The sequence below is a fragment of the Ursus maritimus genome, unplaced genomic scaffold (genome assembly GCF_017311325.1).
Source record: "Ursus maritimus isolate PB19 unplaced genomic scaffold, ASM1731132v1 scaffold_24, whole genome shotgun sequence".
Taxonomy (NCBI): Eukaryota; Metazoa; Chordata; class Mammalia; order Carnivora; family Ursidae; genus Ursus; species Ursus maritimus.
Window position 1 is genome coordinate 31,756,493 of NW_024424897.1, and position 270,803 is coordinate 32,027,295.

The window sequence follows — 270,803 nt, forward strand, 5'->3', positions numbered from 1 at the left end:
CGGCGGCGGCGGCGGCGGCGGCGGCGGCGTGCTCTCCGAAGCCCACAGTACACTCATCCATAAAGTAGGAAACACTACACCCTCCAGTGCTGTTAGTAGTGCTTTCTACTTTATGGGTGACTGCACTGTCTGTCTGTCCGTCTGCGAGTGCTCTTCAGGCCGCCCGCTCCTCCTCCTGACTCCTGCTTCGAGAGCCCCCGGCCCTCCTGTGGCTCCCTAAGACCCTACCACCCTGCCCCCCGGCCCCCAGAGGGCCTGCTCTGGGCCTTGTGGGCGGTGACTCAGCATGGCGCCAGTCCTGGCCTCCCCTCCTTCCCTCCCCCCACTTCCTCTTTGGTTCCCTGTTCCCTTCCCCCTGCAGCTCCACCCCATCCCCCCCTTTTGGAAACACCCAGGTAGAAACCATAGCTACTCTGGTTCTGACCCCAGTTCTGACCCTCCCAGGTGACCCCTTCCAGCCATACCCCCTGCCCTCCAGAGTCCAACTGAGGCAGCCACGGCTTCCTCCCACCAAGACCTATGTCCCTAGCGTCCTCACCAGCCCAAGGCCCTGATGGCCTCACCAGCCAGCAGCTCCCCAGGCAGAAGCCCTAGGCTATCACAACAGAGATGGTGGCCATGTTGGGTGGAGGGAGACATTTAGCGCCTCTCGGTGACACGGAGTCCCACTTTTCAGCCTCCACCCACCCCCTGCTATCCCCACCCTACTCTCTGGCCCTTGTCCCTTGAAACTCAGGACCCCTCCTTTCTTCATCTGGGACCAGGAGCCATTTTAACTTCCTTGTCTAGAGGGAAGTCAAGGCCCAGGATTCTGAGTAGCTGTTCCGCGCGGAAAGCCGAAAGCCGATAGATCTGAAGGTTATTGCGCCTCTTTGCCTAGAACCTTGCTAGTAAGCCTTGGCACCCAAGCTCTCAAAGTCCCTCCCCAGAGTATCTCCACCCAGGGCCTGCAAGCCAAACCCTTCATCACCCCTTGAAGCTAAGAGTTGAGGACCCCGGGTTGGGGCTGAAGTGAAGGTTCAGATCCTTACCTGATGCTGCAAGGCCCAGGGGAGCAAGCCCTGTGCGCCAGGCTCCCAAGTGGGGTTCCCTTCAGGGCGGGCAGGGCTTATAACCCCGAGGCCACGTGGGTCAGATCTCAGGGCGCCCAACGGTCTTGGAGCCCGCCCCCACACCACAGCGGAGATTAGCGTGCCCCTCCCCTCCCTGGGGAGGACAGACTGACAGGAAACCAGCGACAAGGCTGGGTATTGGCGGGAGGGGGGCTGAAGAGACCATCTCACACGCCCTGGGCAGGTGGCTTCCGGGACCCCGGGGCCTGCCCTTCCCCCATGGCACCAAGTCCAGGGGATGGTTCAAGAGCCTGGGACTGACTCAGGGTACTCAGGGTGACTCTAGGAGATAAGGTATTCCTGTCAGGGCCTTCGGTGAGTGCCCAGAACACAGGGTTCTGAATGTAGCACAAAAAAAGGACCTTTTCTCCGAGCCCCACCCCCATGACCCTAGCCCAGAAAACTCCCTTCTCTTTGGGACAGCAGTGACATTCAAACCGAGCCATGGCTCCTCTATACACGTTGCCTAAGAGAGGCCAAAAGGTACAGATGCATGAAAGGAGGTCCAGGCCAGCACATCACAACATCCTTCACACAGTCAGAGGCCTCAGCACCCCACAAAGCCATCCCTCCCCCAGGCCCAGCCTGTGGCAGGCCAGACCTGTGCCCTCAGCACAGTATGGAGGTCACACTTGGGCCAGGTACGCCTGTTAGCTCTAGACTGAATGTTTCTGCTTCCTTTGGGGCCTGTAGGGATAGGAGGGCAGGGCAGAGCAGTGGTGAGGACCAGGGTCTAGGGCAGGGCATAGGTGCCATTGGGCTTGGAGGAGTGGAGGGAAAGAGACTCCAAGGGGAGGTTCTGGCAGCCACCGGATGTGGGCACGGGGCCCGCCCACCTGCATGCCACCCCCGCTTTCCCCATGGGGAAGGCAGGAAGCTGCCCATCCCAGGGCCCCTGGCTGGGGGAGGGGAACAGGGTGTGGGGCTGAGTGGGGGCTGGGATGGGCTAGGTCTAAGCCACACATTTTCCCCAAAGTTCGCCAAGCCTCTCAGTGGGCTTGTTTCTGGAATCAAGAGGAATAGTTTGGGGGGATGAGAGGGTGGTATGCATGGACAAGAATCACCCAGTGACTCCTTCCCAGAAGGCCATGGGTCTCTTCTCTGGGTCCCCATTCAGGGTCAGGCCCACACAAACTTCAGGGAACTCTCAGATTTAAGGGCCAAAAGAGGATTGGCATGGAGCAGGGGCCAGTGGGGAGGGAGATTGCCATGCATTCTTTCCTTCGGGAAAGGGGATCCTCAACCTGAGAATTATTATCCAGCTAGGCCCCTAAACGGGATGAAGTAAAGGAGAACAGCGCTCTTCATCCACTGGGGTCTGAAGAGACAGCAGTGAGGAGGGCAAGCTGGCCAGAAATGGGACAGTGCTCCTTTAACAGACCACCGCTGCTCCAGACCCTGGGTGGAGGGGAAGTGGCTGCCCTCCACGATAAGAGGATAAGAATATCAAAGTTGTGCAGTAACCTGAGTTCCTGGACCCCCACCCTTCAGGGGCCCATCCTCCTGGAGCATCTTGCCTCCCACCACCACCCTTGGCTTAAGAGTGCTCTCAGAGCTATCACCTCAGAGGTCTTTTGTCCCAGCAAACAGGAGTCACAGACTGGGAGCCAGGGGCCTGGCTTCAGGGCCCAGCTCTGCTATGGACTCCCTCCGCATGGGACCTGCAGCAAGTCAGACCCCAGGTTCCTCCCCCTGAGCAAGGGGAAGCTGTCCCTGAGGCCTGCTCCCCTGTGACAACAGAGGCTGCTTTTCTTTCATATAGGTCGTCAGTGCCCAAGGCCAAAGACCACCACTGATTTTTGTGTTTGTGGGGTTTTGTTGTTGTTGTTGTTTTTAGGAGAGAGACTGAGGCCCAGTGTCTCCACCCCAGCACTTCTGGAGTCAGGGGGTTTCTGGAGGGGCTGGGGCTTTTGCTGGTTCCCACCCTCAGGCTAGGGTTGAAGAAGATGGAACAGAGGTGGGACTCAGTGTCCTTGTACCCCAAACTTCTCCCCCCGGACCCGGCAAAGGTTCCCTGCTCTGCGGGGCCTCAAACCAGGAGAAACAGGACACGGCCAAAGACAGAATCAAGGGTGAGGAAGGGGCTTGGTCTGAAATAAGGACACAGAGACAATAAGAACCACCCAGGTGAGTGGAATAAGAGCACAGGGCCGGACGCCCCGCTCCAGCTTGCACAACCCGTGTGTGGGTCCCACATAACTGACCAACAGGTTCCTGAGGGAAGAGCAGAGGGTGCCTATGCAGACACACACACACACACACACACACACACACACACACACGGACACACAGGGCCCAAAGGGCCCAAAAGATTCACAGTCTCCTTTCCAGAGAGACACAGCAGACAGGGCCCAGAGCCACACAGACATGCTGTGGGTCATGGCCCAGCTCAGGCCTACAGACACACCTGGAGGAAGACCGGCCGCACGTCCTGGACACCCCTGCCTCCTTCCTGGAAACACCTGGGAAGGTTCACTTGGGAATCGGAGGCCAGCCCTTGGAGAGTGACCGGAGGGAGCTGGGGCTGGCTTCCAAACATGGCACGTCTGTGCGAGAGGGGTGACTCCCGCTCCTGCCCCCAAAGCTGTCTGTTGCCTCAGTCCCCCAGGATGAGAAGTGATGGCCAGTGGCTGAGAAAGGAGGCCTCTCTTCGTGAAGGAGAAAGGAGTTCAAGTGGACTCCTCAAACTCCGCCCCTTGGCAACAGGTCAGGGCTCCACCAGACACTCACTGGGCAGCCTTGTTCGCTTGGACTCTGCTAGGAAGTGTCCTCCATGGTCCTTTCTAGTTCTGACACTCTTAGTCCCAGGATCATAGTCCTGCTCAGAGGTAGCAAAAGGGGAGAAGGAGTAGGGACCAGGATAAGAAGGAGTAGAGGAGGGGCAGCTGGCATCAGAAAAAAAGTGGGAACAGCCCCTCACCTAGTGAGGGCTGAGGCCACTGGGGTCTGGGATCCTAGAAGGCTCAAGGCTGTCAATCCCTCACTTCTGCCCCAACCTCGCTGACCTAGGAGATAGCCATCTTTGTGTGCCAAGCTGAGACTGGGGGTTGGGAAAGGTGGGCCTGAGGAGAAAAGGACACAAGACCTGTCTTCAGGGATTCCCACTCGGACAGGGTATGAGAGCTCTGTGTGTGGGTGTGAGAGCAATTTGTACCAAAGAGGGCACAGAGCTTCAGTCCGACATGGACTCTGGGCTCCTACTTGAGCAAATCTGAGAGGTGAGGTAGGGCGCATGTATACCCCTCCACACGTACCTACATCTTACACAGTTACAGCAACGAGGGCGAACCAGTCCCGGGTGGGGTGGAGGGGCCCACGGGGCTGGACTGACAGATGTTGCAGTAGGAACCTCGGAGTCTCAGGGGCCCGTCAGATAAGGCTTCCTGGAGAAAGTGAGTATGGGTGGAAGAGGGTTTGGAGAGAGAGGGAATAGGGTGGAAGCTGGCTGGGCAGGGGGAGAAACAGGGAGAAAATGGCCCTTCAAAGGCCTAACACTTGCAAAGGAGAGCAGGCCCAGAAGGTGGGAGAAAGGGCAAGAGCGCTGCCTGCACAGGGAGGCAGAAGCTCTCCCTGCAGCTGCGCGGGTCTGGGGCCTTCGCTCGGCAGGCAGGCAGAGATGGCAGCCCAGATAACCTGCCTTGTGAGGAGACAACAAGACAGAAGCCACAGGACCTAACCACTCACAAACAGGAAGTCAGAAGGCAGAGCAGGCCCGCCCTCAGGGGAGCAAGGGCTTCTGACTGAGGGAAGGAGGGAAACTGAGCCCCCAGCATGACAGAACGGGGCTAAAGACAACTGGGGTCAAGAGTCCCAAATGCTGGCATCTCTCACCACCCTCCCTGGAAGGGCCGCTGAAGGAAGTGGGGTCTGAGAAGAGAAGGCACCTCCAGAAACGAAGACGGCGCATGTCCCTTGCAGAGGCCACCTTGGCACCTAAGCAGGTCCCCTGACTCATCTCAGAGCCTGGGGAGCTCCAGTAGTGCCGAGAGGCCTCCTGACAAGGAGAGCGGGCGCGTTCTCCCCTCCGCCCTGTCCGCACTGCCCAGGCAGCCTGCAGGTTCAACTTCATGCTCTCCTGCTCTGCGGGGCCGAGGGGCAGCTGCAGTGCACCCTGGGAGGCCGGCGCTGCTCCAGGACGGGGCTCTGGCTCAGCTCTCCATGCCGTAGTACCGAAGCCCTTTTAAGCAGCAAGCTCGGGGGATTAACCCGGCCTGAATCAGGAAACCCATCTGCAAACCCAGAGGGAGGCAGAAGGCAGCCTGAGGTCACAATGCAAGTTTAGGCCAAGTCCAGGGTTTTGTCCGTAGCATCTGGGAAGAGGCAGGATGGGCTGGGTAGGAAAGGGGGTGTGAGTGTGAGGAAGAAAGTCACCCTGCCAGCTGCTGTGGGAGTGGCCATGAAGCTAGATGGCCACTGGGCTCTCCCAGGGACACAAGCGGGAAAAGCGCCGTCCCGGCTCTGTGCAGCAGAGGCGCTTGGTTTAACCTGCTGCGTCCGCTCCAGTTTTAACTGCTATGACGAACTCTGTGTTTGTTCCATGTGTGTGTCCCAAGAGCTAGGGGCCTGGCACCTGCCTGAAACCCACTATGATCTCTCCTCAGCTTAATTCCCTACCCACCATCAGGACCACCAAGCAGGAGGCAGAACCAGGAGGCAGGAGACTAGGGGCCCAGCCCCCACACTGTGGCCATTTACTGTATGACTTTGGACCATTCACAGAATCTGACCCCCAACCCGCAGCCTTTGTTTCTTCACCTATAAAACAGAGGAGGAGGTTGACCAAGGACCTGGGAAGTTCCCAAGAGCAAGGGGCCCTAGGAACCTTGGAGGAGGAAGCGGCAGGTTGTGTTCCGAGACCTGCCCGCCCCTGGGTAGCTGATGGATTTCCCCAGCCGGCTCGAGAGCAGAGCTCCCGTTACTCAGAGAAGGCAGGTGGCTGGGAAAGGATCTAGAGCAGAATCCTCCCCCCTATTTTAGCTGGGAATAAGGGACGAAGGGCTGGGGGCACTTCTTGGACTCTCTCTCCCCTCCTGCCAGCATTCTGCCCCCCACAGGATCCCTCACATGCCAGGGACAGCTGGGCAGGCAGAAGGTCAGCTCTGCCCTGTGAACTGCTCGGGCTCAGTGGCCTCATTCACCCTCGTGTTGCACACCCCGAGCTGGGGGGGAAGGGCAGCAGCTGAAGCCTCTAGAGAACTTTATAAAACACATTCAGTCTGAATCTCATTTGATCAGCACTCTGAGCCCGTGATGTAAAAGATGGTAACCCCGTCTCAGAGATGAAGAACCGGAAACTACTCCACAAGGTTCAGTGTCACCTTCTTGAAAACCAGCTAACAGTCGGCCTCCAGGTTCTGTCCCCTTAAGGGACTCAATTCAAAGTGCCCCCGAAAAGAACCAGACCTCAGAGAGGTTACCCAACAGACAGGGGAGTCGTGGCCTACATCTGCTCACGGACCCAGCCGGAAGAGGGTTTTGGAAAAGGCAGTGGGAGGAACTCAGGCGGACCCCTCTCCCCAGGCTTGTGGGGGCGGCAGAGGGCTCTATCACCAAGGGGCCTGCAGAATCTCTCCAACACAAATGCCCCCCAGTCCCCGCCCTCGGAGCCTATTAGGCAGTCAGATGAGGGAGAGTTGGCCGCGAAGTCTGGGGGCCCCCAGCAGCCCCAGCAGCAGCTCACAGCCCTGGAGCCGTTAAAAAATGACTCAACCAGAAAGTGCGTTTGAAGCGACGCCTGCCAGGGCCCCAGAGCCAAACCTCAAAAAGACGAAGTGAGAGAGAAGAGCCTGCGGGGCCGGGCAGGGGGCGGAGGCCCAGCCCAGAGCCGGCCTGGCCAAATAAGGGCAAATGCTCCCAGGCTGACCAATGGGGTGCGGGCAGCCACGTCATGGGGCTGCGGCGGAGGGGCGGGGTGAGAGGCCTGGGGCAAGATGGGAGCTGGGGCCTGGGGCAGGCGGCCCAGGCCCTCCAGAAGGGTCCAAGGATGAGTGAGCACCGCGCAGTGTTGAGGCCCTCATCCCCCAAAGACCTTGGTACTGAGGTCAGTAGACCCGTACCCCCGGGTGCAGCTCACGGGGGCTCCAGGGGGCAAAAGGAAGACAAGGAGGGGCCCCTCAGCCCTGCCCCAGTCATGGGCCCTAGATCCCCGTCTGCCACAGCAGAAATCAAGGGAGGCCGTAGGGACAGCTGGGCTGACACACCAGCGTAGTTTTGTCTGGCTGCTCACCTTGGACAAGGGACATAACTGAAACTCAGTTCTCTCATCTGTGAAAGGGGAATAATACCTCACAGGTGGTCCTCAGGATGGGATCCAATAATGAAAGTGGCCGGTTTTGAACCTGGTAATTCCTATACTGATACAGTAAATTATTAGAAGCCCAGAGACAGCTTGTCCACTCATATTCTTGCCTCCCAATTGCTGCGAAAGACCCCTTTGCAAGGACACCACGCGGTTCTCAGTCGTGGCCCCTGGTGTCTACAGATGTGGGGGTCAGAGGGGTCCTTCTAATCTGAGCCCAGTCCCTCCTGCTGCAGAAGCAGAACAGACACGCCGTCCTCAGGCTCAGTCACCAGAGCTGCCATGTGCCCACCTTGGCCACCTGCACCTCACCTTCCCGCCGGCCCCTTTGAGCTCCACACCCCGCCCCCACCTCCCGGCTCCCCTGGGGTGCAGGACTGAAGAAGTGAGTCTATTCAGCTGCCCAGAGAAAGTGTCAGTGTCGCAGCTGCCAGTACAGGGTGGGGGCAGCAGCTGGCTTCTCCGGACCTGCGATCACTCCCTTGCCTCAGGCCTTCCCAGCCCCTGCTGGGACCATAGCCCAGGAGGAAAGCTGAGTGATGGCTGCCAGCCTCTTCCTCTCCGTGGAGTCCTTCTCTGTTCCAAGCACTGATTTGCATTCCCCCCTCTGCCCCCTGCTCCTCAAGCCCTCAGGGACAAGGTGACAGTTAAACCCCTTCCTCCGGCTGGTGGCCCCAGAGCACTCACTTCCTTCCAGGTATTTTCCGGGATGGGGGAGGGGTTGAAAGGGCTGCAATGGCTGGTGGTGGGGAAGGAGGAGGAATCCATTTTGGGGAGACGCTGGGGTCCCGCTACTGTGGTGTCTGAAGCTGTCGTTTACCTTCCCTCAAGTTCTCTCTGTAGCGCAGGAGCTCAGTGTGGAGGAAGGAGAGTGCACAGGCAGGAGCCGCGCGTAGGAGCTCTTGCAACGGGCTTGCCAGGCCCCTGACTTGTTACAGGCCCAGGCCTCCATCTGTGGGATGGACTCCCAAGTCGTCTGTCCATGACCCCATAATGCCTGCCCTCCACTCCGGGGGTGTGCTGAGAATAGGAGTACCAGAGGTCTGGAGGAGAGAGGTTTTCTGTCACATTTCTCAGAGAATCGGACATCTTGGTGCTAACAGCCCTCAGTTTTCTCTGCCCTCAGCGCCTGCTTTCTGGGATCTTCAAGCAAAGAGAAACACGAGCATCTCTAGGCAGAAGGCACCAGGCCAAGTAGTGTAGGACATTTAAAGTAGCAGTGACCCCTTTGGGATCAGGCTGGCCACTGCCTCTGGTGCTCAGTCATCTCACTTATAATGTTGGGGGTGGGGGTTGGCCGAAGTCATGACTCGTCCCGCCTTCACATTCTCTGTACGATCTGTTGTCACTCTACAGCCCCAACACTCCGGCGAAGGCCTCTGCCCCCCAAAAGCCCAGGCAGGCAGCCATGTGCTTTCTTCCTCAGTCTACGCCTTACTCTATAGCAATTTTTACCAAGTGTAGCTGTCTGTTCTCCTAGCTCAAATGAGACTGGAAGGGGGACAGCCACACATGCGCAGCAGAAGTGACAGGCTGACATGAATCCAAGAGGTAGAAAAATAATCAGTCCCAGAACCATTTCACCACATGATACAAAAATGGAGGCTTCTAACATAACTTTGAGCCAAGCAGAAGTTAAATCACATCCAGAATCTTGTATCCAAATAGCAAGGAAGTATATATTAAAAAAAAAAACAAACCATAAAACCAACAACATATGTCATAAAAAACAAGAGAACAGAGAGATTAAAATCAAAATCCATGGTGCTTAAAGGAAAATGTGTCAGTTATGATATATTTATGTATAATAGATGTATTGAAACATCCATTGTCCAACAACACTACAGGGATGACATTCTCGCCACACGTACGGAGAACTTTTATCTAGAGGCGGACAACGAGATAAATGGGATTCCTTAGATACACATGGTAGTGGACAGCTTGCAGATTGCTTTTACATAAATGAATGCATTTCTCACAACGATCTAAGATAGGACTGCTGTGTCTTTAAGTGAACTTTTTGTTTAAAGTTAGCATACAAATAGAAAAGTGAGCAAATCATGAGTATGTAACTCAATAAATCTTCAGAGAGTGAACTAACCTATGTAACTGGCATCCAGATCAAGAAACATACTACAAGGTCAGGCTCCCCCCATCTTCTATTCCACCCCCGCCTGTCCCGAGGAACGACTATCCTGCCACCTAAAGCAGAGTTTTGTCAGCTGCATTTTACAAAGAGCAAACTGTTTAGAGCAGTGAGGACTGGGAGGCAGGGGCCGTGCCCCTAATTGGATACGTGTGTGTATTTTCATCAGGTCTGTGTTCCAGGGGAGTGTGAAGGTGCCATAATTGGGCTGCAGACAGAGGTGGTGAGTAGGAAAAAAAGCAGAAGAGGTTGGGGAATATGGGGCACAGGTCAGCAGATACCGAAGAGCTGCCGGAGTAAAAAAGAAGATGCAGCCAGGTGGGAACTGCAGGAAGGCTGAACCGCTTTCCCAACGTGCTGCGCACGGATCCTTGAGTAAATCCCGAGGATCACCTCCCTGAACCATTTCCCCACACTGCCTCCCTCTCTTTGGGTAATTTTAGACTTGGGGACTAGAGGTGTAAGTGGTAGGCACAGGGTGTTCCGGGGACTCAATGTATAGGGGCATGTAACTCTCACTCATGATACACTGACGCCTCATGCTGGGTCTGTGGAATCATCGTGAAGGGGGCAAGCCCACCGTATCTGGGGATGTTAGGAGGAGTTAGCAGCCCTAGTTTGGGTGTGAGCAACATATTACTTGAGTTCAGGCTCTACTTCTTGATCATGGCAGGTCACTTTGACCTTCGGTCTCTTCATCACTACATAAGGATGTTAACTATAACGTAGGGGTTTTGTGAGGATCAAATAAGATAATGGACATGAAAACCCTTTTGGCAACTGTAAAATGCCATTTAAACGAAAGGTTTCACTGATAAACATGAGGCATACTTCCAAATTAAGATACCTTCTGTGCTTCCACATTACCTGTCTCTTACACACTCACCGGCTCAGGTGTCAGGGAGGGGACACGAGGACTGAATGGCAGGTTTTAGACAGGCTCGGAGTGAGAAGGTAGTGGCCATGCCCAGAGGAAACGAGGCCAAACCTAAAGAGCCCAGCCTGAGCTTACCCCTCCCCAGCTCATCCCCATTACTCTTCTGCAACAGCTTCTCTCCAAGACCAGAATGTTCCGACCCTTGCTCCATCAGCCATCAACTGTGGCCTAGGAGGAGGCTGCATTCAGCAAGGAACTGCCACTGAGTCTGCTTTTTGATCCCACGGGCAGTAGTGGGTAGGAAGAAGAGAATGAAGAATATGCAGACAAGGGGAAGCCAGCCTGGTCACTAGCCTGACTCGCATCTCTCATTGTGGAACTAAGGAGGAGGAGCCTTGCCTTTCTGAAGTAGAGAAGCCAAATGACTGAGCAGGAGACCAAGACCCGGGGTGGATGTGGGACCTCCGTGGTCAGAATGGGGCCGAACTTTTGACAGGCACAAGGAGCAGGGCATAGCCTTCAGGGCCATGCGACGCAGGGCAGCGGCAGCGGAGACCTCCTGGTCCACATTGCACTGCTCCCTCCTGGGGAGCCTTCGAGAACCAGCAGCCCCTTTCGGTTTCTTTGGGCTCCCCGCAGTGGGTGGACCCTAGCACTTCTTGCCTGTCTGGCCGGGCAGCACCATAAGCAGCTCCCAGGACCGGAAAAAGCAAGAACACGAATTGAGAAGCAGCTTCCAGGCAGAGCCCACTTGGCACCGAGTCTGTGAAATCCGGTCCCGACGACTGGGCGCCCCTCCCCCACAGCCATCAGGGCCTGTGTCTTTCGCTTCCTGCGAGGCTAACAGTTAGGGCCTCAGCTCAGTGTGGGGCTGAGGCAGCCTGAGTGTGGTTACTTGTGCACAGCGCCGCTTGCCTCCCCTCCCCACAACTGTTTCCATTCTCACGGAGCAGCCACGTCCGGGTCAGACACGCAGGACAGCAGCCGGGGATTTCCAAGGGACTTTTCGAGAAAAGCCAGTGAAAGTTGGGTGTTGGCTGCTTGGCCTAGGCACTCTTGCTGAAACCCACTTCTTCCCTCCAGAACCAGAACGAAAGGCTGGCCTGGTGCGGCTACTTCCCAAGGAACCTTTCAGATTGAAATTGAGTAGAAACCACCACCCCTGGAGCTCTTTCAGTTTGCTGGGCTGGAGAAATCCTTTAAAAACTCGGCTCCAACTGGGGTTAGTGGACCATTCCCTCAGAGCTTGAAGGCATCAGCAAACATGGTTCTGGTTTGAGGATCTGTGAGTGACAGGAGCACCCTGGGCCACTCCCAGCTTCCTTGCCATGGGCCTATGAGAAAACAAGGATGGGGTGGGCAGGGGTCACTGGAGAATCAGCACCTCTCTCTCCTTCCCACACACTCCAGGCCACAGGTAACAAGAGACGCTGACTCACTAGCAACACCAGGTGGCTAAGAGACACAAAGCCCTCATGTAGGCACCTCTGCTACTGAGTCGAGAGCTCATTCTGTGGTGGTGATTCTGGGCATTTCTCCCACTATTTGGTTAACTGCGCACATACTGCGTATTATTAAAGAATAGCTGATAAAAAGAGTGTAAATGAATTTTACTTTTTATAAAACCTAAGTTCTAGATTTTTCACATTGCTTCGTTTTTGTAATCACAATACTAAGGTAGACAGGCAGAGTGTACCACTGTTTTACAGATGGAGAACAAGAGACCTAGGGAGTCAATATGGGGATAGTAATAGAATTCTTTGTGGATTTAAGTAAACAAGAATTTCTGGTAACTTTCATTCTAAAACAAATAACTCACCTTGACCCATAACTTGGTATCAAAACCTCCTACTAGGCCAGAGGGGAAAGGGGGGGCCCAATTCCTGCAGAGGCAAAAACGAACGGGGCCAAGACCCAGCAGCCACCTGAGGGTCTCCAGTTAAGAGAAATGCAGCAGAATATGTGTAGGTGGGCGAGGGAGGGTCATGGGTACCACTGACTGGCCTAAGATAGAAAAAGAGCAGTAAAAAGAAGAAGAAAAAAAAAGAGTGGGGAACAGTATTAAATATGGTCAACAGGCAAAGAATACTAAGAAGCCTCAGGCTTTCTTTCAAAAGACACTTGCTGTGCCAGGCCTAGAGCAAGTCTGCAACCCCCAGACACCAGGACTCCAGCTTGATGGGGCTGCCTACACTCAGGACAGCAGACCTTCCAACAAGACCCAAGGAAGCACACTAGAAAGGCTGCAACCCCGAAAAGCTGAAAGATGGGTAATGGGGAGGAGGGCCTCTGCTGCTCTGGAAAAGTGCTTACAGGGTTAAGTGAGTTCTTCTTGTGCCCAGGTAAAAAGAAGGAGGCGGCAAGGCATCTGTCATGGGCTTAAGAACTTTTCCTAGGGGTTTGTGTTTATTGGCATTTGACCCAGAGTCCTACCCATGGGCAAGGGCTCAGACTGGGTCTTCTACCCCCCATTCAATTCGGTCTCTGTTAATCCACCAGCCCAAACGACCCCCACCCCCACCAGCAGTCCAAAGGTAAAATGGCCCAGGGACACGCTGTGAGGTACTCTCTCAACAGCCTGCTGAGTCTCAGAGTAGGAGGGTGAGGAGTATCTCAAGTTCTGTCCATTTAGTTCCATAACAAAAAATAAGATGCAGGAGGTGGGGAGCAAAGACGCTGGCAGCCACGCATCTTGCTAGGTCTTTATAGCTGTGTCTCTGGATTTGTAGGCCACTCCTCGACTTTTCAGCTCTCGCACGATTCCTGCAGCAGGAAAAGAAACAGCTCTGTGAGAGAGGAAGATTCTGGAGGATAAGAAAGCTCCTTCTCCTACCACTTTGGTGGGGGATGGGAAAGGGAGGAAGGAAGAAGGTGTTCCGAAGCAATCGGGAGTTCTGACACAGCTCACCAACAGTCCTGCTTCTATTGGCTTATTACCACTGAAGATCCAGGCACGTGTTTGGTAATGACTTGGTAAGAATGAGAAGGAAAAGGGAGACACACTGTAGTCACTGAAACCAAGGGTTCTGGGGTCAAAATGCCTGGCTGCAAATTCTAGCTCCTCACTTTTTAGCAGGATAACCTTGGGCAAGTTATTTAAGCTCTCTGTGCCTCAGTTCCCTCACAGAGTTGTGAGGACTAGCGTGCAGTCACATAAAGGACTTCCAGAGAGCTTGCCGCAGTAGGTGAACACTGGCTGCTGTGACGATGACGATTACCTTGGGGAAGGCGACCAGTGACTGACACTGCATACACACCCGGCTTAAAGTTACCTACGAAAGAAGAAAAAGAGACGGCAGTGAGAGCAAGTTGAGTCTAAAAACCAAACGGAGGTTTAAGCTAAAACTGAAAGGAATTATGCAACTCCAAGAGAAGAGCAAACACTTCTTTTGGCTCCGGTGTTAAACGACAGGGCACAGGACACTTTCCTCATGTTTCCTACAACCCCATCTGCTTCACTCTGCGGCCACTTATCCCCTGATTTGAGACTCCCCCACCAGACCCGAGGAGCGGCAACAACACGGGCCAGGATAAAGAAAAAGGGAGATACGTACTGACTCGCTGCCACTTGGAGACCCAGCTGTCCTCTGGACTCATCATCGCAATGATTCTGGGAAGGGAAAAGAAACAGAGTCAGCCTGAGCCTCCCCTACTACAGGAGAGAGAGATGGAGGAAAATGCCACTTTACTCTGCTGCCAGCCAGCAAAATAGTGCTGGGAGAGGAAACACAGGAAAAAGCCAAGTACCGGGTCTCAACTAGAAAGAAGGGGAAACGGACTACTAATGCTGGGAAGGGGCTGACCCGAAGTTAGTACTAACTTGCCCGCCAAGCACAGGTCAGTCACAGGTCCTTCCCAAAGGACAAGCTCATCAGGCTCAAACACATCTTAGCCCAGGTTCTCTGGGAAAAGGGACGGCCTTTTAAAAGTAGATGGCCAGGGGCGCCTGGGTGGCTGTCGTTAAGCGTCTGCCTTCGGCGCAGGGCGTGATCCCGGCGTTCTGGGATCGAGCCCCACATCAGGCTCCTCCGCTGGGAGCCTGCTTCTTCCTCTCCCACTCCCCCTGCTTGTGTTCCCTCTCTCGCTGGCTGTCTCTCTGTCAAATAAATAAATAAAATCTTTAAAAGTAGATGGCCAGTGCTACTAATTCCAAGCAAGCGACATGACCACTAGGGGGCTGGGCCCTAGTACAAAAGGGGAGGGTGAAGGAAAACCATAGATCCTCCTACCAGAAAGAAGTTAGACTTGGCCAAAGTCCGCCTCTGATGAGCTGTAGAGCCTAACACACGTATGGAGACCTCTCTCAGAATTTTGTGGGATGAGACTCGAATAGTGAGCTAATACATGACAAACACCTGGCACAGAGTAGGTGCTAAATAAGCATTAGCTCTCCTAATTATCCTAATAGTTCTTCCCAGGAGAGCTCTGATCCTAGAGCACAGGCAACAGAAAGGCCACGTTAAGGGCCAGAAGGCTGCCACTTGAGCTTGACAGGTAAACATCAGGTACTTTCAGAAGCTACAGAGGTCATTTCTGTCATTCATTCATTCAATCAAATGCTTGCTGACTGCCTGTGACAGATCTGTTCTAGATACTGAATTTGTCAACTGCCTTCCCAATAAGCATTCCCTCTTCTCTTGGCAACAATCCTGGATTCTTATTTGGGGAGCCTCCCTCCCCATCCAAATCCTACATTCTCAGCCATCTGCTGGGAGTGGAAGTGACCCCACCCTCTGAGGTGGTTAAGTAGGGTAACGCCTGGACCGACACACTGAGCAGGGACAGGCACATACGCAGGCTGTTGTCTGGATGTTCTCTTCTGTTCTTCACAAGCAATCTTCCTAGCCTTACAGTGCCTGTCACCCAACCTTATGGTTTAACCTCAACAGAATCCCCACCATTCCCCAAACATTCCCTGGTTTTCCCACCCCATGATTCTCAAGTCATTCCCTTGTTTAGAATGCTTTCATTAAAATGCTCTCTCACCTTGACCTCCTCAAAAATCCAGTACTTCTTTCTTTCAGGGCCTGATTCACATGCTCTCTCCTCTGCTTCTGGCTGAGTTCATCTGGCCCTCCTCTGATCTCCTTTAGCCCTTGATATATCCATTCTCCAAAATCTAATATGCACCAGAATACACAAATAGCTCTTACAACAATAAACAATCAAATAACCTGCTTCGAAAGTGGGCAACGGATCTGAAGAGACATTTTTCTGAAGAAGACAAATGGCCAATAAGCACATAAAAAGATGCATCACTAATCATTAGGGAAAGGCAATCAAACCCAAAACGATACCACCTCACGTCCAATAGGGCAACTACTATCAAAACCAAAACAAAACATAAAACAAAAAATAGCAAGCACTGGCAGGGGTGTGGAGAAACTGGAACGCCTGCACACTGGGGGTGGGAACAGAAAACGGTGCTGCCGCTGTGAAAAACAGTATGGCAGTTCCCCTAAATATTAAACAGAACGACTCAGCAATTCCACTTCTGGATACATACCCTAAAGAAGTGAACGCAGGGACTTGACCAGATAGTTCATAAACCCATGTTCATAGCAGCATTATTCCTAACAGCCAAAAGACAGAACCAACCAAAGAGCCTATCCACAGATGAATGGATACAGTGTAGCGTATATAAGGGGATTATTCAGCTTTAAAGGAAAATTGGACGCATACTACAATACAGATAAACCTTGAAGATATGATGGTAAACGAAATGAGCCAAACACAAAAGGACAAATATTGTATGATTCCACTTATATGAAGCACCTATAGTACACTTCAAATTCATACAGCAAGAGGGGCGTCTGGGTGGCTCAAGTCGATTAAGTATCTGCCTTGAGCTCAGGTCATAATCCCAGGGTCCTGGGATCCAGCCCCAAGCTGGGCTCCCTGCTCAGCTTCTCCCTCTCCCTCTGCCACTCCCCCACTTTGCTCTCTTGCTCTCTGTCAAATAAATAAATAAATAAATCTTAACCAAAAAACAAAACAAAACAAGAAATTCATACAGAAAGAAAGTAGAATGGTAACTGCCAAGGGCTGTGGGGAGGGGAAAATACGATGAGAAAAGTTCTGGAGATGGATGGTAGTGATGACTGCACAATGTGAATATACTTAATACCACTGAATTCTACACGTAAAAAGGGTAAATTTTCAGGGGCACCTGGGTGGCTCAGTAGGTTAAGCGTCTGCCTTCAGCTCAGGTCATGGTCTCAGGGTCCTGGGATCAAGCCCCTTGTTAGTCTCCCTGCTCAAAGGGGGGTCTGCCTCTCCCTCCCCTGCTACCCTGCTTGTGCTCTCTCTCTCTCAAATAAATAAAAAAATTTAAAAAGTAAATTTTCTGTCACACAAATTTTGCCACAATTTTTAAACAAACTCTAATATGCAAAACTTTACACTGCGTCTCTCTTACTAGTAAGTGCATCACTGTGTACTCTTTTTAAAAAAAAATTTTTTTTTAAGATTTTATTTATTCATTTGACAGAGAGAGAGATCACCAGTGAGAGAGGGAACACAAGCAGGAGTGGGAGAGAAAGAAGCCGGCTCCCAGCCGAAGAGCCTGACATGGGGCTCGATCCCAGAACTCCAGGATCACGCCCTGAGCCGAAGGCAGAAGCTTAACGACTGAGCCACCCAGGCGCCCCATCACTGTGTAACTCTTGACATCCCTCACAGCAGCCAACATAAGTACTTTACCATAGATGGGAGTCCCTTTACTCATTTGTTAGCCATTTTGTTACAGTGCTAACAAATCAACAAAGGAACCAGAGCACTGACTGTGCACATGCATGTGTAGGAAGTAAGGTTCCACGGCAACATCTTTTTTGACCAATCCTTCATAAAGGAAGTCAAATAAGGAATGGATGGAGTTGGCCTTACCTTGAAGGAAGTTTACTAAGTACTGGATTTGAGCCCAGATTGTGTGTAAATTCTTTTTTTTTTTTTTTTTTTTTTTTAAGATTCATTTATTTGAGAGAAAGAGCGCACAAGGGGAGGGGCACACGGAGAGAGAATCTCAAGCAGACTTCCTGCTGAGTGCGGAGCCCAAAGCGGGGCTCAATCTCACTACCCTGAGATCATGACCTGAACTGAAATCAACAATTGGACACTTAACTGACTGAGCCACCCAGGCACCCCTGTGTGTAAATCCTTAACTGGCCTAAGACCAAAAGACACAGGATCTCCTTAACCCACAAAGAATACTGCCCTCTGGCTCCTACTTTGGGGGAAAAAAAACTAAGACCTGGCCACTTACGTTACTCTCATTTTTCCTTCTCCCCATTGGAGAATCTCACCAAGGGAAAACTTTTCTTATGGGGTCTCTTACACGACGTATCTAACAGCATCAGCTTTCAGGTAATAATTTACCATTACTGCACCTTACCTTACCTTCATTTTTAGAAAGGACCTTCATGCATTCAACAAACATTTCTCAGCCCTCTGCAACCTTCCAGGCCGTGTGCCAGATCAGTGTGCACAAGATAAACACAGTCCCTACCACCAATGAGCTGACAGTCTAATGAAGAACTGTCCAGCAGAAATAAGTAAAAACCACACAAGTCATTTAAAATTTTCTAGTAGCCATGTTTATGAGTAAAGACAAAAGGGTGAAATTAATTTCAATAACATATTCATTTAACCCAGTACACCCAAAGAATTACCATTTGGGTATATAATTAATATTTTAAAAAATTAAAATATTTTACATTCTTTTTCCTTGTTCTGAATCTTGTCAATCTAGTGTATATTTTACACTTAAAGCATAACTCAGTTTGGACTAGCCACATTTCAAGTGCTCAATGCCACACATGGCTAGTGGCTACTGTACTGGACAGCACAGAACTAGTGTGTTTCAAAATAACTGAGAACATCGAGGATCATGGTCTCAAAATTCGCCTCACATTTACTGCGTGGGGTGGGATGGGAGTAACCAAAAAGTAAATGAAGGAATCTAAAGGGGCTTACCCGTCAAAGGAAGAGCTGGTGCAGTCATATACCATCTCCCGGTTACCCTTCATCTGAAGGTATGCATCACAATTGTCACAACCATCATATTCAAACTGGTCTATGGTCTGGGAGGGAGAAAGAAGAGGGTAGGGGTGAGCATAAACAAGGCCAAAAGAATAAGTAGCGCTCTACATACTTCTACCTGGTCAAGCAGAAGGCTCCCTGTGTTGGTTCTGCCTCATCTGGTTCCCCACCCACCACTCCCACAGCCCCATTCCTAAAGTTCCACCCACCCTCACAGTCCTCCCTCTCTTGTTCCTAACTGCGTTTCACCTATTCCTTTCCCTAGTCTCCTCAGGGCCAGGCATCTTCTCGACTACTCCTTCAGCTGCAGATCCCCACCCTCATCTGACTCCCAGTGGCCTTCGGCTTCAACAGAAATTCGCTGAACGTCTGTTAAGGATCAGACCTGTACTAGCTGAGGAGTCAAAAGTATGAAAAGACTGCCTGCGTTCCTATACTTAAACAATGGCCTCCAGCAGCTTCCCAAACCCCCCGCCAAACCCGGGGTCCTAGACCTTAATTTACTCTTCGCTATCCCCCAGCCCCGTTCCACGTTTTCCCCCACCTTGATTCCCCCATCGCCCCTACAACCAGCTCCCCGAAGGACACCTTGACCAGCGAACACAGCAAACAAGCCCGCAGATGCCGCAGGTCCTTTGGCACCGTCTCCAGGGCCATCCTCTCCGACAAAAAAAACAGCGAAGGACTGGGCCACGGATTCCTCAGCCGCAGGAAGTAAACAGCGAATTACCCAGAATGCCTTCCACTTCTGGTGCCTCGGACTTCCTTTTCCGGTGTGAGAAGCCGCTGGGCCCTGCTCTCCCCCCGCCTAAGGAGATGGTTTCTCCCGCCTGGAGGCGGGGCCGGCCGGGAGTCACCTGGGCCGGCGCGCGCACCCGCCACCTGGGCCGGCGCGAGGGCGAGGCCGCGGCGGCCGTTGGGCCTGTGGGCAGGGCCCATGGGGGAGGGGCGGCACAGCTGGCGCCTGCGCGGGAACGCGCCGCGGCCGGAGCCGGAATCCCGGCGGGGCGGGCCCTTTGATCTAGGCAGCTGGCAGCCGGCGGCCGGTCCCCTTAGGAGGATCCCAGATGCCAGCCGAGATTCTTTTCCGTCTTGCCGTTTTAAAAGCTCAGGGCCAGAGAGTCCACTGTCTCCCTCTGGGTTATCTCTGCCTAGAGGGAAAGAAATCAGGGACAGCCCCTTTCTTCCCGAGAGCAGTATAGGGTTTCCGTTTGCCGTCCGCCGGAGTGCTGGCTTGTGAGCCGATGGCGCTTAACAGGAGTATTTTTTTTTTAAAACTCTTCGCGTACTTTCCTTGTTCCAGCTGATAATTTAGGCTCTGTGCAGCTTTTAGCATTTAGAAAGTTCCTTTACTTGAGAACATCTGTAGGGGATAGGAGATTGTGTCTTTTTTTTTTTTTTTTTCATTTCACTTTATAGGAAGCTAGATTCTTCTTTGCTCTGTGGTTCAAAACTGGGCAACGGACAGTGACTACCCCTGTGAAAGCTTTCCTGGAGAAACAGAGGGGAAATGTGCTTTGTGAGGATGGGAGCAAAGGCTGCCCCAGGCTCTGTGGAATTCCTACCGACTTAGCACCGGCTCTTGAGCCTCACAGTAGTCCCCTGAGTAGAGAGCACAGTCATTTGTGTTTATCAGAATTGGAGCTCTGGGATATAAATAGTTTCAGGCCCTGCTGTTCTATCCTCCCAACCAGGCCTCCCAGCTGAAACAGAGCTTCTTCAAGCGGGGGGCCTGCTTCTTGTGCCCATGCCATGCTGTGTTCAGATGGGCTCTGACTGGGGAGAGAATGTTCTTCAGCACTGGATACTTTTCCACCTCCAAACATGCTTTCACTCTTATCTCTGGGGAGCCCTGCAACAACTCAGGGAAGTAGGCCTATTTTATGGGTGGAAAAAGGCACAGAGTATTTGCCCAAGGTCACAAAGTCACGGAAGCATCACAAATAAGAGTGTGAAGTAAAAGAATAATAATACAGATAACAACTGGACCACAGAATCCAGTCATGCTTTCCCCCTTCCCTGATCTCATAAACCATGCTTTTAGGGGCTTACAAACCAATTCTTGTTGCCTAGCCCACCACTCTGTCCTATCCTTTCATACATCATAGCCTAACCTCTGCCAGAAATAATTTATTTCTGTCAATGTAGAAGATGAAGCTGTTACCCCGAGTGACAGTCATGACAGAACAAAACCACGAGACCAGACCGCATTTATGGATAAATATATTAGCAAATAAATACATTTCTCAACATAGTGCCTGATTCAAGCGTCTTTCTGTCTGGTTCAGAATATAAATACCCATGTGGGTGCCTAGGTGCTAGTTCCCCACTGACTCTGAGGGAAGAAGATTCCCAGGTAGGGTCCTGTGCCCACTTAGCTCCCACATTCACATTCCAAATGGGATAATGCCTGAGGAGCCGGCAATGGTCCAGCTGCCCTGAGGTGAATGTCACCCTCAGGATGCCCCTCAGCCTTTGCCCACTCGGTACCAGCTACCCGGGCCAGATGTCCTGCACGCACAGCCTCTTGCATGCATACCTTCCTGGGTGTCCCTGGCCTGTGCGGCTTATCACGGGACGCTGGGCCTCAGAACCATCTAAACCCAAATGTCCCATTTTGCTTTTCCTTTGTTTTCCCCTGTTCCTCATCCCTGCTCCGAGAGAAAACTCCCAGAGAAGAATTTGTTGTTGTCCTTGTTCAGCTGTAATTCTGTCTTTTCTACCTTCATTCCATCCTCCCTCTTCTAGATGAAGTCCAGCAGAAATCCTTTCTTTCCACCTCCTTTGGGACTTTGAGATAGGCAATCTCCAGGAAAGAATTATTCCCTCCCCACTACCCCCACCCCCAACCCCAAGAGGAACTGGGGCTGCTGGAGTGACAAGGGACTTTGAAAGTCAGAGGCTTCATCCCAGGTTCTTCAGGGTGCTGTACCACTTTAGGGACAGAACTGCACACCCTGGCTTCCCAGAGCCTCCCCTCTGACTTCATATAGTGGATCTGACCATTAAGCACAAGAAGGGAAAAACATTCTCCCTTATGCACCAGGGCAGGTACTGCCTGGAGAAGCTGCAGGGCCTCCCTTTCTAGGGCTCGGCGCTCACCTATGTTCCTGATCCTTTCGCAAAGAAGGAAAATGATAAAAGCCAGGGTTGCTGCTGATGCAGCAGCTTTACCGAAGAGTCAAAGCTGGTGTGTAGGACTCACCCAAGAAAGGAGGTAAGAAGGACCCCATTGGCAGGTATGTCATGAGACTTGGGATGAGGAAGACCTGCTGGGCCTGGGGAAAGGAGCAGCACCTTTATAACACCTAGCTACCCATATCTAGCTTCCTGTTCTCAAAAAACAGCCTTTAGGGGAGCCAGCCCACACAGGTAGTAGCTGGTTGCCTGGCCGGACACCGACTTGCTGCACTGCAGGTGCGTTCTGCACACAAGGTCCAGAGCTGGGAGCAGGGGACACCTGCCACCCACCATCACCACTCCTCTTCCGGAGCTCCCAGGCAGTATGGCAAAAAACAGGGCTGTTTTCTGAGGTCCTTTCTTCTCTCAGGAGCAGGACTCTGTGCCAGGTAGGGCCCGAGTCATCCGGCGCACACTCTTGGTTGGAGCTAGGTCTGAGCATCTCACACGGCCTGTTCGCACAGCTCCTCAATCTCCTCCTCTGAGCCTGCGTGTAGAGAGAGGGGAGGAAAGAGGTCACCGAGGGTCAGGCCAGCCTCTTTCCTGTTCCACCTGCAAGTACGGCTGGGAGAGGACCACAGAGAGGGAGGAGCAGGGAATGTGTCCAGAAGGGGCAATTAGACTGAAAGCTGGGAGGGGCCCCAGTTGGGATACAGGGGAGAGAAAAACAAAAAAGCTAAAGAAAGAGAAACATACAGCAATCAGTGTGTTACAAATACTATTCGCTCATTAACCCAATAAACACTTATGAAGCACTTGTGAATCTGGCCTGTTACCATGTGCCACATAGAAGAATAAGCAGGGACCTCACAATCTTACAGCAGAGAAGGTGTGCATGCAAAGGGAAATTATGCAGTGGGACAGGACTGGATCATAAGACCTTTCCTGGAAAAGGGAAAGATCACGTTCAAGTGGAGCAATCAGGAAGGGCTTCCTGAAAGCGAAGATAAATGAGCTGGTCCTGCAGAAATAGATAAGAATTGGATTTATAGGAATAGGAAGGCAGCAGAATATTCTGGATTATAGGAACCACAAGAAGTGTTTACTAGGTTTGGCTAAAGCATGGGGCAGGAGAAGGGAAGGGGAAGAGTGAAAAGAAAAGTGGGGAAGGAAGATGGGGGCTCGCTGGTGCTAGAGCCTTGAAGGCCAAACCAGGCTCAGTTTTTCTTTACTGTGGACAAAACAGAGGACGTGGAAATTTCTGGACAGTTTATTTGAGGGAGGTGAGTCTGGCAGCAGCAGGTGAACAGGGTCACTGTGCTGCACGACTCCGCAGAACAGCCTGTATGTGCAGGGCCCAGCCTTCGTGGCCCTCCCTGTAAGAGGGGAGGGGAGAGCTGGGAGGCTCTTTAGGGTTAGGGCCATCATTCTGAAGGAGAAGGTAAAAAAGCTCTCAGGGACGGAGTTAAGAGAACCTGCCGCTGACTGGATTTGAGGAGCAGGGAAGAGGGAGGCATTGGAACTAGTTCTAAGTACGGCAGACAGGGGAGGTGGTGGTCTGGCTCCAGCAGCCCCGAAAGCACTTATGTGACAGGGTCCTAATGGATCATCAAACACACGACCAAAGCTTGCTTTACATGGCTCCGTGGAAGCCATGATTTTCTCTACTGTAATTGTGTACATGCCTGTGACCCCACAGACCTGGATCTCCTGGTTGACAAACCATGTCCTCAGAGCCTAGCCTGGAACCTAGCCCATAGCAAGCATCCAATGCAGGAAGGAAAAAGGAGGGAAGTGAATGAATGAATGAATGAATGATAACAGCTCTAGGTCTCGACTGTAGGGCTCCTAGACTGTGAGGTCTTATATTTCCGGACCTTTGGGTTCCCTTTTGGGGTGCCTAGTGATAGCTGTAGGCAAAGAGCTGTGTCATCCACACCATGGGGGAAAGTGGGGGAGGGGTGCTCTGGAGGAGGAAGAGGAGGATTTGAGCAAATAAACACCACGTTAAAATTGAGGATTTACGTTATCACCATTGGTTGTAATACAATTATCAGGGAAGCACTGAGGCCCGAGGAAAATGGGGTTGGTCTTATTAACAAGGGTGCTTAGAAAGGAAGCCTTAGTTGTTCTTTTACCCCAGGGGGAGAGGAGAAAACCTAAGGACCCACAGGGCTGCTGGGAACCACCCATGATCTTTTTTTTTTTCTTTGCTTTGCTTGCTTTCTTTCTTCCTTTTTTTTTTTTTTTTAATCATTTACATAGGTCTTCTCGTATGGCCTAGTGTTATGGATATCTGCAATTATTTCTCCTACAAGACCTCATATTGCCTAGGATTACAGCTATCAGTAATTACTTCTCCATGCTCTCCTCAAGAGCAAGGAACACTTCTTGGCCTTCTTTGTATTTAAAGCTGATAATTGGGGGCGGCTGGGTGGTTCAGTCAGTTAAGCACCTGACTCTTGGCTTCTGCTCAGGTCATGATCTTGGGGTTGCGGGATCATGATCCTGGGGTCATGGGATCGAGCCCCACATCAGACTCTGCACTCAGCAGGGAGTCTGCTTGAATATTCTCTCCCTCTGCCCCTCCCCACTCACCCCCCTCAAATAAATAAATAAATACATCTTTAGAGCTGATAACTGAACTGGGTGCACACCTTTACTCATTATTATAATACTGAAACACTTACATTTGAGCTGCTGCCTCAAACCACTGCAAGTGCTTTCTGATGTTTCACCCACATGGCCGCTTCCCCTGAGCCTCCCTCTGGTCTGGCAACTAAAGGAGTAACACCTGGCGGAGTCAGAGTCCTTCAGCCAGCATCCTATGCTATGCCTGTTGTTCAATATTTTGTATGTTACCCCACTGCACCTTCTCAGCTTCTGTCAACCCCTTGTTGGCTGACTTCACCCATTCTGCAATAACCTCTGCTACCTTCTCCAAACCACACTCTCTTCCCCTGCAAACTCACCAGGCTGGGCTGGCGGCACCTGGCAGTGTGGGTAAGGGCACGGCCTGCCCTCTGGGGTGCCAGAACTCCATTCGGAGAGGCCCCTCTCCAGGTGGGTGTGGTCCTAGGGACTGGCGTGGAGTCAGACACAACCACACTGGCTGTGAACTTGAGTAACAAGAACCTGGGCTTTCTGGTAGCAGCCTCCTGTCCACGCCTGGAGGTCCAAAGATCAACGGGTGGGCCTCCGGGGACCAAGGGTATGCCAAGCTGGTACTGTAATGGGGAAAAATCTGGCAAGCTGGGTGTGCAGTCAAGTCCTGGGGCCGAGAAGCTGGGGTGGGCTCTGAGAGGCCCCCCCGCCTTTTCCTCTGTGGGTGTCGAACAGGGAGGCTGGATTTCTGCAGATGGAAGAGGCTGCTAGGACTGGGGTTGGCAGCATCAGCTGGGCCTGGGGCTGCCTCCATGAGGGCCCTGGACCATTGTGGGTTGGGGAGCTGCCCTGAAGGGGCCGTTGGGTTGGATCTGGCACCTTGCTGATCAGAGGAAGGTGGCTCTGGCTGGGGCTGTGTCTGAGGAAAGGCAAGCCTGGCCTGGGGGGCCCCAGTTTCTGGGCCAGGCTTCCGGCCATGCCACTGGAAGCGTTTTTTGTAGTGGTGCCGGTGGCGGTGGTAGTGGACGTGGCTGGAAACCTGGGTTTCCCCTGTGGGCACCACTGAGTCCAAGGAACGGGGCCGAGAGGTCACACTAGGCTGAGTCTCCTCCCCCCGGGGCTCCCCTTCCGGGCTGCAGTACACCAAGGGATCAAAGTCACTGCTCAGGGAGCTGCGGAAGGTAGAGCTGCTGCCGTGGATGCCCTGCAGACTGATGTCCGTGCAGTTGACCACCGAGTCACTCGAGGAGCCGTGACAGGGCCCCGAACTGGAGTCACTGGCGGGCCCATCGGCCATGTAGCCGCTGCGTTCTGTGCGGTAGCTTTCTCCAGAACCACTGCTGTCATAAGGCCTGGCCCGGCGTGGGGGTGCTGGGCAAGCAGAAAGGTGCTGCGAGGTGCACCGGAGGTGGCTCAGTCCCCAGCCCTGCGCATAGGGGTGCTGGGCCCCTGCCAGGCGCTGCTGCTCGCCTGGAGCCCTGGGATGTGCAGCTCTGGGGAGGCGGTGGTGCCGGGGGGCCATGCCTGGCTCCTGGGATGTTAGGAAGGGGCCAGGTCGTGGGGGCTGAGCCACTGCGCTCCGGGAAGGGCCCAACAGGTAGGCAGCGGGTAGGTGGTAGTGGGCATGGCCAGGATGCTGGCGAATGAGGTGGAGTCTCCGGCCTGGTTCCTGGTAAGACCGAGAGGGTCCCAGGGACTGAGAAAACGAATCTCCCTCTGGAAGAAAGAACCAAGAGCACAGGTGTTTGACTCCACCGACCTCCTCCGGAGGGTGGCTAGAGCAGCCGTTCAAGCCTACGGAGCCTGCGCGTCCAGTCCGAGTTGGGGGCCAAGGACACTCCTACTCTGCCTGCGCCCTGGCACACCGCGGCTCCTTGCAGCCAGTCTCTCCCTGGGAGCTCCACTAAGCACGTCCACACTGCTCCCCCCAGCAGCCCTCACGGGAGGGCTCTCTCACTCAGGGCCTCCACAGGCCAGTAGTGCACCTTGGGGTAAATTAGAAAAAGGCTCTTCTTCCTCAAGGCACTTCACTTGCACCTTTTAGGAAATTTTCATATTATCCTGGTCTTGTTATATTAAGATACTTTATTGCCACAAAATCAGAATTATAAATACACAGACCACCGAGATTTAACTTCAACAAAGTTGTCATAGAAATACAAACCATTTTAAAGTAATAAAGAAGCCTACGATGTGAATGGTGCCCCCCTTCATACGAGTCACTCTAAAGAACTATTAAGGCAGAGCTGCTTTCTCCTCAGCTTCCAGGCAACACCCTTCGGCAGAAGGCAGCCTTGTCCTAGACCCCTCTGGCTGCACACAGGGGAGGGCTTGGCCCACCTCCTACCTACGATGTTGAACATGCAGAGAGGGCAAGTCCGATGCTGATGCAGCCAGGGGTCCACACACACACGATGGAACTCATGGAGGCAGGAAATGACCCGCAGCTCCTGCAGAACACAAGGGGTCCAAACCCAAGTTATCTGTAGCCACAGCAGTAAAACCAGGATTCCCCCAACTCCCTCCCGCCTCTCCTTCCTGCTCTGACCTTCTTGTAAAATACCACATAGTAGAATAGAAACAGTAAGGGCTTTGGTGTCAGGTAAACCTGGATTTTGCGACTCAGCTGCATGACCTTGGGCAAGTTCCTTAACAGATAGTTTTCTGCTCCAAAGCGAGGATGAAAGCCGAACCTGCCCCCACCGAGCGCCGTCAGGAGGCTAAAGTGAGCTCATGCACCTAAAGCACTCCCTGCAGGGCCTGGCACGCGGTACACACTCAGCAAGGACCAGCTCTCTTCCCCTGGAAGACCAGGAAAACAGCCAGACCTCGGGGCTGCTCCTCCCTCTGCCTCACGAGAGATACACAGCACAGACGAGAGATACACAGCACAGACGCAGCCAGAGCACCCGCAGCGGCCTGCAGTGTCTCGCACCGCCTCCCGCTCTCCCCCTTCCCTCCGCAGCCTGGTCACCGAGGGCGAGCAAGCCCGGCCTTACCTGGCCCTCAGAGAACTCCTCCAGGCAGATGGCACACACGGGCGCGGAGCCACAGCTGCTACTGGAGTCCGGCCACTCAGCCCGCGCCCTCCTGCAGCTGGCCCGGTACCTCCTGGTGGCCAGCTGGCTGATGGCCCAGGCTGTTCGCTGTTGAAGGGGATCCTGGGAAGAGGGGTGGGCCTCAGACTAGGGCAAGGGCTCCTCTTCCCCCACCCCGGGACCTCGGTTTGTACTTGGTTCCCAGTCACCCAGTGAGATAGATCATAGGGCCGACTGACTGCCCCTAGGAGTCTGGCCCCTTCGAGCTCACACAGGGCTCTGCCAAGCTGGCCACAGCCTCGCACCCACCCCCCTTCATACCTTCTCGCTTTCCTTCCCTTGATGGCCCAGGAGAGAAGTTTTTCATCCAAACACCTGCTTGACATCTTAACTTGGCTATCTAATAGCCCATCAAACTGAATTCCTAATCCCATTAACCACCCATGACGCACCCATCCTCGCCCCTTGAAACTTAAGTCAGATCGTGGTACTACTTCTGCTCCAAATCCTCTAGCCACTCCCACTTCGCCCAGGGTGAAAAACACAGGCCCTGCCAATGGCCTCAGCAGTCCGGCACACTCCTGTCCCAACCTCCCGCTCTGCCCTTTCACTAGCTCTATTCCGGCCACATGGCCGCCTGGCTATCCCTCAGACACACTGGGCACACTTCTGCCTCAAGGCCTTTGCCTCTACTGTGCTCTCTGTCCGACCACACTCTCCCCAGATATCTGCACATACGACCCCCTCACCCCCTGAGGGTCTTTCCTGTAAATGCTGTCCTCCCAGTAAAGCCTTCTCTGGCTTTGCTTTTAAAAATTAACCCTTTCCCTTTACATTCCCTCTTTCCTCTTCTATTTTATTTTTCTCTCTGGAACACACCACCATCCAAAATACTACATAGTTGATTCATTTATTTTGTTTAGTGTCTGTCTCTTCCCGTTAGAATGAAAGCTCCCCCAGGGACGGGATCTTCCTTTTGTTCACTGTGCTACTGCCAACACCTGGACCCGGGCCTGGCCCATACGAGGAGCTCTCTCTCTGCTGAATAAATAAATGAATGGGCAATCCTACGTGGAGGGGCTGCTGGAGACCAACAAGTCAGTGCCAGGGTATTTAGATGGAAACGGCTTCAAGAGCATAAGGGCACCTTCTTTCCTCCCTTTTCCCTTCCTGCTCTTTCCCCTCCCCCACACACGAACATGCCCACTTCTGCCAGGGAGCCCGCTCCGCTCACCGGCCTGCTGTGGCGGGGGCGGCACCGGACGCGCAGCACTGAAGCCAGGATGACCACGAAGATGGTGCCCACCACTGTCAGGAGGATCCACACGTCGTAATCTGGCTGCGGGAGTGAGCGGAGGTGGAAAGAGTCATAGCTCTGGAAGGAGCTGGGCCAGTCTGGGAGAAAGTCAGGTGCCCAGGAGACAGATAGCTAGAGGTCCCCTTGAGTCTTCCAGCAGAGGGGACGAGGTGGGGAGGAACGTGCAGGTGGGGTTAGGTGGTGGCTCTCTGCCCACGGGCACTCATAGGAGAGGCTCCTCCAGATGTGCGCTGGGAGAGGTCCTATCTGAAGATCTGTGTGCTTGGGGAAAGGAGGAAAGGGACCCCCTGCAGAGCGGGAGCCTCCCAGTGGCCAGCTGCGGGGCATCGGGGGCTGGGGGCCAGGGTTTTATTCAGGCTCTGCTACTCTGCGCCCTGAAACCACAGAGCAGAAAACAACTTCAGAACTCAGCGGGCCTCATCTATTCATTCTGCAGACGAAGCCCAGGGGGAGAAGAAACTTGTCCAGAAGCACACAGCTGGTGGGTGAAGTTGAGCTATAGGGTTTCTAAATTCTCTTTAGCTCCAGGAGTCCCAGGGCTTTCGATGGGAGTTGCCTCAGGACAAAGTGGTGGTGAGAACGGGTGCTAGGGCAGGGTCTGGAGATCTGGCGCACTTACCCAGGTTGGGGGCTCCTTCAGCTCAATCCTAACGTGGGCCTTTCGGTTCTTGTACACAAACTCCATCAGCTTCTCAGCGTCCTTACCCCAGATCAACACCACCGGCCAAGTCAGCCCCAGGGGCTGCTGCAGCTGCATGAGGGGAAAGTGCCCACAAGGGCTGCTGTGTCCTGACTTGTCTTTCCGCAGGTGACTTTACTCCCTCCTCAAACACCCCAGTGTCCCTGGGTACCTGCTCAGCAGCTGCTCGATCCTCCGTGATGTCAAAAAGGACGGCGCTAGCGCCTCGCTCCCCTGCCATCCGGGCCTGCAGAGACACAGCAGAGGTCCCGCTGGGGTCAGAGGAGGACATAGCCCGTCCATGCCCTGGCCTCACCCTCACGCATCTATGCGTTCCGGGGACATTGCACACCCGTAGGTCTGCACGCTCGTATATGACACATGCGAGGGGGCAGTGGGACTAGGTCCCTGTCCTGCCCTGAGCTCACCCAGCTCCCACTGCCTTCAAGGACAACATTCAAGCCTTCCTTGTGTAATCAAGTCAACCCTTAACAAGGATTTAGCAGGTGCCAGGTAGTGGAATAGACTCTAGACCTAAGGACAAATGAGACCTCTCCCGGCTCAAAGCTCCACAAGTCTGCCTTCACTAAGAGCTGGGAGAACAGAAAGCAGGGAATGACCAGCACCCCGAGGGAGTGGGGAAGGGTGACCAGTCCCCAGTACAGAGAGGGAGAAGGGGTGCAAGACAGGTGGAGAGCTCCTTGAGAATAGAGCTGGGCTTTCCAAGGGTCAACCATGCCTGACAAGAGGAGCCTGCAGGGCATCCCCCAAAGGCCCGGGACCCTGCTGCCACCCAAGGTCTCCATGGCAGAGCCCTAGGCTCAGCCTATTTCTTGGTGTCTCTCTCCCTGCCACAGTCTAATTTGCCAACACATTTCCTGGCTCCAATTCAAGGACTTAATGGGGCCCCTTTCCAGCGTTTTGTCCCTGCACCCCCTCCCTGAGGTGGCACTGGAGATTCGGTGGGGAGGGACCTGAGGGGCTGTTCCCACAAGGGCACAACTGTGCGTGCATGCTTGCCAAGGCTCCAAGAGCAGGCATGGGACAGCAGAACCTAGCCAGCCGGGCAGAGCAGAGCCAAAAAGAGAAAAAAAAGCAGGAATCTAGCAGCTCTGGGTGTGGGGTAAGAGAAGGGAGATAAGAGCAAGGGGTGGGTGGAGGCGCAAGGGCAAAGGAGCGAGACAGATACTGTCCTGCCTTGGCATCGGGCCGCCCTGCCCGGCACCACCACTCACCAGCCTTTCTCCCCAAAGCAGAGGCTCATCTCGTAAGGGTATCAGGCTGGGGCCTCTTGCCCCTGGGGGCCTGCTGAGTCTTTGGGGCTGGGCTGCAGGCACCGAAGGAGTTAATCCCTCTGCCAGCAGTGGTGGCAGGCAGAGGAGCCAGTGCTGGGGCTTACTCACACGCTCAGGCCTTTGATCTCTGCTTTCCTTCCCTGGGGAGAGCCTGTCCGGGCAGGTCTCCTGCCTGGCAGGCCAGGGGAGCGGCTCCTTGCTCCCGTTCCTCACTCCCCAGGAGGCAGCAGGGACCAGGGGCCCCTCAGAACTGGCAGCCTGCAGGCAGGGGAGCCCTGGAAGGTGGTGAAGACTCTCTAGCGAGGCCCCATTTTGGGTCGGGAGGGTAACTGTCCCCCTTCTTCCTTCCCTCCCTCCCTCCCTCCCTCCCTGAGTTGCTGAGGAGCTGGGCTGGACTGTCTAACAGCACCTAGGCCCAGCCCAGGCTCAGGCTCAGGCTCGCCAGCCTAAATGACTGGAAATTCACAAGACTCCAGAGTGGAATTGTTGAAGAAATTGAGAGGTCACAGCCTTCAGTGTCCTCCTGCCCATTTACTCCCAGGAAGTCCAGCCCAACTAGGTGACCCCAGGCAAAGAGAAGCTCTCCCGTTTTCAGAAACCCTCCAACCAGGGTATGGGAGCAGCTCCAGAGAACAAGGAGAGGGGCTCCCACTGCTAATGTCACCGTCTAGGACTTGGCTAAGGCATGAGGAGGTCACCCCAGTAGTGAAAGAATTGAAACTCCTGGACCCTGCCTGCTACCCAGGCCTCATGTTTCTCATGCCCAGATTGAGACCCTACACCCAGCCCAGCCTGGAAGAGCATGAGGGAAGGGCACAGGCTTCCTTCTCCAGAGATTTTCTTAGTCCTCCCCCTCCAACCCCGTCTTTGAAGGATTGGGGTAGGAACAGTGGAAAGTAATTACCCTGATGTTCAAACACCCCAGCCCATTACAGCCCATAATTACAAAGTTGTAAAAGAGATCAAAGAGAGAGTACTGGCCAACAGGACTTTCAAGCAGTGGGTACCTGTGTCCAGAGTTCTAGGAATCAAAAAGCAAGACTTGGGGCCAGATGGCAGCCCACCCTGGGGCTGGAGTTTCCCTCCAGCCACCTGCACCCAAGAAGGTAGGAGAGAGGGAGAGAAAGAAGCACTTCTTGGGAGACTGGAAGCTGGAAGGCAGAGAGGGTGGGTAGGCCTTCTGCATGGGAAGACTGGGCTCTAGAAAAACAATGCAGAGATCTCTTTTGGAGCTGCAAAGAGACAGCCAGCCCCCTTGCTGGCTGCCCAAGGCTTCTAGCCACTGGAAGCAGTGCACTGCGGGAATTGAAGACAACTCCCTGCACCTGTCTGGGCTGTAGGTTTCCTCTCCAGACACAGCGGCAGTCTCTGTCACCGCATCCTCATCAAAGACTGACCGAGGACCTACTGTGCCCAGGGCACCTAGCAAGGGAAGGCCAGGCCCTCTAGAACAACTCATCATCTAGTTGTAGAGACAAGGCATATACATAATAGAATGCTGATAACATTCTAGAGTACAAATGAATGAAACAGACCAGTAGTTCCCACATCTTGTTTCACTGCAGAAAGTCCTTCCCTCCACTCCCCCCCGACACAATCTGACACAAATTTTCAATACACAATAAAAGCGAGCTGAGTTTGAGGATGGGGGTGGAGTTAAGGGCCTTGGTTTCCCCCTCCCCTGAAACGTGGTGTGTAAAGCACAGACAGAGACCCTGGCAACCTGCCAAAATAGAGGTATTTCTACCCCTAATGGGCTAGCTGAGCTGGGCCAGTCAGGCAAGATTCAGTAGAAGAGATGGAATTCATCTGGGCTTGAAAGCAAGGGTAAGAGAAAGTAGAAGGGATATAACCTTTATTGAGGCCCACTCTGCCCAGACTGCTCAGGTTTGAGTCCTGAATTTGCTACCAACTATTAGCTGTGAGGCTTTGAGCATGTCACTTAACTGCTGTATGCCTCAGTTTTCCTTTCTGTAAGCTGGGAATAATAATAGGATCTACTTCGTAGGGTTGTTTTGCAGACTATATAAGTTAATCCACGTAAAGCCTTATAATACTACCTGGTACATGGTCAGTGTCCCGTAAGCATTAGTTATTGTCATATCAGCTATTACTACGTGCTTTGGGTACATGATTTCATTTACTCCTCACAACTCTATAAATAGACAGTCATCCAGTTTTGAGTTGAGGAAACCGAGACTCAGAGAGACCAAACAACGTGCCCAGGATCACATAGCTGATAAGCAATGGAGGCAGGATTCCCGCTCAGGACTTCCGTCTTCCAAGTGCCTGGTTATCAGGTAGTGGTCTTTATGGTAAGAGAGGCAGGGGCTTGTCTCCAGAGCCAGCTGCTTCCACCAGGTAGAAGGCCACTGCTCTAGTCCAGGCATGAGGTGATTAGGGCCTGGGTAATCACAAGGATGGCTGTGGAGTTGCTAATAGAGAAACAGAAACCAATTTGGATGACTAGATGGGGGAGGGGGGTGGGGGCGGTGACAGGAACAGAAGAGTCCAGAAAAATTATGGTGAGAGTTTCAGGGAAGACCAAGAGAGGTACCAATGAAAGAAAAAAACCCAATTTTGTTAACTATAAAAGCATGGGATGATGATGCCAATGAGGACAATAGTGATAACTGTGATCATTTGTTGAGTGATTCCTATATGCCTGGCATGGGGCTGAGAGCTGCCATCTGTACTGTCCCATTAAATCCTCGTAACTACTTTATGATGTAAGTCCCATTATCATTCCCCTTTTACGGATGAGGAAACAAGAGGCCCAGAGAGGTGAGCTAAAATGTCCAGGTCACACTGAGGGGCATAGGAGATGTCAGGCTTCAGGGCCAGGGCTGTCTAGCTCCAGAGCCCCAGCTCTGTTGACCCTGATGACACCATTAACACTAACTGATTGAAGTCAGCAATTTTCACACTTTTATCACTAAAACCCACCTTTCCCCTATGTCTCCCACGAGCCATATAGTTTTTACTTTTTAAATTTTCTTTAAAGATTTTATTTGAGATAGAGAGTGCGTGTGCTCGAGAGAGAGAGAGAGAGAGAGAGAGAGAGAGCAGGAGCAGGGGAAGGGCAGACGCAGAGGGAGAAGCAGACTCCCTGCTGAGCAGGGAGCCCAGCGTGGGGCTCGATCCCAGGACCAGAACTGAAGGCAGACACTTAACCCACTGGGCCACCGGGGCGCCCCGAGCCATATTTTCTTAACATTTACCAAACTAACTGCCTTTATTATGTACAGTTCATTTTCCTGGGAGATAATCTGTAACCAAAAGCAACAAATAAACAGTTCAGTTAAGCCTGTGGGGCATATGAAATCTTAGAAGCAGCTCCGAGACCTCCATTACTACCTTCGCGGACCTCCTCCGGGCCAGGGGATCCCAGGGAGGAGCTGCTTGGCGAGGTCGAAGGACGAGGCCCGAGGGAAGCCTTGGACCCCAAGGCCGGGAGCACGCGGGGCAGAGCAGGCTCACAGCGAGGAGCCAGCGCCTGCCCAGCCCGGTGTGAGGAAGCTGAGGCACGGGCGGCGGAGCGAGCGTGACCGCAAAGGCTGTGGGAGAGAGCAGGTCCCAGGGCAGCAGCCAAGGCACTTCTTCTAAACCCCCGATGGATTTTGTTCCGGTGTTTGTTTTAGCTCAGGCACTGTTTGGGACTTGACACACATCATTTTTAGCCTCACAATGATCTCCGGGGGAGACAATCAAAGTCCCATCTTACGCTGGAGGAAACAAAGGCGCCAACAGGCCGAAGTGCCTCAGGGAGCACCGACCACGTGTTCCTCTGGCCACGGGTCCTGTTTCTCCCCCCGGAGCGCGATCCTCCCGCGTGGACGGCATCCTGGGGGCCCGGGGTCCGCAGGTACCCGCAATCATACAGTGCGTTCTGAGCCCCTCTTCCCCCACCTCTCCTGCCCCGCCGCGGCCTTGCACGCACGCACTTACGTACGCACGCACGTACGCACGCACGCACGCGCTCTCTGCCCTCACACTCATGCTACCAAACACTGGGCGCGCGTCTACCCAGTGAATACATGAATGACGTCTGCCCATATTCTGTAAAGCAAGGGAAATAGAAGAGCCAAAAGCAAGGTAGCTTCAACCTAACAAAATTCTGCCGCCATTAAGGACCCACATAGTCTTTTTTTTTTTTTTTTTTTTTTGAGGTGGGGTGGGCAGAGGGAGAGAGAATCCTGAAGCAGAGTCCCCACTAAGCGCGGAGCCCAAGGTAGGGGTCTCCACGTGGGGCTTGATCTCATCAACCCAAGATCATGATCTGAGCCGAAACCAAGAATCGGCTACTAAACCAACTGAGTCATCCAGGTGCCCCAAGACCCACACAGTCTTGCATAGAAACCACGCTCTCCCCTCTTCCAGGTGTGTCCTGGCCCCCATTTCCCACATCCTCCCGTGGCCCCTCTCTGCATCAGCATGGCCAGGCTGGCAGAATATCTTCACCCATCTGTGGGGCCACATTCGAATCCTGCTCAGATCCCTGCCCCCTCCGTGGCTCGCGTAAGAACCCAGGCTGTTTCCTTGAGACTCCAGGCTCAGGAAGCGGACCTCAGGAGAATCAGGAAACCCCCAGGGGGATCTGGGCCCGAGTACAATGAGCAGGCGCACAGGCTGCGACGGGCCGCTTCCTCTTTTACCGCACGGAGGAGCTGGACCCCTTCCCTCAAGTCGACCTGAGTATGCCGCACAGAATCTAACTACACTCTGGCTTAGGTCACCATGAGAATCTTTTCATATACATTAAGTGTCCCCAGCCAGAATGGGAGGCAACAGAGCAGGGAGATTAAAAGCCCAGGTTTGGGAACTAGACAAGACTCAGTTCAAATCACAGCTCTACCCCTTCCTAGCTATGTAACCCTAGCAAGTTACTTAGTTGTTTTTTTCTCTCTCTCTTTTTTTTTAAAAAGATTTTATTTATTTAACAGAGAGAGACAGCCAGTGAGAGAGGGAACACAAGCAGGGGGAGTGGGAGAGGAAGAAGCAGGCTCCCAGCGGAGCAGCCTGATGCGGGGCTCGATCCCATAACGCCGGGATCACGCCCTGAGCCGAAGGCAGACACCCAACCGCTGTGCCACCCAGGCGCCCCTCTTTTTTTTTTTTTTTTTAAGTTTCTTTATTTTTTTAGTAATCTCTACACCCAAGGTGGGGCTCGAACTCACAACCCTGAGATCAAGAGTGGCATGCTCCACTGACTGAGCCAGCCAGGCGCCCCAGTTACTTCAGTTTCCTGACCCTCACTTGCCTCATATGTCAAATAGAAAATAAAAACGTCTAGCTTTCCTGACTGTTGCGCAAAGTAAACGAGATAATATATAAAGAATGTGTCCCACCTGGCCCACAGTCAGCGCCCAGAAAACAGTAACTAACGTTAGAACAGGGATCACAAATGCACGTGGTCATTTGAGGACCTTTGAGGCAGCAGGCCAGGCAGGTACACGGCAAACTGGAGAGCCCAGGACAGTGGCGAGGTGGCAGCTGCTGCCAGCCCCAGCCAGCGGTGCCCCATGGAAATACGGAGCCACTGATCTGCAATCTTGGAGGAAGAACGTGAACGGTTTACGGATAGGGCAATGGCTTATGTTTCTGCTATTCTTGCATATGTTCAGTTAATATTTCTGACAGGTGGAAAAGCCCTTCAACTGACCCCTCCTTGCTCTGCTGCTGGGCAGGGGAAGGGGTTTAGGAACTTCCAGATGGTGGGGGAGGTTATGGGGCAGGTAGCATGTCCTAGATGACAGTCAGAAGAGTCTGCTGGGAGATGATGGTTGGTGGGGAAAGGACAGAGGCCTGAAGTTCCACCCGTCTCAGACCCATCGTGAGTTGGGAAAACCTGAGTGAATTGGGCACATGATTCCTAGGCGACAAGGGGACAGAGAACAAAGGTGCCCCTCATGGCCTGGAGCTGGGTGAAGTTCAGAGTGTGTGTGGAGTCAGGTGTGAACCCACCTTGCTGGCCAGGGACAGGCAGGGGCGGGGCGCCCGTTGGGGACTCTCCAGCTTGACAATGCTGATGAATCCAGGCTCCAGATTGTCGTCATCACTGGCATTGCACAGGTACAGGGGGTGGGACTGCAGAGAGAGGCAGAGAGAGAGGTTAGGGAGGCCCTAGGGGTTAGCAGTAAGCTATGGGAGCCAAGCAATTGCCCACTGTTCCAGGGAGGGACCAGGCAGGTCTCCTAGTGCTATGAAAGAGTGGGCCTTCTTATCTGATGGCCTCAGAGGAAGCTAGTAACCATCAGTTGTCATTTCAGGGGTACCAGGGCCAAGAATACATGGAGGTGGGAGGCAGGTAGGCAGGAGGGTGTCCAAAAGGGGGACCTCCATGAAGAGTCTGCTGCAAAGCCACTCCGACAACCCTCACACTGCCCCAGCCTCTCTCCCCTCCTACTTTGCCCACCTGCTCCAAAACCCCAGGCTAAGAGCCCACATCAGTACCTTCAGAAGCTTGCTTTCCCTCCTTACCCTCCCAGGGCAGTGCTGGGTGCTACCAGTGCCTCCTGCCTCCTCGGGGTGCCCCCTGAGATCCCCATCTCTCATGTGGCTTGGGTCTTCGCACTCGGTGCTGCCTCAGTCCTCTCAGTATCTCCCTTTGTCCCTTCCCTGTGCCCATCCTGAGATGAAGCAGGGCACGGGCAGGGAGAAGACACTACTTGGGAGTGAGGCGTGACTAACAGCCTTGAACCTCACACTTCTTAGGAGCTTGTCCTGTCCTCAGGAATGATGCAGTGGAGAGGAGTCAGCCCAGCGCCTCTGCTCTGAGGGTGTGGCAGGGCCAGTCCAAGACCCTGTGCCCCTAGCCCAGTCGGTGCGGAGCAATGAGTCAGGGGCAAGTGGGCCCAATGTGTGCAGACAGGAGTCAGGAGTGCCCTTCTGTATACTTGCTTGTCATTCAAGGTGACTCAAATGCCCACTTGAATCTAATTTTCCCAGAGTGCTGAGAACACAGTATGATTTATTTGGCCCTAGATAATCCTATGGGCCAGAGGTTCTTATGTGCTGGAAGCCCAGTATATGCTGCAGAAAGGGGATTTTGTATGAGGGAGGTGCGGCTACTTCCTTCTCTGCTGCTGCTGAAGTCTAAAGGACTTCCAGAAAGAACCATCAGAGGAACCAGAAAGCATTTTGAATTTATGAAGATGACAATGCTGATGATGGATTTAGGAGCCCAGTCATTTTTTGAGGGCACCTTCATGCTATTTCTTCTCACTGTGTCACTGCAGTCCCTTGAACATATTGGGTTCTCAAACACATATACCACCTTGCTTTGAATTCTAGCCTTTTGAATATACATCTTTGGGCAGGGGGTGTTGAGATAGGAGTGCCATTCTTGGTCCCAGAATTTAAGGAGTACTAGTCTGGTGGTGATCAAAGTTTAGTGTGGGAGAAATGTTATGAACATCCCCCCACCCACCCCCCAAAAAGGCGAGGGCCCAGGTTGTTCTCACTTCAGTGCGCCTGTAGCCCCTGTCTCAACAAGTTCCATTTGTCTTGTCTGTCTGCCCATTTGCCCAACCACACATCCCTTCATTTCTTCATTCTACCAACACTGAAAGCCTCCTTGGTGCCAGGCACTGTACGATCCATTGGGGAGTCAACAATAAATAAGATAAGCTCTTCGCCTTAAAGAAGCTCAGAAGACAAGTGTACACACACATTGTATTGTGATGTTATGATGCAGGTTCATTCAAGGGCCTGTGGGAGGCCACAAGAAGGGGGGACTAACAATCCTATGTCGGGGGGCAGCGGGGACTGAACAGGTATGTGCTCACCCACTGGATCCCCAGGAAGGGGAAGGTACGTTCCTGGCAGAGGAAGCAGCCTGTGCCCAGCATCGGCAGGGGGCTGGGAGGGACTGCAGGCAGGTAGGTCTGGTGGGGAGGGGAAGGTAGGAGACGAGGCTGGAAAGGTCAGTATGCACCAGACCAAGGAGCAGAGACTGCAGATCTGCATTTGAGAAGGATCACCCTGGTGCTGACAGAAAACTGTCTGGTGTGGTAAGGAGGCAGAAGTCAGCTGTTCCCACAGAACAAAAAGGTGCTAGATCCTTCTTCAGGAAAGGCAAATTGTAGCCATGGGAGTCTACCGCTTTGCTTGCTCCCCTACCACGACCCACGGTCAGCTTTCTTCAGAGAACTCCAACATGCCTCTCACTGACCAGGGGGTCAACTGAGGGGGAAAGTCACCTCAGAGAAGAGTTGTTTGTAGAGAAAGCTATGCAAATATTTAACCACCCCTCTCCCCCCAGACCTCCGCAGAGGGAATCAGCGTATACTAAGCAGTGCTCTATTGTAGGGTGCCTCTGATGAGATGCAGGAGAAGAAGCGTAGTGTCAGAGTCACCAGACTTGTCTGGTCCTGAACAAAAAGCTATGGAAGAGGGAAGGGGAGGAAATTAGCTATTAGTAAACGCCTCTTGCATACCAGGGCCTCTAGATGTTATCTCACTATGAGGTAGCTGTGATCATCTCCATCTAAAGAAGAAAATGAAGCTTGAGGCACAGGGAAGTGAAGGTCACACCAGATTAGAACCCAGCTCTATCTCACTCCAGCCTCTGGAGTCACGTAACTTCAAATGAACGCAGAGTCAGCCCTCCATTGTCCATGCTAATGATGATGACGAGAATGCTAGAAACTACTGTCTCCATTTTAAACATGAGGAAACTGAGGCAATAAGTGGTTAAGTAACCAGCAAGGAAGAAGTCAAACTTTCATTACTGCAGATGACATGATACTATATGTAGGAAACCCAAAAGACTCCACCAAAAAACTGCCAGAACGGATACGTGGATTCAGTAAAGTCACAGGATACAAAATCAACAGAAATCTGTTGCATTTCTATACACCAATAATGAAGCAGCAGAAAGAAAAAGTAAGAAATCAATCCCATTTGGGGTGCCCGCGTGGCTCAGTTTGGTTGGGCGTCTGCCTTCGGCTCAGGTTATGATCCTGAGGGGTCCTGCGATTAAGCCCCATGTTGGGCTCCCTGCTCAGCGGGGAGCCTGTTTCTCCCTCTGCCCCTGCTTGTGCGCTCTCTCTCTCAAATAAGTAAATAACATTTTTAAAAATAAAAAAAAGAAATCAATCCCATTTACAATTGCACCAAAAACAACAAGATACCTAAGAATAAACTTAACCAAATAACTGAAAGACCTGTACTCTGAAAACTATAAAATGCTAATGAAAGAAACTGAAGATGACACAAAGAAATGGAAAGACATTCGCTCATGGATTGAAAGAACGAATGTTGTTAAAATGTCTATACTACCTAAAGCAATCTACAGATTCATTTATTCTTTTTTAAAGATTTTATTTATTTATATGACAGAGAGAGAGAGAGCATGAACGGGCAGAGGGAGAGGGAGAAGCAGGGTCCCCGCTGAGCAGGAAGCTTGATGCAGGGCTGGACCCTAAGATCATGACCTGAGCTGAAGCCAGATGCTTAACCGACTAAGCCACCCAGGCACCCCAGCAATCTACAGGTTTAATGCAATCCATATCAAAATACCACCAGCATTTTTCACAGAGCTAGAACAAATAATCCTAAAATTTGTGTGGAACCTCAGAAGATCCCAAATAGCCAAAGGAATCTTGAAAAAGAAAAACACAGCTGGAGGCGTCACAATTCTGGACTTCAAGTTATATTATAAAGCTGTAGTCATCAAAACAGTATGGTACTGGCACAAAAATCTTTGACACACAGGTCAATGGATCAGAATAGAAAACCCAGAAATGAACCCACAAGTATATGGTCAATTAATCTTTGACAAAGCAGAGAAGCATAACCAATGGGAAAAAGAATGTCTTTTCAACAAATTGTGTTGGGAAAATTGGACAGCTACATGCAAAAGAATGAAACTGGACCACTTTCTTGTACCATACACAAAAATAAACTCAAAATGGATTACAGACCTAAATGTGAGACCTGAAATTATAAAAATCCTAGAAGAGAGCACAAATAGTATCTTCTTTGACATTGGCCATAGCAACTTCTTTCTAGATATGTCTCCTGAGGCAAGGGAAACAAATAAAAAGTAAACTGTTCAGACCACATCAAAATAAAAAGCTCCTGCACAGTGAAGGAAACAGTCAACAAAACTAAAAGGCAACCTGTGGATGGGAGAAGATATTTGCAAATGACAGATCTGATAAAGGGTTAGTATCCAAAACGTATAAAGAAATTATATGAGAGAGAGAGAGAGAGAAACAAATCATAAGAGACTTATAAAGATAGAGAATAAACTGAGGGTTGATGGAGGGAGGTGAGCGGGGGATGGGCTAGATGGGTGATGGGTATTAAGGAGGGCACTTGTGACGAGCGCTGGGTGCTGTATGTAAGTGATGAATCACTGAATTCTACTTCTGAAACCAGTATTGCACTATGTGTCGATTAACTAGAATTTAAATAAAATTTTGAAGGAAAAATAAGAATTTATACAACTCCACATCCAGAAAATGAATAATCTAATTAAAAAATAGAAGACATGAATAGACATTTTTCCAAAGAAGGTCTACAGATGGTCAACAGACACATAGGAAAATGCTCATCATCACTCATCATCGGGGAAATGCCAATCAAAACCACAATGAGATATCACCTCACACCGGTCAGAATGGCTAAAATCAACAACACAAGAAACAATAGGTGTTGGTGAGGATGTGAGGAAAGGGGAAACCTCTTACACTCTTGGTGGGAATGCAAACTGGTGCAGCCACTGCAGAAAACAGTATGGAGGGTCCTCAAGAAGTTAAAAATAGAAATACTCTACAAGCAGCAATCAACACTACTGGGTATTTACCCAAAGAATACAAAAATACTAATTCAAAGGGATACATGCACCCTGATGTTTACGGCAGCGTGATCTACAATAGCTAACTTACAGCAACAGCCCAACCGTCCACGGATTGAAGAATGGGTAAAGAAGATGTGGTGTATGAAGACAATGGACTATCATTCATAAAAAAGGATGAAATCTTGCCACTTTCAACAAGATGGATAGATCTAGAGGGTATAATGCTAAGTCAAAGAGAAAGACAAATACCGTATGATTTCACTCATATGTGGAATTTAAGAAACAAAACAAATGAGCAAAGGGAGAAAAAGAAGAGAGAGGCAAACCAAGGAACAGACTCTTAACTGTAGAGAAGTGATGGTCCCCAGGGGGGAGTAAACGAGTCCCTGAAATACTGGTGGTGACTTCCAGGATTCTGTCCTAGGCCCTCCACTCTTTTTACTATCCATGCACCCCCTGGGTGACTTCAGCCAGTGCATGGCTTTGGTTTCCACACAGAGATCACTGATTACATATGTGCAGCCCGGACGCCTCTTGAGTTCCAGACCAAATGTCCAACACGTAGGGCCTGGACGTTTCTGCCTGAAGAAACTTAAGTGAGACATCTCGAACTCTGCATGTTTGAAATTGAACTAATCATTTTACCCCTCAAAACTGCTCCTCCTGTGTTCCCTATTTTAGGGATTGGAACCACTAGCCACCTACTACCCAAGCCAGATGGTGTCCTCCTAGCCTCCTCTCTCTCCTTCACCCCTACCCCCACTACCAACAGCCACCGATCACCAGATTCTAACAATTCTATCTCCCAAACATGTCTCCTATTTGTCCTTTTTCCTCCGTTCACACTCTGGCTACTCTAATCAGGCCGCCATCACTGCCGTTCCAATTTACTGAAATAACCTCTTAACTGGGGTCATCTCACCCTTCTCAGTTCTATACACTGAAGCCAGAGTGATCTAAAATGCTAACCTGAGTGTGTCACTCTTCCACTTTAAGCTCTTAAAAGGCTTCTCATAGCTCTTGGAATAAAGTCTGTATTTATAAACACAGCTTAGAAGGCTCTGCCTGGTCTGGGCTTACCATGCCCTTCCCATACTTCTTCCCCCATTGCAACCCATGGTCCAGAAATAACGTGTTTCATGTCTCCAAACACTTTTGGCATTTGCTGCTCTGTCAGGATAGGTCAGAGGCCTCTCCTCTGGGCCCTCTTAGCACCCTGGATTCCCCTCATCACAGACTCGTGCAGTGGTATTTCGGTTGTCTGCTTACTTCCCTGTCCCCCCAGGCTATAACTGACCGCACGCCCTTCAGTGCTTGCCACACAGTAAGTACTCGATCAACATTTTTTCTCTTAAATATTAAAGGTCTACAAGCAGATATCTAACAGTGAACTATAAAGGCAACACAACGCACACCAAAACTCTGATAATGCCAGCTTTGGGAGAGGATTTAGAGAGAGACAGTGAAGAGAGACTTTGGTGTTTTGCTTTCAACATTTCCATCATAGGATGATATACCAAGATATTAATTTGAGTTTTGCTTTTTTGCTATCGTGGAAGGACAGAAAAGAAAGAGAGCTATTTATATTTTGTTCTCTGTCTTTCCTCTCCTGCCATTCCAAGAAGAGAGCCTCTCCGTCTGTTTCCCTACCTCAGGGGCACTTGCACAAAGCTAGTGTTGCTAAAGTCCTACCTTCCTGGCTTTTGTGAAAGACTGAGCTCCTTGAGGAAAACTGAGTGTCCTGAAGGCAGAAAGAAGTGTGTATGGAGGGGGGCATTGGAGTCCCTGGAATCCTAGGGAATTGGGGGCGGAGCCTGGGGATATGCCAAGTTGTGGGAATCGGCAGACTGGGCCCCAGGAGCAGTAGACCCCAGAAGGCTGGGCCCAGGCAAAGATGATGCACTTCCATGGATTTCAAAGGACCACTTGTGCCTGGACAATGGGCACATTTGTGGTGACCAGTGTGGACAAGTAGCAGAGGGGTCTCTCAGATATTTCTGTTCAGCTGCTTGGTGAGGGGAAGCTCTCAAGAAAACATATTTCTTGTATAGTCATATTTGTGGCATGAAAACCATACTCACTACACTTTTTTTTTTTAAAGATTTTATTTATTTATTGGACAGAGAGAGAGGCAGCCAGCGAGAGAGGGAACACAAGCAGGGGGAGTGGGAGAGGAAGAAGCAGGCTCCCAGCGGAGGAGCCTGATGTGGGGCTCCATCCTAGAATGCCGGGATCACGCCCTGAGCCGAAGGCAGACACTTAATGACTGAGCCACCCAGGCGCCCCCTCACTACACTTTTGTATGGTTTGACTCTTTTACAGTAAGACTTTTTCGAGTATTCTCAGATTAAAAACAAAACCAAAAAAAAAAGAAAGAAAAGAAAGAAAGAAAGAAAGAAAGAAAGAAAGAAAGAAAGAAAGAAAGAAAGAAAAGAAAAAAAGAAAGAAAAAGAAAAGAGAAAAAAAAAAGGGGGTCATTCAACCAGGACACTGTTCATTACCTAGCAAAGCAGTTTTAATCTTCCTTGGGTGTGACACGGACTGTCTTTGCTCCCTCCTCCAGGGGATTTTCAGCTGGGAAGAGGGCCCCTGAGAAGAAAATAGATCCAAAAGGTCTCCTAATAAGGAGGTGTCACCTGTCCTCTCAGTGACACCAGGAGAGAGCCAAGAAAAGAGGCTTGTAGCATTCAGGGAGGGTGTGGCTGGGGAGGGCCCCTGAAAACTCGATGGGCTTGAGGATTGGCTATCTGTATCTTCCCAAAATGTCAGGAGTTGGGACACCCTGTCCCAGATGCTGCCATGAGGGGCAAATGAAGAGGATCCTGAGCTTGCTCCTATGGTCCAAGCCACTCTGGCTGAGTACTCAGCTTTGCACACGTATTTTACACACCTATGTAAAGACATGAATACTGTCCTTTAGTGGTATATGTTGTACTTCCTTATTCTTAGATCTGTTCTCTATGTCTCTGTCTTCCTCCTTCAACTTGTTGGTTCTGATTTTCCCCCCCTCCCTTCCAAAATAGACCTAAGTCTCCAATTCTGGCTCCATCATTTGCCTGTGTGGCCCTGGGCAGTTTACTTAACCTTTCTGAGCCTCACATTCTTCACCTACAGAATGGGATATTTTCATGAAGACAGGGGATAATGGATAATGGATAATGCCTAGCACCGAGCCCAACACTCAGTAAATGCTCATTAAATGGTAGTTGTTTTATTATTGCATTTGCAACAGTAAAATCCCTCCTCATTGCTGGAAGGGACCAAGACCTTTCTGAGAGCTACTCCCTTGGTGATTGTCAACAGTGCCTCTGAATGCCAGTGTTCTACAAGGCGCAGTCTGGGACAGCTCATTATCCACGGTCACTTCCCTCCTGTACTCAGCCCTCCAAACCCCACTGAACAAGCTCTTCCAGTTCTCAGCCCGCCTCCTTCCCATGAAGGAGGCCATGTGATCTCATTACCTCCTCACAAAGGGCATTCCAGGGCTCAACCGAGCCCCAAACTTAATGCTGGTCTTTCTTTATCCGCGGCATCTCCTCATCTTAGGGTGTGTGCTTTTGCAAGCAATTCTTTACTGTCTCTTGTTTCCAGCCACCCTCCTCCCCCCACCTCTGCTGCAATAATCTCTTAGTTCTCTGATTCCACATGCGGACCTTCACCCAGGCCTTGGACAGGTAACTTTACTGCCTGCTACAATTTTGCCTTTGTAATCAGGAACATTGGCCAGGCATCAAAGGCACCTTTCTCCCCATTTCCTCTTTTCAGATTTTATAATCAATCTCTCCTGTGCAACCTCCATTACCTGCACTTAGAACTACCTCACTCTTATCTCCAGCAGTAGGACACGCCAGTATCATAAAGCCAAGCTCCTGCAGCTCCGGAGTTGGGAAACACGGATCGGCCTGAAGTGGCTGCATCCTGCCCGCAGCACCAGAATAGCCTCGGAGGCCCAGTTTGGTCACCTTGTCCTTTACTGAAAGAGGTCAATATTCACAACCACAGTGTGGTTGTGTGGTTGGATCCTAATGGTGATTGATTAGGCTTGGATTTGGAAACCTCCAGACCTCATTCTCTTCCTTACCTTAGCCTGTCACTACTATCTTTGGGATGGCCAAGTTTCCTACTGAATTAAGCTGGGAGGCTGAGAAATTGTCAAAAGGAGTTTCCCTTTACTCTGTTAATTTTTTTTTGACAAGGAAAATGTATCCCTGCTTAATTGTGTAATTTTTTAAGGTACAAAAGAAAATAATATTGGTGGGGCTAGAGAAGCACCCCCTTGGGCTCCCAGCTGAGAGTGGACTGGCAGAGAGACGATGGGTGACAGAAGACTCCTGACAGAGTCTTGTTAAAAGAAGTCATTGCAGAAGAGCTGAGGTCTCAGCACAGGTGGCAGATCTCATTTTCTGGATCTCATTTGATCCAGAAAACCTCCCAGAAGACAGGTAAGTGTTGGTGAGCAAGAGTTCGGACAAAAGAACGGAAATAATGTGCCGGCTTCCAACAGGAAGCAAGGGGACAAAGTCTGAGAGGCGAAAAGAGCTCATCAAAAGTCCAGCCTGAGGTCCTTAGTATTTGCTGAAAGAACTAATCAAATTTCATTTGAATCCAGGGGCCATACAGTTTGTGAAGAGATGTGAATTGCTAATAGATGGGCCTGGTTCATGCCTCCAAGGGTCCTTCAAAACTTCCTTTTTACAGCTGAGGAATATGAGACTCAAGTCACAGACTGCCCATGGTCACACAGCTAGTTAGAGGAGGGGGAGGTCTCCAGAATCCAATCCCAGCACCAGGTGTATGCACTGGGAGGTATTCTGTGCGGTACAGCAAACGTTAGCCGAGTATGGCAATGCGTGGATGGAAGGCTTCAGGACCTCTAACTGTAGAATGTTCAAACTTGAATCCTTCTTAGCAACAACACAGAAGCAAGATCTGTTTGCTCATCTTCCCTCTGGGCCTCGGCTCTTTCTGCCCAGCAGCCCCAGCCTCCTTTCTCTCCCCTAGGGCTTATCTCATCTCTTCTCCTAGCCACAACAAAGGCAGCCAGACCCAGACACTGCTCAGAGATGCTTTCCCAGGGAATAGTCCATGTTTGTTTAGGATGAGAAAGGTGAGTCCTGAAATTAGAGGTCACAGAAGCTCGGATCCAAATAATGGTCATTCAGCCAGACTACAATCTCTCTCACTGTCTTGCTCCACACTAAAGTCTTCATTCTTCAGCTTTAAAATTCACCTATCCTCGTCCCGGATCCTGGCCAAGCTCCATGATGTAAATGGACCTCATAACACTAAAATGGCCTCCACGGCGGGCTTTTCCTGACCCCACACCCTGCTTGGCATCTATGGATGGGTGGTTCACAGGGTCATGAGCAGAGTCATGAGCAGGAAGAAGGGAGGAGAAAAAAGAAAGAGCTAACTGTCTAAGTTGCTTTCGAAATAAATTGATATCAGAGTAGAAGCTTATGTGCAATAATCAGAGAAAAGGAGGAAAATCTCAGCCTCCCAAGAGGCAGAGCTACTGTCCGTTCCATTCTCACACAGAAACAGGGTTTGTTCTGACTCAGCCCAGAATGACCCCTGGTTACAGGGGCACCAGGAAGCTATTCACGAAGTCGGGAGCAAAGGAGAGGGAGCTCACCAAATATCATTTCAGTTACATCCATGCTCTTTAGAAGGAAAGCTATGAAATAGGTTGCCAAGGTTCTGAGGCCCATGAAGGTCAAGCTCTTAGAAGACACCCTAGTCATGCAGTTTGAACTCCTTTCCTCCACCAGATGAGGAGCTCAGGGATCAAAACTCTAAGAATCCTACACTAAGAGGTCCTGAGACGTCAGCTGAGTTCTGCCACTCAGTTAGTGACCACTGTCCCTGGAAGACCCTACCACCTTCACTGACCTCCATCCTTCAGGAAGCACCCCTTGAGGCCCCTCATTTACCTAAGTCTTGTTAAAAGAAGTCATCACAGAAGAGCTGAGGTCTCGGCACGGGCGGCAGTGTTGCTAGGGTAATACCCGCCCTCTCGTTTCCAGGATAAGGGTCTAAGGAGGCTTCGGCCAGGGCCCCTCCTGGGGACGGCCTTCACTCTCACCGCAGTGAGGTAGTTAACAGCACTCCCACAGGTGCTCCAGCTTGGCCCAGTGTGCCACAGGGTGAGGACAGCCTCGACACAGTCTGCTTTACGATTCTGCTGTTCTTGCTGTGGCCAAACTCATGCCAGACTGGAGGAATTTAGAAACCTGCTGGAACCAGGTAGTGGCCTTGTTGTTATTGTTTTTTAAGTAATTATCTATGTTAAGATTTTACTGCTGAAAAGGCCAAAGACTAAAACCAGACAGCCTTTGGGAAAAAAGACCAAAGAAACGAAACTTGAGGAAATCAGATTACTCACTTCAATACGCCAGAGGCAGATCAGGACTACCAGCAGAGCTACTCAAGCACTGCTGAGGCTGGTGACTTTAACGCAAGAGCGTGAAATAGCTCAATTAATCTGGTTATTTCACACATTCTATGTCTTTCAGGCCTAGTCTGCTGCTCAGAGGTTGTAGGGATTTCAAGTTGCCCCACAAACTCTGTGCCAGCCGTCCACAGCCTGCTTGCCACAGGGCTCATATGTCCTTTGAGGGCAGATACTCTATCCAGATGGGCCAGCCCAACTAAATCTATGCTCAGGTTTTAACTGTCACCTTGTGAGTGCGGATGGGAAGTTATGGCATTTGCTTGGCTGATCCCAGGCTCCAGCTCCTGGGCAGTAACACACAAGACTGCATTTACGCTGGAAAGTGAGCGGGGAGAAAATGGAGCCTGCGCCCGTGCTTTGTAAAGAAGCAATAGAGAGGGTATAAGGTAGTTGCACTAGGAAATTATATTAGGAGGAGAAGGACGAAATTATTCAAGGCAGCAGCCAACTCAGATGCCCAGAGTCTCTCCTCAGAAGCCACTGGGGGTTGAGATTGGGCCAAGGAGGCTTCTGTTCCGAAGAGGCAACAGTCAGAAGAGGCTTGTGTTGGAGACAACCCAAAGGCTCCAGCCTGACTGCTGACAGCCCTCTGACCACAGCTCTGAATCCCTGTCCGTGGGGTGGCCCTGGGGAAGCGGCCTGCTCTGGGGGGACTGTTTAATGATTTGCCAGTAAAGAACAAGGCCAACAGACTGCTGGCAGGGGCCTGGATGCCACAGGAGAGTAGATTTTTACTCCCACCCACGGTGGTGACTTCCAGGCAGGAGATACAAGAAAAAGTGAAAGATGGTGTTGCGAGAGGCTGGAAAGGATCGCATCTGGGAATCAGCACTCACTGGGTCTCCGTGGATAGTGCCTGGGTATCTTGGCACTGGTGCCAGTTGGTATTTCCATCCTCTGAATATTTTAGTAATTCCTCACAGCACATCTCTTGGGCTCCGAGGAACTCAAGAGTAAGATCTATAAGAGGCCTCTTCTGGCAGGGTTCTAGCATTAAAGAGAATGAAACCAGAAAAACATGTCTTGGCTCTTAAGTAGTCTTTTACCAAAAAAAAATGTATGAGCTGGGAAAGTAGTTTGGTTTCTCCTTGGCTTTACAGAGAAAAAAAGTGGCACCTCTCCTTACCCTGTGAGCCAGTCTCCAAGGTCTAAGTCCTGCAGCTGGCCACCTCTGTTCACCCTCAACCTCTCAGTCCAGTCCTTCTGTAATCTCCTGAGCAGACTTCAGTCCTCAGAATCAAACACTTTCCCCATCAGTCCCCTGAAGTGAAAGATGCAAAATTCTTACACAACCTCTTACAGTTGAATCAATACAGCGCCTGGGTCTTAGATTTCAGTAAAACATTAGTCCTTTTCTTCTCCCTCTAAAGTAGATTCTGAGCTATTTCAAGCCAGGAACTAGGACTTATTCATCACTGAGCATAATGCCAGGCACATAGCCCATGTGAAGAAAAACACACATGCATGTAGAATTACCTGTTTTAATAAATGGATGTGAGATCAAATAAATTTGGTGGTTTCTTTGTCAGTTGATCAGGATATGCTTATTTTCATATTTCTGCTTTCTCTTCGAAACCTTCTGTATACTCCGTGTAAGTTTAGGTTTTAAAGTCAGCTTTACAGTATTTTGACCTCTTAGCAAGGGAGAGTTTGCTTCCTTCCTTTTATATTACTCCAAAATCTCCTCCATAACCCTCAACAAAAGTCACTTCTTTAAGGAAAATCTTCCTGCTTAATTTGGACATCCCAGTTCCTCTTTTATTGTCTTTCCTCAGTAGCAATGTGCTGGGTTGAACATAATCCCTAATGGGAGAGAAAGCACCCCCTGTAAAAAAATGGAGTGGGCTCCTGCTCTCAAGAGACTAAAGCCTAACTATAAATCTATGGCCATGCACACGCACACGCACACGCACGGGGGGCTCAAGGCCATTTGTCCAACCACACAGGGAATGCAAATTCACAGATCACAGCACACCCGCACGGAGACAATGCACAGTGAGTGGGCAGACTAACTTACTCTTTCGATATTATTTTGGAAGTGCCCTCTTGTCCTTTTGGGTCCTTTGTCTAATCTCCCAGATCTGATGGGAAGCTCCTTCAGGATAGGAACCAATTAAGAGACTATTAAAAACAATTTTATTGATCTTTTTATCCCTACAGTATTGACTCAAAGAAACTCTTGGCCCCCACTGGCCTCAGGCCATGGTATTGGCTGAGTGTCTCTGGTGAGCTTCAGTTCCTACCAAGATCTTATGAGAACTCAGGCCAGTGATCTGCACAGAAAAGGTCTGGAAAAACTCTGAGCTGATTTACTCCTGACAGTACTCCATATTTTTTCTGAGTGGGTCAGATTAACATTAAATGAAATAACATATTTAAATAACATTTTTCTTACCTTAAGTGGAATGAGAGATGAATTCTATTTCTTTTCTCCATCCTTCTACTCTGAAAAGCTGATGTGTCTGCAGCCCAAATTTTAAAGGCTTCAGCTGAAGAGCCACTTGGTATCCTCGCCTTTCCTGTTTCAGCTTCCCCGCAGCCTGCTCAGTCCTCCAGCCCACTCGGGGCCTGAGGATGTAGGCAGGCCACCTCACGCCAGAGGTGCTCGTATGTTCAAATATTCCAAGCATCCCTTGATTCGCTCTTTGTGAACTATGCATTCTTTGTTACTTCCTAATTGCTCAGACCTCTTTATTTTTCTTGTTAAGCGCAGATAGTAAAAGATATGAAAAGATAATCAAGGTGCTGATACATGGAAGAGGAATCTTCTCAGTTATCAGGTTGGCTCTGCTGAACAGAAGTTCCTGTTTGCGTTTGTCAGGACATTCGGAGAGGTGCCATCACCAGACTTAGTGGGTAAGGGAAGTACTTGGTTAGTTAGGAAGGAGCGGAGCCAAATTTCTGGGTTGAGAGTTCACGGGCAATCCGGATCAATAGCAGCACTTCTGATTTGTACACTGTTATCAAGGTACAAAGCAACACTACCCTTTGTCCTTTTTATTTTTACTCTGCTAATGGAACCCTTCGCCCTGAATTAAGACTATTATTCGGCTTTGATGTTGCGTCTTATATTAGCAAAGTACTTTACAATCCTTCATTAGCTATTTTATTCTCCCTTTATTAGTACCACCCATTTTACAAATTAGGTTGAAGAGACAACACAATGCATATTGGGCTCGCAACCAGGAATCCCGAATTCTGGGCATGGATTGCATGTATTAAATATAATGAAAGGAGATGTGGCAGACCATAGGAAGAGCCACAGAGTAAAGGAAATAAAAGCACCAAAATTCTAAGAGCCTTCTTGGGAACTAAACCTCCAATGATTTAGAGCAAGACCTGAAGTGTGCACTCCATTTTGCCAGCAGCAAAACTGAGAGCTCTCACTAGCTTAAATTTAAAATGTGATCACCAAACACATCTTTCATAGGAAAACAGTTCTCCTGGTTGACCAATTGCCTCCATAACAGAGTTGAAAGCAGGGGGGACAAAGGATGGTGCCAGTTGTTTTAAAAGAAATCGGAATGATGCTAAAGCAAGACAAATGCCCTGACTTCCTTCTGACTTGTTGGACACCCCTTCTTGACTCTCCCTGCTTGCTGTTCGTGCCGTAATGCTGCTCTGGCTCTTCCGCTCCTCTGTCCCTCATCTGTTGCCAATGCCTTCCTCTTCTCTTCTTCTTCCTTTCATTTAAATATAAGGAGAAGCAGGGGCACCTGGGTGGCTCAGTCGGTTAATCAGTTAAACGTCTGCCTTCTGCTCAGGTCATGATCTCCGCGTCCTGGGACAGAGCCCCCACCCCCTCCCCACTGGACTTCCCGCTCAGCAGGGGGTCTGCTTCTCCCTCTCCCTCTGCTGCTTCCCCTGCTCGGTGCTAGTTCTCTCTCTCTCTCTCTCTCTCTCTCTCAAATAAATAAATAAAATCTTAAAAATAAATAAATAAATATAAGGAGATGTTCTCTGATTTCCATTACCTTTCTTCTGGGGTTCTTATTCACTCCAGCATCTTCACAAATTCCAAAATTTGTCTCCCAAGTCAAATTATCCTTCACTACAAAATGCCTGTTACACATTATTTCTTTGAAGTCTTTCTGGTACCTCAAACTCAAATATACCAAACGTACATATCATCTTCTTCCTGCACTCCACCCTAAACCAGTAACTTCTCTTAACTCATCTGTTCTTGTTAATGGCATTGTCATTAGAGACCCAGGCTGAGCACCTCAGAGTCATTAGGATCCCCCCTTCCTGCAGCCAATCACTCAAACTCCTCTTTGGGAACCGACCTTCTCTATGTCCCTGGAATCTGAAGCATTACAATAGACTTTAACTAGTCTGCAGTCTCTCGCCATTCTAAAGCTCTTTCTATATCTCTGCAAGAGCAATCTTCCTAAATAGAGCCCCAATCATATCGTTGTCCTGTTCAAACACCATCAGGGACTCTCCACTGCCTTCTGAATTAAATTCAAACTCCTTAGCCTACCAAATCAAGGCTTCAGTGCTCTCTGCACTGGCTTCGCAATCAGACGGCCTGGTTTCACATTTCAGCTCTGTCACTTGAAAGATGTGTGTGACTTCGAGTGGGTACCTTAACCTCTTGAGTCTTGGTTTCTTTATGGGTAAAAAAATGCAGGTACCACTACCCACCCAAGAATATCATTGTAGAGATTAAATAACATATTTAAAGTACCAGCATTTCCTGTACGTAGTAGGCACTCAAAAACTATTAATTCCCTCCTCTTCCCCTCTGCTTTTTCAGCTTTATCCCCACTTCTCTCCTAAATGTACTGCTTGTCCAAACCAAACTGTCTTACTCTTCTCTCACGTCCTCTTGGAATGCCTTTGCTCCTAACCTGTCACTTTTTAAAATGCTACTTATCACTCAAGGGCACATTTTTCTTTGCTACCTCTCCACGAAGAATCTCTTCTTCGTCTGAAATGTCCCAATCAACTTGTTTGTATTTATTGTGTGGCACTTTTCACCTTCTGCTTTAGGTTCTTACCTACTAAATTGAGGGCAGGGTTTTCTTTATATCCCACAGAGCACAATGCCCTAATGTAACGGGCAACTAACAAATACAGGCTGAATTAATATTGAAAGCTTGTGCTTTTGGTCTCCCGAGAGTCCATTTGCTTGTGATTCATACTTCATGCTGAGAACTCTTTAGAAATAATCTCTGGCGGGATATCAGAATTTCAAACAACTTTAACAGAGAAGCTGAGTCAGTCTAGAATTAAGTTCAGTCCTAGTTCAGCCAACAGGAATTGTCTGGACCCTGTTCCTCATTGAGATATCATAATTTGGCAATTTGTGAACCATGGAGCTCATTTGAATAAATTCAGATAAGAACATATCTGTTTAGGAATAGGCAAGCAAAAATGCATGATACCTATAAAAAATCAACTACTGTGAGGTTGACAATGACAATAGCTTCACTGGCATAGGGAGAAGTCCCCCAAAGCCATCTGGTTTCATAGGTTCTGACTGTGGCTCAGCTACAAGGTAATGATACCTTACTCTGGCTTTCATCCAATCCATTTCCTCTCGGCCCAGTTAGTAAATGGGTAATTATATGACATCAGCCACCATGGGGCGGCTGGAACATAAGGTGGCTTCATGGTGCCGTATAATGTGGCACCAAGTTTCTGAATCACCAGCCACAGGTGCGTCGACTCTTCCCCCCACCCCACCCCACCCCCATAAAAATCACCTTATCTGATATTGCTGTTGACACAGTGACTACGTTTAGGTTCCGGGCACTTTCCTTTGCTTCTTCATAGTGTTTGTTCGGGTGGGTACCGCCGTGTAGCCTATGAATGAGAACTCACAGTGCGGGAGTGATCGCCCGGTCATCAAGCCATGCTTTTGCCTTTCGGTAGGCTTACTTCAGAAAGGAGCAACATATCTAATTGCTCAGTTCACACCTACCTGAAATACTTCGAAGGCTGAACTCCCTTCCCAGACAAATACCTAACTGGTACAGTTGCTCTCTGTCACTAAGTTTGATTCTTAGCCTGGACGCTATCAGGTCTATTTCTGGGGTCATCTTTCTCCCTAAAATAGCAGCTGCTACAATTTCTTCCCAAACCCTATGTTGCAGAGAAGACCAACAGCTCCCAAATGCTCCTTGTCAAGATACAGAGAGTCACACAACGCTGCTATTGAGTAGGATACTGGCTGGGCACACGTGAAGGTTTGCCCCATGGGCACATCAGCATGGGCCTGAAATATGGCCTCTTAGTTCGCAAGTGTTTGATGAACATCTGTCTTCTTCCCAAAATTATGTTAGATCCAGCCCAGGGCTTATAGTCTTCCTAGGGAGGCAACACGTGAGCACAACTAAATGGTGGCGTAAAATGGGATACGATCAAGTGTCACCTTGCGCGGCACAGCCAGTAGGTCCCGCGGGCTTTGTGGCGGTGATGAATCTTAAGGTAGCCTCTAAGGAAGACTGAATTGAATACGATTTGAATAAGAGAAGAATAACCACATACGTAAAATGAGGGCATACAGATCCATAGGCTCTGTCAAATAGATTTGGGGAACTTCAAGCTACAGCCTTGAGAAAAAACATGGGGCCAAGTAAGGGGAAAAGTAGTGCTCTTTTTTTTTTTAAAGATTTTATTTATTTATTTATTTGACAGAGATAGAGACAGCCAGCGAGAGAGGAAACACAAGCAGGGGGAGTGGGAGAGGAAGAAGCAGGCTCCTAGCGGAGGAGCCCGACGTGGGGCTTGATCCCAGAACCCCGGGATCACGCCCTGAGCCGAAGGCAGACGCTTAACGACTGAGCCACCCAGGCGCCCCAAAAGTAGGGTTCTCTACCAGTTTCTCTCAAGTCTCCAAAGTACAAGAAGACTTATGTGACTGAAAAGTAGACCCGCTGAGATAGTTTAGATAGCTGAGGTAGGGTCATATTGTGAAAGCCGCTGAATGCTGAGATAAGAGCTAGACCTTGCTGGCAAATGAGAAAAACGAATCACTCTAAATTCTTAAGCAAGGGGATCTCATGATAACAGTATTTTAAACACAACTGAGTCTCAGAGTAAAAACTATAGTGGAATGAAAAGAAACTGAGGGTAGGAAAGCCAGTTAGAGAGCTGTTCCAGGACCTAGCATGGCACCCTGAGAGCTTGAGCTCTGGTGGCAACAGTTAAAAGGTGAAAGGAGGAATCACAGAAATTATGAAGGAAGTGTTGAAAGTACTTGCTGACAGACTGAACTATAAGAATAAAGGAGCTAGGGGCGCCTGGGTGGCACAGCGGTTAAGCGTCTGCCTTCGGCTCAGGGCGTGATCCCGGCGATCTGGGGTCGAGCCCCACATCAGGCTCCTCTGCTATGAGCCTGCTTCTTCCTCTCCCACTCCCCCTGCTTGTGTTCCCTCTCTCGCTGGCTGTCTCTATCTCTGTCAAATAAATAAAATCTTAAAAAAAAAAAAAAAAAGAATAAAGGAGCTAAAGGTTCTACACCTGGAGAATTAGTGGGGGGTGGCGGGAGAGGGGGGAGGTGCTTCAACCCAAAGAAGAATATTGGAAAAATAAGTTAACATTGCACAGGGAAAATTAATTTGTTCTTGGAAATGCTGAATTAGAGATGAACATTTAAATCCTATAGGCAATTTGAAATAAGAATCAGAGTTTGAGGGACGCCTGGGTGGCTCAGTCGTTAAGCGTCTGCCTTCGGCTCAGGGCGTGATCCTGGAGTTCTGGGATCGAGCCCCACGTCAGGCTCTTCTGCTGGGAGCCTGCTTCTTCCTCTCCCACTCCCCCTGCTTGTGTTCCCTCTCTCGCTGGATGTCTCTCTCTCTGTTAAATAAATAAAATAAAATAAAATCTTAAAAAAAAAAAGAATCAGAGTTTGAGTGAAAGGACAGGACTGGAGACACAAATCTGCCAAATACTGTTTATGTCTTCAGATTTGGTACTATTGCTATAACATTTTAAATATTACATTAGAAAAAGTTAAAATGGCTACATCAGTGAATCCAATTAAAAGAAGAGCTTGTGGTAGTTGGTTCGCTTGAACTAGTCCCACTGCAACAAATCCAGAAGGGATGGGGCTGTGCAGCCTGCCTCACAAGAGTGAAATCCCCCTCACTTAGCTTCTAAAATCATCTCATGTACAACCTAAAAGGTTCTGTGGCTCAGGGAAGTGGAGAGAAGAAAAATGAAAACTCCCAAAGGCAAGGCAACCTTGAAATCTTCTCTTTGAGAAAAACACAGAAGCTAATCAAAAGCATTGGTTGCATTCTCCTTATGTCCTCTTGCTGGTTCTGTAGGCCAGCTAGTAGTTCTTCTAAAGGGAAGCTCCCACAAGCTACCTGCTGCTTGAAAGAGTCAGTAAGCCATTTGCCAGGGACCCATAGGTAAATGATCTAGCCTTCAGGCCACTTAGTCCCTGCAAGTAGGACAAATTCTCTCATCACTAAGTGTTCACTTTCAGGTAGGAAAGCCAGGATGCAAGCAGGATGCTGTGGATATCGGTTAAAGTCCTCATGGTTCTAAAGGAGGCGGTAGCCTAGAGCAGTGGGTCTCAAAATCTGGTCCCCAAGACCCAGCAGCAGGAGGACCACTTGGGAATTTGTTAGACATGCAAAATTTCAGGCCTTACCTCAGGCATAGGGAATCAGAAACTCTGGGGATAGGGCCCAGCGATCTGTGTTTTAACAAGCCTTCAAAAACTGACCCTGATATACCTTAAAACCTGTGAAGCACTGGTGTAGAGGGACCAAAATGACTCCAGGCAGTTGCCTTACTACATGCATAAGGAAGAGGACGAGGATGAGAAGCCAAAATTCAAGAATGATTATTTCCCAAAAAACAGACTATATTCGGGTAGAAGAGCAAGGACTTCCCCCACTGTTTCCTCCTGTTCAACCTTACTGTAAGCGACCTCCGGATTGGCCAGGGCATTGAATTGGGTGGATCAGATAGCAAGCCGCAAAGCTTCCTTGTGTACGTACCTTATACATTTTGTGTTTCTACAACTCTACTGTATAAATGTGATTTAACACGTCCTTTCAAATAGCCACTCTCCTGTTTACCATGAACAAATAACAAGGCTGAGCAAATGGTAAAGAAACTTGGATTTGTTTTCTCTAGTGCTTGTTTTCTTCTAAAGGACTTGATTTCTTTTTTTAAGACTGAGCTGGGTTTTTTCCCTATGAATTAGGGGAAAGTATTAGTCGTCCTGGATAACAGAAAGGGCTCACCCTCAGCCAGTTGGTAAGTCGGGGGCAGAACACAGGAGGGAGTACAAGTTACGCATCCTCAAGCCACGCCTTCTCTTTTATATCCGTGCTCCCCTAACGCTACATTCAGAATCAGCAAAGGAAACCCGGATAGTAAGTCAGAAACAAACCCCAAAATATGTAAAGGGAATGAAAAGGTGATCCAGAAAGTTGAGCAAAATGGAAAATGAAACAAAGAAAACAAAGAGGCCCGAGATCAGAGCTTTCTAACTAACCCGGTCAAGCTCCCCCACCACCCCGGCTTTTTTTCTGGAAGAATGTCTTATGGCTGTATCCTTTTCCTCCAGTTGAAGTAAATGAGGCAAGTGTCAAGATACTGTTTAGTAGAGAAAAAGAATCTAGCTGCTTGACACTTGGGATTCTGGTGTAAGGGGCAAATTCTGGGGCTTTGGCGCTCACCTTGAATACGATGAGTGTAGGATTTTATTTCTCTCGTTCACTTAAAACCTATGGCCGGATCTAACTGTTGCTCCTGTGGTACCATAAGCTGCTTCAGCAACGATAGTTAAAACTAATCTGAACATCTTTAGAAATACTCATCAGGAATGGGTCTTCCTCAGTGAAGATGCTTAGAGTAAGCTGTGCTCGGTATCAGGATGCCCCGTGGGAAGGCAGGTCTCCTAACTCCACCTCTACAAAATCCTATTCATCAGAAAAATTCTAAAAGAGGCTTAACATTCCATTTACTATATGCCTACAACACTCAATACCTGGCTAGCAAAATTAGTAATTTAATGAAAAAGGCAAAAGAAAATTAATGAGAAATACGAAAGAAAAGAAACTGGTAAAAAGAAAAGGACTGAGAAAAATTCTCTCACGGAACTGGCAAGGAGTTTCCCTGATCACTTTTGTCCACACTGCTGTTCTTTGTCCTTTCTGTGAACTCCCACAGAAACTCACTGTATGCCTTAGCTGGCACTCCTTACAAACTCTCATGGTGGTAGTTATCTCTAGTATATATCTAGTATTATCTTAAGGTCTCAATTAGTAAGCACCTTGAGGGCAGGATGTCTGTTATCTTATGCTCCTTTGGGCCCTCTCCAGGGCCCAGCATTGTACCTTGTGCTTGGGGTCCAGTACTACTGAATAACTGTGGAGCTAATGGGAGACATGGGGTATACTGGAGACCAAAGCTGGATTCAATGTGGAGCAAAGGAGCAAAATAAAAACATCAATGATGGGCTTGTAAAGGTTTCAGAACATGAATGTGGGTAGGAAAATTGAGCTGAAAATGAAATTTCTAATCTCTGATGATAATTCCTTCCCCACTATGTATTCCTGGTCAAGGTCTTTCTTTCTTTCTTTCTTTCTTTCTTTCTTTCTTTCTTTCTTTCTTTCTTTCTTTTCTTTCTTTCTTTTCTTTCTTTCTTTCTTTCTTTTTTTCTTTTCTTCCTTCCTTCCTTCCTTCCTTCCTTCCTTTTTCTTTCTTTCTCTTTCTTTCTCCTTCTTTCTTTCTTTCCCTTTCTTTCTTTCTTTCTTTCTTTCTTCCTTTCTTTCTTTCTTTCTTTTTTCCTTCCAGCATCAGCCAGGTGCAGAACAAAAGGAAATGAATGATTTGGTTATTGCTCCAATGCTGAAAGTTTGGAAGTCAGTCAGTCGGAGCGGGTTCCATTGTACGGCCCTGCACGTCTCGGGCCTTGGTGGCCATGCACAGAGCACTGTGCTTCCCATCGCCACAGTGGGGGCCAACGCTGGACGCCCGGCCTCTAAGCAAGAGAGATGAAAGGCTTCTTCTAATGTAATAACTGACGGCCTCTCAGTGCCGTTTGAACTGTTTACAGACTGAGTTAACGATTACAGGCTATGTGTATCTTGGCCAGGTGCCCGAAATTCTTACCCACCCGTCAGATATTATCAAAGAGCCCTTCCATGCCTGGCTGGAGTCCTTCCAAAGCACCTCACAGAGATGCCGACACAAAAGGAGGAGTGTTCAGAATGTGCTCTCTCTCCTGAGGCCGGGGCAAGAAAGTAGAGTATCAGGCATGAATTAGGTGCTGAGGGGGCAGTTTCCAGGCCTGCTCAGGACTGGAGAAAGGGTCAAGGTCAGCACTGAGGCCAGAAGAACCGGATTCCTCTCTAAGCAGTTTAGGAGGTGGAGGTAAGTAAGAGTCTTCGCTGTAGGCAGCTGGAGGTTGAGGAGAGTAGGGAAACAAGACCCTTGAAATGAAGCAGAAATCTGCACTACCACATGAAACAGAAGCCCCTAAGATGTCACATCCGCAAGCCTGGATTTCTTATGGCGCAGCATACAGAGGGCGGAGGGAAGTACGTTGTTCTTTCCGAGAGCAATACACACATTGAAAAAGAACATCATCTCAAGACCAACAAAGAATAAGAGACTTCAAAAATGACAGTAAATAAAGTTAAGGGAAGCTAAGAAGACGCCTCTTTATTGAGGTGAGTCTCAAGAGACCAAATGACATCTGCTCGAGCATTGTCAAAATGTTTTTCACACAAATACAGACAGTTAATCATGAGATATAATGGAAAACTGGCTAGCTTACGACTGAAAAAGAGACTTAACACCTAGAATGCCCGACAAGCTTTCTGGGGGCAGCAAATGTCTTTTACTCAAGCCAGGGAACACCAAGTCTAGTTATTATTTAACTATATGCTAACTTGTGGACTCCAAAGGAAGATAGCAGGGACTTTCTGCTCTTTCTTTATTAAGTACCTATTGGCCCCTGAATACATTTGGAAGTGGAGTGAATGACACCCCCCACAACTAAGTCTTGTAAATCTAAAGTCAATATATAAGACACTTGCACATTCACTCCAGAACTTTTATCCTTACCACAACTCTCTCAAAGAGGAATACCTGTCTTCAAAGGCTAAGGAAGGGTTATATGGCTATTTGATTTCCACACACGGCCTCAGGAGAGAATAGACATTACATAACTTATCACAAAACGCTCTCACAAGAAAATTTGGGGATAACACATGCAATTCATATTCTTCTATCCATATATGAATATAATCATCATTATTACATTGCGTTTCCTTGAATTTTCTTTGCAGCCTCGACTGGATATGGTTGTTCTGTTCTCCTGTCCCAACTTGCTGAGCAACATTGCTATTTTGGAGCGGCTGGTGGCCTACCCTGTGCCGCGGGGGATAGGACATCGTGTTAGAAGATAATTCTTCACGCTGTCTACCTTGAGGTGGGGGTGAACTGGACATTACTATTTTGATTGCAGTATAGATCAGGAAGCTGACCTGGTTTTTGAGACTCATGGTAATGCTTACATTTTCTACAACAGACCACAACCCGTGTGCATTTACCTGCACAAGGCTCGACTAGAGACACAACTAAATATCGATGACTTGCTTCAAAAAAGCACTTCCAACAGTCTCTAGACTACTGTCTATGTGGGGATACTCTTCTCTCCTGGGGTAAGATTAGATAGAGGTCAGTTAGATTTTTAGAATTAAAAAAAAAAAAAAGAATACAAATCAAAATCTTGTTTGCACTGAAATTGTAGAAAGAATATGACTCAGTGGTAAACTTGAGAGGTAAAATTATAAAAGTAAATCCCATCAGTTGATGTTGGATTTTATGAAGAAATTCCAGATAATCCCATAGAATTTGGCCCCATAATCTCATAGAAAATAGCTTCAAAGAAGGAAGAGAAGATGCCAATAGCCTCTCTAAATAGATGGTTGATACCAGGTAGAATGAAAAGAAGTAATGCACCGGATATTGTACAAATGAAAATAATTTAGAAAATCATTAGGAAACAGAAGAAGTGAAGTGTACAAGAGTCTAAGAACACAGGATGATGCTATTGCAGTTTTTTGGGTTTTTTTAAAGATTTTATTTTTATTTATTTGGAGAGAGAGAGAGAGCAGCTCAAGTGGGGAGAGGGGCAGAGGGGGAGAGACAGAGAGAGAGACAGAATCCTCAAGCAGACTCCCCACCCAGCAGTAAGCCCAACGCAGGGCTCAATCGCATGACCCTGCGATCAGGACCTGAGCTGAAATCAAGAGTCAGACACTCAACCGAATGAGCCACCCAGGTGCCCTTGCAGGTTTTTTATGCAGAAACAAGATAGTTCAACAATCCTCCTCAACCTGGGTGGTTGAGAGCACACCGGCAGTACTTACTATCCACTGCTTACAGCCCTTTCTTAGTAAAAGAGATTAATACACAAGAAGTTCAAAGCAGGCCAACAAAAGGATAGAAAGACTTGAGATGATTCCCAGGGAAGGGCAAGGGCCAGGAAATGAGTACTTTAGAGGACACCAGGAAGGCTGGAGTGTTACCTCTCTAGCCGTTGGACTGCTCCAGGTGCATGGGTTCCACTGGAACACCAGCTGTGTCTTTGCACTTTAGGAGTCTTGGGGGTAGGGAGATGGCCCTCTTTCATCCTCCCAACTCCTCTCACCTTCAGGGTTGTGCAAATCTATGGAGGCGCAATGGTTTGGCTATTTTACAGAGATTCCACCTTACCTAGAGAGCCGACACTCTACCACAGGGTTCTCCAACGTGGGGCATGGTGCTGGGCAGGCAAGTATATCAAGAAGAAAACAAAGTTCCTTATCAGTTTTCCATATAATAGGTTTACTTGGACAGATTGACAATAAATGGAAAATAGATAAGAAACACCAATTTCCTTCTTCACAAGATTACTACTACAACCTCTGCGCCTTCACTACTTAGTAAAACTAGCAAATATTAAACAGGATCTGAAATTCCTTTGAGGGAAAATATAAGGTAATGGCTTTAAGGCCGCCAAATGGTCTGTCACAGCACGACCTGCCTAGCCAAAGACCGTGGAAAGGGCAGCGTCAATGGGAGGCAATGTAATGTGCTGCTAAGTTCCCTAGCTTTAAACATACATATGACTCAGTGATTTCTGATTAGAGCTCTGGAGCCGCGGTAGGATGCGTCCAAACCTACTATCATAGCAACAGCATGAAGGTATTCCTTCTTTATGAAAGACAGTTTATTATTGTGCACACTTGAACTCCTAGAGACATTCACACTTCCCTGACAAGTAAACCTAGGATGGCAATGAAATCAAAAAGCTATGAAACACAAAAATCCGAGAAACATTCTTTTGGAAGGAAGATCATGTAACTTAGTCCCTCACCATAAAGATCAAGTATTAAACAAATTCAAAAATAATAATAATAATAATAAGACCGGTTCTGCCGCTTGAGAAAGAAAAGAAATGTGGTTTCCCCAGCTACAAGTGTTCTAGATGATGCAGGAACTGCTGCTTAGAAACTACTCTCTAAACAAACTGCACAGGGATGACTAGAAACTTCATCAGCATGTCACCATACAATTCTCTAGGAAGCCGCTCTCCCATTAAGGATGGAGAAAACCACAGATGCTGGGATCTCAGTTCTTCTCTTTCACTTGCTGTATTTTGTAATTTTCTCTAAAATCTAAGATTTCATTGGACAGGGAGGAAAAAGGATCTTTTTTTCTGATGGGAAGACACAGCTGTCAGCATGTAACCCGACGTGCAGTTGCCTGTTAGCGCGGCCTGCAGAACAGTCTCCAGATGAAAATGGCAGCAACACACCAACTTATTCAACACAATTGTGAGTGAACATATACAGCGAATCTGGTGCACTACATGACATACCAAGGAACAGGCTAGGTCATCAAAATCCCAATCTACAATAAGACCAGCATAATGTGGAGGATACAAAAGTGGTAGCAAAATTTCACAGTGAGAAGAGACTTTTGACAGTGGGCACAGATTTTTTTTTTTAAAGATTTTATTTATTTATTCGACAGAGATAGAGACAGCCAGCGAGAGAGGGAACACAAGCAGGGGGAGTGGGAGAGGAAGAAGCAGGCTCATAGCAGAAGAGCCTGATGTGGGGCTCGATCCCACAATGCCGGATCACGCCCTGAGCCTAAGGCAGACGCCCAACCGCTGTGCCACCCAGGCGCCCTACAGATCTTTTTTTAATGACCCCAAAATGAAAATGAGGAAAACGTCATAGAAGGACCATTATGTAGGTAAAAATTCTTTTTTTAAGGGGGGAGGGGCAGAGGAAGAGAGAGAGAGAGAGAATCTGAAGCAACCACAACCCCAGATCACGACCTGAGCCGAAATCAAGAGTCAGATGCTTAACTGACTGAGCCACCATGGTAAAAATTCCTAAGGAGAGAGACACTCCACACAACTAGGGAGAGATGAGCGAGCAGAAATTAACAAGAAAGAGAAGAAAGCCAGCTCCAACACGCTGAATCTGAGACAAGGCTGAGACAGTGTAAAAGACATCAGTTTGAGGTTAGAATTGATCATTTTCTGCTAAGTAAATTTAACTGCAATTATGGGTGGAAGAGCGCGGGTGTCAGGGAAAAGAACACAGGGGGGAATGTCCTAAGGTTATCCATTTTGCCTGTGACCATCCTTTCTCTCAATAGGCAAAATTTCAAAAGCCAGGTAAGTAATTTGGCTTTAGGGTCTTGAAAGGCAATTATTTTCAGAGACTGGTCCAAGGTTTGCATAGAGGAAGTAGCTTCCCCTAAAGGATGGAAAATAAGTAGAATACGTGCATATATTCTATATCCCATATATATGTTCTATGTATAATATGTATATTCTATATATAGCATATACAATGCTATTTATAAGTACATATCTAATATATATTATTCATTCTAATCTAAACACTCATTTTCAATCCTTCATGTGTATATAGACACAAACACATATTATTACCATTATTAGTAGTTTCAGGATGGTTGCTTTTGCTAAACATGATGTTAATTTCAAATAATTTTCTATAGTGGTTGGCATAATGTATTCCATCCTCCTATCCAATTTTCTGTAGAATCTGTTGAGTTTCCTCTGGTTCGGATGAATATTTTCAATCTTCTTCTACTTTACCTTTCTTTGGTGAAAGCTAAGCTTAGAAGTACAAAAATCTGTGTGTGTAGAGATGCAGAAATTGAGGTTGGGATTGAAAAAAAAACTCAGCTGAAAAGCTAGAAAGGAAAAAAATATATGTGTGTATACAAGCAAACTTTATTGTAGAATAACCATTTAAAATCTAAAACGAATAAACAACTCATCAACTAGGGTTGCCTTTTCTTTTCTTTTTAATGAAACACATAGCAACCTCACGAACTAAAAGGGAAGACCAATGGCATTAAAAAAAGAAACTGAGCATTAATTTTACTCAATTCTTAAATATAGCTGCCAATCAGGGAAGAGAATATTCTGATTAGCACAAGTCCTTGAAAACAGAAGGCACAAAATAAAAGTTTGTGATTTACTTATTTTGCCAAGGACCAGAAGGAAGTCTTTTAAATTTTTTTTTTAAACTTTATTTTATTTATTTATTTGACAGAGATAGAGACAGCCAGCAAGAGAGGGAACACAAGCAGGGGGAGTGGGAGAGGAAGAAGCAGGCTCATAGCGGAGGAGCCTGATGTGGGGCTGGATCCCAGAACGCCGGGATCACGCCCTGAGCCTAAGGCAGACGCTTTAACGACTGAGCCACCCAGGCGCCCCTAAAATTTAATCTGTACCATAGAAACCCTTTCTAAAACATATTGGTACATTTTCCTGTCTAAATACATTATAACTGAACATAGTTAGTCTTTATTTTTTATCTTTGATATAAGGATATCATCATGATCATTTTTAGCATGAAATAATTTATATTCTGAAGTATAGGAGATTGGCTGAACTTACTATGGCGCCCCTAGGAAGTTCGTATATTATTTGTTTTTTAGATCCTTTATATCTGCTTCTTCCTTTTAATTTATCTCCAACTCATAAACACAATACGGATGGATATCCCAGTTTATTTGGTATTTATTCTAGTTGGTGAAAATTTTCCTATAAAACTCAGGAAGGAATAGAATTGGAAATAAAAATTCAAATGATCAGATATTAAATTTGCCATCAGGGGCGCCTGGGTGGCTCAGTCGTTAAGCGTCTGCCTTCGGCTCAGGGCGTGATCCCGGCGTTCTGGGATCGAGCCCCATATCAGGCTCCTCCGCTGGGAGTCTGCTTCTTCCTCTCCCACTCCCCCTGCTTGTGTTTCCTCTCTCGCTGGCTGTCTCTCTCTCTGTCAAATGAATAAATAAAATCTTTTTTAAAAAAAAATAAAAATAAAAAAATAAATTTGCCATCAAGATTACCAAACTTGAACAATAAAGGTATCCAAAGGCAGAAACCTGACTATTTATTTTTTTTCAAAGGTTTTTATTTATTTGAGAGAGAGCGAGCGCTGGCGCACACACACAGAGGCACGAATGGGGGGAGGGGCAGAAGGAGAAGCAGACTCCTCACTGAGCAGGAAGCCTGATGTGGGGCTCGATCCCAGGACTTGAGCTGAAGGCAGATGCTTAACCGACTGGGCCACCCAGGTGCCCCCAACTATATACTTTAAACACATTTTCAGACATTCTACCCATAGAAATGGAGGCTAGCAGACATTCATTCTTAACACCCTATTACTTAGCATTTCAAGACTTTGTCCAACAGCGTCAATAAATGTATAAAGATATCAAGAGGTAAAGGTCAAAAAAGAAATCATGAACATCAAAAAAGCCCGCTGGAAGTGACCCAAAGCATCACATGCTGGGCTTTCCTTTTGAATGATAATAACAATGATACTGAGTGTTTATCCACGCCTTCATTTCAAAGAGCTTCAAATGCTTCGCAGACATCTCTCACTAATCTTTATTCGGCCTGGGGAAGAAAACAGATTTCCCCAAGAAGTACCTTCAGAGAAGGACTCTTCCCAAAACCAATACAAGGGAAAACATTCGCCCCCTCATCTTCCCCACACACACTTGTCTCCTGCCTCCCACTATGTCTCACTGTGATAGAAATGGATTATAATACCATGCAAGTGTTGAAAGGGTAATAATGGTAATTCAGTTTGATTCTAAAAGAGTTATAAGCTACGTGTGTTTAATCACAACAAGGAACAGGTAAGTAGAAAAGATGAGAAAACCCATAATTACCCGTTATCCCATTATTTACTTGTGTTGGGGAGAGACTTCAAGCTGGTAAAGTTACAGTGTGGAATACAGATTTTTCCACACTGCAGAATATTAGTCTCTGAGATGCCTCAGAGGTTATCTTTACCCAAAAATGATTTCCAGGCCACAAATACCGGATAGGTGCTATGACTGAAGCTGCTTATTCTCATTTTGATCTAACAGTTCTCAGATGGGGACAGGGAGTCTCAGGGACTTGTGGGGTAATTTCCAAGCAGGCTAGAGAAACTTATCTGCTGAGCTTCAAAGAACAACATGTTGGGACCAGCACAGCACAAGTATAATGAACTGGGTGAATTAGTTCCCTTCACAGTCCGGACGCCTCTCCTCCTACCCCTCGGAACACAGCTGCGAAGCTACACAGGAAGCTGAGCGCTTCTGCGTTCTGAGCAGTTGTTTCAGGGTAGCAGCAATTGTAAGGATACTCCACAGTTTCAGAAAGGGAAAATGTAAGAGTGCTAGGTAACGTGGTTCTAGGAGCCCTCTGACTCTGAGTAGTAAAAACTTAGGAAATTAGCTATTTTGCGTCGTGTCAGGGATCACCTCACTGACCCTGGAAGGAAGCTAATGGGCTCACCAATATGGACCAGCTACTGTACCAAGGTCCAGGGAGGGCAGGTGATTCACTGTGGCACAAGCCAGGCAGTGAGAGAACCTAAGTTCCCACCCTAGAACTCACGCGCCATTAGTCGTTGTCTGATCCATTAAGGCTACCTGTTACTGCCTTATGGTAACGTTTCATCTGCCTTTGGCCCGCAGAATTTTGAATCTAAAACACTGTCTTTTTAGCTACATTAAAAAACAGAAATAGTCTTATTCCTAGTTATTTTAGGATAATACCAAATTGAATTCAAATAGGTTAACTGAGCTTAAATCAATAACCCTCAAACTTAATGATTTTTTTAAAATTTTTTTAAAGATTTTATTTATTTATTTATTTATTTGACAGAGAGAGACAGCGAGAGAGGGAACACAAGCAAAGGGAGTACGAGAGGGAGAAGCAGGCTTCCTGCTGAGCAGGGAGCCCGACTCAGGGCTCGATCCCAGGACCCTGGGATCATGACCTGAGCCGAAGGCAGACGCTTAATGGCTGAGCCACCCAGGCACCCCAATATTTCTTATAGTAATTAGGTGAATGAGAAAGAGCTCAAGTCTAATTACTGTTAATAATAACAATACCTTATATTTACAATTTTCAAAGACAATTCTCATTTCATTTCAGGTTGGTAGACTATTACTATTATCCCCATTTCATTTTATTTTTAAAAAAGATTTATTTATTTATTTATTTATTTGAGAGAGAACAAGCACGAGTAGGGGGAGGGGCAGAGGAAGAGGGAAAAAGAGAGGGAGAGAAGCAGACTCCACGCTGCGTGTGGAACCCAATGCGGGGCTCAATCTCATGACCCTGAGATCATGACCTGAGCCGAAATCAAGAGTTGGACATTTAACCAACTGAGCCACCCAGACCTATTATCCTCATTTTACTCATGAGGACGCAGGCTCAAAGAAGTTAAGCATTTTTCCTCTAGGATCAGAGCTGAGATTAAAACACTACTGGGGTGCCTGAGTAGCTCAGTTGGTTAAGCATCAGACACTTGGTTTTGGCTCAGGTGATCTCAGGGTTGTGATCTCAGGGTCATGAGATCGAGCCCCACATCAGGCCCACATTGGGCCCCATGTTGGGCTCCATGCTCAGTGTGGAGTCTGCTAAGCTTCTCTCTCCCTCTCTCTCTACACCCCTGTCTCTGCGCATGCGCTCTCTCTCGCTCTCTAAAATAAATAAATCTTTACAAAATCCAAACCAATACACAAGACTACTGAGAGCTCTGTTCACTGTAGGATGTTGTCACTCACTTTAGAACACCCTTAATGCCTTATTATTATATCATTATATGTGAATATTGTGCAAAGAGCACTATTTGGTAGGGAATATTATTTTCAATTATCTGATTGGTGACAGAAATTATGTTCTTAGGCCAGAAGGCCTTCGGTTGTACATAAAGTTAGAACATAATGAAGCAACTCTGCCTTAAAGGAGCCCAAGATATACTCTGATAATTCAAAAGGACAACGTCCTCATCATGGAAGTTAGATGGCCTCCAAAACAATTGCCTAATCAAAGAGTGTTCAAATGGTGACCCACAGGGTAGCTTACATTTCTGGGAAATGGAAAAAGAAGCAGGGACGAATGTAGATTCTTCTCCTGAAAAACACTGCATGGTGTTCTGACTTTGGAACTAATGTTCCTGATGTCTTTTAAGGAGATCATATTCTCCTTCATGCTTACCAGAGGCATAATTGCGCAAGACAATGTCTAAATAATAAATTACCAAACGATCCATCATCACTGGTAGATCCTGACAAAAATCTTGAAAACCAGTGAACCAGAAAGCTACATCTCCTCCGTTTGATAAGCAGTAAAATAATCATTGGATATAATGCAAAAGACTACTAGTAGTACCAGTCCTCCTTAAATTGGGACATCCATGTTTTTGGGTATATGCGCCCACTGTTTGGGTGCCAATTACTATAGTTTCTGGGTAGAGTTTGGCTACAGGAGAAAATCAGATCTTCTGGCAGCACTTACAAGGCAGGTGCAGTCATAAAGAACTTGACTTTTGATTCCATTGTCTCTGCCAGGACAGGTGGTTTGGTAGAAGTATGGAATCCTGCCAGACAGGCTCCAACTCAAACTTCCCTTTAGAAAACAAAACAATAAAAATGGAAACAAAATGCCAAAACCTGTTCCATGTCTTTAAGATTGATATTGCTGGAAAAACTAGGGCATTTCATATAATGTTATTAATTTGGTTCAAGTATCCATCAACTCAGGAGAAATAAGATTATGATAATGGAAGGTTGCAGGTTAGGCTCTTCCCTTACAGTTCAATTCCCTACTCCCCTTTATAAACTTTTAAAAGGGACATTCTTAAATTTCAGTGAATTTTACCCATATATTCTTAGTGTAAACCGCCCCCCCCCCAACTGTAATCGATTACCAGTAACACAGGCAAGTTAGTTTAACACTGCAGAGAGGAATAAAGGCCTCTGGCAAATCCTGCCTCCCACGCACATCCTGACTTATCTTCCTAGAACAGACTAGTGCTCTTAAAATTTTGTGCGAATGTCAGCTGATGATTCCTCCAAAGAAACTGTCTTTTCTCTAAAAACCTAGAGCATATTAGTTTAGAACAGAGTAAAAATATGAAGGATTGTTTTTGGTGGCGAAGATAGGCAACTGACATTTTTACCAGGTTTGTCTTCAGGGCAAGACTTTGTGATTGACGATGTAGGCCCCTAACCACAAGGACACCACAAGAAGGCTGTGAGGAAGAGTGCTCAAAGAATCCTTGTGGGGGCACTGGAGCTGCCACTATTGGAAACTGTGAGCATTTTTGGTGTTCCTGGAATTCTATTTCCAACCACTACTTTGTGGTTGCAATGAAGGGACAGAAGAGATTGGAAGTCTCCTAGACCAAATACTCTCTTCTGCTCATAACCACAGAGCCAAGATTAAAATAACAAGAATGTACTTTGTCCAGGGCATAACTCTGCCTCAATCTGTCCTATCCATCACTTTATTTTTTCTAATTCTTGTTTTTGTTGTTGTTAATCTACTCTAGGAAGGAAAGTCAGATAATCTATCAATGGATTCCAGAAAAGCTTGGAAAAATTCATGGATTCAGAGGATATTTAAGAAGGAGCCATAATCTCTTAGAACAATGGCCTATAAATGTCCCGACTGCAAGAATCAAAATATTAAATTAATCATCGTTCTGATCCAGAAAATAATTTCTTAAAGTTACAGTGCTAATTCTCCCTAACTAATAAATGGTGTATTCAGGCCCCAGAGATGAGGCTGTGAAGCTAGTATTTAACATGGTTGTGCCTCTTTATGCCTGAGTCAATCAAACAGTTTAAATCCAGAAGTAAGTTCCTCCTTCATTTACCTGCCAAGACCTGAGTTCAGGCCCTCAGGGTGCTGAGGTTTTCCTTTGTGAGAGAAAATGACATCATCAACACCTCAGAGACAGCAGAGAATGCAGGGAATGTGGCTCCCGACATTGGTGATATCATCAATGGCCCTGGGAGAAACCCCAAATTCCCAAAAAGTTGAAGTACTGAGGGTTAAAAAGATTTTTTTGTTGTTTCAAGTTAACTAGTAGATCCTCACGTTTCCTGATATCGGGTTTTAAAAGGCAGGTAGAGTAAGAGCCCTTCTTCCAATAAGAACCTGAAGAACCGGGCTACAGGAATTAAGTCCAGATAGAACTGTTCATCTCATCCGTATCTTACTGGGTTACATCCAACCAAGGAGGAACACACTAAAGTTATATTAGGCTCTTTCCCGACTCTGAGATGAGTATATTCTTTGGGGAGACTTGCTAATGTTTGAGTTTGCATTCAAAATAAATTCTAGGCACTCACATAATCCCCCAGTCTCCTCCAAACTTTCTTTGATGTCCGACAACTAAGGACAAGGATCTTTGATTATAAAACAATTTCTTTGGTTGGAAGAAAATTCTTTGCAGGGCGTGAACAGCAGGAGAAAGAAAAGATTTTTCTGAAGTGCAAACTAGTTGGAAACCCCCTGGGGAAAGAATCGGATTCCCAGTCTTTGAGAGGACCGGGCCTGCCTGTACAGGCTGCGTCCGCCGCAGGCCTGTGAGAAGGCGCTTTTGTGTCTACTGTATGGCCCTCAGCAACAGCTCGGCAGCCCTTCTCTTTTTTTTGCCAGCGGAAGTTTTCCAGCTCTGGGGGATATACAATACAGAAAGTCACGGTTTAATAACAAGGCATAGTTACTAATCAGATGGCCCCATTTCCACTCCTTCCCAGATGACTCCACATGCTTACAGACTAGAGCTCTATCCCCTAGCCCCACACGGGAACACCTACCAGCTGCTCTGAGATCCTTATTTCTAGCGTAATTATTCAGCTTGTCTCTGATAATTCAACTTCACAAAGTGCTTCAGAATCAGACACATCATCCTTTTACCGCTATGGCCCAGACTGGCTCTAGGCTATCTATGGCTTTTCCAAACCTTTCCCGAGGTTCGACTGCTATGGCCCAGACTGGCTCTAGGCTATCTATGGCTTTTCCAAACCTTTCCCGAGGTTCCGATTCACTCAGATGTAGGCTCGTGATTGAAGTCAGTGTGGTTTGGTCGCGGAGACACCTTGATGAAGAATTTAGAATAGAGGTCCTCAATCCACTACAGATATTTTAAAATATAAATCTCCAGAGAAAAGCTCATTTTTGTGTCTTTTAACTGAATGTAAAGACAGTATAGGACCAGAGGGCTGGGAGCGCACCTGAGTCTGATGCTCCGTTTTGCTACCAATTTGTTGTGTGACTTTGAGGAACTTGGTCAGATTTTTTGCACTACCTACCAAATAATTTTTTTTTTAATTTTATTTATTCGACAGAGATAGAGACAGCCAGAGAGAGAGGGAACACAAGCAGGGGGAGTGGGAGAGAAAGAAGCAGGCTCATAGCAGAAGAGCCTGATGTGGGGCTCGATCCCATAACGCCGGGATCACGCCCTGAGCCGAAGGCAGACGCCCAACTGCTGTGCCACCCAGGCGCCCCCCTACCAAATAAATTTTATCTCAGGGAAAAGAAATGAATAAGCAAGTTACATGTCCCTTTAATACAATGTCTATTTCTAGGGCAAACATAAACTCTGTTTAGAGCTAGAAAGGATCTTAAAGATTATTTTTTTAAAGATCTTATTTATTTATTTGAGAGAGAGAGAGACAAAGAAAGCGCACATGAGCAAAGGGAGGGGCAGAGGGAGAGGGGGCCCACTGAGCAGGGAGCCTGATGTGGGGGCCTGATCCCAGGGCCCATGCAGGGCTCGATCCCAGGACCCCAAGATCAGGACCTGAGCCAAAGGCAGGCACTCAACCAACTGAACCACCCAGGTGCCCCAGGATCTTAAAAATTATTTAGTTACCCTACCAACTGTACCCCAACAGATGATAGGTTATATGACTTACTCTCACTTTTTAAATGGTCATAAGGCATCTATGGACTTTTCATATACCCAAAGGGGACAACTAAATTCCACATAATCTCTAATGGTGATAAAAATATCTGATGTATAACCATAGAGTTTACTAACTTCGGAACAGGTAATAGCCTACTGTCGTTGTCATAGCAGACACGTACATTCTTCTAGAGTTAGCGTCTATATCCCTCATAATATACTAAGTCACAACACATTTTAGAAAATGGAAATAATAGATACTAATGACTATAGTCAATAGTTTTTTAAAACCTCAGCATTAGAAATAAATTTTGCTGAATAGGGATTGACAGGGCTTTCTTGTACATTTTAGAAAGTTTGCAATTTGAGAAGAAAACCATGGTGTTTATTTGAAATTCGAATGCAAATGCAACAGATGAGCAGATGCATACAGGACTATTTATCCAGGCAATGCTATAACCTATACTTAACTGATAACAGGGGAAATTAGAAGGTATGACTATCTGGCTTGCAGCTGTCCTCTAGCTTTAAGCTACTTGAAGTTGCCTGGGTTAAAATCCTATGTTCTTTTTGTTTGTTGTTTCTGCAGTCCTAGGGGACTATGAAACAGAACTACCACAGTCATTTGAAAGACTCCCGAGAGAATCAAAATCGGCATTCTAACGCATCCATGCTTGCACCTCTTGCTGGCATTTATCTCGCACTGTCTTCTGCTGTTTTCCTCAGTAGGACTAGGCTAGCGTGCTGGTCTTTGTATTCCTCAGGACCTGCCACAGTGTTTGGCACACAGTAGGAAACCCATATTATAAGACATTGAGAGAATCCAGTGCAGCCCCCAGTCCCGGTAAGGTTCTTGGCCTAGATTTCATAAAAAGTCTCTACTGCTTTGAGGAGACAATCCAGGTCAACAGGCTATCTGGTATACAGTGATTTTACAGTAGAATAAATGACATAGGCACCATGCAAAGTAACGCTAAGTTGCGGCAAGGTATTTCTTGTTTTTTCACTTATTTTAAAGTATGCCTTCTGGTTGACTAGGGATCAAAGAGGAAAGAGACCCTCTGGCAATCTATAATATCTTCTTAATGGAACGCTCAGGGGGAAATCTCTGCCAACATCTGCTTTTTAATCTCCCTGCAATGACCCAAAAAAAGTTTAAAATAAGTAAACAAGGTTTGCTAAAAATGCTGGCCAGCAAGATATGGCAGTAGATTGGCAGCTCTTTGGCAAACTACTAATCTCTTTATTTCTTCATCTGTAAAATGAAATGATTGGATTAGGTGTTTTTTCTAGCTTGAAATGTGATGATTATATTTTACAAATGGAATAGCCTGCCCTGTATTTTACCCTAGGTATGGAAAACTGAATAGGATTTAGGATTTAATTCTAGTATAAGGCCAATAAAGTCCTTCACAAAGTTTTAAAAAAAACTTGGCCACAGTAAATTCAGATTCCAACATGATTCTAAGCAGAAGATACAAAAATGAAAGAACCTGAAACTTGAATCACATAAAAGATTTCTTTCTTGTTCTTCTTTTTCTTTTCTTTTTCCTTTTTCCTTTTTTTTTTTTTTTTTTTTGAGTGGATAATTCACAAGCCTGTACAAAATGGTTTACGGAAAAAAGAATGGGAATCCATAATCAGTTTTTAGGAAATAGCAAGATCAATAGGCATAAAACATAAAGCCTGCAGTCTTATCCACATTATTCTACAGAAATAACAACAGGGGGGCGCCTGGGTGGTGTAGGGGCGCCTGGGTGGCTCCGTTGTTAAGCGTCTGCCTTCGGCTCAGGGCGTGATCCCAGCGTTATGGGATCGAGCCCCACATCAGTCCCCTCCGATAGGAGCCTGCTTCTTCCTCTCCCACTCCCCCTGCTTGTGTTCCCTCTCTCGCTGGCTGTCTCTCTCTCTCTGTTAAATAAAATCTTGAAAAAAAAAAAAAGAAATAACAACAGGAACAGTATTTCCCAATTATCATAGCTGATAATTATCAAGCTGATCCTTGTCATATGCCAATTTTTACATCTGAGGTCATCTTAGGTCAGGCCAACCTTCTTATAACTGCATCATAATATTGTTGTCTATCTGACAGTAATGTATACAAACACTTGTTTTTTGAAGATTTGATTTGTTTATTTTAGAGAGAGAGAGTATGCGTGAATGGGGGGAGGGGCAGGGAGAGGGACAAGCAGACTCTACGCCAAGCACAGAGCCCGACAGGGGCTCAATCTCAGGACCCAAAATCAAATCAAGAGTCAGCTGCCCAACCAAATGAGCCACTCAGGCGCCCCTATACAAATGCTTTTTAAGTTAAGTAAGCTGAGGGTAAACTTGTTTTGAGAATTTGGTAATGTTTCTTGAAATAACTGGGATTATTCTAGGATAGCAGCCCGTAATCTGGAGCCCTTAGATCCCTATAGCTCAAAGACTCTTTCAACTCCCTGAGATTTTATGCAAAATTGTATGTCAAGTACATGTGGTCAGCAACTTTTCTCAAATCCTCAAAGGAGTCTGTGACACCAAAAAAAAAAAAAGATTAAAAACCAGAATTGGGAATCACAAGCTTAAGGACTAAGAAGGTGAGTTTCTTTATATATATGCCAATATCTTATAATCACAGATTTAAAGTAGTACCCCAATAAATTTTTCTTGGAAAATCAGAATTTCCTAAAAAGCAGAGGTTGAGCTATCTATTAAACCAAATAAACGCTGTGTAAAAATGCTGTGTAAAGGAGCACCTCAAACATATTGATTATAGCCATGTTCACAATCTGGAAGCAGCAATCAAGGAGATACTATGCTGTCCGTAAGTCAGAGGAGTAAAGAGCATGTTATATCAAACCCGAAGCACTCAAAATAATTGACCTCATAGTATACTTGGAAATGTGATGACATGAACAAATCTGTTTCATCCTAAAGTTATCTCCCAGCTATCAGAGTTACTCAGCACCACCATCATGTTCCGTACATTTATTCAATAAATACTTACTGAGTACCCTATTAGGTCTAAGGCACTAAGTATATATTAAGGCACTACTCCCAAGAGAACTAAAGAGACAAAAATCCCTATTTTCACAGAGTTTATATTCCACTGAGGGGACAAAGACAAGTACAGAAGTAATATATTACTGTATGTCACGTGGCAATGTTTATAAAGAAAAACAAAGCAGGGAAGGAGAATATGAGCCCAGGAGGAAATAGGAAGAGCCCTTCAGAATAGGACAGTCTAGGAAGGCCTCACTGAGAAGGTATATTTGATACTTGGGGGTGACATCTTAAAGACTACGAGAAGAAAAATACCTGGGGTATAAGTGGGACTAACGTGTGGAAAGGCCCTGAGGTGGGAGTATGCCTGGCTTACCTGAAGGACGACAAGGAGGTCAGAGTGACTAAGGCAAAGGGAGGGGAGAGGAAGTAAAAGGTCGGGGTGCCAGGCAGATCCTGATGGGCTTTACAGGTCGTTGTAAAGACTTTGGCTTTTGCCCCAATAACAGTGCGGAAAAGAACAATGAATGCAGGTCAGAGCACGGGCTCACAGGGCTTTTTGAGACATAAAGTTGGCAAACCGCTTCACCAATAGTTTTTTTGACTGAATCATTACACTGAGCAACATAGGCCCAAAGAGAGTAGATACCTCAGCCTTTGACAATATTTTAGCTTTTTAGAATTCCCAATCCATATAACTGATCCCAGAGAAATGCACGTCCTTGGAAACCTTAAAAATTGGATTACTCGTCTATCTCCTACAAAGCAGATTGGGTCCATCTCTGTGCAACTTTGTTCCTGGATCATTTATTTGCTTTCCATCCACCATTATGTTTCCTTTTCTGTAAAATAGAGTAAATATCACTTGTTCTTATTTGGCTTGTGGGTATTTGTGAATCATTTTAAGCTTCTTGGAAGAAAACTACTATGTAAATTCAATGGAACATCATTATCACATTCTTCTCTAACAATACCCTGCTCTACCAATTCTGGTTCCTAACAGGACATTTACAGTGGTACAGTGCTCATTTATAACATCTTTTCCCTCTACTGTACTTAGCAATTTGAAGGGAATAAGAGAAAAAAAAAGCGCAAAAAAAATTCCAACACTTCCCAGTGAATAAAATGTAAAAGCCCTTCTATTAAGAACAAAAACAAACAGGGCGCCTGCGTGGCTCGGTCAGTTAAGCATCTGACTCTTGATGTCGGCTCATGTCTTGATCCCAAGGTCATGAGTTCAAGCCCTCCATCGGGCTCTACACACGGCATAGAGCTACTTAAAAAACAACAACAACAAAACCCAGGAGCCCCAGAAATGTCTTTAATATTGTATAAAAAGTAAACTATAGCTGGGGAGCCTGTGTGACACGGTTGGTTAAACATCCGATTCTTGGTTTCAGCTCAGCTAATGATCTCAGGATCATGAGATCGAGCCCCGTGTGAAGCCCCACATCAAGCCCTGCGTTGGGCTCCATGCTCATCACAGAGTCTGCTTAGGATTCTCTCTCCCTCTCCCCCTCCCCCTCCCCTGCTCACATTCTCTCTCTCTCAAATAGATAATCTTAAAAAAAAAAAGTAAACTGTGGCTAATTTTTACATAAAGAAAATTACAACACACACAAACCCTTTACTGTAAAAACCAAAGAAAAGTCTACCCCCAGAATCAGCTAAATAGCCCAATAGGTGTAATAGCCAGAGGTACAGTTCATTTATTGCCTCCTATTAACCACAGCGATTTATGAATTTGAATTTACAAAATATTTGCTGGATTTCCACAAGAAATAAAGAACTATTACGTGCACAAAGCTGTTTGATGGGTGCTTACAAAAGAGGTATCTTCTTAACTTGAAAAATTATCGTTAACCATATTCTGTAGCTTCCTTCTCTCCTCTGGGTGCCAGGCTTCTAACAACAAAGCCAAGTCAAGAGAGCCTCTGAGCTGGGACTGAAGAAGGCAAGCCCCTAAGACTGTTAGTGCACACAGCGAAACTATGTCTGATAGTGTACTTCTGACTCCGTTCCAAAGTCAATTATAAATTAATTGGATTTTCTGCACCTCCATTAATATAAATAACTGAGGGTTGACTGTGCCTTGAATATTTATACTTCTTTTAAAGGCAGCCTCAAAACAAAATCCCAAAACTTTGAAATCTCTGCTTCCAAGGAGCTCCAACTTGTGCAAAGCAATGCATATGCTATTTCAAAATTTATGATGTCAGTTTCCTGTATTAGATAACTTACCACGGTCTGTTATAAAATCAATAGAAAGATAATGAAAGTTATTACATAAAAAGGTAGATACTGATTAAATCAACATTCTGATTTACAAATATCTTTGCAAATGAAACACAAATGAAAGAAACAGAAGGAAGACAGAGATCATTAGAAATCAGCAGGATATTGGGTATTCTGGGTCAACCTCAGAAAACAGTACTCATCATTTTCATTCCTTTCTAGTCTGGAAATAAATGAATCATGTATACAAAACCCACACTGGTGTTCTGTTCATCTGTGGCATTCTTTGATATACAGAATTTTAGAGCTGGAAAAGCTTGGGCTCTAGGGTTCAAGTTCCAACTGTGCCACCTACTAGCCACATGACCTTGGCAGATAATAACACTTTGAGTCTCAGTGTCCTTATCTGTAAAATGTGAAGAATAAAAGTATTGTACTTTTCTCGCAAAGTTCTTTTGAGGATGCAATGAGCTTAATATATGTAAAGTGAACAGCACAAGTTTGCAATGCACTATTATATTTGAATCTCTCATTTTTATAGACGGGGAATCTAAAGCCTAGAAAGGTAAAAACTATTTTGTCCCAAATCACCCAACTACACAGTTACAGAGTCAGAGCTAAAAGTCGAGCCCCTTGAGTCACAGTGTAGTCACTTTGTCAACTACAGTTTGCTAAAGCATTATCTCTCTGGCTTTGGCCAAAACTTTAATTATAAATATTTCTCTCCCTCCAAAAATAATTCATTTCAGGCCCTGACTACAAATAAAGCAAAAATGCGAAGATAAGGACAGCTCCGCGTTGACTAGTAGGTAAATCAAGGGGCAAGCAGAGACATTGCGCAAGGGGGAATTTGTCCAGGAGGTGTGCACTGCTAGTGGCCAGATGCTAAACCACCACAGTTGCCACTGTAGGTCTGAAGCCTCAGGACAGTACATTCTAATCTCGATCATAACTTTATCCTAGAGTCTAAGAAAATCCAGGACAACCCGCTGAGCAGGAAGAGTGTGACAGTCAAAGAACTGTTGACCTCTCTTGTGCTACGCTACAATCCTCTCGCTCTTTTGCGTCGACAAAAAAGATTGATTTTGAGTTGTCCTTCTGAGTGACATTTATAAATAAGGAACAAGACTTGAAAAAGAAAATAGGACTGTAATCATTTATAGAAGTGGTAGCAACAATATTAACAGAAATAATAGAAACAAACCTTGACGAGAGGTAAATAGGCCAGAAAACTGGACAGTTAGACAATGCATAAGCTCTACCACATTTTCCACCTACAGTGGCATAAACCAGGAGAAAAAAATACATTCAAATGAAAAACAGAAACAGTAAGAAGTTATAATCACTATCATTTGTCCTTTTTATCAGACACAGACAAGGAATTAGGAGATCCGGAAAGTTTCCGTGACATGGATTAATTGAACAAAATGTAAAGAGATGTCAGATTTTCTGAAACTCTATGGGAATTTCAGAAACCACAACAAGGTTACTATTTTTTTTAAAATCACTGTTCTTGTACCTTTACATTTCCCAATGCAGAGCATCCCCAATTTTACAAAGGCCTGACATCTTTGGAGACAATCAAACTTAACAGGCAGCTAGAATAATTCTTGGACGGAAGGATACAGAGAATTATCTAAAATTCCTCAAAGCCAATAGAGAAGACTGCCTTTGGATCTGTGACCCCAGGGTACAGCTATCTATCAAGCAAGCTGAAGTGCAGCAAAGCACGACTCTGGGAGATAGAAACTTCAGTTACATGGAAGGCTTGGTTAACCACAGTTGAGTAAACCTGAGCTGCAGTGTAATCTGATAAGGAACAAACAGCATGGATTCTAGAAGTGTAAACCATGTGTTCCTAACACACTAGAGCTCTTTGAAAGAATTAATCAAATAGCAGATAAAGAAGAACTGGTGCATATCATCCAAAAGGCTGTTTTTGTATTTTTAAAATAAAGTCTCTCCTAAAACTTTGGTAACTATTGTGGATTAAAATTTGATTAATAGACAATAAACCAGGACCAATACTGGAGGTATCCAGGGATTAAGACTAGGTTAGTGTACAAATTTATTGATGACCTAAAAGAAGCTTATGTGAACAGAAAAAAGTGAAGAAAGACTAAAAATTGCCAATGATGCAAACCACCATATAATAAGACATGAAAGCCCTTGGTAAATAATAGATACAATGAAATTCCCTCTTCACAAAGTAAAGAAACAACATTTTAAAAAAGTTAATGGCTAAAAAGAAAAAAAAAAAAGAATTGGCAGCATTTACCAGAGTAAGAAAAAGGGTAGAATAAGCAAAGATATGATAAAGATTGGTAAAATAATGAATGCAAACAGAATGCCAGCTAGTCTCTGTTATATGCCTTTTTCTTTCTGAATACACAGAGCTTTATGATAACAGAAGACAACACATTTAAAATACAAGGGACACTATTTTATGAAGCATATAATTAACCCACTGAACGTGCTGCCACAGGACATTAATAAGACACAAAGCTTAGTACGGCTCCCAAAGGCCTCAGAGATATCAAAATACGGTTTTATAGTAAAATTACTTATGGAGAAAAATGAAAATGGAGCAAAAACCTCATGCTTCATGGCATCAGCTAGGCAAGGTCAGGAAGAAAGTTTCCTTTCCAGTTACAATCAAAACGATTTGTGATTTCAACTTTTAAATATTCCTAATTCCATCCTAGAGTTCAGATTAAATGAGTAGACTTTAATCCAAAAATTCTTTTGCCATTTTTTCCAGATACATTCTTTTTGCCTGTTTATTTTTCTGAATAGCCAAGTCCTCCATTTCATCAAATTCTTCTCCCACTTCATTTATCCCAGTTTCAAAATATTGCCTAAAATGTGACCATGAAGAACCACAAAATCATACACATAAAAATGCATGTTTGGAAGAGTTCTATAATTTGTTAAACTTTCTCACCTTTTTTAAGTGGACAAAAATTTGAATTCATACAATACTTTGGTTCTGTCCACATCACGCGATTAAAATCTGAGGCTAGGTATGAAGTAATCATATTTAATAAGATTTTAACCTATGCCCAAGAGCTACAACAAGAAGTGACCTTTTACAATATGAATTTTAATCAATAAGGAACATAATTCTATGGAATAAGAAACTAGAATGCCACAGTAAAAAAGTACAGCCCTTTGGGCTCTATCTTCACCATGGGGAATGAGCAACTCATCTGTGAAAAGCTATGGCCCCAGTCAGTTCATAAATTCCATACATAAAGAATAGGCTATGAATGAATTATCGACAAAATTCACAGCCTGAAAGCCCAAGAAACTGTGTCTGAAAAGCTTCGTGGGTCAATAAAAAAAAAAACAGATGTTAAATTAAAATTCCTTCAAAAATAAAATTATGTGTAGACAAGACCAAAGGAGGCAAGTTTACACCTTGTGTCCATTTTGTAATGCAGTCCTCTCCATTTTGGGCTTAGCAATAGGGTGCTACACGTGGTATAAAGCCAGCCGTAGCATTCAAGCTTGACTGAATTTTAAAAGTGACACAGTGATCAAATACGCTCCAAGGACATTCTAGAATTTCAGGGTGCTGCTGACCATTGTAACTTCCTCATGATTGTATGGTAACAGATGGTAACTAGACTTATTGTGGTCATCACTTTGTAATGCATACACTATCAAATTATTATGTTGTACACCTGAAACTAAATAATGTTATACACCAGTCTTACTTCAATAAAAAAAATAATCAACCGCTTCAGTGTTCACTTCAAATTTAAACAGAATATAAAGTACGATCCTCATGTCAATTAAATACAAGTCCATATATTTCATCTACCAAAAAATAGTGTCCAGAATACATCACTTGCAAAGGATGGCCTTATTACGTGGATCTAAAATGGCAATGTAATGTCAGAGTTAAAAATAACCAGATGATCTTCTAAAATGTGGAATTTTCTATGCTTCTTCTTTAGCATAAAATAAGGATTTGTTTTAGAACGCCAATAAGGCAGTATCCTTAAAAGACTAAACAAACAGAAAACTAAACAGCAGAAGCTCTTGTATGGTATTTGGTTTGAGAGACAAAAGAAGAAAGGCATAGTTCGAACAGATGGGAAGTGAAATATAATAAATTATCCTTACCTGCATTAATTTTCCTTCTGCTGGAGTTATTTCAGCAACACCAGCAAAAACACCTTCCAAAGTGAGATTCAGTTTTCCTGTGGGGTCCATTTTCAAGGGGATCACTTTGATAATAGCTTTCTGCTCCGCGGATCTTTCCGACTCCACCGCTGCTGCCGGGACCAGTCCTGTGCGTGCGAAGCCTGCCTGCAGGGTGGCCATCAGCAGCCAGGGCCAGAGGGCAGCCGGCTGCAGCTGGTGGCCACCACTCATGCTACCAGCCGCAGCAACACGCTCCAGCCACGCATACTGCTTCCACCAGCCAGCTCCAGATGCAGCTTCTCAGAGCCAGACAAATGGAGGGAAAGAACTGATGCTTCAGTTTCTGAAAGCCAAGTCGTAGTGTTGGCCCTTCCTTTCTTTAAATGAGTATATTTCCAAGAACAGGTGGCACTCCTGCTCTGGCAGGGCAGATGGTGTTTTCAGCCCACTTCTGCTGCAGGTCTGTCATTTTCTCCCATCTTCACTGTGATTAGGAAAGATCTCACCACTTCTCTTTGGAATTTCCAACTTTGCTTGAGGTGGAATGTCACATCCTGAATCTTTATTATGTCAGTTCACTTGGTGCTGGTCTTCCATATGCATCAAGTTGCTGAACCACTAAACCCGATGTTAATGAACAAAACAAGGCAAAGTAAGTAACGAAGGCCATGCGTCGAAGGTGAGAGTGAAAAACGCCAGCTCGGAAAATGAGGAGTTGGTCCGTTTTAAGCCGCAAAGTTTGTCAATGGTAAAAGACTAAAGATCACAGGGGGGAAAAGTGTGTGTTTTTTTTTAATGGAGAAGGAAAGGGTACGATACTTCAGGCCACACCTTGAGAGATGTCCAGAGATGCTATAACATGTATTCATAAAAGTTTCCACATTAAACTGTATTTCAGTGTAACCAAAGTTCTAGGCCCATTGCATTTATAATATACTTTTCATGAAGTTAAATATGCTATCATTTTTAATGTTCTATCTAAGTTTGCCCATAAATTAGATGCTAATTTATGTCTTCACAGATTACAGGATAATCCTGAGTATCACTGCCTTTTCCAATTTTCAGAATTAGAAGAGTATTTGAAAAGGTTAGCTTTCCAATTATTTTTCCCAGTTAAATGATATTTCTATCTTTATTTTCCGTTCTGTCTTAGGGATTCCAGCTTTTATGCTCCTGCTTGAGAATGCCAAGCGCTTGGATTTCCCATGAGATGTTTTTGGAAACTACTTTATTATCCAGATCTTATAATCTGTAATTTTCTACGTTCTTAAGTAAAACAAAGGACTATTCCTAACACGTTTTCAAATTCCTTGAGGGGGTGGGGAATATAAGATAGGGGGAGTAGGGAGGTGATTAGTCTACAGGCTCTAAGTAGAACATCCTAAAAAAGTAAAAATAAGCCTGAGTAGAGTAGATCTCTGCTATTTCTAGGCACAGCTGAGAATTTGGGTCTTTGTACAAACAAAATCTTAGTTCCAAGATATTAAAAATGTGCACCCTTAAGTAAATATAAATGCACTTCAACCACAAAGCCCGCCGTGTTCAGAGGTCAAATTAAAAAAAATCTTATAAAGTCTTCGGAATAAGTGCTGAAAAGCCAAGCAACTGAACATGAACCTGTTATATAGATACTTCTCTTTTGCTGAGGCAGAGGGAGAAAAATAAGAATTTCAAAAGAAATCTGCAAACCTGTTGCGCTGTCGGGCCCACCGGAATCCACGGGGGTGAAACAAATTCAATTATGCTTTTATAGGTCCTGCTCAAAAAAAGGTTTCAACTGCTTAACCAAGTACAGCTCATTCTTCCACCTTCTTACTCTGCAACCAGACCAGGGGCCCCACACTGCAGGTAGGTGCCGAGAAATTCCGCAGCCTGAAAAAATAATCCATGCAGGTCAAAGGCAAACATTGACTCCAGGCTTAGAGCTACTGTTCCCAAGAACTCTAAAAAGCACTTATAGAGGATCCAAAATCATTTCTGAAATCTCCTTTCTAACAAAAGTTCTTTTTCTCCCCGAACAGCGTATAAAATGATCAAATCTTGAGAGAGAAAAGGAGCAAAGGAGCAAATACATCAGCAACAATTCACTACCAGGAACACAGAAAATCCCAGAGGGAGAAAGCAGTATCTCTGAATCATGGATGGGCTTGGAAAGTTCGGAAAGATTCGAGTGCTTCCCTTCCAGAAAGACAATTCTGGATCAACTCCCTAGAGGAGGAAGCCTGTGGTTTGTAATTGGTGTTCTAGCTCTGACTCCCTCCCCTGGGACTGCAATCACGCTCTCTACCTGCTGACACAAAGTGAGGGTGGAGCAGCTAAAGGCCCCCACCCCCACCCTCCCACCCCCGACCCGCCCCTCCTCCTGGCGAGCTGCTAGGGCTAGGGCTGGAGTGCGCGCACACTTACTGAGCCAGGCACGTTCTTCTGCTCTCTCTGCTCTCTCAGCTCCTCTACTCCCTCTATTGAGCCACAGCCAAACTGCACCCAATTCAAGGCTCAGTCACTTTCTCTAGGTAAGCAAGCTACGAGTAAATCAAGTCCACTCAAACAGATATCTAAGCAGCTTCTGCACCCAAGAGAACATACATGGTGGTATGAGGAAAGAAAGAGAATAAAATGATGAAAACCCAGAACATGAAAGAGCAGACACAAGATTTTTTGCAAATATGAGTTCAGAAGGGTTTCTGCTCTTTTTGGGTTTTAGTGTCTATAAACAGCACGATGCTAGAATAGTGATCCAGTGCTGTGGTCCTTATTGCTGTCTCAAGTCTGCTACCCCGGCAAGAACCCTGTCCGTTTCACACATAGTTTTTCTTCAGCTTTTGCTTATTTAAATTCAGTAGCTCTTTTCTAAACTGTGCCTGTATGGAGCTTTTAGATCAGGGCGACACCAGAGGTCTGGAACCTGCTGTTTTCTTCTCACATCTTTGGAGAGTGAAATACTATGGATCACACCTGTGCCCTCAATGTAAGATTGCAAGTAAGTCTATGTCGTAAATATAAGCAAAGGGGTAAAATATATATGCTTCATGAGAAGCATGGAGGCAAAAGGAAAACCAATGTTTGGCTAACTACCACAATCATGAACTATAACCCTTTTAGTTACCTTGTCATTAGAATGCAAAAATTTCTAATATTTAATGTTTCTAAAATTTGAATTTTCAGATTTACCAGATTATATTTGACTGTGTCCAGACATTTTATTTTTGACCTATCGCCAATAGTATCTCCAAACTGTACAAATGTACAGTGTGAACGTGGTTAACACTATCGAAGTGTACACTTAAATTGTTTTTACACTTAAATTTTAATTGTGGTCAGAAGCATAGAAGATTAAAAAGTGTTTTAATTGTACAAATGAGAGTATACAAATTGATCATCTGTAAAATGTGGATAACAATAATTGCATTGTAGGTTGGTTATAAAACTTAACTGACATAATGCCTCTGAAAGCAAAAAAGTATGAGTGCTTTCTCCACCTTGAGCATCTTTCCCCTAAAGAAGGTTTATGGGAATAGTTTTAGCATTTTAGGCCTAATAACTGACATAGAGCAGAGAAATAAGCTCTAAAATAAATTCTTAATTTAGCACGTTTTCTTTATTGGTTGGACCGTAAGAACATAATGCAAGTATAGACCTTTACAGCTCTTGTCAAAAGAATTTTTCTAAATCTTCTATGGTTTTATATTTTTTTATTTTGTTTTATGTATATTGTGTAATAGTATACATAAATAATGCAAAATATACATCACCGTATATTTGATAGATGCAAAAACATCTGTAAACAAAAAGTGACCTACCTATGGACTTGCCTCAGCTGTTCCTGCTTGAAACTTGCAAAGGAGTTAAGAGAACTAAACAAACCTAAGAGTTAATATACACACTTAGTTGAAAGAAGGAAAAAAGTATAGATGTGGTTGCTCTCTCTTGAGAAACTCCAAGATCTAGGAATGATGATAATATGTATCATGAACCTGGGCATCCCATGAGATACTCAGGATCAAACCAAACAGCGCTATGTAGTTTATCTCACTGATATACTGTGCTTACTAGGTCACCAGAATTGACAAGCAAGAGAAATTATTCTCTGGCTTATCCCTCAGGGGTTGATATACCACAGCTTCCACAGAGACGTCATAAAGATGTCATTACTGTGGTAATGAAAGGCCCATCCATCTCACTGACACCTGCTACCTAATCTTACCCATGAGAATGACCATCTTTCAGGATCTATTTCCACATCTGGACTGACTAAAGTTACTGAAGACTATTCATCCTTTTACTTAAAAAACAGGTTTCTATAAACATGTCCAAGAACTGTCCTTATCCCTAATGGCATTTTAAAGATTCAATCTCTGTTCAATTGCAAATGAAAACAAAACAAAACAAAACAAAACAAAAACACGCTGACACTTCTTTTAAAGTTAGATTCTCTGAAAAAACAGAATGCATTCTCTTTTAAATTTTGCTATTATTAATAATAGTCATGACGACTGAGATTTCTATTGATCACCAATAAAATAGTAAAAACAAGTAAGACAAGTCCAGTTGAAACACTCACTTTATTGTTGACTGATTGAAATTTATCGTGCTTAAGGTGCTGAAATACTGAGGTGCTAGTCAGAAACCTTGTTAGTATGTGTCCGACCCTACTGGCTAATCCACACAAAGATTTTATTTTATCTTTTGCCATTTTTCCCAAGTCAGTGATGATAGCTTTAGTTGATAGGTAGCAGGCATGTGAGTATAGCAGGAGATCCAGCTCCTTAGTCTGTTGTATTCATATATAAAAAAGTTTGGAAAGCTGATAAAGGTATTTCATTAATTAAGCCTTAAAACCACTGAAACCAAATCCATGCCAAGGTTTCTGCTTGACACATGTTCCTCAAAAGATATTATTTCTCTCAACATATACGAAGCTAAAAAGGCGTATTAAGGGAAGGAATGTCACCTACACAGTTTATCAGCTTCTCAACATGACAGAGAAAAGGCAAAGTTCCTTCATTTGGAAATTGGGTCTCCTCTTCACACACTCTGCCAAAATACATAGTCTGGCCAAAAGATGGAGGAGGCTTGATAATTTGTTCATCTTTTAAACCTTGCTAATAAAGATGAATAAATGCCCACCACATGGACATCAACTAGTCTAATCAGATGGACCAAACACGTCACTTTTCAGAACCTACTTTCATATCTAAACTGAGTCACTGCACACCAATACAGAACTCATCCTTTTCCAAAAAACTACTATCTCTGTAACATTTCTATGGTTTGACATCATTGGGAAGGCACAATGCAATTTAAGAAATGAATTGTTACACCCACAAAGAGTAGCATAGTATTTATGTCGTATCACTAAGTGCCTTTTCTTTTTAATTAGTTTCATATTCCTAGGCTTTCCTTTTGTTCCTGCAATTCTTATTAGGACAACTGAAACAGAATTCAATAAGAAAGTTCTAGCCGGTTTAAAAGACTTTAAAATCAGAACGTTCCTTGCTGTCATTGGATGAGCAAGTGAGGGATCAACCACAGAAAGAGGACACCCAAGATACCTCTCCTAAAAACCGGTCCCACAATCCTATTTGAATTTGGAATCCTACACAGGGGATAAAATAAAAATGTTATGGTCTATCCCACAATCCAAAATTCTTTCAGAAGCTTAAACCGGACATAAATTATTAAAAATGTCAGAGGTACAGCTTCTGTTAAATGACTACTAATCAGTTCTTCCCAAAATTGGCACACAATGTCTCATACGGATGAGAATTTATACATACTGAATATAAAAAGCTAAAGCAAGAAAAACGTCAAATCTCTTAATGTTTTTGTTCACACATTTTCCCCTTCAAAATAAATATCTTACACACGCATCCTTTATCCTTCTATCCTGCAATATTAATAAAAATATAAGGCTTTAAAACTTTTAAATCTACCAGCATTTATAAATATAATAAACCAGTTAAATACTTTTCTTTAGAAGATATTTAAATAAGTGGATATATAACAAAACCTTCTTACCATTTATGATAATGTATCATTAAAATTAAAGAAAGACATGAAAATAGAAGAATGCTCCCGTTAATATAAAAGAATCAGGGGCTGTTAAGTGTGATGGATGGTCCAAGTCCGGATGCCTTGCTTTTGAAACAGAATGCTGGGTTAGGAAGTAAGAGCATTTCCTGGTTAATCACTTAGAAAATTAGCTCTTTCTCAGAGTTTCTTCCCTGTAATTCCTGACCCATTTAGACCTGTGATCTTGGTGACCTCACATGCCTTTGTTTCTCACACAATCTTCTCTAAAAGGATCACACTGTGACTTGAAACAGATAGACTGAACTCCCCACTGGAGTTGTGCTGACTACGGGTTGAGAGTGGCAAGACAGCAAATCAGCGCACACACGCAGATTATTCTCCAGTACATGGATGCAGCAGTTTTTAGATGCTTCTCGACTGTAACAGAAGGCCAGGACTTTTCATTTGAAAGGGATCTGGGCAGCAAAAAAGAAAAAAAAAAAAAAAAGGCTGCTTGATGTTTAGTAGTTTGTCAAGGTAAATAATCTGAACAGCTGTAGTAAATACCAAAGTCCCAATTCTCAATTAACAAAATTCTCAATTAACAAAACAAAAATACTTTTTTTTTTCCTTAACAGAACTGAAAAAATCCCAACAGTGTGTCATGTGCAAGGCTAGTCTGCCTCCAGCTACAGCTAGTGCACAATGTCACATTTGTCATCCATTCCTCACTCTTTTAATTCTTCCTCCTTTGGAAAGTGCTCCTGCTTGCAGGCCACGTCCACCAGCAGATGAAGATCTAGAAAGAAAGAAAGGTTTGTTTACTCACTATTAGTTTCTCGGACTGTAGAGTTCGATAGATAAGTCTTCAGACAAGAAGAACAAGTTGCTCGTGTTTAAATGTAGAATTGGATCTAAAATTTTATTATCTCATCAGATTCTCAGTTTTTGGTCATTCCTGTACCTCTAAAGAACACAGGTGCAGCCCAGTTGCTAACCCAATGAGACCAACAAAGCGTACAGTTTGTATCTTTTCAGTGATGTGGCTGAGCCTCTTTTCATTTCAACTGCCTTTTATTATCAGTGAAAATCTAAGGAAAAGTGTCAAAGGGATCAAAGTGAAATATACACACACAAATGAAAATTCCTTTCTTTGATTCTATAACAATGAGTGGGTGGGTGGCTCATGGGAATATAAAAAAGTCATGCCTTCAGAAATACAATGTTAAAATAAGTAGTCACTACTTTTCCAAAGTTGATTGACTCCATAAAATTTCCACTTACTGACAACACAGCTGCTCTCTTGTAGAAACACCTATCTGAACTGTCTGTAAAAAAGACACATACCCTTCATGGAAGTCAAGGGACAAAGAGGGTTGGTTCACCAAGAATGGAAAGAACTAGGGGCGCCTAGGTGGCGCAGTCGGTTAAGCATCTGACTCTTGGTTTCAGCTCAGGTTGTGATCTCTGGATCATGACCTCAGGGCTCCGCCTCCAGCTCTGAGCTCAGCGCAGAGCCTGCTTGGGTTTCTCTCTCCCTCTCCGGTACTAGATTTTGTGATACAAAAAACTAAGACCGTGTATAGAAGTAGAGCTAAAGAGCCTGAGTAACACGGGCAGAAGTAAAAAGATCCTAACGTGGCTGCTAGACTCAAGCTAATTAGTTTACAACTTCTAGAGCAATATACGTACATCTGGTTTATAACTTCTAGACCAGGGAGCACTTTCAGGTTTGTTTTGAAGCTTACGATTTTGCTGTAGTAGCGCCTGGGAATTAAACTAAACTATATAGCATGAGTCCTTTATTTAATTCTAGACACAGATTTTTATCATTACATTTCTAGAACATAGCTTCTGTGGGATTGACCGACAGAGCGGGCAAGAGAGCTGATTCAATAAAATAATCCTACCACCATATTTGAGAAAATCTAGAAAGCATATGGAATAGTAACTAATTTTTGCCATACTTTGTAAAAGGGAGACCAGACACTAGGTGCAGGTGAACTCATCTGGTGAACTACACTACAACCTATCCATAAAGAACAAGTGATTTGGGGCGCCTGGGTGGCTCTGCCTTTGGCTCAGGTTATGATCCCAGGGTCCCCGGATCGAGCCCGCATCCCTGCTCAGAGGGGAGTCTGCTTGTCCCTCTCCCCCACTGCCCCCTGCTGGTGCTTTCTCTCTCTCTCTCTCTCTCTCTCTCTCACTCTTGAATAAATAAATAAAATAAATCTCAAATAAAATCTTAAAAAAAAAGAGCAAGCAATTTATCCAGATGAGCATCTTATTTATCACTTAAAACTCCCTTCTTGTACATCCATGATCACAGCAGCATTATTCACAATGGCCAAACGATGGAAGCAGTCCAAGCGCCCGAGGACGGATGAATGGATAAACAAAACGTGGTACATACATACAGTGGAATGTTAGTTAGCTTTAAAAAATTAGGAATTCTGACACATGCTACAACATGGTTGAGCCTTGAAGACATTATGCTAATTGAAATAAGTCAGTCACAAAAAGACAAATACTGTATAATTCCACTTACACGAGTACCCAGAGCAGTCAAAGTTATGGAGAGAGAAAGCGGCATGGTAGCTGCCACGGGCTGCAGGCGATTATGGGAGTTACTGAAAATGGACACAGTTTCAGTTTAGGAAGATGAAAAAAGTTCTGGAGATGGATGGTGGTGACGGTAGTGCAACAATGTGAATGTACTTTAATCCACTGAACTGCACAAAATGGTTAACGTGCGAAATTTTGTGTTATGTATAATTTGCCACAAAACAGTGCTTCTTTACAGTCTATATAATAACAAAAAACCGTACTGTCTTTTATTTATGTAACATCTTTTTTTTCAAGTAGTTAAAATGCATTATCTTAAGGTCATTTAATTAATCCTGAGGAGTAAATTGGTGCCAGGAGCAGGAACCTCTGCTCTAAGCTATATGGTTAACAAGTAAAGCCAGTGGTTTCTCAACCTTGTGCCACACTGGAATCACCTGCGGATCTTTTAAAAAATACTGAGGCCTAGGGCTCCTACCGCCAACATTCTGATTTAATCGGTGTGGGGTGCTACCTAGGCATCGGGATATCTAACAGCTGACCAAAAGATGTAGGAATAACACCTAATTATGAACATTCTCTAAACACCTCAGCTCCGTATCAGAAGAACAGGCCATATGGTAATAGGACATAGTAAAGGTAAAGGCTAGTAAAGCCACTAGAGATTCCACATGGGCAGGCAGACTGAAGAATAGCACCGATAAGCCCTCTGTTTTTTTTTTTCCCCAGTGAACAAATATCACTGATATCACGCTTATTAAGACTTTATCATATTGGGGGCGCCTGGGTGGCTCAGCCGTTAAGCGTCTGCCTTCGGCTCAGGTCATGATCCCGGGGTCCTGGGATCGAGCCCCGCATCAGGCTCCCTGCTCGGCGGGAAGCCTGCTTCTCCCTCTCACACTCCCCTTGCTTGTGTTCCCTCTCTCTCCGTCTCTCTCTGTCAAATAAATAAATAAAATCTTAAAAAAGGAAAAGACTTTATCACATTGATAGGTTCAAATGATGGAAAAGAATACACCAAAGACAGGCATGTTTAAAAAAGCAATGGTCTGTATGGCTCTATAGCAGCCTCAGAATGAGTTATGTAAAGGAGTGTGCACAACAAACCCTCTTAACCTTAACGAGTGGGCTTTAAATTAGCATTTGGCACGCAGCTTCTAATAACTAGCACCTAAACATAGTAATTTTGTTAAAGTGAGCTTCCTTCATTAACAAAGCTGCCAGTCAAGGAGTCAAGAGTATAGAGACCAATAAAAATACAAAAAGACATAGACTAGCCTGGTGCTACTAGAGGTTTATATGACTTCATTTAGAAGAGAAGCTTGTGTACTCATCAGAGAAGGTAAGTATTTGGGGATTACAGGAGCTCAGCTGGTTGGAGAGCTGAAAGGCCTTGAGGGACAAGAGGCTGCATCTACTTGTTTGGGAATGTTAATTCCCACCAAGAGCACCCTCTAGGGTTTAGGGATTATTATCTTAATGAAGTCTCCTCCATAACCCAATAGCTACAAAATGGGAAGTCCTTTCTTTAGGAATGAATTGAACTTTGCTTGTAAACATTCACTTTCCCTTAACCAGAAAGTAAATATCCCATCAAAACAGGAGTATAGATTTTACCATAAGATTAATATTTGGCTATATCCAGTTTAGGGTGATATCATTACAGAAATTGGTGAAACATGACTGAATCTAATTTTCTTTACCCCTGGTATTTTTGATCCCAAACGTATTTCCTGAAGTTAACATGTGCTCAAAAAGCCTACACACAGCACGGCAATGACTGTGATTGACAATCTCCTTCTAACAACACACACATCTATTAAAGTCAATACAATCTGGATACTTAATCAACTTGAAGTCTCTTACTTGAAAAAAAAAAATTCAAAGAAAGCTTGAAATGTGAGAAGATGCTCCTACTTAAGCAGGGCAGACACATTTTCAAAATAATTCAGTTCCAGAAGGGCACTGAGAAATCCTGGAATACAGGATGCCCCTCTTCAATGGGATATTGAGCAACACAAAGACATTCCAACAGTCAATGTGAGAATCATAGTATTTCAGAATTTGGAGGCAAAGCAGTCTTTAGAGGTGAGTTCATGAAATTTCTTTATTTTTATCATAAATAATGTATTGTGGAAGTTGAAACTTTGTTGAGGGGAGATACTTCTAACGATAGTGACAGTTGAAATTTAAGTGATACTTTAGGAATTTTACATCTGGTTCCTATCATTACTACTTTAATCTTGGAGTTTAATATCAAAATAAAAAACATTTGGTCATCTATGAGAACTAAACTGAACACTAGCCGACTTTGAGGCCTCCTTAGTACCTCCTTACTCTCTTAAGTAAGAGAGCTTCTCTGCTCATCAAGACTCAGAAGCTAAGGACAAAACTTTCTAATACAGGTGCAATAGACTAAATGTTTATCTCCCTGAAATTCATAGGCTGAAACCTAACCCCAGTGTGATGGTGTTAGAAAGCGGGAACTTGGGGAGGTCAATAGGTCATGAAGTGGAACTTTATGAATGATATCAGTGCCCCTGTAAGAGATCCCAGAGCGCTCCCTCATCCCTTCAGCCCTGGGAGAGACAGCAGGAAGATGGCCGTCTATGAACCAGACAGCAGGCTCCCACCAGACACTGAATTTACTGTGCCTTGATCTTGGGCTTCCCAGCCTCCAGAACTGTGAGGAATACATTTCTGTTGTTCATAAGCTAGCTACTCTGTAGTGTTTCTATTATAGCAACCTAAACAGAATAAGCCACAGAGGAGGCAAACTTGTTCTGTAAAGAGCCAGACAGTAAACATCTTTGGCTTTGTGGGCCCTATGGCCTCAATTACAACTGCTCAGCTCTGCTGTTGTAGTGTGAAAGCAGTCACAGACAATACATAAATGAATGGGTGTGGCTGTGTGTTCCAATTAAACTTTATTTATTACAGACACTGAAATCGGAATTTCATATCATTTTTACGTGACATGAAATATTTTTCTTTTGGTTTTCCTCCAGCCATTTAAAATGTAAAAGCCATCTTAGCTTGCAGGCCATATAAAAAAACAGGCAGTGTGCTAGATTTGGTTCACAGGCTACAGTTTACTAACTTGTAGCACTCACTAGGGCTATAATCAAGAGAGATTGAAACAGAACAGAAGATTTCATCAAATAGAATATTGTTGTAATAGTTGTAAAAAAATTATCTTTTCCACAAGAAGATATACAAATGGCCAAGAAGCATATGAAGAGATGTTCAACATCACTAATCATTAGGGAAATGCAATCAAAACCACAATGAGAAAACACTTCACACCTACTAGGATGGATGTAACAATAATAAAAATAATGGCTGTAACAATAATAAAAAGTGGAAAATAACAAGTGTTAATGAGGATATGGAAAAATAGGAACCCTTGTACATCGCTGTAGGCAATATAAAATGGTGCAGCTGTTATGGAAAATAGTTTGGCCAATAGTTAAACACAGAATTACCCTATGACCCAGCAATTCCACCCCTAGGTATATACCCAAAAGACTTGTAAACAGATACTCAAATACCTGTACACGTATGTTCACAGCAGCACTATTCACAATAGCCAAAAGGCAGAAACAGCTCAAACGTCCATCAGCAGATGAATAGATAAATGAATTGTGGCATATACATATGATACAATATTATTTCACCATAAAAAGAAAGTTCTGATACAAATGCTACAATTTGGATGAACCTTGAAAACATTATGCTAAGTAAAATAAGCCAGACACAAAAGGTCACATATTGCATTATTTCATTTATATGAAATATCCCAGAAGAGATAAATCCATAGAGACAGAACACAGATTGGTGGCTGCCAAGGGCGTAGGGTAAGAGGCAATGAAAATAACTGCTTAAGGAATATGGGGTTTTCCTTTGGAGTGATGAAAATGTTTGGGAGCTAGATAGAGGTAAAGGTTGCACAGTATTGTTACTATACTAAATGCCACTGAACTCTGCACTTTAAAATGGGTAATCTTATGTTTCGTGAATTTTATCCAAAAATGTATATTTTCCTATTAATTTGAAATGACCAGACAAAAAGACAGGGGAAGCAGAAAATGGCTACAAGAAGTGAAATTCATAACCAAACATTCCTCGGTTTTAAATGTCAGAGCATAATAACAAGATATGAAATGGCATCTTAGTAAGATAGACACGATTCTTGGTACCAGAAGAATAGAACTGTAGAGGACGCTACAGTGTCCCTGTCGTACCGAGCGTGGTCCAAGCCGAAGGCATTGTTCAGTAAGTACTTGTTAAAAGAAACCTGAGGGGTGGTTTGACTCCTCATATGTTTAAGACTTATCTTTTGGTGGCTAATTAAAAGATTGCTCAGAGAGACAGAAAGTAGAATAGTGGTTTCCAGTGGCTGGGGGTGAGGAGGACTAGGGAGTTATTGTTTAACGAGTACAGAGTTTCAGTTTTGCAAAATGAAAAGAGCTCTAGAGACAGATGGTAGTGATGGCAGCAGCACAATGTGAATGTGCTTAATGCCACTGAAGTATACACTTAAAAATGGTTAGGATGGTAAACTGTAGGGTATGTATATTTGACCACAATTTTTTTAAAAGACTGCTTTTTTCCAAGGATTTTTTAAATCTTACATCAGTAAGAGTGGGGAAAAAAGCAATTCATTCGCTAACAAACACTGAGTGCCACAGCTAACCCCTAGGTGCTGAGGATACAGCAAGTAACAAAATGAGTCCTTGCCCTCATGGAACTAACCATCAAGGGGGAGAAAAAGAATAAACAGAAGATGTCAAATAGTGATAAGTCCTATAAAAGAAAACCAAAAAGGGATAAAAAGTAGAGACTGAGGGAGGGCAGGACATGGGGAATAGGGTGCTATTTCAGATAGCACGGCCAGGAAGATTTCTATGATGAGCTGGCATTTGAGGAGAGAACTGAATGAAATAAAGGAGCCAGCCCTGTAAATGTCTGGGTGAAGCACATTTCAGGCACAGAGAACAGCAAGTGTGAAGGCAAGAACGTGCCAGGTGTGTTCAAAGACTAGTGAAGAGACTGCTGTGGCTGGAAGAGATGAGGGGACGCGAGGTGGGAGAAGATGAAGTCAGAGCAGTTGCCATGAGCCAAATCACTCAGCATCTTGCAGACCATAGTAAGTAAGGATTTTTAGAGTTTATTCTAAATGTGATGGAAAACCACTGGAAAAATTTAAACAGGGAAAGAATTAATGTTTTAAAAGGATGATTCTGCTGTGTGAAGAAAAGGCTTTAGGGGCCAGCAATGGAGCAGGAAGACCGGTTAAGAAGCTACCGCAATCATCTAGGCAAGAGATGGTAGTGCTCGGACCATGGTGATAGCTTGCAAGGGTGAGGAGAAATGGTCAGATTCCGGATCTACACTGATGTCAAGCTGACAGAAGTTGCTGATGGGATGGATGTGAGAGAAGAGAGTCAAGATTTTTGGCTGACTAGAGGTGACTAGAGGTACTACTTCCTAAAATTAGTAAAATTGGGGAAAGGATGGAATATTCTAAGCTTGGAACACCTGTGAGACATCCAAACAAAGATGCAGCATAGGCAATAACGTATGCAACTCTGGAGTTCAGAGGATTGAGACTTCAGATATAAATTTAGGAGCCATCACTATAAAGATGATAATAAAAGCAATGAGATTGGTTGGGATTACCTAGGAACTGACGAAGAAGAGAAGAGGCCCAAGAATTGAGCTCTGGGACTCATCAATAATTAGAAGTCAGGAAAGACAAAGAAAAGTCAGTAAAAGAAACTACGGAGTGGCCAGGAAGGTGAAGGAAAACCAGGAACGGGTGATACTGCAGAAGCCAAGCGAAGAAAGTACTTCAGGAAGGGTGAAGTGGTCTGTTCCAATGCCACTGAGGCCTAGTAAAATGGGGACTGAGAACCTGATAACATGGCAGTCAATGGAAACCTTGACAAGAGCAGTTTCATCTGAGTAACAGGAATGAAAGCCCAAATGAGGAAAAGATATGCTTTCAAGGAGCTTTTCTCTAAGGGAAACACAAAAATGGAGTAATAGCTGGATGGAGGTATGAATGAAGGAAAGGTGAAAGAATTTCTTTTATCATAGAACCTACGATGGCATGTTTGTATGCTGATGGGAATTATCTTACATAAAAGGTGAAAAGTGATTATTAAAAAGGAAAGGGGGATAACTGTAAGTGCTAAGTCCGTAAGTACATGGGATTCTGTACACGAATGGAAGGATGGGCCTTTTCCCATTGTACTAAGAGGAAAGGCAGACTGTAGGGTTACAACTGGAGGTAGACTGATAGGGTTGCTGGTGGGAAAATATGAAAGTCCTCTTTTAGCTGCTTCTATTTTCTCAGTAAGAAACAAGGTTACAGCTAAGAATGTAAAGAGGATGTTGGAAGTAGAAGCAGAAAAGATATGGTAGAGTGGCTTTGGAAAATGGGGAGTATACTAAGGAAATATTATAGGATGCCGGCAACACTGGGAGCCCACGTGAATTTAAAGTGACATCACTCATTTGAAAAATATTTAACAGTAATAAACATAATAATATATATTACGAAAATGATAATTATTGCTAAAATTCCATTGCTACCATGTACTGACTACTCAGCACTATACCAGGCTGGTTATATGTTTTATATCATCATCATTATCTTCATTTTATAGATGAAGAAACTGAGGTTCAGTAAAACAATATACCTAAGATTACCATGGTAAATGCTTCCAGATTTTAATTTAGAATTTTTATTTAGGAGTGCCTGGGTGGCTCAGTAGGTTAAGCGTCTGCCTTTGGCTTAGGTCATGATCCCAGGGTCCTGGGATTGAGTCCGCATTGGGTTCCCTGCTCAGTGGGGAGTCTGGTTCTCCCTTTCCCTCTGCCCCTCCCCCTCACTTGTGCGATCTCTCTCTCTCTCTCAAAATAAATAATAAAATTAAAAAATCTTTTAAAAAAAGAATTTTTATTTAATTTAGGTTTTAATTTTCATGTAGGTTTTTCTAAAACCCAAAGCTTTCTTCCTACCAACTACGCATACTGCCTCCAGTAGACAGTACATAAATCTAACACGGACTTTGGTTAAGGTCCTCTGATCCCACAAAACCCTATTATACAGCCATGTTTTCATAGACCATTAGGTTAAGTTCTATCAAGGTAGAATAATTTTATACTTCATTAATTGTATTTCTGCTTACATTCTCATTACAAAAGCTAACTTTTTAGCAGAGGTTCTAGCTTAAGCATAAGTTGTTTACTCCTTGCCCCTAATAAATGGAAATGTGATTAGATGTCCTAATAATGCCAATATGTCACAACTCTTCTTTTTCACAGCCAAGGTCAATTAAGACTCGGCTATCAACATCACCGACCAAAGGATAAGATTTTACTTAGGGGAAAAAAAACCAACATAAAGAGTTAATAAAGATAATTAATGTGTTAATTATTTTATCAGTTACACTTATAACAATAATAGTGAAAGAGATGAAATTATTATTTTAACAGCAGGTACCAGAATTCCTCATGGAGAAGTAACCGTCTTTGTAGAGACTGTATCTTGACAGGTTGTTTTGGGTGGGGAAGATAAGGCCTCAAAGACACTAGGAAATAAATGAAATACCTAACTTCTCTCCTTAAGTAAGAAAAAAAAAAAAAGACCAGAGAAGAGAAGGTATAGGGCCAGTACAAGGAAAGACAGCAACGTGGTGAAGGCCATAGTGATTAGTGACAAGAAAGGTGAGAAAGTGGTAATGTGACTGAAGGCCTTTTAAAAAGAAAGGTGGAGGGGCGCCTGGGTGACTGGGTTGGTTAAGCGTCTGACTCTTAATTTCAGCTCAGATCATGATCTCAGGGTCATGAGACTCCTTGGACTCCAAGCTCAGGGTGGAGTTTGCTTGTTCATCTCCCTCTGCTCCTTACCCAACTTGCTCGCTCTCTCTACCCCAAATAAATAAAATCTTTTTAAAAAGTGAAAACATAAAAAGAAAGATGGATAACATTCCATTTAAAATTATTGGCAGTATTCTAAATGCAAACCCTTTCTACCTCTCCTTCAGAAAACTGTTGAACACATACAAATGCCTAATGTAAATGCTTGGGGGAGGGTGGAAATCAAAGGACGAGCGCTAAGTTCTACATCTGGTTACAGCATGGAGCAGACAGGAGAGAAGAGTTGTTAGAGGTGAGAAATGGATGAACTGGAATTACACAAACAGAAACTTTAAACGACACTGTAAGCCCTAGAAATTCTACAAAATCTTGGAAAAACATTTTTTTTTTAAAGATTTTATTTATTTATTTAACACAGATAGAGACAGCCAGCAAGAGAGGGAACACAAGCAGGGGGAGTGGGAAAGGAAGAAGCAGGCTCATAGCGGAGGAGCCTGATGCGGGGCTCGATCCCATAATGCTGGGATCACGCCCTGAGCCGAAGGCAGACGCTTAACCGCTGTGCCACCCAGGCGCCCCTGGAAAAACATTTTAGGTGTGGGATGAGTTTAGCTTGAGTCAATCATATCTAAACCTCAAAAGTCAGGTTAATAACTGGGATATAGGGGCGACTGGTGGTGCAGTCGGTTTAGCGTCTGACTCTTGGTTTTGGCTCAGGGTCATGAAATCAAGCCCTACATCAGGCTCCACGCTCAGCATAGAGTCTGCTTATGTTTCTCTCTCCCTCTGCCCCTCCCCACTGCATGCGCTCTCTCTCTCAAATAAATAAATCTTTAAAAAAAATAGCAACTGGGATATAAATATTTTTTCAAAATATTCTTTAAATTGCCCATTCTTATTATCTTAATGCTTTTATACTTATACCATAGGAACACTTTAAAATATTTAAACACTCTTTAATATTTTTTCTTTTTTCTTCAATTTAAAAAATCTAGAAAACACAAAAAGGGAGTGAAAATTTCCCATAATTCCACCACTGTGTATATTCATACACAAATTGAAAGGTAAAAAAGTACCTCTCTACACCTCCAATTCTACTTTCCCAGAGGTAACCGTTGTTACATGAATCAGTTTTATCATATACTTCCCTATTTTTTTCTATAATTATATAATATATGCCTTTTTTTTTCTAGAAAGGAGGTTGTCCCAGACATACTGTGCTGCAACGTGCTTCATCCACTTAACATATTATGAACACTTACTATCTTTCCGAATAACAACATTATCAAGCTACTTTATATTCTTAAATGGTTGCACAGTATTTCATTACGTTAATTTTTCATATCTAGGTCCCTCTTGTCAGGCATTTATGCTTTTTCCAATTTTTTTGCTATCATAAATGACACAATAGTAAACTCTATAGGAGAGATACCTAAGAGTGGAATTCCTAAGTCAAAGCACACAGGAGTTTTAATTATTTACAGATAATGACTAATTGCCCTCCAAAAGGCTATACAAATTTATATTCCAGTTACATTATAGAAAAGTTTCCTTTTTTCCTAAACTTTTTTTTAAAATTTTTTTGTTGTTTGTTTTTGTTTTGTTTTTTTTAAGGATTTTATTTATTTATTCGACAGAGAGAGACAGCCAGCGAGAGAGGGAACACAAGCAGGGGGAGTGGGAGAGGAAGAAGCAGGCTCATAGCGGAGGAGCCTGATGTGGGGCTCGATCCCATAACGCCGGGATCACGCCCTGAGCAGAAGGCAGACGCCCAACCGTTGTGCCACCCAGGCGCCCCCCTTTTTTCCTAAACTTTTATCAAAACTTGTAGCTACAGCTTAAGTTCTGCCAATCAAACTGGCAAAAAAATATATTTTTGGTTGATTTAATTTGCATTTCTCTGCTGATTTCTCTGAGGGGCTCAACATCATTCTATGTGCATATTGCTCATTGTATTTCTTCTGACCTGCACATCATTAGTATTTTTTTTTAAAGATTTTATTTATTTATTTAACAGAGATAGAGACAGCCAGCGAGAGAGGGAACACAAGCAGGGGGAGTGGGAGAGGAAGAAGCAGGCTCATAGCGGAGGAGCCTGATGTGGGGCTCGATCCCATAACGCCAGGATCACGCCCTGAGCTGAAGGCAGACGCTTAACCGCTGTGCCACCCAGGCGCCCCACATCATTAGTATTTTATTTACTTTTATTGGGTTGCCTTTTTCTTATTGGTTTGTAGAAGCTTTTATGTATTATGAATACGATACTTTATATTTTGTTGTAAATATTTTCTTGGTCCATACAACAGAGACTTCTAGTTGTCTCCTAATATTTATTCTCCTTTTAAATCATGGTGGTGATTAAATGGGCAAGTGGTCCCCAGCTAAAGACGACATTTCCAAGCTCCCCTGCAGCCAGTTTGCCCGTGTGACTAACTTCTAGTCAAACTGGTGTGAGCATAAGCGATGATTATGCTCATAAAAGGAAAGGGTATTTATAGCAGGCTGCTGGCTGACATACTGACAGAGTGGTGAGCTGTTTTTAACCACGCAGTACCTGAAGGGCTACCAGAGCGAGTGCCACGTCGGCTCTCGACAGCTTATTCTCAGACTGAGAAGAACAAGCTTCTAAACTGCTTAAGCTACTGGTTTTTTGTTTTGTTTGTTACAGTAGCCTAAGTTATATGTGGACTAATACAGAATTTGGAATCTAGAAGTGAAGTGCTGCTACTATTCAAATTAAAATACGTGGTATTGGTTCAGTAGTCAGACAGCAAGTAATTAAGATACAGCAGGCTAGAACACTGATGATCTTTGTAATCCATATCAAAACATTTGATAAAATTGTTGCTGTGATACTCTGGAAGGCAGACCACATGCCAAGTAACCACAGGGGGAAAGGCTGACAAAAATTCACAGTCCTAAAACAAGAGATGAACTTGTAGAGGTAGCCAGAGTACAAGCAGAGATGGAAGGGAGTGTTTCTCTGCCTGTGGTTGGTAACCTATTGTCTAGAGTTCAGTAATTTGGATTATGCACCCAATTGCTTCATTATTCCAACTTGAAATAGCGGTAAGAGGTCCTCAAGCTTTTCTCAAGTACTACCGATAGGCAATGAGAGAGAGCTCTGTGGCAAAGATCAGATTAAGGATGCTATCTTTCCAATGAAACCCATTCTTCTAGATGACCTCAATATAGGTTCCATTAGGTTGAATGAAGGGGATGGGCAAAGTATAGACAGTAAGTAAAATACCAGACTTGTCAGGTTTAAAAACTACCTAAATGAGATCCCTGTTATAATTCACATCTGGAAAATGACCAAAGGCAAACAAAGCAGTAGTCTTTTCTCTTTTTTTTAAAGAATTGAAATTCCAGTTAAGTAACAAGCCTGGCCTGCTAAGATGTGTGACTGTTCAGACTCTGAAGTAATCCTCAGGCCTTTTAGATACACTCTAGCAAAAGTAGGCAACAAAAACTGGATTGCTCCAAAGAAATGTATACTTCAGAAGTCCCTGTCTGGCTCAGTCTATAGGGCATCTGCCCCCTGATCTCAGGGTTGTGAGTTTGAGACCCACATTGGGTATAGAGATTACTTTAAAAAATAAAATCTTAAAAAAGAGAGTGAAGAAAAGAAATGTATATTCCCCAAGGACCACATCAACATAATGATTTGTATATAACAATAACGTGTACCTTTTTATTGCTGAGAAGTATTCTGTTGTTGTATGGATATACTGTAATTTGTATGTAATTCGTAATTTGTGAGGCGTGTATCTTTAACTTAATTCTTAAGAAAATGCCAAATGGTTTCCAAAAATGGTTACACTATTTTTTAATTGCCACTAGCAATGTATGAAGAGTTCTAGCTGCCTCATCAACACTTAGCATAGTCATGTTTTTTTCTTTAACCATTCTAATGGGTGTGTAGTGATATCTCATTATAGTTTAAATCTGACTTCCCTAATGATTAAACATGTTACATTTCTTCACATGCTTATTGGCCACTTGTATATCTTTTGTGAAATATCTGTTCATATATCCTTCCCATTTTTGAATTGCATTGTAAGAGTTCTTTCTACATTCTAAATATGTCCTTTGTTTGATATATGCGTTGTCAATATTTTCTTTTCATTTTCTTAATGTTGTCTTAATGGTGTCTTTCAAAGAGCAAAAGTTTTATATTTTGATGAAATCTAATTTATCAATATTTTTCTTTTTTTTTAAAAGATTTTATTTATTCATTTGACAGAGATAGAGACAGCCAGCAAGAGAGGAAACACAAGCAGGGGGAGTGGGAGAGGAAGAAGCAGGCTTCCAGTGGAGGAGCCTGATGTGGGGCTTGATCCCAGAACGCCAAGATCACGTCCTGAGCCGAAGGCAGACGCTTAACGACTGAGCCACCCAGGCGCCCCATCAATCTTTTTCTTTATTAATCATTGTTTTTTTGTGTTCTAAGATATCTTGGTCCACTCCAAAGCTTTTCCTCTTATTTTTCTTCAAGAAGTTTTATATGTTTGGGTTTTATATTTATGTCTGTAATTCATTTTAAGTTAATTTTTATTTATGGTGTGAGATATGGGTCAATGCTAATTTTTGTTGAAAAGACTTTCCTTTCTCCACTATATTGCCTTGGCACCATAGTTGAAAATCAATTGACCACATATGTATGGATCTATTTCTGGATTATTTTGTACCATTCATCTATATGTCTATCTTTTCTTTTCACCAATATCAAATTATTTTAATTATTGTAGCTTTATGGTAAGTCTTGAAATCAGATAAAATCTCCTCTAGCGTTTTGTTCTTAAAGATTACTTTGGTAATTCTCTGGCTTGTGCATTTCTTTTTAAATCTTAGAATCAGCTTGTAACTAAAAAAAAAAAAGTCCACTGGAATTTTGATTGGGATTGCACTGAGTTTATGGATCGATTTGGAAAGAACTGTCACTTTAAGGAAATTGGATCTTCTTATCCATGAATATGGCATATCTTTCCATTTATGTCTTCTTTAATCTCTTTCAGCAAAATTTATAGTTTTCAATTTTGTTCAATTTATTTCTAGGTATCTTACGATTTTGGTCTTACTGTTATTTTTTAAATTTCATTTTCCAATTGTGCGCTGCTAGTTTAGAAAAATACAATTGATTTTTGTTTATCAATCTTATGTCCTACAACCTTGCTAAATTCATGTATTGGTTCTAGCAGTTGCTTTGCAGATTCCCTAGATTTTTTTTTACGTAAGTAATCATATCATCTGCAAATACTTTTACTTCTTCCTTTTCAATCTTTATGCCTTTTATTCCTTTTTCTTGCCTATTGCAACGGTAGGCCCACCAGTACAATACTGAATGAGTGGTGAAAGTGGGTATGCTTGCCGTATTCCCAGTCTCCAACGTACATAGTTTAGTCATTCACCATTAACCAAAATCTTTGTTATACTACCTTAGAGATGTTATTTATCATTTGAGAAATTTTCTACTATTCCTACTTCATTGAGAGTTTTACTATGAGTAAGTGCTGAATTTTGTCAAGTGCCTTCTCTGCACCTATTGAAATCATCATAGAGTTTTTCTCCTTTATTCTGTTACTATAACAAGTAACATTGTTTAACATTTGAAAATCGATCAAGCCTTACATTCCTGAGACAAACTCTATTTGGTTGTGGAGTATTATCCTTTTAAAATATTGTTGGACTCAATCTGCTAATATTTTGTTAATGATTTTTGCATCTATATTCATGAGGATTCTACTTTAAGAAAAGTCTTTGATAACCAATTCAACTTCTTTAATAGATGGAGGGCTATTCATCTGGCTCTTGTGCGAATTTTGTTAAGTTGTATTTTTCAAAATACTTGTGTCTATTCCATTTAAGTTGTGTTCACTGATGTAAGACTGTCCCCAGTATTCTCTTGTTATCCTTTTAATATCCATAAATTCTAAGGTTTGTAATCTCTTTTTCATTCTTGATAGTTATGATTTGGGTTCTCTTTTTTCTTGATCAGTCTAGCTAGAGGTTTGTCAATTTTGCTGATCTTTTCAAAGAGCCAGTTTTATATGTTAATTTTCTCAACTGTTTTCTATTTCCCTGATTTCTACTCTTATTTTTATCATTTCCTTCCTCATGTTTACTTTGGGTTTACTTTCCTCTTTTTTTTTTTTTCTAGTTTCTTATAGTGAAACTTCAGATCACTGATTTTAGATCTTACTTCTTTTCTTTTCTTTTTAAGATTTTATTTATTTGACAGAGATAGAGACAGCCAGCGAGAGAGGGAACACAAGCAGGGGGAGTGGGAGAGGAAGAAGCAGGCTCATAGCGGAAGAGCCTGATGTGGGGCTCGATCCCGGGAACACCGGGATCACGCCCTGAGCTGAAGGCAGACGCTTAACCGCTGTGCCACCCAGGCGCCCCAGATCTTACTTCTTTTCTAATACTACCATTTAAAGCTACACATTTTGGGTCACCTGGGTGGCTCAGTTGGTTAAGTGTCTGGCTCTTGGTTTTGGCTCAGGTCACGATCCCATGGATTATGATCTCATGGGTTGTGAGATCGAGCCCCACATCTGGCCCCACTGGCACATGCGCACTCTCTCTCTCTCTAAAATAAATAAATCTTCCAAAAAAGAAATAAAGCTACACATTTCATGCTAACATTGTTTAAATGCATCTTGCAAACTGATATATTTTCATTATCACTCAGTTACAAATATTTTCCAATTTTTCCTAAGAGATTTTATCTTTGAGTTATGAATTACTTAGAAGTATGTCATTGTATTTCAGATATTGGAGGTTTTCCTGGGTATTTTATTGTCACTTATTTCTTTGTTTTTTAAGTTGTATTTATTCACCTTAGAGAGAGAGAAAAAGAGCATGAGCAGGAGAGGGGAAAGAGAGTTTCAAGCAGACTCCACACTGAGTGCAGAGCCTGTCATCGCAGGGCTTGATCTCATGACCCCCGAGATCACAACCTGAGCTAAAACCAAGAGTCAGACACTTAACTGACTGTGCCACCCAGGTACCCAATTGTCACTGATTTCTAATTTAATTCTGTTGTATTCAGAGAATACACTTTGTATGATTTTAATTCTTGTAAATTTATTGAGACTTGTTTTATGGCCCTGTATATGACCTATCTTGGTGAATGTACTATGTGCCCTTGAAAATAATGCATATGCTATAGTTTTTGGCTGCAGTGTTCTATAAATGCCAATTAGATCAAGGTGGCTGATTATGTTTTTCAGATCTCCTATGTCGTTACCAATATTTTGTCTTGTTATTTCATCAATCACTTACATAGTATGTTAAAATATCCTACTATAGGGATGCCTGGGTGGCTCAGTGGGTTGAGCATCCAGCTCTTGGTTTTGGCTCAGGTCATCATCTCATGGGTCATCAGATAGGGCTCCATGCTCAGTGAGGAGTCTGCTTGAGGATTCTCTCCCTCTGCCCGCCCCCCACGCACGTGCATGTGATCTCTCTAAAATAAATAAATAAATCTTTTAAAAAATCCTACTATATTGAGGAATTATCTAGTTCTCCTTTTGTCAATATTTGCTTCATATATTTTGAGGCTCTTATTACACAAAAACACTTATAATTGATATGCTTCTGTGATGAACTGTTCACCATATGATGCAGACCCCTTATAATGCTCTGTCTTAAAGTCTGTTTTATCTGATATTTAAAAATAACCATTCCAGCCTTCTCATAGTTCCTGTTTGCATGTTGTATCTTTTCCCATCCACTTACTTTCAACCTACACGTCTCCTATAGGCAGCCTATTTTAGGAATTTGCTCTTTTATCCATTCTAGCAATTTCTGCCTTTGAATTAAAGTTTTTAAGACCCTTTACATATAATCATTGTACTGGCTGAATTTGGGTCCACCATTTTTTTGTTTTCTGTGTGTTCTTTATTTTCCTTCCTTTTTTCCCCCTTTCCTGCCTTCTTTTGGATTATTTCTATGTGTTGGTGATTACCCTAAAAAATACATTATGTTCTCTTGATTCATCAAAGCCTATATTAGTCAATACATTTGCCACAGTTTCCTTCTGCCTGAAGAACACCCTGTAGAATTTCCTTTAGTGCTGATCTGCTGTGGCACATGCTCTCAATTTTGTGTTTATCTAAATGTGTTTTCATCATCTTGCCTTCATTCTTGAAAGATCTTTTTGCTGGTAGAGACTTCTAGGATTGCAGTTTTCTTTCAGCAAAATGTGATTCCACCCTTTTCTGGTTTCCATTGTTGCTGTTCAGAAAGAAGCTGTTAGTTTAATTCAGGTGTTGGCAAATTATGACCTCTGGGTTAAATTGGGCCCAGCACCTGTATTTGTAAATACTGCTTTACTGGAACACCACCATAACCATTCACCTGTGTATTCTCTATGGCTGGTTTTGTGTTACAAGGGCAGAACTGAGAGGTTAAACAGATCATACGGTACTAGCATAAAGACAGACAAACAGACCAATGGTCTAGAATAGAGAAGCCAGAAACAAATGCTCAGTTATATGGGCAGATGATCTTCCACTAAGATGCTAATAAGACCACTCAATGGGGAAAGGACAATCTCTTCAACAAATGGTGCTAGGAAAACTGTATATCCACATGCAAAAAATGAAGTTGGACTCTTATCTTACATCATATACAAAAATTAACTCAAAGTGGACTAAAGGCCCAAGTGTAAGACCTAAACTATAAGACTCCTGGAAGAAAACATAGAGGAAAAACTTCATGACATTGGACTCGGCAATGATTTCTTGGATATGACACCAGAAGAACAGGCAACAAAAGAAAAAAAAAAAACACAAAACACAAAAAACAAAACACCCAAAAAACCAAAAGAACCCAAAAACAAAAAACCAAATGGGACTACATGAAACTTAAAAACTTTCATGTATTCAAGGATACAATCAACAGTGATTGTGAGTAGAATATTAGCTACATTAATTAATGTGTGACCTAATATTTGCTTCTCTTTGTGAACAAGTTACTTATCCTCTCCAAGCCTAAGTTTCCCAATCTTTAAAGTGATGACAATACCACTTTCGATGTTTGTTTATGGCAATAAAAATGGGTATGCAGTAAATATTAGCTCCTGTCCTTTTCTAAATTGCCTTCAAAGTTTATGCCATTGTCTTAAACATTTTCAGTGGTGAGAAATCTTAATCTTTCATCATGGATTGGGCCATATATTCAACGAAAAGTGACTGTACAAGCTAAGTTGAATAAATAAGATGAGTGATCTAGATAGTTCTTCATCTAAAAGATGTTTTGCAGAAAGAACCCTATGAGTCTGAGCAAGATCTTGATCATATCACTATTAGTTTACTTTTTGGAGAATTTCTCAGAGAAGTTCTCAATATTTTTCAATTTTTATAGGCCAAAACGATTGTCTGACCTGATTAATGCTACCTGGATTACATGCTTCTGTCATGCATACAATTTGAGAATATTAAAGTTGGCCACTGGAGACTTTGATGACTTGTTTTTGGATCACATAAACAAACACGTTTTATTAGATGTTACTATTTTCTTTAAAAATGGTTTTGTCCAAGTGCCTTACAACCAGCAGAACGGGGGCGCTTGGGTGGCTCAGTCTGTTGAGTGTCTGATACTTGATTTTGGTTCAGGTTATGATCTCAGGATCATGAGATTGAGCCCCGTGCCAGGCTCCATGCTGAGCGTAGAGCATGCTTAAGATTCTCTCCCTCTGGTGTCTGGTGGCGCAGTCGGTTAAGTGTCTGACTCTTGGTTTCGGCTCAGGTGATGATCTTGGGGTGGTGAGATGGAGCCCCGTGTCGGGCTCTGTGCTCACCATGGAGTGTGCTTGAGACTCTCCCTCTGTCCCTCCTGCTCATGCAATCTCTCTCTCTAAAATAAAATTTTTTTAAATTATCTTCTTCTCCCTCTGTTCATCCTGCCCCCAATCTTGTGCACTCCCTCTCGCCCTCTCTAAAAAAAAATTAAAATAAATAAATGAAACAGTAGAACCAACTCTATGTGCCTAAAACAATCATTAATTCTGGGTTCTTACAAACCATAAGAAAAACAATCCCACTGATACAAAGTCATACTTTATACTACCTTTATAATGTGCTCAGGTTAATGTCATTGCTGACCATCTAATTCTTTTCTGCCACAATTTAAGCACATTTGCTCTTGTCCTACAGTTTGTTAATAAGAGAACAAGTAGATCAGATCAATAATTACAAAGTCTTTGGCACCCAAAGCAGCTATTAAATCACCCTTCATCCTTGCCTTCTCCAAGTTAAATTACCCAAATTCCTTTGCTTTTACTTAAAATGCTTTATCTCTTTGAAAGCTCAAATTTGCAATAGTAGGAAAATACATGCAATACTAGGAAAACAACTTTTACAGACTTTACAAGGATAATTAAGAAAACATATAGAGTTAGAATTACAGACATGTAAAAAAAAAACAATGTGGTAAGTATAATATAATTACGAATAAAAAATGAAGACTCAGAAAAAACCTGTCATTCATATATTAATTCTACAGAATGGTTCTAATTCTAGTACTCTAGAGCACAACAATCCTTACCAGGGGACTTTCCTTGCTGTGAGTTGCTTCTTCGCTCTCTGTATCTGGCTGGAGTGGATAAACCTGTGTCTTTACTAGGCTTGCTAGCAGGCCCCATTTCTGAAATAAGGAATCCCATCTGTTCTGAAGGCAAGATATTCTCAGGTGGATTGGTCTGGCATTTTATACTGGCATCCACCTAAAATATTAAACCCACTCATTATTCTGAATCTACCCCAAATATATACTAAAAGTTAAGATATTTCATCAGAGGAGTTCTATTATTGAAACATGACCCAACAAACATACCTGTAAAAGGCTTTCCATTCTTATGAGGGATACCACCTTTGATTTTGTTGAACTAATCTGAATATTCAGTAGTAGGGTATATAGTCCCCATGTATAAACCATTGAAATGTATATGGAGCTAAAACATTTACTTGTGATCAGAGGAAGATTAACCATGAAGCTTGTTGCTTTTTTTTTTTTTTTTTTTGGTAAAATTCACACACACACACAAATTTACAATTGGTTAAGACCACTATCTTTTTCCACTCTAGTATCCCTTCCATCAGATTTCCACCCCTATTGGTAATATTGAAATGGTTACTGGCATAATCCTGTTGAACGATGTCAGTGGAACTGAGGACACTTTATTCTACTAATTTTGCATTCTTTGTCTTAAAGAGTTAAAGAGGTCCTCAAAATTGTATAAGCTTCAGCCCCTATAAAATCTCGATCTGTTCTACTTATGAGATTTGAGTTTGGAGTTTCTAAGTTTTCTTTGGAATGCAAATCCCTTCATCAAGGTGACCAACTTCTGAAATACTCTTATTTCTCTGAATTTATTTTAAATAAAACTATGTAATGAAATAAAGCTAAAAGCTAAAAACATAGCTTTTAAAAGCTCTGATGTTCAAATATATTTTTTAAAGATCTTGAAAGTAATTATCTGAATGCAATTTTAAGGTATGAAATCTAATATTTTGGATGTGATTATGAAGGAACAAAAACAAATTTTATGTTCTTTCCAGTCATATTTGAAACACAATGGGCCTATCTTTGCTCTACTGAATTTATAATATTATTTTAACACATGATATAATGGGTCTCAACGGTTGGGCTCAAAAAGGACAATGAGTTGATAGATACCCTAAGACATTTGGATCTAAAATTAGAGCTAAAAAAAGAATGCATTAAAAAAACACAACTGTCAAAAAGTTATCTTAGGAATCTAATAGTGATGATATTTTCCATCCCATTAAAGAAAATAAAATAAAATATACATATATATAATATAAAATATACATATTTTAATAAAATAAAACATACATATTTAATTTAATTTTGGATTTATATATACATATACATGATTTATATATACATTTACATGTATATATATATATAAAATAAAGTAGGGAAATATAAGTTAATTCACAAAGAGTGATTTTAATTTAGGTGTACTTTTATTTAGAACCAAACTTTATTCATTTTCTGGCCATAAACCAGCAGCAGTAAAGAAATTAGCTTCTACCCTCAGAATATGTCTCTCAACTAGAGTCAGAATTCTGCTTTAAGAATGTAGATAACCACAAAAAGAATGTAGATATTAGTAATGAAATTCAAACACAGTATGCTCATAAGTCAAATGAGAACTCAATAATGCTGTAAGAAAGTATGAAAAGACCCCTAACCATCTCCTTACCCCCATGCTACAAATGGCTAGGAAAATCCTGATATTATCTGCCAGATAAACCATTCTTTCTGAGTAGTGGATTTTAATCAGCCAGGCACACCTAGTCCATCCAAATTAAGATAGGAAGCAAAACTCAAGGGGTGCTTTTAACATGAAAATAAGTTTTATACCATAATGTTCCTACTGACTCTAGAGGTTGACTTCAGATCATTACAGAGTAAGAAGATGTCTGGGGTTTAAGGTTACTTCTTTCTGAATTTTTGTGCATTATCACTGGGACATGATCCTTCTGGAAAGCATAATGGGACCACCTGGGTGGCTCAGTCGGTTAACTGTCTGACTTTGGCTCAGGTCATGATCTCAGGGTCCTGGGATCGAGCCCCATGTCAGGTTCTGCACTCAGCCTGGAGTCTGCTTGTCTTTCTTCCTCCCCGCCCCCCACACCCCCAGTTTAGGCTCTGGCACACAAGTGCTCTCTCTCTAATAAACAAATAAAATCTTAAAAAAAAAAAAAGAAAGCATAATGAACTGGTAATAAACCCAAATAAAATGTGAACAAACTTTCACTAGAATGGTCTTTAGCAAGAAGCACTAGCACTCTGAGCTTTTTTAGGATTTTTTCTTTGCCTTACCTGGTGTGTGCTGAATGGTAGCCCTTCCTGCACAAATACTACTGAAGATGGAGATGGATTATGACTTAGCTGCTCCTTCAGTTTGACGTGAGCTTGTTGGATGGCTGCAGGTTCCTGCATTGCAGTATTTTCAACAGGCTGAGCTGTGTGGATGGTGTAGATGTACTCAGGTGACTGTGGCAGAGAGCAGGTAATTGCTTGTTCTGATCCAACTACAAAAGATGTAATATCTGAGCCTACAGGAGTAAGTGGCTCCAGCTGGCTAGCCTGACTTGTGGAAGATGGATTGCTGTTGTTTGAATTAGCTAGGACATGTTGGCCTCTGTTAGACTGAGATGTCGGGCACTGATTCTCAACAGGCTCCACCTTCACCATCTCCAATTTAGGGGAGGAATGCAACTCATCTACTATCTGAAAAACAGCCTCTAGGTTTACTTCTGTCTTTTTATTTTCATCAGTAGCACTGCAAGGCCAATTAGAAGGCAGAAATTCAACTGGATAGGAGGATTGCATTGGAGGATTCTGGGAAAAGAGAAAATAGGACTGTTTGGATAGAAAATTGAATATGAGATTAAGAAGGAAAGCAGCAATGTTTAGGCTGATAAATGTTAAAACAAATAGATTACATTTTAACTAAGGCTCACTAGGAAAACTTGAACACCAATCAGCTTTTCAGCAATGGTAGCTTCAATTCTATTGTTAACATTTACTTAGTGACTAATAAATGTCAACCGCTATGCTAAGTTTAATACTGGAAAGGACCAATAATTCTCAGGGTTAAAGTATACAAAATCAAAAAACTATAGTACCCAAATACCTATTTGCTGATAAAATGTCTATACACCCAATTCTTCCATAAAATTGACAGACAAAAACACCACTTATATCTATCATATACTATTTCAGGAATGTAGTAGGAAATTTCAAACACAGGATGCTCACAAGTCCACCAATGCTTCTACAGATTCAGGGGGAGGTACTGACATTCTGTTCCAAATGATCTGGGAAAAAATGGATGGAATATCGAATGTCCTTTGGTTCCTGAGATCATTTATTTTTAATAATAAAATAATAGATTTAAAAAAGCTGCCACTTTTAGATGTATTCTTTATATCTTTAAGATGTATTCTCTTATACATAGTACTTTGCACACAGTAGGCATTCAACTACATGTTTGGTGATAAATAATCTCAAGTTATGAATATAAAATACTGAAGAAGAATAATTAAATAAAACATGTAATGGGTTGATGTTGCCAAATACACAGCAAAGACTGGGTCAATTATTCAAAGGACATTAATACCAAACAATATAAATTTCAATGGTTTAAGCATCAAGCTGCTTTACTCTAGCCAATAGCGTCATTTATTGAGTTCTTACTATGTGCCAAGCACATGCAAAGTACTTTATATACATTATTCCATTTAATCCTCTCAAGAGGTCTATAAAAGGTGATCATTTCCATTTCCAAATGATGAAACTGAAGGTCAGAGAAACTGTAATTTACCCAAAGTCACAATGAAATAACTGACAGATCCAGGTTTCAAGCATAGGTTGCCTGACCCAAGAGCTCTTACTCTTAACCATTACAGTATAATGATCATTCATGCACACTCTCATCAATATCTATGATCCAACGAAACCAATTTCATTTATTTCCAGAATCACACCTAAAATATGTTCTTTTTTTTTTTCATTTTAAAAATGTTATGTCCTGGGTGCCTGGGTGGCTCAGTCAGTTAAGCATCTGCCTTCAGCTCAGGTCATGATCCCAGAGTCCCGGGATCAGCCCTACATCAGGCTCCCTGCTCAGCAGGGAGTCTGCTTCTCCCTCTGCCACTCCCTCTGATCATGCTCTCTCTCTCTCAAATAAATAAAATCTTTAAAAAAATGTTATGTCTACCTATCTTTATTTTCTTGTAACAAACATGTATTGTCTTTCTAGTAAGAATATTTCGAAGGATATACTAAATAATTTAAAACATAAACATAATCAAGACATAAACACCATCAGAGTATTTCCAGTATCATCCAAGGGAGAGAGTGTCTAGATCCACAAACAAGAGCACGAGATATGTCCCCTTAGTGAAGATGAACAGACTGGACTATCATGCTTGGTGGTACCTGCCATTAACAATGTCCAACTAAGTCCCTTTGCTCTGATTCTACACTCTTCAAACAACAATCTGATTATCATTTGACTTCCTATGTAATTTTCTCAAAAAAAAAAAAAAAAGGGAACGTTCGCTTCAGTACTGGAATGCCATTGGTAAGATATTCTCTTAAAAATAGAGGCTTTCTCAACTACATGATATCAAAGGCAAACACATAAGTCCAATCTTCAAACAATTATAGCGTAAAACTACAAAGCAAGGAATTTAATCTTATCCCAGAATAGCAGTCTAAAACATTTAAACCAACGCAATTGCTTTCCAATAAATAATGAGAAAATAACCGAATTATAGTGTTAACAATATGGGGGCAAAAGGGATCACCACTTAAGTTTCTCATTTTTTATTTCATTTTTCCTTTCTCACTAAAAAAAGTAATTATCTGTATCATCTTGGAAGAAACTGTCATTTGGTGACTTACATACTTTTAAGGTTTATCTGGTATTCATTTTGCCATAGAAGAGCCTGGAACAGCAATGCTCAAACTACCTTTCAGGAATGAGGAAAACGTTCTCAGTGTTGTACAGTTTGGTAGCCACTAGCCATATGAGGCTTTGAGCACTAGAAAGGAATTTAGGATTTTATTTCATTTTAATTAAATAGCTACATATAACTAGTGCCTACTGTTTGGGACAGCACAGGCCTGGAAGAATCCTCAGATATCATTTATATCAACTCCCTTTTTTTTAGAACTGAGAACACTGAAGTCATAATCCACAGTGACCTCTGGCTACTCATTAAGATAAAATTACACTTTAAAACTGTGCAAGGTCAATAATACGCCACGTGAAGTACAGAGTGCGTCCATTGCTCCAAGAATCTTACCTGGAAGTAGTTGCAGTGTGCATAGGAAGAGGCAGTGGGGGTGACACAACTACTTAGAGCATCCATGTGGGTAGAAGGAGAGCAGCACTGCAGCACAGCTGGGACAGATTCAAACAGAGAAGAGTCAGCAACCACAATTCACCGCTGGCGGCATTTTAGGCACTACCTTCTTTCAACTTGGAAAGAAAAATTCCAAAAGTTTTCCTTTGTGGATGCAATAAAATTATATTTATTTCAATTAGGTGCTAGTATTTGTTGAAAACAACGTGGTAATAAACTAATTTTAAAAAATCACTTTAAAGGGTTATGTCTACTTTTCTAAATGATTTCTTTAGCACCTAAACATTTTGTTACCTTTCTAACCAAACATTTATGCTTATTGAAAGTAATTTCATTTTACTGAAAATATCAGAACATATTTGGAATTCCAAAATAATTGCTTCAATCATTTTAATAGTAACAAACATTTGGAGGAGGGTGTGTTTTAAGGATAAAATAAGTGAAATACTCTTCAAACATTCCTACCATTATACAATGTATCTAGTAAAATCCAGACAAAAATGTTTTAGCCATGTAAACAAATGGTTAAGAATTTGAATCCAAGAGCCAGACTGGCTTTGGAGCCCAGTTTTAAAATTTTACTAGCTGTATAAACTTGAGCAAGGTTAATCTCTTAGGGCCTCAGTTTCTGCATCTTAATAAAATAGGGATAATAATAGTACATACCCTACTATGTTTGTTGTGAGGAATGAATGAGCTAATATGCATAAAGCACTTAGAACAGTACTGGCATACAGTAGGCAATCAAAAAATGAATAGCTAATGCTGCTATTATTTTAACTAAAGAAGTATATTTTCCAAGCTTTCTCTTTATAGTTAGGATACCATGAAAAGATTAACTCTTTGTACTGGGATAGTTATACTTACAGATGCAGTCTTAATAATAGGTTGAGTCTCCTCTTTTCCAGAGAGAGACTCTCCAGAACGAATGAGAATCAGTTATAACACATCACACCTTTGGATTAAACAGAGGATGACATTTATTGAGCACCTACCATGTTCCAGGCACAGTACTAGGTGCTTTACATATATTGCTTCATTTAATCCAAACAACAATTGAATGAGGTATTAACATTACTTTACAAAATTAAGGAAACTAAAGCTCAGAGATGTTAAATAATTTGTTGAAAGTCACAAAGCTAATAGTGACAGAGCCGGCAATCAAACCAATACAAGTACAATACTTCCCTAATCTTTCCTTCTTCCTAAAATGTTATAATTTAATTTTACTAGAACTCCACTTGATGAATATATTTTTAAGTTGTCTTTATTATAAGGCAGCAACTCTCTATGTCCACATTTTTAGTATTTTGTGTATGCTAATAAAATTACTAAACAATCTTATTCTATGATCTTTGAAAGTAAATTAGCCTAAGGATTATAAAATTTCATTGCAATGTTTCCCTATCTCTCTATTATTTTTTTTTTAAGATTTTATTTATTTATTTGACAGAGATAGAGACAGCCAGTGAGAGAGGGAACACAAGCAGGGGGAGTGGGAGAGGAAGAAACAGGCTCATAGCAGAGGAGCCTGATGTGGGGCTCGATCCCATAACGCCGGGATCATGCCCTGAGCCGAAGGCAGACGCTCTAACCGCTGTGCCACCCAGGCGCCCCAATCCCTATCTCTCTATTATTGACAACTGATTTTTAAAATGTCAGAAGTTCACGAAGGTATACTAGAAATAAATATTTTCTTTTGGGGGGGAAATAAATATTTTCTAATATCATATGCAATTTAAGCCATTAAATTCTGCACATGAAGGAAAAATTTGAAATAATGGACAAAATTCTAGTTTAGATACACATGTAAGGGTTGATGTTTTCTGAATTATATCATTTTAACAATTCCAGTGATTAAAAAAGTCAGACATCACTAAGATGGCCACATGAAATTCATGCTCTTATCACTAAGCAGGCTCTTAACACTTTAACGTTTGGAGATTATTCAAATATACAATTTCAATGTTTTGGATTTGAATTTGATTTCCCAGAATATTTGAAAGCATAAGTATCCTGGGAAAGAACTTAAATCCAAAAAGGAAAACACCAAGGAGGGGTCTGCTGGGTTTGCCAAAACTCTGAAAAGCACTGGGGCATTTTTCTAGAGTTTTAACAGCTAAGGAAACCCTAGCCCCCTAGTGGCAAGAAAAGACAGTCAGCAGCTGCAGGTTTGCACTCATCAGGGTACCATGAAATAGTATTTCATTACAAATAAATCAACGGAAGGTATTAGGTTTATTTTTCTGATACTGTTCTGATTCCACCGCTTACACATTTTAAGTTGTTGTTAAAGTGTACTTTAAAATAAATTTCTTGAGGGGCGCCTGGGTAGCGCAGTCGTTAAAGTGTCTGCCTTCGGCTCAGGGCGTGATCCCGGCGTTCTGGGATCGAGTCCCACATCGGGCTCCTCCTCTGGGAGCCTGCTTCTTCCTCTCACTCGCCTGCTGTGTTCCCTCTCTCGCTGGCTGTCTCTCTGTTACATAAATAAATAAAATCTTTAAAAAAAAATAAAAATAATAAAAAAAATAAAAATAAAATAAATTTCTTGAATAAATAAAGTAAAATATACGACAGAGAGTATATTAATATACAGCCGATAGCTGATTTGGTATCTAAGGAAACAGCAAAACGGTGAGTCTTTTTAAGTGTCCAGTAACAAATGGAAAGGGGGACATGCAAAGGGGGACATGAATAGATAATCTGAAAAGATTCCTCAGTGGCTATTTCCTTACCAATGCAGTCATACTTTGTACAGTCAACAAAATAGAACAAAGTAAGATACTAGGAAGTTTACCGAATATGAAAAACCTAACTATAGAAATGCAACTGTGTGCTTAATACATGACAAATTAACCCAGTGTATATTATGAAAGCATTGTGAAAGCACTGACATTTATAAAACTGAGTTTATCACTATATCTTAAGGCACATTCATCTGCATAACGATCTTCCACTGTCTTCCTGAAGGCAGTGTTCACTTAAGGCATTACATTGTACGGAGAACGAAGAACTGGGAATAATGGACAGAATTCTATTTCAGATATAAATATAATAGTTAATGACATTTTTAAAAACAATTCTGGTAATTTAAAAAATCCAGGAGTAGGAGTGCCTGGGTGGCTCAGTCGGTTAAGTGTCTGCCTTTGGGATCGGTCCTGGGATCCAGCTCCATGTCAAGCTCCCTGCTCAGCAGGAGGCCTGCTTCTTCCTTTCCCTTTGCCTCTCCCCCTGCTTGCGCTTTTCTCTCCCTGCCCCCCCCACCCCGGTCAAATAAATAAAAATAAAAATCTTAAAAAAAAAAAATCCAGGAGTACTAAAAATTACCTAACAGTAAAAATTTTCACTCCCACTGTGGGTTAGGAAAACAACTTCATACTCCTTTATCCTATGGAGGTAATACAAATATATAATTAAAATGTTTTAGACTTGAATCTACTCCAGAATCGTACAGTGTCAACAGAGAGAAAATGCCCAATATAAATGCTCAACAGGAAAAACAGCCTAATAGTAAATTTAGTTTCAAGAAAAGTTACTACACATCTAGAACCCCAATACTTCCTCACTTATAGTAGGGTAGAGATCTATACCCAAAAAAAGTGAAGACAGGCACTCAAATATATATTTGTGCAACCATGTTCACAGCAGCATTATTCACAATAGTCAAAAGATGGAAGCAACCCCGTGTCTATCAACAGATGAATGGATGAACAAAATGTGGTACATATATACAATGGAAAATTATTCAGCCTTAAAAAATAAGGAAATTTTGACCCATGCTATAGTATCAATGAACATTGAAAACAGTATGCTTAATAAGCCAATCACAAAAGGGCGAATATCGTATGATTCCTCTTATATGAGTTTCAGACAGTTGTCAAATTCATAGGGACAGAAAGTAGAATGGTGGTTGCCAGGAGCTGGGGGGAGAGGGGAGTGTGAAGTTAGTGCTTAATGGGTATGGAGTCTCAGTTGGGGAAGAGAAAAAAGTTCTGGAAATGGAAGGTAGAAATGCTAGTACAACAATGTGAACGTATTTAACGCCACAGAATTGTAGACTTAAAAATGGTTAATATGGTAAACTCTATGCTATTTATATTTTACCTTAATAAAAAGAAAGGCAAATATAATTGTGCTTTTGCTTAGTTTCTTCTGGCAGCTAAAGAGAACTTCCTGTCCCTCTTGCCATAAGAACAAAATCGGGCCTTTTCAAAGAAACTGACAATAGAGGCTACCTGAGCACAAAAACGACAGCATTCAAAGCTCTTCTAACTCCAGGTGCTGTATCTGTTTATGTACACTATATAGAATTAAAAGCCTAAAAGAAAAATCTTTAGAATTTAAATGTACTTTAAAACAATAATAGGGCTGCCTGGATGGCTCAGTCAGTTAAGCATCCAACTCTTGATCTCAGGGTTTGAGTTCAAGCTCCTCACTGGGCTCCATGATGGGCATGGAACCTACTTAAAAAACAACAGAAACCCACAATAATAAGCAATTCTTTTTGCCCAAGATTCAAGTCAAAAAAATTTTTTTTAAATAATGATACAATATGTATTTTTTCAATAAAAAATAAAAACATCATATGTACCTTGCAGAAGTTGTATATTCTTAAAAATTACTGTATTTAGACTTTAGGATGTTAATATGTAGGTTCATTTGAAAGACAGCTTTTAAAATACTTTATGCTTTCTATGTAAATAGTGTTTTAAATTTTATAAAGTCTATTTACATACATTAAATTCATTTAATCCCTGACCTGAACTACTATTGCCACTTTATAGGAAGGGAAATTGAGGAGGAGTGTCATGAAATTATTCACTGAAGATCAGGTTAAATGATTAACTACAAAGCTGAGACTAGACTTATTTCATTCCACTCAATACACTATTTACTAGGAAATCATTATAGCCAAGCACTATGCTAGGCAGAAGGCTATACAGAAATGAATTAGAGGCAGCCCCACTCTTCAGAGGCCCCAAACCGGACCTCCCACTCTAGCAGTTGGGACTATGTTCTCACAGCTTGGGTAGGATGAGTCAATAATGCGGGGTAGTCCCACTGCCACAGAAGCATAGAAGGGTAGGTCCCTCCATCATTTTCTGTTGTCTATCCTATCTGGGAGTAACTAACTCTGGGGAGGAGACATACTAGGAAAGAGTCTCTCAAAAGAAAAAACAACAAGTCCCTCTCTATATGAGAGGCAGGCATGTAGCAGAGCACCATGACCGAAGAATGGACTCCTGAGTCAGTCTGACTCGGTTTGTTCGCCAGCCTTGCCTCTGACTAGTTGCGTTTCAGTTTCCTAACCTATAAAATGGGGATAATTAAATTTCTAACCTTTAAGGTTGCTGTGAGGATTAAATGAATTGATATTTGGAAAATACTCAGAACAATGCTTGGTCATAGTGACTGCTATATAAATAACATCAGAGGGGAAAAAAATGAACCCGAGATAAAGAGAGACTAAAAAGAGTCAATCAATACTGGATCTACAACATTTTGTCTTTGAAGGAGTGATAAGAGTGGAAAAAATGTAGTGAGTTAGGCAAAGAGAACAGGCGCTTCAAGAGGGGAATGACGAACGTAAGCACAGATCCGGATGAGTCATTTTATGAGTCAGTCTGCCGGCAGTTTTCCAGTCTCAATCTTTGGCTTTACTAGAGAAATTGATTTGTAAAATATCACGACATTCAAAATTTACTGGTTATACTATTTGAAGACCAGATCCAAATTTATTATTAATACAATTTTTAAATGAAGTCAGGTGTTGCTGCTACTAAAATTTGATCCAAACCTCAAATCCTTGAAAAGGATTCAAGTTGGACCATTATTCCAAAATTAGTTCCTTCGTTATTACTTGAAGAGCTGGATTTGGGAGTGATTATTATCCTGCCTCTGAGAATAATATTCTATTTAACTTCAGAAAAGTCATTTGTAACGTTCTACATAAACAGGTACTCACTAAATATTGGCTCGGCTGCTCACTACGTTTTGCTTCCTTCACCTAAAATTTGGAGGAATCAAATACTTCCACAGTATTTTTATGGCATTTTCTTTTCCATAGCAAATCTTTTATATTTAATACAGCCTTTTATTTATATAGTACTTCAGAATGTTCCAAGCAGTTTTGCTTATTACACTATATCATAGACCTACTCTATGTATTAGATGTCATCATGAATAAATGACATTTCTTATTCTTCGAACCTCAGAAACATTATAGACATTTCAATTATCCTATTAAAGAAGACAAAACAAAAATTCAGGTAACGTAAGATTCTATTTCACATGCCCTGTAAGCTATCGAAACAACAGCAGCACCTATTCTTTTAATGTCTCTTTTCTAGTTCTTACCTTGAACTCTTGGAGACAATTTTTAATTTATAATTTTACATCCAAGCTAACATAAAATGTTTTTAAAATAATACATCTTAAATCATAATTTAACAAGTAGTATTTCTATAATGAATGAACATCATTAACTATTTGTAGTGTTTTCTGGTACATAATACATAAGTGGTTCTCATAAAATTTGGAGCCAGGTTATTTCCGAGAGGATTGTCTGGAACTTGAAATACATTTTCCCATAGAAACAACATCACATAGGCTAATTTGGCTCCTAATCCAGATTATAACCACCTGTACCATAGTGTATGACTAATAGTAATATAGAATAACCACCCTATCTAACATGGCCATAGGAAAATGCCTCCAAAATTACAAATTGGAAGGTTAAGCACATTTCTACATCTCTCTTGCTGCAGTTCTTCCAAATTGAAACTCCCCAGAAGCTTCCGAGTCTTTAGTAGTTTGAGGAGGGGGGTTTGGAAGGAGTTTAGGCAAGGATTGAGAAACACTGGTAAAAGGAAGAAGCTAGGGGTATTAGCCAGCTGATGGGCTACAGGACGGAAAGCAAGCGAAAGGAAGACACAGACTGTCTCTATGTATGTATATACATTCTATGCGCACCGGGAATGCGGCTGAAATTATAATTTAGATAGTAACGTCTAATCTGTTTATTAAAATGTTGAATTAAACTATTCACTAATAAAAATCTGACCCTATTTGTTGCTATACATAAGATCTAAAACTTCGAACATGAATTTAGTCATCTTCTATTTTTCAAGATCACACAGACAGTTTTGTTTTTCAAAGAAGTAGCTGAAAATCTGGAAAAATAGTAGACTTCAACCTTTTTCTATATAGGAAGGCCAAAAAAAAAATATTTAGATTTCTAATAGGCAAAATGAATAAAAGTGCCAAGTCACCCTTAACCCACATACTTCCTTTGCCTTTTCCTTCTCAACTCCATCCACCCAAACAGTATATATCTAAAAATATAGAAAACCCAATCTAATTTAAACTCCTATTATTTTAATATTAAAATAGGAAATATTTTGGGAAAATAAAACAATCCCTTTTACTGCTATATTTTGGTAGAATGCAATAAGCTGATAATAAAAGAATACGGTTGGATGTTACAGCTAGAAAATAGTGAGTCCTGTTACAAACAGAAGTTACCAGCTTTATAACTCGTAAAAGTCAACAATTATTTTATTTCCTTATCAAATTTACATTCCTTCCACTTATTTTAGCTTTTGATTTCCTCCTGCCTGGGAGAAGCGGTCTAACAAAATACCTCTAGAGATTGCTTCCAGATCCACATATTTGAGAAAATTAATACTCCTAGAGTCTTAACAAAGGAATGCCCTCTTTCTACTCTCTCTGGTCTTTTCTGAAAGCCTTGACCCTTGTCTTATTTCCATTGCCCCGTTCTGTCACTCAGTATGAAAGCACTCTTCACTATGAAACACACCATGACTACATGGTACATTTGAATGGAAAGGAAAGGCTATTATCTTGCAAAACTGTACCCCTCCCAAAAGACACTCCCCTCCCCCCAAGAAGCTAAACATGTGGTCACTATCATAAGGATTCCTGATTAGTGGCTTGAGATCTACAGTATGTCTTCAATGACCTTGGCTGAGCTTTAGGTCAATTGTCATTATCAGGTTCTCTTCTCTGCTACTCCCCACTTCTTAGTTGTCTGGGATTAACACTGCAGGGACTGCACTGTCAAATCACACCATCGTGTTTTAAGAAATTGAGAGTATGTTCTTTTATTAAACTTCCTTACTGATACACTAAAATTATTTCATTATGAGGTAATCTCACCTATAACATTCAAAAATACAGTATATACAGCCGACCCTTGAACGTAAGCTTGAACTACATGGGTCCACTTATACGTGAATTTTTTTGATAGAACACAGTATTGTAAATGTATTTTTTCTTATGATTTTCTTAATAACATTTTCTTGTCTCTAGCTTATTGTAAGAATACAGTACATAACACATAAAACATACAAACTATGAGCTAATCAACTCTTAATGTTATCTTAGGTAAGGCTTCCAGTCAACAATAGGTAATTAGAAGTTAAGTTTTGGGGCAAAAGTTATACAGTTTTTCAACTGTATGGGGGTCAGTACCCCAATCCTGCATTGTTTAAGGGTCAACTATAATATGTATGTGATTTTTTTTAAGAAAAGAAACAAAATACTGCACCAGCAGCGAAGTTAAGACAAGGTCCCAACGTACTATATCCTAATTTCATTATATAGGACACATTTCAAAGATACAAAAGTTTCACCAAAAACATATACTTTTATGTACCCATCAGAATTTTCACAATCCTTAAGAACACAACGAAATTTTATATATTGCTTTAAAAATATGCCCTCATGAGGAAACTTTGACATTTCTTAGGTGCATATTCCTATTTTTAAGCATGCAGAAATGCATTAAAAATATAAATGTTCATTATAAAGTACTTTAAGAGAAGCCACCGAACTTGAATTTCTCCTACCTGTTGGATAGTAGGCTTGGGAGTACTGCGCTGAGGGTGTGTAGTTACTGTATTTTTGGGAGGAGCTGACCATTGTTTGAGGACCTTGCTGAACGTGTACGGATGTGGCGCTGGGCTGCAGGGTGTAGGTAACCTCAGTTGGAAACCTCTGCAGTACAGGAAATGGAACCCCTTTATCTGAAAAAGTGGGAGACGTTTCCACTTGTCCCGGGTGCATTCCAAGGGAGTTCTGCCATGTTCTAGGAGGAATCGGGGTCCGATCTAAACCTTTCAGAGGGAAAGTACTGTGGTTGTGGGATGAAGTCGATACGTAGGAGTAAGGAGACAAACTATCTCGCCGGAATGACCGGTGGAATTGTCCTACAGCCACTGGTCCTGCATAAGAAAGGAAGAACACATTTACTAATTTTACATTATACCACTGGATGTAGTAACCCAAAAGTCACAAAATATGAATATGTTGAATTCTCAGCCATTTTTAACACAACAGAAATTTAGTTCTGATAAAAACAAGCTCAGAATCCAGAATACACATAATAATCCTAAGAAAATAATCAAATAAGCTTTTGCTTGGTTCTCAATATTACTGTCATAAGAGACAAAGTAGCTATACTCTAATATTAAGTCAATTGTTAAAATAAATTCAACGTTCAAGCCTTTTATAGACGATTCAGTCATCTTACATTTTTTACCTCAACTGATTGACCCAGATTTTTCCAATCTGTAAGCTACTTCCTAGAAGTTTTAGAAATTCCATTTAGTCTTTCAAAGCATTTAGAAACCTTAATAATAGGCACGAAAGTAAACACTCAACTGTATATATAAAAGACATGTGTACATCAAAAAAGAACGATAACACAAACCAAAAGACAGTTAATGTTCTTTACTCCCCTGCAGTTGTTTTGTTTGTTTGTTTGTTTTTATGATAATCTCTGCCGAAAAGTCAGGCTTGAAAACTTTGACTCAGTTGTCTTCTTCCTTTCTTAAATTAATCAAAAATTTTCCATGGCCTTTTGTTCTTAAAGGATCTCCAGTAGAGTCCCTTCCTAGATATCAGCAGCTCTCAAACATTGATTTACATCTGAAATCACCTGAGAGTTTGTTAAAAATCCACATGCTCAGGCCCAAAGATTCTGATATTTGCTTTCTCTTATCTAATAAGGTAGAAAGGAATTAAAAAGTGGAGACGATGAAGAGAAACGGCAATACTATGTAAAGAGGAAAAAGAAAACACGCATGTTGCAAGCTGAACTTATTTTTCAGACTGTAATTCTTGAACATAAAGCTAGGCTAATTTATTCCCAGGAAGGTGTCATGTATTAAATTATGTGGTTCACAAATTCCTTTCAATTTGTTTTATTAAACGAATCTATAAAACAGAGGGAAACTCTAATTTATGTGCTACTCATCTGTTAAACTACGTGGTAAAAGATGGCACTCAAAAACCTACTTTTCCAAATATTTAAACTGCAAACCCATTTAACATGTGTAAACATCTTTCATTCTATTTCTTTGATGTTTAATTTCCTCTAAAAATAAAGCATTAGGGGGCGCTGGGTGGCTCAGTCGGTTAAGCATCCAACTCTTGATTTTGGCTCCGGTTGTGAGTCCTGGGATGGAGCCCCGCAGGGGGCTCTGTGCCAGGTGTGGAGCTTGCTTATAAACTTGATCTCTCTCTCTCTCTCTCTCTCTCTCTCTCTCTCTCTGCGCCTGGGTGGCTCAGATGGTTAAGCGTTTGCCTTTGGCTCAGGGCATGATCTCTGGGTCCTGGGATCGAGCCCCTCATCAGGCTCCAGGATCAGCGAGAAGTCTGCTTCTCCCCCTCCCTCTGCCTCTCTCCCCTGCTCATGCGCGTGTGCTCGCTCGCTCTCTCCCTCTCTGTGTGTGTTGGTCTCTGTCTCAAATGAATAAATAAAAAAAAAAAAATCTTAAAAAAAAATTCTTTCTCTCCCTCTGCACACCCAATCCACTTGCTGTCTCTCTCAAAAAAATAAAATAAAATAAAAATAAAGCATTAGGAGCACTCCTAACCACTTCTGGTTTGGCACTGCCTGATTCAAATCAATTTTCTTAAAATAAACTCTTAAAAATGATAAAAATTTTAAAAGGAATAAAGCATTTACCAAAAACACATACATACTTATATACACAAAAATTCTAGAGCCCTGGAAATCAAGAGGTCTAAACCTCATGGGGAAAAAACTCTTAGTTCAGAAGATTGAATGTATTCAAATGATATATACCTCTTAAAAACTGCTTTTCCTCTTTTCCTCTAAAGTACAAAAAATAGTTTTAACGGTATTTGACTAGCAATTCTATATGTATACATACTTTGACCTACCAGTACAATCCTTTAAGACCTAAAGTAACATTTTTTGCTCTTTAGAACAGCTGTTTCTGAGGTCTAAAACTACCCACCACTTGAGTCCTCCTTGGATTCTTCGCATACTACAACTACATATCGCTGCAGTGTGCAAGAGTTAACACTTCTACTTTTCTTTACAGTTAAGCTGTTAATGAATCTGCAGATTGTCAATAACTTAAGCAGCTAATTCCTTAATTACTTTGATTTCTCAAATTAAAATATAAATTCTACTTCTATCACAATAAACTCTTAGTGATCGCCAAAACACAGATTTTTAGACGCTGCTAACATAAGAATGCTGATAGGATTAGAAAGGCATTCCTTTGCATTTGTTTTTTTAAAATAAAGAACTAAAACACGTTCAGCTCTTATTTACTGTTAAGGGTTATCTCATAGGTTTCTATTCTGACCAACTTCACAGAATATCATCTACATGTTTTCAGAACACCTTCAAGATATATTTGGCAACGTTTAAATCCAGAATTCTGGAAATGCAAGGCAAGATGGATTTCTGTTCTTAAAAATCCTATTCCTTCTATATAAATGAATCTGAGCTAATCAATTCCCAGGAAAAACTTGCCTCCTGCGAGCTTGGTATTCCCAGGCCAAAACAGATTATCTACTATTTCTCACACTTGTTACTTAATTTAGAAAGTTTTAACAAATATTGTTAACAAACACTGTAAAATAAATTGCCGCTCAAGAGCAAAATAACAAAAGTGGACCAAAAAAAAAAAAAAAGGGAAAAACATGTGATCTTCATATTTCTTATCAAGTACATTCCTGAAAGGTGCACAAGACAGCTAGTTCAAAGGATCTAGATAAGACAAGTAGTTACTAAAACAAAGGAGTCTATTGTAAAGAAAAAAAAAAAAGAAGTATTCAAACCATAAGCTGAAGTAGAACACAGTAAACAAAGTAGAAACTGAAAAGCAACAGTATAGTCAGGCATATAACTAATGAAAGAGTCAAGAAGAATAAAAATTACATAAAGACAAATAGAAGAGCCAAGGGCTTAGAACATAGAATTAAAACAAACAAAGTTGGCTCAGTATTTTCTTTTTTTTTTAAGATTTTATTTATTTATTTGACAGATAGTGAGACAGCGAGAGAGGGAACACAAGCAGGGGGAGTGGGAGAGGGAGAAGCAGGCTTCCCTCTGAGCGGGGAGCCCGATGCGGGGCTCGATCCCACTATCCTGGAATCGTGACCTGAGCTGAAGGCAGACGCTTAACGACTGAGCCACCCAGGCTCCCCTGGCCCACTATTCTTGAACTTACATCCCGCCCACACGAGTCACTCAATTCCCTAGTGAATCAAGCCTATGGTATAGACAATCCACAAATGACAAACCTTCTGCACATACCAACAGGCAGACCAGTAAAAAACAGTAAATGCATGAAAACTACAATGATCTAGTTATATGTCGATTGATGTATTATTGATACTGTAAAAGTATGAATTAAATTTGTTATTCAACAAATAATCTTTAAAGTGCCACCCAACTAAACTATAAGTGAAGAAAATCAGACCATAGGCAGCCCCTGTATTTCTTTAATTAAAATGGACTCTATCCGGGGCTCCTGGGTGGCTCAGCTGGTTAAGCATCTGCCTTCAATTCAGGTCATGATCACGGGGTCCTGGGATGGAGAGCCTAGTGTTGGGCTCCCTCCTCAGCGGGGAGTCTGCTTCTCCCTCTTCCTTTGCCCTTCCCCCAACTCGTGCTGTCTCTTGTGCCCTTCCCACCACTTGTGCTCTCTCGCAAATAAATAAATAAATTAATATCTTTTTAAATAAATAAATAAATAAAAATCAAAGAAAATAAAATAGACTCTATCCTTAGAATACAACTGGGTTTAACACTGGTGAGGGAAAAAGTCAGAGAAGTGAAAAAAGTGAGCAAGACCTTCTTTTTATGTATGCACATATATGTTTCTCTGTTTGAAGTGGTTATCCTATTTCTCCCAAGAACACACTTCCCAGTCTTTTCTCCATATGCCCACCAGATACACAACCTGAAAAACAAATATCCACGTCAGAGATTCTGCCAAATGTATGCCATGGTATTATCTCCATTGCCTTTCCCCATTCAATTCCCCACCAAAATCAATGGCCATCACATGGAAGCAGCTTAATACTCCTTTAGAATTCCTTTAGAACATTCCTACGCCACTGCTATTTTTCCATCTTGTTACTAGAACTCTAACCTAATCCCTTATCTTCTAAACTCCACAGACACACAAGTTTATAATCCCTTATCTTCTAAATTTCAAATAAACAAAATGCTGTCTCATTCATATCCCTGGGCCTAGGTTAAACTGAACAAAGAGCTAATTTCATTTGTATATTTTTTAAGTTTCCCATAACTGAAAAATAATCCTTACACATTATGTTAAATCCAAATTAACATGGTGAAAATGTTTCTACTGAAGGCAAAGAATGAATTCTCATTATTATATCCAGTTGCTGTCTTGGAATACTGCCTCATATCGTGGATTCTTTAAACAGAGAAGGAATATTGCCACCCTCACCTTCCCAGAAGAGGGGGAAGAGCACCAGAAATCAAGTTGATAGTTTTCTATCAGAGAATTTTTGAGCTCTTAGTAAATACACAGTTATATAAAGTTTTTTCAATACCAAAAGGTGTAGAGTGAAAGAGTCAAAGATTGTAAATGTGAACTTTCTAAAATTCTTTTTAACTACAACTTGACAGTAAAGAAAACCATTTTTGCCTCATGTTTACCTAACCATAACACCTAAGTAAACATCAGCTCTAATTAGTTACAATGAACAAAATGTTTAGCCAATTCATTGTATGCAGGAACAACATCTTAAGACAATTAAAAATATTACTATGTTTTTGCTCTTAAGATATATAAACAACGTCGACTTTTCTATACTACGATTACTATCAGGACACCTCTTCTAAGATTTCTTACGTGTGTCAAAGGGGTGGAAGATGGCCGGTCCCTTCAAGGACACACTTCCACTCAAGGTACCTTGTTCACTTTCCCTCGGTCGGTATAAACGTTCTAAGTTTCCTTGGCTGTGGCTCTGTTTCTTCCTCCCTTGACCATCATATTCTCACCCTCTAGAGCAAGGGAGACCCTTCGGTGTTTCCTCCCGACCTGGAGCTTCGACAAAGGGCTACTTATTCTAGACGTTCAAGGTAAGGTAAGGGTCTCAAGAAGGTAAATGGCCATGGAGGCTTGGAGTTCAAGAGGGGCCGGGGAGAGCAGAAAGCCTACAGCAGAGGTCCCTTCGGCCGCCAGTGGGCAACTAGCCAGAAGGGACTCGACGCTTACGGCCTCTTTGGGGGGACCTGCTGGCGGAAAGGGGTGCTGGAAACGGTGGAGGTGACGTGGCTTATTTCTCCGGAAGCACAGCAGCAAGTGGATCACCTCACGGGGCAGGATGTGCGGAATGCCCTCGCAAGTGGCGGTTGCTCCCTGGCGCCCCATGTGCCCTGCCGCGGGCGAGGACTCACCGTGCGGCTCTGGCCGGGGCCCCGCGGGCGGCGGCGGCTCCTGGGGCTGCAGCGGGGAGGTGGAGGCGGAGGCCGAGGCCGAGGCCGAGGCCGACGTGATGAGGAGCCTCTGGAAGCGGTTGGGCGGCCGGCACGGCACCTCCAGGCCGGCCGCCAGCTTGGCCTTGTTGGCGCTGGTGAGCCTCTTGAGGTGCACGAGCAGCTGCGGCTGGTCGCGGCGGAAGTGCGGGCTGTGGAAGTGGTGGAGCGGCCCGTCGCCCGCCGGCCCGCCGCCCCCTGGCCCCGGCCCGGGCCCCGCCGCGCCCGGCCCGCCCAGCACCACCTTGCGGAAGCCGTAGAGGTTGAGCTGGCGGATGAAGCTGGTGAAGTTGGTGGTTTTGAAGAGCTCGGGCTCGGCCGGCGCCCCCCCGCCCCGCCCGCTGCCCCCCGCCGCCGCCGCCCCCGGCCCCGGCCCCTGCCCCGGGCGGGCTGAGCAGCTCGGCCTCGAAGAGCGGCTGGTCGATGAGCAGCCCCTCGCCACGGCCGTCCCAGCGGATCGAGCGGTACCGGGGACTGTTCACCAACCGCCACAGCTTGGCGGGGAAGTTGTTGGGGTTGATGGGGGTGGAGAGCAGCGCCTCCTCCATCGCCCCCGCCCGGGCACTGGGATTCACCCCGCCGAGCCTGGCTCTCCCACCCCGTTCTCGATCCCCCCTCCCACTCGTCCAGCCTTCGCTGCGCCCTGCCCCCCCTCCTGCCTGCGCCGGGGCCGCCGCGGACCCTGGGACCGTTGGAGCACGAGCCCCCGCCGCGCCTTCCAGCGCGGCCAATGGGGCCTCGAGTTCCCGCCGCGCGGGCCGGTCGCCGCACGAGCCGACCCGCCTCCTGGGCGGCGCGCGCCGGCCCGCCGCCCGGCACGCCGCCGCGTTGAGCCCAGCCGCGTGCAGCAGCGTGGGGCGCGGGCGCGCCAAGTCGCGTTCCCTCGTTCCCTCGGCGGCGTCCCCGAACCGCCGGACTGGGGCGGAGTTGCTGCCCACCAGGTAGGGTTAAATCCTGCAAAGAAATAAGCCCGATTATCCGGCGTGGACTACGAAGATTCGTGTTTATCACCACAACCAGCGTGTGGGGATTTCGAATTCTGAGAGTGTGCACTTGGCAGTTCAAAGGCAGCCATTCTGGAGAACAAAGGGCCTAACTCTACAATCTGAGGAACTATAAGTACACGCTAACAGTTGAATTGCTTGTCTAAGATAAAAGTGGCGGTGGGGGCATGGCATCCCGAGTGAACGAGTCACCTTTTGGATAGTACCATTTTATGTGTTTTTTAATGGATCTTTTTACGGCAATATTTTGCTGAGGACAGGTTTACTGAGAACGGAGGTGCCTATGAGGAGGGAATCGGAAGAATATAAATATAATCCTGTGTGCCTGGTCATCCAGCTGGTGCAGTTTTAGACATTCAACAGAAATAAACCTCACATGAGATGGGATACAATTCTACAGTATCCGTAAGGACAAATCCCTATCCAATGCATAAATAAGAATATAGCAGGTGCTATGCTGATTAAAGAAAGGTCCATTTAGAAATGGAAATGGCTAGGAGGAAGGAGTATGTTTTAGTCCTTTCTTGTGGTCAAAGCAAAAATGAGTATTAAGTTTTCTTAGAAATTAAAATGAATAAAAAGACCCAACAAAGCAGCACTAATATAGAGATTTTATTTAAATTGTATTGAGTTTTTACAGCACATTGCATGTTTGTCACAACGCAACTGCACAGTTTGGATTTTTGGCCACATCATGTCACTTACACCCACAAGAGCTCTGAAAGGAGTATTTGATGAATACATCTGAGCTGAGAGCCCAGAGTCTCTCTCCAAGGCCATGCAGTATGTTCACTGATGGGACAGTCCCTTAAAACAGCCACACAAAAGTAGACAGATACAGTCTCCTCCAATGTTACCAATCTTACTCCCCCTGAAAATGGGCAGAGTGAAGTGCAATGAAAGTCAGGTTAATTAAAAAGCCACTCGCAACTGGCAGTAAATTTTAATGATTGAGAAAATGCTTAGGAGAATTTTACATATCAGAGATGAGGAATAGTTTGTTACTTTTTCAATGATCTCAGGAATTTCCCAGACACAAATCTCCATTATTCAACTCCATTTAAACGAGAAAAAAGTTCTGCTAGGCTGACCTAAATACGCCAAAACTTTTTAGGTTACATCCATGACAAGTATAAAAGCACAGACGCTTCTCTGTAGGACTAAAGAAAAGGTCAGGACAAATAACAATTCTTGTTCTAAATGCAGATCCTAGTTATTTTCAAATGAAAATTTTATTTCTAGGAAGCAACATGAAAGTAGCAGCTAGACAGACAGCTACCATAGTTTTAAAACAGGATAAGCCTAAGTGTAATTCACCTTTTATACACCAATGGATTAAGGAAAATGTATAAAGGAAATACTAGTGGTTTCATTATAGGTCAAGGAGACTATATCTGTCCCAACCACAGTACATGGCTATGTCACTGTATCTTTTGGTTAAGTGCCACTGGTACATATTAAGATGAAACAAAACAAAAACAAAAACAAAAAAATAACCAATGTTTGGTCCAAATGGACACATTTTCTCTCCCAATTTTGGTATCAAGGCTTTATTTTCTTCTGTTTGGGTTCCATTGTTAAGTGCACAGAAATAGACAGCAGCATTTGTACTGAAACCCTCACATACCAAACAGCATATTCTAGGAGGTAAAAACCAAATGCTAAATTCTACCCTCAAGGTGTCAAGTGTTCAGGATAAGAAGCAGTGTGACCCAGAGGAGGCAGCAGCCAAGGGAAAGACAACATGAGGGAAGTGGGCAATGGAACAACAACAAAAAAAAAACCATTGTTTTATTTTCATGCCAGGAGAGGATCAAGGTGTAACTCCTGTGTTAGCACCAGGACAACTAGGAAAAGTCAGGCGCAAAGGGCAGGGCACAATCAGCAAATATTTGACAAGGATCATTTCTGCTTTTCCCTTCTCATTCTTCACAGTGCATACCTCAAGAGCTGCCACTGAGTAACAGAGACTACTGCCTTCACAGCTCAAAATAGCTGATTTTTGCCAGAACCGAACATCAGCAGAGTTTTCCTCTGCTCCCAAAAATGTCTCACTCCTTAGAACTGTCCCTCCAAGCTGAATATTCACTGATGCTGGCTGATGAGCCAAGTGAAAAATACAGCAAAACCTCCACTTGCTGAACCAGTCTTTAAACCAAACTCCACAGAAAGAACTACTGCAACTAGAGGGAGCGCCTCTAACGACTGAGCCTTCATGCACAGACACAGAGCACAGAGGAACAGGATATAGTTCATTTCAAATAGGATAGGAATTCCTATCTTATATACTAGAATCTGCTTTTTTCAAGGTGGAGGAGAGATGGATCTGTTTATCACTTGGAGTTTGGTTATACATATGCCTTTCTATTGCTGTTTGGGGCACATCATCAGGCAGTATCTATGAAATCATCATCTTGTGACCCCAGGAGAAAAGCGGGAGGCACCAACTCAACATTAAGCTTCCAGACTCTGGGTCTGGATCCAGGACCATTACCCCAAGGTGAGGCTCTCACCAGTAGAAGACCTCCTGCCAAATTGGAATTCCTCTGCTCCAGTCTCATGGTACCAAGGAGGATTTCTCAAGACGGTATCTTTGAGCTCTGTGATTTCATGAGCCATACCAAGGAACCTTCAAAACTACACCTGAAGCAGATCCTCCCTTCAAACCTGCTAAAATTGGACAGGTCATCTCCTCTGGCATTCAGCTGGAAGCTGTAGCAATGGGTTTCTTCAGATGTTGGCTCATGAGTTCCCTGGCACGAGATACTTGGATGTGTTCGTAACACGAGTTACAGACGAGAACTGGGTCATAGAGTTGTTGATCAGGAATGGGCAACTTCAGGTGGCAGCAGGTAGCACAAAACACATTCCCACAATTTCTGCCAAAGCACAAAGAGGGTAGAGTTCATCAGAAATGCCCATATACCGAGAACGAATGATACTCGAAAAGGCCTTACATGAGTAAATAAAGAGAAAAGTTGGCCGAAAACAAAAAATCGTCCCTATAAAGATATCTCCGTTTTCAGATTAACTCAATTTAGCTCACATATATGTATGTCACTGCTTTATGAGCCATACAGAATCCTACAGAACATCTTACCTGCAATGGTGTCTTCGTTTGGCTAACCAGAATTCACAGTCACAGTTATAGCAATGTGATGCCATATGGTCTGGAACCCAGCGAGTCACCTAACAGAAGGCACAAGGAAAAATTCCAGGTCCTTGTCAACCAACTGGAAGAGCAAGACTGCAACAAGGAAAGCATCTCAGGAGAAAACAACCAGGTCTGTCTTTATGGTTGGCCACTACTTGCCTAAAAAGACAATCATCTAGGAGAAAGCTCCGTCTATAGCACGTCACTCTTCTCTGAGACATATGAGAACTCAGTGCCTCTCGTAAGTATGCGTTTGCCTGCACATACCTCAGTCTCTTTCTTATCAACAGGTTCCCAGCTTGCTTCTGAAAGGCAGTCCTCACTGTGATCAGAGCCAAAATCTTCTATATCACTGCCATCTGACTCCTTCAAACATGTCTGAAGAAAAGGCAAAGATATCAATGTCCACGATCACTGGCCTTTACTGTTTACTATGCATCAGGTACTACTCTAAGTACATTACACGCATGAACTTCCTTAATCCCTCCCAAGAAGCTTATGATGTATATTATTATTATTATAAATAAGGAAACTAAGCATTAAGAAAGTCAAGAGACAGTAAGTAGTAAACTGGAATTTAAACCTAGTACAGTTGACCCTTGAACAACACAGGTTTGAATTGCATGGGTCCACTTGTATGCAGATATTTTTCAAGAAATACAGTACAGTACTATGTATTTTTTCCTTCTTATGATCTTAGTAACATTTTCTTTTCTTTTCTCCAGCTTGCTTTACTGTAAGAACACAGCATACAATATATCTAACATACAAAATGTATGTTAATTGACTTTATATTATCAGTAATGCTTCTGGTCAACAGGAGGCTATTAGTAGTTAAGTTTTGAGGACTCAAAAGTTACATGTGGATTTTTGACTACATGAGAGGTTGGCACCCAAACCCCTGCATTGTTCAAGGGTCAACTGTACTTTGGCTTCAGACCCATGTTTTTAACCAACATGCTTTATCACAGCATGGAAATATTTCTCATTATATTCTACACCAGGGGCTCACAAACTATGGCCCATAGGCCAAATCTAGCCCACTGCCTGTTTTTGTAAATCAAGTTTTATTGGAAGACTCATTTATTTACGTATTGTCTACGGCTGTTTTTGTGCTGTAACAGCAGAGTCGAACAGGTGGGACACAGACTGTATGTCCCACGAAGTCTAAAGTATATAACATATGGCCCTTTATCAAGAAAGTTTGCTGACTCCTGTTTTAAATCATCACCCTGAATAGTAAGAAGTTATTAGCCCTGAACATCCCATCCCAGCAAGCAGGCAACAGGCCAGTGGGAATGTCTTAACAGAAGGGAAGTGCCTGTGTTCGTGACAGGATACTGTAGCCAAGGAGCTGACTCCTAAAAGCTCCCCAAGAACTGTGCCCAAACCGGAGGGCTCCCAACAGCAAAGCCTAGACAGTTCTCATCATCTCTCACTTGGATTACTCCAAAACATCTTAACCAGACTCCCAACCTGGGTTTCAACTGCCTCATCCACTTGACACACCATCGCTAGAGTAGTATTCTTAAAATACGGATCCGATCATGATAGTGGCCAAAAATTGTGCTGCCTTGAGGGTAGAACCCAAACAAGAAGGGATCTCGAGCTGACCTTTCCAATCCCTGTCTACTTCTCCAATATCAGCTCCCACCTCACTACCCAACTCCCTCCCTCATGGCCCCAGCACACCCGTACATGCATATACACATGCACACACACATATACAAACACACACACACACACACACCCTGCCCCTCTGTTCAAGCCATCCCATTGGAGTATTTATTGCCTTCATGCTTTTGAGAATGGTATTTCCTTTTCCCTGTCTACCTAGCCAGATATGACAAATTCTTCAGCACTCAGCTCAAACATTATCTTCTCAGGAAAGCCTTCGCTCTACCCCAGCCCCCAACACCTGATGCGTCCTTCCACGGTAACACTTAAGACCATCATTCTAGTCGTCTTATCTCTCCCAATACACTGTGAGCCCCTTTAGAGTGGAGACTATGTCCTTCATCCTACAGCCCAACCACCTAACACAGTGGCGCACAGCAAGTACCCAGTGAATAAATGTTGAATGGATGGAAGGCTAGATGGACAGAATAAACGAACAGATGGATAGCAGTGGTGAATACTCACGAAATCATCCTCATAGTCCATGGGGGGCTCTGCTGGAGGGGCACAGCAGTGACGGATATCCAGCCTCATCTGAAGCTCACGCACTTGTCGACGTAGCTGCTCCACCTCTTGCTTGTACCCTGCTTCGATTTGCCGTAATCTATGCTGGATCACATCCGTGGGAAAGGGGAGTCCATCATCATCCAGGTAGAGAGGAGGCACTGGAGAAGGGCAGCTCAGTGGAACAGGCTTTGTGCTGGAGACCTGCTTTGGATGACCGGACAGCCACATCCGGTTATTTTTTCCTCCTGGACCAGTACAGTGTCCGTTGGAATGACTAGAACAGACAGGTGACTTCATCCCTTCTCTCTGAGCCCACTGGCCCCCAAAGCAGGGCCCTGTTGCCCGCACCTGCTTGTTGCTTGACCTCTTGCTACAACAGCCATAGGAAAGCAGCCGCCGAGGGGTGGTCTCCCCACTTGGGAATGAAGTCACCGTCCCTTGGAAGCTGTCCCAGTTGGATCCTAAAAAAGAGAATTCACTGATCTGGCTCTGAGAAATTGGCTTTCGGGCCAATTCCAATGGCACTTTCCCAAAGCGAGGATTTTCCAATAACTGCCCATTCCTATGATTCCCTCTTTTGCCAGTGTATTCCTCCTTTTGAATCAGATCTGGCACAGAACTGGGCTGCTCCTGGTGGGAGATACTTGCCCCAGACCCCGGGGGATCTTGGCTGAGGAAGTCAGTGCTTGGCTCTGGAGGAATTTGGCAGGTAGCACTCGGTGGGTTGCAGAGGGTGCCCAGACTGTGATCTGGAGCACGTCTGGAGGGCACATCTAGCATGGAATCTAGCAGGGCCCGTTGGGGGACACCTGTAAGGGGGTCCTGGGAAAACTCAGGAAAATCACAAACTCCATTCCACTTGTTAGAAACAACTTCAGAGAGTGCACTGCCAGCTTCTTTTTCAGGACAAGGTTCAGGTGGCTCCTCCGTGCCATCTAAAGTCCTACTCAGCTCACTGTGGGCAGGAGGGTCTGGAGCTGGTGCCTTAGTCTCTTCCAGGACTTTGATCTCAGGATCAGAGATGTTGCTTTTCATCTCCTGGGGCACTGCAGCACTAAGCAGTTTGTAACTTGGAGAACAACTTCCGTGACTCTTGAAAGGTTTATTGCTCAAGTAGTCTTTCTGGCTGCTGGGCAGAGGGGAAGGAAGACCCATTTCTCCTATAGTCTGCTGAGGACCTCCTACCCCAGATTCCACGAAGGTCTCTGATTCCTCAGGATTGCTATGCCAGGGCTCCAGGCCTACTCTGGCCTCCTGACAGTGGTTATTGAGGTTCGGGTCACTGGATGTGCGAGTCAGGGGGCTGCTTGTGTCACAGGCAGAAAGCAGATCATCCATAGATCTGGTTTTAGGTAATCTGGAATAACAAACACAACGTCTCCAGGTCAGTAAATGGGAGCCACCTCCAATATATAGAATCAGACCATCAAAGCCAGAGTTCATAAGAAATAACATTTAAGATTACAAATAACCAATGTTCACTGCAACAAGTCTACTGTGCAAAACGTGAAGGACATGAACTCTGTCTTCCAGAACCCAAGATCTGTCCCCAGCTTTTATCAATCTTCACTCTCCACAATCTCCCTGGGCAATCTCAGCCACTCCCATGATTTCAATGCCTTCTATGTTGATGTCTTCTAAACCCACTCTGCCAGCCAGGACTATACCTGAGTCTCAAACCTAATGTCCAACTGCGTCCATCATATACGGTAAGACAGAAGACAATTTTGGAGCTAGATGATATTGATTCTGACACTGATTATGACCACATAATCACATATGACCACAATTAAGTTATTTAACCTTTCAGACATGTGCTTTCTTCCTCTATAAAATGACCATCATAAATTATACCTTATAGAGATGCTATGAGGATACAAAGTATAGGCAGCCAACAACAAACTTACGGACTACACTCACGACTTGTCATTTTTACTACTTTCCTTATTATAAATGCTCCCTTCATCACAGTAGAAACTTAGACAGCCTTTTACAACCACTTAGCAGCAGTGCGTGCCTTGGAGTCCTAAGTCACCATGGAGACTTCCCCAAGTATAAAGCACTCAAGAGTTCTAGAGGCATTCGTGCACACCAAATGGGTAACAGACATTTTCAAGAACATCTGATTTTTAACACATTTCAAAAGTCCTTACAGCAACGAAAGCTTCAGGGAAACTTGCCAGGAAACAGTGGAGACTTAACCAGACTCCTATTTTCAGATGCCTCAGTCAGTCCAGCCCATGCAGAAAAATTCCTCAAAGATTGACTTAAAATACGGCTGATTCTTTTTTAAGTGTTTGGTTTTTGAAACGTACTATGTTTTTTAAAGATTTTTATGTGTGATTTTACTTTTCTGATCAATCTTGATTTTGTTTTGTTTTGTGGTATAAAATTCCAGGAAGCCAATAGCAATGCTTATGATTACAGTCTTTGGGGTCCCATAGCCTGGGCTCAAATCCCAGCTTGGCGATTTTTTAACTATGCGAACTTAACTTCTCTAAGCCTCAGTTCCCTCATCTATCCGAGAAAGGTAATAGTACCTACCGCTTAAAGCCATGGTAAAGATTAAACAAAATAATCCATTTCAAAGCTCACTGCTTAGTACTTCCCATATTGTTCCACTTACTGTTTACTTGTTTATCTCCTGCTTTGAAAGTGCCTTGAGGGCAGCACTGTGTCTTATTTGAATCCCCAGCACCAGCCAATCAAACAATTTGAAAAATGAATCAATGAGCTTAAAACCTAACATCAAGTGTCCACTGCTAGGTACCAACTGAATGCAACAGACCATTGGGGTTCAATATTTGGTGTACATTAGGAGCTCCTACAGATCTTCCAGATACCCAGACAACCAGGCCCACCTAAGACCTATGAATGAGAATGGCCAAGAGTGAGAACCAGACACCTGTATTTTTAAAAAGTACCACAGCTAACTTTGTCTTTTTTTTTTTCCTTTTTTTGTTTTACTTTTTTATTATGGAAACTTCCAAACATACAAAAGTAGAAGAGTGTGAAGACCTCCCATGTACTCTTGACCCAAATTCAACAATATCAACAGTCTCCTATCTTCCACCGCTTATTCCTACCTGCACAAAAGATTTAATCAATAATGCTGGTTAAGGGGCACCTGGGTGAGTGAGTCAGTTAAGCTTCCAACTCTTGGTTTCGGCTCAGGTCATGACCTCAGGGTCCTGGGATCGAGCGAGCCCTGTGTTGGGATTCTCTCCCTATCCCTTTGCCCCTCCCCTTGCTCACACATGCATACTCTCTCTCTCTCTCTCAAATAAATAAATATAATATTTTATAATAATAGTAATAATAATGCTGGTAGAGACAATAGTGCCTGAGGAGATTAGAACAAAGACAACTCATCCTGCTAGGGTGGTCAAGGAAGGCTACACAGAGAGGGTAGGATTTGAGCTGGGAATAGCAGAATGTGTTGGACTTCAATGGCAAAAGAGAAAAGAGCGTAGGGCATTTTTGATCTAGGGAAAGGTAGAACCGAAGGTAAGTCAGGTCGGGTGTTAAAGCACTTTTTACTCGCGCACTACTTGGTCCTCCAAATCCCACTCTCCATCTCGAACGGCCTATAGCGTACCTTCTCTTTGCTAATTTTTCAATCCCAACCTGCCTGTCTCTCCTCCTCCTGCCCAAACTGACTCTTCTCAACTTCCCAGTGTCTTTGGGTTGGTACCAATATCCACCTATTTTCTAAGCTCAGAGACTCCTCTACTCTTCACTTCTACCCTCCCATTCAGTCACTCCATAGTCTGCTAATGACTTCCCTACAGTGTCTCTGACTTTAATCCTTTCTCTTTTCCAAACTCTTCTCTTCATATCTGAATTACCATAGTGTTGGCTGATCTCTGTGCTTCCAACTACCCACCTCACTGACTCATTCCCCAAAAATCACAATGACTTCCTACAATAACTTACTATTGACAACCGAATCTAAATAAATTCCTCAGGATACTGTTTAAAGCCCTGCATGAACTATCCTTTCTTTCTTTCTTTCTATTCCTCAAAATGGCCCCTTCCTAATGCCTGCCAGCTCTAGAGAGGTTCTACTTTGAACTATCTTTCATGTATCCAATTCCTTTGGACCCGTCTCCACTACCTTGTTACCAAGCTCACAACTCTCTTTATTCCATTCATTTGTTTGTTCATTTAAGCATTTACTAAAGCACCTATTATGTGCCAGGCCACGCTAAATGCTAGAGACACAAAAAAGCCAAGGCTCCTGCCTGGTCTTCCATGAAAACTTCTCTAAGTAAACAGTCATCAAATGACCCCTTTCTAACTTCTCATTTCTCCCAATAGCTTTGAACTACACACATTCTTATTTGCTTAGATGTTAACTTAGAACTGATCTCTAGTTGTCCTATGTCTGTCTTATAGCTTTTAAAAAGTATCTTAAATAGGATTAATATCGTCTATTTCTTTGGTACAGCCCACAAACCTGTACAGTACTAGGCAGCTAGTAGTTATTAAAGAAACATTGACTGAATTGAAAAATTAGATATTGGGGCACCTGGGTGGCTCAGTCAGTTAAGCATCCGACTTTGGCTCGGGTCATGATCTTGGGGTCCTGGGATCGAGCCCCACATGGGACTCCCTGCTCAGCAGGGAGTCTGCCTATCCCTCTGCCCCTCCCCCTGCTTGCGCTTGCTCTCTCCCTCTCAAATAAATAAATAAAATCTTTATTTTTTTAAGATTTTATTTATTTATTTGACAGCACAAGCAGGGGGAGAGGCAGAGGGAAAGGGAAAAGCAGGCTCCCCACTGAGCAGGGAGTCCCACACGGGTCTCGATCCCAGGATTCCGGGATCATGACCTGAGCCAAAGGCAGAAGCTTAACCAACTGAACCACCCAAGCACCCCAATAAATAAAATCTTTAGAAGATAGAAAGAAGAGATATTAGTTTAAGGCAGTGACTATTAAATGGGTGATAGAACTTATTCAGAATTTGATAATAAGTTCTGGGCCCTCTCCCTGGAAAAGTAGACCTATGAACCTATACCCAAATTCTGCGTAGTTTGGGGAAGGAAGAAAATCACAGAATTCCTGAAACCTGTCCATGGGCCCCTGACCATGGACTCAAAACCCTAAAACCAATAATTTAGGGGTTTTTTGTTTTCCTTTATAATATTCAACAAATAATTTAAGTTATATTTTAACTTTAAGAATCCTCCACCAATAAACAAAGATCAAAATTTGAAATGTACATATCCTTCGAACCCAACATTTTCATTTCTAGGAATTCATCTGGCAAAAATATTAGCACAAATGTAAAGATAACACATACAAGGTAATATTACTGAACTGTACACTTAAAAATAGTTCAGATGGTAAATATTACCCACAATTGTTTTAAAAAAACATACACATAGTTAAGAATGTTAATTAAAGCACTCCCAATAACAATTAAAAAAAACAAACAAACCAGAAATCACCTAAATGACCAATAGGAAAATGGTTATGTAAGTTACGCTACAATCTAATGTTGGACTGTTACATGCGTCGCTAAAGCACTAAAAGAGCTTTATATGTGCTTTAGAGGGGTGACAGCCTAATGCGACGTGGGAAGAACAACTTGCAGAACAGTAGGCAAAATATGATTCTGTTTTTGCATCTTAAAAATGTTTCTTTTTTTAAGTTATTTATTTATTTGAGAGAGAGAGCATGTATGCACATGGGAGGGAGGGGCAGAGGAAGAGGGAGACAGAGAATCTCAAGCAGACTCCCTGCTGAACACAGAGCCAAGTGCAGGGGTCGATCCCATGACTGATGCTGAAATCATGAACCTGAGCGGAAATCAAGAGTCGGAAGCTTAACCGTCTGAGCCACCCAAGTGCCCCAAGAAAGTTTCTACATGCAAGTCTGACAGTATGGCTACATCTATGTAGAAATAAACATCTGGAAGGACAGGCACCAAAGTGTTAGCAGTGGACGCCTTGGGGACACGGGTCTGAGAGGGAGGACTTTCATTTTCTACTTTTACATTGTTTGGCTTTTTTTTAAATAGGAACATGCATTATAATGTAACCAACATCCATTCTACTTTCCCCAAGTACTTACCCAGAAGATAACTTAATTTTTATGTCCGCCTTTAAATTTTGGCCTGTTTCTGAGGGAGAATGTGAAGGCCATCCCTCTTTTGGGAACCCACTGTCCTGAGAATCAGATGCTTCTGGAAGCTACTGCTGCATATAGCAAAGGTCATTGCTAAGATAGCAAGTGCCTCCATGTCTTCTATCAGTGAACATAAATCAAGACCATTCCCACAAACCTTCCTGAAATAGTCCTTTCTGTTCTGTTTTCCTCTCTCCTGCTTGACTATGTCACATAGGGTGAAAGCAGCTCCAGGAAAGAAGGGAACCAGTCTTATCTTAAGAGAGGACCTTGAAAACACACAGAGTGTACTTCAGGCTAGCTACAAGTTCTGGGCCAAGTTTCTTCTTCAACTGAGTCAAGAAGTTGCTTTTAGGGGCGCCTGGGTGGCTCAGTTATTAAGCATCTGACTCTTGACTTCTGCTCAGGTCATGGTCTCACGGTTGTGGGATCGAGCCCCACGTTGGGCTCCCTGCTTAGTGGGGAGTCTGCTTGAGAATCTCTCTCTCCCTCTGCCCCTCCCCCAATAAATAAATAAATCTTTACCCAAAAAAAAGTTGCTTTTAAATATCTTATAAAATAAGGAGAACATGAGGGGTGAGACAAAGCAATTGTTGCCTTCCTGGCAGAGAGAGGAGAGAGCAAGAAGGACTCTCCTTACCTGTCCAGAGAGCGGCCGGAAAACTCCTGGCTCTGAGCCACCGGGGAAAGGTAAAGATCCATGGTCTCCTCCCCAAGTGTACATGGAGACGATGCTGGCAAATAAACAGCCGTCCAGAGGTGCAGGGCCCGTACGTGACACACAGGATGCAGGACCTAGGGAAGCAGCCCCATACGAGTGTTTTGTGAGCTGTTCCAGGACCCTCTTCCTTCTCTCAACCCACATTCTCCCCACTTCTCAGCCTGTTCTCCCTGTAGGTCTCCAACAGCACCGACGGGACAAGGGTTGGGACTTACCATGTCGGACCCAGGTGTGTAGAGGAAGTTATGAAAGTTCTTATTGCCGGCTCGCAGGAGAGCCCACACAGAGCAGGTCCGCTTGTAGATGTTGCGCTTCTCTCGCTCACAGGGGTTGTTGGCCAGGAACGTGCCATAGAGGCAGGAGTACGTGTGCTGCACCAGTTTGACCTAGAAGGCCGAGAAAGTTTGCACCTGGGAGCCTCAGCCACCTTCCCCCCCCACCCCCCAACCCTGGTCACAGGCTTTAGGACTTACCAGGAATGCTTCATTAAACTCAAACAGGCAGGGGAACTGCTTGAGCAGCTGATGAACAGAATCGAGCCACTGGAGGAACACCGGGCATTGCTCATTTTGGTCCTCTGCATTCTCCTGGTGGCCGCAGCGATCTCCAAACTTGTGCCCAAAATCTAGCCAGTCAGACTCTACTAAAACTTGGAAGCCCTGCAGAAAAGAAAGTCCAAGCATAGGGCCCTTCTGGAAGGGCTAGTGTGCTACTCCCCAGGGGATGCCCGAAGCAGGGAGCTGGCAGCTTCAGAGAAGAGAACTGATCGTAGAAGGGGGCTCAAAGCCACCAACGTCCTCTACTGAAAGATCCCCCAGACAGATCCAGAGGGTCCAACACCTTCCCCACCCCCCTTTCCCCCAGTCTTTCCCACCCAACCCCACTCAGTACCTCCAGGGTCCTGTAATATGGGTCCAGTAGTATCTTGGCCAGGGCTACGATCTGCGGCGTCCGGTCCCAGCCGTCTGAGCAGTGCACCAACACGGGCCGGCCTTCCCGGTCCACGGTATTAGCCACAAGCACAGCGGCCTTGAGCATCACCGACAAGTGCTGCAGCCATTTGGTGCTCTCCAGGGCTGACAACCAGCTACACAAGAGCAGAAATCAAGTCTGTCACCAAGGGCGCCCACGGCCAGCCACACCGAATGAAGTCCCCAGTGAGGGCTGGAGCCAAGAGGTCCAGTCTGTGGCCTTTCTGCCAGGAGCTCTCTGGCAGGAAGGTAAAGAAGACAAGATCCGAGGCACACAAGAGACTCAGGACCAAGGGAGGAATGGGAAGCATCGCGTGCACATTTAGCCACCGTTCCCCAGCTCTCTGTGTGCTTTAAGTAGGACATCGGATCCAAACCAAAGGAACCCGGTGTACTGTGGCCGTTCCAAAGTGCTGGCTGAGGAGCAGAAGATGTGCTCCTGGAACTGGCCCACTGCACCAGGCCCTCGGGTCTCCTGCACCTCCACACTTCCCATCTCCCTAGCTCATCTTGTAAGAACTAGAAGAACTGAGTGAAGGTCAAGACGAGGGAGGACGGAACGGGGGCAGGCAGGGACCACCTACTTGCTGGGATCAGGCATCTGGCTACACACAGCCCGGAGGTACTGGAAGCTGTTCCGGATGGCATGGATGTTGGCCATTCCCATGAACACGACCTCACAGTTGGGGTAGTATTCTGTAGACATACAGACGAGGGTGGAGCATAAGAGCGTGTCCTAGAAACAGGCATCCAGAACAAGAGTAGTCTCCACGGACCAGGCTTCCCAGGCTGGGCGGACCACTCAGCTCTGGATACTCAGCTGCCATTTACTCACAGTAGAAATGAGGATATTAATGACAAATGACAGTCATGGTACTATAGTAATGACAGCATACAGTAAACTCTCAGTATACGGTAGCTGCTCTATGGCAGTAATTTTTATTATCATCCCCATTTTACAGATAAGACAATAAAATTTAGACGAAGCAAATGAGTCACAGCTAGTTAACTGGCAGAGACCTGATTCCAAGCCAAGTTTGTTTGGCTCTTTCCACTACACAAGCTGCCCCCAAGCCCCTCTCACCGAAGCCACCCAGAGCACAGACCGGCTACGGACGGCGGGGGAACAGCAGTACCTTCGCACTCACAGCCTCCACCCTTGGCTCGGTTGGCCACTGCTGCCGTGTAGGATCGAGCGTCCAGGATCAGCAGCTTCTGAGGGGCTGCTGTGCTCTCCACTCCAGAGCATGCAGTCAAGGAGGAATCTAAACACGCAGCAGGGAGAAGGCCCTGGGTCAGCCAGCCCAGCCTCACCCTACCCCGGGACACACTCTTCCAGCAGAGAACATACAACTGGAGACCCCTGCCCTCCCGCAGCCTCCCAAAGGGTGCTGTCAGCCTTCTTCCCATCCTCTCACAGGGGGCTCCCTGAAAGCCAATGAGGCCAAGGTGGGGGCTCTCCAGGGGATCAGCACCACCCGCAACACCTTACCGAAGTCCGTGTCACATGCCTCGCTGGCATCACTATTCCCAGTGCTGAGGGAGCCCCCAGTGGCCCTTGTCCCCGGGTCCAGGGCACAGGCTTTAGCGATGGACGTGACCAGGTACTCATCATCAGCATTGCGCCAGCCCCACCAGCTGATCTCCGGCTGGCTGCAGCGGGCAATTGCAGCCCCATTGCGTAGGTGTCTGACAAAATGGAAGAAACCATCATGCCCTTGCCGTTTGCAGCCCCCACCGACCCCCCAGGCCTACTACCAAGGCCCCAGGGAGCCAGACCAAGATCTCCAGAGCCAACAGGGGCCACCAGTTCACTCAGGCGACGCTATAAAAACAACCAAAAGCCCTTGACATATCTAGAGGGCTTTACAGTTTACAAAGCGCTGTCACACACATTTCTCAAATGCTGTGTTCCCAAGGTGACCTTGACTTCTTGAATCTGTACAGCACCTGCTCCAGGTACAGACACCCCCCCGGAGAACGAGCCTAAGCCCAGAGCGGAACAACTCCAAACCTCATAGCTACTATCTGTCTCACTCCATTTTAGCTACAATGTTCTAGTGCAGGGGAATCGGCAAGCTTTTTCAGTAAAGAAACAATAAATGTTCAGCTTCACATGTCACAGCCTGTCTCTGTCACACATTCTTCTTTCTTCTTGGTTTGTTCAAAAGAAAACAAATAAGCAATGCTTTAAAAATGCAAAAATGATTCAGAGCGCTGGGCCCTACATAAAACAGGCTGCAGGCTGGATTTGGTTCACTGGGCAATAGTTTACCAACCCCTGTTCTAATGCAACGATTTACACACACAACACTGTACACAGGTTAATGCAACATTTTATACACACACACACACATCCTCCAAAAACATAAAGTGAATGTATTCTCCAAAAGTCTGGTCTTTAAAAGAAAAAAGCTGAGGCAGTTTTTGACTGGAAATTATTTCATTAACTGCAGGGTGTCAATCCCCAGTCAACCAGGCAAAATCTCCACTTTTGACTCTTTCCTTACTGCATAAAAAGTGTCCTCCCTACTTCCTGTCCCCTACTGCCTCACCTATACACAACCACAGGGATCCGCTTCCAGGAGCGGAAGGAAGCCACATTCTCCAACTCTTTGTCTGTGATCCACACAGGAACCAGCAGCTTCTGGGGGTAACTGGGGCACAATCTGCAAAGAGACCAGATGGGGTCACCAAGGGAGATCTAAGACCTGTGATAACAAGATCCCCAGGGATGGCTTTGTGGGAAGAGAGACCAGGAGTCCTCCTCTCTCACAGAACTAGGGGCTTGGCCCAGCGACGTCTCAGTCTGGATTGGTATTTTGGTTCTCCACCCCCTGCCCTCTCACTTGTAGTTGCTGTTGATGTGGGAGACTCTCCAGACATTCTGCAGATCAAAGCCCATCCTCGTGAGCTCAGCCTCCTGCCGACATCGTATGTGCTCTCCTGCAACACAGCCCCCATGCCTGCCTGTCAGCATTCAAGTGCACCATGTCCGTGGGTGGAGGAGGGTTAAGAACCAAGAGATATGAAGTCTCCCAAATAAAACAGCCTGGTCTTACCTGGCTGACACAGGTGGGTGTGCTGGTCCTCCTCAGTCAGCCCCAGGCACCAGGCATGGTAGGCGAAGGCAAAGAGGTCTTCAGGCTTGGCAGGTCTCGCCGTGGCCCGGCTTAGCCGTGACAGCCACTCTTGGCACTGCTTGAAAGTGGAGAAGTGGCACCTGCCAGGCAAGAAGCCACAGAGTGAGACAAGACGCAGGTGTGCCTTGGGGCCATAAGGATCAAACATAAGGCCACAGGAAGGCTGTGGAGAGGGGAGGCTTTAAAGCGGGAGGTAAGGCATGGGGACCCTGGGGAGGACCAGGGATACTGGCCAACACCCAAGAGAACTTATCTTTGTGACAACTGTCTTCCCAGGAACTCTGGTCCTTGGGACACACTTATCCCTTTGAATGGGGCCCTACCATTTCTTGTATCTAAACTCCACCACATGTCCCTCAATGTCTGGTACTCCGTGTTCTCTCGTGACTCCTGCTGCAGGCAGGAAGTCCTGTTCACACCATTCCTGTCTCCTTGTTTGTTCACTTCCGCTTGATAATGCCTCCTCTCGGCCAAGCCACATTCTCCTGACACTTTGAAGACAGTTCCAATCCCCCCTCTTCTTTGAAGCCTTCCCAGCCCACTCCATTTTACAGACCCCTTCCTCTCTTAGTCTTAATACGCTTAGAGTATTAAACAGTAAGTTTTCCCATAGCATATTGCCACCGTTAAGTCTTCCTTCAGCAACTAGACCTCAACTCCCTGAAGGGAAGGCCACTGTGGATTCTCCTTCTGAATCCCTACAGACCTGAGCACCTGACAGGCTCTAAACCAGACGCTCTTTTAATGATCCTTGGAGTTGTTCCAGACTCCTCTTTCTCTCATATCCAATCTGTCAGCAAATCCTGCATCTTTCCCTCCAAAAATCTGAACGCTTCCCGCCATTTTGGCTACTGCCACCCTAGCCAGGCCACCATGCTCTCTCACTTGGCTAACTACAATAGCTTCTTAACTAGTCCCTCTGCTTGTGCCCTGGCCTTTGCACCTGACCCCCCCTTCCATCTATTCTCAATAGAGCAGCCAGAGCAATTCTATAAAACATTAATCAGATCATATCCCTCCTTTGCTCAAAACCCTGCAGTGGTTTCTCATTTCCCTCAAAGTAAAAGCTAGTCAGTGTGATACTTTGATAGCCCCCCCTTACCTCTCAGATCTTATATCCCATTACCCTCACCCACATGCACTCCACTCCAGCTACACTAGCCTCCTTGCTATTCTTCCAATATGCCAAGGTACAATACCCATCTCAGGGCCTTTGCACTCACTGTTCTGTCTGGCACCCTCTTCACTCAAATATCCACATGGTCACTTTCTTCAGGTCTTGACTCAAACGTCACCTTTTCAATGCAACCTTCTCTGATCCTATTGTTTGGAGCTACGACCTTTACCCCCATAGCACTCCATATCCCCTTTCCCTGCTTTAGTTTTCACCTTTACATTTACTATCATTTAACATATTTTACTCATTATTTACTGCTGGTAACTACCCATTGGAATATAAGCTGCATGAGGGCAGGAAGTTCTTTCTACTAGTTCCCTGCTATATCCCCAATGCCTATACCAGTCTGCCATAGAGGGCTCAATAAATGTATAAGTGAATTAATAAATGAACCCATAATCATGCAAGTGCTGTATGCCAATCCTAGGCACCTTCACATTCGCTACCCTCCTTAATCCCTATGACAATTCTATAAGCCATGCACTAACCCCATTTTTTCAGATCAAGATACTGTGGGTCAGGAAACTGACCTCCTAACCGAGACAGGGTTTCTACCTTTTCCTCCACATGGGCAAAGTGAGGCAGTATTTTTCCTTCTTGCTTCAGAGAAACCCTGCATCACAGAGGACTGGGCAAGACTAGGGCCAAAGGACCTGAGTGGAGCCCCACTGTTCTCACCTCACCACTTTGGAGTCCTTGCAGGCAATGTGCAACTGGAACATATCACGGCTCTCCACACTGTCAATCATCCGGAGGGGGACCTTTAGAGGAAGGGCAAACTGAAGCTCAGATCCCCACTCTCATCACTCCTCATGCCCACCCCGGCCTAGAGGCTGATATCCATACAAGGAAGGAAGCTGACATTTACTGAGGGCCAGTTAAGTGCCTGGGAACTGTGTGGGGTCCTCTACATATGTGACCTTAAAGAATAATCACGAGAACCCTGTAAGGCAGATATTTTCACACCAGATTATTCGGGAGGAAATTGAGCCTCAATTCGGTGGCTTAACTAAGGCCACACAGTTGGTAAGCGGCACTTGTCCCCAAAATGCGACTGTGCCCCTGAGAAGGGTCAGCAACAGAGTAAGGGAAAGAGAAAAGAGAGGAAGGAAGAATAAGACAGAGGCAGAAAGACAGACCCACAGCCAGAAGAATAAAGCAGGAAAACAAAAAATTAGCAAAAGAAGGGAACCCCAACTTTTTGGAGACATGATCAAGTCCAGCACTGGAGCAATTCCACCTTGAACCAGGCAGGGATTCTGCCTTGGGTGTGGGAGAACAAGACAGGAACTCACGTTGATGACAGAATCTTTGAACTTGATATGTAGCCGGTAGTTGGAGATGGCAATGAGGGCATCGGCTGCCCGGCCCAGGAACTCCACTCCCTCACCCTGCAGCACTGTAAAGGGCACCTGTCGGGGGGGCAGAGGAACCTTCAGTCCAGAAGTGAGTCACCCCTTCATACTCCTCCCCAAACCTGACCTGTGGGATCGCCTCTGGAAAAGCTGGGCCAAGGCAAAACAGAAGAGTCCTCTCCACGGTAACATCACCAGGCAACAGCTGTACAGGAAAGCTGCCTTTCCTTCCCTGGGGCCAAAGGCTCCTTAACGCAAAGACAGATTCCCCTCCCTCTAGAGACCCGGAAACAGGAAGCCAAAGCCCCAGTACTAGATCTCCTTGGAGATGTTTTTGGGGGGAGGGAAGGAAAGGTGTTTTTAATTGGGCAGAACGCTCCACCCACCCTGGGCCCCCAACTCCTCCTTACCTGCAGATTCTCCTCCTCTTTCACTAGTTCCTTGGGGGGGAACAGATCCTTGGCTTGGATGTACTCCAGGCTGGGGGGCCCCTCCTCACCCTGTGGGGAAGGCCTCAGCCCTAAGTCACCAGGCTCCACTCGGCCCATCAGACCTCATTCTGCTCCCCTCCCCTCAATAAACCTGCACACACCCCATACACACTTATAAAGGTTTGGTCACCTGAGGACGGAAAAGAGGCCTGGCTTGGTGGGAGGGGTGAGGTGGAGAGGGTACTCAAGCCTATTCAGCCTAAGGGAAGAGTAAGGTCCAAAGAGGAACTGGGAATCTGCGCTCCTCGAAGAGCAGCAGACCGAATAGAACCAAAATTTCCCAAATGGAAGAAGAGAGAAAACTAAGAAAGACAGAAAACAATGTGAAGGTAAGACAGAAGTGGGAATGGGAAGTGCTGCCCTAAGAAAAAGGAACCAGGTGTGGCAGCTGGTTACAGAGACAGGAGGGAAAGCAGGCACCTAAGGCCACAGACACTTCAATCTGGTAGGTGAAGGAGACAAAGAGGAGTGGGTTGGGGGATTCAGTCCCATGCCTCTAGAGGGCCTTCATGGATGCTTTCAAAAGCAGGATGTGTTTTGGAGCTGAGCTTATCTTCCAATTAGGCCCACACTGCTAAAGAGCCCCCATCACCTACCAAGCAACCTGCCCTGCCCGCTGATCAGAGGGGAATTCCTAAGGAATACCCACAGCAAGCAGAAGTAACTCCTCTTCCCACCACCAGGGAGGGGTGAAGAGGGGATCCACGGGTCTGGGAGAAACCAGAAGACCCAAGGAAGGCCAGGGGAGAGGGGGGGTAAGGAGGGGAGGGGTGGGAACATCTGAGAGGACAGATGGGGAAAGCTGGGAAGGAGAATTAAGCCAGAGGGGGGAGGAGGGGAGGATTGGGAATGATGCAGAGGTACGGAGCCCTGCAGAGGCAGGGAAGATGGAGAAGAGAGGCTGTCTGGGGGACAGTCAAGGAGAAAAGACTGGCGTGTCAGGTGAGGTATGGAGTGGTGGAAGGGGGAGGGGACTGGAGCCAGGGAAACAGCTCAGACATCCTGTGCTCCCCAAATGGCCCCTAACATCCCAGACCAGCCACATTCCACATCCCCAGGCAAGGATGCTGCGGGTGGGACCAAGATGGAGAGGCGGAGGTAAAGGGATGTACCCCTGCAGGGTGGGGCCTGGAGATCTGCAGTCAAGGGCAGTGGCTGCGGGGCCAAGATGGGTCACAGAATTTCCACCCCCCGGCTTTCCATAATCTCCGGCACCAGAAGATGAAAGCAAGTCCAAGAAAGAAAAGGGAACCCCCCCCTCCCCTGCCAGGGGCCTCAGGAAGGGGGATGGGCTAAAATTCGGAATCGCAAGGGCTGGTCCTGGGCGGGGCTGCGGGTGCAGCAAGCACTGGGACCCCCAGGCCCCCGCAGACCAGGCCAACACTTACGAAGCAGCTGAGCATGGAGCAGGAGACACGGGCGGTCAGGCTCATGGTCGCGGGCGGTCTGGGCCAGCGCACATGTCCCCGGAGCTGCTGCGCTGCCCGCCAGTGCCAGGCGCCCGCCGCATCCCGGCTGCGGGGCCCGCCAGGTGCAGCCGCGGCGACCAGGAGGTTAGCGCTCTGGCGGCGGGGCCTCGGCGCGGCTCCCGCGCGCCTCTCCCCTCCTCTCCACAATGGAGCGAGCCCGGCTCCGCCCTCCGGCACGAGCGCGGAAGGGAGGGGAGCCAGACGACGGGAGCGCCCCGGGCCGGGAGAGGAGGGGGGTGTGGATCCTCACGGCCCCGCCCACCGCTCCAGGCTCCTCCCTCCTCGCGGCCCCTAGGCCTTGCGCGAGGGCGTCCTCAGGGGACATCTGGGGGCTTTCGCAGTCTGGGCTGCGGGACTGCCCCCAGACCGCGTGAGAGCGTAAAGCAAGCCCTCCTACATCTTTTCATTTCCCATATTCGCAGGTGAGCCAGCCCACACCCCTCTCTTCACACACTGTCCCCATGCCCTCCCCATTCTGAGTTCCCCCAGTGCCCGTCCTGAATTCCCAAGATAAAGCTCACCTACAGTTTCAAGACTACCACCCACCATACTCCTGACCACCAATGTCCTCCAATCCTGTGACGTCACTAAATCCCACTCCCTTTTTTGCCCCTTAGAACAGACCCTGGTCTATGCCAGGTTGGTCACTCCACACTCCTGAAAGGGAAGTTCTGTAAGTGTTTTATTTCATGACCCCTGCCCAACCCTACTCCTCCAGCTCCATCTCTCCCTTGTTTCACATCCTCTGACATCTGGATAAGAAAGTCCTTCTTGGAGAAAAATTTTTTAGGCTGGGAAAGAGAAGACTGGAACTACGAACCACAAAAGCTATGCAAAAACAAAACTTGATACCCAAGAGTAGGGTATGGAGGGAGTTGGTTAGAAGGCCAAGGAATAAAGAGCAGTCAGGCTCAAAGTGTCACCAAGAGTCACAGAAGGAGCTGGTCAGAACCCCACACTTACTGTGCCTGGTAACTTTCAGAAACCAGAGCTTTGGTTTTGCTGGGGGGGGGAGGGCGGGGGGGAGGGGAATAAGAGAAAACCTGACATTGTATTAAGCATCTATGATGAGCCAGACAGGTTTCAAACATTATCTCACTAAAAACTTTCAACTCACCAAGAATTAACCTGTTTTGCTGGTGAGAGGTCAGGCTTAGAAAGAAAATATGCGAGTTACCTAAGCTATTTAAGTGGTGGTGCTAGGCTAACTCTGAAGTCCATGGTCTTTTGGGAGAGTCACAGAAGAAAAAAAGGAAGGGGGCTATCAGTTGGTGGGGACCAAGACCAGCAGGCTTTCTAGGAAGACACCAGAATCACATACCCACATGCCTATGGAGGGAAGGAGAGAGTCCTCTCACCAACTGAATTCCTTAACCTGCACAGGGAACGCCTGAAGAAACTGAAAAGATACAGCCAGAGCAAGGACCCAGTATGGGCCAGGGTCTGCAACTCTCCACTCTCTTTTCATCTCACTGCTTCCGCCTCCTAGTTCTTGGGGGTTAGGTAAGGGGTTCCCTGAACGTGAGGTGAGAGAAGGGCATTTACAGTTAATGGAAGGTATACAGGATCATTATCACTCCCACCCCTGTGCAACCCAGTGATATTCTGGGCCCCTTGAGGCTGCTATCCTACTATATATCCAGTCAGCTATTGAGTGCAGTAGATTAAAAGACAGCAGCATCTTAGAGCTGGAGAAGCCCCACCGTTTTGGTGGAGTCACTCCTAATTCAGCACCCACAATATTCAAGCGGCCCACTAGGAAGTGCAAGGATCTTGAAATAAAGGAGGCCTGGTTTTTCAGACCAGAACAGAGAGCTTCAACCAGGGCCCCAAGAAAAGCAAGAGAAGGGCCATTATGAAAGGCTAAGAGAGCCAGTGGTAGCATAGGGAAGGTATGGCATACATAGCATGTGCGGGAAAAGACTTCTAGAGGCTTCCTGTCCCAGTGCTGTATATTGGCAGATGTTTTGCAATCTAAAGAAACCCTAATTTATTTCCAGGAGAGATGAACCTTTTAGAGGCTGAACAGAGTAGCATGGAGCTCAAGGTCCAGGAGGGGCAGAGCAGCTTCACAGAGAAAGACAGGAGGATTACAGGAAACACAATGGTCTGAGGAAAGAGAGAATACTCACCATTCTACTGTGGTGAGGGTCCTGGCTGCCTGCTTCTTACTGTAAAAAGACAGAAATGTAAGATTAAAGAGCACCATTAACATTACCTTAGAATCAGCCAATGCCACACATCCAATCCTAACATCTACAGCGAATTTCACAGAGAATCCAGCCTCTCCACAAAGTCCCCGTGCTAGACAGAGGCGATGTGAGCTACGTGGGGAGAAAGCAACAAGTGATTCTGCAGGGCATGGAGTCGGCCACAACGTTCTGGAGCAGGAGTGAGTGTCATCCAAGATTATTCGGCAGAACTCAAAGAGTCCTGATTCCCAGACCAGAAAGAGAAGAACGCTCCAAACACGTTCTTTTGGGGAAAGCAAAAGAACTGCCAACTCTGAAAAGAGAGACTGCCCAACCAGGACTTACTTCTGGCCCTGGAGGGACATGAATCCACAGGAACTCTCTGCAGCCTCTAAATCTGGGAATAGCACACAACTGACCTGTTTACTGGGGGCAGAGTCCAGAGCAGAGGACAAGAGGGAGGGGACCACAACCTGTGAGCAGAATGCCTTCTGGCAGCAAGACTGAATAGGTCCTGCTGAAANTATCTGACGCCAAGTGGGGTGCAGGTTTGTGGGAGGAGGCCACACAACAGGGACAAAATCAGGCCAGCCCGGGCCTCAGAGTCAGTACCTGTCAAATGGGCCCAAGAAACAGAAATTCAGGATGGGCTTCCTTGGCCCACTTAGGGAGCCAGGCCCAGGTTTTACTGACACTTTCCTTCATGCCTGCTATCCGAGCTCAGGAGCAGTCCAGCAGTACCCTGCGGAAGGCTGCAGGAATAAAAGCCTTCATCTGTGGTCCTACCCGCCTCCCTGATCACAGCCCACCCTTCCTCACGGGGGAGCCAGCAAGAAGCAAGCCAGAGGTGCTGCCTCACCGCCCACTGGCACGCAGCCTCAGGGAAATGGAGGGAGGGAGAGGAAAAGGACCAGGCCTGGGATGCCCAGGGCTCCCGGACCAAGGGGATCTGGCCCCCGGGGGAGGGGGGGCGGGCCAGGCTGGCAGAAGAGCCCAGGTGTCCAGGTTCTAGAGGCGGAGCCTAAAGATTCGGAGGCGGGGCCCCGAATGACAGAGGGCGGGGCCCATGAAAGCCGGAGGGATTGGGGCGGGGCGGGGCAAGACGCGGTCGTTGCGGTTCCCAGACTGGCAGTGCACGGGGCACGGTGACTCACCCAGGCGGCGTCCGCCCGACCCTCCGAGGCCGCGCTCTCACCACTTCCGTCTCCCCCAGCTGCCGAGGCCGCGCAGCTTCGACCCCACCACGGTGCCTCTTTCCCCAACCAATCGTATCTCCGGTCTGTGCCCGCCCTGACCAATAGCCACACCAAGCCCCGCCCTGCCCCCCACCACGCAGCCGCCGCCCTCACTCTTCACTCCGCTCATTGGTCAAGTAGGGCAGACGCCCTCCCAGCCTTTAGCCTATCGAGTGCCGGAAGACAAGACAGTACCTGGAGGGAGGAGGCACGGCCCCGGAGAGGAGGCTCGGCCAATGGGAAATCACAGCGCGTCCCAGCACCAGCCAATGAGAGAGCAGTAAAAGGGGGGTGGCTAGATGAAGCTCCAGGGGCCGGAAGTGGGGGTGGCTGTCGCCTACTGGTAGCGCAACCGGAGGCGGAGCCTTGTGGGGGCACAGGCCTTACAGCCACTTCCGGCGACGACCACGCCTTGGGTGTAGTTCTCAAATAGATCCCGTTGGCGCCTCAGTTTATCGATTTCCAGTTTTGGTTTCGCTGCGTTCATGTCGTCCCAAACCCGGAAAGGGAGGAAAGACCCCGCAAGCTAAGAGAGGAGGAAGGCCTGGGCGCGAGGTTCTGTCTTCGGTCTTCTCCGACTGGAGGCGGGAGGGTTTCCTCTCTTCTGCGTGGTGAAGGGTTCCTCCGACCCTTACTTCGCATCAGCGAACCGACCCTGCCGTCCTTCAGCACCTGCATGGTGCCGTCAGTCCCGAGTAAAGATCTCTCACTTGAGAGAGATGAAATCTGGATCTCAGATTGCCACTAGCTAGCGGCGACCTCCTGGTCTGTAAAGAGAGTGGGAACAGGACTCACCCAGCTCTTTGCTCCTCCCTTTCTCTCTCCCCTCTGGGGAGCAGGAGCAGGCAGCATGGCGGAGGGTGGCCGCTGGAGGTCGCCGTGGCCATGCGGTACCACCAACCCGGCAGAAATAGAGAACCACTGATTCAGACTCTCAACCGGTAGCTTCTCTTTAATGGTTGGCCTGAATGCTTTAAATACCAGGCCCCGAGGCCAAAATGTCTTCACTTGTCTCTGTTTACAGAACATTGGAACTTTTACTACAGCTGGTAAATTCCAGCAAAACCGGAATCTTGCCCGTGTTCACTGCTTTAACTCCAGGGTCTAGAACAGCGTCTGCAACTTAACAGATGCTTAATATTTGTTACACGAATATTGAACTCTTCCAGGACGATTGTACTTTACTCATTCCCAGCACTTACTATAGTGTCTGATGATCACAAGGGTTTCAGTATTTGTTCAGGCTTCCTAGAGTGCTGAGCTTAATTCTGTATATCCCTTTCCCCAAATCAGGGGAAATAGAAAGTCAGGAGGCTGCATGCTGATACCATGTTTTCCCAAGAGCAGATATCAGATCCAAAGCTTCTATAGAACTGAAAATACCGTATGTGGAAAAGATGGAGAGAGGATCAGGCCCCAGTTAGAGAGGCGGGATAGATGTGGTCAGAACAACAGGCCCCAGATAATAGAGGCGGGATAGATGTGGTCAGTACGATGGAGAGGCCAGGTTGGGTTCTAGGCAGAGACTGAACCCTGTCATAAGAGAGGAAAGTTTCCCCAACTCCCCCTTTCCTACTAAAAGCCGGAAACCAGCACCCTCCTTCAGCACCCTTTCGAAGGTGGATCCTAGGATCTTCTTGGTCTCCAGAAGGTAGTAAACATACAGACAGCGACACCAGAAGGCAGCTATAGATTTGTTAAACTTTATTTCCTCTGAGTCTCTGGGGAGGCAGCAGGGATGTAAGGCGAAGTGGCAGTAGCTGCAGGGGCCTGAGCAGAGCTTGTGCTGGGAGGGGCTGGCTGGGCAGGACAAAGAGGAGATTTAAATATCCAGGATTGAAAGCCAGCTAATGGGTCTCCTTCATCTGTCTTTGGATTTTGTGCAGCATCTCCTGCATCCGCCGTAGCTGGAATGGGCACAGACAGCAAAATGGGGCCTTTTAGAGTCCCACAGTGTTAGGGAAGTGCCCCCACACTCTGATCCCTTAGCCAGGGTCATGGTAGTAGCCCAGAGGTGTGATGGAGACCCTGGGTAGAACAATCAATCCACCAATCCAGGACCCAGATAGGTACCGGGGCCAGGAACCTTCTTACTCCCAAACCAAGAAATACTGAGATTTATAATTAAGCAGGAACCCTCCATGCTGTCAGTCCCTACCACCCCATACTGCTCTCACCTCCTCATCTTTCTCTCGGATCAGCCTCTCCGTTTCTGGATCTGTCCCTGGTGGGACAGCAGGGATGGGGAAGTCGGTACCACTCTCTCGAGTCAGTTTGCTGAGGGGAAGGGGGAAAGGGGCTTGGTAAGGCTAGGGGGACCCCTGCTTGGACTGAGCCCAAGGCCTGTAGAACAAAGGAAGAGCTTGCTCTCACCCAAGGCTGCACTTGGGATTCCCCCCCACACCCCGCCCCCGCCAGCTCTGTCCTGGCTTCTGGCCATACTTGCGATTCCTTTCTTTCACCACCAGGCGGGTCATGCTCTGGATGCACTGCGCCCGGTAGTTCTCATAATGTGTCTCCCGCGTCACATCCTTCAGGTCCTGCATATGAGTACGCACCAGCATTGTCCTCAGCTTCACAAAGTCGCAGTGTCCTGGGTTTTCCACTGCATAGCAAGGCTAGGGGTCAGCCAGGAGCATAGGGAGAGCCGCTGAGGGCAAGGAGATACCCTGGTCACAAGCTCAGTGCTTTACCTTCCACGATGCCCCAGGGGTAGAGCCGGCCCCGAACTCGCCGCCCTCTGGCCTCTACCACAGTGTTGCTGCCAATTACAGCAAATGGGATGCTTTCCTGGAAGAAGTTGAGGGGGCCTGTCAATACCCCCCGCTCTCACCTGTTCCTTTCCACCTTTATTTGTATTTTCTCTGCTTCGTTCTAGGAACCAGGGTCCTCTCCCACCCCTTAAAAAGAATTCTACTTCCCTCTTCTGCCCCAAAGAAGCAAGATGGAAAAGGGGTGCCTTGGGGTGGCCCCACCTTTAGGGCTTGGTCCTGTAATTTGAAGTCCTCATCCTCATCAGAGTCACAGTCTGGGAACTGATAGACCTTGATTCCAAAGCGCTCAATCTCCTCTCGGATCTGGCAAACACATGAGGGGCCCACAGTTCTGGAGACCCCGTCCTTTCCGGAAGCCCACCTGCTCCCCCGCCCCCACCAGCTTCCCTCACTTTGCGTTTCTTGCGCTCCACTTCAGGAGGTGTCAGCGTGTCCGCCTTAGCCAAGATAGGCACGATGTTGACCCGCTGATGCAGGGCCTTCATGAATTCCACATCCAGGGGCCGGAGCCTGGGGAACAGGGATGTGTGACCACGGGCGAGCGGCAGCCCTGCCCTGGCGCTCTCAGACTGTTCCCTCGGCAGCACCTGGTGGTGTCAGGAGCCTCAGGCTCGGACCGTACCCGTGGCCGAAGGGGGAGATGAAGTACAGGCAGCAGTGCACCCTGTTGTCTTGGATGTTCTTGCGGTTCAGACCACTCTCGTCTCGGAAATACTGCTCAAACTGCTGGTCGATGTATTCGGCCACAGGCTTCCAGCTGCGGCAGGGACAGACAAGCAGAGAAACTGTGGGAGTGGGGGCTGCCTCGGGAGCTCTGGGACTACAGAGTAGCCCATGCCCTGGGCAGGGTCCTCAGGGCTCTGTTAGTCCCTGGCTTGCCTTCCCACATCTTCAGGGAGGTACCTGGGCGCGGCGGGGGTGTATCTCACCTGTCCCACTAGAAAACCCGACTAAACACACAGGCCAAGTTCAATAAATACTAGTTTGATGAGAGGAAAAGACCAAGGTGAAAACAAATCCAATAAGAATAAGGCGCCTGCAGGTGAACGCCAACTGGAAGCCAGGGCGGCCCTCAGTCGGGTTCACAGTCCAGCCCCAGAACCTTTGTTCATGTGCTTCTACCGTCGCCTCCACCTCTCTAAACCACCCCATCCTTCAAGGCCACGGCTAAGAGCTATCTCTTCCAGTGTACATCAGCGCTCTCCCCTTCTCTCCACCACACGGTGAAATCATACATGTTATAGTCAAGAGCTCCAATTGTCAAGTCTTTTGCTCTTCTGTTACTTAGCTTCATCCTCACTGACAGGTGCCTGATAGGTGGACACATAAGCATCGTCACTTTCATTTCGTGCATGAAGGAACTAAATCTACAGCAGCTAAGAGACAATCCAGATCATTCTGGCTAGCAAATTCTCTACCCAGCCACGCCCTTGACCTTCTGACTCCTCAGTGTGCTTGCTGCTACGCTACCTGACCTCTTTCCTAACTTGACTTGATTGCCACACATGTGAGAGAACTGCTGCCCCCACCCCCCCCACTACCACTAGACCATAAGCCTCTCAGCGACCAGGATGACACATACTTGTTCTGTATCCCTTAAGATGCCCAGCACTGGCTGGACACCTAGTGTATGCTCAATAAACTCCTGCTGGTTGACTAAACAAGCATATGTGCAGGCGCACTGTATACCGTGAGGCCGAGCAAATGAATTATTATCGTTAGGGAAGGGACGAGGAGGTAAGTAGATTGATTGAAGGTGGGGATGCTACTTGGTAGAGTAGGAACCAGGTGCTGGTTGGGGTAGAGTTTCATGGCAAGCCCCAGGTGCTGAGACATATACCTAGCGATGATGACACAGAGGCCCCCTCGATCCATCAGGAATATTTCCATCAGAAGACCACGTACAGTGCCAGCACAAGACTAAAGAAGAAATGCCCCCTCACCCCCCCCAAGGCTAAGACTCTGCAGTTGAAGACGAATCCGTGTGCTAAGCCAAAATCACATACAGTAATGATAAAGCATGTCATGGGGATCCAGAGCACAGAAAGGTCTATAAGGGTCTGATGAGTCTGTGGGGCAATTACCCAGGGTCAGCTTTCTGGGCGTGCCACCGGTGCAGTCAACACAGGGCCCTGATCTCAGAAGGACCCACCCTTGGTTTGCTTCTCTGCTGTGGCCATCTTGAAATTCATCATCATTTTCAACAGGCAGCCCCGCCCTTATATTTCGCACTGGTGCTGCAATTATAATCTTAAAATCCATGAGTGTAATGTAAACAGCTCTTTACTTTTGTTTTTAATGCACATTCACATGCATCATTCAGGGTGATTTTCAGATCAACTGGGCAAGGTGGTAAGGGCCAGTATCTTTCAGCTGAAGAAAGAGGAATGCAGTCATTTGCTTGAGCCCTCACAGTTACTAAATGCTGAATCAAGGTCTGAACTCGGTCTAGTGGTCTTAGCACCCCTTGCCTGACTTCATCAAGGGCACCACCTCCTCTCCTGTCTTCATCATTCATTCTCCTCATCTACTCACTTGGGTCTGACCATTATCTAAGCATCCTTCCAGTTCCTGAAAAAAGAAAGCCAAGGATGATGGCATATGTGTCAAAGTCACCTGTTCTTCTAGCCTAGAGGGTTCCTGTAGTTTAAACAAAGTTCAACCCAATTGTCTCCCCTTCACCTCTTCTTTCTCCTCCTCACCCCTTCCTCAAGGCACTCTCATTCCTTTAATAAAAGTGGTTTGTGGCACCTAGAATGTGGCTGGTGAAAGAAAAGGAAGGAGGGAGGGGGGTGTTTATTGAGCAACTACTAGGTGTCAGGCCCTGTGCTACTTGTTTTCACATGGGTTTGCTTTTTTGAGGCTTTCTTATCTTGTGTCTTCATCCCCATTATGGAATTATAGGTCAGAGTCAGAAAGGACATTAAAGAGCATCTATTCCAACCCTTTCCCTCTTATTTTACAGGAGGAGACAGCCGCTCAGTAAGGGCAGTGGCATGCTCAAGGCCACAAACTTTCCTCCTGAGAATTCTGGTTATATCTGTGCCTGTGGGTGCACCCGTGTGTGTGTGCGTGTGTGCGTGTGTGCGTGTGTGTGTGTGTGTAATACGAAGAGGGAAGCTGGGGCTGTGCTTGGTCAGACATACCACTCTGTGTTGTTGACTGCATCCCCAAAACCCGGTGTGTCCACAATGGTGAGCCGCAGCCTCACACCCTTCTCTTCTATGTCCACTGCATGTTTTGTGATCTCCACAGTTTGCACGATCCGTTCTGGAGAAGGGGGAAACTGAGGCCAGGGCGAGGGCAAGGACCTGCCCAGTCAGGACAAACCACCCACCCCAACCAGCTTTGCTGCCCAGACTGCCTCATCCACACTGCCCCCCTTCCCACCCCAGGCTGCCTGGGGGCCTGTTCTCTGGGAACCAGCAAGGAGCACATTTCCCAACACAGGAAATGCCGGTGGCTGTTGGCTCTGGCCCCAGCCTCTTCTCTGCTCCCGGCTCTTTTCTTGGATTCCTGGAATCCTTTGGGGGTCAGAGACTCACTCAGAGAGAAGGATTCTGGTCCCTGCCCTGCTTCGGCACCCAACTCTTTAGGGAGCTGGCTGGTGGGCTGCCAGGCTAGATAGGCCTATGGAGAGATGCCGTCAATCCCTCTAGGAAGCCATGGTTTCCTGCCTGCTGGAGAAGGCCCCAGCCCCCAGGGTCTGGCATGGATTTGATTTCCCAGGTCAAGTCTACATGCCTGTCTTCATGCCCCTCTCCTTTCCTTACCTTCGGCACTGAGTAGTTTCCGGTCCCGGTACAGATCAGTGAGGAAGAGGCTATTGACAAGAGTGGACTTCCCCAGGCCAGACTCTCCTGACGGGGCAGAGAGGACAGAAGATAAGAGCTATGGCCAAGAGGCAACCCCACTAGAACAAGGTATGGAGGGAGCTGCTTTCTTATCTAATTGGGAAGAGACAAGCAACCATAGCATTTTAGAGCTGGAAGGAAGCAGAGAGAACAGCTTGTCCAGCCTTCTTATTTGAATGAGGCCCAGCGAGGGTAAGAGATTGCCCAAGGTTACACCGAAAAAGGCATATATTAGAAAGCTGTTGATCAAGTGTTCTTTGTACCACTCAACACCCTCTCACCCCCCACATGTATACTTTTGGCCACCCACAGCTCCTGGGTATTTTGCAAAAAGGCATAGCCACTGGCTGCTTTCTCCTTCCTTACCCATACCCCCACCCCACATATATACCATCCCCACCTGCAACACCCCCTACCCAGCCCAGCCCTTCCCCTGCTCTACCTGCCACCATGAGGGTAAAGTCAAAGCCCTTCTTCACAGACTTCCGGTGAACTTGATTGGGGAGGGTCGCAAAGCCCACATACTCCTTGTCGTCCTAATGGACAGGAAGGCAGAGTGCATCAGAGCGAGAGGCAGGAAGGGCCCCAGGACCCAACACCAGCCTTCTCCCTCCCTCCTAGGTCTCTGCCCCCACCCTAGAGCAGCATGGTCAGACTCCTTTGAGACCCATCTGGGGCCACCAGCTAGGCTCCTGCCCCTACTAATATCAGTTTCCAATGCACATGAGAGTCAACGCCACAGAGCTGGGGCTGACACAAGACAGAGGGGCCCCAGCTCAACATGCACGCGTGCGTGTGCGCACACCTACACACACACACACACACACGCACACGTGCACGCACACACACACAGACACTCGGGATCTCTCTGCTCCCTCCCTGGGTCTTCCTGCACCAGCCCACTGAAAGGCCAAGGCAGGGCTGGCAGCTCTACCTCAGAGGAGTCATAGGGATCAAGCTTGCCCCAGGGGCTGCGGGGCCGGGCTGAGGGGCTGAGAGGGGCCGAGGCAGAGAAGTACTGCTGGCTGTCAGAGGCCTGGGGCCATGAAGGGGGTCTGAACTCCAGGTCATCCTGGCAGAGGTCCGGGGCCTGGGGCCTTGGCTCCAGGACTTGGGGCCTGGACCCCCAGATCTTGCCCTCTGGCTGGTGGCAGCTCTCGCTTCCTGGGAAATCCTTCACGAACTTGTTCAGTTCTGCATCATCCGTGTCCTCCAGGAAGCGCTTGATCTGGGGGTTGGAGGGTGGGGCGGGGTGGGGTGGTGGGTAGGTGGCACAAAGGGGAGAATGAAGGAGGAAGACCGGAGAAGGCGAGAGGGAGAGAGAGGAAAGCGCTTGCTGTTAGAAGGGAAAGAAACTGCACTAGCAGCTAAGCCAGAGGAAGTGTTCCCCATCCCTCCTTCACCTGCTCCTGTGCCTCCCCAGCTGCGACGCCAGGAGAGACCCCAGGATCCAGGAGCAGCCCTGGGCAGCCCCCAAAGTCCTTGCAACTGCTGTTGGGATCTGAGTACTCCCGTCCTGACGCTCCCTCTTAACAGGGTGCTCACCGCCCTGCCCTTCCCGGGGGTCTGGCCAAGCCAGGGGCCAGGGACTGCCCTAAAGGCCAGGAAGCCAGACTGAATAAGGGGGAGCAATAGAGGCGTTAGAGCTGAGCGGAGGTAATGGTTCAGGATTCAAGGAGAGTGCAGACGGTCAGGCAGAATGGGGCAGGGGCAGGGGCGGGAGGGAAGTAGGGCGGGGTGAAGGGAGCTGCCGGGGCCCCAGGTAAATCAAGGGCCAGCAGGGGGCTCTGTGCCAGCCGGCACTGCGGGTCAGTGAGCTCTAACACCGAGGCTCAGACTCTACAGGAGGCGCGTACTTCCCAGGGCTCACCGTAAAGAGCTCAGTAGAGCCCATCGGACCCCCCTTATCCAGATACCGTGCCACACCTGCGCCGAGGCCCCAGGACAGAAGGGTAAGCCTGCCAGTGGATGCTGAGCTCGGGGAGCAAGGGAGCTGGGACGGACCCAGTGAAGGAAGATAGGAGGACACTAGGCTGCTGACAGCCCCTGACTGGGGGGGACACACAGGAGGAAGCGCCCATTGTCTCTTGCCCTCTCTGCCTGGGGTAAGCTTCAGCCAGCAGTGCAGGAGGGGATCTGGCCTGAGCCATGACGGGTAGGCAAAGAATGGCCAGCTCCTCTGTAGAGACCTGTTCCCCCCATCTCCAACTTGGACAAGAGGCCGCTTCCCCCCCCCTTCCATCAACTCTAGACCCGAAAACTTCCTCTCTCCTTTGGGAGTCAGCCCCCTTTGTGGAGTGCCTGGCAGTGCTGGGCTCAGCTCTGCCTCACAATACCCACATGCCACCTCCAGACAATGGACAAGGGCCGGCTTCAGCAGCTGACTCACTCTCTGGGGATTGGCCAAGCCAGTGGGGGCTATCCCAGACCACTGTGGAGTCCCGGCCAGGGTGAGGGGAGATAAGATGGCCAACCTCCTGCAGATCCCCAGTTTACAGAAGGAAGAATTGAGGGAGGCAGACATGCACATTGCCAGGTTTATGTCAGAGGAAAGGGACTGAGATAGAAAGGCTGCAGGGAAAAGTCCCCTAAGAACTACCTCCAGGCTGTCATCTCTCACGTCCCCACACCTGCTTGTAGCCAGTCTCCAGGGCCCGCCTGGACAGAGGGAAGGAAAGAGGCCCTTTAGCTGGCAACTGGAACCAGCATGTGGGGCTGGGAACTGAACCAGCAAAAGAGGCTGTCCTGAAGCAAGCCTAACAGGCTTTTCTCACCCATAATATTTGTGGGGTCCCAGGGGAGTAACTGTCCATCCTAGTTTGTTTGTTGTCCTAGCATAGTGATGAATTGTGCCCCTTTTCACTCTCAAAGTGTCCCAGCTTGGAGAATTCATTATATGGCAACAGAGAGGAGATGGGGCTGGAGCTGAGGGGGATGGGGTGCAGCAGGTCTTGTTTTCTGGCAGTTCGAGTCTGGGGAATTCCAGGAAATCCTGCCTCTCTGCATAACCCCACAGTGACCCAGCACTTGGTCCCAGCGAAAGAGAGAAGACTGTCCTCCACCTGGTTTCCCCAAGGGCACTGAGCAGAGGGGCAGCAGTTAAGGGAGAAAAGAAGACACTGATGGGGACTCCTACCATCCCCCATCTTCCATAGTCACCAGGAACCAGCATTCCTGGGTTCCCTGCCAGTCTTGGCTGCTCATCAGGAGGGATCCACAGGGGCTCTAGACAAGGAGTCAGGACACTAGGGTCTTCACCTCCTATCTGTCCTCCCTCACCCCCAGCTTTCACAGTGACCAAATCATTTTTTGACTTTGAGCCCCAATCCCCATCAAGGCAGGGGAAAGACAGGTCAGGTCCCCCCCATCTCCCAGAGTAGCACCTTACCCCAGCTTCAGTCCTGTCCTCGGGGACAGAACTGCCTTGCCATCCCAGTGAGCGGTCCATGTCCCACGCTTCGGACACCCTGTCGGCAAGCTCTAGGTCTAATTTTATCTCCCAGGCAAAGTTCCTCACACACAGAAACAGCTTAGTCTCGATGCTCTTGTTGTAATCCAGCTTCCTGGCTTGCTCCTTTCCCTTTCTCTTTGACCCCCCCTGTCTCTGTCAGGGGCCAAAAAAGCCTGTGGAATGTCGTTCCCCACCCCCTCCTCCTCCCTTTCCCTTGGCTCCCACCCTCCAAGGACAGCTCAGCTGCAGCAGGATCACTGTTTCTCTGCAGTCCCCTCCTCCTCTGATTGGCTGTCCCATGACGCCTGCCCGCCGCCTACCCTGGTGGGCACAGCACCAGCCTCCCCAGTCTGTCTGCAGCACAGGCTCTTGATCAACCTGGCCTCTCCTATTAACCCCCAAGGACCTCAAGGCCTGCCAGAGGGTTGTGAGCTGTCCCCAAGGTGACCTGGCCTATCAGTACCTGGGGACAGCCACCCAGGAGACTCCACTCCCAAAGGACTCCAATCTCTTTCACCGTAACTTTAAGCAGCGCTGAAGTAGGGTGAGAGGCCTTATAATCCCCTGGAAATATGTTCTCATGGGGACAGCCCTGCTTTTCTTTCCAAGTGTCCCTTTGTGTTTTCCCAGCAGAGAACCCCACTGTCTCCAGGAATCTGCCCCTAGATTTCCCTGCAGAGTCCCAGCCACAGGGGCACTCCGCCCACCCTAGGATACCTGATCTCTGACTCATGAGGACCTTCCAGAGAATCAGTGGAGGAGCTGCTAGCACTTAGTCTCTGACGGGCATGAGTTCGGGCCCAAGGGAGGCTGGCATCCCAGAGGCTTCAGAGTTGCCAGTTAGGTGGGAGACAAACTGAGGGGCCTGGCTGGGAGTGTGCACATGGAGTCAGAAGACCAGTGTTTCCGGTTTGGCCAGAAACAGCCTCTGTGATTTTGAATATTATCTTAATTTCAGGGCTTAATGTCCAGTTGTGGATGGCCCTGTCTTGACTCCCAGGAAGGCTGGGGAGAGATACCTCAAGCTGTTTTTGAACTGAGGAGAGATGGTACATTTCAAGTCACAGGGTAATTATTAATGTGGCCTGTCATTCTTTTCCCATGCAAACTAAAACCCCATTGGGCTCCTGGGCTGGGGAGCTCTCCCCACCTTACCCACTGACCTCCAAAGTAGCTGGGACACTGATCTCCTTTCAGAGAGAGACCCCTTATAGACCAGTCTGGCTTGACATGAACCCATCAGCCTAAGACATGAGTCTAAAGGGCCTACAGCCGAGGACTCTGGTGGTTGTGGGGTATCTTTTAATTAGAGAGCAACAGGGTGGCTTCAGCCAAGCTGAAAGCACCAAGACCTCAGCTGAACTGAACTTAGTGTGTGGCAGAAAAAGCCCCTCTTGGTCCCTGCTGGGCTTGGCACTGGGGACAGTCAGTGCTCCTCCAGGCTTCCAGCACTGGAACAATCGCTGAGTCCATACCCATGTGGGGAGAAGGGGGGCAGGGATAAAGACAAGCACCACTTGGCCTCTCCCAGGAACCCCCCTCTGGGGAAGGTCACAAGGTCACCCAGACTTCCTAGCCAAGGCTTGGGCCTCAGCCTGGACACAGCTTGAAAGACAAAAGCCCAAAATGTTGGCCTTTTCAGACCTGGAAGCTTCTGATTCCAGTGGGCCCAGGGAGTTCCCTTCTGGAGGCTGCCCACAGCCAACATCCTGTCCCATAGGCTGGTCACGGATCTCCTGCTTCTGTAAACAGCCTGTGCGTCCCAGTGCGGAGGGCAAAGGCTGGGGGGCTTCCAAACTGGGAGGGGTGGCTGGCATGGGTCCTGGAGGCCCTGACCCCCGGCATGTGTCTGTGGCAGGCTCTGGCAAGGATGGCAGGAGAAGAGCTGGCACCCTTACAGCCAGACATCAAAGCTTCCCACCTGAGGGCCCCAGGAGGCTGGCTGGGGTGACTATTTCTCCTCCAGACATGTGGCAGGAATGAGCTCCCCCACCCCCCACTACTGCAGAGGGACCCGGTTTGGGAGTGGGGGAGTGTAGGATGCAGCAGGAGGAAGATTCCCCATGGTTCCTATCTCAGAGGCAGAGGGATAGAGCTGATCCCACGGGTAGGATGGTGGGCTGGGCTTCCCTCTCTCAGGGGTCCCCGGGCAGAGGGCGCAGTGGGAAGAGCCTGGGAGCGGCTCTGTGCCAGGCTGCAGGAAGGAAGGCCCAAGCGTCTCACCACCCCTCCTGGGGAGGCAGTCAGTGTTTGTAGGCCTCTTCTGTGTGTTTTCCAAAGGAAGTTGGTACTGGCCCCTGAACCCAGGCTAGGTGGGTGAGGAGGGGTCACCCAGGTAACAGCTGACCCAAGCAAGGGCGGGGGACCCTCAGCTCCGCCTGTCGCAGACGCGCCCTCCCCAGCCCAACCTGCGCGTCTCTGCTGGCGGCCCCCCCACCCCGCCACCTCCGCCCAGCACCGACCCAGCCCTCGGTCCAAGAACACCGGCAGCACCCCGGGGTTCGGGGCCCGCTCCGTCGCTGCTCGGATCTGAGGGCGAAACTTGGAAGCGGCGACGTAGCGCCGTCCACCAGCAGTGTCCGCCTGTGCCCGCAGCCGGAGACAGCACCTCCCGCCCCGCACAGCCAGGGCTGCAGAGCCGCGGGTCCCCGCGGAGCCGCCGGGAGCAGCGGGCCCTGAGCGCCCCGGCCCTGCCCTGCGCCCGTGCGCCTTACCATGGCTGCAGCCCGGGTCGGGCCAGCTCCGCCTGGACAGCGCCCGAGCGACCCGCGGCCGGAGCTGCGAGCCGACCTCGCCGGACCGCCGGCCCCCGCCCGCCGCCCAGAGTGCGGACCGGCCGGGGGCGGGGCCTGGCGGCGGGGGCGGGGCGAGCCGGCCCGGGGGCGGGGCCTGCCCTCAGAGATCTCGGGCGCCCGCCCGGGTGCCGGCGGCCCGCGGTGGGTGGTCGGTGGTGGGTGGGTGGGCCTTGCAGCCCGAGACCCCGGGAAGCGCAGGGTGCGCAGGGGCGCTCAGGACAGCGCTGCACGGGTCACCTGGCTCTTCCTTACTCAGCGCCTAAGAGTGACCTCTTCAGGCAGCACATCACAGTGGGTGCTTGAGCAAATCCCCAAAGAAAAAGGAAGGGCCCACCTGGCATCCCCAGGAGGAAATGTTTTTGGAAGGAGAGGGAGTTTGCCCCATGAGTTGGGAGGGAAACCATTCGTTACCAAAGGTTTGCGGAAAATGCCCCAGCTGATGTCCAAGTTAAAGGATTGACCCTACCCACTCCGCACCTCCTGCCGTAGAATGTCGGACGCCTACCTTTACCCAAGCTATGGAGAAGACAAGAGGTTCCCTTCCTGCAGGACCCTAGATTAAAGATTAAAGAGGGTTTGCTGCATAAATTATCCAGGGACCATCTGCTGGAAGGGTGGAAGGGAAGAGGCCTAGTGGCCTTTAAGGGGCAGTAGAGCCTTGTCTGGGGCTGAGAAAAGTAGGAGGGCCTCGGGAGAGGCCAGCCCAGGCCTGAGCCAGTTCTGTGCTGGGCAAGCAGGTGAGATGCTTTGGGGACAGATGCCCTAGCAGCTTTAGAGGCATTAGAGGCTCAGAAGGGTCATAGCAGCAAGGGAGAAGTAGATGCTTAGAGGGTGGGGAGTTGGTAGGGATTTCCTGAGCTAATACAGGTCTGAGCTGGTCAGGCTTCTGTGGAAGTTTCCAGAAGCATGCCTCTCTCTGACTCCCAAGAGACTTCCTTCAGGGCAGGCTGACTGGCCTGACTACACATTAGACAAAACTGAGGCCCACGCACAACATGGCTCTCTCTCTTGGTAGAAGGGCCAGAGCCTCCCTACCCTATTTCAGTCCATTCTGTGACCAGTGGTCATGGTTGGGATCAAGTTAGAACTTAGCAGAGGGAGGGAAAGGGGCCTAGGTATGCAGATGAGACCAGGCTCAGAAAACATGGCGTGGCTATTGGAGATGTTATTGGATATTTGGCACTGGTGGACTGAAGAATGGAAGGGGGAGTGCCATTGCTTAAAGAAATTGGGGGCATTCATAAGCTAGCAAGTTGAGGAGAAACCTGCCCAGCTGGGTGACCTTGGGCAACTCACTTTACCTCTCTGGACCTCGTTTCCCACACCAGAAAATGAGGGGATTAAACTAGGATAGGGGTCAGCAGCTTGGCTCGGATAAGAGGGAACCTCTGAAGGTATAGAGTAGTTCCTGGAAAAGGCCTGAGCTAGATCAAGAGATCTGAAGCTGTACTCAGGAAAACAAAGACATGAAAGAGTTTCTTTAGAAAAAAGCCAATGGCTATTGGAAGGCTGCAGAAGTAGCAGCAGCTGCTGCCTTCAGAACCAAACATCCACTCGGGCTACACAAAGCCCCACTGTTGGCAACTAGCTGTAGGCCACTAGTACTCATGCGTGCACTCATAAGACTACCTCTTGGGTGCCTCCACTGGCATTCTGCATGGGGGTGCTGGGCCAAGGGGAGAAAACCTATATTAAGGAAGACAGGCCCCATCCCAAAGCCTTGTTTTCCACAATTAGAAGTTCCCTCCTCCCCGCCAGCCCTGGCTGTGGTCCAAGAGTGGACACGGACACATCTCAGAAAGCAGCTCAGCCAGCTCATCCTCAGCTGCGGCTGGAATCCCGGCTCTGCTCTGGCACCTGCTGCTCAGGCCCCAGCAAGCCGTGTGTCCCCTGAGGCACGTTGGTGCCAGCTTGGTTGAGGGAAGTGAGCCCCTAGGCGAGGCCTGGGACTGTGGAACTCACCCCTAAGCCAAGACTCTTAGGGTCTTGGTGCTTTAGTACCTTCGTAATTACTGTATCAGAGCCCGACAGGAAGCATGCTGGGCTAAACAAGAGCTAGAGGCAGACTTTGAGCCCTTCCACCTGCACAAACCTCGAAGGCTAACCCTGCCGCGCTCTAGGTTTCTGAGAGAACTTGGCCTACGCTTAGGAGCCCATGCCAGCTTTGGTGATTATCTCACTGCCTGAATGTCCCTCCCCTCCCTAGGCCTCTGTTTCTCCCATTGAAAGGTAGGCTTGGACTCCCCACAACTCCAGCTCTTGTGCTCTGGGTCGGTGCAGGTAGAGTCTGACACATGGGGCGGAAGTGGGGCCGAGATGGAGCAGCCGTTGTATAAGTCACTGACCACCGAGTGTCCTCCCCACCTCCAGTTAGCATGTGGCCGGCCAACCTTGCCTCAGTGCCCCTCAGCTCCTGGAGCTCTCACTCTTCCTTAAAATTCAACATCCCACCAGGAATTGATATCCTGGACTAGAGTACAATTTCCCAGGCACTGCAGGAGTGGGGGTACTCAGGTCAAGGCTCTGGTGAGTGGACACTTTGGTTGGCACAAAGCCTGACTCTCCTGAGAAACTCAGATCAGTGCACACCTCCAGCCCGCTGGCCAGGGCTCCCTCTGCTTCGGTCAGGCCAATGCGGTCTGTGTGAAAAAACTCCTGCCCTCCCCCCATTGGATCTTTCCTGCCTACCCACAGGTGAAGATTGTGTGGCACTGAACTAAACAAGGATGCTGCACGTGGGCCAAGCCAAGGCCCAGTTTCAGAAGCCAAGAATAAATAGTGATTACCACAGGAAATCAGGATTTCAGATCTGTATGACTAGCAAAGGTCTGGGTAACAGAGTTTCTCTTAAGTGGTTCAAGAACTATTTGTACCTCCCTTCCTTCAGAGGTGATGAATCACTGAGGATATAGTCCAAGGGCCCTAGTGGGGCCAAAGGGCTAGCACTGGGTTGTGTCTTTCAAGGAAACCTTAGCTAGTCTGTCCAGAAAGGTCTGTGGCAAGAAAACAAAACACCCTAAGCCCCTCCCCTGCTGCTATGTTTCCCCAGTGTCCCAGGATCCTGGGGCCTGACATGTGGGTGGCCAGGCCAGGGAGCCTGTGTTTCCTGGCACCTGCTGGATGGCTGTGGTGAGGGGCAGTTCTGGAGCCAGCAGAGGGCTAGAGGCCAGCCAGAGGGCCTTTCCAACACCTTCTCTGCAGTAGGGCAGGGCACAGGAGCTGAGAGATGGAAGGGACTTACAGAGGCACCGGAGTGTGACCCCCTTCAAGAGCCCCCACCTCACCTCCCAGCTTCTTCTTGAATACCTCCCATGGCTGAAGACTCACTGACTCTACTGCCCTTCAGTCTTTGGGCAGTAATTTATCAAAGGTCTTCATCATACAGAGTCAAAATTTGTGTCTACGTGGACTTCACCCTCCCAGCGCCTTTATACTAGAAGCTTTGCTATCTCATTTCACTAGACTTTGTTTTGTTCTTCGATGTCCACCCCCTTTCAAGTAACCCATCTGTATACTTTTCTCTCCCAAACTAACCAAAAGGCCCTCAAGGACAGGGAGTATGTCTTCTATTTTAACCTCTACTCATTTCAATTCAGTGAACATGTGATGTAATGTCTTCCCGGATGACCAGGCCTCTGCCCCCAGGAGGTGTCTGATCAATATGAATTGACTGAAAGGATTCATTGATCAGTTTTCCACTCTGATTTTTGGAACACAGACAAGCCTTGAGGCTCTGGGCTTCACTGACCCATAATTTGCCCTTCATTCTGGCTGCTTACCAGCTCATACTCACCTCCCAGCCTCATAGTTCACATGCAAAGACACAAATGTTACCCTCACTAAAGCCTTTCCCTTCATAATCTGTGATATCTGACAGTACTGCTGAAATACTGAGAAGTTACTTCCCAGGAAGATGTGGCTGTGGAAGAAGGGTTTCTACATCGTGTGTGAATCCCTAGGGCAGGATGCTCCCTAAAGGGCTCCCAGTTTTGAGGAGCCAGCTCTGAGCCTCAGTTTCTTCATCCATGAAATAAGGAGAAAAAGTCCACCGCATGAGGCTGCCGTAGAGTCACTACGGTAACACGCTTAGAATGGTGTAGCCACTAAAATGATAGCTATTATCTCAGCTAATGAGAAAATTATCAACACCAAATCAGCAACTGTCAGCTGTCAGAATGTCAAATGCTTTCCCTCCGAAACATGAGGAATGTGCGTGTGTAATGGGTGTAGAGGCACGGCAGAAGAACCTGAGACTAAAGTGACATTGGAATGCCCATGCTGCCACCAACTGTAGAGTCAGCCTCTCCAGCTAAATGGCACTCCAGTCTCTAGAAAGCAGTTCTTGGTTTCAGACTTACTGAGCCAAATTCCCAAGAACAGCCATTGTGGAGACTCCAGGAGCTAAATGACTTTGCCTGTGGTGGGCGTGCCGAGGAAGTGGCTCTGGCCAGCCCTGTCCTCCCACCTCAGTGCCAGAGCCCGGGCTTCTCTCAGGAACTGCCTCACATTCTGTCCCCCTCCTCCGGGCGTTCCTTCAGCCCCCAAGGTGCAGCTGTCTCTCGCCTCTCCCCTCATGGCAGCTGGGCCAAAGGCAGCTGAGCAGAGGAGGGCAAAGGGACATGGTCATTTCTGTCACTCAGGATAACGTTCCTGTGGCTGAGCAGCTGTCCAGGTGGCTTCTGTGTTACAGATTTTCCTCCTCACCCAAGGATGCTGCCGGCCCTCTGAAGCTCCCTCATCTGCCCAGTTCTGCTGTTTCTCCTCTTACTGGAAAAACCCACCAACTCAAACACCACCAAGCTAGCCTGGCAGCAAGATACAACGTCGGAGATGGGTTCCAGGCAGGCAACCAAGGAGCTTCTGGAAACACACCAGAGAGTCCAAAATAAATGTGGCAGATTCTTCCCTATGTGGGATCATTCTGAGAAGAACAGAAAACCAAGGGATTCTGGCCTAAGTTCTGCCGTCAAGCCCAAGAGAGAGGCTTAGGACTTTCCTGCCCCCATTTCACAGCAGAGGAACAATTTGCTCAGGTCTCACGGTGCAGGCAGGATGTCATCCCCCTGCCCTGTGCTTCCAGTGGCTCCTGCTGACGTACACTGCACCCGAGCCTGTCCTGGGGCCACCATTCGTCCTAGTTTGCCCAGGACCAGTAGGCATCCCAGGACACAGGCTGCTAAACCAGGCACATCCCAGGCAAACCCCGATGAGTTGGTCAACCTAGCCTGTCTCCAAAATAGCAAGTGTGGGTCAGAGGTTACCAGCCTCCCATTCAGCTCTGGACTTCGCTGCCCATGGTAGCTGGAAATGAACAAGGCACCGTCTGACAGGAAAAGAAGCTGGGGCAGGGGTCAGGCTGCTATGAAAAGTCCCCCAAGGTGCCCTGCCCCATTTTCAGCAGCTCTGCTCCATTCTTTCAATTCCCCCTCTTTTCAACTATAAGCCTGTGTACAAAGCAAGAGAAAATGAGGGCAGTGGGAAAGATGGTTCTAGGGTTCCTTTCAGATAGCCCACCTGCCGGGATTCTGTTAACACCCCCCATGAATGACCCTGCATTCCTCCTAGACTCTGGATTTTTCTCTGTCGAGGAAGTCTACCTGAGCAGAACTTCCCCAAGGCTCAAGAGCCAACAGGAGGCTAGCCATACAATCCCCAGAGGCCAAACGACATGTCACTTTAAAGACACCGAAGTCGGCCTTAGGTATCACTGAGATGGCCTCACCTGGTTCCTGGCCTGTTTTCCAGAGTTGGTTTCTTGCATAATTGATAGAGATAGAAGGGAGTAAACCACCTTGTCTGCTGACAGCCTGAGAAGTCATTTTCAAGGGCAAGTAGGTTAGGCGCCTTGAGGACCAGGGGTCTTGGGGCCAAGGCAGCCCCATCCATCAGAGGCGTTGCAGCCCTTCCCATCAAGAGCTGCTTTATCCCAAGGAATTCCCCAGAGCTGTGTGAGAAGACAGCCCCAGCTGACCCCGTAGGGGACCTTCCTGTTGAGCTCCTGCTAGTTCTGATACCAAAAACAAAACCATTAGGAATGTTTCCCTCAGTCCAGCATAACCTTCTCTGGGGAGATTCCAGCCCCTAGTGTACCAATCCAAGGATGAGAAGCATCTATAAGCCCTGCTCCTTAGACAAAAGGGCCTTGAGGAGTCACTTGGGAGGGACTGACACTTGAGAAATGGTTGAATCAGCCTCTGTCCCCAGCTGTGGACCCAGAGGGCTTGTGAAGCTCAACAACAGACATGCAGCCGTCCACAAGCCAGGAGCTGTGGCTGGCCACCAGAGAACTCCTGCCAGGAATGGACTCTGGAACACACTCTACAGTCAACCCTTCCCAGATCAGAAGAACCAGAGGCCTCGGGCACCAGCACCACAGATTCTCTATTGTGGCATGGCCTGTGGGCCCTGCTGCCTGGAGGACAGGCTGGGGAAGGCCTAGAACTCTCACACTTGGTGAGGAGTCCTCGCCCTCCTCCATGCCACCTCACTTCCAAAGAGCCAGAGAACACCAGCAGGCCAAGCTAGTCTCTCCCCAGCTTCTGGGGAGCAGCCCTGCTGCTGAACAGGGCTGGAGAGCTGCAATTATCGAGACAGGATAAGAGCTATTTTGGGAAGGAGCCGTCCTGCTGCCAAGGCTTTTGACTTCCTAAACTAAAACAAGATGCACCAAGAAAGGGGATGAAGGTGGGGGAGAACAGGGAGGAACTTGCTCAGTGAAAACCATCATATCCCGAATGAGGGAAAACACTAACCCCTTCCCAAAGGTACGTAAGTGCATCAAAGGAGTGAGCAAGGGGCTATTAAGATACCCCTGGCTTTGAGAAGGGGGGTGTAACTTGACTCCCCACCACACACACACATCCCCTGATGACTCCCTCTCTCCCAAGATCCGGTAAGAGCACTTATTCAGGCTGCTGCGTTTATTTGGACTTTTGAGCACAAACTATTTCATATTGTTGTTTAAATGTTTCCTGTCCATGTCTTATCTCCCCAACCAGATGGTAAGTTTCTCATGGCCAAAGAATGTGTGCGCTCTGAGGTTCAATGCTTTGCCCGCCAGGAGTGCCTAGCAGAGTGCTAGGCATCTGAATAAAGTTGTTTATGGAAGGAAGGGATAGAGGGAGGAAGGAAGGAAGGAAGAGAAGGGAAGAGGGAGAAAAGGATTTACAGTCTTGCATGGAGGTAATCTCTACAAGTAGCTGTTCCCACCCACAGCAGAGCTCAGGGCACGGGGCTGAATAGGAAGCCATGGCAGAGGGGGTGGCAGCCACATTTCTGGCACCTCCCCTTCAGCTGTTTCGTTATCTGAGCTCAGGCTGTCCTGCCCCACCTCCCTTGTTTGTCTTCTATGTGTAATTAACTGTCCATCCTGGGCTAGGCCATGGATGGGACCCACTAGAAGCCATGCTAGGCTTTGGGTAAGGGAGAGATAGGGTGAGAGAAAGAATGGAGGCAGGAAAAGCTCAGACTATCTTATCAAACATGGGCCAAGAAGAACTAAAGTACTTAGAGGAACAACGCACTGTGAAATCAGGACACTCTTTGTCATATTCAGGACACGGGGCTGCCCAGAGCAGCGTTCACCTTGTGCCTTTCCAAGTTGAGGACTCAAACAGTGTGTAACCCAGAAAAGTGTTCCCTTTCCGGAGTGCCCTAGGCTGGAGAGATGAGAGCCAAGTGGAGACTGATCCAATGTATGGCTTCCCAGACAGCCTTCCCACAGAGCACTTGGCAGGATTTATCATCTCTCCAGGGCTGCAACTAGCTCGTATAGCGCCTTTGTGCAAATCTGCCTCTGGGGAGATGCAGCCCCACAAGTGCACAGTATGGCAACTGGAGCTCAGGCTAGATTTCAGCCCCACTCGCCCTCTCAGTTAGGTGCCCTTGTGCGTGAACAACTTGCCCAACCATAGGGAGCAGTTCTGTCTGTCTCCCTCCGTTCCTACTTCCATGAGAGGTTAAGAGAGGGACTTGGATAAGGGGGAGCACAGGAAGGTACTGGGAGTAACTTTCCAGGAGTGTTCTTACCTCCTCATCTGTCATAATGGAGAAGTAGAAGTCGGGCATTCCCAGGGGGCAGCAAATGGAATTCAGAGAGTACCAACAGGAGGGGAAAAAGAGAATTTTACTAAAGATGTTCAGTGGACTTGGGCATAACCTGGCCCAGCATCCTTCCTAGTGCAAGTGGCCCAAAGAGCAATAGCTACCATTTACTGAGGGCTCACTGTTGCCAGGCACCATGCTGAGTGCTGGTCAGTCCTTATAAGGACCTAAGAGGTTGCCATTGTTCTCATTAACAGGGAAGCTAATTATCGGAGAGAGAAAATAACTTACCCAAGGTCATTGTGAGAAAATAGACACAGGGCTCAAACCCAATACTTATAACTCGAGTCCATGCTCTACTAAACCTCAACTTTATAGAGCTTTGCTCCCTCTGAGGGGCAGGGATGCCCTTCTCTGCTGTTTGCTGCCCATCACTTAGAGGGCTTATGCTGGTTGGGACTGGATTGCATTCCCAGGGCTCTCTCCTCCCCAGGAACTTCCTCATCCAGAGCCCTGGCCTCCCTCGTGCTCACAGACTAAAGCATATTTTGGGCTACAACATTCAAAGCAGACAGTCCTTGCTACTAAGATTCACTAAATGAGGCTTGGTCCCCACCTTCCCTCCCACTAGAGAGGTCAAGGGAACAAAGTGGGAGGGGGGGTGTCTGGGGACACTTCTCTTAAGGATCCTAGAGTTGGGGGTGGCTGGCTGGCTAAGCTGGTAGAGCATGCAACTCTTGGTCTCAGGGTTGTGAGTTCGAGCCCCATGTTGGGTGTAGAGATTACTTAAAAATAAAATCTTAAAAAAAAAAAAAAGAAAAGAAAAAGGATTCTAGAGTTGGCTATAGGACCCACTGATGGCCTCAAGGCAAATGCCTGACATTCCTGGAGACACTACTGGGTAGCAGCCAATGCCTCCCAGGTCCAGCTATGGGGGCTTGAAGAGAGTTCTGAAGAACCAGAAAGAGGCAAGAGGAGACCCATCAACCTGAGTTAGTGCGGAGTCAGCCCTGAGGAAGACTGTGAAACAGGTAGTTTGTCTTGGTGACTTGTTTTTTGGTTTTTAAAAAAAAATCACATGAGAGGTAAGTCCAGCTGAACTGAAAGGCATGGGCTTAAACTGTTTTCCATTCCAGAAGTGACTACTTCCCATTGAAAGGAGGCTCTTGAAAATGAAAAAAGTTCTAAGTCCCAAAAGAATGACTCTAATGGTGGAATTATAGACAAGAAGTTCCTCTGCTTCTTCAAGTCTAACCCCCAGTATGTACGGTCCTGATAGACCTAGCTCTATAAATATGTAGAGGTCACCCTCCCACCTGTCCTACTGCCTCCCAGACCCCTACAATGGATCCATAGGGGGGAAAAGCACAGACCTTTTAGCCACCAGATGACACGATTGTACATTTCCTCAGAGACATCTGAAAGTAATAGAGATTGTTGCTTTTTTTCACTCTGTGGGATGTGCATCCCTCCCCCCACTACTTAACATCTCCCTTTCTACCTCCACATTTCTCCCCTCATAGGTGCCCTCAGCCCTTGATTGTCTCCAAGAAGCCCCTGCAGACTAGGACTAAACTCCCCTCTCCCTTTTCTCCACCCTCTTTGTACCACTATTAATGCCTTTCCCCTCTCGGAAGTCTGGGTTCTTGCATGTCTATGCCCCCACCTTCTCCACCTTGTGGTCAAAATATTTACCTGTGAATCTTATTTTCTTTACTAGTCCTTACCAGCCCTCACCCCAGCTCAGTTCTTCATTTCCATTCTTGGGAAGCACTTCCCACCCTGAAAACCACTCTCTACTATCTTCCATTGAAAGGTTGAGCAGCGTTGCCTGGAAAAGTCAATGCCTGATGCCGGCCCAAGCATCGTCACCGATGTCATTAGCTTGGAGCTCAGAGAAGCTGGCAGGGAAGGAACGGACCAATGGGCTCAAGGATGGGACTAGCTTTAGCACTGGCAGGAGGGCAGCTCTGAGGTCCGGAATGAAGAAGGGGCCTTTCCTGCCCACCCTAAAATCCCACCTCACTAAATTGGGACTGCACCTGGGCAGTCTGCTTCTTCACATACCCAAGAAGAAAGCACTAAACCTTTGAATGGGTTGTTTGGAGGTGCACTTGAGGGCCTGTGGCACTTCCCTCAATGGTGCCTGGTTTGGAGACTCCCTTGGTAATGATAGTGGTGGTGGTGTTGCTGGTGCTGGTGGTGGTGATGGACTTGCCCTCTCTCTCTGGAACATCATTTCCTCACAGAAAGGACTTGAGTCCATTTCAAAAAAGGACAATAAAGGATCTGGGGGAGGAGAGGACTTATACTCAAAATCAGGTGTTGTTGGCCGGCTTTGGGGTGTTTCAGCTTCAGGATTGAGTAAGGTCCACCATGAGGAATCAGGCCCATACCTGGGTAAGGACCGAGGGGGTAAGGGCCGAGGGGTCAGTTCCAGTTCTACATGGGCAGAGGGCTTTCGGGAGGGTCCAGGGGACATGCAGACACTTTCTGAAGGCCTTTCGGTGTGCTGCTTATAGCTGTGCTCTGGAGTGACAAACGTAGGTTTGGAGGGGCTCTCAGACACTGCTCGAGCTGTCACACGGGGTGCTGAGTATAGTAACTGTCCCGCTGGGGAGATGGTGACCCTGCGGCCAACCTCGCTGTTTCCTCGGGTTGAGGACCTGATGTTGGACTCTACTTCTGATGATATTAAGACCTTTGGGGAGGGCTTGATGTCAGCATAGACAGAATGCTTGCGGATAGACTCAGGATCTGGACGTATAGAAACTCGGTGTCCACCATCCAAATCCTTAAGGATAGAGAGTCTGAGGGATGATTCCATGTTCATATTCCTATGCAAAGACTTGGGTTCTGTATAGATTGAGTTGAGACGACTCATTTCATACTCTTGGCCAGGGATCCTTCTCTGGGCTGTCCGAGAGTCTGCACTGACACGGCCACTGCTATGTTCTGGGCTACAGGGTCTCATTGAAGATCTGATCTCAGTAGCAGTCAAACCCTTTCGGATGGGCTCAGTTTGGACTGCTTCATCCTTTGGGCAAACCAAAGTCCTACGGCGAGTTCTGACCCCTTGTGGGTACCGGACCTTGGAGGGTGGGTCGTCTTCTTGTAAGGTTTGTAAGTTATCCTTCTGGTCTACAAAACTCAACCGGCGAGAGGATTTGGCATCTGGGATTAATGAGTAGCGATTACTGATGTCACGCCCTGGCTTGCTCTCACCCCCTCTTCGTGTTGATTCATCTCTAGATGGACTAACGTTCCGATGCATCTGGACAGCATGGGAAGCTGTCTGAATTTGCTGGCTCTTTCGATGAAGAGAGGGATGGCGGTATGTTTCTGATTTTGATCGAGTCTCGTTTCCTCGAGGCGTGGGTGTTCCAGCAAGGCCAGGCCCTGCCTGGGGGGAGCTAGATCGAGGATAATCTGATGTTGAATAGAGAGTGGTGAGATGCCCAGGTTCTGATCTTCGGTGTGGCGGAGGGCTTACGGGGGCTGTAGCACTTCGTGAGCTCGAGGCAAGAATGTACCCTTGTCCCCGCTGAGGAGATGTGTTAGTATCCTCAGACCCTTTTGGTGCTGAAACTGCTACCTTGGAGCCAGTTTTATTAGTCTTGACCATCCGATACACTGAGCTCCTCTGGGTAGATCCCATATTTTACCGGCTGGCTTGTATTGAGGGTCTTAATGAAGTCTGGAAATTTACCCTCAGTTTTAAATGCTTCTGTTCTTGCACTCCCACAAAAGTGGCTGTTATTCTAAGAGTGTCTCAAATAGTCCCCTTAGCTACCTGCCTGGTGATGTCATAAAGGAAGGAGCTTCCTACTAAACATCCTGGCACACAGCCACAATTTTTTTTAAGTAGACTCCATGCCCAATGTGGGGTTAGAAATCACGACCTTGAGATCAAGAGTTGCAATGGTCTACCGACTGAGCCAACCAGATGCCCCTTCAAGCAACAATTCTTCAGAGAATCTCAAGCAGTAATTGCAAGGAAACTGAGGATTTGTCTTTGCAGTTGACACCACCAAATCTTTGGCCAAGTTCTTAGCAAAACCAGATTTTCCTAGTACACAGAGAAGGCTCCAGACTCTCTTTTACTCTCCCCAGATTCTAGGAATTCCCAGACGCATCCAGAGAAGGACTCGGGCTTCTTGTCCTACTAAGACAAGGCTACTCAACTCAATCACTCAGTGTTAGTCCCAGTTTTAGTAAGATGCAAGTACAAAGTTGTCCCAATTTAGTTTGGAACTGCACTGTATAAAAGTTAAAAAAAAAAAATAGAGCTCCAGGCTTTTCTAGGTTTCAGAGGTGGTTTGGTTGACCCTGGGGTAAAAATCCAGATTGCTCAAATCATTAATTCTCACATTCTTGGCCCAGGAGTGAATGTAGGATTTTAGGAAGGATTTGGAGTTAGTTATTGGTTTCAATCATAAATGACTAGTTGTGCACCTTAGACAAGTTACTGACTTTCCTGAGCTTTGGTTTCTTCATCTGGAAACCAATGTCTGGTAGGTGTCAAATAACAAACGTTAGTGTCCTTTCTCACAATCCTCTCCCCTCAGCCATCCTAATTAGATGGATTCTGGTTCTTTCTTGATTTGCATCTTGGATGACCATTCTGGGTGAGAGACAGGATCATCTTGATTTCCCCTTCACAGGCTCCTCTCTACCATATCCACATCCCACTATTGACTCTGAAGGATCATCGTGGTTATCTGAGGGTCAGATTCATTGTTTGTGGATCTTTCAATTCACCTTGATTAAAGACAAAGTTGAAACGAAAACCAACATATTTTTAGGTAACAGGAATCTCGATAGACTGAGAAACCTTGAGCTACTGACACAAGTCTTTAGAATATAAAACACTTGGCTAACCATTATATCTTATTTTACAGGAAAGGATAAAAGTAGAAGAATATTTACAAGTCAGATATCTTGAAAATACTAAGGGTAAGCCAGGTTGAAGTGAAGACGGTTCCTATTAATAATTATTTGATATCTATAGTTATAAAATTGAGACTGGCTGACTTGACCAAAGCTTTCCTGTGAGATTCTACTTTCTTCTCCTTTTCTTTTTTTTTTTTCAAAGAGAGAGAGGGAGGGGTGGGGAGGGACAGAGGGAGAGAGAGAATTTTAGCAGTTTCCACTTCCAGTGTGGCCCGATGGGGGCCTCGATCTCACAATCCTGACATCCTGACCTGATCCGAAATCAAGAGTCAAGATGCTTAACCCACTGAACCACCCAGACACCCCTGAGATTCTACTTTCAATGCAATGACTTATTGATATATAACCTTTTTTTAAAAAAGATTATTTATTTATTTATTTGACAGAGATAGCCAGTGAGAGAGGGAACACAAGCAGGGGGAGTGGGAGAGGAAGAAGCAGGCTCCCAGCGGAGGAGCCCGATGTGGGACTTGATCCTGGAACCCCGGGATCACGCCCCGAGCCGAAGGCAGACGCCTAACAACTGCGCTACCCAGGCGCCCCATATTGATATATAACCTTTAACCATGAGACTATAATGCTTATTTGTTTGCCTGGGAAGATTATATTTCTCTTTATAAATTTATTGAGAAAGTGAATTTGAATTTCCCTATCAACATGTAATATTAAGACTTATCACTTTTTTGATCTTATTAAAATCAGCTCAGTTGTTTAACTGTTTGTTTTCTCTTAATATTGGGGAAAATATATACATTTTCCTTTCAGTGTTCAATTTCAGTATAAGTAAACACAAAAGGGTGATTTTTGCAGAAATGTTGCAAAACACACAGAATCCTGATATTTTCCTCATCATAAATAGTCTAACTTGAATCAATCCGTGCGTGAGTCACAGGTGGGTTCTTTGAGGGTGATCCTCCCTCACTTCTCTTGCTTTTCCTACTGGCAGGGGTATGATGAAGATAAAATGTGATGACAGGTGTAAAAGCGATATTAAACTATTTTATTTTTAATGGAAGGCGTATAGCAAGTGACAGGATTGCCAGGGATGGCCACTTGGTTGATGGGCTCTGTGGTAGCCTGTCTCCAGATGGCCCCCAGTGGTTCTCACCTTTTGTGTAGTCCCCTCATTCTGAATCAGGGCTTGCCTTCTGTGACCAATAGAATATAGCAGAAATGATGGTATGTGACTTCTTTTTTCAAAAAGGTTTATTTATTTAGGAGTGCCTGAGTGGCTCCGTCAGTTGAGCAACCAACCCTTGGTTTCGGCTCAGGTCATGATCAGTGGGGAGTCTGCTTGAGGATTCTTTCTCTCCCTCTCCCCTCTCCACCCTGCACCCCCTGGCTCACACTCTTCTCTCTCTCTCTCACTAATAAATAAATCTTTATTTGAGAGAGCAAGAGCACAAGCAGGAGGGGCAGAGGGAGAAGAGAGAGAATCCCAAGCGGCCTCTGCACTGAGTCCAGAGCCCAATGCAGGGCTTGATCTCAAGACCCCAAGATCACGACCTGAGCCAAAACCAAGAGTCAGAAACTCAACCCACTGTGCCACCCAGGTGCCCCAATGGTATGTGATTTCTGAAGCTAGATCATAATGGCATTGCACCTTTTGCCTTGGTCTCTTGGATTGCTCACTCTGGGGAAAACCAGCTGCCATGTGGTGAGGACACTCAATGGGAGACCCAGGTAGAAAGGAACTGAGGTCCCTAGTTAACAGCCAAGATCAATTTGCCAGTCATGTGAGCGAGCCAAATTGGAGATGCATCAAACTGTAACCTCAGGAGAGACCCTGAGCCACAACTGCCCAGCTGAGCCACTTCGGAATTCCTGACATATAAATACTGTTAGAGACAATACATGGTTATTTCTGGGGCACCTGGGTGGTTCAGTCAGTTAAGCATCTGCCTTCAGCTCCAGCCGTGATCCTGGGGTCCTGGGATGGAACCGAGTCAGGCTCCCTGCTCAGGGAGAGTCTGCTTCCCTCTCTGCCCATCCCCGTGATCATGCTTGGGCTCTCCCTTCCTTTCCCCGCCCCTCTCTCTCAAATAAATAAATCAAATTAAATTAAATGGTTATTGCTATTTTAAGTCACTAAGATTTGGAGGTGACTTCTTATGTAGCAGTAGATTATGTAGAATCGATTTCTCTAGCGTTGACTCTCATTAACCAAGCACAGAGCCCAATATATAAACCAGAATAGCAATTTACTAATATACTTTGAGACACACAAGTATGGAGCGGATTGAAAAGCCCCGTCATTCTCTCCCTATAGACAGACCAACTTCAAGAGGAGGAAAAGTTGCTCGATGAACATGGAATTGGATCAGGAAGTTAGTATGATGATCCACAAGAGGGCAACACCTGTCACAGAGCACTAGACATACATAGTGCACCCCCCATACACACACCCACAATGCTTTGGCTGAGCACCCACTCCCTGTGTCTGGCTCCTAAAACATCATTTTTCTACGCTTTACACTAACTTTTCCTTTTTTGTTAAGCAGTTTTTCTTCAAGTGAATCCTAATAAATTTGACTACATTTATGGTTACTTAATTATAATGACACTGTAGTTCTGCCTCCAACTGATTTAAGTATTCCTAAACCCCTTCTATTCTCCAAACTGAAAATAGCTTAAAGAGAATTATAAAAAGTTGAAATCACCTGAAATGACCATTTTACTACTTTAATAAGCATCTTTCTAGATATCTATGCATTTGTCCCATGTAGACATTTATTCACACATTTTCATGGGGTCATAATGTACCTACTAGCATACTACTACTAGCATTAGTGAGTAATTTGTCATGGACACCTTTCTGTGTCAGTAAATCTATATGACACAATTTCTAATTAGCCCACTTATGGTTGTTTCATAATTTAAAAACATTATTGTGGTAAAACACACATAACATTTACCATCTTAACTATTCTGAAGTGTATAGTTCAGTGGTATTAAATACATTCACACTATTATGCAAACATCATCACCATCCATCCCCCAACTCTTTTCATCTTGTAAATTTACCATTTTAGCCATTTTTAAGTGTACAATGCATTGTCATTAAGTACATTAACAATGTTATGCAACCATCACCACTCACTATCCATTTCCAGAACTTTTCATCATCCGCAAAACTCTATACCTGTTAAACGGTAACACCCCAGCCCTGACAACCAGCATTATACTTTCTGTCTTTAACATTTGGACTACTGTAAGTAACTCGTATAAGTGGAATCATATGGTATTTTCTTTTTGTGATTGTCTTATTTCACTCAGCATAATGTCCTCAAGGTTCACCTATGTTGTAGCTTTATCGCAGAATTTCTTTCCTTTTTAAAGCTGAATAATAGTCCATCGTATTTACATTTTGCTTATCCCTTCATCCATTTATGGACACTGTTGGTTCCACATTTTAGCTATAAGGCTGCTATGAACATTGCTATAGAAATATCTGTTGGGAGACACTGCTTTCAATTCTTTTGGGTACATACTCAGAAGTGGAATATATTGCTGGGTTATATGGTCATTCTACTTTTAATTTTTTGAGGAACCGCCATACTGCTTTCCACAATCACTATACCACCTTACATTCCCACCAATAGTGCACAGGAGGTCTAATTTGAAAACATTTTTGCCAACACTCGTTTTCTGTTTTTTTTCCATAATAACCATCTTAAAGAACATGAGGTGGTATCTCATTGTAATTTTGATTTTCATTTCCCTAATAATTGATGTTGAGCATCTTTTCAGGTGCTTACTGACAATTCATGTATCTTCTTTGGAGAAATGTGTATTCAAGTCCTTGCCCAATTTTGAATTGGATTGGTTTTTGTTGTTGAATTTTAGGAGTTCTCTATATATTCTGGATATAAATCTTTATCAGATATATGATTTGCAAATTATTTCTCCCATTCTATGGGTTGCCTTTTTACTCTGTGGATAGTGAAATTTTAAATTTTCATTAAGTCCAACATGTCTACTTTTTACTTTGTTGCCTGTACCTTTGATGTCATATCCAAGAAATCATTACCAAATCCAATGCTGTAAAATTTTTGTCCTACATTTTCTTCTAAGAGTTTTATTGTTTTCAGCCTTAGATTTAGGTGATCCGTTTTGAATTAATTTTTGCATATGGTGTTAGATAAATATTAGATAAGAATCTCATTCTTTTGGGGCGCCTGGGTGGCTCAGCGGTTAAGCATCTGCCTTCAGCTCAGGGCATGATCCTGGCGTTCTGGGATCGAGCCCCATATCAGGCTCCTCCGCTGGGAGCCTGCTTCTTCCTCTCCCACTCCCCCTGTGTTCCCTCTCTCGCTGGCTGTCTCTCTCTCTCTGTCAAATAAATAAATAAAATCTTAAAAAAAAAAAAAGAATCTCATTCTTTTGCATGTGCGTATCCAGTTTTCCCAGCATCATTTGTTGAAGAGATTGTTCTTTCCCCAAGGTCTCGGCATCCTTGTCAAAAATCATTTGACTGTATGTGCAAAGTTTTTTTTTCTCGGCCCTCTCTTCTATTCCATTGATCTACATGTCTGTCTTTACACTAGTACCACATTGTTTTGATTACTGTAGCTTTGCAAGTTTTGAAGTCAGGAAGTGTGGGTCCTCCAATTTTGTTGTTCTTTTGCAAGATTGCTTTGGCTATTTGGGGTCCATTGAGATTTCATATGAATTTTAGGAAGGATTTTTCTATTTCTGAAAAAAAAAAAGTCACTGAGGGGGCAACCCTCTTGGGTTCCCTCCCTCCTCAGGAGCTTTGTACTATCACTTTGCTAATGCTCAATAAACCTTGCTTTGCTGCCGACCACTCTGTCTGATCTACCTCTCCATTCTTCAAAGCAGCATGACCAAGAACCACAGGCACCAATGGAGAAAAAAATTCTGCAACAATCCCCAGGTCCTGGAATTGAGTTCTGCCTTGGACTCCTTGCTCAGAGGGGAGCCTGCTTCTCCCTCTGCCTGCGGCTCCCTCTGCTTGTGCTCTCTCACTTTTTCTTTCTTTCTTTTTTTTTTTTTTAAGATTTTATTTATTCGACAGAGATAGAGACAGCCAGCGAGAGAGGGAACACAAGCAGGGGGAGTGGGAGAGGAAGAAGCAGGCTCATAGCGGAGGAGCCTGATATGGGGCTCGATCCCAGAACGCCAGGATCACGCCCTGAGCCGAAGGCAGAGGCTTAACCGCTGTGCCACCCAGGCGCCCCTCTCTCACTTTTTCTGACAAATAAAATCTTCATTTTTAAAAAAGTCATTGTGTTGGGGCGCCTGGGTGGCACAGCGGTTAAGCGTCTGCCTTCGGCTCAGGGCGTGATCCTGGCGTTCTGGGATCGAGCCCCACATCAGGCTCCTCCGCTATGAGCCTGCTTCTTCCTCTCCCACTCCCCCTGCTTGTGTTCCCTCTCTCGCTGGCTGTCTCTATCCTGTCAAATAAATAAATAAAATCTTTAAAAAAAATAAAAAAAATAAAAAAGTCATTGTGGTTTTGATAAGAGATTGCATTGGCTCTATAGATTGCTTTAGGTAGTATTGACATGTTAACAATATAAAGTCTTCCATTACATGAACATGGGATATATTTCCATTTATTTGTCTTCTTCAATTTCTTTCAGCAATGTTTTGTAGTTTTCATAGTACAAGTGTTTCACGTCCTTGGTTAATTCCTAAGTATTTTATTGTTTGTGATGCTACTGTAAATGGAATTGTTTTTGTAATTTCCCTTTCAGATTTTTCCTTGTTCACATATGGAAATGCAATGGAATCTTGTGTATTGCCTTTGTATTCTGCCACTTCGCTGAAGTCATTTATTGGTTCTAACAGTTTTTTGGTGAAATCTTTAGAGTTTTCTACATAATAAGTTCATATCATCTACAAACAGATACAGTATTTACTTTTTCCTTTCTAATTAGGATAACTTTTCTTTTCCTTGCCTAAGTGTTCTGGCTAGAACTCCAATACTATGTTAAATAGACGTGGTGAAAGCAGGCATCCTCTCTAGTTCCTGATTTTGGAGGAAAAGATCTCAGCCTTTCAATACCATTGGGTATGATATTTGCCATGGGTTTTTCATATGTGGCTTTTATCATATTGAGATAGTTTCCTTCTACTCCTAGTTTGTTGAGTGTTTTTGTCACAAAAGGGTATTAACTTTGTTAAATGCTTTTTCTGCATCAAATTAAAATGATGATACTTTCTTTCCTCTTCATTCTATTGACGTGGCATATCATAACACACATGGGATTTTCATACTTTCAGCCATCCTTGTGTTCCAGGAATAAATCCCACTTGGTTAGGGTGTATAATCTTTTCAATATGCTGCTAAATTTTTGCTAGTATTTTGTTGAGGATTTTTGCATCCATGTTCCTATGAGATACTGATTTGTAGTTTTGGGTCTTTATCTGGCTTTGGTACCAGGGTAATGCTGGCCTCAGAACGAGTTAGACAGTGTTTCTTCTTCAATTTTTTGGAAAAATTTCAGAAGGATTGGTAGTAGGATTGAGATATTTGGTAGAATTCACCCGTGAAGCCATCAGGTCCAGGGCTTTTCTTTCTTGGGAGGTTTTGGATTACTGATTCAATCTCCTTCCTAGTTACAGGTCTATTTGGATTTTCTCTTTATTATTAAGTCTTGCAGGTTTTGTGTTTCTAGGAATTGTTCATTTCATCCAAGTTATTCAATTTGTTGGCATACAATTGTTTATAGTACTCCCTTATAATCCTTTTTATAACTGTAGAATCAGTAGTATTAACTCCACTTTAATTTTTTTTTTTTAAGATTTATTTGAGAGAGAGAGCACGTGCACTCTTGCAGTGGAGAGGGCCAGAGGAAGAGGAAGAATCTCAAGCAGAATCTGTGCTAAGTGGAGTCCGATGTGGGGCTCAATCTCACTACCCTGAGATCACGACCTGAGCTGAAACCAAGAGTTGGACACTTAACCGACGGCGCCACCCAGGCATCCCCCCACTTTATTTTCTGATTTTAGTAATTTAAGTCTTCCTTCTTTTTTTCTTAGTCCATCTAGCTACAGGTTTGTCAATTTTGTGATCTTTTTGAAGAATCAACTTTTGGTTTCATTGATTTTCTCAATTGTTTTTATATACTCTATTTATCTCTGCTCTGATCTTATTTCTTTCCTTCTGCTAGCCTTGGGTTTAGTTTGTTCTTTTTCTAGTTCCCTAAGGTATAAAGTTAGGTTGTTGATTTGAGATCTTTCTTAATTTTTAATATGTTTATTTTTTTAATCTCTGTGTGATTTTTTTTCTTAACATATAATGTATTATTTGTTTCAGGGGTACAGGTCTGTGATTCATCAGTCTTACACAACACCCAGTACTCACCACAACACATTAACCTCCCCAGTGTCCATCACCCGGCCACCCTATCCCTCCACCCCCCTCCCCTCCAGCAACACTCAGTCTGTTTCCTAAGATTAAGAGTCTCTTATAGTTGGTCTCCCTCTCTGGTTTCGTCTTGTTTCATTTTTTCCTTTCTTCCCCTATGATCCTCTGCCTTATTTCTTAAATTATACCTACAAATTTCCCTCTTGGCACAGCTTTTGCTGCATCCCTAAGTTTTAGTATGTTGTGTTTTTGTCTTCATTCATCTCTAAGTATTTTCTAATTTCCTTGTGATATTTTTTATCCCTTGGTTGTTTTAAAAATGTGTTATTTAGGGACACCTGGGTGGCTCAGTTGCTTAAGCATCTGACTCTTGGTTTTGGCTCAGGTCATGATCTCAAGGGTCATGGGACTGAGCTGTGCATCCAGCTCCACATTCAGCAGGGAGTCCGTTTGAAGATTCTTTCCCTCTGCCCCTCCCCCCACTCACATTCTCTCTAAAATAAATAATCTTAAAAAAAAATACAGCTCCCTGGAGCATAACGATATCTTGGGGCAGGGGGAAGCATAGGGGCGCCTGGGTGGCTCAGTTGGTTAAGTGTCTGACTCTTGATTTCCACTCAGGTCATGATCTCCGGGTCAAGCCCTGTTTCAAGCTCTGTGCTCAGCATGGAGTCTGCTTGTCCCTCTTCCTCTGCTCCTCCCCCTCTGCACTCATCACTCTAATAGGTAAAAATCTTTTTTTAAAAAGTGTGTTATTTAATTCCCACGATTTTATGAATTTTCCAGTTTTCCTTTTGTTACTAGCTTCTAGCTTCATCCTGTTGTGGTCAGAGAAGATACTCTGTATGATATCTTTTAAAATCTATTGAGACTTAAGTGAACTAACATATGGTCTATCCTAAAAAATGTCTGTGTGTACTTGAGAAGAATATATATCCTGTTGTTGTTGAATAGAGTGTTCTGTGTATGTCTGTCAGATCTAATTGGTTTGTTGTGACCTCCTCTATTTCCTTACCTCTCTCCTGTCGGGTTGGTCTATCCATTATTGTGAGTGGGTTTTTGAAGTCTCCAATTGTTATTACAGAATTGTCTATTTCTCCTTTGAATTTTGTCCATTTTTATTTCCTATATTTTGGTGGTCTGTCATTAGGTACATAAATTGTTATACGTTCCCTACTGAACCTTTTATTAATATATAACGTCCTTGTTTCTTATAACCTTTTTCGATTTAAAGTCTCTCTTGTCTAATATTAGTATAGCCACCCTGCTCTTTTGGTTACTAGTTGTATGGAGTATCTTCTTCCATCCTTTCACTTTCAATCTGTTTGTGTCTTTGGATCTCAACTGAGACTCTTACAGACAGCATTTAGTTAGATCATGTATTTTTATCCATTCTGCCAACCTGTGTCTTTTGGAGAGTTTGATTCATTTACGCTTATTACTGATACTACTAATACTGATATTACTAATTACTGATAAGGAGGCCTTATTTTTGTCATTATGTTATTTGTTTTTTGTTTTGCTTTGTTTTGTTTTGTTTTTTTTAAGATTTTATTTATTTATTCAATAGAGACAGCCAGCGAGAGAGGGAACACAAGCAGGGGGAGTGGGAGAGGAAGAAGCAGGCTCACAGCGGAGGAGCCTGATGTGGGGCTCGATCCCACAACGCCGGGATCACGCCCTGAGCCAAAGGCAGTCGCTCAACCGCTGTGCCACCCAGGCGCCCCTATGTTATTTGTTTTTTTATATGCCTTTATAGTTTTGTCCCACATTTTCTGCATTATTGTCTCCTTTTGTATTTAGTTGATTTTCCGTAGTGAAATGTTTAAATTCCCTTTTCATTTCCTTTTCTGTATATTCCATAACTATTTTCTTTGTGGTAACCATGGGGATTACATTTTGCACCCTAAGTTTATAACATCCTAATTTGAATTTATACCACCTTAACTTCAATAACAATAAAAAACTCAGGGCACCTGGTTGGCTCGGTTGAGCATTAGTCTTTGGCTCAGGTCATGACCTCAGGGTCCTGGGATCGAGTCCCGTGTCTGACTCCCTCCTCAGCAGGGAGCCTGCTCCTCCCTCTCCCTGTGCCCCTCCATCACCCCTTCACTCGTGCGCCAGATTTTGGTACATGGGCAATTTTGACTACAACAGTTACAATGGTTTGTAACTGAACTTTTTGTTTTCTACATGATTTAAGAGATGAATACATTTAAAGAAAGAAAACAGTTATTAGTATAAAAGCTAGGGTTACTATAACTTTGGTTTGTAACTCCAAATCTTGGTTTATTTTTTACATGATTTAGGAGACTAATGTATTTTTAAAAATTATTAGCTCATGTTTTTGGCCACACTTTATATACAGATGCAATTGCATAACATCAACAACTGAAAGGGGAGGAGATGGAGCTATAAAGAAACAGGTTTCCATTCTGATGTCAATACCATATTCTGTTAATTACTGCAGCTTTATACTATGCTTTCATATCTGGTAGAATACATCCCTCCTCTTTACTCTACTTTTTCAGTATTATTTCCAAATGTCTGTTAAGTCACATGTTTATAGAAGATCCTTTAATTTTAGTCCACTATATAATTAAGCATATTCAGTAGGAAAGTGGATTTTACTTATATTACTCCCAGAGGACCAACTTATTTCTAAGTCTTGAGAGGCACCTCACTAAAACCCCTTTCTTCTCCTTCTTCTTTTAAGGTTTATTTATTTAAGTAATCTCAGTACCCAACATGAGGCTCAAACTCAGGACCCTGAGATCAGGAGTTGCATGCTCTTCTGACTGAGCCAGGCTGGTGCCCTTAAAACCCACTTCTAATAGCAATATATACAACATTACCATTAGCATTCAGGAAAGGGCAAAAAGTAATGCACTTGGGGGGAAAAAATAACGACTGAAATCTAATCTGGAAATTTCTAATAATCCAAATTCCCAAGGGGAAAATACCATTCAATAGTGAGCCGACATTGGGGCACCTAGGTGGCTCAGTCCATTAAGTGTCTGCCTTCGGCTCAGGTCATGATTCCAGGGTCCTGGGATCAAGCCCCACATCAGGCTCCTTGTTCAGCAGGGAGTCAGCTTCTTCCTCTGCCTCTTCCCTGCTTGTGCTCTCTCTTTTGCTCACTCTCTCTCTCTTTCTCAAATAAATAAATAAATAAAATCTTTAAAAAAATAGTGAGCCAACATTTAACCATCTCCTATGTGTCTGGAACTGTTTCCATATTCTCTGCTTCCTCATATTGAGGAAAAATGAAGGATTCAGTATACTCCAAAAACTCAGCACCAAACCCACAGAACAGATGTGAGGATGGGGGACTAAGTTCATAAAGGATATATCACCATCAGTTTTAACCTAAAGTTAGCTCTTGGTTCACTTCCACAATCCTTATACTTTGCTTAGGGCACTCTTGAACCACAGTCTCAGGGAAAGCTACTATGTTTTACTGTAAGTTTGCAATTATGTTTGCTCCAGTATGATCTTGGGCAGGTCATGGAACCCTGCACCTAACAGTTGCTCCATAACCAATAAACATCATCTACCAACATTATTATTGTTAATGTTGGCCAATATTACATAGTCACTGGCCAGCTAGAAGAGTCTACTCTACTGACATTGTAGACAAAAGATTACAAATCGTATCTGTGGGAGTTTACGTAGGACTTGTAGCCTTTATGAATACTAACAGATAATGCTGTGATATCACAACTCACTATTTCTCATGCTATATCTGCTATCAGTCCTTATATTTTTACATATGTTGGTTCTGTCTCACCAATTAAAGGTTTATGAGAGGAAGGACTATATATTACAAGTCTCTGTTTCCTCCAAGTTTCTTATACATAGTATTATTTGTAAAGTAATTTGCTTTGGTTTTCTTCTGGTTACAACGACAAACAACTCTCTCTTGCTTCAAAATGGTCAAACAGATTTGTACTTTCCTATTTTATTTGTGCAGGGTAAAATTCTGTGGTGCTAATAACTGTATGAATAGGACCATCCTCAAGAGGAACAATTCAGTTTTCAGAAACAAAAGACCTATTATTTGTTTGCTAAGAATAAAATGTTAGCTGGCTAGTCCTGCACAACAGCACACAGCTTCTAAGAAAAGGTTTGCTTTCACATGTGAAGGCTCCAAACTTGAGATAGATGAAGGTATATCGCTCCTCTAAAAACCAGGCTAGACACGTGTATGCATCTGCCCAGTAGTCACTAGAGGCTGAATTAGAAAAAAGGTTGTGATCTTCATCTTACCACAATTTCATTCCTCTAAGGCACTAATGATGTGAGGCAGGTATACAATCTGAAATATACAGAAATGATGTTCGTTCACCGTAAAGAGTTCAAAATATCTTGGGCTTTTATTCCTACCTGTACGTTCATGATGTAAGTCAATTGTAGCTGGAATGGGAATATGGCAATCCTAGCCAAGAGGAAGGCAGTATTTCTGTTCTAAAAATACAGACGACTGGTGCCGGTTTATATGAGAGATGGTAGCAGTAGCTGCTTATATGTCAAACGTTGTAACAGAAATTGAAGCCTCTTGGGTGGCAGTTCCTCTCTCAATAACTAAAACACAGAAATATCTCTTATACAGCTAAAACCTAAATGGTATTAAAAGTAAACATTTTATTATATAACAGGAGTTAAAGTTTTCAAAAATCTTAAACAACAAAACCAAAAGCCAGTCTGCAAACAATGAAGAAATCTTACAATAAAAGCTACCTTTCACTTCTCAGAAATCTGAACTAAAAACAAACTGTTAAATGTGCTGCAAACAGACGGGGCCAGTGGTTCTGTCTACCGTGGCGGCCGAACAAAGTGTGAGCTATGGAATCCCTGCCCTGCTGGTGACCGAAGCAGATGAGGAGAGGCGGGAGCTCACAAGCAGGACACTCACACTCAGGCCAGGAGTCCACCTATGATCCAATTCCCATCAGTCTGACAAGTCACTCTGATCCAGCACGATTATCCTGTGGGTGTATTTTTTAAAGAACAACAACAACAAAAGAGGAGTTTCAAGTTGGTGTACATGTTTTTTAAAGACACAAACAGCAGTTTCTTTCTATTCAACTGAATTCAAGGGAAAGGGATTTTGATCTTTTTATTCAAAGGAGATAATCATGGGAATGCGCAATGACTGCAAACCAACTGAGAGCAGCATTCTGTCCTCCCTCTGTCTAAACTGCTCTTGCACTGACTCTACTGACTACTTCACCAAAGTTGGCATGAATTTCACCTTATATTTTAATGAACTATTAACATTAACAGATAAAAAACTGAGCAACTCTGAATTCATTATCATTTAAAGAAATTTATCAGTAACTTTATCATTAATATTTATTTAGATGCTGGTGAATGTTTAAAGCCTGCTTCTGTTGTCTACAGACAGTGAACTTTGACCTAGAAGTATAAGCCAACTCATTACCTGGATGGTTCAGACCAACCCAGTCGCTTCCAAAAACAGGGTTTTAGTTCCTCTTGATGAAATATAGAAAGAAGAAAACACAACCAGATTACTGTCTGGGTCAAAGGGGGCCAGTATTCAGAAGTCACATTAGTGTTCTCTCTCTAGTTTAGGGTGGACTGTTTTACCAACCACAGTTGTTTTCTTCTAAGAGAGAGAATCTTCCTAAAAACACAGTTAATGGGCTTCCCCTCCTAACATTCTGCAGCTCCCTGTCACAGCATCGGACACTAATGATGCTGATTCACAAAGTCCCTGCATTATGTTCTCGGTGAATTCAACACTAGCTAAATGCTCACACACTCTGGGCCCTGTGCCAGTCCGGGTCACAGAGGAAATCAAATGCACCCCCCAAGCCCTTCAACGAAGTGACTATTTACACAGGTACAGTCAGAGTTAAGGGAGCAGACAACGGATGGCAAGACATCCAGTGACTAGCAGCCATGGGAGGCCATTATCACTCCAAAGTCTAAAGGGACTGGGGGGGGGGGCGGCGGAACAGTTACTGGAACCCAGTGACAGCTGGAACTGAGAAGGACAAGCTGCCTTACAGAGGCTGTGTTTCTGGAGGGACACCACTTCTGTGCAGAGATGAGGTGTTGGACGAAGGCAGGCAGGGGAAGTAATACCCCACCTACTCTTCTGCCCTCTTCCCACTGACCAGTGGGAAGCCTGCTGGCCAGGAAGCCCAGGAGATACAGTCCACAAAGCACAAAACAGGGCAGAGAAAGGAGGAGAATGAGAATGAACCAGGGAAGGGATGCAAGGGATACCAGATATTCTGAAAGAGTTAATATTTCTAACTTCCTAAAAGTAGGAGGAACTTAGATATAGGAGGGTGTCATATGTGAATGACGCCTAAGGCTCTGTTGAAATAGTTTTGGAATAAGATTAATTTATACCTTTCACATTACTTGTAGACTCCATATAAATTCCACAGTTTATGATTTCTTATCAGATTCTGCAGCCTCTGTGTGAGCTAAATTTAGAACTCTTTTGAAGACACTAGACAATTAGAAGCAAAACATCTTTCCAGACAGTGTGCTAGATAGGATGATGAGACTGGCCAAAGGCTTGCTTTAGAAATAGAATTGGATGTTGTTACTGTTTTGTGATGAAGCTATGATTGGCAATGAACAGAAAACGTGGGCTGAACTACAGGAGAAGAGCATAGAAGGATTATGTATAGCATCTGCGAAACATTTCTAAATAACTCGGATGCTCATCACAGCCCAAGGACTCCAGGCTACATTATAAAAAGTCATTCATTCATACCTTCTTCAGAAGTTCCTAAAAAGCTGTCTGATTTCCTCCTCTCTGATTTGATCCTTTCTTCCCCTTTTCTCTTCTTTTCACCAGCTTCTTCATCCTTGATATTTGCCTCCCTTCAATGACAATGATTTTGAGCATCAAACCATATGCATGATGGCCAGGAGAACAAGACTGCTCCAAAGGAATCATAATAGGTAGCACTAGTGGCCAGCATTGGCTGGTGCACTATCATGCACATTAACTCATTTAATCCTTATTACAACTATATGAGGTAGTTACCATTACCATTACCATCCCCATTAAGTGATGAGGAAACTGAGGCACAGAGAAGTTAAGTTACAGGCCCCGTAAGTCCGACCTAAGCCGCCTGTCTCAGACGCTGCTCTCAGCCTCTAGCCTATATTATTCACCTCCACCCAACCCCCACAAAGCATTCCACTTATGTTCTAATTGGTGTCCTTTTTATAACCACCATTTATTTTATTACCTTACTTCATGTCCTGAAACTCTCTCTGAAGTATCTCTGACTGAAGTATCTAATGACTTAAGACCATGTCTGCCAAACTAGTAAGCAGAAAGCATCTCTCCCACTCAACTGTAAGCTCCTGAAGGGCAGAGACACCCTACCCTCTGCTTCTCCAGCACAGCACTTGGCTCACTGTCAGTGCTCAACAGATGCTGGCTCAACCAATTTGACACTGTTTAGGGATTTTTCTTCTGTTTTCATTTGCTAAATATTCAAAACAAAATATGTGAAACAAGAGAGAAAATAAAGCCAGGTAGAGCAAAAACGACGTTTTCCCTCCTAACCTCTCATCGCTAATAGAATCATAGGCTCTAGCATTGGAGGAAGCCTTCGGGGTCTCTTCCACCTCCGTCCAAATGCCCGGACCCAGGGTTGTCTAGCCTGTGCTTGAGTGGGAGGAGCTGTTGGTCAAGGGAGTGTAAAGGCAGTTGTCTTCTCTATCGGATAGCAATGGCTCTTAGAAAGCGTGTGCTTTGCAGAATAAAAATACCTTACTCTGCAGTTTCTAGTCACTAGCTCTGTCCTTTGGGCAGAAGAGAGTAAGCAGACTCTCTTCACTTTACAGTATCTCGGGTATTTGAGGGCAGCTATCAAATTCTCCACCCCATCTGTGTTTCTCAGGCTAAGCCTCCCCAGCTTCTTCAGCTGTTCTCATAGGACATGGTTGCCATGCATCTGACTGTTCTAGGGCCACCTTCTTCTGTTTGTCAACATCCCTTTTAAAATATGGCACCCAGAAAGACATCCCACCCTGTGTCCTAGGAGTCCTCTCTCTAGCATGAGGCATCACCTTGCCCCAGACTATACGTCTGTTCAGAATCAATGTTGCATTGACCTTTTTAGCAACTACATCAAACTGAGACTTCATGGAGTCATTATTTATGCCCTCTTCAAGAAAAATTTCTTGAATTCTTACCATGTCTCAAAATGCATGCTAAATGCCAAGCATATAAAAATAAGACACACTTCCTCCCTTCAATGGAACTCCAGTGAGGAGGATCTTCCAATAAAAAATTCTCCATTAGGTCAGATCCCTCACACTGTACACATCTCAATGCTCACTTTCATCTTTTAGAGGAATCTAACATTTCCACCTGCCAAGACCATTTTGAATCCACAGTCTATCACCTACCACATTAGCATTCATTCTGAGATTTGTGTTATCTAAAAACTTGATAAGCATGCCTTTTTTGATTTAATTCAAATGGCTGGTGAAAATGTTGAAGGTGACAAGGGCCAAGGTACAGCAATCGCAGAGGCTTCTCTGTATACTGATATCAATCTGCTAATCAATATCTTGAGTGCTGTGGGTGGTTGGAGGAAGAGGGGCAGACAGGAGCCAACGCTGGCTTAACAACAGCAATGTAATGACATCGCCAGACACTCATTCTTCAAGGAGCTGAGGTATTTTTTTTAAAAAACCTAAAATCTAGGGGCGCCTGGGGGGCACAGCGGTTAAGCATCTGCCTTCGGCTCAGGGCGTGATCCCGGCCTTCTGGGATCGAGCCCCATATCAGGTTTCTCCACTATGAGCCTGCTTCTTCCTCTCCCACTTCCCCTGCTTATGTTCCGTCTCTCGCTGGCTGTCTCTATCTCTGTCAAATAAACAAATAAAATCTTAAAAAAAAAAAAAAAAACCTAAAATCTAGACCTCCTTTCTGAAAAGTAAGAAAATGATCCCCTGATGGGAGAACAATAACCTTGTAGAGCCTTCGGGGAGATCTTGTAGCTCCGTGCTGTCCTCAGGGGGCTGTAGCCATCTTTCTAGGTCTTCATCGAGAGTAGAGTGAGCTCTGTCCAAGGGCAAGCAAAGACAATTGAGACAATCCTTGTCCCATGTCAAAGAGACACAGTGTTTTAGAGTGGGAAAGGCCCTTCAAACCTGCGCTTTCACTGTACACATGAGAGCTCGGTGAGATTGTAACTAGAGTAGCAGAGTTCACTTAGATCCGATTTAAATGCAGACCCAGACTCTTCTTTAGCCCCTTGATCAAAAGCCTCAGCACCCATAAGAATAGTTACCTCCCAAAGTCCCATGCTAGACAGTCTCAGTTCCAGGTCATTAAGTCAATTTCCACCTGAGGCTAGAACTGTATGCTCATTCCTACAACTTTTTTGGATGAAGAACTGCCTCTGAGGCTAGAGGATGCAGAGAGTGCTTTCGGAAGGCCTGAAAAGTCCCACCGTGGGCATCTATCTGTGTCCAGCACAGCCAGCCCTTTTGGGAAACAGTAATACTAGCTAACTTTTGATCACAAGCAAAGCACTTTATAAAGTGCCAACCAAATTTAACTTGGCCTTTTTGAGCTAATCTTCTTTTGCTTAAATAACGGTATACATTTTTACTAAAGGTGTTTTGGGGAGATGGAAGGGCTGGAGTTACATCATACATTATAGAAAAAAGATTTATTTTTTTAAATTATTTTTTATTTAAAGATTTTATTTATTTATTTGTCAGAGAGAGAGCATGCACAAGCATGGGGAGCAGCAGGCTCCCCGCTGAGTAAGGAGCCCATTGTGGGACTTGATCCCAGGACCCTGGGATCATGACCTGAGCCTAAGGCAGATGCTTAACCGACTGAGCCACGCAGGCATCCCTAGAAAAAAGATTTCTAAAAATTTTAAAAAGTATTTATCTTCCTCCTCCTTTGCCTCTTTGTCTTTTCTATCTCCCCAGGACCTTCCTTGCAGGTCCCAGGGCTCCAGTCTCCTCCTCCACTTCCCAGACCTTCCCTTCCAGGTCTCTTTCTTTTCCTTCCTCATACAGAATAATTTAGCCCTTGAAGAGTGTGACAGAAACTGGATTCACTACCTAAAAGGTATTCATAGCACTCTTCTCCCTTCCCTTCCTCTTCTATAGCAGATAAAAAGCTAAAAACTCAATTTCTAGTCTCCCTTGCAACTGAGGGTGGTCATGCATCACATTTGGCCAGTGAGATATAAGTGGGCACTACTGGGGAGGACTTCTGGGAAAGTTCCTGCTTTCCAGGTAAAAAGGAGCAGAATCAGAATATTCCTCTGCCCCACCCTTTAATCTCTGCTTGGTGTGTGGACTGCAGCCATCTTGCAACCAGGAGGTAACAAGCCTGAAAATAAAGGTCAACACGTTAAGGTGGCAAAGCAGGAATATCCAAAGAGCCTAAGTCCCTGGTCGCATCACTGAGCTGCAATACCAGGTATGCTCTGCCAACCGGGGGGACTGCCTCTTGTTGTGTGAGACAAACTCATCTAAGCACAATGGTGGGGTTTTCTATCATTTGCAGCTGAAAGAATTCTGCAGGCTACCCTAAGGATCCACAGGACCAGGATTAGGATAAGGTGAATGGTACAAGGGTAGATTCGGATCCTCTTTTTCTTCAAAATTTAGACATTTTGCTCAACGTGGATTTTTTTGGCATCAATTTTCATTTAAAAAATATTGCATTAAAATAATTTATCTTGACTCCTGCGTTTTTTGGTGTCTCCTTCAATTTTGTGCCCAAGGAGTGTGTCTCATTCACCTCATGCCAGTCCTGGCCCCAAATGACGGTTAGGACAAGGCAAGAGAAGTTGAAGGCACAAGAGGTGAGCTGAAGTGGTTTACCTTACAGCATGGGTCAAAGGAGAGCTCTGAATCAGGAATGGAATGGGGTTTCTTGAGGCAACCTTGTGTTTTTAGACTCAGCTGTCTGGATGATTGCCCCCTTTTTCTCTTATTTGGCTACAAAGATCTAAACATTCTCTTCCGACGCCTTTAATTGAAACATTTTTGAAAAAAGGTGAAACCTATGTTTGCCTCACAAAATGAAGTAAAAACAAACAAAAACAAAAAACGACTAGAAAAAAAATCCTATTAAAAAATGGGCAAAGGACTTGAACAGTTATTTCTCCAGAGAAAATATACAAATGGCCATGGACCATATGAAAAGGTGCTCAACATCACTCATCACTGGGGAAATGCAAATCAAAACCACAATGAGCTATCACCTCCCACTCATTCCATTAGAGTGACTACTATAAAAAAAAAAAAAAAACCAAAAAACAAAAACAGAAAATAACAAGTATTGGCAAGGATGCGAAGAAATTGGAGCTCTTGTGCACTGTTGGTAGGAATGTAAAATGGTGCAGCTGCTGTGGAAAACAGTATGGTATTTCCTCAAAAAATTAAAAATAGATTTACCATGTGATCCAGCAATACCACTTCAGGGTATGTGTCCAAAATAATTGAAAGCAGGATGTTCAGAAGAGATATTTGTACACTCGTGTTCATAGCAGCATTATTCACAGTAGGCAAAGGTGGAAGTAACCCAGTGTCTACCAATAAATGAAAGGATAAACAAAATGTAACACACACACAGAAGAATTCAGCCTTAGAAAAGAAGGAAATTCTGGGGCGCCTGGGTGGCTCAATTAGTTAAGCATCTGCCTTCAGCTCAGATCACAATCCTGGGTCCCAGGATCGAGCCCCACATCAGCTCCTTGCTCAGTGGGGAGCTTGCTTCTCCCTCTCCCTCTGCCACTCCTCCTTGCTTTTGTGCTCTGTCAAATGAATAAAATCTTTACAAAAAAATGGAGGAAATTCTGACCATGTTGCATGGATGAACCTTGAGGATATTACACTAAGTGAAATAAACCAGTTACAAAAAGACAAATACTGTATGACTTCACTTATATGAGGTATCAAGAGGAGTCAGACTCATAGAAAGTAGAATGGCGGTTGCTAGGAACTGAGGAAAGGGGGAATGGGCAGTTGGTTTTTAATGAGTACGGAGTTTCAGTTTTGTAAGATGAATGAGTTCAAGAGATCGGATGCACAACAATGTGAATATACTTAACACTACTGCACAGTACACTGGAAAATTCATGTTATGTTTATCTTATGACGATTACAATTAAAAGCAAAAAACTTTTAGGAATAGGGGCTATTAGAATAGTATGAAGATAGACCTTTCCTTCCCGTCTTATTGGTCAATACCAGAAGAAAAACTAATACAAACTAATACAGTATATTAAATCCTTTCAGAAGTCCAGCTTTTTCTGTTACCTCTCTGTATCCTCTTCTAGATCCTGAGTTTCTTTGGTCCAAAGCATACTGCTATCTTCTTTTTCACAGTGAGTTTCTTGTTCTTCTAAGTGCCTTTGATCTAAAAACAGTTGAAAGACTTAATTAGAACAACATCAAAAAACAATTGAGAAAGCTGCCTTAAAATGGAGTGTAAAAAATTAAGGCTAATCAGTGGTCCCTGAAGTATGCATTGCACGACTTCTTCACAGGAAAACCAGGGACCAGGTGGCAGTCTGCAGGGCACCTGCACTCACAGCAGCTGCTTCTGGGATCTTGGGAGCTCTCTGGTGCCAGGTGAACCAATAGGAAACCTTACCTGTGCCAAGACTCAAGGGAGACAGAGGAAGCAGAGGAAAGAAAGGGCACATAGAAGAGGAGGCAGGAGACCCTGAAAACAAATTGCCCAGATTTACTTTGGGGGACTACCCTGTTCTCACTTGTTAGCTGTTTCTAGGTTGAAGCCCTAAGGAAGGAATTTGGGTGGGGAAGGGTAGTACCCTTTAACGTATGCCAAGCATTTCTAATGCTATCTCATTTCATCCTGCCAGCAGTCCTCTGAAGGGAAAGTTTGCTCAGTATCTTACAATGCAGCAGGCACTGTGCATAGCGCAATTGCGTACATCAGGAGGTAGGAATTATCATCCCCATTTTACAGATGAGGATGACTGAGGCTCGGAGACATTAAACAGTTTGCAGTACGAAAGTGGCAACCGAGGTGGAATTGTGCCTGACTTCAAGGTCCACAGTCCCCCAGATGTACCAATGTGCTGTTAAGGACAGTGTTACAGCAAGGACCTGATGAAAAAGATCTGGGTAGTTGGCTTACCATTTGCAGTGATGCCCAGATGACTTGCTGTGTTCTCCCCCAACACTGTGGATGAGGCCTGCTGCTGCTTCAAGTGCTCTGTCACAATAATACAAAAGCAGAACACAATTTATTTCTTCCTTTACATATCACACCATCTCTAGGGCAGTGGTTCTCCAAGGGGGGCCCTAGGATCAGCAGCCTCAGTATACTTAGTTATACTCAGTATACTCTGACTTAGATATGCAAATTCTCAGGCCTCATCCCAGATCTACTGAACCAGAAACTCTGGGGGTGGGGCCAAGCAATCATATTTTACAAGCCCTCCAGGTGACTCTGAGAGCTGATAAAGTTTGAGAACCACTGGTCTAGGGCATTCAATCCCCTCCAACACTAAAAATAAAAACAAAAATGGTAACGATAGGTCACATTTGCAGAGCCCTATGTGGCAAGTACTTTAACTTACACACATTCATTCAAGATTAATGTCTCCAATCTTCACAACAACCCTACAAGATTGATCATGCGATTGCCATTCCTATTTAGCAGATGAGGAAATGAAGGTAAAGAAAGGCTGGGGGGGCGCCTGGGTGGCACAGCGGTTAAGCGTCTGCCTTCGGCTCAGGGCGTGATCCCGGCGTTCTGGGATCGAGCCCCACATCAGGCTCCTCCGCTGGGAGCCTGCTTCTTCCTCTCCCACTCCCCCTGCTTGTGTTACCTCTCTCTCTGGCTGTCTCTATCTCTGTCGAATAAATACATAAAATATTGAAAGAAAGAAAGAAAGAAAGAAAGAAAGAAAGAAAGAGAGGAAGGAAGAAAGAAAGGCTGGGGACCTTGCCTGGAATCACACAGAGAGTAAAATGCAGAGCTGGGATTTGAACCTAAGTGGTCCAGCTCTAAGATCTACGCACCTAATCTTTATTTTATCCTCTCTCAAAAAGTGTGGAACAACATCAGAGCAACTTCCAATTTTGCCCATCTTTAGGGCCTATATTTCATATTTTTAACCTAGTTTATGAAAAGACAGAAGGCAAAGAATATCTATAATTTCCAGTTCCTAAAGAACTGACCACAAGACCAAGACAAGCATCTGCTAAGCCCCACGTACTGCTTTGCATTTGTTAGTTGCACAGTATGTTTCAAGTGCTCCCCACAGCAGAGCAGGGAGATTGCTGGAAGGCAGCACGCACAGGGACGCCGGGTTCACTGATGCAGCCCTGTTGTGCACAGGCACAGGGCGCTCTCTTTCTGCCGGTCAGGAAGCATGCCCTTCCTGGCAGCTCCTAAGCATCCAGGGGCCCCATTTGATCATTTCAAATAATTTGAAATAAAAAATCCATTTTTTTATCCGTAGTAAAAGTAGTCCCTTGTTGATCTTAAAGGATCATCTATATCCTATGGTTCTAGAGGATCCTTCCCTTTAGGCTGTCGTCGGAAGCCTAGAGTTTTGGATGTGGGGTCCTCCAAAAGAACAGGTGTCAGCACCAGGTCACTCCCCAAAGCGTTCTTGAGGTGGGACAACAGAATGATGATACAAAATAATTGTGTGAGAGTGCCCATTATTAGTGCCCTCTCGCTTTTGTCTTTCTGGGAAATTACTGACCCATGTCAAAGTATAGATGTCACCTAGAAACCTGGTCCAGATAATTCACATAAGTAAAATGAGGGAGGGTTTCTGCAGAGTGTACTGGGGTACAGCTGTGCCATGAGTCTGGAGCCCAGGAGGAAGCCTGTTAACAGCTGCTGAAATGGGGGAGTCCATATGGTGACTGAGAAAGAAGACAGCAGGATCCAGAGGGAAAGTATTGCTAAGGGCAAACTGCAAAGGTACCTACAAATACTTCCTTAAGTCATGACCAAGGAACAAATGACACTGAGAATTTACCTGAGCTGGACATGTGTAGGTGACCTCTATTCTTTTTTTTTTTTAAAGATTTTATTTATTTATTTGACAGGATAGAGACAGCCAGCGAGAGAGGGAACACAAGCAGGGGGAGTGGCAGAGGAAGAAGCAGGCTCATAGCGGAGGAGCCTGATGTGGGGCTCGATCCCATAACGCCAGGATCACGCCCTGAGCCGAAGGCAGACGCTTAACCGCTGTGCCACCCAGGCGCCCCGGTGACCTCTATTCTTATAAGCAGCGGTTCTATTGCTATACTAAGAAGGGCAACTAGAGAGGAAGAATTTGCAAAGACTCCCTGGGGATTTCTAGAGAAGGAAAGGGTGTGTGGGGGGGAGCCCTAAGAGCTTAACCTAACCACCCCGTGACCCTGTGGCACTGGGGGAGAGCTGTGATGAGGTGAGAAGGACCTATGAGCACAGAAAAAGAAACTAAGGAAGGTTCTGGCAGTTCTGAGTGGCTCCACCCTAGTTCTTCAGACCCACAGTCAGGGGCTTAGGGTTGTGACAGCCATCCACTGAGTCAGACCACATAGGTCTTCATTTACCTCCCTCTTCCTGATGAGACACAAACCTCAGAGACCCTGAAAACCAGCTGGTTCATCTCAGGAAACTCTCCAGAGGCCCCATACCAAGAATTGGGCCATCAGAGGTCTGACAAGATGTGTCCTCTCAGGGGAAGGGGCTGGTCAGCCAGGCTGTCAAGAAGAGAACAGTCGGGTCTTTCCTGGATGAGGAAAGTACCTGCCCCAATGCTTCCATTTACTTTCAGCATTGGCTCAGCTGGGCAGCGCCAGCCAACGCAGCCGATCCAGCTGATCAACTAAAATTGAGCTGGTACAGCTGGGTCTCTGTCTGAAATGGAAAATTCTGGTCTCTTTAGGTCTTGTGCCACTGACTTCCCTGCCCCTGGAAAAGTGGTTCATCCATGATGCCAATACCTTTCATACCCTCTGCTAATGGCAAAACTGAAAGTACGGGATGTCTTGGCCTCAGTAGCCAGACAACAGGCCTCCAAGGTATGGCTGGTTTGGTTCAAAAAGGAAGTGAAAAATTCCTTTAATAAAAGAATTTCATCATAACAAACCACTCAAATGTTATTTCTCTTAGAATCATTACCATAGGCCCTTTAAGTAACAAAGTGACAACAGACACTGGCTAATTACCCTGGCTAGGTTTCAGTAGTAGTGCAAGGCCCATTTTATCGGAAAACTGCTCCTTCCTGAATTGTGCACCTTCAGTCAGACCTTCTGAGGGTCTTCTGTACTAGTGTTTACACCTGAGACCGTAACGAGCAGGGCCACGGAGCGCATTCGGTGCTGAACGTCCCTTACCGATTTCGTCAAGCAGCTCCTGAGACGGCGGCGGGAGCTCATCAGTGCTGCGCTGTGAAATGGCTTCTACTAGCGCTTAAAAAAGATAAAGGGGGACATGACTTAACACTTTCCTGGCCCTGAACTGGATTGTTGCGGCTTCCACACAGACTTGACTTAAGACCTCTCAACAGTAAAACAAACTAAGGCAGGGAGACAGCCTTTCACATTAGCAGTGCTGGTTGAGATCTCCTCACATGAGAAATGGTGAACTCCCTTCTTTACTACAAACGCTTTCCTACTTTGCCCCTGATGCCGGTACTGCTTCATCTGTGGCCTTTCCTCCCCAAGGATATTGGGGTAGGTGATGTACAAATTCTCACGGAGCGGCTGGGGGCCCAATATGGAACAGGGCTCCTGGAGGGATACAGAGGCTCTGGACCACTCAAAATGAACAAACCATAAAGTGGGGGGGTCTTTCCCTATAGATTGTCAGGCCAGGAGATACAGAAGCAACCATTCTTTGGGCCTTTCCCTAACTGCTCAGTTATAACACTAACGAAAGCCCTCAGCATAATTCACAAAATCCAAGAACTGTACCAAAACATAAGACATTAAAATTAATATTGCAGGGGCGCCTGGGTGGCACAGCGGTTAAGCATCTGCCTTCAGCTCAGGGCGTGATCCCGGCGTTCTGGGATCGAGCCCCACACCAGGCTCCTCTGCTGGGAGCCTGCTTCTTCCTCTCCCACTCCCCCTGCTTGTGATCCTTCTCTCGCTGGCTGTCTCTATCTCTGTCGAATAAATAAATAAAATCTTTTAAAAAAATTAATATTGCAAAAGCAATACACCTCAAGAGCTGTTAACATTCTCGTACCTTTTGATTTGAAAACCATCTCCTAAGAATCTATCCTAAGAAAGGGATCAGAGGTACAAAGATTTCTGTACAAACGGCAACAATTAGAAAACAATATAAATCTTCAACATAAGGGCATGGTTAAGCAACATACGTAGAATGGGCTATTATGAAGCCATTACATATATTTACAAATAACTTCAACTGACTAAGGGGAAAGACTCAAAATATAGCATCGAGGAAAAAAAAAAAGACCAGAGCTGACAACACAATTTTGATCTCGACTATGCTAAAAATATATACATTTTTGTATATTTCTAGAAATATGAAATTAGAGGGGTGCCTGAAAGGCCCAGTCAGTGAAACATGCAACCCTTCATCTCACGGTCATGAGTTTGAGCCCCACACGTTGGGCAAAGAGTTTATTTAAAAAAAATAAAATAAAAAAGATACATATCAAAATAGTACAAGAAGTTAAAAAATGGTGGTAGAATTAATGGTAGTTTTTTTAAAGCTCTTTTTAATTCTCTAAGTTTAATGAGTATGTTTTACTTTTATAATCAGAGGGAAAATAGCACTTCTATTTCAATCTAATGTAGCATCAATGATGAGACTAAGGCTCCTTTGAATCGGCTTTTTTTTTTTTTTTTTTTTTGCATTTTGGTTCTATTTTGATATTAAACACAGGGTACCTTTTGGCAGGCTCCTCCTCTGGGTGGCATGGGACAATGCATCAGGTGACTTAGCAATGCTGGAGGAACTGGCCCCAGTAAATGCAGACAATCTTTTCTATAAGTAAGACACAAATATGGTAATTGACACGTGTATTGAACTCAAAAGACCCATGCAGTTCAGTCATTTCCAAGATAAAGCCTGTGTTTCACTGATGGAAGAAGCCACTTGTTTTGTTGTGTGAGTCAAACTCATTCCAATGGGGGTGACTGGGTGGCTCAGTCCTTAAGTGTCTGCCTTCTGCTTGGATCATGATCCCAGCATTCTAGGATCGAGCCCCCTGCTTCTCCCTCTCACACTCCCCCCCCCCCCGACCTTGTGTTCCCTCTCTCTCTGTCTCTCTGTCAAATAAATAAATAAAATCTTAAAACAAACAAACAAAACTCATTCCAATGGCCCCTCCTCTGCAATCCCTTCTCACTCTTTGCCTCTGCAGTACCCAGCACCTACCCCTGTGTTGGATCACGCCAGCGTTTCTCACTAGATGGGGAGCTCCTCCGGGACAGGGACTAGGTCTATCTTATTTATATTTGGATGCCTTTATAGAAGAGGGCCTGGCGGGCTACCTGGCACTTAGAACCTGCCCAATTAACAGATGGTTGAATGAAGCATAAAGTTCTTTACCTCCCTACTTCAGAGTGGACCTTTTGTGAGTCAAATGTCCAGAGAAGATGACAGTTGGTTTTTAATTGAGGGCCAAAGCAAGTCATCAATCTGCCTATAGAATGGTCAACAGATTTTTAATGAGCAGTGTCAAGTAAGGAATTTGTAGTTTTCTTGAAGAGACTATACATATGAAATATGAGGGAGAGAGAAGAGGAAAAATACAACAGCAGGGAGAGAAGGAGGAGGAGAGGAGAAAGTAGTACACAAATATGTGTTTTTACTGCAGATTATTAGTTCAGGAGTTCAGAGAAGGTGGAGATCAATCAAAATGCTCAGGGACCAAGCAGAGGAGGCATCAAAGAAGCAGAATTCAAGCCTCCTCAAGTGAGTAGGATACGTGTAGACAGAAAGTACACTGCAGGTGAAGGTATATCATAAGCTATAGCAGTTTGGCTCTTTAAAGAAATTGCCAGACATTATCTCTTGTGGGTGGGGGGGAGGAACAAAAACCCAAGATCTAGCTTATAATATAGACTCAGAGACAAACCCCAAGGAGGCCTAGAGAAGATCCAGCTTATTTCTTGCTTTCTTTGTAAAATGGACTTGGAGAAATCTTCATACTTTGGATACCTAAGGCCTTTGGGCTGACTCCATGAGTATGACCAGCAGAGTCGGTATACTTACAAGATCAGTCAGTCTTGAAGGGACGGTTTCAGAGGAAGTAAGAAAGGAATCTAGGCTCTTTCCTTTCTCTCGAACAGTTGAAAATCTATCAGATGTAGTTTGGATAGATTCTTGACTGTTCCAGCACGAGGTAGAGCCTGTTTTAGTCTGAAATGTGATACTTTCAAGGCAGTCTTTATACCGACTGGCAGCTGAAGAACTTGACCCTGTAAAAAAAAAAAAAGAGGGCAATTAGTGTCCAAATCCTTTACATTATTTAAAAACAAAAATACAAAACTCTATATCTATACCAGGGATTCTCCAAATTGTTAATAACTAAAATAACTGCTGATATGAGACATAGCTCTTCAAAGTATATTTAAAAAAAATGACAGTCTTTGAACTTGGCCACCAAAATAAAGGGAGATTATTTGAACTACAAATATACTGGAACTAAGGACACCAGAGAGAGGCTATTTGATGTTGGCTGTTGAGGCTGCAGGACTCAAAACCACGTATGTTTAAGCATGATGGGTTTTGAATTACAAACTCCAGAGAATCCAATGTATTTGCACTAAATTCACAGTACAAAATACAGTTTGCATTTGCGTGTCTCTGCCACCAAAGTAAAAAAATTCCCTATAGCTGCTTAATAACCACCACCACCAACCCCTGCCTGGCCCCCCAGTGGATTATCCCCTTCAGCTCTGGCGCTAAAGGGACGCCTGGGTGGCACAGCGGTTAAGCGTCTGCCTTCAGCTCAGGGCGTGATCCCGGTGTTATGGGATCGAGCCCCACATCAGGCTCCTCCACTATGAGCCTGCTTCTTCCTCTCCCACTCCCCCTGCTTGTGTTCCCTCTCTCTCTGGCTGTCTCTATCTCTGTCGAATAAATAAAATCTTTAAAAATAAAATAAAATAAAGAGACACCTCTGCACTGTGAGGAAACACCTGCCCATCTGTTTTCATGGGCTGGCTTCCCAAAACTAGTGGGGCAGGAACCGTTCTTCTCCACACACACTTCTCCCTGCAAGGATTACCTGGGCTGAGCGGAGTGCTGACACTTGTAGGTGCGTGGTTTATTTTGGGTGTTTTGCATGAGGCTTCCTTAAAAGAACCATCTTGTCCATAGGAGATACTAGACAGGTCTTGAATGTCTGTCAGTGATCTAAGAAATTAAGAGCACAAAGTAATTAGGAGATGTTAAGAAAAATAAAACAATATATTCCCAAGGGGTACTTTTTAAGGATGCTCTTGATAAGAATTTTTAGTTGGCATTAGGCCAGAATTAGACTATCTAGAATATCTTCTGTATCTGAAAGAGAATATAAGAGAATATCCTAAAAAGAGATACTAACTTTAAACATATCTCAGCAGCTAAAAATAAACTATTTCCACAGATGAAAGTATATTTATGTGGAAAACAGATTTCATCTACTTCAAGTGTAAACTTATTAATATCATCATCATCATTACTATCACTGTATTTCCTTGATTATAAGATGCTATTAATCTAGGGGTGCCTGAGTGGCTCAGTTGGCTGGGCGTCTGCCTTCGGCTCAGGTCATGATCCCGCGCTGGTGGGACTGAGCCCCACATCAGGCTCCTTGCTCAGTGGGGAGTCTGCGTCTCCCTCTGCCCCTCCCCCACATGTGTGCGCATAAGTGCATGCGCACTCTAAGAAATAAAATCTTTAAAAAAAAGATGCTATTAATTTAGATCATACCATAGCAGCTTTTTGCGAAAGCAGAAACACGCTCACATTAAATGTATACGTAAAACTGGGAAGAAAGTATTCTCTTACAAATAAGGAAATACTATTCCCCTAAAACCAAGACTACACAGCATCCTTAGGCAACGCTTTGGTGGCCCTACATGTCTTTGTCTTTCAGCTCCTTTGGTGATTCCTTTAACGTCTCCTCCTGTTCACCTTCAGTACTGTAAGAGAGAAAGTGAGAAAATTATATGAATCCCCTGTCAGCAGAGTGCACTGACCTGGTACAAGGGACCAGTTTATCAGCCGTGTGAGAAGCAGCAGCAAGGGCACTAAGCTCAGAAGTGGAAAGTAGGTTCTGGTCCTGGGCCTGCCACTGACTAGCCATATGTTCTCAGGCATGTTTGGGCCTTGCTCTGGGCCTCAGTTTCCTCTCCAGAGACTGAATAAATACCCTCTAAGCGTCAGCCCATCTGAAATCAGCCAATGATGCTATAGACAGTGAGAAGTTCCTGAGGAAATCAAGAGAGCACAGGAAATCTGCTGGGGATGGAGGCTGGAGCAAAGGGCATAGCCGTCGGGTCTTTCCAACTGTGAGACAGCTTCCTGCATGGATCATCAGGCGAGGCCAAGAGAGACTTATGCCAAAAAATGACCGGAAAAGAACACTGAAGACAAACTTAACCTGTTTCTACTTTAACCACTATCTAGGATTCAATTTCAATATCTGTTGAATACAAACTATAAGCCAGATCCCATGCTAAATTCTTCCATGTTTTCATATTTTTAATCTTTGCAATATTCCTAGGAAACCAATGGTACAAAGGAAAGAGCACAGATTTTGGATTGAGTTGTGACTTTATTAATTCTGTTCACTGGAGTATTTGTTTCTCTTCCAAGCATACAGTAGGACGGCACTTTTCGGCCCTCCTAATTTATATAAATGGCTGCATGGCTTGTTTTAACCAGTGAAAGTGATTCACTTTCAGGCAGAAACCTTAAGGACAGCGCACAATTCATATTCCCTTTTTCCTGCCTCAGCAATCAAGGAAACACAAGGTTGGGGTCTTCCTCAGTCTGGCTCTTGGATAGAAGGTAATATAGCACAGAACTCTTCTAGCCAATCCACAATGGACATGGAGCATGAGCAAAAAATAAATTTTTGCTGTTTTAAGCCACTAAAATCTGGGAGTTGTTTGTTATATAGCATGATCTAGCGTATCCTGACTGATATATCCACTTACTAACTGCAGCCTTAGAAAAAATAAACTTCGCTTTCCTTATTTACAAAATGGAGATAACAGCATATACTTCAGAGGGCTGTTACATAAGTTAAATTTGAGAAAACTGAGTACCTGGTATATAGTAGCTGCTTAGGAAATACTAAGCTATAATTATTATAGAAAAAAAAGTTGAGACCTAGAGATAGGGAAAATAAATAGAATGTTATGGTATCAGGCACTTTACACCTATTATTAGTTTTTTTAATTAAACTTTTTAATTTGAGGTTACTGCATATTCACATGAAGTTTAAAGAAACATACTTTACCCATGTAAATAAAGTAAATGCATTTTTTTCCTGAATTTTTGCCAACTCAGATTATTATTTTCATTCCCTAGAATTTCCCTTGGTCTGGTCCAGAATAAGAAATAATCTGAATAAACAAAGTGCTTCCTTATTGGGTTTGGATTGAGTGCTGAATGGTAACATCTTGCAAATCTATAGAACAATGTCGCAACCAAGATACCCACATTGATACAGTCAAGATACAGAACATTTCCACCACCACAGGGATCCCTCATGCTGCTCTTTTATTTTTTTAAAATATTTTATTTATTTATTAGAGAGAAAGAGAGAAAGGACAAGCAAGGGGAGCAGCAGGCAGAGGGAGAAGCAGACTTCCCACTGAGCAAGGAGCACTATGCGGGGCTTGATCGCAGGGTCCTGGCATCATGACCCGAGCTCAAGGCAGATGCTTAACTGACTGAGCCACCCAGGGTCCCCTCATGCTGCCCTTTTGTAGGCATGTCTACTTCCCTCCTACTGCCTGCCTCTACCTTATCCCCTGGAAACTACTCAAATAATTTTATAATTTCAAGAATGTTATATAAGTGGAATCATACAGTAAATAACTTTGGGGGATTGTTCTTTTCACCCAGCACAATTCTCTGGAGATATATCTAGGTTGTTGCATGTATCAATAATTCATTCTCTTTTATTGCTGAGGAGTATTCCATAGTATGGATGTACTAATCTGTTAAATCATTTACTTGTTAGACAACATTTGGGTTTCTGGTTTTTGGTTATTACAAATAAAGTTGCAAAAATAGGAAAATAAATAAATAAAGTTGCTATAAACATTCATGTATGTGTTTCTTTTTTTAAGATTTAATTATTTATTTGAGACAGTGAGAGAGAACACAAGTACGAGCAGGAGGGGCAAAGAAAGAGGGAGAGAGAGAATCCCAAGCAGACTCCATGCTCACGACCTGAGATCACGACCCAAGGGGAAACCAAGAGTTGGATACTCAACCAACGGTACCATCCAGGCGCCCCTACGTATATATTTTTATATGAACGTTAAGTCTTCGTTTCTCTGTAATTAATGCCAGGAGTTATATTATTACTTTCAATCTCTATGTCAACATTCTTTGTAAGGATTCTTATTCCTACTCTACAAATGGGGAAACAGAAGAGAAGGGTTGAGAAACTTGACCAAAGTCACAGGGATAGAAAGGCAGAGTCAGGATTTGAATACAGATAATGACTTCTCTTCACAATCCCTCAGAATCCTGCTGAACAAGTCCTAAGAAAGCTAAGACGTTTAAAGCTCATTTTTATGACATGCTGGCTAAAACATTTGAGCACAAGCAATATATAAATATGGGATATTATCATTATTTAACATTACTTCTGTGAGTCTGAAACTGTGAATAAAATATTAGCACATACCTTCGTATAGGTTGGAATGGAGACCTGGTCAAAATTTCAGCATTCCTTCCAAGGCTTTTTCTCATCTGGAACTTTTCTTCATCTGAAAGAATAAAGTAAATACATTTTTTTCCTGAATTTTTGCCAACTCAGATTATTATTTTCATTCCCTAGAATTTCCCTTGGCCTGGTCCAGAATAAGAAATAATCTGAATAAACAAAGTGCTTCCTAATTGGGTTTGGATTGAGTGCTGTAGGAGAGGTTTTGCTCTGAAAGTTTATTTTCCTTGCTCAGAGGGGGTAACTACATTCTGACACTCAGAATACAATCAAGCCATTTACTGGCCTTTCAATTATAACCACTCAGTTATTTCTGGAGACAAATGTTGTTTTGTTTTTTCAGGAAGGCAAACTGACCTGGTTCCTGTCAACAGACACCAGGGGGCGTTGAAACCAAGAACTGTTTGTTCACTGAGGATTCCAAATAAAAAAGACCATTAGCTGAGCATTCCCAGAGGGCTAACGGGGCCTCTTGGCCATCAGACTCCACTTAAAGCATGGGGGGGGGGGGGACACGGACATGACACGACTAATTCAACTATTTTCTATTCTCCTTGACCTCAAGTGTCCGAAGTTACTCCCCACCAGTTCTCAGTAAGACACTTTGCAGACCTCAGGGCAGACAGTACTAACTACCCATTTTCCTTCCCACCACTATACTGCTCTGATTTATGGAGAAGCGGACAGACAGAGCAGCCTGCCCCCTTGGCAAATGCTCATGATCCCCTTGCCATTCCTTAGGAACACTGGTCTGGTGGGCAATGGGGAGGCCCACCAAAGCAGTGTCACCTTTAGCAGGTACCAAGGAGGTCTGAAGCCCCACCAGTAGAGAAGCACTGGGGTTCTTCTTCCCATGACCCTCTTTGAAATACCTAGAAAGCATAAACACCTAGAAAGCATAAAGGAATTCCTAATAAGCACAATTAGAGCTGGAGGAACACTTAGAGATTTTAGAGTCTCTCTTCTTTACTTTATACAAAGGGAGGGTGGGGCTCTGGGGTAAAATGACTTGCCCAAGGTCATGCAGGGGGGGAAAATCAGTGGCAGAACTGGGCTTGGAACCCAGCATGTGTCCAGTTGTTACCCGTGGCATCACCTGGTATGGAAGGGGTTTATGTCAGAGCCCTATTGGAAACGGGGAGAGAGAAAGGCCAAAAGCAGGAAATGAGTGGAAATCAGAGGCTTCTTCATGTACTTCAGATGTCTGTACCAAACTCGTCCTGGATTTCTGACCTACCTGCCCCACAACTTCTCTATCCCACTCAACCCTCTTCCAAACAGAAGTGAAATGGCTACATGCAGGCAAGGCTCACAAAGAACGTGATCATGGGCGGAGGCTCCAGAGAGAGAAGTGGACACCCCAAGACGCAGGTCTGGGGACTTTTAATACATGTTGTCCTGAGGATTTAACTGCTCATCTAAAAGCTTACTGCTTCTTAAAATGGTCTTGGCTGCGACAGGGGCATGAATCAGGTTAGAGACAGAAGACAGCGTGTGAGGCAGGAGGAAGGGAGTAAGTTCAGAACCCAAGCACACCATGCCTGGGTTCAGAATGTCGAGACATGACCACAGACAGCTACCTGGCTCAGTAGGTGCGAAACTCTGGCTTTAAAATAGATGGCTGTATACCATAAAAGAGTAAAAGTGTACAATTTTTTAAATGTCTGTATCAGAACCAGTGGTTCACTTATATCTTATCTTGTGCCACACCCAGGCTGCTGATCCAAGGTTAACTTCCCACGTAACGGAAAGCAGTTGCTGAGTTATATAGAACCCAAGGCCTCCCAAGGGAAGGATGTTATGTTGACTGTGCACTATTGGCTGTTATTAACTCTTTGCCAAGATGCTAAGCCAACAAAGGAAAATGTCTTTTGGGGTGGAGAAGAACATGAAGATCAAGTTCTAGTTTTTGTTGTGTGAATAACCAGTTGTATGGCCTGGGCAAATCCCTCAAGTCAGCTCAGTGAAGATAACCAAACACCTGTTATGTGCCACAAAGGGGTCAGAAATTTAATGAAAGACTAGAGAAGGAAAGAAGAAGGAGAAGAAGGAGGAGGAGGAAAAGGGAGGAGGAGGGAGAAGGAGAAGAAAAAGAAGAGGAAGAAGAAGGGGAGGGGGGGAGGACAGGGAGAACGGAGAGCAGCAGCAGCAAGCACTAAACATATGCTCTAAGAATGCAAGGGGAAGTACAGATAACACAATATGTGGCTGTCAGGAGGCTGGTGAGGGGCAGGAGACTCATTCTAATGAATGGAAATCCCTGAGCCTAGGTTCCCTCATCTGTAAAATCAAAGGCCTGGAGGAGATTATCTCTAAGGACTGTTCCAGCTCTAAAGATCTGTCATCCAACAGAAACTGAAGGCAAGTGAAAAGGAATTTGCTTTAAGAGCTTATTACCAGAGCCTGGAGGTTGGGCAAACGCATCTTGTATTCCTTCAAAGTCCTCTTCTATGGGACTTGAAGTCTACAAAAGAATAAAAGAGCAAAGGAAGAAGGGTCACTGGAGGCCGACATATAATCAAAAGGTAGAAGGAGAATTTCTTGATGTTCTTAAACCTTGAAAATCTTTATAAGGTTCCTGCATCTTTAATAGAAAAAGAACAAACCTGTTTCGAAGACATTAAGGATCATTTGTACTTTATGTTCCTCCTCAGCAAGCCCTCCCCTGCCTCCCACTGTGAGGAGGAATTGTGTGACTTTTCCCTTCTTTATGTCATTATCCCCTCCTCTTCCCAACCTTCCAACAAAGATGTTTTGATTCTTAGGACCTTCATCAGGAAAGCCTAAGAAAGTTGGGGGGGCGCCTGGGTGGCTCGGTCAGTTAAGCGTCTGCCTTTGGCTTAAGTCATGATCTCAGGGTCCAGGGATGGAGCCCGACATCGAGCCCTGCAATTGGGCTCCCTGCTTAGCTGAGAGTCTTCTCCCTCTCCCTCTGCCACCCTCCGCTGGCTCGTGCTCTCTCTCCCTCCCTCTCTCTCAAATAAATGAATAAAATCTTTAAATAAATAAATAAATAAATAAATAAATAAAATAAGGAAAAAAGAAAAGCCAAAGAAGGTTGCAAAATGGCCCAGACTGCAAAGTTACTTTCTGGGGTGAGAAGTCAAAATACTGGTTCCTTTGAGAGGGTGCAGTGACTGGGAGGAGACCCCCGGGGTGGGGGGGGTGTCTTCTGGAGGACTGCTTTGTATCTTTTTATTAAAGATTTTCTTTTTTTTTTTTTTTAATTTTATTTATTTATTTAACACAGATAGAGACAGCCAGCGAGAGAGGGAACACAAGCAGGGGGAGTGGGAGAGGAAGAAGCAGGCTCACAGCGGAGGAGCCCGATGTGGGGCTCGATCCCATAACGCCGGGATCACGCCCTGAGCCGAAGGCAGACGCTCAACCGCTGTGCCACCCAGGCGCCCCTATTAAAGATTTTCTTAACATCCCAGTCTGCTCAAGTAAAATCAAGAATAGCTGAAGGATTAATAATGAAAAACTTCTCTGAGTTATTAGAAGTGCACAATAGTGTAAATGATGCTTTTGTTGCATCACTGAATTCTTGTCAGTCAAATGTTGTGTTTAAGACATACAATCAATCCTCCCTTTCCTCCACCCCACCTTCCATATTGGTAAAAGGTCCAAAAAAGGTGGCAGGTTAGTAGGAAGGTGAGGCAGTAATTATATAAATAAATAAGAAAATCCAACCAGCTTCATTTTACAAATGAAAATACTCTATGCAAAGACGTGCTTGCCAAAGCTGGGCTGGTTCCCGAGAAAGCCCCACTCACTGCCCAGCACCATATTCATGCTGAGCCTGGCTTCTGATCCTGGCTCCCTGGACACGGAAGCTTGGCAGGCCAGGGCTAATTCCCTACATGTGCCGATCACCACTTCTTCACACAGAGGAAGAACGGCAGGCCTTCTTCTCTTCTCCACAGGAAGAATAGGTGAATTAGGTAACATGAAGAAAGGTGTTTTGAAAAAAAGTACAAAGTGCTGTACAAACGCAGGAACCACCGTTTTGGGAGAAACTGCACATGACCTTCCATTCTCAAATATCTTATTTTTCAGATGTCTTTTCAAAACATGAAAACACTGCTAAGTTAACATTATACACTTTCATGTGTAAGCTATTTTTCCTCAATAAAAATAACTTAAAAGGAATAAGGCAATAGAGAAAGCTGAAAAGTACTGTGGTTTTTACCTCTAGAGCTAAGTTTTCTTGAGCAGTCGAGGAATAAAAATATTCATGGTCTGGAGTTAAAAATTCATCTGTTATGTCCTCAGAAGATTCTGGTGAACAAGTTGATCGCACGGACTGATCCTATTAATAATGTAGGAGATCACTTTTAGGTTGGTGTCCATTATAAACAAATCCCTTCATAGTTGGATGCTGTGTTAATAATGGGGTTAGCTAAAATTACCCAGCAGTCAGGGTTGACACTCCCTGAGCCAGCCCTCCCTGCCTGCTTGCACACCTGCCTCTGCCCTCCTTCCCCACAGTGAGCTGTGAACCCCGTGCAGCAAGTGAGGCAAATGACAGTCCTGAGACTCATCACCCTCATCGTTACAATGGAGGGGGAGGGAGCTGGGCAACCTTTCTGCTCTGAAATTCTAAGAAGAAAGGCCCTAGACAACTCAAGCTGGGACTGAGCTTGAACAGCCACAGATGGTTCGTCCTCCAGACGAGGAAGCTGAGGCCGCTCAGAACTGAGGAGTCCCATGGGTGTTACAGTTTAAAAGCAAGCGAAGGAACATGATGTTAAAAATAGCAATGCAGGGGTGCCTGGGTGGCTTAGTCAGATAAGCATCTGACTCTTGATTTTGGCTCAGGTCATGATCTCAGGGTCCTGGGATCCAGCCCCACTTCTTTGGGCTCCAAGCTCAGGGGGGAGTCTGCTCCAGGATTCTCTCTCCCCCTCTGCCCCTCCCCCGCTCATGCCAGCTTGTGCACATGTGCACTCTCTCAAATAAATAAATCTTCTGAAAAAAATAGCAATGCAATCTCAATAAGAAAAATACACTTGAAAATTCAAAAGTACCAGTTAATTCTTCAGCATCTCTGTTCCACCCTTTCCTTTTCTGCTCGTTTCTCCATGTTCAGGCCCTGATCCCCACATGGGCAGGCTACTAGCTCCTCTCCACACCTTCAGTCATCTCTTTGCAGAGGTTTTTTCATTTACTTCCTTGGATGCTGCTTTTGCCACACACTTGATCTTCCCATGCGCTTGGCAGATGCTCCCCTTTACCTCTCATATCAAATTGAAACTTCTCAGATAAGACTGGCCTCACATACCCTCACCACTTCCCTGACAGACTTGCTTCTCCAGCCAAGCCAGTATGCCTAACATGGCCTATCCTTCCAGCCCCCATGTGAGAAAACGAATAAATTGTCTTAAATTATCCTTGTGAGTGGTTTGTGTGCTACGATTAAATTCAACAGTATGTTCGTTGAAAGACCTTAAATGTTATCACAATTGTATTTTTATATTACTTCATTTTTAGTTGCTGTGTATATTCTTTAAGTGGTTGTGTCCTCGTATCATAATGATAAAAGATTCTGGCTCCTTAGCCTGGCTGGACTGTGGCCCAGCTTGCATGCCTCAAGGGTGTATTAAACCCTGAAGCAGGGCTGGAGCCTCAATGCATTGATCCTGCTGGGGTGCGGTTGTCAGGCATGAACACATGCCTTCCACTGAGAGCTGAATTTGGGTCTTAGAGGACATTCTAGGTGAAGGCACTCTCATCACAACACTAGCCTTGCTCTTCCTACTCCAATCAGACCTCAGTCACCTGCTGGCCATGAGCTTTGATACCTGACCTCACACTGCACTTCCAGAGTTGGTCTTATCTATCCAACTAGACAGGAAGTTCCAGGGCTTCCTGAAGCTGACATTTGCCTGTGTTCTGCACAAGCTCCAAGATACAGTGTGCTTTGAGTTGAACTGACTCAAAAAGTATTTAGGCAGGGAAGAAAGACTTCTTCATTCATGTCAGAGGCATGAGAGCACATACTTCAACAAAAAAGAACTACTACAGATATTATTTCACTGGCATAGTACGTAACAACTCAGTTCTACTTTATTAGGTCCTTGGGTTCAACCTGGCTCTGCAAGCCATATTACTTACGCTGTAAGATTTCTCAATAACCACAGAGGCATCAGAACTTGCTTGAAAGACTTCATTATGCTCTGGATGCTCATTTTTTCTGGGAGACAGGTGCCCGATACCTAATGATTTTAACACAACCAGGGCCATAGTCATTCAGTGATATTTAGATGGCATGGAAGGGGAGAAGAGCGGCGTGAGTGAAGAGATGTGTGACTGTTCTGCCAAGGGTAGCCATGTCCCATTTGTCAGGTTCAGTCCAGAAAGCAGAGACTGTTAGTTTGGCCTGGCCCCAACACACGGTCCTGTATCATCAATCCTTTTGCCCATGCATTCAAGAACATGCTTGAAAAGGAACAGATTCTAAAAACTGAAAGTACCCAAGCCAGTAGATTTTCTACCTAAGATAAGTGATAATTTTAGATGCATCTTTCTTTGACTTGTAAACAATTGTGAAATAATATTCCATGCCCTGCTTGCAAGCAAACTACCAAGTGGAACTACATGGCCTTCAGTCTTAACCTATAAATCTATAAAGTAATGACAGTCAATGCCATTTGCCTCTAGGTTCTTCTGGCACAGAATCTCTGGGAGCCAGTGGAGTTTTTCTGGCTTAAAATGCAATGCAAGGAAATGGGCAGTAGGGAATGGGCATCTACCACTGCACTCAGGTAAGAAAGGTTCATCTCCCTGCCAGCTTAGAGCCAGAACGGGGTCACTGTATAGAGATTATTTTACTTCCTTTGAGCAAATGGGTCTGCTCCAGTAACAGAAAAACTCACGAATCTTTGGACTTCTTTACCTTCAGGAAGGCCAGTGGAATCAAAAGAGAATGCTGCTTTCCCCTGCAATTCAGGGTTCCCAGAGAGATGAGAAAAGAGAGAAGACCAAGCAAAGGACATATGCTAGGAGGCTTACTTATTTTTGAGAGCTAATAACTTGATAGAGCTCACCTATCCCAGTTCCTCCAACTGAACTTACTGGTGAAGCTTTGAGGCCCAGGCTGTCTGCCACGCTGGTCACTGTCACGGTCACTGTTGTCCATTCTGCCACACTTGCCATATCCTCCTGGCTCATCATTTTTCCTGGGATACTCTACAATGCACTGCCAGCCCACCTTCTCAGGGTCCCTTAGCAGGGGCTGCAGCAGGGGATCAGGCTCACTTTTAGCCTCACCCTCTAAAGTCACACTACTCTGAGGATGCCAAGGTGGTACCGCCAGCTGCCCAGTAGCTGCTCTCTCTGCCATTTCTTTCACTTCCACTGGAGAGAAGGGAAAACAGCATTTAAAATGAACATTGGAAACTAAAGCTTTTGCTTCTTAAAGAGCTATATAATACTTTCATAGTTGCCTTTTTAGAAATGCATCATACATACTTGCTCTGTTTGGCTTGAAGGGGAAAAGAAAAGAGAATTGGTAACACAGGGAAGGGCAGAATTTCAGTTCATTTCTGAATTTTGGAATGGAAGGTAGAAGAAAACTTGTAGATAGACCTTCTTGTTGTGAAGATTTTATAAGAAAATAACATCTGCAGCCCCCAGTCTGTAGAGACTAATGGAAAGATTCTATTTGAGTTTGTCTAGCATCTTTAGACTATGCAGAGCTCATATTATGGGAGTGTGTGTGTGTGTATATATATATATGTTTATATGTGTATCTGCATAAGCATGTCTTCATTACAAATGTTCTATACTTTTGCTTATGTCATTTAACATTAGTATTGAAAAAACATAGACACCATATCCTTTTAAGCTTCTAAAACTGATATAAAAGGAAATGCCCACAGGATATGCAAAAGTGACACTTCACGCTCTCTACTTTCATAATGAATGTTGCACATTAAATTTCCACTGTGGAGGCGCCTGGGAGGCTCAGTCATTAAGCGTCTGCCTTCAGCCCGGGGTCATGATCTCAGGGTCCTGGGATGGAGCCCCACATCGCGCTCCCTGCTCTGCTGGGAGCCTGCTTCTTCCTCTCCCACTCCCCCAGCTTGTGTTCCCTCTCTCACTAGCTGTCTCTCTGTCAAATAAATAAAATCAAATCTTAAAAAAAAAAAAAAATTCCACTGTGTATTGTTTTGCTACACTTGTTACATAATATGTGTGTGTGTGTGTGTATATATATGTATATATATATAAATGTATATGTATAATATGTGTAATATCCATTTTGTATAATATACATCCACATATGTATAATATGTGTGTGTGTGTATATATATATATATATAAAATGGAAATATTTCCTATAAAGCCTAGAAATGAAAAAAGTTTTTCCCAGAAAAACAAATCACTGAACAGAACAGTATACACAGTGGCAGGCTTGACAGTCTCTTTTCTTTGGACTACTAACACAAAACATGTTCATTTAAACAATGTTAAAAGACCCATCTTAATAAAAGCTTATCTTTCCTACGTGGTAAACCAAAAAACGAAGAAGGAGAAGAAGGAGAAGAAGGAGGAGGAGAAGAAGGAGGAGGAGGAGAAGGGGGAGTGGGAGGGGAGGAGGAGGAGAAGGAGAAGAAGAAAGAAAAAAGCATTTCCTTTCTGCAATTTGTAATCAGAAAGGCCTTGCTTTTAAACTAGAATGATCCAACAGAAGAAAAGAACGTGGGAGGCTGTGCAATATGGGCTGTGTACTTAGAGGTAACAAGCAGGTTAGAAATATACTTTAAATTTCATTTGGCCCAACAGAACCTATGACTCTTTACTCACTTTTCCATTTTAAATGTACCTCTCCATCATCTTCATTATTTCTTGACTTTGCGTTACAGATTTCAGAAGATACAGACTCCATACTGATCCTAAATTATATAGGTTTGGGGGAAGGGGAGCAGGGTGGACACAAATACACCAGTTTGCTCAAGTTCCTGACACAAGCCTAAGCCCACCAGCCCACCCAGAGACCAGCCCCTACTCTCAGAGCCATTCCTGGGGCTGCACTGACTCCTGCCTACCACCAGAGAGCCCCAGACTCCCCAACGTCCAGACCACACGACTCCTTACCTAGTAGAGCCCTGGCCAGGGCTGGATGATGCGGGAGGTCCCTTGGGGTGGCTTGGCACAGTGACAAGTGCACTATTAAGCTGAGTCAGCATGGTTCGGGCACTGGACTCTTTAGGCCTTCCCTGGCTAAGAAATGAAAGGACTGTGTTAGAAGACCTCTAAGGGTTTTTTCAGCTTCCAAGTTCAGATTTCATGATTCTAAAAGTACTGAAAAATTTTCACAGGAAGAAGGAACCCACAATTGAAACCCAGTTTCACCAGACAGACTTCTGAGCCCTAGAAGAGCCCCCCCACCCCAACTATGCCACAGAACACAGGTGATGGTTCAGTAACTGTTCCTGCCCTACGATCAGAATTCTCCAGTAAGAGGCACACCTGCATATCAGTGAGAGCACAATAACTAACATTTGCAAACATGGCCTTAAGGCACCAGGGAGCCTGAAGGACATTCAGAGCTCTTCAGCCTAGTCTCACTGAGCTCTAGACCCTACCTGCCACTAACCAGCTGCCTGCCTCTGGCATACTTCAATCTCTGTGGACCAACGTTTCCTCATCTGAAAAACAAGGGAGTCTTTCTTCCTCTACATATCCATGATCATACAGACATCTCATCGTCTATTAAAGTAACTCCTCAAAAACATGTGACCTGTGGCATAGGTATGAATTCCTCGTTATCTTGAACGTCCCACTTGCCCACTGGACCAGAACACAGAGAGGCTGCCGAACTGGAAAGGTCAGATCTGGCTGGCTTCTTTAAAGAGCAATTTGGCAGCAGCTACCAAGTATCTTTAAAATGTTTAAATCCTTTGGCCTAGTAACTCTGCTTGCGGTAACCTGTCAAGGACATAATCCAGAGTGCAGAAAGTTTCACTAACAAGTCACTGCGGCCCTATTCAAAATGGGTAAAAGCAGGAAACGACCTAAAATTCAACAATGAGGGAAATCCAACAAGTCCAAATTCAGAAGATGTTTTCTTTTTTTAATCTTTATTTAAGTAATCTTTACACCCAACATGGGGCTCAAACTCACAACCTTGAGATCAAGTGTGGCACACTCTTCCAACTGAGCCATCAGGTGCCCCCATCCCGCGATGTTATTTAATAATGTGGGATAATGCTCTTGTTCTAATGTAGGATGAAAAATCAGGATATAAAAGCAGCTATGTGGGGGCACCTAGGTGACTCAGTTGGTTAAGCGTCTGACTCTTGATCTCAGCTCAGGTCTTGATCTCAGGGTTGTGAGCTCAAGCCCTATGCTGGGCTTCACACTGGGTGTGGTGTCTACTTATAAATAAATACATAAATAAATGTAGCAATATGCATATAATTATAATTTTATCTTTTAAAAGCATACAAAAAGACTAGGTGGATTGGCAGCAAAATGTCAAACTTTTCTTTGATCTGTGTTTTGTTCTTTTGAGGGAACAGGGTGAATGGGTGTAGCAGAGGCCACAACTATGGCTTTGCTTTGTCATCTAATGGCCTTACTGTCACCCCATCTGCTTCTCTCAATGATGTGAGCTCTAACCCCTTCGATGCCAGTTAGTTGGTTCTCTAATAATTCTCTCTGTAAAGGTAAACTACATTGAACTAAAATGTCTGGGCATTTTCCTTGGTTCTCCCTAGTGGACACATTTACGAACTGAGTCTCAGTCACCACTGGGAGAGAGACAAAAAATTACGTTTTTCCCAGAAGAACTGACTTCAAAACCATGGTTTAAAGCTACCATTTAACCACAGAAAAGGAAAGCTGAAATTGATAGATTAGTCTATCTTGAAACACAATTATTGGCCCTATAATAATTGCTCCTATGCAAAATAAAATTTGTTTTCCCTAAATTCTTAAAAATTCAGTGTACACATATGCTTTCCTTCCTATGATCTGTGCTGAAGCCAATTCATTTCACTGATTTGGCTGGAAATCAGAGGCTTCACTGTAACAGTTAAACTGTTCAACCCCTGCTCTGGCGTCAGGGATGCTTATTTTGAACCCTGTTCCAAACAGTTTGGCTTCTGGAGCACTGACAAATGGAATACCTGGCATTTCTTTTTATAAGAAGAACAATCCGGGCAGGTTTGGAAAGGCAAGGTGCTTTGCTTTTGACAAATGATGAGTTCTGTCTGATTAACCTGCCAGCTCCTTTACCTTTGATGTTTTCTCCTACAGGTTTCCGTTACACAGCTCTTTCCACTCACCTGAAGGAGAAAACCTGCCAAGATCTGTTTCTGTGTCAGAATTCTTCATCACTCACAGTCTCTTTGTCATAAGACACATGAAGATCATTAAGGGGCTTTGGGGTCACACAGGAGTCTAAAGGCATGGTGACACAAAGAACAAAATGTTAACCCACCTGCTGGTATCGGGGCTCCTGTTTCTTTCCAAACTGCGCTTGGCTCCTTGAGTGGGCTGCGATTGTTCACTTGTGCTCTGTTTTCCGGGCCCACAAAAAGTGGGCAGCTTAAAAAGCAGTAAACATGTTTCAGTGCTTTAATGAAGGAATTCCTCTTCACTCTCACATTCTATTTTTTAAGCTATTCTTACTAATTATGCAGAAATAACCAGACCTACTAAGATGATTTCCCTTTGCACATTTCATTTCTAGTAACTCATCTCTTGGCTGGAGGTCTTTACACAGAAATGTTGGCCCCCAGAAACCCAGTCCAGACTAGGAGCAGACAAGACAGACTTCAAAAACCCACTAACTTTCAGGATGCCTGGGTGGCTCAGTGGTGAAGCATCTGCTTTGGCTCAGGTCATGACCCTGTAGTCCTGGGATTAAGCCCTGTTCAGGCTCCCTGCTCAGTGGGGGGCCTGCTCCTTCCTCTCCCACTCCCCCTGCTTGTGCTCTGTCAAATAAATGAATAAAATCTTTTTAAAAATCCAATAACTTTCCCCTATATTATTATTAAGGCAGCAAGCTTTGTGGCAGGAGCCTTGGGCCTTGGGTTCTAGTCTAATCCTTACTCAAAATAACCTAAGAGAGTCTTCTGCTTCAGCTCCTTCATCCACAAAACAGGGAAAATAGTATCTACCTGAATCCACCCGTGGGGATGTTATAAAAATAAGACACAATAAAATAAAAGCTACAATACTTTGGAAATAGAAGAAAATTAAATTAAAGCCCATGTATTTTATTCCAAAGAGAAAAGTCTGGATTTGCTTAATCTAATTTTAACAAACTTAGTTCATTATATTTCCTAACCTGCAGCAAGTTAAGGCAACAAATGTGGTGTGCTGGGATGGCGGCAAGATGCCCAAAGGTGAGAGGATGCATAAAAATGGTCATAAGCTCCCTGAAGTATGAGCTCCAGAGGCCTTTGTGTGGGGACAAAGATTCCTTAGCAGGGGCTGAAGACAACAACTTTATTATAGAGCATCAAATAACACATGTTCTGAAAAATGTCATGGTTACCAGGGAAAGATTAGACTATATTGAGAAATGTAGTCAAAATAGGTATTTAGAATAATGGGAAGTTTGTTAATGTTTTCATTTGGCACGATTAAAAATTTAGGAACTGAGAAATTAAAGGAATGACCCAAGGCACCAGGCATATAAATGAGGCAGGCCTTGGACCTTCTTGCCCAGCCCAGCCTTCAGTTGAATACAGTCAAGGGAGTGATCCCAGCCCATGCCACATGGAGTAAAAGAATCGTCCTGGTTAGCCCTAACATATTCCTGACCCACAAAATTGCAAAAAATAATATATCACTGTTATTTTAAGCCACTAAGTTTGGGCTATTGTTGTTACTACACAGCAATAGATAAGCAAAACATAATATACAAGAAAAGTTATTTCTAATAGTTTTCTAGGAAATCTGAATTTTCAACAGAAACAGAAATATTAGTCTAAGTAAATTCTTTTTGCCTTCTCTTTATACAAAAACAAATGCCAGTGCTTTTCCAAATGTTTTAAGCGAGGACTGCAGTCTCACTGAAGTTCAGCAAGGCACAGTGAAAGCACAGCAGACAAGGCATGAAGAAACCTTCCCTTAATCAGCCGTGGGCCTTGGCAGTGGCACGGTAAGGGCTGCGGGTGGTGGGAGTTGTCTGCCCTGTGCGGGCAATAAAGGGGTGCACTAGAGGTGGAGAAGTTTAAAACTATAATAAAACCCACTAAAAGCTGACCAGCTTTTTATCACCACAGGCCAGCAATCCTAGATAACTTCAGTGACAAAATCCTTCTCCTAATGGGGCTGACCTCTCCTATCCCAACCTCACCTCGGGAACACCTGGACCTTAGGAAGGTTAAGCCACTGAGCTTGAGCCTCACACTCTGTAAAATGACGGGGCTGATTGTCTCTAAAATTCTGATTCAGGAGACAGCCACAATGAATCACGGAACGCTACATCAAAAACCGACGCTGTACTGTATGGTGACTAACATATATCATAATAAAAAATTAAAAAAAAAAAAGAGAGACAGTCAGCTCTCTATATGTGACCTTGTTCAAATTCATTAATTTATTCATTCCTTCAAGGACCATTTATCAAGTACCTTCTGTGTGCCAGGTACCCCTACAAGGGCACAGAATGAGTAAGACCCAGGCCCCTAAGGAGCTCATGCAGGAGCCACTCTGCAACCTCACTAAGCCTCAAGCTACACCTCCTAGAACGGTTCCCGTGGTGTCTTCTCACCTCCTTTGAGGTGTCTTCTTTGATGACCAGGCCCCTCTGTCCCACACTGGAGCTACACGTAAGTACAGCCTGTAGCTCAATCATCATCATACCCCAGGGTCTAACGTATAGCCTCTGGCTCTATACATGTTTACTGAATGAGTGAGTAAATGAATAAACAATTGAGAATGGGAATTAATACCTGCCCAAAATACCATATTTAGTAAGTGAATCATGTAAAATTGTCAATACTTGAATATTCTGACCTATAAAACAGCAATTTCATATGGTCCAATCTGATGCACAGGATTTATAAAGAAGAACATGGGCTGTGTGTTGGGTTTGGAATGAGAGATGAAGAGTATCTACCTTCGAATCCCTTCCTAGAGGCCTTATTTCCCAAAGCCAAGAGGACCCCTCTGAGATGGTTATATTTATGTCAGTCCTTGCACGGGGGTTGGGGCCATGCTGACCCATGTTCCAGATCCTGCTCATGTAGCCCTGCCTCCTACTTCTTTTTTTTTTTTTTTAAAGATTTTATTTATTTATTCGACAGAGATCGAGACAGCCAGCGAGAGAGGGAACACAAGCAGGGGGAATGGGAGAAGAAGAAGCAGGCTCATAGCGGAGGAGCCTGATGTGGGGCTTGATCCCATAACGCCGGGATCACGCCCTGAGCCGAAGGCAGACGCTTAACCGCTGTGCCACCCAGGCGCCCCACTGCCTCCTACTTCTTAGCTGTACCTGATGGCTCTTCTCTGACTGATCTCCAGTGCTTTCTTCAGAGACTTGGGTGACAGGTTTCCAGCCACAGCCACTTCTTTTCCTGGACCTTTTGCCAAAATGTCCCCCTTGAAAATCTTTCACTATGGAAGACCTTGTCAGGGTTAGACAACGGCCACTGGTGTAAGGCTGCTGGCCTCCTGGAAGCTGCACGACAGGAGGTACGTATCTGGAAGCTGGTGGGCCCAAGGCTGAAGGGGAGTCAGAGACGTTTGCAAACTCCCTTGAGGAAGCCCACCAAGACCTACACTCTTCCTGCTCCTTCTGTATCATCTCAAGCTGACCGATCTTTCGCTGGATGTTCCCGAGCAGATCGGCATTCTGCTGCATTAATGTCTGTGAGATCTTTAGATTCAGCACACACTTACTGATGTACTCCTCAGTCATGCACCTATCGCTCACAATGCCCTTGGCTTCTCTGGCTGGCGCAGGCAGGTCGGGGGAACTAGGAGAACCATTTTGCCAATCCCAGTCCTCAAAGGAAAGCTCTGTGCTGGCTTCTGAAGAGCTCTCGTCCTCATCGTAAAAACAGCATGCCTCTCTCTCCATCTTTTCCAGCTCTTCTTCCATGGACTTCAGTTCATCTGCCTGGCTTGGTCCAGCCCCCTCAAAGGATGAACCGGCTCCCGGGGGCTCCTCCTCATCAGCTCCCCTGTCCAGGCAGCCTGAGTAGATCTCATTGATTTCGAAGCTACTGAGGCTTGCCTGACCTGGGCTGGGGCTCCTAGCCTCTTCTGCCACAGACCCAGCAGGAGAAGCAGCATGTTGGTTTGGAGTCTCCTTGGCCATCATACTTGAATCTAGAACCCGAGGATCTGGTGTTGCTTTCTCGGTGGGAGAAGGGGGACCCCTGGGTGAATGAAGTCGACTGCCTGCTGGAAAGAATGACAACATGCCACTGATTAAAGTGTTCACATGCAGCAGCTAAGCAGCCTTGGCATGCTGCTCAAGTGCAGTGAGAACAGAGAAAACAGCTTTTTATTTTCCCATTCCCTTCATAGGTGTGCAAGACTACCAGATACACTCATGGAGGGTGTGAGGGTATTTCTAACAGATGAAAATTTCCATTTTGACATGAGTTGAGGTAGAAAATTGGGAAGAGATCAAACCCTGGGGAAAATGTTCTAAGTTTAAGTTATAGTGTGTTCAAAACACACATAACTGTCAGGACATGGAAATTACCGACCCCTAAATCTTAAGGACTAAATCCACAGTTTTTTTTACATACACAGGAGTTTGAATATTCATGTCAGTTAAAGTTATGCTCTTGGTGAGTATCTGATAAAAGTAGCCAAAACACTTCCCAAGAGGCCCCTGCATTACGGGAAGAATCATAATTCAAAAAATAACACCAGAGCTGACCACCCATCCCCCCTGGTTGATGGTGTATAGCTTGCAGAGAACAGGACAGAGGAGCCAAAGTAATGAGAGTGGGGGGGGGGGGGTCTTGCCATTCTGGAGGCTTCCAGCCCTGTCCAAAGAGAGACAGAGAGAATGGTCACTTGGCCTGGATTCCAGTTCTGTAATAAGCTCTGGAGTCCTAAGCAAACCTCAACTTCTCTGGCCCTTAGTTTTCTCATCAGGAATATGAGAATATTAAGCTGGATAATTGCAAGGTCGTTTTTAGCTCTGAATTCTAAGATTTCTAAATGTACTAAAAAGCTTTAAGGCTATAGGAAAAGGCTGGAGGGAAACATCAAAATATTAACAAATTATTTCGAAGTGGCAGAATTAAAATGGTAAGTAATGTTCTTCTCTGTATGATTTTGTTTTCTATAATGAACAGGTAATAGTTTTGAATCTAAAAATCACCATTTTTATTTGTGAAGCAATTAAATCAATTCCTAAGAACATCATGCTAGAAATAAACTAGTTGTAACTGTTTAGTTCTGGATCCAACAAAGGTGTACATGGAGCCAAAAAAATTTAACTTAGTAATTTCAAGGACCTTGACCTCCCCTAAGGCATCCACCATTTCCAAGTGTAAGTGACGCGCAGTGCGGAGGCGTTGACTGGTTGTAGCTGCAACTCGCATAGCACAGTCATGTCCAATAATGCTTAACCTGTGGGTTCAGGCCATACCCGTTTCCTTCAGCTCTTTTATTTCCAAGTTAGGGGTCTCTTTCAGATGTTCTGAGGTCAGTCCTAGATAGACATTGACATCAGGATGGAGTTCATATCTCTGCCCCTTGGGGCTCTCAGTTGGCTGAGTTCTCTGGGTTCCAAGAAAATCCTTTAACAAGGGAAATATTATTAAAGACATATTTATAATCATCTGAATGTCACTGTTTGTTTTTTTTACGTTTATTATTTAAGTAATCTCCACACCCAATGTGGGTCTCAAACTCACAACCCTGAGATCAAGAGTCCCATGCTCTTCCAATTGAGCCAGCTAGGCGCCCTGACACAGATGTTTTTGAAACAGATCTAGGTATCAAATACATTCCCTCTTCCTCCTGTTGGACAGACTGACTATAACTCAAATTAGCTAATTCATTGTTATTATCAATATTTTTAAAATAATAACAATAGGGGTGCCTGGATGGCTCAGCCAGTTAAGCATCTGGGATCCTGGGACCAAGCCCCATGTTGGGCTCCCTGCTCAGCAGGGAATCTGCTGTCTCCCTCTGCCCCTCCCTACTTGTGTTCTCTCTCTCTCTTACTCGTTCTCTCTCTCAAACAAAAAAAAATCTTTAAAAATAAAATTAAGTTAAATTACATAATAACAAAAGCTCCCAGTCACTGAATCGCATCATGTGCCTATGCTCCTCTATGTGCTGACCTTCCCCAGCCTCCTTCATCAATTCCCTGTTGCTCTCACCAAGTGAAGCAGTTAGGAGTTCCTTTTCTGGGGAGCCCAGAAAGGGTGTGATGAAATGAGAATTTCCCAAACTTCTTACAACTTGATCTCTAGCTTCTTCCTGATCTCTAAAACCCCTACACCACTGTGATGAGTAAGCTGAAATAAACTAACAGCTTCAGAGCTTACCTTTAAGTCATTTTTCAGAATGTACCGGATATCTTGAAGGTTCATAGTTCGGTCTTTCTGCTTGACTTGGATGCCTGACTTAACAATATCATAGTAAGGTTTTGGAAGCCTGACGTCAGCTTCTAAATAATTTCCCAAGACTACAGCTTCTTTGATAACTGAGCCATCTAAACCATTCCAGGGTATGTTATCTGTTAAGGAAAAAGTCATAGGAAAGAGTAGCATTAAATCCTACTATCATTAAGAAATCATGTTTTAAAAAAAAATCAGGTAACAATAGGTAACCTTAGTCAAGTCACTCAACCCCTTTAAATATTAATTTCTTTTTATAGAAAAAACTGCCTGTAAGTCCAGTCATATAAACAAGAAGGCCACTTTACCCATTTACGAGGGAAATCCCTGCGGCAGAGATAGGAAGAAGTACTGTTGGCATCATGTGCGCGTGGGCTCCCTGCTGGCAGACCTGGGCACCACAGGGGATGTGTCATGGCTTCAGGATGGGTAGGCCAATGCATTCCTCTCATGGAAGGTGTGGTTTTGCCTCCCAGCCTGTAAACACTGCTAAACGGAAAGGGACTCTCACTTACCCCCTCAGTGAATGTGGTTTTACTGAATGTGTGTTTGTGTGTTCCCCTCTCCTGAAAGATTCCTTGTGTCTTCAGATATGTGATCACTTCCTTCACATTAGGGTCCTGCAGGTTTGGAAGGGCTTCCACGTCTTTCAAGTGACACTGCTTATATACACAAGGAACGCTAGGTGTGTTTGATTTCATAGTTTACTTCTCTAAGGCCAGTCTTTTCCCCTCATTTACCAGTTCTTCTTTTAATTTTTTTTAAAGATTTTATTTATTTATTTGAGAGACACAGAATGAGAGCAAGAGACAGAGCACGAGCAGGGGGAGGGTCAGAGGGAGAAGAAGGAGAAGCAGACTCCCCACTGAGCAGGAAGCCTGCCAATATGGGGCTTGATCCCACGACCCCCCCCCCATCATGACCTAAGCTGAACTGACTGAGCCACCCAGGTGTCCCTCATTTACAAGTTCCTTAAGGGACATCTCTCAGAGACCCCTAAGCATTGACAGCAATATTCAGTTTAAAAACTTTGCTTGGGGGGCACGTGGGTGGCTCAGTTGGTTAAGCAGCTGACTTCTGGGGCACCTGGGTGGCTCATGGGGCACCTGGGTGGCTCAATCGTTAAGCATCTGCCTTCGGCTCAGGGCGTGATCCCGGAGTCCTGGGATCGAGCCCCACATTGGGCTCCTCCACTGGGAGCTTGCTTCTCCCTCTCCCACTCCCCCTGCTTGTGTTCCCTCTCTTGCTGGCTGTCTCTCTCTCTCTCTGTCAAAGAAATAAATAAAATCTTTAAAAAAAAAAAAAAAAGCAGCTGACTTCAGCTCAGGTCATGACCCCAGGGTCCTGGGATCGAGCCCTGTGTCAGGCTCTCTACTCAGTGGGGAGCCTGCTTGTCCCTCTCTCCCTCTGCCTGCCCCTCCCCCTGCTTGTGCTACACGCTGTCTCTCTGTCAAATAAATACAATCTTTTAAATAAATAAATAAATAAATAAATAAAAATAAATAAAAACTTCTCTTAGGTTAAATGTATTACCATTGACAGGATGATAGGTGGGCTTTGCTAAGTCTCAAAGAACAGGTTAAAAGAGAAAGACTTCTGGGACATCATCTCATATCTTCCATAAACACAAAGAAGTTTCCTTGAAGCAATCTTTTTCTTTTATGTCCTGCATTTTCATAAAACTAAGTAACTCTTGGGGGAAAAAAAATCCAACCTAAGAACAGAGACTCTGGTCACAGTCAATGTGTTCTTGGATCTACCTGTTAAAATTTCCTGTATGATCATAGAAAAGCTGTAAATGTCCGACTTCACTGTGGCTGCCTTCTGTAAGATCACCTCTGGGGCAGCCCAGTTGTACAGCTGGGTCGGCAGGGGCACTCGAGTCAGGTCCCTGTGTACACGTCCATCTTGGCTGCAGGAGGAAACACAAAGTCAGGTTCATGTCTTAAAGGATCGTCGTGACCATCATACAGTCCATTTGTGAAACATCTGCTCTGAACACCGGCAACCTCCTTGAGCTTCTAGAAACCCAGCTAGACCCTGAGCTAACCCTTACCGCCTGCTGTTCCAATCTACCAGAGTGGGCTCTGCCCACCCTCACCACATCTGACTGTTCTCTCTTGCTCATTCACTCAAGTCACAGGGGCCGGCTCTGAGTTTCTCCAGTACGTCACCACTTCAGGTCTTTGCACTGCAAACTGGCTTCTTCTGTATGGCATGCTCTACCCAGAGCTCCCACGGTGACTGGCTGCTTCTTGTAACAAAGGTAGTAGCTCAAAAATCACCTCAGAGAGGCCTTCCCTGACCACCTAGAGTCCTATTTTACTGGCTTCAGAGCACTTATTTTCTGAAGGTTTGTTCATTTATTTACTGTTTATTTTCTTCTCCCCTCTGCTAGAGTCAACTCCATGAGAAGAGGCACCTTATCTGTCTTTTATATCACGTATAAAACTTACACAAGGGCTTCAACGCCTACTTTTGAATAAATGGGGATAAGACTCTTTCAAGACCACTCCTCAAGCCCCATCTGCTTTATCAAAGTCTTGTGGGACTCTTCCAATTCCTCGTGATTGTTTCTTTTCTAAACTCTGCCCTCTTGGGAAAAAGCCTTCTCAGTCCAGCACTCAAAAGTTTCACTGATTGGCTTGAAAAACTCAACTTCCCAACTAGATTCCTTGAGAATTAAGTCAGAACATCCTAAATGTCTCTTGGGCCAACAAGAGTCCTCAGGGTGAGGTCAGCACCGAATTCTGTCTACAGCTGTCAGGAGCATCTAATGAGATCTTGTGTGTGAGCCATAAAGCACTATACAAGTAAGTTATTAACATGAATGTCATGGTAGGTATTTGGTAAAGACTGTGAAAGCTAGTAGATCGTTTTTTTAAAGATTTATTTATTTCAGGGGCACCTGGGTGGCCCAGATGGTTGGGCATCTGCCTTCAGCTCAGGTCGTGATCTCCAGGTCCTGGGTTCAAGCTCCCAGCTCAGTGGGGAGTCTGCTTCTGCCTCTCCCCCTGCCTCTCTCCTTGCTTGTGCTCTCTCTCAAATGAATAAACAAAGTCTTTTTAAAAAATGAAAAAAAAAAATGAAGATTCATTTCAGAGAGAGAGCATGTGCTGGGGGGGGGGTGGCGAGGGAGCGGGAGAGAGAGAATCTTAAGCAGAATTCCTGCTAAGCGTGGAGCCTGATGTGGGGCTCAATCTCATGACCCTGAGATCATGACCCGAGACAAATCAAGAGTCAGACATTTAACCGATTGAGCCACCCTGGTGCCCCAATAATTAAATTTTTTTTAAAAAGCAAGTGATCAGAAGTTCTTTGCTGGTCTGGCAAAAGATAGATTTGAGGATGGGATGGGTGTCTCAGACTTTCAGCAAAATTCCCTAAATAATATTTTTTTCAGCAGAGCTTTTGGTAGATGATAGTGAGTCCAGGAAGCCATCAAGTTAGAAAAGTTCGTATTGACTTTTTGGTTGTATTGCTGAATAGTTAGGTGTGGCCCAGTATAGTATGAACAGCCTAGAGGCATGTCAATATCATATTAGTATCACAGGAAAAGCAATGGAGTGTTTTACTCTCAGAGATATACTCTGAGGACCTAGCATGCTTGACTCTTCACCTTGTGGGGTGATTCTTCAAGGGAAACACTCACCTACCTTCCCAGGCCTTTCAGGCTTATCTAAGGCTCTGGTAAGGGACAAGTTACTTACAACCAGCATTTATATTCTTTCTACTTCCACTCACCTTCTTCTCTTACAATTCCCCTTACTTCTCTGTTAAAGCTAGTTGCAGCGGGGGCGGGGGGGGCTTCTTTTCTGGTTGTCATTCTGGGACAGTTGTTTTTCTAGGCTTCAGCTCTGACATCATTAAAATTACATTTGGCTATGGCTATGTGATACCACTTGCAAGGTCAATTCCAGTTTTAAAAATTCCATTAAGAAGGAGTTGAAGAGTAAAAAAACTGCTGTATCATTTTTATACCACGAGATGGAGTGATACCCTTGACAATGACATTCAACAAACCAACCAGCCCAGATAGAGTGTTACCAAAAATAAATGTGGAATTGAAAGTTATTCTGGATTCTTGGATCTCAGCTCATGTTATCAGTTGCAAAGAAGGGTATGCTGTTGTAGCTGTAACTGCTTGCTGATTGACGTCTCTACCTGAAGTTCCATTCTGAGGTCAATAAATCCAAAAGAAAACGCAACCTAACTACTCAGTTACCTCCCAGCGCCTTACCTGACCAATCTGTGGACCCCAGCTCCTCAGTGCATCTCCCATTTTTCGCTTCTATTCTGATTCCTTAGTCACCACCAGGCCCTGCAGTACAGCCTCCTAGCTGGACTTCCAACCCTTAACTTCCAATCCATTCTGCCCCTATAGCCAGGAAACATCCTCTACCACTTTGTTCTAGCCACAGCTGGGTAACTTGAGACCATCTCTTCCCCTCCCTGGGCCTCAGTTTCCTCATCTGTAAAAGACAAGTTTGGGCTGAGCCATCTCCAAAGTTCTATTTCACTCTAGGATTCACATTTCTATTGGAGAGCTCAGGCAGAGGAAACAGTCATGCCTCCATGTTAACAAGAGATGGCGCTCCATCACCAGCAAAATAGCTTGGACTCCACCACAGCCTTCCTGAAAAGCCTCTGCTGTTATCAAAGGCAAAAATGTCCAAACCCCTTAGCTTCTACTGTTCCTGCACACATAGCCAAAGTGCTCAATCCCATTCTGAACCATTTAAAGTTCTCCCATCATCTAGACTCTTCTGTCCACTTAACCAACATTCAACTGAGCACTTACTATGCGGCAGGCCCTGAGTGGACAAGGAACATGCAGAGTCCCTGGCCTCCCAGAGGTCACCCTCTGGTGGGGCAGACACACTTGGCTGCGGAGGGCTGGAATACGCAAAGTGCTGTGGGGTCCAAGGCTTCAGTACAGGCTTCATGGGTGTGGTGGGTGCTTGTGCCTGAGGTGAGTTTGAAAGGATAAACAGGCGAGTGCCAACTATTCCAGGCGCAGGGAGCAGCACCCAGAAATGGCCAAGACTGAAAGCGGCTTCAGATGCCCAGCAGGGAGTGGGAAGCAACAAGGCTGGCACTGTGGGCAGAGCCCCACCTTGGATGGCTTCCATACCCTGCAAAGTGCCTGGACTTAATCTTGTAGGCAACGAGGTTGAAACTGGAACTAAGCATGGACCAGATCTCAGGCTGAGCAGCTTGACTGGAGATAGTACTCACATGGAGAACTGCTGCAGTCACATCCTAACTGCTCCCCTGCCCCTCTCTTGTCCCCTCTCAGCCCCTTCTTTACATGCAGGAGCCACAGGAACCTTCTTAGCCTGTCAATCATCCATAACACCATCTTGCTCAAAAAAAAAAAAAGGAAAAAAAAAGCCCTTCATGTCACCCTGGTGTTCTTAGGGTAAAAAATTCAAACTCTTCACCAAGGCCCATGGGGGCCAAATACAACCAAGCCCCCTGACTCTCCTCCGCAGGCAGAAGGACTAGGGGCATACGCAGTCTGGGAAGTGAGTCTTTCTGTTTCATTCATTCAAAAAACATATGTTGAGCACTTACTATGTGAAGGCCTGTTTTAGGCATTTGAGATACAGCAGTGGATAAAACAGAAATCCCTGCCCTCACAGAGCTTTTCACATGGTGAGAAAAATACATGACAGAGTAGACGAGGAGCAATGACCAGTGAGAGACTCTGAAACAAAGCCTCAGTGACTGGGGAGTAGGTGGGTGCAGGGCTGAGCAAGAGGTCTGCCCAATGGCTGAAGCTTCACAGCGGAGCAGAACCAACAACGGGCTAAAGGCCCAGAGCTGTGGAAGGCAACAAGGAAGCACAGGAGAGATCCTCTGCCTTCCAGAGCCCAGGGACAGGAGATGGGAGGTACCCCCAACTCTCAGAAGGACTTTGACTCCTGCCAAACAGGAAATGAAGCCCACCCACCAACCCTCGAATGAGGGCATTGTTTTTGTCTCTGTCCCCTCACTGCGCTGAGCCCCTCAAGGGGAGGAAATGCCCTTAGTGCCTACCCAACCAACTACCTGGCCCAGGAGTAGGAGGAGTGACCGATTGTGAGGCTCATCAGCAGCCATCACCTTCTCTCTCCTTCCAGGATGCACAGCTATGACACATTTCCCAGCCTCCCTGCAGTGAGGAGGGGACTACAAAGCGGGAAGCAATGATACAGCCACTTCAGGCTGGCCCCTAAATACCATGTGCCCCTCCAGGCTCTCTCTTCACTGAGCAGCAACACAGAGAACACAGTGGGGGACTGAGGCTTGGGGACACCAGAACTATAGATGGGAGGAACCTGGAACACAGTGGGTGCCCCCCTCCAAAACACACACGACACTGCAATGTGAGTGAGAAACACACCTTACTTGTGTTAAACCACTGAAAATTTTGAAGTAGATAGAGGATTTACACATATTGGCTAATAGGGGCCCTTGCTTGTTAAACGTTTATTAAAATGAGAATGTCCTGAGCAGAAGTAACTTCCCCAAAGTCCCTCTAACCTTGGCAGACAGGGCAAGACATTTGGGAAACCTCTTTCCCCAACGATGAACAATTCAGCCCACCAATGAGGCCTGCCCAGACAAGATTCTTTCTCTACAACACCCACCTTTCCATCATATATTCCAGGTTGGTTAGCCTTGCTTCCCCTGTGGAGACGATGTGGACGGCGTAGGAGCTGAGGGAGCGGTGGATAAACCCCCGGGAATGCAAGTATCTCAGGGCGTCGGAAATCTGGAGCAGCAGGTGCACGATCACCTCCATGTGCAGCACGGGGAACTGGGAGCGCTGGAATCAGGGGATAAAACTGCCAGGACAGGGACTGGGCCCTGGATGCTGCAGAATGCTTTGCAGTTTCCAAAGCCTTTTCAGCTGATCCTCAGAGCTACCTAGAGTCCCCATTTTACAAACGGGGAACCTAAAGCTCAGGGAGCTGACTGGCCTCGAGTCCCACTGACCCAGGGCCCTCCGGCTCCAAAGCTGGACTCCTCTCCCCGAACTGAGCCACTTCACACCACAAAAAACGGGCAGAATGTTCTCAAAACCTGGTATGTGTTTCCAGGGTGGGCTCACCACCACCATACCGCCACCAATGAACCTGCCCTGCACCCTGCACCCCGCCCCATTCAAGCCTGTGCTGCTTGGGAGAGCCTGGAAGCTTAAAGGACCAGTCCAGCCCCGGCCCCAGTGAGATGACTGATCCTAAGAGGAAAGAAATTCACTCACATCAATGTATCTGGCTGATTAAAGTCACATTGGTCTCTCCCCAGAGAAATGGCGTTCTTTTGAAAAAGAACTTATTATTGAAGTACGGTTGACATACAATGTTGCATTAGGTTCATGTGTACAACACAGTAATTCAACAATTCTAGATGTTATATAATGCTCACCACAGTAAGTGTAGTCACCACCTGTCACCATACACTATTACTGACTACATTCCCTACGCTATACTTTTCATCCCCATGATTTATTTTATAACTGTTAAGCTTGTACCTCTTAATTCCCTTCATTTTGCCCATTTCCCACCTTAAGCCCCTCCGGCAACCACGAGTTTGGTGTCTATATTGTAAGTCTGGTTTTGGTTGGTTGGTTGGTTGTTTTTTTAGTTTCCACATACAAGTGAAATGATATATTTGTCTTTCTCTGTCTGACTTATTTCTTTTTTTAAGATTTTATTTATTTAACAGAGAGAGAGAGAGGGAGAGCACAAGTAGGCAGAGAGGCAGGCAGAGGGAGAGGGAGAAGCAGGCTCCCCGCTGAGCAGGGAGCCCAACGTGGGGCGGGATCCCAGGACCCAGGGGTCATGACCTAAGCCGGAGGCAGACGCTTAACCAACTGAGCCACCCAGGCACCCCTGTCTGACTTACTTCACTTAGCATAATATCCTCTCTAGGTCCATCCACATTGTTGAAAATGGCAAGACCTCATTCTTTTCTTTTATGGCTGAATAATATTCCATATGTGAGATATATATCTCACATTATAATAATCTCATGTTATACATATGTACATACATATATCATATATATTATACACACATATATACATGTCATATATATTATATAAACATATATATACACACATACATATATATATATATCTCTCTCACATCTTCTTTACCCATTCATCTATTCATGGATACTTAGGTTGCTTCCATATCTTGGCTTCTTGGCTATTATAAATAATGCTGCAATAAATATAGGGGTGCATATGTCTTTTTGAACTGGTATTTTCATTTTCTCTTTTTTTTCTTAAGATTTTATTTATGTATTTGAGAGAGAGAGAGAGCACGAGCAGGCAGAGGGGCAGAGGGAGAAGCAGATTCCCTGCTGAGCAGGGAGCCTGACATTGGGCTCTATCCCAGGACCCTGAGATCATGACCTGAGGTAAAGGCAGACGCTTGACTGACTGAGCCACACAGGTGTCCCGGTATTTTCATTTTCTTTGCATAAAAACCTAGTAGTGGAATTGCTAAATCATATAGTTATTCTATTTTTAATTTTTTGAGAAATCTCCTAGTATTTTCCAGTGGTTGCAGCAATTTACATGCCCACCAACAGTGTACAAGGGTTCCTTTTTCTCCACATCCTCGCCAATTTTTGTCATTCTGATTCTAGCCATTCTGACCGGTATGAGGTGAGATCTCACTATAGTTTTGATTTGCATTTCCCTAATGATGAGTGATGTTGAACATCTTCTCATGTGTCTGTTTGCCATCTGTATGTCTTCTGTGGAAAAATGTCTATTCAGGTCCTCTGTCCATTTTGATGGGATTATTTGGCTTTTTTTGTAGCCAGCTGTATAAGTCTTTTATGTATTTTGAATATTAACTCCTTATCAGATATTTCATTTGTAAATATCTTCTTCCATTTAGTCGGTTGCCTTTTTGTTTTGTTGATGGTTTCCCTGGCTGCACAAAAGCTTTTTATTTTGGTGTAGTTCCAATAGTTTATTTTTGCTTTTGTTTCCCTTGCCTGTGGAGACATATCCTTAAATATGTTGCTAAAGCCCATATCCAAGAGATTACTGCCTGTGATTTCTTTTAGGAGTTTGATGGTTTCAAGGCTCACATTTAGGTCTGTAAACCATTCTGAGTTTATTTTTGTGTATGCTGTTAACAAAGTGGTCCAACTTCATTCTCTGCATGTGGCTGTCCAATGTTCCCAACATCTGATAAAGAGACTCTCTTTTCCCTACTGTATGTTCCTGCTTCCTGTATTGCACATTAACTGACCACGTAAGCGTGGTTTTATTTCTGGGCTCTCTATCCTGTTCCCCAGAGAAATGGCATTTTAAGGTAATGCCTTCACCAAATGACAAGAGAGGAGAGGGGAGGGGAGGGAAGGAGAAATGACACTGCAGGAAGTCCTCAGGCAGGAGGAATAGCTAGCCATTTTGGGGAAGGGCCCGTCCTGGAGGGTCTCTTCTCATTCCTGCCCAGGGTCTTGAGAACAAAGTCATGGAGGAAGAAAAGCAAATGCTCCAGGACCTCTCTGAAGCCACATCTCAACCCAAAGCACACTTCCTAGGGAGTCTGTGGGCCCTGGAAGATGTTCCCACAAGGAAATTTGAAAAGCGAGAGGGAGTGGTACAGGTCTGTATATAAACAAACCTCTCTGTACAGCAAAGGTCCTGAAAGGCCCAAGTGAAAATACAGGGAATTAAAGCCAGGGGTTGGTGCATCTGGGTGACTCAGTTGGTTAAGCAACTGCCTTTGGCTCAGGTCAATGCAGCGGAGCCTGCTTCTCCCGCTCCTTCTGCCTGCCACTCCCCATGCTTGTGCACATGTACTCTCTCTCTTTGTCAAGTAAATAGATAAAATCTGTAAAAAATAAATAAATAAAACAAGCAAGCAAGCCAGGGGCTGCTTGATTACAGTTAGCTAGAAATGCATCTGTTTGTTTTCTGGGTCTGTTGAGCTCTTAGAGTTCTGATGAAAAAACAGGACAGACAACAATAAAATCACACTAATTCCAAACAGGTGCTTATCAGCCTTAAATGGTGCATATGCAGCCCTAGAAAGTAAAGAATAACGAGGTTTATCTTCCCCGCATACATAAATGGAAACTTCACTGCTGGGGTAGGGGTAAGAGGGCAGTAGGGAGAAGTGGGGAGGGCAGCAAGAGAAAATCCTCAGAAACAGCCATTTACCCGTTCATGGAGGACACCGAACAGTGTGCCGACAGTGATGCGCTCATACACAAGGCGGGTCTTCTCTAGGTCCTGGGACAGGCACACGGCCATCAGCTGCAGCAGGTGGGGGTGCCGGAGCTTGCTACAAAACAAAAGCAGCTTCAGATGCAGAGAGAGAAGGAAGACATGAGGAAAAAATGGGTACTTTCCTTCCTTCTAGGCTCTTTGAACACATTCTACACAAACACCATTTGTACATTATGTCTTTCTAAGAAAACAGGATGGGTGGGGGTATGGGGGTGGGGGAATCTATGGTCTCTCACTGATCGGACCCTGAAGGCTCAGAGTCACCAGTAACAACGACAATGTCACCATGAGCTACTGATCACGGCACTTTACACACGTCATCCACATCCTAGCAACCACCTGTAAGAAATATATCATTATACTCATTTTTGAGATAAAGAAACCAAGGTCAGGGAGATGTGAGGAACTTGCCCAAGGTCACACATCCCTCAGTCTCATGTCAAAGTCCACATTGTGTACATGTGCCCGTCCAGCTTCCTTGGGTCCTTTACGCTGACTTCCCCTTGCAGGGTCTGAGTGGCATACTCAAGGAACTGGGTCCATTCACTCAGCAGTCCTGGAGTGAAACCATGAACCAAGATCCTGCCTCAGCAAGAGCTGAAGGGCTAACCCTGGAGCCAAAGGAAACCTAGGGTACTAAGGTACACCCAAGTGCATGTTCTCAATGGCAGAGACTCAGTTCCTCAGTTGTGTGGATCCCATGCACAGCCATGGTCTATGAAGCAGGTCTACGAAGATGTCCTGATGGGTACAAGGCCATAAAGGGGAAGGGCCTTGGGGGGTTGCCGGACAGAGGCTGGACCATCAGAGACATAGGTTATGGGAAGTCAATCAGCTAACAGAATTAAGCCCTTCACCACCACCATCCCCACCTCTCAGGCTATCCATTAATTCCCCCTTCTCTCTCTTGGTAGCCCTTGGCAGTCAAATGAACCCATTCCAACAGGCAAGAAATACTGCGGCTGAGGGGGGCTGGTCTCCACACCCCAGGGACAGTATTGTATAGCCCTGAACCTGGGTCTGTAAAGAGACCTGGACTGTAATGCACCAGGCCCCTGGACTTCCTTCTCACCTGCTGTGTTCCTGCTCCGCAATTAACAGGTCAGCCAGCCTAAGTTTGCTGCAGTGAGGGTGGGTGGGGAGATTCAGCTCCTTCACCGTGACCCTGCTCCCATTCCACACCAAGCTACAAGGACAGGAGAAAGTGTGAGCAGCAGGGAATGAGCAGCTCTCCCAGCCAAAGACCAGAGAAGCAGTGTTACATAGAATCTATAAAGCACCCCCCACCCTGCACCCTTGAGTCCTCCCTTCCCTCCCTCTCTCCTCCTATCCTTACCCCCATATCCTAAAGTTCCCGTGGGGAACTTAGTATAGGTGGTAAGAAGTCACTGAAGGATTCAAGGGAGAGAGTGACTCAATCAGGTCTGCATTTTAGAAAGACAACAGCACCAGCAGTGTGGGGAATGGTAGGAAGGGGTGTCAGAGAATGGGGGGCTGGCTAGGAGGCCAGTCTGGGTGAGGGTTACTGATGACTTGGACAAAGACCACAGCAGTAGGACAGAGAGGAGGGAGGATCTGGCTACAAATCTGTGGCACAGGCAGGAAACAAGGGCTGTATCTGCAGGAGGCACAGGGCCTCAGGAGGCTGGCAGAGGCCTTTTTGGAAGAGTGTTTCTTTGAGGCAGGGAAGAAGCATCCAGGTTCAAGGAGGGCAAGAGACCTTGGCCAGGACAACTCTCAGGACCTGCAGGGGCCAGGTCTCTGAGGACTGAGAACACCCCAGGGACCTTTGTCATAGCCAGATCCCCTTACTGTTGCCCCTGCTGCAGTTGGCTGCTGAGAGCTGCAGCTGATGCCGGTTCCGGCTTCCATGGACCTCAATCAATAGCCTCTGGCCTACATCAGAGGCCAGACATCACTACTAAGCTGCCTCAAACTCTCTAGAAAACAGAGAGGTTAGAACAGCATCATGAGTAATCTTTTAGAGGAGGCGTTCTCAATGGGGTGGAGGTGGAGGGGGTGGAATCTGGCAATGTCTGTAATACTCTGGTTGTCACAGTCACAACTGTGGGGAAAGGGGGTCAGTGGAAACTGCTACTGGCATCTAGGAGTAGAAACCAGAGATGCTCTTAAACCTCCTACAATGCACAGGCTAGCCCCCAATGACAAAGGATACCAGCCAAAAACATTAATGGTGTCTGGGCTGAGAAACCCTAATTTAGACATCTGTTCTTCACGTTTCCTTGCATTGGAGGAGAAAGCCTCCACACACAAGGGAGTCACATGAAGCTCACCCTTCCTGCGGGACTACATCAGACCTCCCACAGGCCAGCTTCTGCTTACTTGGTCATGACCATGTATGGGCCACTGAAAAAAGAGAAGGTAGGCTCATCATCAGCTTGAATCACTTCCTTTTCTCCGATTACTGGGAGAGATCCTAGGTAGGCCAGCTGTGCTCCCCCTGTGAGATAAAACTGAAAGCAGAGCACAGCTTCAAATCAAGGGGAGGAAAAGAAAAATGCCCCAAGAATCTGGTCAGCCAGCTAAAAATAACAATAGCTGCTACTGACCAACTTGCTGAACTCCCTTATGCTCTGGACACTATTCTTTAATCCGTACTATCTTTAATCTGCCTAGAAACCCTGCAAGGTTTTAACAGTCTTTCTCTTTGACTAGTGAGGAAACCAAGGCTCATGAAAAGAGCTCAGACGCCTGTCTGAAGTACCAGGCTGAGGCTCAGGGGCCTCTTGTGGCCCCCACAAAACCCTGGCCCGCATGCGACCAAAGACAACGCTCCTTCTCCCCCCTCCCCAGCAAGGCTGCCTTGGCACAACCAATAGACGCAGGGCTAGAGACTAAACTGTCAGCAAGCAGCACCCAGACACCCAGCTAAATACCCAAATGTCTCTTTTTGATGGGCAGAACCAAGAACCCAAAAGATACTATTTTCCCTCAAAACATTTCTCAGTTCAAAATGTCAATTCCTTAGGGGCGCCTGGGTGGTGCAGTCGTTAAGCGTCTGCCTTCGGCTCAGGGCGTGATCCTGGCATTCTGGGATCGAGCCCCACATCAGGCTCCTCCACTAGGAGCCTGCTTCTTCCTCTCCCACTCCCCCTGCCTGTGTTCCCTCTCTCGCTGGCTGTCTCTCTCTGTCAAATAAATAAAATCTTTAAAAACAAAAAAAAAACCCAAAATGTCAATTCCTTAAAGGCATTCCAACAAAAACTTATGGAGGGCAAGTCAATCACAAATAAGACCCGAGGGTGGGAGGGCGCCTGGCTGGCTCAGTCAGAAGAACCTGAGACTCTTCAGCTCTTGGACTCTTGATCTCCTGATCTCAGGCTCCTGAGTTCAAGCCCCACACTGGGTGCAGAATTACTTAAATAAATACATAAATAAACTTAAAAAAAAAAAAAACCTGCACAAATAAGACCCGGGCGTCAGTGTAGCTCTCTGCTTGTCTTCAAGGAGACAAGTCTGGGCCCTCACTGGGAATGAATTAAAGGATCATTTTCTAAATTCCCCAAATGTAGCCCAAGGTCAGTCAAGGGAACTTTCTGGGGCTTTCTCCATTTTTCAGTAAGGACAAGAGCACTGAGGGGTCTCTGTCCTGCAGCAGTGGTAAAAGAAGAGAACTACTTCTCTGGAGAGGATAAGGAAGGAAGAGCTGCACAAAGTTGGGGTAAGGGCCCAGAGCCAGGTGGCTCTCCAGTTGGCCCCGAAAATGCTGGGTGTCCATGGCAACCTCTTACCTTCCCAAAGCCAAAGCTGTAGATATTTTGCACAGAAATGACTCCAGCTTTAAGCAGTCGATTAGGAGAGCCATTAGGGTTTCTAGAAATAGTTTTAAATGGAAGAAAAGTTAAGAATTAACCACCCATATCCAGAGGAACAATGCCGAACCAAGCTATGAAAATATATAGTTCATTTTGTCTTGACTACTTGACTTTTTATGATGGAACTACAGGTGATATAATAGCCAGCCTGTGAGAGGGCCCTGTGATTTCTACCTCCTGGCAATTCTGCCTTTGTGAAACCCCTTACAGGTCAGATAGGGCAGACCTGTTAGCCCACTGGACACTGAAGAAATGACGGAGTGGTTGAATTCCAAGACTAGATCCATCAGGGCTTCTGTTCTGATGATGCTCTGATTACAGTGGCCAGCTTCCATGCTGTGAGGACACTCAAGCAGCCCTATGGAGAGGCCCAACACTCTCTCCCAATTTGCCAGCCATGTGAGAATGCCATCTTGGAACTGGATCTTCCAGTCCCAGTCAAACCTTCAGATGATAAAGCCCCACCTGACATCCTGACTACAACTTTGTAAGAAACCCTGAGTCAGATCCATACAGCTAAGCCATACCCTGAGTCCTGACCCAAAGAAATTGTATGAGATACAAGTGTTTATTGCCATTTGAAACTGCTAAGTTTGGGGGGGTTGGGGTCGATTCATTATACAGCAGTAGATAACGAATCCAGACGGTCAAAGCTGGAAAGAATCAAAACATATCTTATTCAACTTTTATGTTTACAGATGGGACAAACGAAGCCCAGAGAGGGGGAACCTGCTGGCCTGGGCTCACAGAGTAGCAGGAGGGACCAGACCCTGATGCTGCTCATTCCAGCCACTGCTCTTCCCACATACCACACCCAAACCACCACCTGCACACTGGGGCTCCCATTAACTGAAGGCGTCTTGAAGGGAGCAGCCTGTATTTCTTTCACTCCCAGAGGCTGACGCAGTGCCACGCATGCAGCAGGTGCTCAGTTAATGCTTTCTGATTCAGTAGTTTAGGCTCAGACTGAAGGACAAAATATTCTGCTACTGCTGGAGCCATGTTCCCTTCCTCAGCAAATGGCAAAGGAGCTGTGGGTGACAGAGTGTACCCATCCTCACCCCATGTGAGCTCTGTGAGGCTCCATGTGCCCACTTTTCATGAACAGAAGTAAATTCTTTACTTCTGCTTTCGGGAGTACTTTTAGGCTCTATCTCCTTGGCAACTCGGGCCAGGCTGTCCCTTCCGCACTTTAAGCTGCTGTGAGGTTTAAGTGAGGATCCGGGGGATAGCAACTGTTTTCATGCGCAGGGGAACAGATTCTGAGGTGGCAGCAAGGGCAGGCCTCCCCGCTGACGTGGCTCCCCCTTCCCACCTGGGGCCACCTGCCTGTGTGAGTGGCTCCTGGGGGGGGGGTATTAGCGCTGTTTAAGCAGAGGAGCCCGCTGTTCCCCAGGAGGGACCCGGGCAACAACTGCACTCAGACCAACCACATCTCTTCCTCTTTTACCTAAATTCCTCAGGCCATGTCTATGTAAGCGAACTCAACTGGGTGGAGGGGAGAAAACAGACTCCTGTTATCTACCACCATAGAACCATGTGTTCTTCTCAACTGAGTGCTTTGCTTTGCTTTTCCCCAACGAGGCTCTGTGTAAGCGCCTATCTGTGAGGAGTCTTATCTGACATGGCCCCACTCAGATCTGAGAGGCCAGTTCTCATCTCATGGACTCATGTGCTCTCTTTACGTTAAAAAAGCGGGCTGTGTGTACTTCCACTCTACTTTCCGTTAGGCACTCTGCGGTCCAACCCCATAAAAAGAATAACGTTTCATCTAACTATAAAGTAGATGCTACATCAAGATTAGTAACTTAAGTTTTTTAAGTTTCTCAACACTTCACTTTGATTTTCCTTGACGCTGGCCCACCGTCCAACAGGCCGTGAACGGCTGGTAGTGAGTGAGACAAACACAGGGCTTGGCCTCTTGGTGTTGTGGAATTGTATAAAATTTCTGGACATGAAAGACTCCATTTTGAAGTTCCGTCTTCCTTCCTAACTAGTGAACTCCTGAACTGGGCCAGAAGCAGCAATGGTTTTACAAGCAGTTGCCCATAAAATTCAACAGAACAAATGGCATTTACTCCATAAAACTGTTGGTATGAACTTTAAGATAGAATAGTTAACGAATGCCTACCAAGAACAGTTTCATTTGATAGCACCAATAAAATAGAGAATAATCAAAAACAGTTCAAGCAGTTAGCACTGGTGAACAGGTTTTTTTCCCTCTTCTCTTCTTTATCTAAGTTATATAATTACCCTCTCCTTCTTTCTCATAAAAAAGGCTCATTTTCCTCACTTTTTGGTTGCTACCAGAATCTGTGCTCCGTGAACTGCAATTCTGAGACCCCTAAATAAAAGGCCTTTGTCTCTTGTTCAGTTTTACCTCCTTTTCTCAGTTGGCAGTGTTCAGTCTTATTAGAAACAGGGAAGAACATATGTAAATAAAATCACTGCAAACTGGGACAAGTCTCTCCAAACCCTGAACGAGGGAGCTCCACACAAGGGGGAGTGGCAGGGGCAAGCAAGGAGGGGCAGGAGTTGAACCCAGTAGGGCCTCCAAGGTCAGATAAGGGATTTGGGAGTTCATCCTGATAGCTATGGAGAATGCCCAAAAGGGTTTTTAGCAGAGTGGCACAGCTCGATTTCCATTTTTAAAAGGCTGTTCTAGATGCTGACCCACAAGAGTGGCAGCAGGAGGAGCAGTTAGGAGTAACTAGTCCTCGAGGGAATTAACTCATCTTTCCTGAAAAGCCAGTGATACACAGCTCATCGGAAGAAAACCAGGACTTGCTCAGGGAAGGACAGGAATGGGGAGCCCGTGAGGGTGTGACAAGTATAGCAACCCTGATTACAGAAAGTGATGCCATCAGACAAAATCAAAAGGGAAAGGATTCCGATCATAAAAACCCCAAGTCCATAAAGCCCTAAGAATTTAAAAGAGCTAGGTAGTTAAGCATGGAAAGAAGCCTGCGCCTGCCTCCTGCAGCTGTGATGGGGGCAGGGAGGCTGCCCACCCAGCGAGCAGCAGCTGTCTCACACCAGCTGGAAACAGACCGAGGAAGGTAAGCTAAGTCTTCGTGTTCTTTTGCAATCTTAAGAATAAAGGAGCATTCTTTCCATGGTTTGGGAGATGACACGGAAGCCAGCTGGCTACTCTGCTGAGGAGTTTTCTGCTGGGCTGCTCAGACCTGCAAAGTTCTTTCTTTGCTAAGCACTAACCACAGGGTGGTTCACACTAGAGCCTAGAACTCATTTCCCGCCCCCCCACTTCCTGCGTGGGGGCAGGGTGGCCGAAGGTGCTCTTCTGGCCACTTCTGCAGCGGCCACAACCTCTCTGTCAGAGTTCGCCGCTGAGAGTGGGCCAGATGCTGGATGGGACCAACGTGGAAGGAATCTTGGTGGCCCACACTGCAGGGCTCCTACAAGGAAGGCTGGGGTGATGCCAGATAGCCCACTCCGCTCAAGACAGCACTCACCCCTGTATGAGACCGCCAAACCGGGGTGGGCTGCAGATGAGCCGCTGAGGGGAGTCGATCTTCTTCAGGAGGTCATAGGAGAAACCCTGGATGATGGCCTGCATGTGCGAGGCACAGCGCTGCATGAACTCCACCATCTGCAACACACCATGAAGACGTTCAAAGCTGCAGAGAACTAAGAGCCACCCTGGCCTTCCGTGGACCTGGGCAGTCTGACCTGAATGATCTGAGGAGCCAGGAGCCCCTGACAGGGAAATCTCTGGAAAGAATAGTACCCAGGTGGTTTTTTACAGGTATGGAACGTTTCCAGGGAGGTGATTTGGCAATAATTTCCTCCAACTCCCTGGTTCCTCAAAAAGTTGAAAATAGAGCTACCCTACCACCTGGCAATTGTACTACTAGGGATTTACCCCAAAGATACAAATATTGTGATCCTAAGGGGCACAAGCACCCCAATGTTTATAGGAGCAATGTCCACAACAGCCAAACTATGGAAAGAGCCCAGATGTCCATTGACCAATGACTGGATAAAGATGTGGTATATATATACAATGGAATACTACTCAGCCATCAAAAAAAATGAAATCTTGGGGCGCCTGGGTAGCGCAGTCGTTAGGCGGCTGCCTTCGGCTCAGGGCGTGATCCTGGCATTCCAGGATCGAGTCCCACATCGGGCTCCTCTGCTGGGAGCCTGCTTCTTCCTCTCCCACTCCCCCTGCTTGTGTTCCCTCTCTCGCTGGCTGTCTCTCTCTGTCAAAATAAATAAATAAAATCTTAAAAAAAAAAAAATGAAATCTTGCCATTTGCATCAACATGAATGGAACTAGAGGGTATTATGCTAAGCGAAGTAAGTCAACCAGAGAAAGACAACTATCATACGATCTCACTCATATGTGGAATTTAAGAAACAAAAGACAGGGGAAAATAAAACAACGAAATCAGAAAGGGAGATAAACCATAAGAAACTCTTAATCATAGGAAACAAACTGAGGGTTGCTGGAGGGGAGGAACTGAGGGATTGGGGTAACTGGGTAAGAGGGCACGTGATGTAATGAGCACTAGGTGTTATATAAGACTGATGAATCACTGAACTCGCCCTCTGAAACTAATAACACATGTAGAATCCAATCTACAATCCATATGTTCATTAATTGAATTTAAATAAATTTTTTAAAAAAGGAAAAAAAATTTCATCCAACTCCCTCCTTCAACAGATGAGGAAACTGAGGCAGAAGGAGCAAAATTACTTTACCAAGGCCAACAGCTAATGAGTTGGAGAACCAGAGGGAGGGAACAGAGGACTCTGCCCTTTTCCCTCCATGTGCTCAGTATCGGGTCTGCACTCTATGCTTTATATTTGTTATGTTATTTAGACCTCATCTGAACACATCACACCTGCCAGTGTGTGGCCTCAGCAAGTTACAAAATGTCAACAGGCCTCAGTTTCCCCATCTGTGAAATGGGGACAATAACAGTACCTACTGACAGAGTTACTGTGAAGATTAAATGACTTACTATTTAATTCAGAACATCTGATGTGTAGTAAGCGCTAGTTAAGGGTCAAAATTACAACTGTTCTCTCTCCTCACTGAATGGATGACCAAAAAGGTTCACTAGAGTTGTCTGAGGTTTTATAGCTGGTTAACTTGCTTCAACCCAGGTCTCTATATTCAGCGCCAAAGGCAAGGCCACTGCAAGGCCTGTGCTGTCCCCAGGCTCAGCCCCTCCCTGCCCCCTGGGCCTCTGACTCCCAGCTCGGTCGGCCTTGGCTGCGGCTACAGAGTGGGCCCAGTCTTACCGCGGTGCTGCGCTCCTTCCCTGCCGTCAGGGCCCAGGTCTGAGGGTTTCGACCCTTCTCGTCATGGAGTCGAAGATCACCCCCTGCATCCAGCAGTTTGCTGAGGATCCACTGATTGCCTGAAAACGCTGCTGCATGAACAGGAGTGCTTCCATCAAAGCAGCGGCTGGAGGGGGAGGTGTTAGTATCAGTGTCCATAACACTCCTCCCTTCCACAGAGTGGGGCAGGGGGATTCAATGGCTGACACAAGGCTCCCTTTCTACAAAAGCACCCTTTGGGAGGAGGATTATAATACCATTTGTGAGGCTGTGCCAATAGGAGCTTTATAGACATCCCCTTTTTCCACCCTTACCTCTACCCTTCAAGGTGGTATCATGTTCCAATTAATAGATGAGGAAACAAAAGGGCAAAGCTGAGATTCATACCCAGGTATGGGTCTGGTTCTAAATCTGGTGTTCCTTTTCCCATTGCCCCTTGATACTGGCTGCTCTGAAACAATTTCTTCATGTCTGTAGTGTCCTGGAGTCAGGGTGGTGAAGCACAGCCTAACCAGAGACATCTCTTTAATGTGAGGATGTCTCTATCTCCCAAACCCTACAGTAGAGGCCTGCAAAACCCTGGCACCAGCAATGTGATTAAGAATCTACAACTCAGGGGCGCCTGGGTGGCTCAGTCGTTCAGCATCTGCCTTCTGCTCAGGGCGTGATCCTGGCGTTCTGGGATCGAGCCCTGTATCAGGCTCCTCCGCCGGGAGCCTGTTTCTTCCTCTCCCACTCCCCCTGCTTGTGTTCCCTCTCTCACTGGCTGTCTCTCTGTCAAATAAAGAAATAAAATCTTTTTAAAAATAAAAGAATCTACAACTCAGGGATGCCTGGATGGTTCAGTCGGTTAAGCATCTGCCTTCAGCTCAGGTCATGATCCCAGGGTCCTGGGATGGAGCCCCGCATAATGTCCTCCTAGAGGTTGAAACTAGAGGCCTGCAGAGTGACTTGGCAACCCAGAGGCATGTTTTATTTGGTCTATACAGTGTTTTAAAAAGGAATTTAAAATAATGGACATGGGGTACATGTGTGGCTCAGTAGGTTAAGCATGCAACTCTTAATCCCAGCTCAGGTCTTGATCTCAGGGTCGTGAGTTCAAGCCCTGTGTTGGGTTCCACACTAGGTGCACAGCCTACTTTAAAAAATATAAATAAATGGACAATATTTAACATTTCGAAGATTTCACGTTAAAAATTCGGATTTTCAGGGGCACCTGGGTGGCTCAGTCAGCTAAGCGTCTGCCTTCAGCTCAGGTCACGATCTCGGGGTCCTAGGATCAAGCCCCACGTCAAGCTCCCTGCTCTGTGGGCAGCCTGCTTCTCCCTCTCCCTCTGCTCATGTTCTCTCTCTCTCTTGCTCGCTCACTCTCTCTCTCTCAAATAAATAAATAAAATCTAAAAAAAAAAAAAAAATTGGGATTTTCGACCTCTTGGAAATTTAGAAGATCTGGCCTTCCTGGCTCCCTTTCCTACCCAGGAGCAACAAATGCCTAACCCTTCTTAGAGATAGCCTGTGCCCACTGACTCCACTTGGTCCCGCAGGCATCTGACTTTGTGAGTTCGACACATTCCTGCCATCACAGCATTTCCTTTGAGCACTTGGTAATACAACCTCCGCCCCAGAAATTTCCCTTTTACCTTGATCAGGAAGATAAAATTTTAAGTCACATGAAAATGGTCCTATCACAAAATACAAAGCCAAGGGGTTTGCTTTCCCCTCTTTGACAATATCCTTTCCTACATTCCCCTGGAATCATGAGGACTTTTTTTTTTTTTAAGATTTTATTTTATTTATTTGACAGAGATAGAGACAGCCAGTGAGAGAGGGAACACAAGCAGGGGCAGTGGGAGAGGAAGAAGCAGGCCCCCAGCGGAGGAGCCTGATGTGGGGCTCGATCCCATAACGCCGGGATCACGCCCTGAGCTGAAGGCAGACACTTAACTGCTGTGCCACCCAGGCGCCCCCATGAGGACTTCTAAAAGAGAAAAGTCAAACTGAGTTCTTAAGGCCTGGGCTACCGGTCTCAGTTCTAATCATTAACACACCATTATAGGCCAGTCACTTAAATTTTTTGGGCCTCAGCTCCCTAACCTAGAATATTAAATGTTTGAATGATTTGATCTTTAAAGAGTCCAGCTCTCAGCCTCCACAAAACTGACATAATTGCAGATGACTGGAAAATGCTGCATTTTTGCTGAGAACTCCAGGGATTCCCGGTGTGGCCTCCTACAACACTCTTACCTGCAAACAGGTGAGCCAGCCCTTTCTTTCTGAGCTTTGAAATTAAACATTGATACTAGACAGGAGAGTGTATGTGAGTCTAGAAGGAAGCAGCAAAATGTTCACTGTATTAATTTATATCTGGGTTATAGAATTCTAATACCAATTCGTGTTTTTTCTTTATACTTTTGCAAGCTTCCAAGTTTTCTCCCACTAAGCAAGCACCCCTATAAAAAACAAAGAGCAAAAGAAAAAAAAAACCCAAAAATCTCCTGACATCAATAGTTTTTCTTCTAAAAGTACATTAAACAGGGCCTCCTTGTGTAAGATGGGAATGCTATTTTATGACTTAAATGATCATATTCTGGAATTCCTGCAGAAATCAGCTGGAATCATATTAAGTGTTCAAAATCCGTTTCTGGTTCTGTCCAATACGAGCTGTAAAAGCACCTGCTGTCCCCTCCCTCTCGAGGAGGTGATTGTGAAGATCAAGTGAGCTGGTGCCTGGGAAAGCCCCAGGAAAAGCAAAAGTGCTACACTGTTCCATGTTAAAAGCTGGGCCAACTGTTAAACTCAGATTCTTTTGGCCACAATTACAAGGGCAACGCAAGTGATCCTGATAAAGTGATGCCAAGTATATTAATGAACTTGGTTGGTGGGTATGTTAAATTGTTTAAGTGAATCATTATATATATATATATAATGTATATATATACATTATATGTAATTACAAATTATAACCTGGGATGGAAATATGTAAACTGTACTATTTAATAAATAACAGTCAAGTTCCCCTTATTTCACTGACCTAATAAAACTGCTCAGAAAACTTTATTAGCAGTTAAAAGTATGCTTCAACATAGCTATGCAACTGTATTTTATTGATATAAATTAGTAAAGCCTCTTTTAATATCTTCTCAAATTGTTTTCCAAATGTCCCAACTCATTTTAAAAAACATACTATTTTCTAGATAGCAATATTTTTATACTTACTGATTTGGATCCGATCCATAATCCACCAGAACGTCAACTAATTTCGTAAGGCCTAATAATGCTGCAACAAAAAGTGCAGTCTGGCCCAGGGAGTTAACTGCATCAACATAAATTCCTGCAAAGTAAATGCAAGGATCAAGTATCAGGAGACTTCCTAAGATAAAACTAGAGAAGTTCATACAGGAGACAACTAAAATTCCTTTCCACAATACTTTCATATATTAATAATAAATGTAAACTTTTCTCAAAAAGGAAAAAAAAGGCTTCATTAATCCCACAAACATAAAAGAACACAGATCATCAACTAAAACAACCAACATTTATTTATCAAAAATATTTTTTACAAAACTTGCAAAAGAGTCGCCTGAGTCAGTGGGTTAAAGTCTGCCTTGTTTCTGCTCAGGTCCTGATTTCACTGTCTCTAACTCAACCCGCATTGGGCGCTCTGCTCAGCAAAGACACTATGCTACTCATTCCTCAAAAAACAAAAACCATATAATAACTCACCAGTCACAATTTTTGTACACCAAAAAGTCATATAAACGCTACAAGAGTACAAATGGAAAAAAAACACCCCCAAAAAACACAATATCTACGGAAAAAAAAACACAAACACCCCCAAAAAACACTATCTACAGAAAAAAACACGATTCAAAGAAAAAAAACCACTCACAAAAAAACACTCTGCAGCAAACGTTGTTACAACAAAATACACTACATAAAACACCTTAACCTTCTTGTTTACCGCATATAAAGAAAAACCACTCAGACTGCGTCCTCTCCCTCTCACTTCCCCCGAAGGAGAAGAAGAACGATCATCAATGGTAATTGACAGTTGCATAAGCAACATCAAAAACCAGCTTCACGCTCAGGAGAGAACACTGCGCCTCCTCCTCGTGGTTTCGGGTACTCTACACGTTCAGAGAAACTTCTCTAGTAACAAACTATAGAAATGATCCCTGAAAGTATAGTCTTAACTTTTTGCACCCCGACTTTCCGGAGTGGAAGAAACCCATATACATTACACTGATGGTGACTTTTTTCTTGTCACTATTTTTTACAAATGTAGACTAGAATGTGTTTTCCAAAAAACTGTTCCATTACCAAAGTTCGACAAAGCGTTTTTGCACATAATGCAAATGTAAGAAGACATGTCATGTTATCACTTTAATTAACATATGGCTGATAAACAGCCAATCGCACGACATTTTTCCCCACCCTCCCCGTTGCCCGGCAGTTCCGACTCGTCAGGGTTACGGGGACTGTTGACGACTACAAAGCGCGCCGGAACTCCAGGACGCGCCTCAGTTTAGACCGACAGCGGAAGAGAGGAATCCTTTCTCGCAAGAAAAACGGAAGTGGGTGATGAAACGGATGACGCAAAGACAGAGACTTTGTAAAGCACTCCCGGTTTTTAAACTCAATCCCGTGATCTGAATACTAGCCATATAAATGTTCTTTTGGATGTTTTTTTTAAACAAATCAAGATATTTTTATTTACATAAAAAGTGTGTTTAAACAAAACAATACATAATTCTGCTTAAAGCGTCAGGAGCTCTCAGCTCTTGGGCTAAAGACAAAACTCCACATAGCCTACCAGGCCGTCCATGGTCTGGCCCACACACCAGCTCTCCAGCCTTATCTGGCACCAAATTCCCTCTTGCTTCAGCCAAACTGAACTTCAGCCCTTTTGCTCACCATATTCCCTTCTGCCACAGAACCTTTGCACAAGCTGTTCCCTCAGGCAGGAATTCTCTCCCAATCTCTTCCCCAGCTTAACTGCAGTTCATCATTATGACATCTGTCCAAGTGTCATTGTCTCAGGGAACCCTTCCCTGACCTCCTTAACCAGACCCAACATCTTCTCTGTGTGATTATTTGACTTACGCCTGCTCTTTGCATGAGACTATGTTTCAGAAGGGCAGAGCCTATGAAATGACCTTGTATACCCACAATATCCCAAACACCTGGTACTAAATGAATGAATCCAAGCAAAGGTGTCCAGTGCAGAGAACTGGGCAAGATAGGGGTCCTTAACATTGTAATCTGTCATTTTAAAGCCATGGGGGGAAACACGCCACAAAACATTCTACCTATTTAAAATAGACAGCTGAGGATGGGGTCCCGAGGCCCACTAACATCTTAAGGGGCAGGCTGAAAGGACAAAGCCAAAAAATAGGGAAAGAAGGAAACGAAAAGAGAGAAGGGGAAAACCTGGAACAAATGGGTCATAGTGACAAGGGAGATAAGAATTTTAAAAAGGGGGGCGCCTGGGTGGCACAGCGGTTAAGCGTCTGCCTTCGGCTCAGGGCGTGATCCCGGTGTTCTGGGTTCGAGCCCCACATCAGGCTCTTCCGCTATGAGCCTGCTTCTTCCTCTCCCACTCCCCCTGCTTGTGTTCCCTCTCTCGCTGGCTGTCACTATCTCTGTTAAATAAATAAAATCTTTAAAAAAATTTTTTCAAAAAGGAGGATCAGTCAACAGCATCAGACTGGAGAAATCCAAGAAGGGTCAGTGTTCTTGATGAGACCAGTGCTAGTGGGGTTCACATTTCTCACTGCTCAGTTCTCACTCTGTTACAAGTATTTGTGGCATGTCTTCTTCCCTACCAGACTGTGTCCCCTAACCTTCAGGGCAGAAACTGCCAAATTTATCTCTCTTCGGTGTCAGGTAAACTTACTTGACCTAAGCAAGCCTAAGAGTAGAGAAGAGCAGCAAAGAACAACGTGGGAGGACAATTCTCCATGGATGGCTCCTGTGTCTCCATGTCAGGAAAGTAAGGCACTAACTGCCCTGTGTTCTAGACTACATTTTGAAGATGTTTGTATACCAAACTTTGGAATATACACTATCTTCCGTTAGAGCAGAGGGAAGGCATACTTACTGTCCATTATAATAAAGATAATAACTTCTTCTGGAGCAAAGGATATATTGTCCGTCATAGAAGATAAGCTCAGGGTGCGTCTGCTGTAAAGCAACCCACCACATGTGCAGTGTTATATAGCTCTTTCCATGGCTCTGTAGAAATTAGTGCTTGAGGAAACAGCACCAAAAAAGCTAAAGTCTAACTACTGTTGTTGCTATGAGTAATAAACTATCCCTTAATTCTGTGACCCAGGAATCTCCTGTCTTCTGCCTGCCTCCATATACCTGAAGCAGGCTAACTTATAAAATCACAGATTATTCATAATTCTTGATAGGAAGGAACTACCATTTAGGGAAGCAGATTGGTTAATTCCTGGAGCTCATAAAGTAAAAAATTAAATCAACCAGGGCCTCCAAAGGCTTAAGGAAGCACTTAGGGGGGCAATGACCAACAATTCTTGAGAAGACACAGATGGCTGCAGAAAAAAATAGGTTGAAAACCACTGTCCCCACAATTTACATAACAGCCCTTTGGTGTTTTCCTAGTAGAAATCACTCATTCAACAAATATTTATTTCAGGCCAGCCCACTGTAGCCATGTTGTGAGCGATATAAAGGTGACCAAAATAAGTCCCCCAAGAAGTAACCAAAGGCAGCTTTGACATGGTACAAAGACTGACTAGAAAGGTTAAAAGACCTGGGTTCAAGTGTTGAAGTCCTAATGACAACCCTTTTTAGCCTGGAGCTTCCAGATGGGTCAGTCACTGGGCCTCCTAGGAAGCAAGATCTGATATTAATAATAACGACGTGTGCCAGGCACCATTCTAACGCAATCCTTACAACAGTACCGTGCAATAGGAGGAAGGTACTATTATCACTGTTTTATGGATGGAAAAACCTAGATTTAGAGAGGGTAGGCAATTTGCCAGAGATCACACAACAATCTGGCTCCAAAGTCCCTGCACTACAACATACTGTCTCTCTCCCATCCAAATTCCTCAGCCTTGCTGCTCAGAATTGCAGAAGGCTTTAGTCACTAAACAATGCTGTCCATGGCATTAAACACAAAGGGGAGATAAAGTATTAATTTCTGAGAGTAGGAAACCTAGATAGCTTTGGGAGAAAGTGGAATGATGGGGTGTAAAGGGAATGAGAGGCTAAATAATGTGTATATAGGAAGGATGGGTATTTCACCCTACTCTGCAATATTCAATAAACCAACAAAATGGTGCCTGAGTTGAAATAGTGGGGAAAAAAACTTCCTGTGATGCTTGAAAAAAATAAAAAATAAGAAAACATTCAGAACTGGAGAAGAGGTGGGAAAACAGACACTTTCCTAAATGCAGTTAGGAGTGTGAAGTGTTACAATGTTTTTGGAAAGCAATGTGGCAGTATCTATGAAAAGCTAGACCCAGAAATCCCACTTTGAATATTAAAAACCCATTACGTAGGGCGCCTGGGTGGCTCAGTCGGTTAAGCGTGGGCCTTTGGCTCAGGTCATGATCCCAGAGTCCTGGGATCAAGTTCTGCATCGGGCTCCCTGCTCAGTGGGGAGCCTGCTTCTCTCTCTGACTGCTCCTCCCCCTGCTTATAGTATGTGTGCTCTCTTGCTCTCGCTCTCGTAACTAACGAACTAACTAGCTAAATAAATAAAATCTTTTTTAAAAAGTAAATATTTTACTTTTAAGTAATCTCTACACCCAATGTGAGGTTTAAACCCACAACCCCAAGACCAGGAGTCTCATGCAATACTGACTGAGTCAGCCAGCCACCCCTTTTGGGAGTTTTTTTGATTACTGATTCAGCTTCTTTGCTGGTTATCAGTCTGTTCAAATTTTCTATTTCTTTCTGTTTCACTTTTGGTAGTTTATATGTTTCTAGGACTTTATCCTTTCTTTGAGGTTGTCCAATTTGCTGGCATACAGTTTTTCATAATAAGGTTCTCTTATAATTGTCTGCATTTCTGTGGTGTTGTTATTTCTTCTCTCTCATTTGTGATGTTACTTGAGTCCTTTCTCTTTTTTCTTGAAAAGTCTGACAAGAAGTTTATCCATCTTATTGATTTTTTTTTTTCTTTTCTCAAAAAACCAGCTCCTGGAGATGCCTGCGTGGCTCAGTTGGTTAAGCATCTGCCTTCGGCTCAGGTCATGATCCCAAGGTCCTGGGATCGAGTCCCGCATCAGGCTCCCTGAGCAGGGAGCCTGCTTCTCCCTCTACCTGTTTCTGTCTTTGTCTTCTGCTCCCCCTGCTTGTGCTCTCTCTCTCTCTCTCTGACAAATAAATAAAATCTTAAAAAAACAAAAACAAAAAACCTAGCTCCTGGTTTCACTGATTTATTCTATTGTTTTTTTAGTTTCTATGTCATTTATTTCTACTCTAACCTTTATTATTTCCTTCTGTCTGCTGGTTTTCGGTTTTCTTTGTTCTTTTTCTAGCTCCTTTAGGTGTAAGGTTAGGTTGTTGATTTGAGATTTTTCTTGCTTCTTGAAACAGGCCTGTATTGCTAGCAGCTTCACTCTTAGAACCACTTTTGATGCATCCCAGATGTTTTGGACTTCTGTGGTTTCATTTTCATTTGTTTCGCCTTTTTTATTTCTTCTTGTATTTCCTGGTTGACCCATTCATTGTTTACTAGCTAATCAAAACAGTGTGGTACCGGCACAAACATAGTCACAGATCAATGGAACAGAATAGAAAACCAGGAACAAACCCACAACTATATGGTAAATTAATCTTCAACAAAGCAAGAAAGGATATCCAATGGGAAAAGGACAGTATCTTCAACAAATTGTATTGGGGAAACTGGACAGCAACATAGAAAAGAAAAAACTGGACCACTTTTTTTTTTAAGAGAGAGAGTGCACAAGCCAGAGCAGTGGGGGGGCAGGGGCGGAGAGAGGAAGAGGGAGAGAGAGAATCTTAAGCAGGTCCTACGCCCAGCGCAGAGCCCAACACAGGGTTTGATCTCATGGCCCTGAGATCATGACCTGAGCCAAAATCAAGAGTCCGACGCTTAACTGACTGAGCCACCCAGGCACCCATGGAATACTTTCTTAAACCATAGCAAAAATGAATTCAAAATGCATTACAGACCTAAATGTGAGACCTGAAACCGTAAAAATCCTAGAAGAGAGCACAGGCAGTAACCGCTTTGACATTAGCTGTAGCAACTTTTTTCTAGATATGTCTCCTGAGGCAAGGGAAACAAAAGCAAAAATAAACTTTTGGGACTTCATCAAAATAATAAAACTTCTGCATGGTGAAGGAAACAATCAAGAAAACTACAAGGCAACCGACAGAATGGGAGAAGATAGCTGCGAGTGACATATCTGATAAAGGGTTAGTAATCCAAAATATATAAAGAACTTACACAACTCAACACCCAAAACCCAAATAATCCAATTTAAAAATGGGCAGAAGACATGAATACACATTTTCCAAAGAAGACATCCAGATGGCCAACAGACACATGAAAAAATGTTCATCATTATCACTTACCAACAGGGAAATGCAAATCAAAACTACAGTGAGATATCACCTCATACCTATCAGAATGGCTAAACTCAACAACACAAGAAACAACAGGTGTTGGTGAGGATGTGGAGAAAAAGGAACACTGTTGCACTGTTGGTGTTAACGTAAACTGGTACAGCCCTCTGGAAAACAGTATGGAGGTTCATCAAAAAGTTAAAAATGAATACCCTACAATCCAGCAATTGCTCTACTGGGTATCTACCCAAAGAATACAAAAACACTAATTCAAAGGGATACATGCACCCCTCTGTTTATAGCAGCATTATTCACCATAGCCAAGACATGGAAGCAGTCCAAGTATCCACTGATTGATGAATGGATAAAGAAGATGTAGCATATATGTATGTGTATATATATATATATACAAAGGAATGTTACTCAGCCATAAAAAAGAATGGAATCTTGCCATGTGCAACAACATGGATGGATCTAGAGGATACGATGCTAAGTGAAATAAGTAAGTCAAAGAAAGACAAACACCATATGATTTCACTCACATGTGGAATTTAAGAAACAAAACAAGCAAAGAGAAAAAAAGAGAGAGAGAAAGACAAAAACCAGACTCTTAACTAGAGAGGACACACTGGTGGTTAACAGGGGGGAGGTGGGTGGGGGTGGGTGAGACAGGTGATGCAGATGAAGGAATGCACTTGTGGTGATGAGCACAGGGAGATGTATGGAGCTGTTGAATCACTACTGTACACCTGAAACTAATATAACACTGTATGTGAACTAACTGGAATTAAAATAAAAATTTAAAAAAAAGATATTCAAATACAGTGTTTAGAGTGAGGAAGCTTACATTGTGGTAACACACAAGAAACTTTTTTTTTTCACATGAAACAAAGAGTGGAACAAAGCAATAAGCAATAAAATGATTGAACTGTCAAATCCACTGCCTAAAGTTTTGGCAATACAAAAGAACAAACAAATATTATGAAATTTTAAGGACTTAAAAACATGAGTGTCCAGGTTCAAAGACCCCACTAAGTACACATCACAATGGAGGTACACAGATCTATGCTGAAGCATTATCATGACATTTAAGACCAGGGATAAAGAGAAGAACATTAAAATCTCCAAAAAAATCAGGAATCTGAATGGCATCAGGGTTCTCAATAAAAAGATTGAAAGCTAAGAGACAAAAGACTAGCTTTAAATCCTCGAGGAATTTATTTCAACCTAGAATTTTGTGCCTTCCGAACTATCAATCCGGTATGAGGATGGGGGAGAACACTTTTCAGATTTTCATATTTCTTTCTTTTTTTTCATATCTCAAAGTAATTACCTTCAATGCACCCTTTTTCTTTGTTTCAGTAAAATGTAAGAATGGACTAAGATAGAGGAATAGAATCCAAAAAAGACAGCTGAAACCCAGGGTAAGGGAATTCCCAAAGTGGTAGCTGAGAGAAAAACATGGGTTCAAGTTGTTCTAGAGAAATGGCCGTCCAGCTTGGTGGCTGTCTCCACCAGAAGAGTGGAGAAATGTCTTCAAGAAAATATCAAAACCAAGAGATTATATATTTGACATTGGAAAAAGATGTACAGAAAGTGTTCTGAAGAGTTATTAAAATGTGTGGCAGGAGTTCAATGATTTACATAAAGCTGAGCAATAAGAGTCCATTTAAACTCCAGGTAGTCTGAAATTAGATTTGCCAACTTTGCAGCTCCTATCAGATGTCTGCTTTTTATTTTTTAAATTTTACTTATTTGAGAGAGAGAAAGAGTAAGCAAGAGAGAGCACAAGCCAGGGGGAGAGGAAGAAGAAAAAGCTGAGCAGGGAGCCCAATGCAGGGCTTGAACCCAGGGCCCTGAAATCATGACCTGAGCTGAAGGCACACGCTTAACTGACTGAGCCACCCAGGCATCCCAGATGTCTGCTTTTTAAAGAAGAGATTTTTCAGACTTTGAGCCCGAGACTTTCAGCTCCTAGGGACTGTGGCCACCATTTTCATTTCTCAAAGCAGTAGGAACTCTTGGGTCCTCTTTCACAACTGTTAATGATGTGGGAAACAAAGGCAGAAAAAAAATCATTAAATTTCCTTACTACTACTTACAGTCCTTCGACAAGTCCTTGAAACAGGCAGAGTGACATTCCTCTAGGGACTCAACTGCCTCGATGTTATTTAGTATTTTGCTAAGGGCAAAAGGCAATCCCAGCCTGAGCGTTCCCTCCCCCAGGATCTTGTAAGTCTTCTTTTCTTTTTTTTTTTAAAGAATTTATTTATTTGAGAGACAGAGAGAGCACAAGCAGGGGGAAAGCGAGAAGCAGACTCCCTGCCAAGCAAGGAGCCGGATGCGGGGACTTGATCCCAGGACCCTGAGATCATGACCTGAGCAGAAGGCAGATGCTTAACCGACTGAGCCGCCCAGGCGCCCCCTGTAAGTCTACCTTAACATATAAAAATTCCTTTGGAAACTTCCTTTATCTCTAAAGCCCCCAAGATAAGTGTTGGCAATCATCCCCCAAGCACATGACCCACCAATATATATCTGAAGGGTTTCACGACTAAGGTTTTATTAGATGGCAATAAATGACCTTTTCCCAACAATAGCTAGCCCCCTCAGGGTCCTGGAAACCTTGCTTCCAAACTTCCTTAGAGACTTACACTATCCCTAACCCCCTCCCAACCTGAAAGTATATAATGGGCCTCTCCTCATGACCCCATTGCAGCTCTTTCTGTCCACGGGTCCTGTCCCCGTGCTTTAATAAAACCACCTTTTTGTACCAAAGACATCTCAAGAATTCTTTCTTGGCCGTCGGCTATCATCTTTCCTACATCATTAACAGTGGAGCTGTTGCATCAAAGCACTCAGCTCTCTCCCATAGGATCTGTCAGCACCAGAATCCTGGAGCTGTGGACAAAGTCCAGTACAACGGTGCTGAGTCTGGGTGTAAATGGTTTTGATGAGGGAGCAGAAGGCAAGCTAAGCATAGGCAGAGGCTGACACCCCACAACACCCCCCCACCTTGAGATATAAGTGACATTTCTCAGGCACTCCTGGTTGCCCTAAAGCTAAGGAAAGGAAAAACAAATAGTTAACCTACAGAGACCACAATCCTGCAAGACCTGCGTCTCCCTCAGTTTACAAATGTCTTAGCAATCTACAAGAACAAAGCATTCCTATCAATAACCTAGATTCTGGAAGGGAATGTAGATACAATTAAATGTATGTCCTTAGAACCTGCAGCCCCATTGACAGATATTTGAAGAGGGCAGAGTGTAATGTTCCTCCAGGAAGCTCCCAGCTGTCTTACTGTTAATGCCTTACTAGAGGGGTAAACAATCTTAACTTGAAAATGGTGAGGCCTCAGGTATCCTGTGAGTCTTCCTTAACATATGAAAGTTCTTTCGAAACCTCCCTTTTTCCTTACCTCCCCCAACCCCATAGTATATAATCAGGCACCCCTCACAACCCGGGGCAGCAGCTCTTTCTGCCCAAGGGTCCTGTCCCCATGCTTTAATAAATTACCATTTTGCACCAAAGACTTTGTCGGCGCCAGACTCCACCCCACTGAACCTCACCTATACTCCAAAACCCCATCAGTTTTACCTGGAAATGACCAAATTATTTAAATGAGTATGTGTTTATACTCAGATTCATCCGGGCATTTGGTGGAGAGTATAAAAATAAAGATGGAAAAGGAATGGAAATACTGTCAGTAGGAAGACATCTTTAATTCTCATCCCTCCCTTTCTTCACTCATTCATTCAACAAAAAAAACACAACAACTCTGGGGTGTCTGGGAATAAGGCAACTAAGCAAATGACTCTTGATTTCAGCTCGGGTCATGATCTTAGGGTTGTGAGATGGAGCCCCTCATCTCACGGGGGAGGGGGGGCGGGGGTGGAGTCTGCTTAAGATTCTCTCTCCCTCTGCCCTTCCTGCTCTTCCCCCTTTCTTTAAAAAAAAAAAAAAAAAAAAAAAAAGCCCCACATGCTGAAAGTAAAAAGGAACATCTCTTAAAGAGAAAATAAAACACCAAAATGCCGTAGACAAACCAGCCACTACTTACAGAGCAAGGTTAATAAAATGCTTTCTATTAAACCAAGGGAAAACAGAAACCCCTCAGAGAGTGTCCCCTGTCTCTTAATGCCCCAAAGGAGGAAAAGAACTATCATCAACGGGAGAGAGCAGCTAGCACCTCTCCCTCTTGGTTTTGGGTACTCTACACATTCAGAGATACTTCTCTAGTAACAAACCATAAAAATGGTCCCTGAAAGTATAGTCTTGACCTTGAACTCGCAGTCTCTGTTGGGTCTATGGCAGCCAGACAATCTTTACTAATGGCAAGATAGTTAGCCCATTTCTCATTCTACTGGAAAAAGAGAAAGAGGCTTTGTGATACAATCTTTCAAATACTATCACTTAAAGATGCATTTTAGTGTTTTAAGCGGAAATGCAAGACTGAAAAAAAAAACTAGGGCGCCTAGGTGGCTCAGTCAGTTAAGCAGCTGCTTTCGGTTCAGGTCATGATACTGGAGTCCCAAGATCGAGTCCAGCATCTGGCTTCCTGCTCAGCGGGGAGTCTGCTTCTCTCTCTGTCCTTCTCCCCCACTTGTGCACTCACGTTCTCTCTCAAATAAATAAAATATTTTTAAAAAAATTAGTGGCCACACTTAATTAACGTAATACTGACTGACAGCCATCCAAAGCCTGCATCTTTAAAGCCTAGGAGGCATTCCCTCCGCAGTTCTAGTAAAGCAGCCTTACCCCTGAAAGCTAAAGGAAATGACAGGCCTTAACGTTTGCTAGTGAGAAGCAAGCTGGTTCAAGTGATCAGTAAACAATAGCAGTTGCATGAAATGGCTGCCCTAAGAGTTTGACTTTCCAATGCTGGTAAATTAGAGACGGGGTACCATGACTGTGTCAGGGAGGGGAACTGGGTGGCTGAGAACCAACGCCAAGAATCAAAGCCTTTGGGGTTTTGTACCATAGTTTGCACTACCTGTTCACACTTTTTAGTATGTATATATGTATGTATTTTTAAAGTAAATTCAATGCCCAAGGTGGGGCTTGAAACTTGCAACCCTGAGATTAAGAGTTGCATGCTCTACTGACTGAGCCAGCCAATTACCTCACCTTTCGAGTTTTTAAAATAAAACTAGTTTGGTGGACTTAACATCATTACTTTGAAAGAGGACTTTTCCGGCCTCCATTTTCACCTCAAACTTTTTTTTTTTTTTAAGATTTTACTTTTAAGTAATCTCTCCACCCAACGTGGGGCTCAAACTTGCAAACCAGAGATCAAGAGTCACATGCTCTACTGACTGAGCCAGCCAGGCACCCACGACCGCAAACTTCCTAAGTTTTTTGTTACAGTTATCTCTTAAGCCAGGCAAAAGACCCTGCGGAAAAAACATAACCTATTGGGAACCAAAACCACTCCCTCAACCTACTCCCTGAGCCAGCAAGACCCCACCCAGGGCTGCCTCCACAATGATCCCTTTAACCTTCACTGCCTACCTGCATGTACCCACCCACTTTTGCCCTCCATTTTCTTTATACAAACCTGGAAGTATTTTGGGCATTTTGGAGATCTTAGACACCTGTTTCCTGTGGTATTTCACAGTGGTGAGACAGCCTCACTGAAATAAATTCCTTTCTTGTTCTACCACCATTTGTTTCTCTGCCTTTGGGTTCTGTCGGCGACAAGTGGCTGAACCTGGTCTGTTTGGGAATCCCCAGAGCCAGGTATTCCTGCACCCCTTACACCCCTGTGCGCCGGCTACAACTTGAGTGCCAACTCCTAACACTGTTAGCTGCTATTTATTGAGGGCTTGCCAGGTACCAGGCATCATTCTAAGTGCTTTACATATTAGATAAATGAAATTGTCATCCTAGTCTTATGGATGGAGAAACTAAGACACAGAAAGATTAGGTAACTTGCCAAATGTCACACAGCTGTTAAACAGCAGAGCTGGTGTTACCTTAACCATTATCCCACTTTGCTATTTGCTAAAATAGTATTCTAGGTCCTGAGCATACAGAGGTATGGAGGTGAGTAAAGGTCCCTACTCTCACTCTGAGTTTACACTCTAGTGGGGGAGAGAGAAGACAGCAACAAATACCCAAGACAGTGTTAGATAATGAGGCATGCCAAGGATTTTAAATGTTGAAACAGAGAGAGATTGGTGGCTACTTTAGATTTGGGTGGTCGAAGAAAGGCCTCTCTTTGGAGGTTACATTTACACAGAGAAAACAACTAATGCAAAGATTCAAAGAAAGAACAAAATGGTATGTTCTGTCAACTTGAAGACAGAAAGCGTAAGGGTATGAGGGAGAGGGGAGGTGCAGGCAGGGGCCAGATATCTGAGGGTTTTCTAGGCAAGGGTGAGGCCAAGGGAGTCTGGATTTTAAGTGTGAAGGGAAGCCACTGAGAGGTTTAAACCTGTGAAGACCAGTTTTGAGGCCCCTGCCTCAGGTGTCTGTGGGAGAGATCGTGCTTGCATTTGGGTATATGTAGCAAGGAAGGAGAAACTTGGGCTGTTCTGGAAGTCGAGTCAATAGGATACACTGATGGGCTTGGTGAGGGAAGGTGAGGGAAAGAGGTTTCAAAGGTGACAAGTTAGTTTGTGCCTGGAACAACCTGGTAGACGGTGATGCTAATAGGGAAGACTGTGGAAAAGACAGGGGTTTCTCATCTAAGGGAAGGGCTTTTTCAGAATGGGGGAAAGGAGCCTTCAACCACTATACTTGCTTTATCTAATTTAACCCTTACAACAATCCCGTGTGTTGATGCTATCACTACTACATCTACCTATGCTAGAGGGACAGACTGAAGTTAAGAAATTTCCCCAGAACCCACAGCTAGTAAATAGCAGACCAAGGCGTCAACTCCAGAACATACGCTTCCCTCACAGCCCAAAACCTTTAAAGACGACCAAGAACTAATTTAGGGCTCAGAGTGAAAGCTTGGCTACTATAGATCCAAAAGGAGAAAATCAAGGAGGAAATACATGGCAGGTAGCTAGAGTGGAAGAAAGAGAAATTAACTGTGATCTGGGGAGGTACTTCCAAAATTCCAAGACCAGGAAGCAATCTCAAAGCTTCAACAGCAGGGAAGGAAAGGAAGCACACTCTCAGGAGATCTGTCTTCCTTCCTTCATCCCCTCCCATCCCCTCCCCTCCCTCCTTTCTTCCTTCCTCCCTTCCTTTCTTTCTTAATTTAATTTCTTTTAGGTTTAAGTAATCTCTACATCCAATGTGGGGCTCAAACTCACAACCCCAAGATCAAGTCGCATGCTTTTCCTACTGGGCCAGCCAGATGACCCTTTTAAATTATATTTTTAAGAATCTCTATACCCAGTGTGGGGCTCTAACTCACAACCTTTGAGATCAAGAGCCACATGCTACACCAACTGAGCCAGCCATGCACCCCTCAGGAGATACGTTTTTCACACCTGCACCCTGGAATGATTATTTCATTCCCTCTTTTTTTTTTTTTTTTAAGATTTTTTTCTTAAGTAATGTCTAGACCCAACGTGAACTCGAACTCACAACCCTGAGATCAAGGGTTACATGCTCTACTGACTCAGCCAGCCCAGCACCCCTCATTCCTTCTTTATTCTCATCTCTCCTATCCTTCCTCACCAGCTTCCCTCAGCAATGATTTTGCCTCACACTTGGCACAGAAATAGAAGCTATCATTTGAAAAACCCTCACTCTGGTCTCATTACATGGACAAACCACCTACATCTGCACTCCGCATCAACTCTGGCCAACTCAAAGGCCTGCCCTTGGGAGATGCTCTCTCCTAAATCTCAGTTTCTCCTGCTCTACCCAGTCCTTCCATGTGCACTTAGACTTGTTCTCCCATCTCTAATTCTCCCCTCTCCCTATCTACATCTCACATTCTACACCCCCACCACCCCCACCCCCCCGTGCATACCTACCCGGATACTCTCCATCACAGCTTGATCTCCTGGGAGCTCTTTCCACCCAGGGGCAAGCCCTCACATCCCTTCATTGATCAGCCCATCCCAAACCAGTTTCTATCTCTACCACAAGACCAATAAAGTTACCACTAAATGCCATGGATACCTTTCTTAATCTCTCATATGTTTTCTACACATCTTCCTTCCCTTGGCTTTGATCAAGCACATTCATCTGGTTTCTGTCCTGTTTGGCCGCCCCTTCTCAGTCTGCTTTGGGAATTCTGTTAAAGGTCAGAAATTTCTAAATGTGCCCTAAACTGAACTCTACTATCACTTCCCACTCCATTGCCCTAATTCAGTTACTCCTCTATTCTCCCCATCTGAACATAGGGAACCATTTGCTCAAGCCTGACAACTATCCCTCACTCATATCTATACTGAATCAATCCCCCAAGTCCTGCTACTATTAAATATCTTTCAGATCTAGTCAGACTCTCTTTTCTCCTTCACCACCACTACCTTCCCTCCTATCTAGATGAATGCAATAGGTACCCAACCAGGTCTCACACTTGCCACCTCAGCCCCGGCCCCAACCACCACAGAGCAGATCAAACCATTCTTTCAGTAGTAGCCCACCACCCTTAGAACTGTAGGGGAAACTATCTCAGGCTCTCTAAGTGCTATGACTCAACACTTCTAACACTTCTTTCATTCTTCTTTACTTTCAAGATTTATTATATAAAACTCTTAGAACTACATTTTTACTGAAAAGGAAAAACAAGAAGTGGGCTATTCCTATTAGTGCAAAAACGACTTGGACACTTCATGCTTCAATAACCTTAAAACACCCCAAACAGTTGCCACGGGAAAAAAAAAAAAAAACAAAACAAGTAGTTATTTTCCCACTCTAAACAAGAAAGCTCTCAACACACTAAAAAAAACAAAACAAGTAGTTATTTTCCCACTCTAAACAAGAAAGCTCTCAACACACTAAAGAGTTCCTATAGCGCAAGACTCACTAAGACATTGCTAAACCCCAAAAGCTTGTCTATTTTCAACAACAAAAAAAAACCTACCAAAACCACTCAGACGGTGTCCTTTCCCTCTAACTTCTCCGGAAGAGAAATAAGAACGATCATCAACGACAAAGGGCAGTTATAAGAACAACACCCAGAGCCAAATTCACGCTCAGGAAAGGACACTGCGCCTCCTCCTCGTGGTTTCGGGTGCTCTACACATTCAGAGAAACTTCTCTAGTAACAAACTATAGAAATGATCCCTGAAAGTATAGTCTTAACGTTGAACTACGCCCCTCTGCTAGGTCTAGGCAGCCGCACACTTTTAGTTGATGGCGACATTTTTCTCACGTTCTTCATTTTCAGAAATATCACATAAACATATTTTCAAAGTATTGTTTTATGCACCGCATTTTAAAACATTCTGAATACTCTTAAGAGTCTTTTTCCTTTAAGAAAACTAAGTCCTCTAGTTCTTAATTAGCCTATTACGGACCAACAGCCAATCAGAAGTTCTTGTCTTTCTGACGCTAACACTTCCAGACTGGCTCAGGATAAGGGTGCGCTGGGGGCGACAAGTAGTACCAGTATCTCGGGTATTACACGCCCCGTCTTTGGGCGGGAATTTTTTTTTTTTTTCCAAACCTCTAAGACCCTAAATTTGGGAAGCTAATAGGTAAATTAATTTGACATTGTTACTTTGAGACCATCTACTGGTTACTCACTTGTGTGTGGACCTGAGGGGCACACAATGGACTCACCGGGGTAGGTTTTCTTTTCTTTCTTTTTTGTTTTTTCTTTTCAAGACTTTATTTATTTGACAGACAGACAGCGAGAGAGGGAACAGAAGCAGGGGGAGTGGGAGAGGGAGAAGCAGACTGCCCTCTGAGCAGGGAGCCCTACACAGAGCTTGATCCCAGGACCCCAGGATCACCACCCAAGCAGAAAGCAGACACTTATGTGAGTCACCCAGATGCCTTTCTTTCCTTCCTTCCTTCCTTCCTTCCTTCCTTTTCTTTCTTTTCTTTCTTTTCTTTCTTTCTTTCTCTCTCTCTCTCTCTTTCTTTTTTAAGATTTTGGGTTGCTTTTCAAAACAATGTATCCAGGTGTGGAGAGCAAAATTGAGTCTCTCATGTCAGGCAGGGGCCTGTGTCAAGCAATGAGGCAAGCAGTTAAGGTACTGCAGCTAGAAGATCTCGTCCAGACCAACGTCAGCTGATACCCTAGAACTGATAACAAGTAGAACCAGAGGAGGTCTGCAGAGACCCAAAACTGATTAAATCCCTTAAAAAGGGAAGGATTTTGGAAGGAAACTGTCAGATTCTTCAGACCTGACCCTTCTATGTTTGACCGCTTGAAAAAGGCAACTGCCCCTGACGGCTCTGCTGGACTGATCTCCAAAGAGCACCGAGATCCTTCACTGCTTGAACATCAGAAATAGTTAAGTGCAGGGGTACCTGGGTGGCTCAATCGTTAACCGTCTGCCTTCGGCTCAGGGCCTGATCCCAGTCCTGGGACTGAGCCCCACATCGGGCTCCCTGCTCCACTGGGAGCCTGCTTCTTCCTCTCCCACTCCCCCTGCTTGTGTTCCCCCTCTTGGGGGCTCTCTCTCTCTCTCTGTGTCAAATAAATAAATAAAAAATATATTTTTTAAAAAAAGTAGAAATAGTTAAGTGCAGAGAGCTGACCCGGACCAGACCGAGGTCTGTCCTGCTCTGTGTGCTGGGTAAGAAGCCGAGCTTAATCCCATGGCAAATCGTCATTGCATCTGGAATCCTGAATCTGCTTTGCAATTGTGATTTGACTTTGCTTTATGATTGAATAAAGCTGACACTGTGGAAAGACACAACTTGTGTGTGAGCCTTCATAGCATGCTCATGACACCAGGCCAGTCTTACATGGGGGAATGTGGAAATTTATTTTGAAAAGCGATTTTGCCCTCCATTTTTTTAAGGTTTTATTTATTTATTTGAGAAAGAGCATGAGCGGTGGGGAGGGGCAGAGGGATAGGGAGAAGCAGACTCCCCGCTGAGCAGGGAGCACGACAAGGGGCTGGATCCCAGGACCCCAAGATCACGACCTGAGCCAAAGGCAGATGCTTAACCAACTAAGTTACCCAGGTACCCCCATTTATTTTTTTAATTAAGGAAAAAGTAACAAGTGTAGTGTGGTTACTTTGGGAGTTTTGGGGGGTGGGAGGGTCTGCTTTAATTGGTAATTATGTATATTTTCATATTGTTTGTAATTTTTAAATCTTAAATTGTATCACCTTTATTTTAAATATCATCGGTCAATCTAGACAGAGAGCACAACTTTTTTAGTTTTCTTCTTGGTGCTGCTCAGTATTTAAATAAATAAAATTCAATCTAAATAAGTCTTATATTATCATTTTTTTTTAAATAACTTGCCAGGTGAGTCTGACAGGTTGCACACTTCTACCCTCCCCCGCCAAAAAACGGACTTAAATGTGATTTCTCTTGTTCATCAAAAAAGAAACAAACATAAAAACAGAAACAAAACTAAAAAACCCTATAATTTCTCCAGCACTTTAATATGTTCCAGGCCTTTTACTAAACCCTTCACATAGATGATCCCATTTCATCTTGGAACTAACCCTAAGAGTTTGAGGAAATGGAAACTTAGAATGTTAAGTGACTCACCCAGGCCACAAGGATGTCTCCTGCTGGCCTTGAGCACTGACATTCCACCCTTCTGTATCTTTTAAGTCCTTACCTCCTTCCATGTAACCCACAGAAGAGGCTTTTTGTGTTTTGCCTAAGACTAGAACAAGGTAAAACTTAATAAACTGATCTGACTAAAGTAAACCCATAAGGAAAAAAGTAGGCAGTAGAGTACTGGGGGAGGGGGGCAGTGCAGAAGTTGCAAAGAGAGGGGCGCCTGGGTGGCTCAGTTGTTAACCATCTGCCTTCGGCTCAGGTCCTGATCCCAGGGGAGCCCCGCATAGGGCTCCCCGCTGGAGGGGGGGGAAGGGCTGCTTCTCTCTCTCCCTCTGTGTGCTTCTCCCCCTGCTTGTGCTCACTCTCTCTCTGTCAAATAAACAAACAAAATCTTAAAAAAAAAAAAAAAAAAAGTTGCAAAGGGAGAAAAGGGGGAATCCAGGGTGCGATGTCTGAGGAGCAGCGAGATATCATTTAGGCATTTCTTACAAATGCTAAGGAAGCAAATCATAGGGCTGCCATTCCTGAGAAAGGGTGACTGGGGATGAACTACTTATTGATGGGAGTCAACTAAGCAATCAGAGGTGCTATGAAGAGGAAAAGGCTAAGAATACACCCTGTGTCCTGACTAGAAGGCCCTTTGGCCATTTCCTGACAGACAACACCCAAGTATTTGCCCAGTGAATAGCACTCAGCAACTCTGTGACAGATCAAAAAGATCCAAAACTCCTGTCCTCAAGATTACTGATAGAGTGAGTCACCAACTGGGTACTCAGTGACAAGCTAGGACCCCCTAAAGGAACCTGAGACCTCACCCTGCATATCTCACATTCATGTGATACACACACACACACACACACACACACACACACCCTACTTCTGAGCACTAAAAAGAGAGTAGGGTAAAAGCGGGGGGGGGGGNNNNTGTCCCTTAACTACAAAATGTTGAAATAAGGAATTGGACTAAATAACCTGCTTTGAAAGTTCCTTCTAGCTCTGATGTTCTCAAATTGCCTTATTCAATACTCTCAACACCTCTACGAGGGAGGTTATTATTATTACCCCTGTTTTACAGACAAAGAAACGGAGGCACAGAGAACCTTATTAAGAAACTTCTGTTTGATGGGGCGCCTGGGTAGCGCAGTCGTTAAAGCGTCTGCCTTCGGCTCAGGGCGTGATCCCGGCGTACCGGGATCGAGTCCCACATCGGGCTCCTCCGCTGTGAGCCTGCTTCTTCCTCTCCCACTCCCCCTGCTGTGTTCCCTCTCTCGCTGGCTGTCTCTCTGTTAAATAAATAAATAAAATCTTAAAAAAAAAAAAAAAAAAAAACTTCTGTTTGGTCAGCAACAGTGCCAGACCATGTCTGACACTAGCATGCAGCACATAGCAGATGCCAGACCTCAGCTGCAGATCTGCCGGACATCTAGTTGACTGACCTCTGGAGACCTCTTGAATGTCTCAAAAGCACCTTGAATTCAACATGTCCAGGCTAGTCTTGCCTGCTCCCTAAAACTAGGCCTCTTCCAGTTTCCTACTTCAGTGATGCTACCACTGCCCACCCGTCCAGCGGCACAAACCACTGTTCAAAATCCCAACCAGGAGCACAAAACAAGGGTCATCTCTGACACCTTCCTTCACACCAACCTGTCATAAGGCTGATGATTTACCTTCCACATACCTCTCAGATTCCTCCACCTTTCTTCACTTCTACTATCTCCCTGGCTGGTCAAGTGATCATCTTTCAGC

At 45.0% G+C, this 270,803-nt stretch overlaps 7 protein-coding genes, 2 non-coding genes and 1 pseudogene across 19 annotated transcripts in view; all 10 read right to left on the reverse strand.

Annotated features, from left to right (window-relative positions):
- Positions 1 to 12,807: 12,807 nt before the first annotated feature.
- Positions 12,808 to 19,217, reverse strand: SUPT4H1 (SPT4 homolog, DSIF elongation factor subunit). Its single transcript, XM_008695506.2, has 5 exons — positions 19,059 to 19,217; positions 18,405 to 18,511; positions 13,988 to 14,043; positions 13,652 to 13,705; positions 12,808 to 13,196 (listed from the first exon to the last, which is right to left on the reverse strand). Exons 1-5 carry the CDS (start codon positions 19,125 to 19,127, stop codon positions 13,129 to 13,131), a joined length of 354 nt encoding a protein of 117 aa, XP_008693728.1. The 5' UTR covers positions 19,128 to 19,217; the 3' UTR covers positions 12,808 to 13,128.
- A 2,901-nt stretch (positions 19,218 to 22,118) lies between these two features.
- RNF43 (ring finger protein 43) lies at positions 22,119 to 82,559 on the reverse strand. Its single transcript, XM_040640897.1, has 9 exons — positions 81,370 to 82,559; positions 36,489 to 36,611; positions 29,402 to 29,476; positions 29,170 to 29,301; positions 28,467 to 28,571; positions 27,194 to 27,355; positions 26,542 to 26,644; positions 24,563 to 25,910; positions 22,119 to 22,137 (listed from the first exon to the last, which is right to left on the reverse strand). The coding sequence occupies exons 1-9, from the start codon at positions 81,619 to 81,621 to the stop codon at positions 22,119 to 22,121; spliced, it is 2,319 nt and encodes a 772-aa protein (XP_040496831.1). The 5' UTR covers positions 81,622 to 82,559.
- Positions 82,560 to 87,935: 5,376 nt separating this feature from the next.
- Positions 87,936 to 129,122, reverse strand: HSF5 (heat shock transcription factor 5). The gene is given in 7 exon segments (XM_040640898.1): positions 87,936 to 88,201; positions 108,412 to 108,589; positions 110,719 to 111,240; positions 113,715 to 113,812; positions 122,645 to 123,019; positions 128,497 to 128,924; positions 128,926 to 129,122. Coding segments are annotated over 7 exon segments (1,869 nt in total). The 3' UTR covers positions 87,936 to 88,130.
- Positions 129,123 to 130,175: 1,053 nt separating this feature from the next.
- Positions 130,176 to 150,523, reverse strand: MTMR4 (myotubularin related protein 4). The gene is made up of 18 exons (XM_040640899.1): positions 150,296 to 150,523; positions 148,827 to 148,916; positions 148,357 to 148,473; positions 147,740 to 147,822; positions 145,804 to 145,964; positions 145,591 to 145,687; positions 145,297 to 145,410; positions 144,234 to 144,430; positions 143,878 to 144,006; positions 143,326 to 143,437; positions 142,662 to 142,857; positions 142,244 to 142,429; positions 141,986 to 142,156; positions 141,690 to 141,844; positions 134,875 to 136,273; positions 133,000 to 133,110; positions 132,679 to 132,767; positions 130,176 to 132,457 (listed from the first exon to the last, which is right to left on the reverse strand). The coding sequence occupies exons 1-18, from the start codon at positions 150,338 to 150,340 to the stop codon at positions 132,280 to 132,282; spliced, it is 3,630 nt and encodes a 1,209-aa protein (XP_040496833.1). The 5' UTR covers positions 150,341 to 150,523; the 3' UTR covers positions 130,176 to 132,279.
- Positions 150,524 to 155,492: 4,969 nt separating this feature from the next.
- SEPTIN4 (septin-4) lies at positions 155,493 to 166,698 on the reverse strand. Of its 5 annotated transcripts, none has more exons than XM_040640900.1 (12): positions 166,597 to 166,673; positions 161,366 to 161,659; positions 160,874 to 160,967; positions 160,351 to 160,437; positions 159,724 to 159,847; positions 157,200 to 157,334; positions 156,970 to 157,087; positions 156,779 to 156,880; positions 156,497 to 156,593; positions 156,246 to 156,408; positions 155,981 to 156,080; positions 155,493 to 155,710 (listed from the first exon to the last, which is right to left on the reverse strand). In XM_040640900.1, the coding sequence occupies exons 1-12, from the start codon at positions 166,597 to 166,599 to the stop codon at positions 155,651 to 155,653; spliced, it is 1,377 nt and encodes a 458-aa protein (XP_040496834.1). In that variant the 5' UTR covers positions 166,600 to 166,673; the 3' UTR covers positions 155,493 to 155,650. The 5 variants fall into 5 exon arrangements, with proteins under 5 accessions (XP_040496834.1, XP_008693725.1, XP_040496836.1 ...); XM_008695503.2 differs by lacking the exon at positions 166,597 to 166,673 and adding an exon at positions 163,820 to 163,944; XM_040640902.1 differs by lacking the exon at positions 161,366 to 161,659 and having other exon boundaries at positions 166,597 to 166,698.
- A 10,041-nt stretch (positions 166,699 to 176,739) lies between these two features.
- LOC103667459 (uncharacterized protein C17orf47 homolog) lies at positions 176,740 to 178,450 on the reverse strand. The gene has a single exon (XM_008695606.2). The coding sequence runs from the start codon at positions 178,376 to 178,378 to the stop codon at positions 176,780 to 176,782; it is 1,599 nt and encodes a 532-aa protein (XP_008693828.2). The 5' UTR covers positions 178,379 to 178,450; the 3' UTR covers positions 176,740 to 176,779.
- Positions 178,451 to 191,402: 12,952 nt separating this feature from the next.
- Positions 191,403 to 270,803, reverse strand: part of TEX14 (testis expressed 14, intercellular bridge forming factor) — an 88,379-nt gene continuing 8,978 nt past the window's right edge. Inside the window, exons 1-32 of one of the 7 annotated variants that reach the window (XM_040640904.1) lie at positions 251,592 to 252,131; positions 251,085 to 251,199; positions 247,830 to 247,995; positions 246,032 to 246,168; positions 242,475 to 242,556; positions 241,066 to 241,196; positions 239,795 to 239,908; positions 238,654 to 238,777; positions 235,109 to 235,287; positions 230,234 to 230,385; positions 228,402 to 228,592; positions 227,495 to 227,645; positions 225,374 to 226,284; positions 222,365 to 222,471; positions 220,015 to 220,140; positions 219,724 to 219,812; positions 217,990 to 218,271; positions 217,030 to 217,130; positions 215,105 to 215,224; positions 213,310 to 213,376; positions 210,874 to 210,955; positions 208,082 to 208,144; positions 207,247 to 207,374; positions 206,229 to 206,434; positions 204,899 to 204,995; positions 203,372 to 203,446; positions 200,160 to 200,237; positions 199,313 to 199,412; positions 195,990 to 196,082; positions 193,767 to 193,876; positions 192,453 to 192,504; positions 191,404 to 191,997 (exon numbers count right to left, since the gene is read on the reverse strand). In XM_040640904.1, coding sequence (XP_040496838.1) covers positions 191,961 to 191,997; positions 192,453 to 192,504; positions 193,767 to 193,876; positions 195,990 to 196,082; positions 199,313 to 199,412; positions 200,160 to 200,237; positions 203,372 to 203,446; positions 204,899 to 204,995; positions 206,229 to 206,434; positions 207,247 to 207,374; positions 208,082 to 208,144; positions 210,874 to 210,955; positions 213,310 to 213,376; positions 215,105 to 215,224; positions 217,030 to 217,130; positions 217,990 to 218,271; positions 219,724 to 219,812; positions 220,015 to 220,140; positions 222,365 to 222,471; positions 225,374 to 226,284; positions 227,495 to 227,645; positions 228,402 to 228,592; positions 230,234 to 230,385; positions 235,109 to 235,287; positions 238,654 to 238,777; positions 239,795 to 239,908; positions 241,066 to 241,196; positions 242,475 to 242,556; positions 246,032 to 246,168; positions 247,830 to 247,995; positions 251,085 to 251,199; positions 251,592 to 251,622 — 4,497 coding nt within the window. In that variant the 5' untranslated portion in view covers positions 251,623 to 252,131 and the 3' untranslated portion in view covers positions 191,404 to 191,960. Of the gene's footprint in view, positions 191,998 to 192,452; positions 192,505 to 193,766; positions 193,877 to 195,989; positions 196,083 to 198,481; positions 198,583 to 199,312; positions 199,413 to 200,159; positions 200,238 to 203,371; positions 203,447 to 204,898; positions 204,996 to 206,228; positions 206,435 to 207,246; positions 207,375 to 208,081; positions 208,145 to 210,873; positions 210,956 to 213,309; positions 213,377 to 215,104; positions 215,225 to 217,029; positions 217,131 to 217,989; positions 218,272 to 219,723; positions 219,813 to 220,014; positions 220,141 to 222,364; positions 222,472 to 225,373; positions 226,288 to 227,494; positions 227,646 to 228,401; positions 228,593 to 230,233; positions 230,386 to 235,108; positions 235,288 to 238,653; positions 238,778 to 239,794; positions 239,909 to 241,065; positions 241,197 to 242,474; positions 242,557 to 246,031; positions 246,169 to 247,829; positions 247,996 to 251,084; positions 251,200 to 251,591; positions 252,132 to 270,803 lie in introns of those variants that run through there. The other 6 variants (XM_008695497.2, XM_008695501.2, XM_040640905.1 and 3 more) reach the window with 6 other exon arrangements.
- LOC121105101 lies at positions 251,845 to 252,059 on the reverse strand. Its single transcript, XR_005837532.1, has one exon. It is a non-coding gene; the product is annotated as a small nucleolar RNA U3 (small nucleolar RNA).
- On the reverse strand, positions 261,550 to 261,718 carry LOC121105105 (annotated as a pseudogene).
- Positions 266,444 to 266,658, reverse strand: LOC121105103. Its single transcript, XR_005837534.1, has one exon. It is a non-coding gene; the product is annotated as a small nucleolar RNA U3 (small nucleolar RNA).

Coding starts and splice junctions, on each gene's coding strand:
- RNF43 (XM_040640897.1), bottom strand. CDS start 81,621: ATGAGTGGTGGCCACCAGCTGCAGCCGGCTGCCCTCTGGCCCTGGCTG. Junction 28,572..29,169: donor TGAAGGAGCCCCCAACCTGG/GTAAGTGCGCCA, acceptor TCACTCCCGCAG/CCAGATTACGACGTGTGGAT. Junction 26,645..27,193: donor AGGAGTTCTCTGAGGGCCAG/GTAAGGCCGGGC, acceptor TGTGTTCTGCAG/GAGCTGCGGGTCATTTCCTG.
- SUPT4H1 (XM_008695506.2), bottom strand. CDS start 19,127: ATGGCCCTGGAGACGGTGCCAAAGGACCTGCGGCATCTGCGGGCTTGT. Junction 18,512..19,058: donor TGCTGTGTTCGCTGGTCAAG/GTGTCCTTCGGG, acceptor TCTCCCTCCCAG/ACCATAGACCAGTTTGAATA. Junction 13,197..13,651: donor CACTGGTCGCCTTCCCCAAG/GTAATCGTCATC, acceptor TTCCTGCTGCAG/GAATCGTGCGAGAGCTGAAA.
- MTMR4 (XM_040640899.1), bottom strand. CDS start 150,340: ATGAGCCTGACCGCCCGTGTCTCCTGCTCCATGCTCAGCTGCTTC. Junction 148,917..150,295: donor GCTCCATGCTCAGCTGCTTC/GTAAGTGTTGGC, acceptor CCTTCCCCACAG/GGTGAGGAGGGGCCCCCCAG. Junction 145,965..147,739: donor AAGGACTCCAAAGTGGTGAG/GTGAGAACAGTG, acceptor CTTGCCTGGCAG/GTGCCACTTCTCCACTTTCA.
- LOC103667459 (XM_008695606.2), bottom strand. CDS start 178,378: ATGGGATCTACCCAGAGGAGCTCAGTGTATCGGATGGTCAAGACTAAT.
- SEPTIN4 (XM_008695503.2), bottom strand. CDS start 163,879: ATGGACCGCTCACTGGGATGGCAAGGCAGTTCTGTCCCCGAGGACAGG. Junction 160,438..160,873: donor CTTTACCCTCATGGTGGCAG/GTAGAGCAGGGG, acceptor CTGCCCCGTCAG/GAGAGTCTGGCCTGGGGAAG. Junction 157,335..159,723: donor GCAGTCAACAACACAGAGTG/GTATGTCTGACC, acceptor TCCCTGCCGCAG/CTGGAAGCCTGTGGCCGAAT.